Source organism: Zosterops lateralis, assembly GCF_965231275.1.
Source record: "Zosterops lateralis genome assembly, chromosome: 1".
NCBI classification, from domain to species: domain Eukaryota; kingdom Metazoa; phylum Chordata; class Aves; order Passeriformes; family Zosteropidae; genus Zosterops; species Zosterops lateralis.
This window is the reverse complement of record NC_139762.1, coordinates 36222050-36469187: the sequence shown is the minus strand read 5'-3', so window position 1 is coordinate 36469187 and position 247138 is coordinate 36222050. Positions and strand designations below refer to the sequence as shown.

The 247138-nt window shown below is 40.6% G+C and overlaps 7 protein-coding genes across 18 annotated transcripts; 4 read left to right on the top strand and 3 right to left on the bottom strand.

Annotated features, from left to right (window-relative positions):
- Window positions 1-5507: 5507 nt before the first annotated feature.
- Window positions 5508-14194, bottom strand: BTD (biotinidase). 3 transcript variants are annotated; one of them, XM_083872398.1, is made up of 6 exons: window positions 14151-14187; window positions 13244-13326; window positions 10977-11099; window positions 10647-10881; window positions 8924-9073; window positions 5508-7803 (listed from the first exon to the last, which is right to left on the bottom strand). In XM_083872398.1, exons 4-6 carry the CDS (start codon window positions 10875-10877, stop codon window positions 6619-6621), a joined length of 1566 nt encoding a protein of 521 aa, XP_083728524.1. In that variant the 5' UTR covers window positions 10878-10881; window positions 10977-11099; window positions 13244-13326; window positions 14151-14187; the 3' UTR covers window positions 5508-6618. The 3 variants fall into 3 exon arrangements, with proteins under 3 accessions (XP_083728524.1, XP_083728523.1, XP_083728525.1); XM_083872397.1 differs by lacking the exon at window positions 10977-11099 and having other exon boundaries at window positions 14151-14194; XM_083872399.1 differs by lacking the exons at window positions 10977-11099; window positions 13244-13326 and having other exon boundaries at window positions 14151-14189.
- Window positions 14195-14330: 136 nt separating this feature from the next.
- On the top strand, window positions 14331-34748 carry HACL1 (2-hydroxyacyl-CoA lyase 1). The gene is made up of 17 exons (XM_083866066.1): window positions 14331-14431; window positions 15380-15484; window positions 18989-19029; window positions 19584-19664; window positions 22277-22349; window positions 22865-22942; window positions 23914-24008; window positions 24420-24532; window positions 26174-26309; window positions 27459-27564; window positions 28910-28993; window positions 29278-29379; window positions 30307-30461; window positions 31595-31753; window positions 32032-32139; window positions 32740-32926; window positions 33328-34748. The coding sequence occupies exons 1-17, from the start codon at window positions 14375-14377 to the stop codon at window positions 33358-33360; spliced, it is 1713 nt and encodes a 570-aa protein (XP_083722192.1). The 5' UTR covers window positions 14331-14374; the 3' UTR covers window positions 33361-34748.
- Window positions 34749-40962: 6214 nt separating this feature from the next.
- Window positions 40963-85706, top strand: COLQ (collagen like tail subunit of asymmetric acetylcholinesterase). Of its 5 annotated transcripts, XM_083879268.1 has the most exons (18): window positions 40963-41024; window positions 42481-42639; window positions 57214-57326; window positions 59129-59224; window positions 62006-62050; window positions 62807-62833; window positions 64204-64275; window positions 66656-66718; window positions 67634-67660; window positions 68287-68331; window positions 69060-69095; window positions 69965-70045; window positions 73273-73369; window positions 75017-75156; window positions 77863-77982; window positions 78578-78698; window positions 80888-80990; window positions 82909-85706. In XM_083879268.1, the coding sequence occupies exons 2-18, from the start codon at window positions 42600-42602 to the stop codon at window positions 82976-82978; spliced, it is 1296 nt and encodes a 431-aa protein (XP_083735394.1). In that variant the 5' UTR covers window positions 40963-41024; window positions 42481-42599; the 3' UTR covers window positions 82979-85706. The 5 variants fall into 5 exon arrangements, with proteins under 5 accessions (XP_083735394.1, XP_083735390.1, XP_083735391.1 ...); XM_083879264.1 differs by lacking the exon at window positions 82909-85706 and having other exon boundaries at window positions 80888-81252; XM_083879265.1 differs by lacking the exons at window positions 62807-62833; window positions 82909-85706 and having other exon boundaries at window positions 80888-81252.
- Window positions 85707-93487: 7781 nt separating this feature from the next.
- PLEKHA8 (pleckstrin homology domain containing A8) lies at window positions 93488-125419 on the bottom strand. The gene is made up of 14 exons (XM_083873571.1): window positions 125329-125419; window positions 114643-114759; window positions 113850-114005; window positions 112042-112163; window positions 110523-110681; window positions 109538-109578; window positions 108706-108863; window positions 106067-106226; window positions 105580-105665; window positions 104880-104938; window positions 103434-103564; window positions 102871-102941; window positions 101571-101632; window positions 93488-100637 (listed from the first exon to the last, which is right to left on the bottom strand). The coding sequence occupies exons 1-14, from the start codon at window positions 125366-125368 to the stop codon at window positions 100440-100442; spliced, it is 1560 nt and encodes a 519-aa protein (XP_083729697.1). The 5' UTR covers window positions 125369-125419; the 3' UTR covers window positions 93488-100439.
- A 678-nt stretch (window positions 125420-126097) lies between these two features.
- Window positions 126098-133942, top strand: FKBP14 (FKBP prolyl isomerase 14; the record flags this gene model as incomplete). Its single annotated transcript, XM_083870466.1, has 4 exons — window positions 126098-126303; window positions 128969-129120; window positions 131764-131891; window positions 133183-133942. The coding sequence occupies 4 exons, from the start codon at window positions 126098-126100 to the stop codon at window positions 133339-133341; spliced, it is 645 nt and encodes a 214-aa protein (XP_083726592.1). The 3' UTR covers window positions 133342-133942.
- An 11664-nt stretch (window positions 133943-145606) lies between these two features.
- On the top strand, window positions 145607-185772 carry SCRN1 (secernin 1). The gene is made up of 9 exons (XM_083866130.1): window positions 145607-145652; window positions 156821-156980; window positions 167833-168014; window positions 173237-173439; window positions 176307-176501; window positions 179053-179218; window positions 181084-181264; window positions 183403-183562; window positions 183802-185772. Exons 2-8 carry the CDS (start codon window positions 156822-156824, stop codon window positions 183559-183561), a joined length of 1245 nt encoding a protein of 414 aa, XP_083722256.1. The 5' UTR covers window positions 145607-145652; window position 156821; the 3' UTR covers window position 183562; window positions 183802-185772.
- Window positions 185773-186463: 691 nt separating this feature from the next.
- Window positions 186464-224157, bottom strand: WIPF3 (WAS/WASL interacting protein family member 3). 6 transcript variants are annotated; one of them, XM_083866078.1, is made up of 8 exons: window positions 224113-224157; window positions 209790-209960; window positions 195657-195789; window positions 194926-195054; window positions 192707-193438; window positions 190952-191098; window positions 190142-190243; window positions 186464-189263 (listed from the first exon to the last, which is right to left on the bottom strand). In XM_083866078.1, the coding sequence occupies exons 2-8, from the start codon at window positions 209898-209900 to the stop codon at window positions 189223-189225; spliced, it is 1395 nt and encodes a 464-aa protein (XP_083722204.1). In that variant the 5' UTR covers window positions 209901-209960; window positions 224113-224157; the 3' UTR covers window positions 186464-189222. The 6 variants fall into 6 exon arrangements, with proteins under 6 accessions (XP_083722204.1, XP_083722202.1, XP_083722203.1 ...); XM_083866076.1 differs by lacking the exon at window positions 224113-224157 and adding an exon at window positions 223893-224045; XM_083866077.1 differs by lacking the exon at window positions 224113-224157 and adding an exon at window positions 223571-223864.
- Between the last annotated feature and the right edge of the window lie 22981 nt (window positions 224158-247138).

Sequence of the window (247138 nt, the reverse complement as noted above, 5' to 3'; positions counted from 1 at the left end):
TAATTATTATTATAATTTGGTCTAATTCCAAAAATGGAACATGATTTGTTTAAAGACCATGTGACTGTGCTCAGACACCACTTCCTTAATGAGAGGTCAAGGAACAGCAGGTTGCTTGTTTCTGAAAAGCAGATAATGATGATGGTGTCTGGTAGGGGTAAAAAAAAAAAAAGTCCGTATCTCAGTTGGAGGTCTGTTCATTTCCAGAAAATTATGTTGGAACCTCTGTTTTTCTAAAAGAAATCCTCCTGATTTTCTATAGATGAATATTGCACAGCTATTCTTACAGCCTTTATCCAGACAATCTCTTGGATTTTCACCAAGGGAGAGCAGTGAGCCTTGGCTGGACTACTGAAGCAATATATTAGAATAAAAAAAAACATTTTTTGTCCTGGAGGGGAAAAAAAATCAAATGAACTTAAGGAATGAGGACAGCTGGCTCTGCTCAGCTTTCTGTGTACTCTGACTTCTGGGATGTTTTATGGGTTTTCCATTCTCAGGATAAATGTTCTGCAGGAGAAAATGCCAAGTCAGTATTAACCTCATAGGTTGAGCTGTTACTTTTAGAGTGTCGTGTTGCAGCATAAATGCTGGATGCTGATAAGATGAAGAATCAGTCTGGCTCCCCCTAAGAGTGACCCTACCACAATTGAGGAGATTCTTTGTGTAATTCCATATCAAGTGTCTGTGTCCTGCTTTATATTTCCTCCTGTAAGTTATTGCCTTCCCATGCCTTCCCATGTCTCCGAAATAGTTGTATAAATATATGTGGAACAATCAGAGCTTTTATTCTAGGCACTTTTTAAACATAGATTGGTTGCAATTGTTTGGGCTTTTTTTCTGGTGATTTATTTTGTTTAAAATTCTGATTTGTCTGTGTTCTGGTTTTGGCTATCAGGATAAAGAATTAACAAGTGTTTGGTTGAAAAGTAAGTTAATATGTAAAAATTAATACTTCGAACTTTTGCTCCTTTTAACATCTGTGTAGATGCACTAAAGATCCCACAGCTGTTATCTAAACTGTAGGGAAGATGACTAAAAAGGAGCATGAGATAATGTTTACAGATTCTTCAACCCAATTAACTCTGGTTTTAAGAGGAATTAGCCTTCCTGTTTTGCCCAGGGATTGTACCCATTTAAACACAACAACTACTGTAGTAACCCAAAATAACATTCTCTGTTTATATTGGCTATTAAAAAAAGAGAATGTTCATTAAATGCAGTTGGTTGGGGTTAACACAAGTGTTTGGGTAACTCAGGTTCTCTTTTGCAAAAAAGAAAGTGTGGTGATCTTTCTCTTGTTGATCCAGCAATAACTGGGTGAGAGGACCAGTGTGTAGAAAGATGGGAAGTGTCAGTGAATACTGCCCCAAGGACTGGCTAGCATTACTTGTGAGAAGTTTGTCACAATCAGGGAACATTTTAAACAGTGCTAGATGTCTGCATACTACTCCATTCCATGTTGGGATCAGTGAAGTTTGCATCTTAAAAAACTGAAACCTAAATCAAAAGGGTAAATGTTTATGGAAACAGCAGTTTTGCAGGACTGGAGGTTGTGCTCTTTGGCTCTGTGTACCACAGGGTGGGTGAAAGAGCCCCATAGGTTGTTTCCCTGCAGGAGCAGCAGGAGCATCTTCCTCAGCTCCTACAACTTTGCGCTAGGCCTCTGCTGATGGTATGTATTCACAAAAGAAATGCCATCATACTTTTGGTTTAAAAGCATTGATTCCCACTGACAGTAATTTTTCATAATCCAGTCCTGTTGGAATCAAACTAACTAGACTTTAGAGAGAAGGGCCTTTTTTAATCTCTTAATAAGTAGTTTAAACTTCTAACACAATTCCATAGGTCTGAATTCAAATTTGGTAAAATTGATATTAATATCACAAAAGGTAAGTATTTAAATTCTTAAAGCTGGTCAAGCCAATTTATACAAAACCTTAAATCCAAGATCACTAGTTACTGCCTCTTGCAGTAACCTCAGTGATTTGTGATGATTTCCTTATAATCCTCTTTAATATGCTCCAGAAGTGGACAGGACAGTTGGAGTAGAATTCTGATTGGGATGGAAAGTGGGTTTTGTATATAAATGTGTGGCTTTGACTGAATTGGACAAGGGAAGAATTTATAAAACACGGGGCTCCAAATTTTACAGACTGGAACCTGAGGTGGTAAATGCTCTTGGGAATGTGGTGTGATCCTTGGGGTGACCATGTGCAGGGCCAAGAGTTGAGCTTCAATGATCTCAGTGGATTCTTTCCCATCATATTCTATGAAATGAGAAGAGACGCAGCACAGACCTCGTTGTTAGCTGATAGCATTGGCTTTTTGCTTTTTCTGGAGTCCTTCTCTCACTATAATATCCATATATTTTCAAATGTTAAGTGCAAAGACATCACTGTGTATTAATTTTAATGATGAAACAACTGGCTATTCTTAAGAAACTATCCTGTTATTGTAGTTAGGAGAATCTGTAAGCCTTATCACAAACTTCCTTCATTTTACTGCTTAAGAAGAGAAGGAAATGCCTGTCTGGACATGGTGAATGTCACCCAGGCCTCCAGCCTAGTCTGTGTTCCCTCTCAAACCTACTGAGAGAAAAATCATCTGAGATGGCAGCCTTTGAAGAGCATTTTGTTCAGTTGTTCAGGCATCTAGAGCCCAGCAAGATCACAAGACTCTTTTGGTTTCCTTTCCCTGGGGAAGATTTGTTATAAACAAGACTAAAATTTTCAAATTCTGCAGCTCATCTCACAACTGAGCTTTCCTGACAAGGAAAGACGACGTTCCCTGCTTACAGGACTTGAAGATTTCTTGCAGCTCTTTCCAACCTGGTATGCCAGTCTCTTTAGCACACGATTTGTCTTCAAATAAAACAGTATTTAAATTATCCATGCTTCTCTGATGTGCTGTATGTTACTTTATATTAGGATAAATTTGTCTCCATTCTATTCTATGTTTTGGCAATTTTCAAGCTGAGGTTGGGAAAGAGGTGTTGCTGTTTTCCCCTATGTAACTGTAAACATAGTTGAATAACAGAGAACCTAAAGAGCCTTTTGTGTTGATGGTGTCACTAAATATTTAAAGAGGAAAAAAATCCTTACAATCTTTCATTTTTTAATTAAAATTGCAATAGATGCAGCCAGAACTCTTACTATTCAGGTTTACAACAGAACAAAACAAAACCTGCTTTGAAGCCTTGTCAAAGGACAGACTTGCAGGTTTTCTTCTCTGTACCTAGGATCTGACATAAGTCAGGTATTCTATGTTAATAGATTAGATAGCTTAAATAGTTTTAAAGCAAAATCTAGTAATTCATGCATCCTGGCATGTATTTTCAGTCCCTTGCCAAACTTTGCTCGGCATTACGCAGACAAACTGTGCATAATTGTCTAAAAATCTTAGAAATCTTCCTAATCTATTTAAGTCTTAATGAATTCAACCTTTCTAATCTTTTCTACCAAGAGATTCATCTCTTTTATTTGCTGTGGGTCCTACTATTATCTCTGACTTCTGATCTGTGTTGCCCACACCCGCTCTCCCAGGGCAGGGAAAAAGAGCAGTGATCTCTCAAGTATTTTCATTGTTGTTGACTTTTAAAAACTTGATGGAGTGATAATTCAGTTCAGCCTGTGAATATTAGGGGTTTTCATTGCACCACTGAGATCTGCCTAAAGGAGCTTGTGCCCATTTGGACATTGTGAAAGTCTCTGATCTGAACAGATTGTCACCTCAGCCTCTTCCTGTGCCTCTTGATAGCTCAACTCCAAGGCTCTGTTTTCCAGCTGTTCCTTTGATGTGCTTTCTGCTCTTTCTCTCATGGTAAGGAGAGTATCCCAACATCCACCTGGAAGAATCACTGTGAATCCTGAAGTAGCCTTCCAACCCTTCTGACTCATGTGCTGTTACTCCTACCTGGACAGAGTTTCTATGGTTCTCATCCTTTCCAGAAGCAGTGTCCTTTAAAGACACCATCCCCTCCTGTCTCAGAGAGGGAGTTTCTTTAGTGTCAGTACAAATTCTCAAATCCTGGTTTCACTTTGGTCCACAGCCTGAGTGGTTTAAAGCTGCTCTGGATTTCAGCTGTATTCCTCTATGTCAAAAATCCTTGTGTCCCGGTTTGGTTTTGTTCCACTCTCAGCCAGGAATGGCTCGGGAAGCTTTAATAAAACTGTTCACACCCATTACATGATGGGCTGCATGACAGTGTGTTACTAGTGAACATCAGCCTTGCTGAAGGCTTCTCACACCTCCTCAGCATGTGGTAAGTAGCTTCACTGACAAGACTGCAGGCTTCTTTGGGAACAGAGCAGTGCTGGGATTGCTGCTCCAGCACACACTTCCAGAAGCCACCCATGTGTGCTGGTGGTGTAGGTTACTGCTGCTCACCCCCGGTCAGACACACACATCTGCTGTTACTCAAAGATCAGGGTGGGAGGTGTGAGCAAATACTTCCTGGTAATCCATTGTGTCTGGTAGTGCCTGTCTGACCTTTCCCAGTGTCTTTTTGCTGGAGGCAGCTGTTTTGGGTGAAGGGAACAAGGTATGAGAACACTCTCTGATACTTAATGCCTGCTCTTCTCAGGGAGGAGACAGGAACATGCCTCATGCAAACTCCAGTGTCGCTACAAGGTCTTGCTGTAACAATTTTAACATACCCAGAATTAGAATAGCTCTTTGGGACACATTTTGCAAGTATTTCACAGATAAATACTTCTTCTTTCCTTAAGCACAATAAATATGTGTAATGCTGTTTATTTATTTAGCCTGACTTACTGTGATAATGATCTGCTCTGGAACTAAATCCCAAAAAGTATTTTAGTGCATGAAGCTGCATGTTTTTCAGCCTCCAAAGTGGAGGGTCCTGAGAGCTGAAATCTCCAGTTGTTCATTGTTCCATTCTTTCAGACTTGGTCATGTGGTATAGAAGCAGAAGCATCAACAAGCAAATGCTTTTCTGTTCTACTCTGTATCCTGAAATCGTGCAGCATTCAGCAAGAACATGGTGTGGGTGCCAAAGAATGATCTTTAATAACCCTGTGGTGGAATGGCCTACTTTTATAGCTGCAAGTTTATGCCTAATGAGATACAGACATTTCCCTCTCCGTATTTCTGTCCAACAGATGCTGCAGGATAAACAACCCGGGTGTGCTGCTGTATCAGAGTGGTGTTTGACAAGGGCCCGACTCACAGGGATACAGATTGGAGAAGGGAGGGTTGATAGAGCCCAAGATCTTCCATAATTATACACTAATTTTGTGTAAATATCTAAGAAACCCTAAGGTAGAAATTCAGCAATTTTTTGGTTGCTTTGCTTTCTGAAACCAGAAAGTGAGTTCATTCAAAGCAGGGGCTGATTGAGCACCTCTCAGGACTCATCCTTGTAGCTGCAGTGGTTTGAGTTTGAACCAATTCAGACCACCAATACAAAGGGAGACTCCCAGCTTTCCTGTCTCCTGTGCTCTGCTCCTCTCAGCCTGACTAGCAGAGCAGCTGGAACACAAAGATTCACCAAAGGAACACTTTTGTTTATTCCATTACTCAACAGCCATTACCCAGATGAAGTCATAATAGCCAATAAGACCCCATAAAATTATAATGCTTGAAAATACATTCACTGGTCTGAATTTAACCCCAAATTATCAACCTTTGAATATTCTCTTCCCAATTTCTTCACTGCAGTAGAACAGCTATAGCACTTAATGTAGTTATTGCTCTGGAAAAAATGGTGTGTTTTACTCAGCACAGCCCAAACCTGCCATCTGGCACATGAAGCATTCATGCAAAATCCTTGCTGTCTCACAGCTTTTTTTGTGCTTTTCTTAACTCCTCCTGAATAAATTCATGAACAGTGTGTAAGATGTCTTAAAGTCAAAACAGCCTTAAAATTACTTTTAAACAGGGAAAGTTAAAGTACTCAAATAGTACATAACATGGCCACGGATATTCAATGCTGATGTTTTCTTTAAACATAATTTCTTGTGAGTTGTGTCTTGTGGCAGTCTAGGTCTTCACAGTCACTGATATCCTGTTCCCCAGATTAGCTATTCTGTAGCTGTTTACAACTGTAACATTCAGTTAAATCTGTAACAGGATTACACATACCCGAGTGGCCAGTCAATGGTAATGATTTCAGCTGGGAGTTTCTGACTAAGAAAAAAACAATCATGACACCCTAAGCAGAAATTAGAATCTCAGCACATAAAAGCTGTGTGCATGTTATACACAGTATTTGTACCTTCCTTCCCTTTCTTTTGTTTTTGTTTTTCTTCTTTGAACAGTTTTCCAGTCCATTCATTTCCAGGACCCCCAAAACCAAAGGATTAAGTTGAAAGGAACAAATGCAGTTGAAATGGGAAGTGTTATTTTCCGGTATGAAACATCTCACCAGATCACAGCAAGCCTTTACCTTTGCAGTTTTTTCCCCTCCTGGTAGAACATAAGCTACCATAGTACAGACTGTACTTACAGCCATTATTTTAAATGTGGGACCTAATCAGGCAGTGATGAGACAAACGCACCGGAACCTCCAGGAAATGTGGATATTCAACAATTTCTGTTAAGATACATACTCTGAACATAGGGGCAGTTGTTTTCTAACTCAGTCAAATATCTGTGCTAGTCCTTTTCATACCATCGTCCATAGAGAGCAGCTGTCAGGAGGCCAGAAGATGTTCTATTTTTGCTGAGGAAATAGTAGTTGTTTTTCCAGCCCATGTGATCAGCAAAGTCCAAGGTAACACCAGATGTCAGCAGCAAAGGAAAGATGTAAGGGGTGCTCATATTTCCCCATAGCTGGAAATCTATCAGAGCAGTGGCATCTGTGACCTCCTGTCCACAAGTGCTAAAGCTGAGACCACCACACTTGACCAAGGCACAGGCCTGGACATAGTATGTGCCATGCACTGTATGGAGCCCATCAAAAACTCCCAGAGCATATAATTCATCAGTTAAAACAGCTCTCCGATAGTTTAAGTAACAACAAAGAGTATTGGCACACACCTGGACCTCTCCTTTTTCCCCCCATACAGGAACAAAAGTGAAGTTGTCATACATCATTTCTGCATAAAAGGAAGGAGGTGACTGTTCCTTTCCTTTTTCAGATACTCTGCCAGGAGTCTCTTCTTGCTCCTTAAAGCAAACTTCATCATCCAGTGAGGCGCTCGTAGAAGTCCGGCACGAGTCATGTAAGTTCTCTCTAAACCCTTCATTGCTCTCTAAGTTGGTTTTATAATCTGCAGTAATCACAGGGATTTCTGCTACTATGAGCTTGCCACCATAACTTTCCATGTTGTGGTAGATGAATGATTTGACTGGAGTGTATATGCCACTCCCTGTCATGCCCAAGGTAGGGTGGTGGATGTTGGCTGCTAAAATATTGACATTGAAAGCTGTTGCAAAAGCTTGTTGAAACTCTACAGCAGACAAAAGCGGGAGCTGGTTCATCCAGGCAGTTGGATAAACAATTTGCTTCAAATTGTACCGTCTGATGAGGTTCACCGCCGGCTCAAAGAAGAGTATATCAAAGCAAGTGAACATGCCAAACTTGCCAGCAAAAGGGGTGTCGAAGAATGCGTAGTCTGGCTCTGGGGGGGTGTCGAAGGCGTCCTCGAAGTAGAGGTTGTGTTTGCGGTAGGTGGCCAGCAGCGCCCCGTCCGCGGCCAGTGCCACGTTGGTGTTGAACTGGAACCGCCCGTCCGGCGGGCACCGCGGGTCCGAGCGCCCGCACGGCTGCTTAGTCCCCAGGTTGGCCACCAGGAATATCTTGTTCTTCAGAGCCATGCAGCTCAGGCGCTGAATGACCTGGAAAACAGCACGGAGAAATGTCAGTGCTGCAGAATGTGGTGGAGTAAGTTTTACCTATGACTTATTTAATACTTTCCAAATTATTATTCTGGAAATTCAAAATTGAACACGTTTACCATATCCATAAAATTTAAAAGCCCTGACAATTTCGTGACAAAAGCTACTGGAACCAGTAGTTCTGTAGGCAGAAAGGTATTTCAGATGTTTATTTTAAAACAGCTTTGAGAATAAATTGTCTGAGTTTTATTTCCTCAGAAGGAAGTAAGTAAATAAATCTATTCCAAGGGTGTTAATTTTTAGAAACTTGTGACTTGTAGGAGCACCAATGGGTTTAAAACACATTATGTCAACTGAGAGCTTTGCCAAGGCAACACCACTGATCTGTGTGTGCCTTTAGAACAGCAAATTTCTAATAATGATTATCTGCCCCTGGATGTTTTTACCATAAATTTTTAAAAAGCAATTACTACCTAAGACTTAGAGAAGCAGAGATGGAAAGGGATAGACCTTGCTTATTACAGCTAAGAAATAGAAAAAGTTGCAGAATTAGCAATCTGTGTTTATTGAGCATGGTTACAGTTCAGGTCCAGAACAGTCAATGACAATACTATTTTTGTAACATCCAGGTCAATGTCTTAGGTAATCACACTTGGTCTGTGTCAAGCTGTGACTTCTATTACGTTGTAGCAGGTAAGTCCTGTTCCTTGTGCTAATCATTTGGCAATGATTGCTGAGTCAGAATGCTGTGATGTCATTGAAGTCATTAAAGCCAAGTAACGAGAATGCACCAAAAGGGAAGATACTAGTGCATTGTTTTATATAAAACAGTGTTGTTCAAACTAAAACCACACACAGCGGATCTTACGAGAGAGCAGTTACCATTTCAGAGATTGGGGAGGAGGAGATGACAAATCCAGATGGTTCATACACAATTGAATGGATCTAAACCCTTCTCTGCTAAGAATGAAACTGGCAGAGCTTGAGCATCCATGAAAAGAGAATCTGGTACTAGGAGTTGTTAAACTTCTTGCTTACTTCCCTAACCAAACCAACTTGAACTATTTCCCTCTTGGAGCATTCAGTTATCCCACCCCTGCAGGCATCACCCCACGTTTACCTCTGTGTCATTGAACAAATAGGGCTCTCTGCAGGGATTCCACTTCCCAGAGTGTGAATGTGGAAGGAAATCCAAGTAAGGGTAAATGGAGCTTCTAGTGAAGTTGAAACCATGGATTCCATCTTCAGGAAAAACAATGATCTGTGCCCCCTGCATGTAAAACAAAGACATGTTTTGTAGGCAAAGCAAAGGAAAAAGGGGGAACTCATGGGTAAAAAGAGCTAAAGAAAGTTAAGGGTAACCCTATTACGTTTTGCCAATAATGTAGCTTGAAGATGTCTTTTCTTCAACTTCATAGTAGGTGTAACTATGTAGTAGGTGTGTAACTATGTGTATAAAAAAATCCAAACTTATCTAACCTGATGCATACCTTTATCTTGAAAAATAATGCATTTGAAATTATTTTAAGGGCATGCAAATAAAAGCATACTGCATCCAATTTCTTACCAAAGGTATTCTCCCTTCACACAACTAAGAGAATGTCATCATGCAGGTTAAAGACTGATGATGTTAAAACTTGACTTTTTTATCAGAATTATGCTATTTGCAGATACACTTTGTCAAAGGTGCAGCATCATTTAATTAATTATGTACTGGGTGATCTACAACTCCCTGAAAGTTTCCAAAGCAAATACAGTCTGACATGAATGAAGAGACTTCTCTAAATCCCATTATAATAAAGGTATTATAATTTAGGACAGGGTACTGGGAGTGATTTTAGAAACAGCTTCACTGAGGAAGCAGTGCATGGTCTGGTAGAAATGTAGCCATGCCAGAGGCTCTGCCTGAAGGTCAGGGAGATCTGAATTGTTCCTAAAAATTAAGTGGATTCTTCTTAAACCAGACACAGCATCAGTCACTCAAATTCCTATTAGTTTCCAAAAGTCAGCTCAAACATGTTTTCTTTGTAATGGCTTTGGGATAATTTATGCGTCTTGGGTGCAGGGCTGCATAAAAATTGCTATTATGCTTCTGCCCAATCATCTGAACTTCTCAAAAAAATATATCATGTTTTCAAATTATATAAAGATAGTAATTATTCTCTCCCAGAACAACAGATCTCTGAAAATCACAAGTCAATTCTTCTCTGTGTAAGGCCAGTAACACTTGCTTCCTGTCACTAGAACCAGCCTGGGTTTTCTTGGGAGGGGTGGAAAGAGAGCTGAGCACAAGAACAGCTGGCAATATTAGTCTCTCTCCTCTAAATATATTTAGACTGAGAACCATTCCATGGTGGGTAGGAGAAAGGAATGGAAAACTTTAGTTCCACAAAGTTGTTAAAGGTGGAACATTAATTTCCGAAGCATTTGACTTCCTTAATTTTTAGAAACATTTAGGAATTTCCATTGAGAGCACTAGAATAAAACCAAATCCAAGACATCTGCCAGCAAGACAAACTTTCAAGGAAACCCTTCCATTTAAGAAAACAGAAAGGAGCTAGGTATTCAGACCAAAATAGAACACTAATTTCCCTACACTAGATAATGATGGGTGTGTTTTTCCAAGCTTGGAATAGCCCAAGCCAGGCGGGATGCTAACTGGCCTGATTCTTTTTCAGAGCTGCTGGCAGGTCAGACCGTCTGAGAACCCAGACCATAGTTATGGACATAAATACGGCTTTAGTTGCCTGGGAACGCAAAGATTGTGAAAGATTGTCTTCAAACAGCAGTCCCTCTATATATCCCCAGGGCACACAGCAGTGCTGCCTGGAGCTGGGCTGTACCTGCCTGGCAGCAGCCAGCACCTGCTGCTCATAGATGTCCAGGTTCCTGCCCATGAGCTCCAGGGCAGAGCGCCGCTCCACCCGCGCCGCCGGGGCCGGGCTCAGGATGGACTCGTGCTCGTACACGGCCGCCACGTAGTGCCCCTCCCTCCTGACTGCTCCTGAGACCACTTGACCCAAGAGAAAGCAGATGGGCACCTTCCACCACAGAGCCACCATGGTGAATGCCATAAATCTAGAGAAAAAAAAAATAATATATATATATATATAGGTGAGACAGGTGAGGTGAGGGAGCTTGAGCAAAATATCACGCCAGAAATTTAAATTTACAATTAAGTGTGGATGGTAATTGAGGCTCTCAGCAGTGTGGTGCTTTTAAGTTCCTGAATGACCACGTGCACGTTGTTTCCAAACCTTAAATCCATCTCCACTCGTGTTTTGAGCAGCTGTGTCCTGTCGAAAAACATTTAAGCCTCATATATAGGTCTATTGATTTCCTTGCTTGGTTTCCCTTTATAATTAACATTTTAGATCATTTCAGCATATAACAAAACACCTTTGAGAAAAGTTTAAAACAGCTCACAAATTTGCAGTTCCTCCCCCATTCAGTGACGGAAGATGTATTTAAAAGCAGCATTTCCTAAAATTACTTGGAGACTGCCTTTAGCAGTCAAGCAGAAATAGGAGTTATTTTATCAATACTGAAACAGATAATTGCCAAGAGAATTACACTAGACACTATTTCTGCATCTATCATGAAAATGCCTCTCCTAATGGATTATGAATTCACTGTATTCCAACTCCACATATGAAATAGACAAATACTTCTCCTACAGTGCAGCTTTTTTGAACATTTATATTAGCCAATGTGTCCATATGTACATGCCTTCATATGTACATAAAGGTATCCTTTAATAATGGCAGCTGGAACGAAAGTGGGCATCTTATCACCAGAGTATTCAATTATAACTAAAATCAAATCTCCACTCTATTTAAAAATGAAAGTGGCAAGTTCTATGGTCAGAAGCTTACTTTAAATTTATTTAAACTGTGATGAAAACAGAATAAAACCTTGGCCTCTCTGTAATCAGATGGATTAAAGATACTGCATCTATATAAACAGTTTTGAAAAGTGATGTATGACGAGCTATCCTTGCTATTCTGCATGTTGAGGAAAACATTCAGTACTTTTGTAGGTTGATTTGGCAAGTCACATCAAGAATGGAGGAACCCCCTTGTCCTGTGCAGCTCAGCTTTGTAATTGAAATACCAAAGCACATGTGAAGATATAAAGCAGTAGCAGGAGGAGGAAGTTAAGGGGTGAGAAACCTCTCACAATTAAGAAACATACTGAAAATAAACAAGCTGTGTTGCACTTCACTGATAAAAATCTCTTTTCTATTTCTTGTCACCCCTTCAAAGCCAAAAAGCCTATTTAGGGCAGGAATGGGTTCTAGTCAGCTGCTCCTTAATAAAGTTGTCAGCTGAGATGTAATTGGAATTCATCATTACTAGTGATGGAAAAAGTTGGAGAGTTTCAGATCACAAGATGGAATTGCTATGCATTAGAAAAACTGCCTTTTTAAAAAAGCCAAACACATTATAGAAAAAAAATAACAGGTAATGAGCCTCTACAAAATGTTTTATTTTACAAACATGTTTGGAGAGATTTTATTTTCCTACCACGCTTCATTTCCTGGTGGTCAGAAACACTCACAAGTACTAATCTGAATCTTTTACTCATTTAGATGCACAAGAAGTTTAGCACTGAACATGAAACAACACAACCTCATCTGGCTGAACCTGGGGCAACTAAAGTAACTAAAATAATTCCTCTGAGTCCAACCCTGGGTTGTGATTACTGCTAGTCCTACAGATGATGGCTGAGCACTTGTGTGAGTGCTCCCTAAAGCCTTTCCCCTGTCTGACAGCTTAAATAACAGGACTCTGCTCTCTCATGGATTGCTTCTAACACAGAGAGCCATGACAAGCCCCAAGGCTGGGCTTGGCTCTATTAAACTTTCCAGCCAAAATAAGGATACCAGCAGGGTTTAGGTTGTTGAGATTCCAAATATGTCTCTGTCACACTCTGGATGTTTTTATTACTGGAAAGTGCCACACCATCTCATAAATCCTTTCCTTGAAGAGAAGTTAATTTGCTTAGCATCTACAGAGTTGTCACCTCACCTGAGCCATGACTTTAAATTTTCATTACCTGAAATGCTTTATAATTTTACCTCTTTTTATGTCCCTTTCCTGTGATTTATGTGGTCTTTTGCCTGAGAGACAGGCTGCAGCAGGATAACGTCACCCAAATATAAATATTTAATAGCAGTATTACTGTCATGTGGTCACAATATTCCAGTTATAGTTCCACACAAATACTAAAAGAAGACTGGCTGTCCAAGTTGGGATGCCAAGTTCTCCCCCCAGTCATACTGCAGACTGTTTCCCTATTCACCTTTTCAGAACCATCTGATCTGAGTGTGCTGTGAAGTAAAGCATTCAGTCACTTGCTTTTCAACAACTTTGAAAACTGAGAAGTCTGTCCCCTGCCACCACACCTGGATGTTTACACAGAGAAAAACAACACATACCCTCCTTCTTCTCACTTCTTCACCCAGAAGAATCCAACAGACCTAGAAATAGCAGAGGTAGCACAGCACTACTCCGGGTCCTCCTGAGTGATTAATAGCAAATGAATATTAAGCTGTCCCTAACATAGAGCAACACAAATAAGAAACATAAACAGTAATAACAGTAACATAAACAGCAATGATTACTAAGCAAATATTTAATTGGCTATGAAAAAATAGTGGGTTTTAGGTTGAATGATAACCATGGATTGTGATGTTGCTGCCATTCTACTATGTATCATACAACATATTTTATAAATATATATATATAAATATAGTCAAATTCAAGGGTTTTCCACTGGTGCCTCCTGTCTATTGCTTATATTTCCTGCATTATATTACAGTATTTTACAATGTAAGTTTTGTGAAGGTTTTTTGTTATCTGTGTTATCTGTGTTTTGTTATCTACGCTTTTTTGCTGTTTGGCGAGCGAGGGCGAGTGGACTCTGTCCTCAGTGGTTCGGCAACCCGAGCGGGGCGGGGGCGCGGTGTCTGTCACCCGTGTCCCTCCAGCGACACTTGCCGGGGTGGGCAGCGCCGGACAAAGGGCCGTGCGCCATCCCTCGGCTGGATTTTGGGAGGGTGTCCCGCACTCCTCTGGCGCCTCTCCCGGTGAGCGGCCCCGGCCCCTCACACAGCCTGTACTTTGCCCCGCTCCGTGCTCGCCACCTCTGACCAGCCCCACACACCCGGAGCGCTCGGGGGCGGCTGCCCCGGGTACCGCGCGGCCCTGCGGCTCACGGGGGCCACGGGGGCCGGGGCGATCCCACCCCGTCCTGTCCTGCCCTGCCCTGCCCGGCCCGCCCCGCTCCCCTCCCGGCCGGCCCCGGCCCGGTCCCGCTCCCGCCCCCCGCGCCGCGAGCCTCACGCTGCAGGGCCGGCGCCTCGCCGCCTCTGATTGGCCGCCCGCTCTGGCCAATAGGAAGAGCTGTCCCGGTCTCCGCCCCGCGCCGCCCGCCAGCAGGATTAGGGGGTGGGTCCCTCAGGCCCGCCCCCTCCGCTGTCTGATTGGCCGAGCCGTCTGTCAGTCACTGCGCGCGCCCTTCGCCCGGGTGCAGGTCCGGCCGGTTCCAGGCGGGCGGCGGGACCGACATGGCGGGCGAGGCGGTCAGCGGGGCGCAGCTCATTGCCCAGGCCCTCAGGGCGCAAGTAAGAGCGCGGGCGTGGGGCCGGCAGCCTGCTGGCCGGGATAGCCTGCAGCGAGTGAATGTGCGCGGCCGGACTCACCCCGACCGGCGCTGCCGTTTTCCCGGGGGTGGGCGGACGGGGCTCGCCCCGCCGCTTTGTGGGAGGGAGGGAGGGAGGGAGGTCCCGCCGCACAGGCCGGGAACGGCCCGGTTCCGGTGCCGCCGGGGCGGCCGTGAGCTGCTAACCCCGGGGAGGCGTTCCCTAGACCGACACCGATTCCCTTCTTGTGGAGAGCCTGTCCCATTCCCGATCCTGCCCATTCCCGATCCTGCCCGTTCCCGAGCTCAGGCGATCCCCCATTACACCGAGCAATGCCGAGGGGCCTCTGCGGCTCTCCCCGTGACACCGGGGTGTGCCTCCTGCGCCACCTGTACAGCCACAAAAACCTTTTCTCTAAACTCGAGATGCTGCAGGCCTGGCACGGGTCTTGGGAGAAGACTGCGTTTGGCCTGTGAAACATGGGAAAGTAGTTCAGTTGTAATCCAGATAAGCGTCGTCTTCTTTAGCTCTGTGTTTCTGTGGACACGGTATTTTCTCAACCGTTTCTTGGGGGCTTTTTGCCGTGATTTCCTGAAAACACAAAGCTGACATACTGAGGATCGGGAAAGTGACATAGCAGAGATGTCCCAGGTGAGAATTGCTCAGTAGAAAGCACTAAATGCACATTGACCGAGGCACTGAACCATTGTCCCTCTGCTCGTAGAACCCCAAAATCCAGGGCTTTCACAGCCACAGGGGGCTGAGCTGCAAACACCAGCTGATGTTTTCACAGTGACCTGTGAGCTTCTCTGTGACTATGTGTGTTACATTTTAGTTTTAGTGTGCCTGTGTAGTTAGCATGTCTGTGCTTATTAAAGCTGTCTTTTGGGGAAAAAACAGTCTGACTTTTCCCAACATTTTTCTTTATAGAATATTGAATACATGTTTGGCATTGTTGGTATTCCAGTCACTGAAATCGCAATTGCAGCCCAGGCGGTTGGAATAAAGTATGTGGGAATGAGAAATGAACAAGCTGTAAGTATGTATCTGTGGTGGGACCAACCCTTTCCTTAACTGTTCTACAATGGAACAAAACCCAGTTTAAATTTCCTTACAAGAAAGAATGTGGTCTTTGAATTTTCCTTTAAAGAACCCTTACCGGAGCAGCCACTGTTGTTTTGGAATGGTGCATTGGGTTGAGTGTTGCTTTGTGCCCTTCTTTCCCCACTTCCTTTTTAAAGTGGCTCCTCCTTTTCTGTTAAGGGAATTGCATCTTGCATTTAAAAATGGCATTCTCCAATAAGGGAGCAAGGATAGGAGAAAAAAAAATAAGAAAAAAAGAATTTAAAGACAGAATGTGATAAAGAAAAAAAAAATTATCAAAGTTATCTCCTTCAAGTGATATATTGTCAGATATTGTCTGCTGGGTTTTGAGATGCACATCCAGGGCTTTTTGTTTTCTGTAGCTTTCTACACACTTTCCAATATCATCATTCTCACTCCATCTGGTAATATTTTAGTTCTTTTTAGGACTTTATTACCGACCTCTTTATTTTTTTCCCTTGTCTGTGTGGTGCTCTTAAGTGCCCAAAGAGGAAAGTTTTCCTGTTGATTGATAAACTTGTTCTGACAATTTAAATAATTATTGGTTTTTTTCCTTAACTATGTTTTAAAAGCTCACAGAACAGCAAACCATAAAAAGTAATAATGCTTCCAAGTGCTCAAAATCAACCATGAACATGTACTTAAGGCTCTATTATTTATGTATATTTCAACTTTGTTGTGTAGGTGTCAGAAACTAAGAGCCAAGCTCTTCAGCTGCTAGTTCAGCATTTGTTTGGTTTCCCACAGTAGTAACTGTTTAATCTCAGTAGATTCTGGGGTGGTCTGAGGTTGAAGATAATAACCTCAGGTTTATACATAATTTTCAAGGGTTGCTGCACAGGAAGGGGAGCTGGCTGCTGAACTGATGGCACAGGGACCAGCAACTTCCCATACCTGATCTACAGCAGTTGCCAGTTTTCTTTAATTTGTGTAGTCAGTAAACTTTGGGATTGTGCCAGTCCTCAACAAAGTATTGTTAGAGTAGTTCTCCTAAATCTGGTAATTGTGAGCTGTATGTTTTTGGTGTCAAATCCTTACATTGTTATATTGGAATGTGAGAATTTAGAGGAATGCATGTCCCTACGGAAAATCCATAACATATGAGAGAGGCAAATATATACAAACATGTTTAAAAGGTGTACTTGAGTCTTTGAAGAACTGGGAATTTGGCACAATCTTTATGTTCCTGTAGGCAATTTAGCAAATATTCTAGTTTTAGCTGTGGTTACTAACATTATTAAAATTAATTTCCTCGTGTGTGTCTGTAATTAACAGAGAAGATTGCTTTGCACTGCTAAATGAGATGCTGTTCTATTTATTACTCTTCACTAGATGAAGGAGACAAAAAACATTGTGCTAATAGATGATGAGCTGCTTTCCTTAGTGGAATAAAAACAGCACAAAGACTAGTTTTAATGTCAAAATGTCAGGATTTCTCTTTGGAGAGTAGAAAAGGATGAATGGAGCTGCATCTTGTGAGTTTTGGTTTCTTCTTTATCCTCAGTGAATAAGAGGTAATTTCTTGGCAAAGGCTGGAAGATTATATATAGTATGTTCAAGATATACTCATTATATACATGTCATAGTTTTAAATGTCTCAGTTGTGTGGTCTGGCTGTGGAGGATGTGTATACAGCTGCCTCCTTTATTGGTGAAGGCAGATGTATATGATATATGGAAAATTAAGAGGGTTTTTTCCAGAGGTTGAGTATTTATCTCATTTCTAGGCCAGATGTAGCAAAAGGATTTCCCTGTAAAAGTAGTAATATTTTAATTAGTAGTGTTCATAGGAAATAGGGCCCATAAAAATTAAAACACAATAAAATCTCATGATGAGATAATAATTAAGCAATGTACTTGTTGGTTGGCATCATTATGTTCTTATTCTGCCCAGGACAGTGGTGGAGTCAGCATCCCTGGAGGTGTTAAAAAATGACTGGACCTGGCACTTAGTGCCGTGGTGCAGTTGACAAGATGACGGTTGGTCACAGGTTGGACTCGGTGATCTTGGAGGTCTTCTCCAACCTTGATGTTTGTGTGAAAAGTTCATAGAAGTGCAGAATAGAAGCACCTGATGAAAGCATGAAGCTAAAGATAGCACCACCAATACCCATAAGCTGGTCTCCTGTGGCCTGTGACATGGCATAAGTTTGCCAGAAGCATTTCACCTGCATCCATGTGCCCTTTGAAGGGAAAACTGTGTGGCAGCTTCACAGGGGTGTGTTTTCTGTACCTGTCCTTGCAAAATTAAAGATTGCTGCGATTGTTTAGAAGACTGATAACCCAGATCAGTTCTAAATTTCAAAACCCCCTTTACTATGTGGTGATTTGTTAACAACACATATTGTTTATGTTAGTTCTTAATCTTAATAATAATTATCACTACGTATTCAGAGCAATTTCTTGATATTTGTATCCTAAGTTAGTTGTGAGCATACAATATGCTAGAGTTGGTGCAGCAGTGAAGGGAATTGAGCTCGAGAACCCTTTAATAGTGGAAGCTGGAACCAAAGTGGGCATCTTATCACCAGAGCACTCAATTATAACTAAAGTCAAATCTCCACTCTATTTAAAAATGAAAGCAGCAGGTTCTAAGGCCAGAAGCTTACTTAAAAAATTACAAAATATTGCAAAATTAGGGATTTTTCCATTAAGTGTTAGAACTTGATGATTTCAAGACAGGAGTATGAAAATATGAGAGAGTGAGCAATGTCACATGTGAATTCCTGAGTTCTCTTGTCACCTGTAAACTTCTTGATCACATACTGTCTTTTTACCAGGTGAAATTTATATCCAGATGTTTCATGTTATAGATGTTAACATTTGTAGATGTTACTTTCATATTTTTATTCAAAACACAATTTTTCTTTAAATGTGTGGTACCGAAGTGGAGTGAGAAGTATTTCAGCAGCTCAGCTTGTAAAAGACAATCCCGAATCATCTAACTGTTCTCTCCAGTGTGAGATTTCAACCTTTGCTTGACTTCTGAAATACAGTATTTCTGAAATGGCTGCATTTCTGCTTGTTGTTTTTCTCTTGCAAGTCCCTCTTCCACTTTCATCCAGAAGGCAATGGAAAGCAGAAGTTTCATGTTTTGTTCTATTTATTTTTCTTCCCTGGTTTTTGTTGGGTTTTTTTATCTGGTTGATACTTTTCTTTTTCAAATCCTGAATAATCCTAATGTAATATCTATTAACAACAGGAGCCTGAAATGTGGAGAGAAGTGGAGAAAGTCTTGAGATTTTTCACATTAATCTTCATTGACACGTCTTATAATGGAAAGGGCTAAGTGGAGCTTTTACGTACATTTAAGCTCTTATAGTCAGGGAAGAATCTGTATCTGCTTATTTTCAGTATTTTTGTTGAAAGTTATGTACAAAATATCATTAAATATATACATCATAATAATAATAATAAACTCCGATGTTTTCAACAGGCCTGTTACGCGGCATCTGCTGTTGGATATTTGACTGGCAGGTATGTAAAGAGTGTGCAAAGCTGTTAAGAAATGCTCACTAGTTAAGAATTACCATTTTTTATCTCATCACCAGCAATAACAAGTGTCTCTGCCTGAAGTAAATTTCAGTAAAACTTGTGTTGAATCAGATATATTTCTTCCAGTATGAGCTTTCTTCATTGGTGATTGATGATAAAGTGCAGTTGAGAAAACTGCAAACATACATTTCCCAAATTGCATATAAACATTAGATGGTGGTGCAAATGTGATAGAATAAGTTGGGAACTGTGTTAGGATGAGCCTGTGTATATTGCCCACCTCTGTGGGTGGCACATAATTGTTCACTTGTCTTTCTAATTGGATTGGTACAGCTTCATAGGTCCTGATTTCCATGTCTACCTTTAGTCATTCATACAAATTCCTAGCCATTCATGAGTTTTGATGACATGAGTAAAACTTTAGTATTTTATATTTCAGCACCTTACTAATTTTTGTTGATTATTTATTTGGTGTTTCCTGTGCTCACTTTCCTTTTCTTCCCTCGTCTTTTTTTCTTTTTGTATTTTCTGTGCAGACCAGGAGTATGTCTTGTAGTGTCTGGTCCAGGCTTCTTACACGCCCTCAGTGGAATGGCAAATGCAACCATTAACTGCTGGTAATTTAACTGCATTTTCCCTTTACAATTTCAGTAGTTGTGTGTTGATACTTGTTTCAGATGTTGAGCTCCACGTTATTTAGTATTTTACTTTTTTCCCCTTTCATGTGGATAATGAGAAAGGAATTCATCCTTTATCAACTTTAAAATTAATTTAGTTACATTTTTTGTACTCTCATGGATAAAATTCTTGATTTTGTCCTACCCAATTGTGTGTATATTAGAAAATCTATCAGTATAGCTGGTTGTATGGATGTGTTTGAAAATGAAGTCAATATAATGTAATGCTTTCATGATCATGGAAATCATCTTAAAGGTGTTTCCTAAATTTAAATTCATACTGCCTTTGAATTACTGTATTTCATACGTGAATAAATTGACAACTGCATTGTTAAAATCTCTATTTTCTCCCCACGCAGACATTTAGAGCAGTAATTAAGTATTGAATTAAAAGATGTACAGAGGGATAGGATTCACTCTATAAGCCTTCACTGAGACATGACAGCTTTGTCTGGTCTGCCACTGAAAGCTGTTCAGAAAGCTGTGCTGAGGTATTTTGGGAAGAAGCTGTAGCAATACCAAGCAGATGTGTTCACAGAACAGAATGTGATCCAGAACAGTGTGATCTGGAACACTGAATTAGCAGTGGCTGATGGATGGGGGAAGCTTGGTAATGGGAACACTAACAAACCAAGTCTGACATTTTGAAAAAAGTCCTTTAGTGTTAAAATTCTTGTTTTAAAAAATGAGTTATTGACTAAGTTTTGCTGTCACTATTTGACCTTAGACTAAAAAAGGAAGATTATATGAAAACCTTGCTTTTGACCTGTCAGGAGTTTGGTTATAAGACAGAAGTGTGCAATGTAATTTACTTATGGATTTGCAGGAGACATTTTTGAGGGTAAAACCTCTTGATATTTTATGCTGAAAATTACCTGCCATGCTGCTGCATCCTGTCCTGTCTCATTCTGAGCAAGATTTTGTACCTCAGTCTGGTTGTGACAATAGACTCCAAAGACAAGTGTGTGATAGTTGGTAAGATATGGGTTAAACACAAGCATGCTCTTTCCCTGAAGTTGGAGTTATTTTTTTTCTTTCAGTTTATTGAAGTTCTTCTCCTGCAAGTCCATAAGACTTATCATTATTAGTTTCATTATAGTCAAGTGTTCTTTCTGCCTCACTATTGTTTTTGCCTTGCTTTATAAGCACTGGTCTTCAAAATGTCTACAATATTGTGACAGTAGTACAATGATTTCCTGGAGGGAAAGACTTCTTTCTAGGTAGAATTTTAAACTTCAAGGGCAGAACTAAATCTTTTCAAGATATAGCTGTTGGAGTTGGCTTTCTAAATAGTAGACCAGTTTTGTAATTGGGAAGTATTTACTTTGTTCATTGAAATATTTAAATAAATTTGGAAAAGGCAAGTGAGAGGAACATTGGGTTTGTCACTGTCAAACAGTCTTGGATAGTAATAATCATTTTGCTGAGGGGAGAGAATAAGCAGAGTAAAATGTGTAGAGCAGTCACCAAGTGCATTTTTCCATAACAATTTTTCACAGAGGTAAAATACAGCCGGAAGTTCTCATTTCACTGCGCCGGGGGATTTGAACTGAGATTTTGATTTATGGCAGAGAAATGGATATTGCTTATGAAGCTTGAATTTAGATACATATATCCCCAAGCCTTGTGGGTGATTAAATTTAGGATTATGCATGGAACACACTGGAAATGTTTCAGCTTGATACATTGTATAGATAAATGCAGTCAAAGGAAAGGCCGTATCTGAAGAGAAATTGTTCAAGAGAAAAAGCCTGGAAAGCTATTGACCCAACATTTCAATATAGTGCAGATGAATAAGGAGATTAATAAAACAACTCTCTTCTGTTGACTCAACACTTATCATTTTAAGGAGTTTGACCTACAATTTGAATAAAAGATAGGTTTTCCTTCACTGTAGAAAAATTATTTATTATATTTTGTGGAAATTACAATAAAAATGCACTCCTGTGGAATGTCAAACCCTTATTTTAAAGTAATACTCCCTTCCTCGCATAGTTTTGAACTAATTTAAGTTCAGGACTGCTTGCAGGCATGTTAATTTTTTGTCTGTTTATTTGGGGTTTGGAGGTTTTTTTGCTAAAATCAAAATGCAGGGAGTGGTACTCTCAGTCAGCTAATTTCTGCTGTGTTCCAAACTGTATACAAAGAAAATATAATCTTTTTGAAAAATTGTGTTTGGGCTTGTTTCTTAGTTCTAGTGCTTGTGCATGTTACAATACCATTTATAAACACACATCTTAATACTTTTTGGACCAATCAGTATTTTTTAACTTCTTATTAGGTGTTGTCATCCCTTCAAACCAGTGTGTCACCCATATTATCAAACTTGAATGAAAATTGCCTGCAATGTGATTTGGTTTAAGAATTTCTATGGTGCAAGTCACTTAATCTGGCCAAATTGTCCCAAAACTGGTGAACCAAGAGCTGCTGGGAAAGCTACTGGCTGACACTCTGATATTTAGAATCCATTTCTGTATTCTGTATCTGTTGGTGATATATATATACACACTCATGAGGTTTTTTTGTTTGTTTTTTTTAATATACTTTTCTAGGCCTTTGATTGTTATTGGAGGTTCTTCTGACAGAAATCAGGAAACCATGGGAGCTTTCCAAGAATTCCCACAGGTACACAGACATAAAACTTTCTATAGAAAGTTTTCAGTTAAATAATTCTTGTTCTTCATTATTGTAGGGAAAAAGCTCCCGAACACTACCACTTCCTAGCAGATCTTATAATGCTGTTGATTTGCTCCATCTACTGGTTTAAAATTGACATTGTGTAAATACAGCAGACAGCCTGGAATGTCCTTGTGCCTACTTATGTTGGAATTCATACTCTGTTTTAGGTTTTCAGCTAGTATAAATTACCTTTGTTTGTTCTGAGATGGACAAAGGCAAAATGTCCAAGAAAATAAACCAGTTTATGGGGAAGGAAAAAAAAAGCAAAAAACCTTAAGCACTTGGAGGAATGAGTATGGTTTTGACAGTTTTCACCAGCTGTTACTGCATTTTTCCATGAGGAGGTTTCCACCTTATTGCTTTTCATCTGGCATTTCTTTCATTTTATTCATGTTGAAATGAGACGGAAATGAGCAAATCACTTTGATAAATCAATACAACGGTTATTTGCCTTTATATAGGTTGAAGCTGGCAGGCTGTACAACAAGCTGTCTGTCCGCCCAAGCAGCCTGGAAGTTATTCCTGCTGTTATTGAAAAGGTAAGAAAAAATACAAAATTAACAACAGAACATCAGGTAACTGTCACCTGTGTAAGTTTTGAGGGTTTATTTTTGTACAGTTGTTACTCTAAGTAATTTGCTCTGGCAAATAGGAGGTGATGGTTGATTGAGTAAATTAACAATTGGGGAGGTTCTGCCTTATGAACAATGCTATGAAATTGGCTAGAAATAGATCCTAGACCAGTCTGATGTTTACTGATCCCTGCAGTGCTTTTTGTTAGCTTCAGATAGAGTTGGAAAATTTTTATGAAATAAATGCTTTTAGGGAGAGATGCAATAACTAGAAATGTAATGCTTCAGCTGTTTTACCACTGTCATGTGAAGGAGATTTGGAGGGGGGGCAGTGGAGATGGTTGTGTTCGGGGTTTGACTTCTGTTGTTGCTTTGTTGGTTTTTTTGAGAGTGAGAGAAAACACGTCCTTATCTCAGTGCTTCAGAGAGGATTAGAGAAGTCTCTTGGTGCTGCTGTAGCAGCCCTTCAGCCTTGTCAGCCTAAATTCTGCATACAGTCATACTCTTTACAGAAGTGCAAATTCAGCAGAGCATCTACCTGCAATAGAAGAACTGGGATCAAAAGCAACAGAAAATGTAGGCATTGGTTATCTTGGTTTTACTCTGTGCTACTTTAAGTAGAATTCATCATGAATGTTTAATTTTATATCTCCAAACATAACAGCTGATAATGCAGTTGTCTCATTGCAAATTAAACAAAGAATTTAGAGTCTAATACTGTACATCTGCTGAAAGGTATATAAGAAAAAGCATAAATAGCTATCAAAACTTTATTTTGTTGGTAAAAATCAGTCCATGGAAGTTTCCACTACGATGAATCAGCAAAATGAAACTCTGCACCTTTTCTGCCTACAGAAGAGTTTTCTTGCTTTTTTGAATAGAAATATTTTTAAAAGCCTGTCAAACAGTGATTAAAGCTGTGATTGTATGTTTTCTAGGCTGTAAGAACCAGTATGTATGGTCGTCCAGGTTCCTGCTATATTGACATACCCGGGGATTTTGTGAATCTTCAGGTGAATAAGAGCTCTGTCAAGTGCGTAAAGATTACCTTCATTATTTTTCAAGTCACTGAACAAAAGAAATTCATTTATAGGTTAATTTTGTGTTTTATTTTCCTAAAACAAGGAAATCCAGCCTCTAAATGTAACATTCCATCATAACATGGTACAGGTTACAGTTTGTAATGAAATATGCAAAAAAGAATGAGTTAATATGGTAATCTAATGATGGCACTGTAAATCTCTGAGACAACACTACCTACAAGATTAAAGAAACAAGGAGGGAAAACTTCAAAGCCTGTTTAGAAAAAAACATTTCCTGTTCTAATAAATGCTGTAACATGGTGTGTAGCAACTGCAATTTTATGCTAAACAATAGGTTTTGCCTTTCAGCATTTCTTGTTTTGAATTTTTTTAAGAGCCTCTTCTGTTTTGCTTGGCTTTAGATATGTGGAATGCTGCCTGCCACCTCCCATCAGCATGGCTGAACACTCTGCTGTATCCAATGCAGCCTCTGTCATTGCTCTTTCCAAGCAGCCTCTGCTCATCATTGGCAAAGGTAGAGTGCTCTGATGTAGCTTTGAACTGTGCACGTTCAGGACAAGAACAGTGATTGCTTTCCCCCAGAAGTGTTAGCCATCTTTTTAGTCAAAAAAACCAACCAACCAGTAATAAAAACACAGATCCCCTTGGAATTTAATATTAAAATCTGCTCTGGTTTTAGAAATTTTTTTCCTGTTCTGTAATAGTTTATTTTTCATCTAGTTTGAAGAAAAATCAGTTGATAAAATGTAAGTTTATACAGAAAAAAATCAGAAAACTGTTGCCTTTAGTCCTAGAGCCAGTACCAAGGGATCACTTCCAAAATTCTGAGCAAACTTAAATTATATTAAAGAAATTATATTCTCTATCTGATGCTTTGGCATATATAGCAAGGATCAGAGTAACCAAAAGTCATTTTTCTGTTGGTTCTTACTGAAAGTGCCATCCTGCCTGTGTGGGGATATACAGCAACACATCAGGTGCTGCTGCTGTTAATGTTTTACAGACTTTTCATTGTACTCTGCAATGTAATCAGTTCCTGGAGATGGAGGGTAATTATTCTCTCTGCTGGTTCACTTCTTTTGAAGTGAACTCCTTGCGGAGTGTTAGCCAGTGCAGTGGTGCATTTGTTGAAGATACAGGTCAGCTAGAAAAAGAATTGAAATAACCAGCTCATTTAACCCAGGCTGCTTTTCTGCAGATGTGGGGAATGATCTCTATCTGTGTTTAATTAAGGAGTGCAATGATTGAAATGAGATGGATCTTATGATTGATTAGGTAGTGAAATTGAAACCAGAAGGTAGATCAGAAGAAATTATGGGTTTGTTTTTTTTTTCTCTCCGGCTGGATACACATGAAAAAAGGGTGTTCTTCAAAAGAGAAAGGTGGAAAATGTTAAAAAAAGATCTGTGTTTTGTCAATGTCAGCAATTGAGAGTCTACTCAACAAATGTACCTGGATGTGTGCTATATACTGTTGTTAGCAGAATTTTTGAAAGATTTACAGAAGTATATTCTTCAGGATTTAAGGCTCACGAATTCAAGGCATGAAGGACCAGTCAGTTAGTCTAGGTTGCCTGGGGAAGCTTAATTCAGCAGCCATGTACTGCTGCAGCATCACAGGAAATGTGTGCCCAAACACATACCTTTGCAAGGACTTGTCTGTGCTTCTCTCTTCTCACTGAAGGCTTATAGTAGAGTCTTTGGGCAGGTTGTTATGGAGCATGTGGTACAGCAGCATGCAGGGGGTGACCAAAAAATGACATGACACAACATAAAAGGTCATCTCATGTTGCTGCTGCAGAAGTCTCTGTTACATAATACCAAACTTCACCCACTAAAAAATTGTCATTTTAAATAAACAAAATCTCCTGGTTTTTTCCCTGCCCTGCTTCATAAAAATTGATAAAATAGTTCAGCTGAAGTCTTACAAAAAAACACAAGCTAACAAAACTTTTTGTTAAAAATAGGTGAAATTTTAACTGTAGATATCTGTGGTTTGGCATGTTTAGTTTTGAGTTCTTCAGAATGAAAAATAACAGGCAGCTTTCATAATGGGAAACAGAACTCTTTCTGCCATAATGTAATGAGCTTAATTGAAGTTCAAGCAAATACAGTTGGTTTCTGTAGTATTAAGCAGTCTCTTTCGTTTCATTCAGGTGCTGCTTATTCACATGCTGAAAACAACATCAGAAAGTTGGTGGACCTTTGTGGACTGCCTTTTTTGCCTACACCAATGGCAAAAGGAGTAGTTCCTGATAACCATCCAAATTGTGTAGCTGCAGCAAGATCAACGTAAATATAAAGCAAGGCTTCTAATCCTAACAACTGAGAAACTACTAGGAATTTTGGTGGTCTACAGACGCCAGGGAAGAGAAAATTCATACCACAAAAATATTTTCAACCATGTTTTGCACCTCACTGTAGAGTACTGAAGATCTTGCTGGGAAAGGGACAACAGATTTAGGTGGATCACCTTAGAACACTGACCAGGAAGATACTTTGAGATATATTTATAATCTGTAGCTATGAAACCTATGGCAAGTAGATGGATCAATGTTGCTAGTGTGTATTTTGTGACATAAAACAGAGCTGGCAAACAGTTTATGTTAAATTTTTAATTTTGTACACTAGACAAACTCCTTTTTGCTTTAACACCATAAACAGAAGCTTGAACCGCCCATGTTGCAGTTGAAGTTTTGCCAGCTGTTGTCTCTGTGTGGTTTTTGCAATACCCTATCACTAAATTGCACCTTATTTATAAAGAAAAGTAAGATATTTCAAACTACACTGAAAGACTGTGTTTGAAATAATTTTTAACAGGTTTTTGGGGTTTTTTTTACTTTTGGCAACATTAACGTGAATGGGCTCTTAAGAACCCTAGTATGTATGAATATGCAGAGAGTCAGTTTGCAGATGGAACATTTATATACCCTGAAAGTAAAATGCTGTCCATTGCTGAGCATCTTAGCTTTATCACTGTTAAACATGCTGCTAGGAAGAATGGAGAATAAAAGAATATACCAAATATTGTCTGCCTCTCTGGAAGGGAAATTAATGGGAGACTAAACTGAGAGGCCCATACAATCTTAACTTTGGCACCCACTGTTGCCAGTGTCACAATAGTGAGTTTTTTGCTTTAACCTCAGCATCATTCTAGCATCTTGCTGGTCTCCTAATGTAATGATTCTTCTCCTAAATACAGTGTAATAGGAAAACAGTAATTAATTTTCTTCTTAAGTTCCTTAACTCAAGAATAGCTTGGTGATTGGCTGTATAAAAGGATACAGGGTTTTGGGGCTAAGCAAGCAGCTTAGAGGAAGGAAGAATTATATGTGTATTCTGGGGTTTGCTGTGGTGGTTAGGATTGCTTCTAATTTTGCAAAGACTGTTAAATGTAATAGTGATTCCTTCTTATCTGGTTTTGTCATTTCCCTTTATTAGGGCATTACAGCATGCTGATGTAATCGTCTTGCTTGGTGCAAGGTTGAATTGGATTTTGCATTTTGGTCTTCCACCAAGGTATCGACAGGATGTAAAGGTTATTCAGGTAAGGTGGAAAATAATTATTTCTTAATGGAAGTCTTCTGTGTTCTAGCATTGCCCAGAGCAATTATCATGCATTATTTTGGTAATGTATTTCATGTGACAAGTACTGCCAGATTGACAGTGCAATATGGTGCATATAGGTAAGGTAATTCTGCAGAAATACTTATATCTTTAATTGTGGTTTTTGCTTCTTAATTTTTTTCTAAGAATGCTTATAATATTGTTCCTGATATCAAGAGCTTGGTACTGCTATAAAGAGGAGGGCAGACACTTCTATGCACTTGACTAATACAGGGTTAGACTCACAATACTGTTGTGATTTTTGGAGCATTGGAATTTCTGTGATTGAAAGAAAACTGTCGTTGAAATTGTGGAATCTTTCATACTGCTCTCTTGACTGAGTTTTTCTGAAAAAGAACTGCTTTCAGATCCCGTCATAATGTAAGAGCTCAGTCACTTGGAAATGAAATAAGAGGAAGAAAGGCTATTTAACTAATGAATGCATTTGACAGTCTGCCAGCTCTTAGAAAGAGATTTAAATTGTGTCCTTAAATTGTGTCCTTAAAATCTCCTCCCCAAGAGTCTGTGATCAAATAGTAGTAGTTGATCCGACATGTTGGATGTCCTGCTTACACTGACCTGGAACATAGTCTAAAATTCCAAACTTTGCAATAGCATTAATTTTTAAGCTAGATTTTTAAAAATACACATTATTTTTACAAATATTATTTTTACAAATAATACATATTATATGTTTCCTCTTCCTAAAAAATTTAAAGAAAATAATTTTTCATCTCACCTATTTTTTTCACTATCAGAGATTAGTATTAAAATACTAAGTCCGTTCAGAGTCTGTGTGACCTAGTCAAAAATAAATTTATGTAACCTTAGAGAGCTCGTGCATCACTGATAGATTTGCTTCAGTAGCTGCAACTTTTCAGTTTCTTCACGCTAAATTCTTACTGTCAAGTAGCATACACAGTTTTCTCAGTGAGAAAATACTGCTTTGTATAGACTTTGAGGGTATACCTGAGCCTAGATTTTTAGCTCTCATACAGTGTTGCAGTTTTACAGTGTCTGCAGAAGCTTGAAAGAACCAAGCAGTCAACTTTAAGGATATATATGACTTTTTATTAAAATAGGTATGTACCATAGGGTTTTACTTTGTATGCAGGATTTTCTGGTATCATATCAAGGAAAGGCAAAGGAAGTTACCTTTACAGCCAAAACAAGGTATGAAGACTTTTAGACATCTGTGTATGTAAGGCCATGTTCCTCACTTGAACTGGAAAAAAAAAGTTCTTAATATCCTTGAGTTAATGGTTGTCTTTCTTTTTGAAATACAGATTGATATTTGTGCAGAAGAGCTGGGGAATAATGTGAGGCCAGCTGCAACTTTATTAGGTGACATAAAGGCTGTGACTGAGCAGGTAACGTAATGTCCCATGTCCTCTGGTTTTGACCTCAGTTTTCTCTGATTCATGTGAAGTAAGTTGCCAGTTAAAAATAAAAGAAAAAGTGTTCAAGGAAAACTATTTTTCAGGCAGTATATTCATGTTGTATATCCAGTCTATTCTCAAATTATATGTTAAAGGTTCTGATTTGTGTTACTGCGACTGTGCTGGGATTGTTCTTGATAATGTTATTATTGATGCTTTTGTTGTCTTTTAAACATATTGAAAGACCCCTCTACAGCATTTCAATATCGTTCCAGCTCTTAGAAGAATTCAAGAAAAGATCATGGAAATACCCTTCTAATTCAGAGTGGTGGCAGAAACTAAGAGGGAAAATAAAGAACAATGAGGAAAGATCAAAGGTAGTGTGGCATTAAAGAAATTAAAAGGTTTCTTGCTATAACAGGCGCTGTCAGTTTTGTAACTGGTCTATATCCAGCCTCCTCAATTATTTCTCAGTTAAGTCACCCAGACTTCGAAAATTTGTACCATTCTGGTACAGGCTTACTCTTATGCTTAGGAACTGTAAACATTATAGGTTAAGTATTTTATGATTTTGTATAAATTTGAACTGTAGAAATCATTACACTTTGGGATTGGATTCTTAAAGCCAGCAGTAGAAGACCACAGCCAGAGCTGCTGTATTATGAGCAGTGACTTCTAAGCAATGGACAGATACTCCAAGTACTCCAAGTGGAAGCTGGCTTGGGTGAAGACACATTCTTAATTTTCTTCTAATCGTAATCATTGTTTGTAATGTGCAGTTTAGCAATGCTGGTCTAAGTTTAATCTATGTTAAAAGCAAGTAGCTGTTAAGACCAAGAGAGTAAAGATGCTTGGTATATACCTAACTTTATGTAACTCATATTCTGCAACTTCAGATGCATGTTCCCAAGACTGGAATCTAAAATAAAAATACATTCTAGCAGATTGCTTTTTTGAATTACCTCCCAGCGCACAGATGACAGCTCACTTAGGGTTGTCAATAGTCAAACCTGGGTGCAGAAAAATTTCATATGCCTCTTGAGTTAAACTGAGTTTTAATAGCTTCTGCTAATGAATAGGCCATTGAAGGGTTGCTGAGCTTGTTGAGCCTCTGATAAATACGTTGTTGTGTTACCAGGACAGATACAGAAGGAGTGACTTTGATGTAATATGTGGAAAACCAAATACTCCAACCTTACTTATCCAACAGAGTGTATTTTTATTTCCATCATTATTATTTATGTGTCTCTGTTTTGCACCTTAAATTCTATTCATGGGAGTTACTAATACCTTTTATTTTTAAGGGATTAGCATTACAGAAATCTCTGCCTATGAATTATTATACAGTCTTCCATCACATTAGAGAGCTGATACCCGAGGACTGCATTTTAGTAAGTGAGGGAGCAAACACCATGGACATTGGACGAACTATGCTTCCAAATTTCTATCCCCGTCAAAGGTGTGGTATCTTTTGTTCTAAGTCAACAGACTACATTTCTGCATAAATGTTTTCATTTAGCTAAGAAATATAATGGTCTGGAAAACAGAAGTATAATATGTTAAGAGAGGGATTAAGGAAAGTTTTCCACTCACATACTGATGTCATGTCATAAATTTTTACAATTCTCTGCAGCACAAAGGTGATAGTTGCTCTTTCTCTTGTGGAAAGTGAGTGATGAGCATTTAATTCCCTGACCTAGATGTTTGTTTCTGTGTTCAGAGTCTGTGGTAAATATTGATGAAAAGTAAAAACAATCACTGGAATTCTCATGTTGAAAAGAATTCATATGAAGACTTTTTTTGGAATACTTCAAAAGGGGAAAACTTGAAAATTGGATTATATATTGGGTATGCTTTCGCGTAAACCTGCATGCCTAAGATGTAGGTACTCAATATACTGCTTTGTGAACAAAACAACAAATAAGCAAGAAAACTCATGTGCTTCCAGTAGAGTTGGAGGAAGAGTGTTCATTTTCCCCTCGTATTTAAAATAAGGACACAGTAATGTTACTGGTTGTCTCTTCAGACTGCACTGCACATATCTGAAAGCAAATTCGAGCAGTTGACCCTAGAATAATCTAGTGCTTTATGTACTTTTGTATCCATTATGTGCTTCTGATTGAAATGATCTAACTAAATTATAGCTTTCAATTTGATTTCAAATGGTTGAACAGAAGACTAAAATTTGAACAGCAGTATTTAATCAATAGCTTTCAGACTAATAGTTATATTTTCAAGGAATTAAATATAGAAATATTTCATGTTGTCTGTCTCTACAGTAATTGAATGTTTTTGAAATACTGTTACTATGCAAGCTAAAAGCATATGAGAATAGTTCTTTATTGTAGCACTAGTGTATAAGAGTTCTTCATTTTCATTTGAGTTCCAGTATGTTTATATCACTTAAAACATTTGCAGTTTTATCAAATGTTTGACTGAATATAATAATCTTTACATGTGGTATCTCTTTATACCAGTTGTTTATAAAACAGTATTTGAATACTATATGGCAGAGTATTAAAAGTAAGGCATGGATGAATTTAAGAGATTGAGTAGAAATAAAGGGATAGTAATTCTGAGTTTTCCCTTTAGGCTTGATGCAGGTACTTTTGGAACCATGGGAGTGGGTCTGGGTTTTGCCATAGCAGCTGCAATTGTAGCCAGAGACCACACACCTGGAAGGAGAGTTGTCTGCGTAGAAGGGGATAGCGCTTTTGGATTTTCTGGAATGGAGGTGGAGACTATCTGCAGGTAACTGGTTTTTTTGGCTGCAGAAGATGCTCTTCAGGGTCACTTTACCTAGGAGACTTTAACTGCTGGTTAACTTTAACTGTGGAGCATCCGTAAAACGCATGAAAACAAGCCAGAATACCTACATGTTGTTGTGATGTAGTGCTTTACCAGTGATGATTAAATCATATTTCAGGTGGAAGTGATCTTTTTTTTAACTTGTAAGAAAAACTACACTCTTAACATCTTAGAGAAGAGGGCAAGTATTTCAGAATTCTTCCAAATGTGTCTTTTTGTAGATACAATTTGCCAATCCTGATTATCGTAGTAAACAACAATGGGATTTACACTGGTTTGGATGCAAATTCCTGGAAGGAGATGTTAAAGTTTGGTGACCCTGCTACATGGTAAGCATCTTCAGAGAATGTCCTGCTAACTGTGGAAGAAGTGAGCAAAATTGATGCTTTCTTAATTTTTAATGCTATATGATCCAAATTAAAATTACTTTTATAAAATCAATTTAGTGCTGGGGCTAAAGTTCAGGTAAGTAAGAACCAGTTACCAAAAGCAAACAGCCAACTTAATTCCAGCCTACTGTTTGCACAACAGATTCTCTATTACTTCTCAGGTTCCTGCAGCAGTTCAGCCCACACAGTACAGAGTTCATAGTGGGCTAATTTTCAAAATCCTGATTCTCTCCAAAATTACCTGAGACTTGAGTTCTGAGTTTACACAGGACTTCTGCTTCTGAACTGAGATCTCTGTACAAAGAGAACTAAAGAGAATTGGGCTAAAGCTTTGCTGATGAATGTCTCCAGAAGATAAAAATGAGTATGCTACCCTGTAAACACATCTTAGGTGATACAGGTACCATAGTTCTTTCAGCCCAGAATTCATCAGGCCAGCAAAATAATAATCTTGGACTTTAAAATTGATGCTAAAGTAATTAAATTAGTCAGCCTGGCAATTTTCCCATGCCCTTAATCATGTTTTCCATTCTGTTACAGTGTACCTCCTGTTTCTCTCCTCCCAAATGCACACTATGAGAAAATTATGTCTGCCTTTGGAGGTAAAGGATACTTTGTTAAAACGCCAGAAGAATTGCAGAATGCTCTGAAAGCAAGTGTGACTGACAAGCAAACACCTTCTCTTATTAATGTAATGATTGATCCACAATCTGAGAGAAAGAAACAGGTATGTGTGTGTTTTCCTTTCTTTTTCTGCAAGCTTCATGGTGATGAGTTTCTGAAAACCTTAGGGACCATCACTTAAATCACAGAGGAGGCAGAGATGGTAGCAAGGCAGAAAGATTGTTCTTAGATTTGGGAAATGGGGAAGATAGATCCTTTTATACCATACCATCTGCTTTCCTTGCTATCTGTGTGTTTGTTTTTTCCCCCCTCTGGCTGTTATTAATGTATAGTGTCCTTGATGACTGTTTCCAGAACTTAAGGTTATTTCTTTTCGTTCTAGACCAAAGCAGATGAAACATTTTTGAGCAGTTTTTATATCCTGTGGATTCCTTCTGGTAGTTAACTGTTTGCCCATTCTGATAAAGTTTTTATTCTGTGTTGATTTGTTTTTTTTGCTTCCAGGAATTTCCCTGGCTGACTCGTTCTAACCTGTAGTAGAAGAGGAAGATGATGGTGGTGCAAGGCAGCACATGAAACAAAACTGAATTGTCTTCTGGAAGTGGAACTGATACAACTGTATTTTGCATAGGCATTGGAACAAAGTGGGATTTTAGAACTGCTGTTAGAGGAATCTTTAAATGCTGAAATTAGGTAATTGTAAAATGGGAAAGACACATATGAATGTATATCAGGCCCTCTAACAGATTGTACACAAACACCAATGATAAAATTATATACTTTTTTCTTTTACTCAGAGTAATATGCATTATTTGTGAATTAAAATCTTGGATTTTCAGGATGAACAGAAGAATAAGGTGAAGGGTTTATGCTGTCTGAAGCATAGAAGTATTTGACAGTCTGCAATTATAGTAGCTTGATTTTTAACCAACCAGACCAACATTCTACTAGTTAAAAACTTTGTCCTCTAAGGACCAAACCAAAGCATCCTGTTGTGAATAATTCCCGATTGGCCTCATGCATCAAAGCCCATTGCATTGGTAGTGGCTTCCTAATTTTGCAGATCGATTTTTCAGCTTTTTCTGAATGTAAAAGTGTGTTAAAAATGCAGACTTATTCAAGGGCTAAGCTCCTGACTACTGAATTTGTTTTTACTAACTGGAACTTAAGGTGTTTGTAGGAAAAGAAAATTCTGGATTTTTGTTTGAAGCTTAGCTCTTCACAGGCACTACCATGTCTGTAGGCTGAAAATGTGGCCGTATTTATTAGTGAGATTTCCAGTATTAATAAATTGTAAATCTTTATAATCAGAAGCATTTTAAATAAAACATTACCCCCATCATCACCAAAATATCAACAGTGACATCAGCAAAAGACCACAAAAACCCCCAAATGAGAACAAAATTTAAAAAAAATCCCTCACCAGAGCAACAGCAATACAAATTATTAGTCTGGAGCATAATGTTCGTTTTGGCTGGCATTACAAAGGAACCACCAGTGTTTGTGCTCTGGTTGGCTAATTGTACAACAAAGGTTCTTTGTGTAACTGGATAGAAACCGAGACTCCCACCTGCACTGTGATGCAGAGATAACATTTAAAGCAGATACTTGGCCTGCCTGGAGCTCTGTCTGCTGTGTTTTCATTTGTTGCTGCATCTGACAATCTGACTTAGAGTTGAGACTTTAAGCTCAATTATGCTTCTGTCATGACCTACAGCAGCTACTCTGCAGGATACTCTGAATAGATTGCTTTACATTTACATCTGTTCTTAAATGCACAGGTTCTTTGTTGTTATTTGCACAAAAGGGAATATTCTATCTCTCATTTGGGGTTTGCTTGCTTTATTTTCTATTATTCCACTGTCAGTAGGTGTTAGTTATCTAGTGGAAGGCACTTGATGACCTAAGGAGAGAAAGGACTGGGCTGGAAGGGGATCATGGCCCTCAGTCAAATTTGTTGCAAAAGGCTTGGCTTATTGGGTCTGGCACTTTAATTTGGGTCTGGCCCAAGGCCATGGGTTACTGTTAGGCAGAGAAATGTAGGAATGACTCTGCACACTAGTACAGGGGGATAATATCAGAAATAATATCTGAAATAATCTGAAGTGCAAAAGGATAAAATCCTAGAATGGATACAGCTCACAGAAAAATGTATGGCTGCTGAGTTGCTGTGTTCTCTGGGGTACTCTGCGACAAAGGTGGAACAATGTTGAATCTTGACATTAATTTTGTTACATTCTTCTTCTTGTCTCACAAATTAATTTTGATATGTTTCAGTGATTAAACACAATCTGTTATGATGGTGTAAAATATCTCTAAGAGTTAATGCTGGAACTGACCACAGAGGAGATAATTTGCATTGGATAAGCAAATGTAGAAATTAGTGTTTTATACTTGAAAACTATTAAAAAGTGATTTTCATGCTTTCTCCTTTAGTGAGTGTTTGAATTGCCAGCATTTTGTGTCAACTGTTGGAAATTGGCTTATATTTGATTTCTAAAATAATGTTGAATAACTACAATAAGATGCAAAATTTATTCTAATAAGTCAAGACGTGGAAAATGGAAAGCAAAGAATTTGAAACTGGAGGTAGGTGATAACATAATTGATAACATTAGTTTGGATTTCATTAAGCTTCAAAAAGCTTAAGAAATAATTAACACTGCATTTCTTGTTGCTTTAAAACAGACACAATAGCATGATAATAGAATTTCTTAGGTTGTAATGATCAGGGGTTTTGAGATGAGAGAGGGCACGATTTCCACATAAAAAACCAAGGAGAGTGAAATCTCTGCTGCTTAGTTTATAGAGATTACTTGCTTGGTATTGTTTTACACCATGGAGTTGATCTAGGAGGAGGGTTAGGCAGATGAAATTGCATGAAAGAGAACAGTTTCAAAGATGAGACAGAAACAAGCTGTCTCTGAAATGTCCTAGTGTTCTTAAAAGGAGCAAAAAAATACAGATGTTGTAAGCTTGGAGGATGCTGTGAGCCATGTGGCTTTACCCAACTGCAAGTTTTCCTTCAGCACCAGAACTTGGAATTAAAGGTATTGAACAGACTCAAGAAGAAGAAAATGTCTGGGTCTCAGCTGAGGGAAGATGCTGTGAAAGAAGTACTGAGTGTAATTTACTGCAACATGCCAGGAGAAGTTCATGTTTAAATAAGATGCAGTTCTGAGTCTCTTTCTTATGGTTTCCAGGTAAATCAAGAATACTTGAAATACTCACTATACATGTTATGGGTGCTCTCCATTAATCATTAGCCCAGCGCCTGTGAAAACTTTCTTACAGGGGCCTGCTCAGTTCTTGGGGTTAGGAAGCTCAAAGTTCAATCCAGCAGCACTTGTCCTCTTCAAAGAGACGTGAAAGGAGTTGAAATGTTAGAAAAGGGAACCAACAACTGGAATAAGAAGAGTATTACAGAGATGTAATAAAAACCCAACAGGTGATTTCATTATGGGACCAGAGGAAGCCATTAGGAGCCACAAAAAAAAAAAAGGCTTGGTACGAGAAATAAGAACCATGGAATCACAGAATATTCTGAGTTGGAAGGGACCCAGAAGGATCATCCAGTCCAACTCTTTTAAGTGGGTGGCCCACAGGGCTCAAACCCTCAACCTTGGTATTATTAGCACCATGCTCCAGCCACCTGAAGTAAGAGGTCAGGTTTGTTACTGTCTCAGCACCTCACAAAACAGCATAAGGTTGAGTATGTGTTTCTGCAGCCCCTTGTGTGGTCAGCTTGCTAACAGGTTTAGTTTGCAAGAATTCCAAACTGCTCAGTAATCATGTTCCATCTTTAGTCTGCAGTGAATCCTGTAGGCTTCTGCCCTGTGAGCATTTGGGTGTACAGTATGTCTGCTTGCTTTCAGTTGTTATGGGCACATAGCACATACACATTTTGCTGAGGAATCAGATGTAGGTTTGATCTGGCCAGATTTCATTTTTAAGCACTCCTTCAAAAGCCCAAGCACACATAAAATGAGCAGAAACGCATCCTCAGGTCTGCCACTAGGCACCAACAAGCACACACTGGTTAAGCTATGGTAAAAGTCTTACTAAGAAATATGTCTTCTGCACTGACTACCTCTTATTTTATATGTTGTAATCAAAATTCCCCCTTGCAGCTCTTTTTAGGCTGTGGTGATGAGCTTGATGGCTGTGCTTAGAGGAAGGAGTGCCTGGCACTCCTCTACTTTCTTCTGAGGTCAGACCAGGAGTCAGAGCTGCTCTTCTGTATGGCAGACTGGCAATGTGACTTCTAATAAATAAATAGATTTATTTACTTATAACTGCATATTGAAATGAGTAAGAAACAGCTATTCTGAAGGAAACATTTGCTGTCTCTTTTGATGAGGTGATTGAAACCAGATGGACAAGCCTTAAAGAGGCCCTCATTAAAGCAGACCCTTCCAGCTAATTATGGCACACGCTAATATAAATGAGAGTTATTTCAGTGTCTGTTCTTTCCAGGAATCTCTAAGATGCCTGAAATAGTGAAATAAGTAAGAAAAGTTAATAAAATGACAGTCTCCTTGCTTGAGTCAATGTGCTTAAGAAATTTTGGGTTTCCTCAGTCTTTTCAAGGGGGTAATAGAAAAAACAAGGAAGGATACTACTGAAAATGTTGCATAATTTAATCTGGTATTATTATTCTTTTTGTCAGCTATAAATTATTTGTATGATACCTTGGATCAAATTCAAAATTGGATGCAGAGAAGGGATGCTTTTGAAGACAGGATATGAATTGCTATACTTTAGAATTGGAGAAATGGATTACCATCTTATCTAGGATTGTATGAATGGCCATGATCACATGAATGTAAGCAGCTTAGAACATCTTTGCACTTAAGTGGTGGGAGATTTCCTCTAGTGCTTAGTACTGGTAATGTTACCTCATGAGGAAGATAGTGGAAGACTCACATAAGCCTTTTTACATCTCCAGCCTATTCAGCAATCTAAGTTTTTGTGGCTCTTGATTCCAGAAAGCAATCACTGTTCCTGGGTGTGAATTTTGTGCAGTGACTACTGTAGCTATTGCAGCATGAAACTTGTCATAACCTGCAGGCCTACCTGAGAACAAAACTGTTGGACAGAATCCAGTTCTCCTGTGTGGGTTTGCCTACCTCTGCATCACCTTGCTGCTCTAGAGGTGATGTAATGTTGACACACACTCAGTGATCCAAGCTAGAGCTCCACAACGTCTGAATGCAAGTCCCTCTTTAATGAAATCTTCACACTAAAAATATTTTTTAAAAAATTTGGTCTTTCCTAAGTGCTTGAAGGATTTGCCTTCTCTCTCCTTGTCATTAATGCAATGTGCCTGTGTGGCACTTTGTAAGCCTTGGTGCTGGGAGGTGCTGATACCAGAACTGATGTATGTGCAGGCATGCTTCAGGTTCCAGCCAAAGCAGTACATCCTTCTTAGAGCAAGGAGATGTGGCTGCTGGGATGGGGATATGAAAGCCTTCTTAGCCAGGCCAGAAACCACCTGCTTGCTCTGCAAAAACACAGGTATTCATTCAAGTCCCCAGAAAATAAGTAAGAAGTATGTTAGGTCAAATTATTATTTCAGCCCTAACAGGAATTTAAATGTGCTCCACCTAAGCAGATAATGCTGGTTCTCATTTTATGTAGTTGAAATCAGTGAGATGACTTACTGATTTTGGTGCAGAAGCTGTTTTTTCTCTTAAGTTTTCATTTATGTGTACCAAACTGCCATTTTTAAAGGATGTCTTAAATAAAAATCAGTGAGGCTTCAAAAGTAGGACTTTATAAAGGAAATTCTACTGCGGCCTTAATTACAGTTCCCTGATTCTGCAAAAGGTGCTGGGGAAACGCACTTGTCTAATTTGATTAGGTTCAATTATCCTGTGTTTGGAAGATGACAACCGTGGAATTCCAGAATGACTGGGCAACAGGCAGTGCCCAGGCATTTTCTATGGCTGCCATGGTAAAAGTGTAGCTGGGCTTCAAAATTTGAACCACTGTAAAAAGAGAAATCTTCTCCACCTTTGGCCTAAACCAGCATCTTTTAAAATCAACCTGAAATTCATTATCAGCTTACAAAAACAGGGCAGTTTTCCAACATGGATGTGGCTTTCCCAACAGCTATGGTGCCAGAGGACTCTCACTGAGTCCTGCTTGCTGTAGTGTCATGGTCAGCACTTGTAGCCATCCATTTGCTTAAAACACCCTAAAAATCAAACACATTCCGCTCTTTCTTCTTGCTGTTCTACTGTGACCTCTTTCTTTACCTTTCCCCAGCTTTACAATGTTGGTTCTTCTGTCAAGCCTTTGGGTAAACCCTTGGATGTTGTCCTCTACTACTGCTCCCCAAGTGAGTTTGGCAGCTCTGCTCCTGGTTTTGCATTCTGCAAGTCACAAGATCCCAAAACATTTAGTGTCCAGAGGTATCCAGGAGAGAGAAAAATGAGCCATAGGAAAATGAGGCTTCATGTTACTTAAAAGACAAAGTATCTGCAACTTTTTCAGGCCCTGATTTGGCAAGACACCTATCAATATGTTTAATTTCAGGAGCATCTTCTTTGCCTTCACTTTCAGGCCTGCAGTGACACTCATGATTAAGCATTTTCCTGAATTAGTGGTGCTTTGACCACTTATCTGAAGGTACTGCAACCTTCTGTAGAGGATCCCTGTATCTGGGGGCATTCTCCTAGGCATGCATGCACTGGTGGTTGGATTCATGTTTGTTTGCATCTCAGTGGTGTGATGGACTGTTCTGCAATATGAAAATCAGGAACAGGATGGTGCATTGCTAGGCATTCATGAAACTCTCTGGAATTAAAAGCCCTGAGTTTAGTGTGAGCATTAAAATAATAATGTTAATTTTTTTTTCTGAAGAAAAAAAATAAAATTCTCTGTTAACAGAAAAAAGAAGATTGTGCTTTGTGGCGTTTAATTCATTGAGCTCTTTGGCAAGCTAGATGATAAATCACTTAAATTAGGAGTTGGGGGAGCCAATTACTGCCAGATATTCCTGTGTTCTGTGCCTCCAGCAGCATGGCAGCAATATTGGCACAGGCAGGGAGTTCTGCAGACATTTAGTAATGGAAGTAAATAGCAGTAGACAATCCAAATGAAAAGAAGATGAAAAAAATTACCCTGCATACCATTTCCATCTCCTCTAGTTGCAAGTAACAAGACCAGAATGGGTTATAGCTGTCATTTGTTTGTGATTCACCATCTGAGGATGTTGAAGACAACTTATCTACTTAGATCCTGGTGACTGGAGACCTCAGTTGTCTGGGACTGTCATTGTAAAGGCCATCTTTGTCCTATGGGAAATTTTTTCTATTAATCATTCTGAGGTTTTGCATGTTTGCCCCAGATTTCCAAAACCTGGCAATCCTGGACATAGATCTTTATTCTCTGCATGTGTGTGAGCATGTATGATGAATGCATCTCATCCAAGAAGCATTGCATTCTGCAGTTTGAAAGTGAGGTTTAAAAGAAAAATTAAGCAAAAATGAGGAAGAAGATGCTTTTATAAAGGTCAGCCCTTGAATTATTGTTTTAAAGTTGTTCTACTTAGAAACATTACAAAGCACAAGAGGGATGGTTTTGGTAGCTTTGATGGAAGTCACTTTGAATTATCCCATAAACTTTAATCATGTCCTTAATTCTTTTGTTCTATAGTCTTCAGTGGAAAAAGAAATTCATGCATAGGGATTACTCATAGGAGTGAAAAAAAAAAAAAAAAAAAAAAAAAAAAAAAAAAAAAAAAAAGGAAGGACTGAGCCTTTAAATCTTTAAATTAAGTCTAAAAGTACATGTTAACATTTCAAGATGAACTTTCTAAACATGGAATGAGATCTGGGCTGCTCAGTAGACAAATAGGCTATGAAGATTGTAAAGATAAATCAGCTTCCCTAGTCAATTTTGCAATTCTGTGAACCATAGTGTACAGAGAAAGGAGGAGGCCAGAAGGCTGCTGCTTGTGAAATGTGTAACATCCATTAAGTGGCTAATTTGGAAAAAAAATCAAAATTTTTTTGGAAATTGCTAGTCATGAACATCCTGCCATCAATGTGCTTCACCCTGTTCATGCAGTGGGTGGTAAACTAAAGACTGACTAGTGCTGGCTTGCCTTTAGCTGACCACCTGCTCCTGCCCTCATATCCAGCTGGGTGACTGGCACGGCTGGAGCTGTGGGGAAAGCCAGAGCTTCATCAAGTGTGAGTGTGCTTGGATTTACTTCATCGCACAGTTAGTGAGTCTGTTCCTATATGGGCTTCTGAATTAAATTTAAATACACCAGCAAGGAAATGCTGAAGCCACTCACTGGCTTTCTGCACTTATTAACATTTTGCTTCAGCAGCTGCCTTTGTACTTTAGGTAACACCATGCTCCAAGGTGACATTAGCTATGTTGTCATAGCACTAAATCGAAGTGTTAGACATAACTGATTCAAGTGTGCAAAACTGAACATGTGTTTTTATTGTGAAAAACAATTGTTGCTAAATAACTATCTCACAGGGAAAATGTAATTATGAAGATTCTTTTCCAGCTCCTGCTCTAATTGAATGAACAGGATTCTTCTGTACTACTTTGCAGACACAAGCTGTTATTGAATTACTGCATTAACTTGGGGTTGCTGGTTTTTTACCTTTGCCCCACTCAGCAAAAGAGCTTTCAGACCTTTGAACTCGAAAGTCACAATTATATTGAGTATCTCAACAAGACAAGGGGGAATGATTTTAAACTAAAGGAGGGTAGATCTAGGCTAGATGAAAGGAAGAAATTTTTTGTGGTGAGGACATTGAGGCAGTGAAACAGTTTGCCCCAAGAAATGGTGGATGCCCCTTCCCCATAAACATTCAAGTTCATGTTGGGTAGGGCTCTGAGCAACTTGATCTAGTTGAAATGTCCCTGCTTATTGCAGGGAATTGGACTAGATGACCTATATGACCCAAATTATTTCACGATTATCTTTGTCCTTCTAACTAGAATGATGTTCATGAAAGAATTTGAGATTGATTGTATTTTAACTATATTCATTTTACCTTCTCTCATTGATGCAGTACCTGCCAACCAAAAGTGAACAGGGCTGGGAAGAAGCCTTCTTTTTAACAAGTATTCATTAATTCTTGCATAGAAAAAGGCTCATAAATTCTGTTTAGATGGTACTGTCATCAGCAGACTCCCCCATGCGTTCCTAAGAGCTCAAGTTTGGGCTGAAAAGGTCAAGCAAGAGCTCCTTGAACAAACTTCTCAGGCTATTTTTTTCATTATGTACTGGTTGGCTTTTGGCATTTTTATTTGTTATGGCATCTATCACAAATAAAAGAAATTAAGGAATAGCTGGAGAAATGCATTGCTTGGCTGAGCAAGTTCATGGGGCTCAGGGCTTGGAAAGCACATGTTTGTCAAGTCTCCCATGCCAGACTCCCCCTGCTATGTGACACTTTCCCTCCTCAGGATTCTCTCTGCCATAGGCACTGATGCCATGGAGGTCAGAAGGAAGCTGTGTGACCAGATGTACAGCTTTGTCATCCAGCCTGGGGCAGGGAAAGTCAGTCTGCTGCACTGTCACCTGTGTAAGTTAAATCAATAGGGCCACAGCTATTGTCCATTTTATTTCCAATGGACTTTGTTCTTCTCTTGTGAAACCATTACCAACCTTGCCAGCAGTCTCAGCTGGTAAGGCCAACACCTCAAAATCAGAGGAAACAGAACACAGGACTTGCACTCTGACATGGCCTGGCTCACTGCCCTGTAGTGAGAGCTCTCCACTAAAATCTAAAGAGGGAATGGAACTACATCATAAAGAAGAGGTCTCTTCAAACAAATGTAACTAAGTCCTAATGTCTCCTTTTGAGTTTTTGTGGAAGATAGCGTGTTTTCCACAGAAGAGGGTGTGCTCACAGAGCTTCCTTCTCACATTGGCTGAGAACCATTTCAGGCCAAACAGGCTCAGAGTGATGGAGATGTTATGCTGAAAGAAAGAACATTGACAAAACCTCCATTTTAATCAGAGTTTTCCACTGCAATAAATGGACTAAAATGACTTTATTTAAGAATTGACTGCAAAGCTAACTTTATGTGCTTTTTGTAATTCAGAACCAGCCCTGGCGTATTACTTCTGGCTGCGTCTTATATAGGAGGATCATAGAAGGAGGGGAAAGATATTTGTCCTATTAAGACTAATAAGATCTTAGTTCTTTCTCATATTATTGGATTAATTATTCCCTGATCAAATAGAACTTGTTTTGTACTAGAAATTTATACCAAATTTTCAATTTCAAAAGGCTGCAGGAGGATTTCAGCAGGATTTGAAATTATTCACTTGTTCCTTTGACTAACTATTGTGTTGGTCACGCATTTTCACAGCTGAACCTTTTAATACAATCTTGACATTTTAACTTTTGAGCAATTTTTTTCCAGCCTCCATGCCGGCTTCTAACATGGGGATTGCAGCTGGACATTTATCTTCCGTGCTTAAGGCTCGTCATGATAAACTTCCCAAGAGCTATTCTTTTCCCTCTGAGATGTAGCATGCCAAGAGAACTAATGGCGCTCATTTAATCCATGGTTATCTTGGTCAAAGAAGAAAGAGACCAAATTACTATCTTCACTAAGAAAAGCCAAATACTAAAAAGTAACAGACAGTGGAATAAAGTAGATAAAATTAAAGTAGAAAATATGTTATCCAAAATATCACAGTACAGGAAAGATATTTTAGAAATAATTATGGTTATATTAAGTATATCTTTTAGGGGTAAAAATGTATAAGGCAGATGTGATTCATCCCATCTAGCCATTACATTTAGAAAGATTTTGTCAATATATTTACAGTGCATTGACTGTTTCCAGAATTGTGGAAATACCTCACTTTGCTCTTCAGTAGAATTAATGCACAGGGGGACATGTCACCATTTCTGTCAGTGAGAACTCTTCTCAAATGGGAAAAAAAAATCAATTCTATAATTAATCCAAAATATTTTCACATTTTTCTTGGGGAAACTGTAAATAGTGGGCAAAGAAAACCATCTCCATCTGGGAGAGAGTAATGCTTTTCACAGCAATGGGTGTACCTCTGATTTTCATGGAAACCACTGTCAGACTCCAGGCAGAGAGGAAGATCTCTCTGCTACTTATTCAGAGGGCACAAATTAATCTGCAAAGCCCTGCATGTTGCAATAAGGCATGGAACCCCCAAATTTTTGTACAGGTAGCAAGGGCAGCTGCTGCTTTTCAGAGAGTGGGAGGTTTGTTTTCTTCACTTAGTGTTGTGTAGTGTGTTGACCATCTCCACCCCCAGAGCTGATAGAGTTTCATTCACCTCATCATGGCACACATATTGTTTCTTCCCCCTGTTGCACCCCATCAGCGAACTCTGCAATCCTGCATTGTCTGGCACTGTCAGTGATACTGTCATTTCCACTTAAATCCAAAATAATAATGTGTTTATCGGTTTGTGAAGCCTTTGTGGCATCCCTCACCTTGAGCTGCACTCTGTACATGAATGCAACACTCGTAGCTACCACAGATAAGCAGATGTTAGGTCACGGCTCATCTCTCTCATTAAGGCAATTAGTGACCTGTAGAAGATGATCAATCAGGGATTTTATCCATCTCGATGCCAGTGTCTGGTTGCCTGTACCAAAGGATTCTGTTTACAGTCCAGTTCTTAATTTCTCCCATCCCTGCTCATCATTATTATTATCCAAAGTGCCTTTTTGCTTCTGTTAGCAAAACCAGAATCCCCCATGCCTCAGTTTTAGCAGCTAATGTCCACAATAGGGGCAACTGATCCAGCACAGGAGTTAAATATAACTGTGTCTAGTGTAAGGAGAAGATTTAATGGGAAATGGTTGGCATTCTTTCTTCCTAAAGGCACGGAGAGGGAGGGGGAAGAGAGAGAGAGAGAGAGAGACGTACACACACAGACACACACGCATCCCATAGTGAGGGCAGAGGCAGAGAGCAGGCAAGGCAGAGAGGGAGAGAGGGGAGAGACAGAGCCCCAAAGCAGCCCTGCACCTCTGAGCTGGGATCTGCCAGGGCAGAGCCAGCATGTTGGTCCTCAGCCCGCTTGTCCAGGGATCTTACCTGCTGCTTTCCTTCTGCTTTGCTTTGTCTCAGACTGCGTACGCTGACAATGTCTTCTCACTTTCAGCAGGTAAATTGCTTTAAGTCGTTACTTTTCCTTGCTTGGAGCACTCTGCACTCTGATTCTTGCACTTTCTGGTGATTGGGAACACAGGAGGGAAAAAAAACCCTCCAAATTTGATCTCAGCTGAGGGATTTTGCATTGCAGACCTGCTTTGCCACACACCAGGACATTTTGCTGCTTGGTCAGTTTTGCTTTTTGCTTTATAATTTCTGGTTTTAAACCCCTCCCTTCCCTTCCCCATGAGAAATAATGGGCAAGATCCTCAGCTGTTCAAAAATCTTTTTATCCATTGGCCTCTGTGGTGCTGTGCTAATGCATGGATCTGGCCCAATTAGTTTATTACTTGCATGTCTGCATGTTTCTTTCTATTTTGGATGAGTTTAGGTAGAATACAGCAAGGGAAAGTAAATGAATCTCAATGTATATCTGCTTCTATAAATAAAGCCCTGACCTCAATGAGTGCTGCTGGAGCCCGACTGGATGTTAGCAGAATAAACATCATCTGGCTCTGGCTATGACACTAACAAATACTCGGATGACTTACATAGCAAACAAGAGTCCACTGCATGGAAAATCCCTGCTAGGCAAAGACAAAACAAATTAGTTGTCAGCTGAGCCAGGGCCCTGGAAATCCCTCTTAATAGATTTTACAGTTTCAGCAGCAAGACTTTCCTTCAGTCACGTTCTGTGCGAAGGAAGGGGAAAGCCAGCAAGAGCTCTGACTCATTCTTCCTTGAGGAACTTTCACCAATTTATGGCAAATTGCTGTCTGCCACCTTCTGTCTGTTATTCTGTATCAATACAGATGCTTCTAACTAATGTCCTGTGTTCCTTCAGTGTCAGATTTGAGATGGTTCAACTGAGGTTGGTAGGTCAGGGCCTGCTATACCTATAGATCCTTCCCATGGCTTTTACAGTGATCAAAGGGGTGCGTATTTTAAGCCTGTACATAAAATCAACCCTAGACACGGACTTAAAGGCACACAGCCTTTCTTCCTCTCAAATCCCTCTGCTGTACCCGTGGAGCCAGATGATTTACACTCAAGCTCTCGAAGATGCTAAAAAGCCTTAAATTTGTTACCATTTCTTTTCGATTGGGATGTGCTTTTTCCATTACGTTGAGGTTGGTTAACAGTGAGGTTCAGGAATCACCAGGATTTCTTTTCCCTGATATACTCCAAATTGTTTTGCAATAACATCAGACCTCAAATTTTGTTTTGAAGAACTTTATGTTTCTTTGACATTTGTAGATGCCACACAGGCAAACAAGAATGTGATGATTCCATTGCCTTCTCCTATGGCACACAGCTGTGTGTCTACAGAAGACATTTGAGCTGTCCTGTTAAGAAACAACAGTTCAACAAATAACCTGGCCCTAAGAAGAGGGAAGACTTGTCATCCCTGCTGAAACCATAGTAGAAGAGGTAAACAGGAAGAAGGAAAATGCCAGAGCCTGCTCTTTGTAGTGGAGCATTTTCCACAGGGAAGTCCTGGATTCTTGTCTGCAAAGACCCCACTGGGCAGATCCCCACCCCACATTCTGCTCCATGGCAAAGTCCCACGCTCTGTTCTTCTGGCCAAGACTGAAAATCACCTTTATAGCCAGCAAGCTCTTAGTGAGGCTCCTGCATGTATGTATTGTCAATGTTTGCTTGATAAAACGTGGAAAAAGTAGCAGTTGGCCAAAGATTCTGTCATAATCCCACGGCTGCAGGGCTGGATTAAGAGACATACCTGTGTGTCATTATTACTTGCTAATCAGGGCTATTTGGTATTAAAAATTTTATAATAAGGGATTCCTTTAGTGCTTTGGTTGCATCTGCCTTTTAAGAAACTTCTAAGAAAAGAGCAGTAAGTTCTGATTTTTCTGGTAGAAATCTGACAGCAGGCAGAGAAGATGAATTAATTCCATTTTAGTGATTTCTCAAATGTTCTCTGACTGTCAGCTGAGTCAATTATTTCTATTTGGCACCAGGATGCAATTTCACATTTAAAAAATTAATTTCAGCACTGCACTTTCAAATTCTGAAACTAATCTCATTTAGCAGAGAGGATGTTCTTAAGCAATCACTTGTCTTTCCTGTAGTTGGAGAAAAACATTTGAGTATCTTCCAGGTATGTCTGAAAACTTCTCTCCCAAAAGTACTTTTGTTTCTGTCCTCACACATCTTTACATAGCAATAGGTCACAAATCAAAAGGCTTATAGGTCACAAAGAAGTAACTAGAAATCAAAGGGGAAACAGCCTGTAGGGTGGAAAAGTGTTTGTACAATAACTGCGGAAAGAAGAATAGTCTGGGTCTTTGTTTTCTGCCAGCTCCACCTTAGAGTCCTATCAGCCTCAAGCAGGAGTGCATCCTTGTTTCTAGTAGTATTTTGAGTGTCACATCAGCTCCAAAGAGTTGAGTCTCGTGGTTCTGAAGCATCATTTCTGGAGAAAATATCCCAGGGAATAATATTATAACATATGACAGCATGTGGCTGTGGTTCCACATGGCAGTGAAGACCCCCAGGATGAGTAGCTCAGCCCCTGGAGAGAGCAGGTTATTTTCAGGGTAACCTGTCATATCCCACCCTTACACCACTTGTGTTTGTGGTGTCATTTACATCTATTTTTCAGAGCTCTGCCCTACTGAGGTCTTGAACTGCTGCACTCACATGATGAAGGCATGAGTTCTGTAGTCATTTTTAGTAGGGCTACATGAACCAATCTCCACCTTGTAAGAACCAGCCTGAAGGAAGTCACCTTCCAAATTCAGGTAGTAGAAAGATTCTCTTCCTCTCCTCCTCATTCTTCTCCTCCCCTTTACTGCTCATCCAGGCCTGAGGTTTCACAGAGAGATGGGATAATATTTAAATTATCAGAAACATCCAAAGAAAAAGAACTGCAACTCAGTGTTTCTGGCCTTTTATGCATGCCACAAAGGCATCCCTTGATTTAATTGACTCCTACAGTCAATACTGATTCATATTCTTTGGAAATATTAGGGTGGATCACTTTAAAAGAACTCAACACGATATCAGAGCACTATTGGCTCACTCTTTCTTTGCTTTTGTCCTATTATTTTCCTGAAGAAAAGGAACCTTATATCTCACTGGCATTAGATTCATCCTCTTTGAGTCAGGCAGGTGTAATATTTGCAACCAGACTTCATGTGGCAGAGAAAGGAATTTGGCTTTCTTGTGGACTGACAGTGTTGGAGCCGTGGTGATGGGCAAGGTGGGCTGGGAAAAGGAGCTGTGTGGGGGGACAGCCATGGCTGGGCAACACAGAGAGGGGGCCTTGGGAGCCACTGTGGTGCTGTGCTGTGGGGAGAGGGCATTGTGCACTTGTGCACTTGTAAGAGAAACAGCAGGAGAGAAAGGACACACAAAAAAGGGTGATTCCTGACATTGGGGGAGTTGGGATCAAGGCTGTCCTTTTACAAAGGGAATATCTGACCCCATCATCAGGTTTGGTTTTCTTTTCCCTGCAGGAACTCTAACTATTGTCATAATGGACAGCAAAGATGTCAGGTGGATGTATTTTGTTTCTAAAGAGAGTAATTGTAAATATTTATTTATGTAAAATCACAAGAGAATGTCTTATCAGAATGTTTGCAGGAGAAAGAAAGTTGCAGAAGGAATATTAAATAAGATAAAAAGTAAAAGCTTGAAGACTCTCAAAAAGCAGCAGCCAGAGCCTGCTAGGAAAATAGCCCAGAAAGTGACTAGCAAGCAAAAATATCAGACCAGGGAAGGAAGCCTGGGTCTGCTTTGTAAAGTCAGCATGATCCCAGGAGGCACTGAGCATCCTGGTACCATTGGTTAGTGGGTTTCTCATGGAACAAATATAACCAGGAAAGCTGTGGTTAGATTAAAATTCCTGATGGAAATGAGCCACTGGCAAAGGCTACAGCTTCATTAGAAGAAGGAAAGCAAAGTATCATTGGCCATGAGAGGGCAGTCACCTTGCTGTGGAGCTGAGTAGCCAAAGGTCTTGGGGCAGGATGTTTGAGAGCTTTCTGTCTTGTTTGTGATTCATAGGACCCTGAAAGGGTCACAGAGTATTCTTTCAGTAGATTCTCTGTTCAACTTCAGAGAAGAAAATAACCTTGGGATTGGCTGTTTTAACTTGATAGCCCAAATGAGTAGCTGGAAAGATAAGCCAGAAGAAGGAAGGCATAGTGGCTACCCTTCTAAGCTGATAAAGAAGACAGTTCCTGAGCAGCCTCTGGGGAAATGCTTGAACTGGTGGCAAATTAGCAGCTTAGTATGGTGTGGTTATTGTTGCTTAAAGTAAATGGGTCTTTAAATAAACAGAGCTTAAAAAAACATCCAATTTGACTTTATCTGTATATTACCTCTTGGTAGATATGACCTGTGAAAATCCCAAACTGGGTGTCCTGCTCAGGTCAATGCAGATGATACTCAGGAAAGAAATCACCTTAGGACTCGCAGATCTTCTCTGGTGGTGTATGCTGCAACACCTGTGCTGAGTAAGGTGAGAGCAGAGCAGCCACACTGGTGCACAGCCTGTCCATGACTCCGTGCCTGCATCCACCTTCTCATGAGCAAGGACAAAGGGAACACTGATGTCATCCACAGTAGCCAAGATCCCCAGAGATGCTCTGAAATTCACAGTGAGTAGGAGACCACTTGATCCTCTGGGTAAGGGACAAGGAAGGGACATCAGAGGCAGTTCAGGAGGTTGGGCATTTGCCTTGCAGCAATAAATAAAAATCAGAAGAGGACACAGCCTCTAGTGAGGAAGCTGGAACCTGTTTGCAGCAAAGCTCCTTAAGCACAGCCCTGGTCTTGCATGTAAGAGAAGAAAGAGGCTTCTGACATGTTTATGGCATTACTGGTTGACAAGGTGCTTGTCTTGTCAAAAAAGATTCAGTGATAATGCAGAAGAAGGGAAAGGGCTCAGTGAAATGCTGTTGAAGCATTCATTCACTTCTTGGGTTGCGAAGAAGTCCTCCAGGTGCCAGGGACAGAGGTCAGTACAGGAGCCGAGGCAGTGCTTGCTTGGCTTTCCAGCAAAGGAAGCAGTAACTGATCTGGAGGTTTTTCTATAACCCATGAATGCTTCCAACAGCATTTCCCAAATGGGAACCTCTGCTGAAAGTGATCTGCAGCTGACGTGGAGATCCAGCTGGTCCAAGCTTGTCCATGCTGTACCATTGCCATGAATGAGGATAGCACTCTCTGTAGCATGCTGGTGGATACTGGACTTTTGTTATGAGCAGACTGAAAGGTGGAGGCTTAAATTCCAGCAAAGCAAAGCAACCTGTTTCAAGATCAGGTGTTTTCACTGAAAGAATAGAAGCTCCACTAACAAGCAATCAATCCAAAAAGCTGCAAAATCAGCTTAGTCCCTATGTAGCTGTGGACAGATGGTGCCTGTAGGCCTCTCCTTTTAGTATAGACAGTTAATTTGTGGGTATGTCAATATTACCAAACCCCTGCACAGGAGGGGAACAGTCTGTGACTTCACATTTCAGCCTCCTTGTATTTGACAATATTTCCTATCAGACATTGAGGCTTCCCATGGGTGGGTAATTGGCACAGAAGCACCAGCAGTGTGACTGCAGCAAAAGAAACTGCTAATCTTAGTTAAAACCATAGAAAAGCATCAGTTGTGTTTAGACATTTGTTGTCTAAATTTGTTGTCACAATAGACCCTGTATCCCTGCAGTCTTTAATTCCTGGTGCTAGGATGGTGTGTGGCTGCAGAATCAGCTGTGGTGCAGCACAGCATTCAGCCAGGACACAGATGGGAGATCTGTCTTGTGCTGCAGCTTAGAAGGTAGAAAAAAATAGGGCAAGACCTTCAAATCTAGGGGGAATTGTTTGAGGAAGATCAAAAATAAACAAGAGAGGAAAAATTGTACAGGGGTTAACAGACCCCAGCCTCAGTGTTCTATTTCTTCCCTTCTCCTCTCCAAGGAAACATCCCTTTAATGGAAAGGAAATTGTGAGGGCTCTTTCTGTAGTCACACAGCTGTGATGGTAAAAGAGCATTTGAGAAGACAAGACAGGTGTGGGAAAACCACAGAGAACTGAGACATTGTAGGGAAAAAAGGTTAACCATTTTCCTCAGGAACTAGCAAGAGGGTATGGATAAATTTACGCTTCTGGGGAATGCACACAAGACAGTGCTACAATTTCAGTTTTCTTCTACCCAGGGAAGTGATTACAGAGTGTTTTTCTCAGCTTCTTGAAATTACAAAGTTTAAAATTTTTTACAATACAAAGTCAATATATCGTTGGGGTTTTTGGTCAAAGGCAGAAGAATAAAGTTGACTGGCCTGGGAATCTGTTGCAGCAAGGGAGTAATGAGGAATTAATCTAAAGTTGATGGCAACAAACTTTCAAAGAAGAATTGAGAGGCTTTTCTCTGAGGCCTTTTTGAGCACACAGAAACACCCACAGTCTCATAGGGATTGTCTGGGACTGTCTGAGCATATGGTGGAGCAACATCAAAGTCATGTACATGTTTGATCTATGCCAGCACTGACAGATTATGATCTTGCAGTTGCAGAAGGGTGGAACTGGTGTCTCTCAGCTTTGTTGCTACTGATCTTACACAAAGTGGGAGAGGACTGTGTGGCAGTGAATGACATGCAGAAGCCTTTCAGAGATGATGCAGCAGCCATCCTGCTTTAATCTTTAGGGCTTCAGGCTCCTCTAAAGATTATGGTAAATTCTTAGGCTTTAATACTCAATACTATTGCTCTGGTGTGATGAGCAGTTGAGTTTTATGATCTGGTTCATAAAATGATGGAGGGGAGATACTGTAATTCAGCAGATTGGAAATCAGTTTCTGGTACTGTAATTGAGTTCTCCCTGGACTTGGTCTTGCTTAACTTCTCTGTGCCTCAGTTTCTCATGCAGTGATGGGGAGTGCATAGAATGGTTAACATTGTTTAGCAGTGTCTAGAGCTCTGCAGTTCTGCAAATGAAAGGCAATAGAAGAAAAATTGCACAGAATAGCGCTGTCATGTTTTTTTGGGATTTATAAAATATTGGTTTATTTTACAAACCCATTTTATAAGCCACTGAAGTGTTAAACCCATTAGATTTTACTGGGATTTTTCATTGTTTTGCGAAACAGAATGCAGAGCCAACACAAGCAAATCCTCCTCTCTCTCCCTGTACTGATCTCAGAATTTGCCTTCCACAATCAGAGAGAACAGTATATAATCTTCTGGCATACAGGTTTTCCTCATACATGCACAAACACATAGATAAAATGTCTAAAATGTTTACATACAGGGAGTAAAAGTCCTTTCCTTTTCTTAAAACTCCCACAGGCCCCTTTGCTTTCCCACATCTTGCCGTATCTGCAGTGTTTTCTAGGGCTGACCTCAGAGATGCAGCCATCCCAGGCTGCCAGAGCTGCTGAGAGACGTGGGCTAAATGTTAGGTGGGGATGGAGGACAGACTGTCCTTGTTCCTGGGGCCAGGTGAATGTCCAGACCAGCCGTCCAGGCAGCCTGCCAGAGATCATGCTATTGTCAAGCTTTGGGAACACTGACTGATTTTTAAATACATTTATTTGTTTGTTTGTTTGTTTGTTTGTTTATGATGGTTTCTGAGTATGCATCAGCTGGTAAACTACTGCTGCCACAGCCTGTGGTTCTTCAGAGATTAAAAATGGAGCACTTGCAAATTTTTGTGAGATTTTTTTGACTGTGCTAGGTTAACCTTTAGAACTTAGTGGTCTTTTCCAGTCTAAATGATGCTACGACTCTATTAAAAGAAACTTGCAAAGTTTCATCTGGATTTCTTAATTTTCTAAAATTAATATAAATAATTTCTGATCTGCTTTGTTCTGCTTCTTAAGGAGTCTGAAACCCATCTTAAGCAAAAGGAAACTAGTAGGGGCAGGAGAGAGCTGCAGCTCTGTGTCTCATCTTGTAACTCCCACAGGAACTTCATGGGTCACCACCTCCTCTACACAGACACCATTACCTAAGCTTGATATATTTCTTTGGCTTATTTAATCTGGTTTACAGGAAAGGCCATCAACTATAAGGTCCAAGTTCAAAAATGTACTGAGAGATGCAGACAATTCACTAACTTGACTGTTCAACCCAGCTCCAAACACAAGCTGTATTCCCATCTCTGCTCATATGTCCTTAAAGCACACTTTGGGTCAAATAGCTTCATAAAACACACTTTAAAGAAGTATATATTGGTAATTCTGGCACTTATCTTTGGCATTTTGAAGGTGAGCTTAAAACCTGCACCTGCTCTGTAAGTAAAGGCACCTTTAACAAGCTCTTAAACTTTCCCAGCTTAAGAGGAAATTGTGCCCTAGTTGCTTGCAGTAGGTGTACAGACTGGAGCTGAGTGGCTGCAGCCTCTGACACTCTGCTGTCTTTGCAAGGAGGCTGAGAGGAGCCTGAATGAATGACAACAAAGCAGATGAAAGGCTCAGTTTCAGCTGGACAAGCCCACATTCATTAACTGGCTGGTCTGCTCAGCTCATTTATTATTAATTCTGAGTGCCATCCGAGTGGGAGAAGCATCTGTGCTGGGTGTCAGCCATCAGAGGGCTCCATCCAGCACAGCCCTGTCTGTCACAAGCTGGGCAAGCCACCAGCCCTGCTGACAGGGTGAGAAGACTTCGGATAATAGCTCAGCTTCCCATCAGGGCTTGCTGGATCAATGTGGTCATAAATAGGAAGGGAAACACATGTTAAATATCCTCCTTTCTTGTCCTTTCATCCTGGCGTTCAGCCTACAGCTTTGTGATTTTAGGATGAAAGTCACTTTCATGGTTTATTTATGAATTTTTTTTCAATGAGATCCTGTAGATCTGACTTGAATCCAGGGCAGAATACCTCTGGTATTTCTGTTGCAGCTGTGGGGCTGAAGATTCCTCTAGGAATCAGAGGCCTCAGAGACCTCATATGAGCCCCATTCTAGGGGACTCAGCCTGCATGAAGGCTTCTCTCTGGCTCTGCATGGTACCAGTTTGAATAAGAGTTCCCAAATTCCAGCTATGTTCACAAGAAATCCGCAGGAACAAAAGGAAACATCACACTTTATCTAAAGTATGTTGTTTTATGAAGCTGCCATTGGCAGTATACCCACAGATTTATAAAGTCACTTTCTTGAACTGGATTAACTTATAGCCTTGACCAGAAATACAACCTGAGAATGTAAATGAGTTCTATTTCAAAGGTGACTATTTTAATTTTTGTGTTCTTTGAAAACAACTGTTTCTTGGACAAGTCCTAAAAAGATTTTTTAATTTTGTCTTTTTTTTTTTTTTTTTTTTTTTTTTTTTCTTATTGAATATGTTCTTTGGCATTGAAGTTGTTGAAAGAGCAGCTTCTGTATGAGATATGTAAACGTATGCTCTGTGTAGGCAGGGTCTTCATATTTCACAGAAAACTGTGACAGTCCTATTCTTGGGCTGAGATTTTTTCCACTGATGGGGACTGGGGTATTCTGAAGCTGTGTTTAGCAAACAAAGCTAACCTGGAGCCTAAAAATATGCTCTGCATTTGCAGAGAGCCTGTAAGACTGCCAAGGTAACCCTTTTGTGATATAAATCAAGGCAATACTGTAATAGTTGTACATCTTGGACCTATTGCAGTTACTGACAAAATCCATACCAAAGAAATGTGGTGCTTACTGGAAGATCAGATTATAGCAGTCATACCTGCAGCCCCTTTGTGAATCTTTTTTTTTTTTTTTTCTCCTTTTGCTGTTACAACACCTGTCATACCTGAGTGGGGAAGGTTCTTGGATCTAGAATTGGTCTTTTCTTAAATATTTGCTTGACAAATGCACCTTCCAGAGCATGGCCAAACTTACTGATGGAGCCCCTGAAATATTAACTAGCCAAGTCATTACATAACTGATACCTGTCCTACATAGCAATGTTTTTACTATTAATGGTATATGATTACTTGCTATATAATAATAGTGTCTATTAGAATTCAGTCTCTATCTATAGTAATAACATCTATTAGTAACAGTATCTAATAATATCTCTAGTAATAGTATCTATCACTGTTCCTGGTAGTTTGGTTTTGCTTGTCTCCACATTGAGATCAGTACATGCTATCACTGTTCATACCAGCAAAGTCACAGTGGGCTTCAATCTAACTTGTGTTACAGTAGCATAAGATGATAAACAATGAAATCAGGGACTGTTTTTTACCATCTCATTTAAGTATGTGTTTTTCCCAATAAAGCTGTTCCACGGATTTTCAGGCTTTTCTTCTAAAAAGGAGAATCCAAATTTTTTACAACTCAGGACTGGAATTTACTCATGAGGATATGATAAGTATCATATTAGAACTAAGCTGTACATCTATGTTTAATCTTATATTTGCAAAATATTTAGAGAAAAACGCTTTTTTTAAAAAGTAGCAGTACAACTACAGTAATGTAAACCTTTTTCTGCAGAAAACGAGTTACTGGTACTGATCTCTTAGCAACTAAGCCACATCAGGCTAGTTTCGATATTCTTATTCTTGTTGAATGATAATGATCCTACTGAAATTTTATCTAGACTGTGAAATGAGGTGCTACAAAGAAAGATTATATTGCAATGTGGGCCTAAAATAAAGTAATAATCACACTTTATACCCTGTTAAATTACAAGCTGTCCATTACCTTAATACTATTTTGTCCCAATGCAGTATGTTCAAATACAATCCTGAAACTCAGACAACCACAGAAGCTGCATGTTAAAAATTGAAAAACTTGTTTACAGCTGCATAAGAGTGACCAAATTCAGGTTAAGCCAATATAAAACTTAACTCTTCATATCTTTATATTTTATTACTTGTGCTAGAGACAGGTGCCTCATATGTCTGTTACTTTTTAAAGGACATTGGCATTTTCAGTACATATTTAAAGCTTTAAATTAAACAATATACCTATTTTTTAAGTAAATCTTCTGCCTTTCTCTTAAATTGAAGTTTTTGACTGAGTTTCAAACTTGTGAGGAAAAGCTGAGAAAAAGTCTCCATTATGGACCCTTGCAGAATTCAATTGACTCAGGTCTCAAAGGTATCATCACAAATAGTCTTTTAATAATGAAAAAAAATCTGGATGACATGAACTACCCTGAATACTGCTGAATCCCATCCTCTGGGCAGGTCTTTTCTGTGCATCAGGACTGAGAAAATGCTGTCCCCATTAACATGGGATGGTGGAACGGAGGTAATATATTTTCTGAGACATTTGAAAAACTAGAAGGAACTCTGTTCTTCCCTTACCTTGAGATATGACTAATATCCAGCCTGCAACTGATTTGCACACAAATCTAGCAATTTCATCAGGTTTGTCTTCCCAGAAACTTAATTTAGAGATTTTCTATTAATACCAGATACTTCACCATAGGCTTTTCTTCTTGGCTCCCTGCCACCCTTCAGTTCATACACACCCATTCCAGCTGCCACTAGCTACAGGAAGAAACCAACAAGCATAAATAAATATTTGCTATCCTTGCCAAAACCTTTGAAGAAGGATCTCACTCTGATCAGAGGTGTATTTCCCAAAAAGTAAATAAGATTTCAGGGGAAAAATACAGTCTATAAATGCAGCACCTTAATATCTTCCTTTGTCAATTTTGGTCACAGTTTCTTATATTTTGATGCAAGTTTACCTCTTAGATAATATTAAATACACTGCCAAACACAACTAAGGGTCTGTCTTACCAGTCAGTCAGTGACAAAGCTATTGGCTAAGTTTAGATTGTGGATATTTATTCTTAGGGATGATGCAGAAATCAGAAATACTGCAACCTGGTTGCAGTTCCAGCAGAAATACAAGCAAATGTGTCGTGGAACAGCTTTGCACTTCCCACTTATCATGGAAGTGCCTAAAGTGATTCAGTCCACAGGGAAGGTGATGGCCAGCAGCACTGAATGCTATCCTGGTGGCAAGTGGGCTGGAGCAGGGACCAGAAGATTCTATCTGCAACAGACTTTTGGAACAGAGGGTAGAGAAAACAATAAATGTTTGATTCACTTTCTAATGTCACCTATCTGGAATTTTTGAGGTTCTGCCTGTGTCAGAACCACATTTAGAGCCTTAAACTTTGCACAGCCTTCAGCACAAGAAGGAACTTTGAGACTTAAGGGTCCACCAGGTTTCTTAAATCCCTGCTTGGATCACAGCATTGTAATCAATTCATACAGGATGTAGGACAGTACTGTGAAATGGCAACTTCTCTTATTCTGTAAGAAATTATTGTGCTGCTCAAGACAACAGATGAGTGTTTGTTTTGAACAGATTTCCCTTGTTTGGAACAGAAGAAGCAGCTCAACTGCAGAGCATGCTGCCTCCTTGGCCCTCCTCCACCGCCTCTCTTCCCACCACCATACTTCAGGCACAGCTGGGGCACTGTAAGTGTGGCTTTTACTTCTTTTACATGAATTTTAATGACACAGAATGAAGCATCCTCTCAAGCACTGCTTCATGGTGTCAATCAGCAAACCTGCCTGGCTGTGCTGATATGGCTCTGTGAGGAAAATCACATAGCATCCCAGCTGGGGCTTGAGGTAAATATCAACTAGATCAAGGACTGAAATGAGGCTGGATTTGTTCCTGCAGTTAATTCAATTAACTTAAAATATTTTCCTTACCCTATTTTGAAACCGTCTTAGAGTAAGGCAATCCTGGACCAGAGGAATTGGCAATTCCTCTTCAGTAAACCAGTAAGGACAGAAAGGCAATTTTCCATCCTGCACAATGATTTCTGGGTGCATGTATACATCCTGTTCTGCATCACATTTGCCTTACCTAGTAAGTGAATTGAAGGTCCTGAAATCCTCCTGTGGAATCTATTCCCCACCACTTCATTTTGCAGAAACACATATGTGTTTGAGATGCTGGTATGCAGTTTTCACTCACCCACCTATGCACAAACCTGCTGCGTGTGACATGTGTCCATACACATATGCTGACATATGCATGTGCAGGATACAATGAATATGACATAGCAATTTGCCCAAGTACTCTTACTGTAGGTTCTGCTAACTATAACATGTTCTCCATCCCAGGAAAAGGAATTTTTCTACCTTCTCAGCAATTTCTATTCCTTAATTTTAATATTCATTCACCATATATGAACACTGTGATTATTGCTAGTGTTCTGTAAATAATGTCAGACAAGAAGTAACCCAAGAAAAAGTACAGTGTGTACTGTATCCATTGCCTTCTAATTGATACGGATTGAACTCGGTGCTGTTCTCTCCAGACCAAAATATACTTGCCTTTGCCTTCCTTGTCACCTCCCCTGCCTGTGCTTGGATTTCCACAGAAAGGAGATCCAAAGACAAGATGTCTTTAGGAATGTTGTGTACTCCTTCAGTAAGAATGAGACGGGTACCAGGGTCCCCGAGATCCCTGCAAGCAGCTTAGAAAGTAATCTGAGCCTAAAATCACCCTTTACACCATCTCCCCATTAAAACCTGATATGTAAATAAGCAGTTATGAGCAGGGTGGGAGCCATGTGAATTAAACTATAAGCAGTTTGTTCTTTGGAGCCTGTAGTCAGAGCTTTAATGGAAAATGGCCTTTCTCTTAGAAGCTGAAAATCAGTTGTTTTAATGAAGTGTTTCTGGCTCAGTGTTCATCCGTGTTTCCAGGGGAGACCAGTTTTGTCACGGGACATAAATAAGGCATTTCACTCATGAAAGCTTAATACTGAAGTCAAAAGAGCAGACATTCACTGATCATTTAAGGCACAGGGTCTGATCTGCAGTGAATGAATGCCTCCGGGTCAGTATCTTCTGGAGCGAAGTTCACACTGCCTGTGCCCTCCCTGAGTGAAGTCTCTATTAATAGAGTAAAGATGCTATTCCTGGAGAGGAGCTGCTGCTGGCAAAGTGGGACTGAGAGGGCAGGGTCAGGTCTAAGAATAGGCCAGGGTCCCACGCTGGCTCAGAGGGGCAGCCTGACTGTGATGTGCCTCTGTGAGAGGAGGAGGAGGAGGAGGAGAAGGAGGAAGCACGGGGCAGGAGGCTATGCTGAAGTGCTAATGTTCAAGCATCCATGAAGTTAACCCTGTGACAAGCCCCAAACTTCTCCCGAAGAGAGCAAATAAACTCTTTTGAGGGTGTAGTGTATGGTGGCTGGACTTTATGCATTTCTCCAACAGGCTACGTGTGTCTGCATATTCACTCATATGTTTGATGTTTCATAGAAGCTGGATATGGAAGAGTTGTGTCATGAGCTCCAGATAATACAGGCTTCCTCTCTGCCTGAATCTCACTGTTCTGCAGGGCCTCCTGGCCCCCAGGTGAGTTATGCATGTCTGATGAAACCACATCGGTCTCTCACTCGCCCCAAAGTCCCTACAAAACTGTGAAACATGTGAAAACACTTTCTACTACACAATAAGCATGCCAAGCTCTGGCTCAATTTCATTTTGACACGACTTTGCATAAATCATGTAGGCTTTTTACCCTGTGTTCTCATCCCTGCCTTACACTCTTCATTTTGTTTCAAGTTCACCCTTCATTTTTGTGGAGTTTTACAGTGGGTAGCACCCATCAAAAATCACAGATGTGTCATCACTTCATTCAGAGGCTCCTTGTCATTTTTTTCTTTGCTTTAGACTCCATTCTCCTTTTTTGTAAGGACAAGAGCCTGTGGAGTGGATGCACAAGAGACAAAATGGACTGGGATGTTAGTGGAGTTAGTGGAGTTAGTTGCCCTGAGAAGGCAAACATCTACAGTAAAATCAGAGACAAGGAGGTGCTTAGCAGGGCAGTGGAGTGGGATTCAGGAGGTTCAGGGTCTCCTACCTTGACCTGCAACCTCTCTGCCTCTGACTTGCTGGATACCCTCAGACCAGTATCTTTGACCTCACACTTCATTTTCTACAATTTATTCTTTCAGAAATCTTTAAAGAAAGGTCAGAAATCTTAGAATCACATAACAGTTTGAGTTGGAAGGGACCTTTAAAGGTCAACAAGTACAACCTCCTTACAATGAACAGAGACAATACAGCTATACCAGACTAGAGGGAAGCTTTTTATGAACGTCTCTGTATTGTCAAGGGGATCATCTATTTGCCTTTCCATTCCAGTTCCCCTCAAAGAAAATGGAGAGTTTCTGTGGAGAGGCACTTCCAGTTCCTGCTGGGGCGTAGGCAGTCCCAATCTATGTGTTGTGCCTGTTGCCTTGGGACAATGATCTTCCTCAAGCCCCCTGGGTGCCAGTTTATTGCCATGCAGCCAATGGCAGACATGGCTCAGAGCCTGTGCTCAACAAAGCTGTGATGATGTGATGGAGGCTTTGCCAGCCAAACACTATTTAAAAAGTATGGACAACACATCAAAGTAAAGGCTCAGTTATGTGGCAAAAAGCTTAGCTTTAATAATTTATAAGTCAGTACTTCAGAAGATAGTTGGAAAGTCTAGAAGTTTCAAGGTGAAAGCCACAAAACCATCTTTTTATAGAACCATAGAATGGTTTGAGTTGGAAGAGATCATCTAGTTCCAGCTCCCCAGGAACTTTGTCTTTATTGTTTTGCCATTTTGTCTTTGCTGACATGCAGGATGAGGAAGATTCATTTAGTTCATGAAAGTGGAAAAGTGTAGTCAGAAGTGATGCCTAGTGTTTGCCTAGTTCTGTCTTGAGGAAAGTCTTCTCTGCATTATGAAACAGCCTTGCAGAGTGATTGGCCATGATACAGAGCTGCTGTTCATATGAAAAAAAAAAACTTGTTATTTCAGTTTTTGCTAGACTGTCTTAAAAAAAAAATCTTCTTGATAGTCTCTCTGACTTAAATTGCAAGAAAGTAATTTTCATTCTATTGTTCTACAAAGTCCATTGCTATAAATAATATTATTCTTGCAACCAAATGACCTATGATCCCTCCAAGAACATTTTTAAATAGAGCAGGCTGGCAGGTTTTATCACAACAGCAGACAGTAGGATGGGTATAACATGGCTTTGGAATTTTTAATTACAAATTACAGGACTGTGCCTTGTGCAGAGACAATGTTGGAACCAGCAGTCATTTGGGAAATGCTTTTGTGACAATGACCACCTGCAAAAAATACTACCATTACAAAGAGACATCTAGTAATTACTTCTGAATTCTTCTGTAGCTTGCATGGCTCTCAGAGGAGTTGCAAAAGCTCATACTGTTGACTCATAGCTGAATTTTAATAAATTTTTGTGAGAAGGAGAATTAGATTTGTAATGGTATAACTTCGAGTGTAATTCCTCCCATGTGTATCCTAAAGTTAAAAGAAACAAATAAGAAAAATTTTAGTTCTTACTCTAATAGGATGCATTGATTTTCACTACTGATAACCTAAAATAACTCTACTGACTAAAATAGTTGGAGTAATGTGTGTCTGTGGGTAGATTTTGCTCCTATTCATGTACCATTTGATCACATTTTGGACAGTGTAAGGTGGGCAAGATACAAACCTGGAGCGAGTGATTTTTACAGTGAATCTAATGCTTCTGTGATGCAGACTCATGGGATTCTTTTCCTTAGTAATTTAAAAGTTAAAGGTGATCTGTGAACCAAAGCTTCTAGAAACAAAACTGGTTTTTGGTGATTTTTTTTTCTGAGAAAGGTGTTCAAGGTCTCCCTGGATTGAGAAGTCTCCTGAAAGGAGAATCATCCTTATCTGACAGAGAGAAATATTTTCAGAATTCAGAAATGGTGGCATTTTCCATGTCCATCCCATCCTGCAGACCCCATCCCATATGTTTGATGCTACTTCCTTTACCACCCCTTGGGCTGACATCTTTTGCCAGCTGATGTGGTGTCTCCATGTCCTGGTCGCTAATTCTTCAGGACTCTGGTAATTTCTTATCTTTCATTTGCCCCAGACTTGTTTTTCTCGCAGGTTTTCATTTATGAGTTCTGCTTCCCGTGTCAATCCAACTCTCCATCCTGCCATTCAGCTGTGGCACAGACCTGGTGTTTGGAGGTCACATTCAAACACACACCCCAACACCTCAGGTGCCAGGAGACACATGCAAGGTCAAGGGCTGATGGAAGACAAGCACCTCACTAATGCACTTTGATAATAACATTCATGTTCCTCCCTAGGGTCCACAAGGAATTCCTGGTATAATGGGACCAAAAGGGGAGAAAGTAAGTGTCTGTTGTTATGGAGTTTAATGTGTTTTTGAGGAGCAAAGAAGCAGGGAAGGGTATTCACTTTTTTCTTTGTCTGTTTAGTGAATGGTGGGTCTTATGAATGGAGAGTTTAGCTTTAATTTTGAATTTGTAAAGCTATGAATTAGCATGAAGCTATAATTTAAAACTTAGTCTTTCTGTGTTCATTTTCAGCCTTGAAATATATTTTATATCTTCTTGTGGCTGTTTAGAGTATGCTTTGAGAAAGCATCTCAGGTGCAAAAGTCAGCAATCTTACTGACCCAAAGGCCTTTGAGCTCCCTGTCCCTCTGGGAGGGAGGAGCAGAGCTCTCCCATGCAGTGTGAATTGTATAGGAGAGCTCAGGTATTAAAGCTGACCTCTATGTTATGTTATGTTTTCAGATGTGGAAAGATTTGTTCCATAATGATGCCTAAAGAGCCTTATAGCTGAAGATGAGCACCTAATTGTGTGCTTTGTTATACAAGGTGTTGACTGTAGATTAGGGCTGAGAACACAGGAAAGACCAAGGAGCTCTGATACAGTAATTCTTCTTCTTTAACCTCTGTAAACACAGTCGTGAGCACAAAGATATTCACAGTGTTTTGTTTGATGGTATTTGTTTTTTGGGGGAGGGGGTTGTGGGTTTGCTTGTTTGTTTGTTTTTAATAGAAATGCACTGATGCATAGAATTAAGAGACACTGTGCTTCATGTGGTGCCTACAAGACTGACATATTCCTTTCCCTGGCAGGGGGAGATTGGCAGGCCTGGAAGAAAGGTATGAACAAAGGTGCTGTCTCAGAAATTCATCTGATATTTAATAGCAGCTGCCAGACAGGGATGCAGACAAGAGTTCAAGAAAAATGAGATAATGTTGAAGTTGAGCCTGTTTGTGTTTTTGTCACTGGCACCGTGGATGGTACTGGCACTGGCAGAGTGGATGGTAGGGATCTCTGGGTGCAGGGCTGGAGAGCTGCCCCAGCCGGCTTGAATTTGACAAATTCCCTGAATAAAAGCATGGAGAGAAGCCAGAGTGGGACATTACCTGAAGTGTCTGTGTGGACAGGGGAAGCAGATTATAGGAGCTATTATAAAAGGTGTACCAAAACATCCCCAAAGCAAAATCAAACTTTTTACTCCTGCAAAGTCTAAACAAGGCTCAGCCAGACACCCCTGGAGGAAAAGCCATTAATGATTGCCCTTCCAGAGCTCTGGCACCAATGCAATATGCTGACTACAATCCTATGCTTGGTGACATATGAGCCATGATATATTGTCAAAAATATGTGCCCCTACATGTGATGAAACAGAATATGTTATCTCAGTCACTAAGTACATCCATTTAATGTAATTAACTTTAAAGAAGACAGAAATGCAGGATGAAATAAGAGATATGCAAGGGGTGGTCACTAACTAGGAAAAGAAGTACCCTTCTAATAATATACCAAGGATTTTGACACCAGCTACCAATCAGTAATTCAAATAAATATAAAACACATAAACAGAAGAGGTAATTTTCTTTAACCTATTTTAAATGCCCTCCAGTAAACAAAAATATTATTAATGCAGATTAAAGGGTTCCAAACTGCCATGTCTTCAAGAGAGTAACATACCAACCTACAAAAAAGTGCTAAACTTTAAACACTGTACATCAACACTTACTCTTCTGACAAAAACAGGTGGGTTCTGAAAGAGAAGTTGCTTAGGTTGGAAATAAAGCTATACAACTCCTGTTAAAAGCTGTCTGGCCTATGAGAGTTCACTCTTGCCCCTGAACATCATGATGACATTTCTGAGATCATATTGTCAAGCAGTGTAATGCAGTGGAATAGCATTTATCTGCAGCATTTTAAGTGATATTCAAAGAGTGATTTACAGGCAGCAATTAAAACAGAAATAACTGTATATGCATATGTAGTCATTGCTGGTCATATAGTGGTTAATAAGGAGCAATTATAGCTAGCAATTTAGGAGTGTTCAGAATAAAGACCATAGTAACAGGAATTGTTAGTTAAAGATTTGGTGCTGCTCTCAACATAAATTGGATTTGCATGGATATAAGTACACATAGGTGTTTTATGTCTGCAGTAGTGACCTGTGTAGGAATGGTGTTTTATGAATCATTATAATCAATGTTTTCTGTTCAAGGGCAGACCAGGTCCCCCGGGTGTCCCTGGAATGCCAGGACCCATAGGATGGCCTGGACCTGTGGGACCGAAGGTAAGACTAAAATTCACATGGAATGAACAGTTCAACATCACAATCTGAACAAATGAGTTGTCTTGGGAAATCTCTATACAGCTACTTGCAGGAGGCTGGGAAGGTGTAGCAGTGCAAGGATGCTCTGTGCTTGTCCCCTTTCTTACACTGCTCTGCAAAGTCTAGGGTTAGGTTACTCCACCTTCAGTCCAGACCCTGTAGCACTTCTTATGTGGATTAAACGTGTCCAAGGGAAAGGAATGGAATGAAGACTCTCTGATGTCTCACTGGTGTCTCACAATCACACAAATCAGTGTTTCTAAACAGATTGCCATCATTACGACTATTCTTTATGAGGATCCCTTTGCCTGAAGATGTACTGAGCTCCTGTGATCAGAGGGAAAATACCAGGCCAGTATCAAGGGAAAGAGATGATGAACCATAAGAATGGCTGATGACATCTTTGTAGTCCATTCCCATACAAACAAACATTCATTCCTGGTATTTTTATTAACCAACAGCAGAAGAAATGACAGGATGTGCTTTGCTACTGCAAAGTGGCTGCTTCACCTGCATTTGTTATCAAAAAAGCCTCAGGATAGTCATTTATTAAGTACTGCCTTATGCAAAAGGTGTAACAGCTCTTCACATGAGCTGTGGTTTATGGAATTTCATTCCACTGGGACTTCTGAGAAAACTTGCTTTTCTTCAATCCAAGATGCATTAGGCTAAAGGACTGCACACAATGCTGAGTTCAAAACTGCTTTTTCTGGTAAACCTTTGAATCTTCATTTGCTCTATGAAGGTTATGCCCCCACCTCAGAGGATGTGATGCATTAGCTCTTGATACTGCAAGAATAGCAGGAAGTGACTTGTGAATTCAAGCCACATCTGGGAAGCAGACTTTTAAGATCTTCACAGCCATGTTAGATGAAGAACATCATATTATAGTATGTGGGAAGGTAGGCAAGCAGCAAGAGAGTATGTACTTAGAAGAAATCAATGTTCACTTTGAACTGTGAGATGGGAAATGGTTCACCTTACAATCACATTGTGTGCTATAATTTCCCACAGCAGGAGCAGTGAGGGCAGAGAAAAGGTTCAATCAACTCCTTCCTTCACAGTCTTAGTGAACAAAGCGAGCAAAGCAGACAGAAAATTCATACACTCAGTCTTCTCCTTGTAGAAGCATTAGTTTTATTTATGTAGTCTTCCTAATTTTGATTAACCTCCTCTATCTCATTAGTCTAGATTAGTCTATTACTATGCTTTTTCATCACACTCCTAGAATTATCCCTCATATTAGTAGTAATACTTTTCCCTATACTTAAACTGCAAGTCCTGTTTGCTGTTTGATTATTATTCTTCTGCTTTTCTTGTCTCTTCTGATACTGGTCTCCTCTGTTCTTTAGGTAGTTTCACTGTTTCATTTCTTCTGGTCTTTATAAATTTAATTTTCCTGCCTGTCAGTGAAGGCTCCAGTTGAATACAGTGCAGAAGATCTCTGTGGTCACTTCAGCTAGTTGTGTCTCTCTTTCCTTTCTCCCCATCTCTGATCTTCACCAATTTCCAATATTCTTCTTCACCACAGATATTTGCTGCATCCCCATCTTGCTGTAAATCTCCAGTAAGCTGCTATTTCAGGTTTTTTAACTCATATCCACCTCTGTGGATATTTGCCATTTCTTCAGCTGGATCTTGTCTTCTCTTACTTTGACACAGCCTTTCTTCAGTCCTATTTGTCCTGATTCATTCCTTCAAATCTTGTCTGAACTTCTGCAGGGGCAGCAGCCAATGGAAAAATCCTCTCCATTTCTCAGACAGTGAAAGCCAAAGGAGAACAAGAGCCAAATGTATTCAGCTGATAGCACTGCTGCATGTCTGGGGGTCTACTCTGTATTTCACGCTAGATAGAATTAGCTGATGGCAGCCAGAGAAGGGGTTGTAAAGCTTTTTCATGATTTATTGGCTCCAAATGACTGCTCAGTACATGGTGCCTCAGAATTACAATAAAAGCAGCCACTATGCCTCCACAAGTCATGAGGCATGCAGCAAAATGCCTTTCTTTCCTGCAGCTCAATGGAGGTGATGCTGGGTAGAGACAATGCACCTTCATGAAGGAAAGGATGCACTGCTGATGGTGGTTTGCTTGCATGTCCTTTAATAACATCTGGGAAAATTGAAGCAAAAGTTACCCCCACAAGAAAATGCAAATAGAAGAGTAAGATAACATGTGGGGCTCAGGCAGAATACAATTGCAATATAGACTCCTGTCCACAACACTACACCAAGATCGGGCTGAACTATTTGGCATAAAACCTGAACCACTGAACTGTCAGGCATTCAAATATGACCTCATCAGAGAGCCACATTCAATAATTCTCTTTATTGACCCCTTTAGGGTGAAAAGGGAGAGTTGGGTGTGATGGGATTGCCAGGTACAAGAGGACCAATGGGCTCCAAGGTTTGTTAACCAAACTGCATTTTCAGACATTGGTTTCTAACGCTCTGCTGACAGCTACTTCCCTTATGAATTTTCTGGAAAGCATTTATCAAGATATATGTTTTTAATACAGATAAAATATATATTCAACAATAAGCAAGGTTATGTTGTCTGTTTGGGCTTGGCTGTGTTTTTGGCTTTTCATAAAAATGCTTTGGTATATATTTTTGTAATTTATTTTAGAAGCAAACTCAGATATTATTGTATCCCACTAGAAAAATGGAGTTCTTAAGAATATCTGCAGCATTAAATCATGTCTGCAAAGTTTTCCACCCACCTCATGAGACTGTGGAGATCATTTTAATCCCCTACTAGAACTAGGCATATGTACTGACAGTTGAAATAAATTACATGATCAGTTTATTCAAAGAAAGGATTGGAAAGAAGAACTGAACACTTCTGTTTATTCTATGTTTCTTTAAGAGAAACTCAGTTTTATATTAATGATCACACTAGATTACTTGAGTATAACTTAAATATGTTCTGTGAGGGAAAAAACAACAAACAAACAAACGAAACAGAAGAGGAAGATTATTGTTGAAATTGTTTTAGATTATTAATTGTGGCTTATAATGCTTTATTCACTCTCGCTTATATTTTATTTCACTTTTTTCAATTTCAAAGCATAATCAAAACTGCTGGCTTTACCTGGCTTTTTCATAATGGCTTTTGGGCTGAGTTGTCTTGCCTTTAATTCATATTTTGCCATTCTGTTCCAGTGCAATTTTAGGAGCTGTAAATATTCATTTGCCTTTACATGTTGATGCAATTAATTATTTGTGCTTCATTCTTTTTCTTCACTTCAAAGTTTGAAAGTCCGGCTTCTTGGGTGATCTTGAAAGCAAGAGGCATTAAAATATCTATCATTCCCTTTAGGGTTTTCCTGGAACTAGAGGAGAAAAGGTCAGTCTGACAACAAAATAATGTATAATTTAACATTTGGAAACACATTAAAAAAAAAAGTAATTGTAGAAACGAGGTTGAATTTTGATGAAGTCCAAAAGTCCCACTGAGAAATGAAAGCACACATTGAGAAGGAGCACAGTCTTGTGGCTTGGTCTGGGGTGCTGAAGAAATGAGGTTTACACCCTGTATCCTCATGAACAAGTTGCTAAAGTGAAACTCACTACAGGTTCCCCATCTGCAGCATGGGTAAAATAATCCTCCATTGTTGGTCTGGTTTAGTTACCTGACACACGCTTTGGAACTGGGACACTTTGTACTCTAAGATCTTACAGTGAGACCTGAACTGTGGAAAGAAGCCACCTGGGGGGAAAAAAAAATCAAATTTGAAAGTATTATGTCCAGGAAAGCATGTACTTAAAGTAATTATCTGGGGAGAATGAATCCCTTTTCCTACAGTCCTTAGCATCAGTCCTGGTATGATATCAGTAATGAAGCATATCCCTCACTCTAAAATATTACTGTATTCTGTTGACTTCAATATCACATTGTATAGGAAAAATATTTTTTGCTTCTTCATGAAATGGTAGTAAGTAGGCTGTTGTTCCTCTGCTATCTCTCTTCAGGGATCCAGAGGTGACAGAGGCGACAAAGGAGTCAAAGGAGACCCGGTAATTTTCTTTTCTCCACGGCTGTGAATGTGCATCTGAGGATCACTGTGCTTCTGATAGGGAAAAACATAAGGGGAATGGAGGAAAGGAGCCTGAAAACATCTGCCATGGAAGGCAGGAGTGATGAGGGAAAGCAGTGGTCCCATCTGCTGTGAGGGCAGTGGGCCAGCTCTACGTCCATGTTCCCCCAGCCCCATGGGCAGGGGGTTGATGAGTGACAGGAGGATTCTCCTCGAGGTCACCCCAATCCCTCCTGGGCTGTGCAGCCCAGAACCATGGCACCTTCCCAAAATGCCTTCAGCTGGTGAGATGATAATCCCAGGAGGGGAAAAGGGGGAGAGATCCGTGGCTTAGGGGTTCTTTTGACCAAGAAAGGCAAAGCAAGCTGCTTTTGGTGCAAATGGAGAAATGCCGTTCTCAGAGGCAGGTTTTGGGACTTTTCCAGGTAGCAGAGGTACCTGCAGACAAGAGAACAATTAGGATGATTCTGCCAGAGAAACAGAAACTGGCAGCAGAGGATCAGAGGAGTAATGGCACCATACAAGGAGCTTTATAGTAAAATTTTGGTTATAAATCTCTACCTCCTGCATTACCTGCAGTGCTGAGTCAGTGCAGGGGTTTTTGACCAAGAGCCATACATGTCACTTGTTATTTTCCTTCAAAGGAAGGTGCTGCTTTGTCAAAATCACTACACATTTTCTGATTATTTTTCTCCTTTGACTTTGTAGGGAGAAATAGGCTTTCCTGGAATGCTGGGACAAAAAGTAAGTGGGCATGATACGTGGGGGAGTTGTATTAAATGCTGGGACAAGATCAATGAGTGGATTCAGGGACTTCCCAGACCGTGTAAGACATTGAAGTTCTTGCTCGACTCAGTGACCAGCACTGCCTGGACTTGATAAAATTCTTTAGGCTTTTTAGCTTAAGAGAAAACTCAGGTTTAGCTCTTTGGTGTTATTTGTATTTTTTTCCCAGATTGTTTGTTTAGTCATAATCTTCTTCCTGTTTAACCACCCTAATTACTAGGTGTTTATTCACTTGAAACTAATAAATATTTCCTTCTTGATACTCTGAAACAAAATGGCACCACTGTAAATAGCAGTGATAACCCTGACCAGTTTTTACATTATCATTATTCTGTACTTGAAAAACAATCAAAATTCAGGTACTGGCTTATGAAAAACCTAAAGGTGGATAATTTTATGTTATAATCAAATCATGTCTCTGAAATTAGAAAAGGAATTAATAGTTGCTTCTAGAGAGATTAGAAGATGAGTGAATTCACCTTCCTTTCCCTGTTTTCATCATACATGCATCTTAACAGCAAAGCAAGATATTGCAAAGGGGTCAGAGAGCTTTCCCAGCCCTGACCTCTCCAAGTGTCTAAGTGTGTTTCTGACCTCATTTGGCCTCTTCCCGAGAAAAGGATTTTTCAGGGGATGTGGGTAAATTGTATGAGCTTTTTTTTCCACTTTATGTTTGTTTTAAAATATTTTATAATGATTTTGGATTTCTAAGAAAGAAATATTCTAGAGGAATCATGTGAATGAAAACAATGTGCATCTGCTATCTTGTATAAGGAAGGTATAACCATGCACTTACCTCCTGCTTCCTTCCCTCTGCAACCACCAAGGGAGAGATGGGCCCCAAGGGACAGTCTGGAGTACCAGGACACAGAGGACCTATAGGAAGACCTGGAAAACGAGGCAAACAAGTAGGAGCACGGTGTTTCCTCTTGCTGTGACTCGTGGTATTTGTGTGATTGTGTGGTCTAAGCTCTTGTGGCACTGCACTGTGTCACACAGGGAGTAGACAGAAGCTCTGGAAAACCTCACAGGTTTGCAAAGGCTACACAGGAGTTAAAGCCTCATCTTTAGGGCTGGAGTCTTGTCTGCAGCATTCAGCTCCCTGCCCATGCAGTATGGGAAAAGTTGTTTTCATCCTGGATTGGTAATGAACTCATTTAATACAATTTGAGCAGATCTTGAAGGCTTCCTTTGAATCCTAAGCAACACAGAGCTATGGTCTCAGTCCCACCTGACAGCTAGAGAGCTCAAAATTATGCTAGCAGAGCTATATTTTCAGAGTTTCAGGTGAAATGTAAAGACTAAGAATTGTGTGTAAATTGGATACTGACTCTACCAACACAGCATTTCAGTGGTAGGGGCTCAGCTCCAAGTAGTTTATTTGCAGTCTTGTTATGCCCAGCATGCCAAGGAGAGGCACATCCCTGCTTCACTCTTGCCCTGATGAGAGCAGGTGATATCTGAAGTGATAAAGTAGCCAGTGTGGGGAAGAAAGAAGAGTTGAATGTTAGGAAAGAAATAACAGATCCCCAAGTAAGGAAGGTATGAGCAATGTAAGTCCCCTAGATGACCCACAAAAAATATTATTTTGTCCTAGATTTGTACGGTTTTAAAAGCTGGTGTGTGCTCTTTGCTGGTTTTAAGGGGTTTGCGCTTTTTTTTAAAAAAAAAAAAACAAAAAACACCAAAACAACAAACAACTCAGTTCATCTGTCCTGCCTGTGTGCTGTGGAATATCCTTCCATTGCATACGGCAAGAGAAGATGCAGCACTCGCACATCAACTTGTACACCGTGCACTCCTTATTTGAATGTAGACTTTTGTCACCTTACACGGTGGCTTGATAAAAACGTGATGACATAAGCATGTCATAATATAAAGCAACAACCAGTGTGACTAAAGAAATTATAGTCTGGCCCTAGACTGGGGTTCCCAGTCCCAAGGCTCAGTACACAAACCCCTTTCTGGTGCCCTGAAGGCAATCTTAGCATTGATTCAGCATGAAAAAGGCTCTCCTTCTCTGTAACTTGAGAATTTTTTATTTCTTTTCTTCTTTTCTAATCCTTCAAAAAAAGCAGGAGTGGCATTTTAAGGCTCTGTGGGTCTGGCTGCCACCTTTGAGTGCAGTAGCTGTCAGGCAGTTTGTTCAGCTGAGAGGATAGTTTCCACCAGCATGAGGCCATTTCCTGTCTCTTGATCCAGCTGACATGCCTCGATAAAAGCAGCTAAATTAAGCTGGTGTCACTTCCACTTCCATTTCGAGCTATGTCTTGATTAGCTCGCTGACTTCTTCGACTCTCCCTGCCTCTGGGACAGGCTCTTCCTGAAAGGTGGCCAGGAGCTGGGAGTCACAAGTCACAGCCTCAGGGCTGCTGACCAGATGTAACACCCAGAGCGTCATAACTTGGGAACTGACCCCAAGCAAACCCAAGTTTAGGGTTGCAGTCTTGAGAAGGAGGAATGACATTTAGGTAATGCTACTTTGAAAGAAAGGACATAAATACAAATATTATCAATGGGAAAAGCTTCTCCAAATGCCTTGGGCACATGTGAAAGATAAACAAGGCAAAAACATTGAACATCAACCCTTACCATTATTATTTAATCCATCAGTGCTAAGCAGAAGAGCATTAAGCAATCATCCTTCCAAAGCAGGAGACACAGAAAACAGCTTGTTTTCAGTCAGTACACGTCTGACTGGCACTGCCTTGCCTTTGACACTGCCAAATTGCTGTTGTGTAGGGGAAAGAGATTTCTCACAGTCTTCTTTGGGGCTACAAAATCCTGGTCTGCTAGTTCTGTGTTGCATAATGTAAGAAGTAATTAGAGATCAGCATCACTGACATTCACATAAATCCTGAAATATTTTTATGGCTCAGAGCTTACCTAATAGGATTAAACAAAGCAAATATTCAATTAGTTCTTTATAGGCCATGGCAAAATCTCTTCTGAAATGGTGCAAGTGACATTCAAATGTATCCATGGGAAGTAACATATTATATAACAACAAATTTTTCAGCATATATTACTATATATGCTTTACTACTCTTAAATTAGACATGCAACCATTCATGGTATGATTCTGAAAGCACATTAACCTGGAATGACACCATCTTCAAGGAAATAATCTCCTTTGTCATTAAGAGAAAGCTTACATAGTATACATCATTTTTATTATGCTAAATAACATTTGCTGTTACATAAAAATCAAGTCAGCTATTTAAACTTTTAGCTATGTAATACACTTCTGAAATATAAAGCTGAGAAATCCAAGCCTTGGACAGTAAATTAGCAGGAAGGTAAATATAGTTATTTTTAATATGTGTCACCATATTAAATTCAGGAGCAAAAAATGAGAAGGTACCAAACAGTTCTAGATTGAAACTTCCAAATGCCTAAGGGTATGGTTGCACAAACAAGCTGTCATGAGGCAAATTAGGGCTGATTTTAGAGAATATTAGTTATTGCATTTTAACTAATAAATGTGTGTAAGCCCCTCTCCCACAGGTAATTTTGCAGCATTTACTACTTGTTTGGCTGCCAGAAGGACACCATTTCTCAGCATGGTGTTGCTAAACATTAACCTGCACTTGCAAGACCAAGCCCTTGCTTGGCTTGTGATGATTTGTTATCACAGCTATACCCAGGGTGAAAGTCAAGGAGATACAGGAATCTAGGCACCTCAAACATTCTGGAAATAGTGTGAGTGTCAAAGTCATTAGTGAGTTTCTGAAAGGCTGTGCCTCAAGACTGGGAAGTGTCACTGTGGAAGCCCTTGACAACTCCTCAGAGATTTTACCCTTTCTTTCTCAGTGGCACTGACTCCTAGAGAGTTAGCGGGGTTAAAAAGGCATCCTTAAAGAAGAGCTATCAAATCATTGAAGTCAGAGCAGGATGATTCCTGACTCCTCACAGGGCAGATCCCTGTGTCCATTCCCATTTGGATCAGATGTCCTGCCTGGGCATGCCTTTCCACCCAGGAGAGGAGAGCCCTGTTCCCTGGGGTGGGATCCATGAAGCTCATGCTTCTTCTGGAAAATGTCTTGGCTTTCTTTAAGGGGAAGCCAGTGCTGTCTGGAAGAGGTTGTTTGTTACTAATAGCTTAGCCCAGAAATGGATGTCACTTCTCTTCTAGGGACTCAAGGGGGACATTGGACCAGCAGGTGTCATGGGCCCACCTGGCAGGCCTGGTCCTGTTGGCCAGCCAGGCCCCCCTGGACCGTCAGCATTAGGTAAGCACAAAATGAGGAGATGTCCCCCAGAGTGTCCCTGCTCCCCAGCCCCTCCTGACTCATCAGGCACACACAGGCCCCTCTGCACAAACTGATGCAGGGCTTTGTTTGCCTCTCCATCAATGGCAAGGAGAAGATTTCTCCTGAAGGCAAGTCATGCTGTCCTTGTCCATTATAAGGACTCTACATCTTACTTTAAAGCCTACTTTATGGCTTCTGATGTTTCAGATAAAACCAAAACTAAAGCCTATGTGGTCACTGAGGGATTTTTGTAGGTGGGGACAATGAAAAGCCATCTGGCAGCCTTGGAGAGACTTGGTAATCTCCATCATCAAAGGTCTGCTTCTCTAGATATCCTTCCTTACAGTGAAAAACTGTGATTTCTAATCAGCCAGGACATGTTCACCCTCTGTGCAGCTCTGCAAGAGAAAAACGTAAGATAAAATTCAAGTTACAGTGACATTAAGGAAAGAAGGGAAGAGAATGGAAAGGAATAGGAGTCAAGGCAAAAAAATAGCAGTGGAGAAAAACGATCTATATGATTGCTTGAGATCTATGCTCATTGCAATTGTGTGTTGTAGAAATCATGAGGAAAGCCTTGTAATAACATAATTGTACATCCTTAGAGCTGTGCATGCACATGAACCCTGGTCAGCTTGTGGGTCCAAACATGGGCATGAAGGAGAATACATGACCCACAATACACAATATCCTCTTCCATTTTGCTTTCCCTTTCCCTTCCCTTGCTTGCATTAGCAGACAGGAGGTATCTTCTTGTGGTGGTGTAGAAATGGAACATCTGTGAAGCTGGGCACAGCTTCAGAATCTTCATATATCTCATGTCGCTCATTAAGAAACATCTTTGCTTGAGTAAATTAGCTAGAAGCTTTTGGAAGGCAGAATTTTCACTATGCTGATGGGAATGCAGCCAGGACCTTGAGATTACTTTTTCAAGGCTTTATTCCATCCACAGAAAGTTTATGTGTCAGGGTTATTAATCTTTTCCCTCTAGAATATAAATTCTGATCCTGAAAGACATTTCTGTAATGATGCCACTGCTTGCAGTAAGACCATATTGGCTCATAATCTAAATCTGCAGAGCAGTGCATCCTTGCCAAAGTTTGAAAGTCAAAAAGCAGTATTTTTTAAAAATGTTTAATTAAAGCATTAAAAAGCTCCTATATTTTTAGTTATGTTTTTGCTGTATAGAAACCCGTGAAACAGCATTGCTCAAGCTGTTGTACAAAGACACAATGTGTTGTGGACATGTACAGAGACTGACTACAAAACTTCATGTATAGGCACTATAGAATGATCTATGTGTTCATCCTGTCCTGAACTTCTGTAGTTCCAAACAGGCTGACATTTATTCTAACCAAAGGGTCTCTTCCTCTGTAAAACTGGTAGAAAAAATTCAAAAGGTGTCCTGAAATAATATGACTGTGGTAAAAAAAATTGGCACCTTTCCCCTAAAGTACTGGAATTAGTGCCTCCCTTCAGTTCCCAGTGGATTTGATGGGAGATGTGCCTATCTGAAAACTTGGGTAATTGCATATATCCACCTGACCTGTACTTTTCCCACTAAGACTGTGTTTGTGCATTGTGTAGTAACTTCATAACAAGGTGAGTTGGTACTCTGCTTCCTAGGGCAATTTGCAATAGGACCAAAGGGAGAAAGAGGACTTCCAGGGCCTCCAGGGAGATGTCTCTGCAGAACTGCACAGCACATGAGTAACCCATCATATGAGGAATCTGTGTTTGGACACAGCTACACAAAAGTTCCCGCGGTAAGCAGTTTTCTGGGAAGGGAGGTGAGCACCTCTTAAGTGCTTTCATTATGAGAGGTGTTGTACTCACTAATATTTTTTATTTAATAGGAAGATATATAGGCAATGTGTGATTTTTAGTACCCAAAACCTCAGAGATCCAGCTGGTGCAAAACAGTTCAATCTCATAACTTGTGTGATTGATGTGCTGAAATGCAGCTGTTCCAAAACATCAGTAAGGTAGCACATGTTTGGAAATGTTTTTCAGCCTGAGGATGCTCTCTTTCATCTACTACTGTAGATATATAATCTGTCCTTTTTTATTTTATGAAATCAAAATACATTTCAGATTGGTCAGTAAAGTAAGAATCTTTTTTGTTTGAGGTGCTTTTAAGACAGTGATTTCAGAACTGAATATCAGGATCAAGCATTTTTTCACATATGCAATAGAGCTTTCTCCTAAAGCACAGCTTTCTCCCAAAGCCCAGACCCTCAACAACAGGAGCTTCCACAAACTCTGAGAATCAGGAGTCTGGGCTCCAGTCTGCAGACAGACACATTATATAGCTAATTTCCATCTCTAGCCTTAAAAGCATTTTTATGAGCAAATTGGACAAAATACTTTAAAGGATGAAGTTGTGACCTAGTGATTTTTCATTACTGATTTCTTTGGGCTTTGTAACGACTATTTATGTACTTTTCCTTTTGATGGCCCTGCCTTATTATTCTGTGCAGTGTAGCACTTAATCAGCAATGAAGATGCTCCCTTGCTGCTGTAAGCCAGCATAGCTCAGCCACTCCACCCATGCAAGTGGAAATGCTGTGGTGTGTGGTTGTCTCTGAATGTCAATGGGCAACAATTAGCTTTTTTAAAGCCCTACCTGTCACACAGTCAGAAAGCTGTCACAGTGAGTGGAGGGGATACACTCACAACACCATTAAACTGGGTCACTGAGCTCAGCCTTTTTGCACGAGTGTGTTTCAAGTCTTGTCAGCTGTGTCAGCTGCTCACTCATCCCTGGCTGTCTTGCATCAGAAAAAGCTCTCCTGTTGATTCAAAAACATAATAGTGAGAGATGAATGTGCTGAAATAACGGTGCATATCACACCACACTGCATGCAAAAAACCATCATGTACTTTGCATCCTGGAGAACTCATAGGAAAATCTTTAAGGTTCACAATATAATGTATAGGTCTTGTTACCTTCCTTCTCCATCAGGCACAGCTTCATATCAGATCTTAAAAGATAGTAATGATACTGTAAGTATCTAAAACACCATACACTATCACTATGAGCCTCCAGGTGCCATTATGTTGCCAGGAATGTGGGATGGCAAAAAGACAAGGCTTAGCTCTGGAAATGAGGCATTTCCAGAGCAGCATTCCCTGTTTTCCTGCCCACCCCATTTGTTTTACTCCCTCGAGTGTAAAAGAGCACTTTAACTTAAACTAGAGCTTAAACATCACCATTGTTTATTCTGTTCAGATCCCCATGTAGCAGCTTTGATGCTCTGGAAAGCTCTTGTCAGGGTTCTATAGCTGCACATGGCAAAGGTCCAGAGATGGTGCTCCATGCCCTGGCCCTGTGGTCTGTCAAAGCAGCACAATCTCAGTGCCATCACCCATGCACCCAGCAGCTCCTCCAGAGGAGGGCAGAGGCTGGGAAACAAAGTGCTGTTTTTCTGTCATTGGCTTAGATCCATTCCATTTTTTAAGTCTTGTGTAATTTTAAAGACTGATATCTGTAATGGTTTGAGACAACACGGATCTTCTATTGATTTCAAGAGAAACTGGAGCTCTGGGGCTGGGCCCTGAGCTCTTGAACACAATTACAAAATCAGTTCTGTGCTGGCTTCCTATTCCTTTGTTTTCTTTCATTCAAGATAAAGGCATTTTTATTCAATACTTCTTTAATGAAATTGGCCTTTGTCCAGGGTTATGGGAATACTCTGCTATGTAAATATTTCAAGGTAACTTGTTTTTAAAAGAGCCAATTCTGTTTACGCTGGTGAGAATCAGACTCAGACATTAATCTATTTTGCTCAGAAGTACTCCATTTGCTTTTTCTTAATTTAAAAATGGCTTGACTCTTAAAATAATTAAATTGTTTAGGCTTCTGAAGGAAGAGATTATTTCCTAATGCCTCTTACATCCAATTTCAGTGACTGAGACATTAAAGAAATGGGTAAGAGAGTAGCTTGTCCTAATTTTTCCATTTTGAACTAATTTTTTTTCAGTGTAATTGAAGACTTGGCTTTCGACCATAGTATATACATATAAAGAAACATACATTTTAGTGCCAATTAAGTCTAAAGAAAGCACAAAGAAGTAAAAGTTAAGTGAAGGTTGTATTAAGCCATGCATTATTTATTTTGTAGCCACAAACATGCCTCAAAAGTTATAGTCAATCCACAAAAAACACTTATGCCCATTTGGATTTTGCAATTGTTTCAGCATCAATTTGAGCATCAGGAAGTTCTTAGCAGTGATTGTGCACCAGTATTTGTATGATTTTTACCTGAGGATGTGCATTTCTAAATAGGGGCCCAGGAAACACCATTCTTTCCATGGGTGTAAGTTCTCACCTCCTCTCTTTCTAAAAACAACTGAACCTTTTTTCTGTATATTATTTACCTATCTGAAGGTATATATTCCAAACTAGATTCTGTGACAATCCAAAAGATTTCTTGAGAAGGTTACCAATCACCTCTTTTTCTGTGCCCCAGATTTTTGTGGTGAATAATCAAGAAGAATTGAACCGGTTAAACACCGAAAATGCGTTAGCTTTTAGAAGAGATCAGAGGTCTTTGTATTTCAAGGATACCTTTGGATGGCTCCCAGTCCAGGTGAAAATATGACTGTGGTCTCAGAAAACCCGTGAGTGTATGTTTCATTTTGAAATACAGAACCTACTTCTGTACTTAAGGTGTCATACAGAATCAATTAAGCAAATGGGGGGAAAGCTCATTTTTTGAACATTGCCACAACTCTACATACTTCTGTGAATTTTGTTCACAGGAGTCTTAACTACTGAGGAGTTAAGTCAGCAGTGTTGCAGGTTTTGCTAACTTCTCTGTGAACCAGGTTCCACTGGTGAGCAAACTGAAGCAGATTTCAGGGAATTATGGTGGTAAAGAGAGTTTTTATTTAATACAAAATAAGGCAAAACTCACCAGGATAGAAAATTGTAGAACTAAAACCCTGCAAACCAAACTCATGTATTTCCTTATTGTTTCATGGAGCTGAGTCCTGCTGAAATTAACAGCAGAATCCTTCTTGTGTCTACTGGACTTTGGATCAGACTCTGTATAAACCCCCTGACCAACGAATAATGGGACATAAAAACCTGGTTATGGGATCTGCCCCCCAGAGCCCTTCCCCGCTTGCTGCCCAGGCTGCTGCTGGTCTGGTCCAGTAACCACTGTGTGTTTGCCTGGTCAGCTCACCCCTCTGTATCCCGTGGATTATCGCTTTGAGGATGGGGGTACCTGTGGAGACGGGATCGTGCAGGATGGGGAGGAGTGCGACGACGGCAATGCAGTAGTGACTGATGACTGCATAAGTAAGTTACAGCACAGCAGGAGTGGCTTCTTTCTGCAGGGGGAGGTGCATTAATTGTACCACGGGGTACACAGCTGTCTAAATCACACAAGGAGAGCTTGTGTGGTTTGTGGATCAAGTGCAGGCAAAGGGGAAGGGAGGCACAGTGGCCAGAGGGTGAAAACTGAGGCTTTGATGCATGTGGATGGCACACACCAGCATAGGACAGAGGTGAAAACAGTACTACTCATGTGTCCTTGCTGAGTCAGAGCCACTGCATTTCAGGGGGCACAACCAGCAACTGGTTTACACACATACCTTTCCTGGGGGCTGCCAGCTCTCTGTCTAAAAGATGTAGCACAGCTTTGTAATGCAGCACAGCCCTTGGGATAGATGCTGAAGCTGGCAGTTTCTTACAGTAAAATAGATCCTGAGTCCAGAAACACCACTTTGGATTTTGTTATTCACTTGCTTAGGGGAGGTGTTGACCCACTACCTTCACTGTCAGGTTTATGTAACATTTAATTCATGTCTACTCCATCTTCCTTCCATTTCACTGATTGTAGATAGCAAAGAGCATATAAGCATTCAAGCAGCTGTGGCAACTTCACTTCCCCCTCTCAGTTACTTTTACATCTTGAATCCTTTCCTAGAGCACAGCACTATATCATCTCCACATAGTAGGCTTGGTGCTCTGTTGTTCCCAGCAAACATGGGATGCTTCTTCACATTTCAGAACAGTATCACTCAACACTGAAAGATGCAATTTTTGGTTTATATATCCCTCCATTTTTCAGCCTGACTTTGAATATGGGGTGGATGCAGCCATGCCCTATGCGAGTATCTCCATCCACCTGTCCATCACCACCCTACCCCTTATAACTTAGGAACCCTAGCTAACTTCTCAATGACAATAGGAAAGAGATTTCAAAGGCAATTCAGTCTCAGCAGGTCTAGGGAGACATAGAAATAAAAGCCCCACTAAGTTTGCCTAACTGCAGAGTACTCCAGAGAGATGGTAGGATATCTCCTGTTTCCAGACATGAGAAAACAAATTAGAATTTGCAATCAACTGTGGCCAACAACCATGTGGGAAGATAGTGTTCATTAGTTCTTGTGCCTGCAAAATTGTGCACTCTGTGTCTGAGGGCACATTGTGTTCTCTGTGCTGTGCATTGGGCAAAACCTTGCAATGCACAGATTTCTGACACTGATGTGAGCCATCACTGGTTATCTGGAAATGAGCACATTGTCATCATTCTTCTCCTGTAGCTGAACCAAAAGGAAAAGTCTAACCAAATGTTAAAAGAATTTCATTGTAAAAAAGGCTTTTTGGTCTCAGAAGCATCAATTTCTGACAAACACATTCTTGGTGTAATTGATTAATCATTTCTATTTGTAAATAACCCACTTTAGCCTCTTATAAATTCCCTGTTCTTCCCTGAGTGTCTGTTTAATCCTTCGCTTAGCACCAATGGATTCTCCCAGAAGATGTCAAAGCAATTTTAACTAAATGAATTTGTTCATGTTAGAAAATCATTCTCAATATGCTGAAGATCTCAAAATCAAAGTCCAATTGCTAAAATGGCAAACAAACCCACAAATTACTGCAGCCTACATGTCAGTCACCATGAAAAAATGTGACAAGTCCTACTCACGCTCAAGTCAGTAGGAGTCAGCAGTGGGAAAAACATGGTTTTGGCAACCTTTAAATACCTTATTTTTTATAGACAGGCTGCATAATTCTGTTCATATGTGGAAACTCACAGCAGACAAACACAGATATTGCACAGAATCATGTAAAGGTTTAGGTTGGGAATTTCAAACCAGTTAATGACCTAGTATCATTTTTTTAAGATTGTGACTTCCCTGAATCATTTATGTTAACTGTATTTTATATTTCCCTTAACTTGTTTTGATGGTAATTATCTACAGCAATAAGTTTCAAATAAGTGCTGTTGTAATTAGTGATTCCATAGTAATTATTTTTAGTGTTTATCCATTCTTTCCCTTGGTCATTGAAATTAGACTAAAAAAAGTACCTTCTTTGTAGTGAAGAGTACTGCTCCTCCTAAGATGGTCCTTACAGAATGCCTTCCCCAAAATTCCTTGCTTTATACTTAACCTTTAAAAATCTAGTTCCACTTATTTTACCTGTTTCTTTTAGATATCAAGTGCCTGGAAGGTATTTCTGTCTCTATTTTTCACTAGGGTGCCGCCGTGCTTACTGCGGAGATGGCTACAAGCACGAGGGGGTTGAAGACTGTGATGGGATGGATTTTGGATATTTGACATGCAGAACATACCTTCCTGGGTATGTAAGAGGAGGTCTTCACTTTGGTTTGGTGGGTTTTTGGTTGGTTTGTTTGTGTGTTGGGGTGAGGGTTTTTTTGTGTGTGTGTGTTTTTCTTTTCTTTTTTCTCTTTGCCAGCTTTAAAACAGAGGAGTCTCACCCACTTAAACCTTGTTCCACTGGAACCACTGCAAGTAGCAGGGAAGAAAAAGTATATCAAATTATTTCTGTATATCATTGACTTAAAGGGCTAAATCTCATTTCACAGTAAAAAGCACATCCCTCTTACTGTACAAAATGAAGGTCACCTAGACCTATGTTTGCCCATTTCTTGCCAAGATTTCCTAATCTGGTCACATTAATGACCAGCCATAACATAAGAAGAGTAGGAAAGACCATGAGAAGATGATCACACTGCAGGAAAAAAACACAACATCCAAAGCACAGGCTCCTACCGACCTCCTGCTGCCCTTCCCATTAATGGGTTCTCTAAGGGTGTATTTGCTTCTGAATCAACCAGTCATCTGTCAGCTTTTCCAAGGCAGCTTCCTCTGGTCAGCGTTTTGCCTCCAACAGCAGCACCTCTATTTAGCTGTCAGGTATCATTACTGGCTAAGAGGAAATATTTAATTTGCAAATTAAATTATGTGCAGTTCCCTCATCATTCAGGGAACAATAATGTGCTAATTGACAGGAATAAGAAACCACAGGATGTCTTTGTAAATCTAGTGCTGTGCTAATCCTTCCACTGTAATTCTTGGAGCACTTCTGGTATAAGAGATTACTAAAATCCAGACCAGTCAACCTGACAAAACTGAAACATTTTACAGAGATCTCATTTTCAGACAGTGTGGAATTGTTTTCTACTGTGAAAACTATTCCCTTCTAACAGCCTGAAATTTGGTGCCCAAGATAGCACCACAAAAGCTTGAGGAAAATTTTATAAATTTCACTTTGTGTGTATATTCAAGTTGTGAAGAGCAACTGAGATATTTTATTTTTGTGCGTAGTCTCTAAATTATCTGCCAAACTAAAGAAAAAGCTGTGAATCATGAGAAAGTGGGCCGACTATGTGAGCATGACACTCCCATGGGAGTTTTACCCTGAAGTAACCTTTCCTCCAAGAACTCTGCTGCAACTGATTTTCCCCTTTTTTACTCTTTCCAGCCCACAGATCCCTCCTCCTGTTTCACACACCTTCTCTTCAGATTTTATGTTAGTCTGAGAATGTGGGTTATTCTAGGACGTGGTTTTAAAGCTGCTTAGTCCACAGCTTGATGTTATGGATGGGTTGTTCACTTAGAAATTCCACCAATAAAAACTAATTTAAATTCTTATTAACATCTCTGGTCAGATCTTCAGAAGGTTGAGTCACTGAGCAGTGACTCAGTTTAAGTCAGAAAGGCAAAATCTCTGTTTTTCCTTATTCTGCAATGACTCTTCAATTTACTTTTTTAAAAAAATATTTCAAATGTGGGAATGTGTCACTCTCATTATTTCAAGTACATGAAAAAGAAGTTAAAGGACAGGCACAGTCACGCCTGCTGAAGCTATCGGGAGCAACTGGAAAAGCACTTAACTCAGAGCCTCAGATATTTTGTTCCACAGCTCCCGTGGGTGAGCGCCAGGACCTTTTGCACCCACCCCCAGGAAATGCTCTAGTCCTGATGCCAACAGGGATTTTATTTTTTTTTTTAATTGACATTACTGGGATTTAAGTCTTCACTCATAGTTTCTCCTGGACTCCTGTTTTGCTGACAGAGGAGAACACAGTCAAGAACTGATGAAAATTGCCCTCCTATTTTGTTTCCCATATGTTGCTGCATGTGCGTATTCTGAGGTTCTTCACTCCTACAGAGAGTTACATCCAGGAACTGTGTAACTGAACTATACCATGCTTTGAAACTGAGATATTTATTCTAGGTCTCTTTTATTCTAGGTCTTATGGAAAATTGCGATGCACTTCTTACTGCTACATTGACTCCACACAGTGTCGATACTTCACATGAGGGGAGCAGAGGTGGGTAGCATCCCACCTGTAGCAGGTGCTGAGTGCTACACTATCATCTATCCAAGAAGGACTGGGACAAAAAACCACCCCACCCACTTCTGGGAAAACAAACAAAAACACATCATGCTGCTGATGGCCATTTTGAGATTTTTTTTTAATATAAATTTGCCAGATAGGGAAAAATAGGACCACTGCATCCTGTCTTAATAGAGAAATAAATGTCAAACAGTGTGTGCCAGTGGGACTTCCATGTGGCTATGGATGGCTCTTCATCACAAAAGCGACATTAAACTACTGGAAGCTGAGTTTCATTAACCAGGAATATCGTGTAACAATTATGTGTAACAATTACCTCGACTTAGCACTGTTAAACCCGAATATAATCTCTTTAGGGGTTTTGTCTTTAACCCTTCTCTGCATAAACACAAAGCATATCTTGGATGCGGTGTTTAGAAGGACTTTCTCCTTTATTACAATGTGAACTTAGCAAGTGTTGTATCCACAAGAGATTACTTCAACAACTGTAAGGTTACCAATTCTCCTTCATTGGTCAAAGGAGTTAAAGTTCTTTCAGAATCAGCAAATCAACCAAATAAGCTGGTTAACATCACCTTCAGGTGAAGGTGTTGTCTGTGTGTGTCTGCACTACAAGAAGTCACAGGAGGCCTGCAAAACACACCACAAAGGACAAACTGGACAAATAAACTGTGAAATAGCCAAGAAGTTCTCTCCCAAGAGAAAATCAGACAAGGGAAGGTAAAGAAGGAATATATATCTGTATTTTCTCCTCTGTGCCAAGTTGGTTGGGCTCTGCCTGACCCCAAGGGGCTGGGACAGCATTGGTTCCCTGCCTGAAACCATGGCCATGTACACATTGTCTTCTCTCTGGTGTCCACACTGGAAGGTCTTTGCATTTGCAACCCCTTGTCCACCCTGCCATCATCATTCAATTCCCAGTTATCCCTGTGCTCCCTCCCCCTCTGCCACTGGCTGTTTCCACCACGGTGTACCCCAGCGTGCATGCTCACTTTTGTATCACTGTAAATCAGACTGCAGAGTAACGCACTTATAGATGGTCAGTCATGCAATGTACATGTGGGTTTTGCTTTTTGGGAAGGTCTGTCAACTATATCAGCTCTGATTTGAGTCAGGGTAATTATATGCTTATTTATTAGCAAGTAGTAAAGAGCAAATTTCACACAGAAAGCGTATTAAATGTTACGTGACAAAGAGTCTGTAACATAAAATGAAACCAAGAATGTACAGAATTCAGGATTAAAGCCTTAAAACTAGGCATTATTTTCATACAAGCCACTCTTTCCTGCTTTGTGGCAAATGTTGTACAGGACTGTGTGAAATGTGTGAGTTATCTGTGCCAGAGACAGCATTACAACAGCTGCACTGACACTGGCACTTCTGTAGAGGTTAAATAAAGGTGGGTGTTGTGTTATAATGACAATGCATTAAAGCAGTCAAGAAACACATGCAACTTTTACCACCCACTAGAAGACTTTAACTATGCATGTATAAAGTGATATTGGAAATCACGAATTAGCAACAAAAAAAAAGAAAGAAAATTAATGTACTCTTCTTGACTATCACTTACCTGGGCTATTTATGTTGCTATGAAGCCAAGTCACCAGCATTTGTAGCCCAGTTCAACAGTTTGTTTTTTTTCTTAACTGAGGTCTTAATAAAAGGTCTAGGAACCACTGGGACAAGAAAATTGACACAAACTCTGGAAATCTGGGCACTAGCACAGCTGCCTTTTCAATTTCCTGTGCTTGTGCAAGCTGTGGGTTCCAGCACTATGACACCATGAGGAGTAGGCTTCATGTTGTTGGGAGGTTCTCAAGGACGGACACACTCCCAGCAGAATGTCCTGCTGGCAATCCTTCCAGCTGAATCTCTGGCAGCATCTGCTGGTGTTGCTATCCTGGGCTTGGAGACACTTCATCTGAACTACTGACCTTCTCCAAGGAGTTAATCTCAACCCCCCAAAAAGGCTGGAGTCACTGAGAAGCTTGGTAATTCCAGTGGCCCTTCACCTTCAGTTTTCAGTTGGATAATTTTTAGTTAAAAGCTCCTACCTCCAAAGGACATTGAAATAACAAAGCATGTGCATGGGTCATAAAATATATATACAGGAGATGTGATCACCCAGGTAAAACTACTGTGTTGCACATGTTCAGAAAAGGGGCCTATCAGTCTGGTCAGTCTGGGAACACTTTCAAAGCATGAATTTTAAATGGACAAAGCAACATAAAATACAAGAATAAAAAAAAAGTTTCATACTACCATTACTGTTTTGTTCCCCTCAGAAGATAAAGCATGAGAAGGTGTAAAGTATATATGATTTAAAATGCTGCAAAAGAAATAATTTGTCCTCATTTCTGACATACCTGATTTATTATTAATTGGGTATTCTTCAGCTGGGTGATGCCTGGTCTGCTGCAAGTTGTCTTCCCTCCTTCTCTGAGTTTGGGAACTTAACACATTGTGCCAAAACTGGTTCAAAAGTAAATTGGAATATTTCAGTTCATTGGACTTTTGTAGCAGCAAACGCTTATGGGAGAGTTTTATAATGATTTAGTATGCAACTCCAGGCAAGTACAAAGCATTATGCCATGCATTGTATTCATGTACACAAAAAATCCAGCTTGCACTTAATATATGATGAAATATATGTAATTACCTACTGTGTGTATTAGCAGCTCATGTCAATAAATCATGCTACCTTAGTTCCCCTATGTCCTTACTTTCACTTATTTAATTTTGGGTTTAACAGCATGTTTTTTAAATATAATTACCTAGTTTAAGATGCTGGGGAGGAAAAAACACCTCTTTTCCCATGCCTGCTGCCTCTCCCTGCCTGCCGTGGGATCCGGTTCTGTGTGGGCACAGTGATGAGTGCACAGCCTGGGAGTGTGACTGTGCACTCCTGCTCCTGGGCTTGCTGCTGCCTCATCCCCAAAATGACCCCTGCAACATGACATGGGCAGAACAGCTCCACTTCCATTGATTTCTGATTGGAATCTGTAGTGTACTTGCTTTTAATAAGGCTTTGGGCTGTGGTTTCGGGATTATCTCCTCCTGGTACCTGATAATGTATTTACTGGCTGCTTTGTGACTCTGTAGCAGGGGCTGAGCTCATGGCTGTGGAACAGAAAGCAACAGCCTCAGGTGCTGATGGACAATGGGAATAGTGATGTTGGCACCTGGGATTTGGACACTCCTGGAAACTGCCACCCAGGCTTCAAGAAGAGGGTTCTGCCTTGCAGTAGCAACCTGCAAGTCTGTTGTGCCAAGGCTTTTGTGTACAACTGGGGGTTCCAGAGAAGGGCAGTCCTGCCTGTCCCCAGGGGAAAAGGATGTGTATTGACAGATGGAGAATAAGTGAGTCTATTTTCTGCCTGTCTGTCTAAAAATTCAGTTTCTGTGACACTCACCTCTCTGGCACCCAAATGACTACAGTTTCTCCCTTCCCTTCAAATTGTTCAAAATCGTAGCTGTCAAGGCTGTCCTTGCCCATGAATGTGACCATGCACCTCATCTCCTTTCTTTCTTCTTATTTCCCCTAAAGACACCAAAGCTTTGTAGCATCCTGAAAACTCTGCAAAACCCTTGCTGGTCTGCTGACTTTCATCAGCTTCTCATTCAGTCTCTCACACCATCTCTTTCCTAACATTTTCTGCTTTTGATAGCCCTGCCATATGTCACAGCAAAGTCCTTTGGTCATGGTCCTTACCTTCTAAAAATTGTAGGATGCATCTTCCACTTCAGCCCCACTCACTTGTACAAGGAGGGAGGGGATTATCCATAAACTGTGAGTCCCCAGGAACTGTCCTTGAGCACTAGCTGCTTATGAGGAATAACAGTAATAAGTCCCCTGTTAGCTGCATTTGGGGGACAATTCAATACACTTGGCTGCCATATACAGTCAGGAGATGTATTTTAAAAAGATGACCAAAATAAACCCAAGAGAAGGAAATCAGTGGCATGCTGTGGTTCTTTGATGATATTTAAGTCTATCATGCAGAACGCTGCAAGGAGATGTTTAAAGAGCGGTTGAAAAAATTAATTCTAATAATAGCTGTTGGAAACATTTTAATTCACAAAGGGTGAGGCAATAAGAACACTTACTAACAAACTTTCAAGTACTTTCTCTGATAGCTTTTGCCTAAGGAGAGGGATATGGCAAAGCAAGGATCCCTTCCCTGGAAACCATTCCCTTGCAAGGAAAGTGCAGAATAATGAGTTATTAAACTACTCACGGGCAGCATAAGGTACTGGCAAAAGGACAGACAACTGGTGAATGCAAAATTTGGATCAGGAATTTGGATCAGAGCAACTGATGTTTATTAATCTCGTAAGAGACCATACAACTTATAAACCATTGGAGCACTTCCAGACCTTTACCAAAGAGAAAAAAGGAACAAAGCCTAAGCAAATGAGCCATTCGTGTCTTTGATTAACACAGTCAGTGAAAAACACCCTCAATATTAATATGTGCAGTTACATGTCCAGCAGTGTGCTATATGCAGAAAGCTGGTGTCACTCCAGGGCTGAAAAGGCCAGAGTAAAGCCTGGGCATATGTTTTCATTGCATCAGTAATTACTGGGGCATTTAGGAGGATGGCCCTGAACCAGCCCAGCCAGGGAAGGCTGCATTTGAAAGAATTGCCAGGACAAATTATATTAGAGTGTACTCCTGATGGAAATTACATTAGTGGCTACTTCCCTCCCTCCATCTCCAACAAAATCTTGGCACTTGAAAGGCACTGAGTTATAGCCCTGGCCTTTTATAGCTTTTAATTCATTCTGACAGTTTCCCTGAGCATCTGAGGGAGGGTCCAGTTTGGATGCATAATCTTCTCTAGTGACAGAGAAGAGGGATTAAACAGACATATTTTGCTGCAGCCTTCCCACACACTACTGAGAAAGTAGCCCTCCTGCATAGAGTGCTGCTCAGGTTTTTCTTTGGAAAGGAGTGGGAAGGAGAATAATGGAGCTGAATGCCTCAAAATCCCAGATAGCAAAGCCAAGAGATGCAGCTGGGCATTGCATGGAGCAGGAGCCACTCTGGCCCGTGTGGCCAGGGTGGAAGGGGGCCCCATGCTGCCACATGTACACCAGGGCATCTCATGTTCTTCAGGAAAAGCTGTCTGCAGGGCTGTCCCCAGGGCTAGTGCTGCTGGTGGCATCTTCTGCAGGACACAGAGAAGGACAAAGCACTCCCTGAGCTGTTTTGCAGGTGCAGCTGGGAGCCAGCCTGGCTGATCTGTGATAACACAAACACAGAGGTTCGACAGAGCAGGAATCTGAGTTAATGGCACAATAAATCAGCCAGGAGGAAGAGGAGGTAACATTAACCTACTCACACAGCAGCATGTTTAGTATATTTAGAAACTTGGCAACTGATGACCCTCTCTTCGCTGGTCTAAAGTGTCACCATTCAATGAGTCAATAAACTGACATCAGCATTAAATTCAAGCTCATGGCAAGGTGTCTTTGACCCTTTGAACCAGGAATGGAGGGAGGTTTAAGAATTCATCTTTAAGAGCAGTCAGAGCCCTGCCAGGGTCCCTAGCACCCTCTGTAGGGTAAATAGGGGAGTTGGTGTTGATGGTTATTCACTGTCACCCTCCTGAGAGGAAGAGACACCACTGAAGCACTACAGACTGCTGCCTTACACTGTGGAAATGCAGGCATGTAACACTTATTTTCCTTTGCCCTTCTAACCAGAACCTCCCCAGTTTGGTGGAGCAAGGAGAGAACCACTCAAGAACCCCATCTGTTCCCCAAACCCTTTGTGGGATTCCAGAAACTCTTCAGTGACTGATTTTGTTTGGAACAGAAGAGCTGCCATTGCTCCCTGCCTTGCTCATTTCAATTAACTACTTATCCCTGTGAAACTCATCATGCATGAGTTGGGAAGAGGCTGTGCCGGGGCAGGTTATGTTTGGTGCTTCCCATGCCTTCCTCTCAGAGGTTATTTGATGGACAAATGGGGAAATAGAGGAGCCTGGCAACCCTGATGCTTCACAGCAATGTAAATTTTTTTTACACATTTCCGCTGGGTTTAATATTTTGCCTTCCTGGCACTACTGCTGTGAGGACAGGATGTGCCAGGAAAGGGTACATTGAGGACCGCTCAGGTTTTGAGTTGTTAGCAGATAAAGGGGAGGATGACTGATGAGAGGCGAGAACAGGTGAGAACAGGCAACTGAACTGGCTGGTGGAAATGTGTATATTATGGGCCAAGATCCACAGGGGGACTGGTTGTGAAATACAGTGAAATGCTGGGTTTAAACTGTGATGCCCCAGTACATTCAGATAAACCATCATAAAGCACGTGATGGCTGTAGTGACAAGTTGTTGTTTTGCTGTCATTTGAGCAGAGGTTGGTTGTCAAACCCAGTGGCAGCCCCAAAGCAGAGGCATGGGAGCAGTGGGGAAAAGCCAGCAGTCTCACTGGTCCTGGTGGGCGCAGTGAAGGGCAGAGAGGCTTGCTCTGTGCCAGGACTTTTTGAGCAAGACAATATCTGGTGTGAAAGGCTGCAGGATTACAGCTTCTAAATAAAGGTCTGAGAGCTGTACCTGTTGCTGCCTGAGGTCAGCAAGTTCTGCCTTATGCTGCCTGAGACTGAGCTGTTATGCTGACCTAAAGATGTCAAATATTTGTCCTCTGCTCCACACTATCACATTATTTGATGAGCAGTTATGTCCTGTAGGTTTGTCAGGGAGTTCCCACGTGTCAGGGATGATTAAACTGCCGCGATGGGCCTATGGAATAAATAGCTCGACGTCAGACAGTTTGTACTGAGTATTGGCAAGGAAGAAGCAAGCCCTAAGGACATGCAAATAATGTCTTTATTCCTCCTGCGTTCAGCAGACAAGTAGCTGTCAGGCCATTTGCAAGGGGAATTCCCTGCTCTCTCTAGCAGTACTACTCCTGTATTTTGCAGCCCTGAGAATAGCAACTTCTTTAAGGCAAGACTCCCTCCGCAATTTTTTTTTTTTTTTGGTCTCTTTCTGTTTTAATAAAAAGGTGATAACAAATAGCTATCTTGTTTTTATGTGTTCTTAGGCATCTCCATCAACAGAGCAGAAAGCAGAGCTCCATTTGAGATGGTTGGTAGACAAAAAAAATATGAATGTGGACACATGAATCCTCTCCCTGGATGGATAACAGCTACATACCCACAGGCTGGGAACATTGCCTGATGATACAGGGTTAAGAAAATGTAAATTAATATTTAATTGCTTTATCCAAAGCGGAAGGGCTTGGATAGAAGGGAATCCTATTTCAGAAGGAGGGTGGTCTCGATATATGAACTCTCCACACAAGACTTATATAAGTAAACAAAGTGCTATATAAAGAAACTTCTCAGCTGGCTGACACAAAGCATGCCCAAGTGCTTTGAAATAGTCCAGGGGTTTACCCCAGATTCTGCCCAGGGGCTGGTTTGAGCCCCAGAGGAGAGCAGCCTGCCCAAGGTGACTGATGAAGTGTGAGGTGGGGATAAATAACAGTGACTATTTATATGCTGAGAGTGCACTGTAGATGGAAGGTGAGAGAATATAGATCCTTAAAAGACTCGGGGAAGGAAAGAGAATTTAATAAGCTGGACTGTAGAAAACAAACAGTGAAATGTCCTGGCATGGTCCTCTGAGTTACTGGGACGTTCAGTACACCCTGGCAAGGAGAGAAGCACGTGCAAGAAGGTTCCTGTGCTGGTGCATCTGCTGAGGCAGAACTGTCAGTGCCTCACAGCACGGCCCTGGTGTGAGGCCCTGGCACAGAACTGAGCTGTGTGGGAGAGGAGGCCTCTTGCTCTTGATGAGGGGGCTTTTGGCAAGAAAGCCTCTCCCAGCTGCCCCAGGGCTGGGAGAGGTGCAGGTTTCACAGACATCCACAGCACTCTGCTGCACCCAGCCATGTCCTGCTGGGGCAGAGCTGCTCCGTTGGTTTGGGAAAGCTGGCTGCTGCTCCCTTGGGTGCTGCATGGAGCGCTGGGCTCAGCCAGTGTCGAGTACCTGAGGCCAGAGATCCGATGTCACATTTGGGAGAGAGCGAGGTGGGCGAGGAGGCAGCACAGGCTGCACTGCCCAGCTCCTCCTGCCTGCAGGAAGAGGCTGGGTACCAGCTGCTAAGCAAGAAAGCAAGTGGAAAACTATGACCTATAGGAAACTACGTGAGGCACGTCTGGTCTCTGAAGACTACTGATGAGCTGGCTATACCAACACTGGAAACAGATGCTAAACTGATTGGAAATTATTTTGGCAGAAAGCCATAGCTGGAGCAGGAGCGCTGGTACAAACAAATTAATACAAAATGCATTTCAAAGTCTCAGATCTGTTTGATTTTTGGGAAGATAGTGAACTGCTCTCTCTTTGGCATTGCTGTAGGGCTTTGCACAGGCCACACACCAGTGCATCTTGCTGAAACAGTGAGGTACAGGCAGAGAAAGCCGACGAATGCTGCTGGTTGGCACCAAAATCCACTGGGGAAACAGCATCTTAGTGAAGATCCTTGGCTGATAGCTCAGAAAGGATAGGAGTATTACCAATTTCAGCTCCTCCTCCTGCAGGCAGAACTCCTGCACTCATGGTGACACCTTCACTTGAGTTGTGGGTAAACAATGAAAGACCCTGGAGAAATTTTACCAGACCTTGTAAGCCAGGACACTGGCAAAGAAATACAGGTTGATAAAAGGTGGAGCCTAGGGGAATGCCAGAACACAACAAAAGCTGGAAAAGCCTTTTTCCCTAATCCCTAAAGTTGGGGATTGAGCCTGTAGTGCCATCAGTGCAGCTTCTCTGAGAACCATCCACTCCCAGAGGCAGGGCAAGGAAGGTGGAAGCTTTCTAAGGCTGTGGGGTTTTTTTGTTTGTTTGTTTTTTCAGCAACACACAAGAAACAAAACTAAAACCTGTGTTAGATACAGGAGGAGTGGAACAAATATCTGTTCATTAAGAAATATATTTGGGTCAATGCACTGAAATATTAGGAAAAAACACATGGTGACATCTTGGACAAAGGCATCCAAATGGACAGCCAGACACTTCACTTGGTTGCAGCCCATGTCTGGAAATGTACTTCAGTGTCTCCTGAAATTCCTCTTCTCAGTCCTCATACTTGTGCTTGGTTCTTACTCTACCAGTTCTTGAATGATAAAACTTTTCTCCTCATGGCTAAAATTCAGGGAACAACTTTGCATAAACATATTAAACTGATGTTTAAAACCTGTATTCCAGGTTTTGCTATAGTGCTGAATTATGGTCCCATAACTGTGCATTTCAATAGCTTTTTATTTCCTAGAGGTCAGCAAAACTGCATGCCAGCCTCATGCTGCCCACAGAGTAGGCAGGGTTTCTAACTGGGCTAAAAGGAAACCAGTCCACTGAAGGTTGCAGTGGTCATAGCTTTGGTGCTGTGAGCTTGCACTGTATCTCCCTCTCAAAATCAGAAAACAGTTTTTACCCATACAGATGAACCCTAAGGAAAAAGAATATTTAGGGATATTTTGGTTATTACAGAATCTAATGTGGCCTCTTTGACCTTCCCATTTTAACACCAGCACCTGTGTGTTCCTACAAACCCTACATGCTCAGCACACCAATTTCTTATTTTGAACTATGGATCTAGATTCCTGCAGGGACAGGAATGTAGCAGCCAGTATCACATCCCCTGACCTTTACTAACAAATATGGCAAACTGTCAAAGCTGGAGCTCTTTCTGCAGTGCATCTGAGATCCTGTCATGGCAACAGATCTGCTTTTCTAATGAGCAGAAGTTGCAGTTAGGTGACACTTGCCTGGGAGGTATCTTTTTGTGCATGGGATTTTTACCAGAACATGCAGTGCTGCTGGTCTGGCTGTTCAGGAGAACAAGGTAGTTTGCAGAGGTGACTGAACGACTCAGGCTCAGTCCTGATTGAAACAAATTCCTGGCATTTGCAAGGATGATGCTCTGGGGCCAACTGCAATTAGAAGGATTCAGAATCTGCTGTATCCCAGAGGAGACAGCAGCTCTGGATGAACAGTGCTGCTGCAATAGGATACATACACCAGCCACAGGGCTGGTTAGGCACAGGCAAGAGCTCTTCTGCAGCTGAGAAAATGCCCCTGCCACAGCCTAGCTGTCTGCCTGGTTGTTGCCATTTAACAGAGGGACTTGCCCTTGCTAGAGACACACGACTGGGTATCACAGGTCTGCTGTCAGGTCCGTGCTGTCTTCAGAGGGAGAAAGAAAAGGGAGAGGAAAGAGATATGTTCCACCCACATTAAGGAGCACCAGCCCTTTCTGCATCTCGAGATCACCACACAGGAGTTTCTGAAGTCTTTGAAATCCCTATGGAAAAGATTCAAGTCCAAGGAATGTATTACATGTAATTTGAAAACACACATTCCTCTCATACTGCCCAGCTGGGTTTTGTAACTACAATCTTCACACATTTACACTGGCCAATGACCCACAACCATGTGCCAGACACAGCTTTTATTCTCGCAGTCTGAACAGGCTTCATGTGTGCTAACATTCTTCATACAAAGATACATACAGGCAGTTTCTGTCAACCAGAAAAATACTGGTTCTGACTGTTCACACAGTACTCATAACAAATGGAGTCCTGAAGAGCACCTTAGGCCCTATACTGCAATAAAAGAAACAAAATCCATGCAAGGAGAAAACGAGATTTAAAAGCATGCTTATTTAAAATAAGTTTATTATAATGAAATAATATAAAAGTCTGTCAAAGTCTTAACAATGCTCCAAAGGAAGAGACAGATGCCGTATGATTTGAGAGATGATGCAGACTGGAAACTTCAGAGTATTTCAGACTGAACTACTTATGACAGTACAATTTGTGCAAAGCTTACACTGAGAGAGGTGATTTGGGGGGCACAAACAAGCCCTTAGAATTCAGTAAATTTAAAGTGTGAGGCAATATACCTTCTCTTTGTCTTTAAATGTGTTTCAGTATGTATATGTTTTAGTATGCAAAGTAAGGCTTACATTAAGTTTAGCTTGACATTGATAAAAATGTATGCCCAAAACTGGCTTGAAAAAAAGAAAATAGGAAACCACAAAAGCAAGCAGCCCTGGTTTTCAGTTTAATCATTGAATTCTGGAATGCAATTTACTCATTTAGTTTCAAGCAGACATAAATCTCAAACTTTCAACATGGCTTTAAATAAAGGAATCAATAACTTTTGGACCCCTTGAATGCTGAAATGCAAAAGAAAGTTGGCATACTTAGTGTTAGGCAGAAATAAGGAAATGAAAACAAGGAAGTTTCATATTCAAAAAATCCAGCTTTTGCACATCTGAAGTATGTGGGGGAGAAATCTTACACCAAGAAAGGGATATTAAAAATGATGGTCTAAGACTGCATTTTGAAGAACTGCATGCCAGTGGGATTGTGCATGTGTGTTTAAGTGAAGCATATGCCTATGTCATAACTTCAAAACAAGTCGTTAAATCCTTGTGTCAACTGTGAGCAGGATCAGCTATGGCCTGGGTTTGCTCAGAGCCAGTAAGTGCACTATGACACCCTTCCTGCACGAGGGAGGTTTTATATTGCTTAGAGCAAGCAGAAGTTTGCAGGGTTTGTTCACCAGGGGGCTACAGAGGGCAGCAACAAGGCATGAATTCAGTTATTTCCACATTGCTTTGTTTTGTTTCATTATCTGCACTATGCAGGCAAGAGAAGATAGATAAGGAAACTAAAACAACAAAATAAAACAACAAAACCAAAAAACCTAGTGCTTTCACTTCTGTAAGGCAGAACATCCAAGTCTGAAATGTCCCAATTTACACTGCCTGCCAAAGAATTAATTTCTGAATATCCAACTTTGTATTTGCATGCCTTACAACACATCCTGCTTTGCTCTGATAGCAACAGCTTTGATGGCAAAGCAGATGACAATGGATACAAAGGAAGGACCAGGTGAGGAAAAAGGTCAAGACAGACAGAAAAAGGTCAGACAGGTAGGAACATGCTAATGATCTTTCCTGGTGTCTGAAAGTTTAAGCTTCCCTAAAGATTTTCAGAAAAGCTGAAGTGACAATGGTTAAAAGGTCCAGCATATGGACGTATGTAGCCTTTATTTCTATAATGGTCTACACTGTCCCTTTGCCAAAGCAGGCTGCAAACACCTGGGGCAGATTTTAGGCATACTTTTTATATGTCCAACCAACCAAGCAACACCTTTCAAACTAGGAAAGATTTTAAAAGTGAACAGCTGTTACTTAAATCCTGATGATACTTTACAAAAAGCTTGTAAGTGAAGGTACATGGCCCTTAACTTTAAATGCATCTGTTAAAAGGGGATCCACAGCACAACAGTATCAAGACAGGATGTTTAAATGACTTGTTATGTTTACACTGAAGCACTTGAGTATGCAGTTCATATTCTACAATTGTAATGTCACAGAACTCCAACGTGGAACTGAGTATGGTGTCTTGAAATAGCAGAGGGGACTCCAGAACATAGCTTGTTTTAAAAAATACAAAACACAAAATAAATAAAATAAATAAAAGTGTCTGATTGCTAAGCAGAACTCAACTGAAATTGAGAGCTCTGCTCTAATGCCAATGAAATTATATAACAAAGACATGATCTCTATTCAAATATGCTGACAGCAATTATTCAGTACTAGATAGCATTTCTATCAGATTGCTTTGGGATTTACCATGTCTCAGCAAGGATGCACACTGCATGGACACTATGTCTCATATCTGTATCAGAGTTCTACACTCAGCTATACTAACTTCACAAAAAGCAGCCTTACTTCCCTCTAGGGTAAGGCTGTGATTACTCTTATTTCACCTTGGGTAAGTAAAATCCCTGAGAATATGCAACTGTTAGACATTAAAGGAAACACCCAAACACATTTCTAAAGGAAAGCAATGCAATACTTCAGACTAGCACAATGTAAGAAACCAAAGCAGTTCATGTAAAGTTTACAGAGCCAGGATGCTGTTATCTGAGAGTCATGTGGATCTCTATCAGTGTGCAGGTCAGTTGTTCATAAATGACAGCCATTAAAAAAACACAACAAAGAAAACAACCCTAACTAATTAACATAACAAGCAAATAAACCAGAAAACACTGACCTTCTCTCCAATTCTAAATTTGAAGGCCAAAAGTTAGTTGCTTGTTCTCTACGATTATTCTAATGAAATGCCATCCTCTCTGCTTGCCAAACTGACACCATAGAAAAAGACTGAGTTGTCTATCAGTGCATTTGCTTCCACTTTGTCATCTGGTCTACTACATCCTGAGAGGTGTAACTTGGAGTTCAGCTCTGCAACATGGGTTTCTTTCTCAGTGGTAGTTTGACTGCAAAGATAGCATTCAGAAGTCTTAGAAGTGCTCAACGCCCTGCAAGAGCGGTGCATGGTGAAGTGCAAGTTTTGAAGGCAAGGAGACCTTGCTGAATTCCTTCTCTGCAAGGCCCCTGTTTAACAACAAGCACAGAGGGGTCTCCTGAAGCCATGGTCTCCTAAAAACATTCTCAAGCACCAATTCCAGAGTTAAGAAAAAAACAACTTTACACAGAAGAGCAAGATGAGAAAGCCTGCTCTGAGGCAGGATGCCATGCTGATTAGAGAATATGTAATATGGAACACTCTCCCTGCTTGTTGGATGACAGAAGAATGGTAGAAGTTAGTAACTGGAGCTGGCAGCCCAATAAAGCTCTTCTTTACCTACAAAATAAAGCCTCCTGATTTTTTGAAACAAATTTTGCATCTGATGCACACCCAACAAACTAGTGGTTTTCCTTCTAGTTAAAAAACAAACCAAGACAAAACAGAAACCCCCAAAATACCTCTAAATACTCTGAGCTGAATATGCTTTCCTACCACTGGAAGAACTTAGAGCAAAAAGCAATTAACTTTTTTTTTTTTTTTGTGATCTGACATGTAATTTCTAGAGAAAAGGGATCTCTTCCTATGACCTAGCTGATATTTTGTGGAAATGTGGTCTCCATTATCTTTCCAGATCATTTAGCTAAAAACTGTTACAGTGAAGTTTCCCACAGAACAGATAAAAACTGTGAGAAAACCACACAGGGTGGAAAGTTGGTTGTTCTGCAGGGGTGGTTTCTTTGGATTCATGGTTAGAAGCAGCAGAAAACTGAATCCCAAAGGCTCTCGGCTTCATTTTTAGCACTGTAGTGAAAATAATTAAATAGAGCTTTGGTCAAAAGTTTTGACTTTGTACTCACATATATACTACTTAATTTAAGAAAATCCACAAAACTAAAACCTGAGTCTTCCTGATCCCTCGAGTACCTGGGAAGTACAGATAGGTAAGACTCAAAGATGACAGAGCAAGAAGTCGCACTATTTAAACAGTCTCTTGGGAATCTGGAGAGGTCCCAGCTGACTGGAAGCTGGCAAGCACTGTTCTGAATTTCAAGAAGGGGAAGAAGAAGGACCCTGGAAATTACAGGCCTGTCAGTCTCACTTCAGTGCCAGGTAAAATCATAGAAAGGATTATTCTGGGAGGTACTGAAAAACACCCGAAAGTCAATGCAGTCATTGGTCATAGCCAGCACAGCTTCATGAGAGGGAAGTCCTGCTTGTTGAAACTGATTTCCTTCTACAACAGGGTAACCCACTTAGTTGATCTAGGATAGCCAGCTGATGTAGTCTTTTTGGATACCAGCAAAGCTTTCTGCACTGTCTCTCATAGTATCCTTCTGGACAGGATGTCCAACACACAGCTCAGTAACCATGTTACATGATCAGTGAGCAACTGCTTCATGGGTTGGGCACAAAGGATTGTTGTGACTCATCAGGCTGGTGCTCTGTCACAAGCGGAGTTCCACATGGCTCCATCCTTGGCCCTGTGCTTTTCAACATCTTTGTAAATGACTTGGACACAGGACTGGAAGGGATGCTAAGTAAGTGTGCCAACAGCACCAAATTGGGAGGAGCTTTACTGGGATTCCCTTGAGGACAGGGAGGCCCTGCAGAGAGACCCTGACAAATTAGAGATGGGTAATCACCAAAAAAACATAAAGTTTAGCAAAGCCAAGTGTCAGATTCTGCACCTGGGACAGGACAGTCCTGGTTATGTGCATAGACAGGAATGAGATACTGGAGAGCAGCACTGCAGAGAGCTCAAGGGGGTCCTGGTCAATGGCAAGTTGAATCTGAGTCAGTGGTGCCCTGGCAGCTGAGAGGGCCAACCCTGTCCTGGGGTCAGGCACAGCATCACCACCAGGGCAAGGGATAGGACTGTCCTGCTCTGCTCTGCTCTGCACTGGGGTGGCCTTACCTCGAGTTCTGGGGACAGTTTTGGGTGCCACAACACAAAAAAGACACAGAACTATCAGAGAGTGTCCAAAGGAGGGACACGAATATGGTGAAGGGTCTGGAGGGGAAGCCTTATGAGGAGGTCACTTGGTTTGTTCTACCTGGAGGAGACTGAGGGGAGACCTTATTATGGTCTTCAACATCCTCACAAGGGGAAGCAAAGGAGCAGACACTGATCTCTTCACTCTCATGACCAGTGACGGGACTCAAGGAAATTACATGAGGCTGAGTCAGGGGAGGTTTAGTTTGGATACCAGGTAAAAGTTTTTCACCCAGAGGGTGATTGGACACTGGAACAGGCTCACCAGGGAAATGGTCTCAGCACCAAGCCCATCTGAGTTCAAGTAGCTTTTGGACAATGCTCTCAGGCACATGGTGGGATTCTTGGGGTGTCCTGTGCAGGGCCAGAAGTTGGGCTTGATGATCCTGACCCCTTGGGTCTCTTCCAACACAGCATATTCTATGACTGTATGAACATCTAATTAGAGTCCTGGTATCTTTCTTTACATAGTAAGCTTGATGTTGGCCTTTTCTTCAAGTATCATATGCTTTTCTTAAAGCTCACAAAGCTAGCTTCTTTAGAAAGGATCAAGTATTCAGTGTGCAGAGGCTCCTGTCACAGAACAATGCAGGGCAGCAGGTCTGCAGTACATTCATTTTACTAACACTGGTTTTAGCTTAGCAAAAGCCAGGACTACTTCTGTGAGTATGGCAACACTGCCTTCTGTATTGATGAAAACTTAGTAATTTTAAGTACCTCACTAGCACAATCTTCTCCCCTCCTGCACATTAGTTAAACTCAGCTTTTTGTACAAAGCTATCTGAAGCCCTAGGTCAACACAGAGGGACCTGCTTATGCCTTGGAGTCAGTAATCCACAGACAGCCTTCTGGTTGGTCATCAACACTATTAGAAATTTTGTCCTTAACCATATCACTAGCTAAAAGGATTTCTTCATTATTTTTAATAGCAGCAATGCTAAGGAACACATTTTTATCTGTATCAGCAAAATGGGGAAAAGGGGAAATCTTTCCTAATTTTTAGTCACTACTAAATAATTTCAAAATTCAAGATTTCTAATTGGTCCCATGTTTAATATCTCCATCACAAATTTTAGCTCCCCCTATACTTTACTTATTTCATGTCTACTTCCATGAAGTTTCTGCCCATAATGACAGTCTAGGAAGGATTTTAATGATATCTGCTTTTCAAACTGCTAGCTGTACACAACTTAAAAGCAAGTATTGCAGTTTTGCATGGATTTGATTCAAGAAACACCTAAAACAGAAAAACCCTCCTAAACTTTAATAAGCCAGCATGATAGACATGATCTTCAAATGCTTGTGTAAAGTACTGTTGAAATTAGCTGGGCTGAGTCTGTGCCAGCAGATTTGTGGTCCACTAGTAGGAGATGGCAGGGAAGCCATAGCATGTACTGGGAACTGGTCAGGGAACACAACATCCTCTCTCAAAGGCTAAACCTTGGGGCCACTCAGACCACCAGTCACATACACCTGTGGTGAAGATCTCTATAGTATTTGGATTAAAATGTTTATTTACTTTAACAAATATTTATGTCATGCAAATATATTATTTGCATTAAAGAGCTTCAACCCAAACTGAGGGACAAACTCACTGCATTATAAGCTGGTGTTTAGCTGTCCTTCTCTTCTGCTACCAGGCTAACAACAAGTCACTATTCTCCTACATCATGGCAGGGAGTGGGAGAGTCAGAGGCAGCAGCACCTGCCTGGGTGCCATGTTGGTAACCCAAAAAGTCTGCTGCATGAGCAGATTTCTCCTCAGGTATGGCAGCAAAGGCCAAATTCTGCTCTGTTACATTTATGAGGTGAAGAGAAGAGGAGGTGCACAGTCAGAAGAGAAACAGTCAAAAACATTCATCATGGACAGTTATGATCCAAAGAGAGACAGTACCTCTGCATTTAAATGCAACACAAGCATAATGAAAAGATAAAAATCACACATACCTTTCCCCCAAAACACTCAACACCCTTCCCACCTGAAAAGATACAATGAACAGAAACAATGTCCCAAAACCAAAATGGAAGAAATTTTTGTCAACAGACACAGTCCCTGAATTTTTAAGATGTGGTCTTGCTGTAGGTCATACCACCTCATCTGACTCCAAACCATGTACTTCATAGAGAGTGTCCAAAATATTTAGCTGCTTTTCCATGGCTGGTAAGTAAATGTTGAGGTCCCTCTGCATTCCTTTGTAAAATGTTTCTTCCTGAGGATCGCACTCATCTACAGACAGAGCTGCCACAAAATCTTCGTACGTTGGAGCTGCCCTTAAAGCTAACTGGGAGAGGAAACAAAGCTTTCAGATTTGCAAAACAGAACAGAAGAAACACAACTAAATCTGGGAAAAACTTCTAAGACTTCTCTTCTCTCTTTGCACTTAGACTGCATAGCTTCAATTTAAACACATGTACATGCATATATTGGGAATTTTAACTAGAAGGGAGGGTAACTTTTTAAAATATTTATTTTTTATTATTTTTGTGCAGATCCCCAGTTTAAGATATCTTCAGAGATGCCTGACTTTTAGAAAGTATCTGTGTATCATATTTTGTATAAATAAATTGAGCATATCAGAAATTAATTAAATACAAACCCCAAATAAAGTATAGTTTGTTAGGGGAGCCCCCAACCCAGTGTTACACACCACCATCAAATTCTCAACACGCTTTTTAGAAAGCTCTCTGCAACAGTTCTGCTTCTCTCAGTCAAAGTCATGATAGCCTGGATGAGGTTTTCCTTTTTCCTTTTGTAATTTCAGTGATAATTTTCCAGTGACAGACACAAGGGGGAGCTGCCAGACTGGACGAAAAATTTCCTCTAGCCAATATATTCTACTTCAACTCCCTACACACACTGCCTGAATGCTCATCATATTCAAAGAGAAATCAATCTTCAAAAAAAAAAAAAAAGCAACCTCAAATCCTCTTTTCTTCATTTAATAGCCCTGCAAGTCTGTGCTCAAAAGCACATAATTAAAAGATTGTGCATGCAAGGGCAATCTGTCTGTTTCATCTATGGAAAGCAGGCTCCATCCTGAAAGTCCAGTACTAAACATAGTGAAAACCACAACCCTCACTTTGAATATAAGGTCTGGCAAAGGAACCTATTGATTTTAATACTTAGAATTTTAACACAGTTTATTAATTACACAGAACATAAGATCACATGAACAAGACCCCCAGCTCTATCAGCAGCCAAGATAAATACTTACCGCAAAGACCCCGCGCACAACCCAACCATGGTGCTGCCGTAACGTCTTTCCATAAGCATTGTCTTAAAGGGAAAAAAATAAAAACAAGAGATAGATGTATGGCAGCTTAAAGTCTGCATCACAAAGAGAACTCAGGGCTTAGAAATGACTATTCAAAGGTACCTTCTTGCCACTCAACATAAATAATGGCTGTTTCTGAGTACTGAAGTTATGACTGAAAGGAGATGACAGATTTGGGATTTCTGCATTGGGGTCTCAGCTCTGCTGTCAAATCTCCTTCAACTCATCCACAGCAAGTAAGTGTTCTAACAGACAGGAAAGCTAATGTAAAGTCTAAGAAAATACTGTATGGAGTGAAACTCCAACAGCAAACCAAAGCTGCAGTGGTGGTACAGATATAGAAGATCTTTTCAGGGGAAGAAAGGAAATGAAAAAGTAGAAAAAAACAGCAGCATGACTGCTGCAGACACAGAGCAATTCAGGGAGTAGTTCAGGCTGAAGCCTTCAGACTCAGAAGGTCAAATAAATGCCTAAACCCTTTCCATGGTGTTTAACACCCATATCCAGTAGCAATGTATTTACAGCCTCACTTCCAAGAGCTGCTACATACTTCAATGTAGTAATTCTTTTTACTAATCTTCTAAGGCAACTGCTTTGCTGTGTAAAAGAAGATAAAATAAAAAGCTTTAAAAAAAGCTGTTTTGAAGTTCGTTTAAAGGATTATTACAACATTATACTGCAGGCATATAGAGAGAGTCTTGCCCAGGAGTAACCAAGTCAAGTCTAAGGGGGGGCTTGTATTTTGTTTTGGTCTATAGCCTGACAAAGAAAGTGTGTACTCGGAAAAAATCCTTCTTTGTTACAACCTCCCTTCTAATTGATGCAGGCAATTCACAGCCATATTGGCAAAGAGGTGATTTCAATGAATGATGTCCAATCACACAAGGAATTAGAAAACTAACAAAACAGCAATTATACATTTGGGAGCAATCCCATTGCAAACCAATAGAAGAAATTTGAATGAGTCAAAGCACTTGTTTCTCTAAGATACAACTGTCTCCTCTGCCAAAAGTATACCAATTAAAGGAATCTTTATTTGCTAATGAATCAACATTAACCAGTTATCTAGTAACCCATCTCAAGGCAGCCATTTTAAAAAACTGCAGTTTTCAAAAATGCTATGTTTTAGAGATCATTTACCTCATCAGTCACTGAAGAAGACACAGCTTCTAAACAAGGAAGAAAGCGCTCAAGTATGTAAATCTAGAAGCACATGAAGAATGAAGCAACTGGCACTTACTCAGAGCTGTTTGGATATCCTTTTCCCCATTCTTCACTTCCGTCAAAAACCCTTTCAAGAACTTTAAACCTCTGCCAGGATGAACCCATGAAATAAAAAGAAACAATGTTTATAAGAAAGTAGCCCAAAGGATAACAAAGCCCCCAAAGTTGCAATACAATTCCACAGGCCACTAAAACTCAGAATTAAAGAGTCAACTTCAATCTGAACAAAATTGCAGCCACCTCTTCCAGCCTCTCTCCCAGTCCAAGTGAAAAAGACTTTGCTAAACATTTCTGCTGCAGCTTGAAATCATCTGCTCGATGCCTTAGGCAAGTAGGATCAGTCAGTCATTCATTGTAACTTCACTTTTATGGGAAAAAAGTTTGCCTGCAATGTTTTTTTTCAGGCCTTTTGACAAAGTTGCAGTGATACAACCACAGACAGCACATCAATCTTGACACTGGATTGATGGAGCCTGTGGGAAGTGACCAACCTGCTCCATGTACATAATAAGCCTGCACTGGTGAAAGGCCCCTCATTGCAGCAGCAGCTCACAGTGAAGGCAGATAGAAGGCCATTACCTTTTCAGCCACAGGAGAGCCTCTGTAGCAGAGTTTCTAACTTGTGCTACACCTGTGTTCACTTCATGGAGCACAATCTTCTGAAGGGTATCAAACTCTTCTTTGTTGGTTATAAATTTCTGGTTTATTTTCTGGAAAGAATATAATAGGCAAAGCTTTAGGCCTTTTAAGACCCAACAGGGGCCTATGAATACCACCAATGGGTATTTATGGGACCCAGTAGGTATTTACCAGGACTCTTCCCTGCTAAGAGATACTACAGATGACAAGGATGACATCCCAAGGATGTCACACACTCCCCATGCCATGGCTGCTCTGCTACGCTGGACCTGCCATCCCAGGGCACACCCCACACACATCCAGCTAATACAACCAAAATAAAACTCAGTCAAAAATTTACATGAGACCTACCATTTCTGTCCAACAAAACATTTGAGGTTCCCATGACATCCTCCCCACTGGAGGAATGGAGTTAATTCAAACTGCTCTTCAAGCAAAGTCCCATTTGCCCAGAGCTTGAACTGCAAGCAAAATTTACTTCCTGACCACTGCAAACTCGCAATATTACACTTAGCAGTGCTCAGCATGCCTATGGTTTCAATTTACTCCCAAGTCTCTATACACAACTCCTCACATAAACAAAAGAGATAACATATAAGGGGCAGACAGAGATTTTTCTTTCACATTAAAGGAGTAGATATTGCTTGACAATAAATATTCTATGGTTTAGGTTTTTAAATAGCATTCTTTTCTCTTGCTATCTTCAGTCTACAAGTGGCTACCTTCTATAAGATAAGCAATCAAACAAATCTAACTGTATACAATATTCCTTAGCATACACTCATATACTATGTTTTGTTTTTATTATTTTTTTTCCTTGAAAGAAAATGCTACAAAAAGTCTTGCTATGAACACATTTTGTCTCATAACCACTATTTCAAAGGTTTTTGAAGGTTCTTCAGAAGGTAAAAGGTATTTGAAGCTGGAAGAACTTTCAGAACAAGCACCAAGCCTGCATGGTCTGCCCCAGTCTGCTGAGACACTGCTTCTTAAAGCATTAATTTCCTCCTATTTGATTGAACAAAGGGTTTTTTCCCCCCACTCCCTCCATTTGTTTTACAGGTCAAAGTCAACATTGCTAACATCACATCATGACTTATAACCTATACAGCTCAGAATCAAAGTCATATTCCGTAGGTGTAACAGATGCTTTACTTGGCAGTCAATCAAGTATTTTATAAGTTTGCACACAACTGGATTTATTAAACACAGCATGTACTGTCAGAACAGAATTAGGGGCAGTTCAGTGCATTAATGTGACAGATGGTAACATTACCAAATATTAAATAACCTTTCAGTATTGACTCCTACCACAAAGATTATTGAGCACTAGTGTCTAAAGTAGATATTTTGTTTAAAAAAACTAAAATCAGTGATAGTTGTTACCTTGATGTTGCCTACAAAATCCATTTTAACTGGAGCAAAAACAGTTGGTCCCAGCTTGTCTAAGAGAAAAAGAAATAAAAGTTGTATTTTGAAACCACGTCTTTTTCCAGTTCTCATGTTTTAGTAAGAAATAAATTAATTTACTCATTTAACAATCCTTCTAAATGGCAGGAAAATACTAAATGAACAACAAACTGGTATTTTTCTCTGGTATAGAACCAATCCATCCCAGTTGCTACAAGTGTTAAAATACTCTGACCTACAGTTCAAAGTCTTCAAAAGGCTGCATGCTCACAGGGCCAGCACATCCACTAGATGCAGGAGTCAAGCCAGCGGGTAGCTGTGCTAGATGGAGATTAAACTCTTTGGAAAAATCAAATAGAGAGTACAGCTGATGGTGTGCTGTCAGCTGTACTAGACTGTAAGGCATCTACACTGCTTTTTTTTCAGGGGGAGAAATTGCTGTTCCATACAGACACCTAGATTGCCAAACAGCTTATATGTGGATCCCATCTAAATGGGACTGGATTCTCTTTAAAACAAAGGGGTAAGAAACATGTTCTGGTACCAGTCAAACTGATTCTGCTGATACTGGTTCTACTGTATCACTTTAGTGAACAAAAAAATTTTCCAACCCAAGTGCTCCACCTCTGCTTGCTGCTAGCAGCAGTCAGGAGTCAGAAGAAAAGAAGCTGCTTACCCAGAACAGGCACAATTGCATAACATGACTCCAGGAACTCCTCTGTTGGTATGCCCTCCTCCTCCCGAAGCTCAATATCACTGAACCTGGTGTCCAGGACAAACACGAAATATTGTTACCTTAACAATTCTTTTTATGTAACTTCCACGAGCAAAATTCGATTTCCTGCCCAAGTCATTTGCATAGAGGTAAAATTTATAGACATGAAACCACCAACATGCCTTTTGTTTTACTATGTTAAAGTGACTGCAAAGAACACACATTGGGTGGTGTGCAAGGCCTGCAATTATAAACAAGGAAAACCCTCCCACTTCACTCTGTACAGCTAATTTTATAAAAGATATCTTCTTCCAATTACTGTGCTGTAGGAAGTCTTGTTAAATAATCTCAGTAAATACAGCTTTACGGACAGAAAAGTCTTTAAAATAAGTCAATTAAAGGCTTAATATTAAGTTCCAATAATCCTTTTAATTGAAATCTGTACTACCTATTGCTCATGACACTGAAGAAGGTAGGAGAATCATTTTCATTTCTTTCTTCCTCACACAGAGGCGATCCACTTAAAGAATTTGTTTCCAATTGCAGCAACTTGTGGGCACTACAGCTTTCTACAGCTTGCAGCTTGTCCTCTCCATTGTCTTTAATGTCTAACATTTATATGAAACAAAACAAAAACAAAACAAAACAAAACAGAGAAAAGTTACATAAAAATACTGGTTTTTTCATCAATATGCCTTTCTATTTGAAGGAAGGTACTTGGATATCTGGATAATGCAAGTTTAAAAGCATCCCTGCCAGCACCACTACTCTCACTGCAGGTTTGGTAGGTGCTCAGACCACATTTCAATCAGTCACCCCCCACCCACCATTTCTTTCAATCAGACAGACCAAGGACCAGGCTGCAGTAAAGGTAAGCCCACAAAACCTCAGCAAGGACAGTCTTGTGAAGAAGCAATTTGGTGCAGCAGGGAGCTGACTTGTCTCCTTGAAAGGAAGATTACTTCTCACATGGTTGTAACTTTCCCAGTATTGTTGAAGTGCCACAGTGCATTTTCAAAAGCAAAAGAATAATAGCAACATGTTTACTCCTTCTGATACATAAGCAAACTGGCTGCTTAGATGGACACTTGCATGGTATCAAAGGCTGCTGTGTTCTCCTTGATTTCTATAAATATCTTTAAAGTTTCCCAGAAAAAGGTCAAGGTACATCTTCCCCATTGTGCTCTATTTTATTTCTTCTTTGGGGCCAAGTACATCTGTTTCACATACAGCACAAGGAAGACAAAGGAAAGACAAAATCTTTCATATACATCCCATACATGGTAAGACCTTCTGACCTCATGGAGAACTTCAGAGAACAAGTAAAGAAGCAAAAATTATTTAGAGCATCTGCATCATACAAGCCATAGCTACAGCACATCTTGCTGCCAGACTGTCAAACTAGCATCCAGGATTTCCCAGGGAACCTGTCTCCCCAGGAAAGGAATACTTTCAAGTGTCAGTGAGGATTAGAGAGAGATCTGAAGTGGAACTGAGCTCCAAGCTGCAAGGAACTCTCTTCTTCCAAGTGACAGCTGAAAGCAGGCTTACATTAGTTGCAGAACCACTGAACAAACCTGATGCTGGATGAAAAGAAAACCCCTTATACCTAGACCAGCCATCCTCCTCAAGGCAGAATAAAAATGGCCTCAGACATCATTGACATTCACAACTGAAGTGTCTCGGCCAAGGAATGACAGAGGTTTGAGTGATGCCACTGATCTGTCTTTCACCAAGCCACTCAGGCTGGGGACAGCAGAAACAGCCCAAGTTTGCAGTGACCCTGCAGGAGTGCTATGCAAAAATCCTGGGTCCTCTGAAATTTCAAACTCAAACACTGTAAGCCCTAAATGACAGAGAAATTTGCTATGGGAGTTAAGTGCTCAAGCACTTTTAAATACTGACTGCTCTTAAAAAAAGGGAGAGGGAAGGAAAAGTATCTGAGACAGAGCAGAGCTCTTGGGGTCAGAGGGAGCACCCAGCTACAGCCATCAGCCAAAGCCCATAGGCTGACTGGGTCAGTCCACCCTCTGTGGATGGCCCAGCACATCCTAACTCCACCCCATATTGACAGCAAAACTCTGCAGCTCAAATATGTGTATCCAACAGGGGGTAGGTAGCCTTTTCTCATTTGTGCACAGGAACCACAGTAGCTAAATGACATCAACAACTTGAATTAGTCTGATGTCCTTGCTTTGGTGCTGTTTTATTGATATTATGCTAAATGGTGTCATGTGTGTGTTACTCTGCAGGCACTTGCCACATAACATAGTACCAACCTCAAAAATGAGAAAAACTCCAAAGAGGACCCATAAGGGCAAAATCCCTATCATCATTACTTGGACTTTAAAACTTCTGCTGACTCACTGGCTGCATATTTATGTTTTGGAATAACAGCCAGGCAGAGAAAGCCACTGTTCAAGAACAGTACAGTCCATTCAACAGGATGGGCAAAAATCATGTTACATGAATGATTATCCAAATTAAGTTCAGCAGCCCTTAACAATATAACCATATTGGAGGGAATTTAATACTGAATTAGTTCAACAGTATTTCACTGAAGTCACACAAATCTAACTTTGATGCTACTGCTAAGACAAAGGAAGAAATAAGATGCTTTCTAGGATACCTTTAGTTGCAGAAAAAGGGTTAATTTTCTGTAAACATTTGTCAGAGCAATCAAGAGTTACTAAAAGGTCCAGCCCTCAGACAGGCACACAAAGCTTCCATGGCCCCTTCTGACACTGCAGCCCTACATACTAGCATGGAATAATGTGTCTGCCCACAGTGCATGGAGAGCCCAAGCTCTGCCAGGCTGTTCTGTTACACATGTCAATCTGCACCTGGAGGGCCTCAACTTGTCCAAAAACAAATTTTTGATTTCCTTCTCCTTCAGTCCCAAGTTAGCCATCAACAAAGGCAGCAGGAGCTAGGATGAAAAAACTTGCAAGGGGCAGTATCAGACTAAAAGACTGATATTTCCTCTCCTGGGGGTCAGGGATCAGCACTCTCACTAGGAGCCTACATCTTCCTTAATTTAGACCTATAGAATACTCATCCTGGACAAAAGACTGTGCATCTACTTACCTGCCAAATCCTTTGCTACATGATCTTCAACATAAACATCACCAGTCCCCTCATTCATTTCCAAGTTTAAACTTTCCATACTTTTAATAACTGCTTGCTCTTGATGGCTAATTTCTGCTTTTACACAGCCATTTTCACAGGGGTTCAATTCCACCTGCCTGAAGAAAGGGAAAGAATCATATTTAGTGCATAAAGCATTGCTTGGTAAGCTTCCTCCTGTGAACACACAAATAACAAGAGAAAAATAGTTGACAGAAGTTACAGGCTGTCACAGGCTGCTCTGAGCAAAGAACTTGTCTAAAAAATAATAAGGATGAGGCAGCTTTTTGCAGCAAAGAGGATTAAAGACTCAACCTCAGCTTGTAGAGTTCAAGTATAATTACAATGATCTTTATTAAAAAGGTACATAATCAAAAAAATATGATTACAGAAAAGAAAATTGCAGGCGGGTATTGTAACTTCTAGAATATCCTCTCATTAGTACTTTAAAATATACATCCTTGCCACCTACACCAGGAATCAGTCTTCTCACCATCAATGATTTTATGAGTTTATGGAGTGGAATCTAAAATGCAGGAAGGAACACTGAAGTGGGAGAGTTTGCTGAGGAGTAAGACACCAAGTGGACTGCAGAGAAAAATGAAAGAGAAAGGGCTGATACATAAGAGACATGAAGTGGGATGAGCCAGATCTCTTTTGTTTCACCTGCTTCCAAGTAGGCAGCTCAAAGTGATACAATTCTGCCTGCATCCAGTAAGAGTAGAGTAGCAACAAGGAAAGAACAGCCAAACACAGATTAGAAAGAGATTGACAGTAAAGACTTCTGTTATACCTTTCTGTTGAGGTGTGACTGGACAAGACAGAGTGCTTTACCTGAAAGATACGGAGGGGGGGAGAATATTGTTTAAAGCAAGAAGACTCTATCATGCTTCTCAAACTTTACATTTTATTAAAAACGAGTTGGAGTCAGCAAAAAATCCCTCCCTAATTCTCTGACCTGGATGCAGTATACAGACAAATGTGAAAATGGTGCTACATTATTACACCATTACAATATTGTAAAGAAAAAAAGAAAAAGGAAAAGAAAGAAAATCAGAGAATTTATTTCAGAAGATAGTTAGCAAGTGTCAAGTGAGACACCACACAGCATATGGAAAAGAAACAAAGCAGTGAGTTTCCTTTGCAATGTTTTCTTTACTTAATAATAAAAAAGTTTTGAAAAAAACAGAAGAAATATGAGACTAGATATGGTAAAACAATCTCATTTCTCAGATGCAGTCATGCATCTACCTTCCTACATAGATGTTAACTTTCTGTTTGCCAGAGATGCTCCAGTTTTCCATATGTAGTTATGGATCCAGGATTCAAGAAAGTGATCTTCTCATTAGAAAGCTAAACTCATCAGCTCCCACTGGCATATTAGCACATACCCAATACTGCTGTAGCTTAACAGAGTAATAATTGCTGTGAGCTCCCACATGGACAAACTTGCTGTAGAGCCAAGGTTATTTTGAAACACCCCTGTATGACTTTCTGTGAAACACCACTGCATAACTTTCAGGCCCTGAAAGTTAATGTTTAATAATTTTCACTGTCATTAAAAGTTAACAGATTGGTCACTGCTCATTAAAAAATGAGTTCATTTTGGTCCCAGCTTACCTCACTTGCAAACCCCAAGAAATAGCAGAGTATGCCCAGTGTAGGATCAGTAGCTATGATATGGGTAAAAAGGCATTCCCTACTTCCACAAACACTAATTTTGACAAAAGTACCCATTAGCATCCCTTCCAAGGCTGAAAGAAGATACTGGCCATTACCTTGCTTGTTCTGAGAACTGCTAAATTTGGGGATCCAGGTGGGGTCTGATGCAATAACTCAGAAGTGAAGGCAGTATTTGCAATCTGCATACATTCTTCAAGAGTCTTCAGGAAAGTGTCACAGGTTGATTTCAAAAGAGCTCCCATATCAATCTCACCCTGTGGGAAGAGATCAATTGGAAGCAATGGACTCACCACGGATGATCAATTTGGAGCAACTAATGTCTGCAAAGTCCAGAGTTGCTACAGGTGTGATTTCTGGTTAAGATGAATTAAAATTCAATGTGTCAGCTGCTCAGAGAACTGGCATCACATATTACTGTGGCTATGTCCCCTTATAATATTACCACTTTTGTCAGCCTCTCAATACAAGAAGCTTAGTATGCTTATGTTTTGAAATCAATGCCTCTTAGTGACTTATCTTATTGGTGTTAGAAGTGCATGAAATACTAAGTCTGAATGTATTCAACAATGGTATTCCAGGAAACAAAACCGACAGGAGATAATAAATTAAACAGATACAAAATGATCTGCAGATAATCATTTCAAAAACCCCATGAACAAAAAATGATTGCAATTGACAAAAATGCAGAATGAGGTATCACACTATCTCTTCATCTCTGCAGAGTGAGTTATTGTTGCTGAAATGGTTTTAGCAATAAATCTTTGCAGTTAAATGCCAGTAAGATCAGGGAAAGAGTCTTCCCCCATATGCATGAAATATGAGTAGGATAAACATCACATTGCTCAACACCTGTGAGCTGCAAGTTCTAACAGTGCCTTTTAGTCATTTGCACACCCCATCATGCTTCTGCACTGTCTTTTAATTCACCTTAAACAGTTTGTCAGGTCTCTTTACAGGGATGGTTCAGACATGCGAATGATCAACCTTCAAGTGTTTTGCCTGCTTGTTCTGCACCTGAGGACCCATCTCTCCAGTGGGAGGCATCCTGGAACTCCTCACCAGCTTCTCTAGCAAGGGAAGTGCATCCTTCTTCACACATTTCTCTCTGAATGCTAGGGGCAGATCACTGTCTTTAGGAGATCCCTCTTAAATGAGGTTTCTTTGGTCAGAAAGATTTACAAGGTTTGAAACTTTAACTTAAGTGAGGCTAACCAAGAAGTTCTCTATATCACTTTTGCTCTTTTTTTGTGGTCTGCAGCATCTCTTGACCTTTTAATAGTTTCGGATGCGTTTTGCTGAGCATGATGTTAACAATTCAGGCTGTGTGCTTCATGCAAATTACCTTTTTATAAAAGATCTTTTGATTTTTTTGATCCACTGTAAACACATGATCACATACAGAGGTGTTACTGTCTAGATCATGGGTATCAGATCTCATCTCACTACTTCCTAGCCCAACAAAGGGCAAATACAGGAATACTCCATTTAAACAAGAACTGTTGTGTGAGCACTGTATTTCCCTCAGGTTCTCTGCAGAAGGAGGTTGCAACATTATGTAGCTGTGAGTGGCTCAAGACTTTACAGATGTGGTCTATAGCAAAAATAGAGCTGTACCTCTGGTTCTGACACAGAAATGCTGGCTTCCTTTGTTTTATGCACTTGCTGAACAAGGAGGTTACAGTACAGTCTAAGTTCAGACATTTTAGTCTTCAAGGCTTCTGTGTTTTCAGTGAACTCTAAAATTTAAACAAAAGGAAAGTTAGATTCACCATATCCAATGCAAGGCAAGTACACAACACTTGGTCTTAGCAGGCCTTTTAAATAGGACAAAAGCCCTACATATAATATTCTTTGTTTTCATAAAGTAGTTTAAGGTGCAAGCAATAGCATTGTTTAGATAGAGTTGTAGGTAGAAAACACTGGACATAAAAGATGCATTCGGTCCAACAGAGAGGGATTAATTTATTATAGATATCCATGAATCATGGGATGGATGGGGCTGGAAGACACCTTTGGAGATCAGCTAGTCCTACTCCCCAGTTCAAGGAGGGTCAGAGCAAATTACTCAGGTCCATTAAGGTTTTGAACAATGCTAAGTATGGCACAACCTCTTCTGTACAACCTTTCAGTGCTCCCTCATCTTCAGAACATAAACATTTTTGCTTATGTTTCAATTCAGTTGTTTGTATCAAAATTCACGCATATATTCTCTTGTTCATTCACTTAAAAGACTCTGGTTTTATCTTTTTTATGCTCTCTCACTAGATATTTCCTTTAATCATCTTAGTGGCCGTTTGCTGGACCCACTCCAGTGTGTCCATATGTTTCTTGTACTGAGGAACAGAGAGTGCAGAACTGAGAAGACTAATCCAGATAAGATTAACAGTCATTCTGAGATTTTTCAGAAGTAATGTTTTTGATATTAGAGTCCCTGAATTACAAAATAAATTGTCTGTTAGTAAGACTAACGTGGTTTAGTTCTGCAAATACCTCACTAGCTTTTCACCCTGTGCTACTGTATGTCACTTTACAGCACTTTGTTCTGCTCCTAGGCACTGCATATCAGATCTTCACCTGGTGAACACCTCTACAGTGGCATCTTCTGCTCAATTCTGGCTCAGTTTGAAACAGTAGATGCAAAGCTTGGTGATAATACACATAAGGCTAAAGAGGAGAAGCAAATCTTCACCTCAGGGAAAAGACGTGCTCGCCACCCCCTGCATTTGCTCAGGACATTAATAATTTGCTGTTTTCCCATCTTCTGAATTGTAACAAGGTTAAAGCACAAGGCCTCACAATGCTCTGTGACTAATGCCACACTTGTAAACAAGAGGAGTTTTCACTGGGGGAGGGGAAATGAGATTGCTCGTGAAAGCAAAGTGGTGAGTGAATTAATTTTCATAGCCTGACCATGATCAGATTTAATTTTCTGAATACTAATAGATTTGGAACCCAGTGCAAAGACTTCCTTACTGCTGAGAGATTCTCAAAGATAGTCCAATTAGAACACGGAAGGAAAGGGTATGAGGAACTCCAAAGCTGCAGAGACACTGGTGTGAGAGGCTGGGTCATCATATTGAGACAGCTGTACAATGTGGGGGTCTTACATTCTTGTATAGTCTGCATCACAGTGACCCCTAACCAGGACCTACTTACTCACTGTACTTACAGAACCCATTAGCACATGGTTTTAAAATTATTTTTATATAGTATATTTTAAGAAAAAACCAAAGTTTTCAAATCCCTGCCCTGAGAATTAATACCTGAAATTTCTAGTTAATATTCTCCCATGTCTTAGCTTTTAGCAGCATCAAAGACCTGAAGCACAGGCTGGACACTGAAGTTTGTATGTACATGCACTAGGGAAAGCATGGGGAAATATATAAAAAAAATATTATGTGGCAGCAAAAGGGTGTTCTTGCCTTTTTCCTTCTGTGTCCTGCTGTCAGTCAGACAGGCTTTGGCAGTTCCTAGTGCAACCAGCCACTTTTGCCTTTCAACTGCATTTCTTGCCTTCAGATAGAAGTACTGCTCCCCTGGGATAATCAGGTCCATTCGTGTGTTATCTGCAGGATGAACTGAAAGCAACACAGATTTCAGACCGGCCCCCTGGCCCTTCCCAGCCCAACCAAAGAGCCCAACAGATCTATCAGGTGGAAGGTCAAAAAGCAATAAAGGGGAGGAATCTATGGTTCTAAATTCCCACACTGCCCCTTCATGACTTCTCTTCTGAGTTAAGGAATGGACAGGACACACACGTGTACAGCTATGTAAAACAATTTTGTGATTAGTATAATCTGAGAATCATTATGGAAAGGGCATCCATTTCTGGCAAGCCTCTCTTTCCAGCCCTTAAATGAACCTCAAAAATGTAGCAATATGACTGAGCAGACCTAGTAACCGAAGTTTATTGTTCATGTTTCTAGCTTCAGCTCTGTGCTTACGAGGAGTCATCTGAAGCTGTGTGATGTTCCACCACAGTTCACGAAAAACAGTGACCCATCTGCACATAGAATACCCATGATATTAGAGGGTTGCAGTTCTCTCAACCTTCTCAAAATACTATGGTATAAAAACTGGCATATACAACAAGTTACTGCAAATACATACCAGAGAAATCAAGCTGCCAAATAGCTTTAGTCACCTGAAATCTCATCTTGAATGCAACACTATAGGAAAACTTCATGCAGCTGAGTGTTACTGTATCTTAGTTACCTTGAATTTCACAAACAGCCATTTGGATGCTTCCCTTGCAACCCTTCCAGGCATCTTCCCGAGAGTCATAATAGGACAGGATGCCCCCACAGAGAAGGAACCACCGAGGCTGCCAGCCTGAAAAACAAAACTGCATTTCTCAGTTATGCCTCTCCCTGCAATTCTACCATCTATTTCACTTGAGATTTGCTGCAAATATGGCCCCAAAATTCTCAGTCCCCCTGGAAAACTAAACCCTTTGAAGTTTTAAGATTTGTGGACAGGCTAGGATGTTGTACACCACAACCCCTGCATGCTGGCACCTACATGACTGTTCTGCACACAGCTGGACCACAGCAGAGTGTCTTGAGATGCCATATGTCATTTTCAGTAGTTCTGCTAACACAGCATCACTGACTCACTCTCTCTTCCAAAACCACCTTCTCAGTTCACCACCCCTCAATTCCTTCCACCACTCCTCAACCCACCTCTTCACACTTCCCAAAAGCCACCCCTGCTGTCTTGCCTTACAAGTCTTCCTCCCTCTTGCAGGAAGGACTAGCCAGGTTATCTTGAAAAACAACGTGTAAGAATCTTAAAAATCAACAAGAGGAACAGAGGCGGATCTGTTGATTTCTGAACATTCTGAACACCATATTTCAGTCAAGCAGTTTTCAACAGCTCTTGAAATTCCTTGTGCTGCTCACATAAAATATAGTCTTGAATTACTGACCTGCACTTCTGGATACCTTCCCAGAGAAGAACCAAAACACAAGGCTAGACCCACACCAATGGTTCTGGGTACACTTTTGCCCACCCTGCTGCCCAACTTCAGAAGTAAATTATCCTTTTTTTCTACTTTTGGAAGCACTATAGCAGTATGAAAAGGTAAAACCAAACACGACTTGACAGCAGCCATTTACGTCTAATTAAAAACTACAAGCTCATTAACTTAAGAAGAAATGAGGCAGCAACGTCACTGGAGGAAAGCAGCTTTCATTACTGAGCTGCAACAAGCTTCCTTGGCCAGGTCCAATGGAGTGAGATTCAGAGAATCACAGAATGTGGAGGTTGAAAGAGACCTTCAAGATCATTAAGTCCAACCCAGCCCCAACACCTCAACTAGATCATGGCATCGAGTGCCACATCCAGTCTTTTTTAAAACACATCCAAGGATGGTGACTCCACCACCTCCCTGAGCAGACTATTCCAGTGTTTAATTACTCTTTCTGTGAAAAACTTCTTCCTGATATCCAATCTATATTTCCCTTGATGCAGCTTAAGACTGTGTCCTCTTGTTCTGTTAGTTGGTGCCTGGAGAAAGAGACCAACCCCCAGCTGTCTACAACCCCCCTTCAGGAAGTTGTAGAGAGTGATAAGGTCACCTCTGAGCCTCCTTTTCTCCAGGCTGAACAACCCCAGCTCCCTCAGTCGTTCCTCATATGAGCTGTTTTCCAAGCCCCTCACCAGCCTTGTTGCCTCCTCTGGACGTGTTCAAGCATCTCAACATCCTTCCTAAACTGAGGGCCCAGAGCTGGACACAGCACTCAAAGTGTGGCCTGAGCAGTGCTGAGCACAGGGGATTCTGACACTCCCACACTGTGCCAGCAAACCATCTCTGGAAGGAACACTTGAACAGGACCATGTGGACCACATGGCTCTTAGATATTTTGGCAGAGGGTCCTCACTTCTGCTGTCCTCTGCACCTGGGCTCTGCCAAACAGCACTGTGCTGCAGGAGCCCAGGCTAAGCTTGGACTCATATCACATTGGAGGAATGACAGCTCCTTTCCAGCTAGAAACTGCTTCCTTAGACTACTGCTGAAACCAGGCATAACACATTTTAAGATTCAAAAGGCCTAAAGCCTCAGGCTAACAGCAGGAGTATGGTCTGGCTTGCCCCCCCCACCTTTTTTTTTTTTAATCAATACCACTGCATTCAGTCCAACCCAGTTTATAGATTGCTGAGCTCTGTGTGGTGGCTGGAAAATAAATTAAACATAAATATTATTTCATTTCATTCCCTTCCAGATCTCTTCCATTATTTCCTAGAAGAATATAAAAATATTAAAAATCCAAAGTATTTTCAATACTTCTTTACTTTATATGAAGAGGGGAAAAAATCACAAGAATGAGAATTAAAAAAAAAAAAAAAATCAGCAAGACTGGTTTCTATTTGTCTTGCCTCCAAAATAAAGAAACCATCCTAAAAGTCACTATTGATATGTGAGAACTCACAAAAAAAGGAAGTGATTGTTCAGCAGAGAGAAGCAGTTAATTGCTTCAGACACTCAATGGCACAGAACCAATTCTTTAAATAATGCACAGCGCCACAGTCAATACAAGCCTCTAATTCAGTCTGGAGCTCCTGCTGCTGCGCATGAATCATTTCAGCCATGGTCCTACAGCTTACAATTGCAGCTGATGCTCAACCAAATTGCATCCCATCAATCAAAGGCTGTGCAATCAATTAGCCAACATACAAATCACTCTGCCTCCATCACTTTGGAGCCTGGTTAAAAATATGTTATGAATCAATATATTTTTTAAGACTTTTATTTGGTTGGTTTTCTTGGTTCTGGGTCTTGGGTTTTTTTTTTTTTGTGGGGAACAAAGCAACTATCTGTATTCCTTTGCAGAAACCAACTCTAATTATTAGATAAGTATTAAAAAGACTGTCATAGACAATTTTTATGTAGGACAATAAATATTTTCACAACAGAATTTTTACACTAATAAAAACACATGTTTTAAAAGGAAAACAATTGAAAAAAAAAAAACCAACTCTCACAGCAAGGTTCTGCCTGAAGATGCACTAACCACCTGGTACTCACTGACACTGAGTCAGCAGCCAGGGGAAGGTTATCCTAAACAAACCAGCTAAAAATAGCACGTGGCTGACAAATCATGGGCACTGCACAGGGATACAGTCTTTAATTACAGAAGCTTCACTTTTGCAGACAAGTGAAGAATGGAGGAAAGAAAAAACAAAACAAAAACTAAAGCAGCAAAAAGATAGTTAGGCACTTCCAAGAACACAAATCTTGGGTTTATTCAGTGTTAATTTTCCTCCCATAAATTGCCATAGGAATATTGCAACTTTTGGAAGTGAGCATTCAGATTTCACCTGATATGGAAAGGTAAAGCTGAACCTTTTAAAGTCTTACTGGTGCCAGCATTAACACAACTTTGAAGAAGAACTAAAGTCCATTACACTGGTGGTGCACAGGCAGGAAAAAATACAGCTTGTACTTCCAACATCTCATTTTACAGGCACAGTACCATTACCAGTAAAAATTGACCTTGGTGGGAAAGGTATGTATGGAAAAAAACCAATAAAGCACAAGCACAATAAAAAGTGATTAGTAGCTTAAGGTCTCAGCCATAGAGGAGAGTGAAGATATTCCAGATGAGTTCACAAGCACTGGTTAAAGTACATATCGCACTCCTGTGTGAAACTTACAGTTAATGCCTGCAGTACCTGGAAGATCTGATATTGTCCACTACAAAAGTAGATATTTACACAGTCTGAGCCTGCTAAGCATTCATTACTCCTTGAGAAGTTTCCTCAGAAAGAAAGATCTGCCTACTTCCACCGTTACACTTCAGGAAATCTGGATGTAGCTATCACTGAACAAACTTGACATTTCTTGATAACACAGTTGAAACTTGGACATAATTCAAACTTTAATGTTATACAACTCAGACTCCAGACAGCATTCTTTCCAAAGTGCCAAGCCTGAATAAAAAAAACAAAAAACAACTCCTCAACAAAAAAAAAACCTTTGAAGACATGTAGATCATGTCAGACATCTAAAAAGCGAAGCCATCTGGGAGAATTACATATTCAAGAAGTCAAATTGATGACCTGGAAAACAAGCTGCAATTAAGAGACGCCAGTTCCAGTTGCATTTCTAAAATGGATAAAGGCCAGACACCAAGGTTTTTATTTTTGCTTGCTAACCATGAGAATTATGTAACACTTTAGACTTATTAATTTCTTGAGCTTCTTTTCTGTAAAACTTTTGCAATTAAAAAAATAAAATAGTCCTTTTAAAAATAAAAAAATAGATAGTCCTTGGACTTCTTTGACCCTAATCCAGACTTTAACTACAGATAGGAGAGAATTGTGAACTTTCCGTATTACAACATCTATCAGGAGGACTTAAAGCCACCATCACTTCCCTACTACTTATAACAAGAGCCAGATCCAAGACTTAATTGCAGGTGGCAGGACAAATCCCCATTTTTCCGTGCAAGATCACAAACAAGTCCCAGAGTGGGTGCCCTGATAGTCAGAGCCATTTCACAGAGAGAATGAGCAATATTCATCATTTCATCCCACCCTGAGCAAATGTAAACTGTGCCACATGCTCGCTGTCCCACCATCTCCAGTTTTATCTCCCAAGGGCAAAAGTACCACATCGTCTGCCCAGGGCTGTGTCATCGATTGATAGCTGGAGAAGAAGTGCTGAAAACTCAGCTCTAGCAGGGCAAAGACACTGCGAGTCAACCAGGCTTCTAGTCAGAAAAAAGCAATTAGCAAGAATGTATCTTACACACATCAAACTTGAAACTTTCCCTCTTTTTTCTCATTGAAGAACAAAAGTAAAAGATTATATTGGTACAAGAATTTTGCAGTCAAAACTAATGCCTAGTTTTTCTAGACTGCCTCTTAAAGCTATCCAGTACTTTGGGAAGGGCAATCCCAGGTGCTAGAACACATTTTGCAGCCTTAATTCTATAATAAAACAATTTGACTGGATAAAATTCCAGTGTGTATCCATGAGGGACAGCAGAAAGGCAGACAAGAGTGTGTGACAATCTATGCCTCTTTTCTGAGCTATTATCCTGTCACCTAGTGAGCAGTTTCTGGAAATGCCCATATTGCAATTTCACTCTGATTACGTGCATATTAACAGCAGGAATCAATACAAAAAGCCCCTAAAGGTAATGAAGTTCAAAGATTTAGCATTTTCACGATGGTTTTACTTTTTAAAGCACTTGTTCAAGGGACACTAGAGGTTCAAGAGAAGGAAGCAACAGCTGGAACAGGCTTTAAAACAATGACCTTCTCCCAAACGATTTTTCTCACAGGGGTTCCAAAAAGTTCACTTTTGTTTCAATTACAACTGTTAGGGCAATGTTAGCAGCATTGAAAAAGCATCCTGTCATCATAGGGTAATTGGATTTGTTTACAAACGATTTTATGGCAGTGACCAGCCAAGGCACAGACTGCACAATGTACCAGCCATCAGGCATTTTTAAGGGGACACAGTGAAAGGATGAAGGGTGGAGAGGGGACTGTGGTGGAGGCAGAAGTTCAATAATACAAGCCCACTGCTCAGACACTAATTCAAGTCACACAAAGCTCCTGAGAGTTTTCCTTCTCTGTTTATACTTCCTAGCCCCACCAAACCAGCTCCTCCCCTCTCTGACCCCTGGTTATCAGGCCAGCCTAGGTCAACACAGTGAATTTATGTAACACATACAGATACCACATGATGGTATCTCTTCACCATCGGTCTACCACACCTTTAGTTTCTGTCCTACCCAGGTATTCCCTGTGATCACTTACTCACTTCAGTGCAGAGGAACTGATTGCAGAGGCACTGGTACTGCAGCATACCTGGCAGGGAATGCTGCACCATGGAGGCTCTGCAGCACTGCTCTAACACTTACAGAGGAGACAGGGGACACCCATTTCCATTCCTGCAGCCTCATCAAACCTTCCTACCATGAGCACATTACACAATTCCAAAAAGGTTGGACAAAAGCAAGATTGTTGTATAAAGAAATACAGAGGGAAAGGGAAGAAAATCATAAGAAAGAAGGTCAAATCACATAAAGACAATTAATCAAAATCCAAAGAGAATTAACTAATCAGCCCCTGAAGTATCCTGCATGAAAAGTCTCATCCAGCCAGAACTGGCTGAGAGTCAGGCATTCATCTAAACCATAACGTGGATCCTGAGAGCAGCTACAGCCAGTAATAGAGGGCAGACCATTGCCCTGAAGGCAACAGAAACCTCAGCTGTCTAGTCCACCTCCACAAAAGCCAGACTTCTAATTTTATACAATCAGAACTTAGACTGTACCCAGAGGCTAAAATGATGGGGAAAATTATAAAAGGCCTTTTAGAACCAAATCTTTATCTTAGTGTGAAGTTTTTTATTAATTCCTCCATGTCTGGAAACAGAGGAGCTTATTTCCAGAGCTTGATATCAGCTGCAAGGATATGGGTCTCTCATCCCAAAAGGTCAGATTTCTTCAACTCCCAAAACAAAGACTTATTCTAAGCAATATCATGTGCACCCAGATCCAAGAAATAATGCTTTCTCACATTTTCTTGAGCTCTATCTCCAAGTTTATTAAGGAATTCTGAGTCATTAGAGACAAGAGTAATTTAAAGTTTTATGTGAAAGCTGAAATGCATTGCTTGGTGCTGGCTCTTGATATCTTGAGATAGACTGAAAAGAATCCAAAGTACAACAATAAACTGAGAGGGGATGATTACATACAGGTAGATGGGGAGAGCTCACTGAGGTATGTGGCATGATGCAGTGTCACTGGGGATGGCATGAAGGTGAGTCTATCACACCCTGAGGAAGATGAATTACTCAAGGTTAGAATTACTCAGCACAAATAAAGAAGTGAATATTTAAATACCAGGAAAAGCTTAGCTTTGTAAAGGAAAGTGATCAAAGCCGTTTCACGGAGCATGTAACAAATACCAGGCAAGCCAGTGGAAGCAGTCATTATTTTTCATTTAATGATGAAGCTGCCTTTGAACCCAACAGCCAAGAGCTGATCCATACCATCTCTTCCACAGTCAGCAGCAACCCTGCCTGTGGCCAGCAATCCCAGGCAGGGTGTGTGCCTACACTGAAGATCTGAACTGAACTGAATTTTAGCAGAAAGAAAAAAAATCAACTTGAAAGTGCCAAACTCTCACACATAGCACTGAAGGGAGGTCTTCCCCAACTCCATGCTGTTTCCCAGCAATAACTCACTCATTCTATAAACTTGATGAGAAAAAAAATCATAGATGCCTTTTACAAGGCAAACTCCAAAGACTAAATCAATTTATTTTATTAATCAGAAGTTATGCTCAACAAAGAGCGTGCACTGCAGATTAAGTTCAATTGGAGAGTCCCATGGGAGGCAGTTTCCAAGCAGCAAAGAGCAGCCTTCACGTGCAGTTCAGCTCCACTCTCTCCTTTCTCTCTCCTGCAAGCAGCATTCCCCAGCTGGAGAACAGTCACGCTATGACACTGCAGCCAGGATCTGCCTTGGATGCTGCTCACACCAGAATGGTTTGTGCTCAGCCAGGACTGCAGGCAATGGCAGCACAGCAGACTGAGGGGCTATAAGGAAGTGTCACAAGGTGACACTTTTATCATTCCAACTGCTTACTCCAGTGAGCGGTACTGAAACAATAGTTACATACCCAGCCCCCATCAAACAAAGCTAACATCAGCTAGAGACTTTTGGCAAAGGATGAAATCTAGGAATTTTTGAAGATCATGTTACATGCTTTGACTATAAGCTCAGCTGAGGCCAACTTACATGCCTGCATGATTTAAGTCACCCTGTTCTGGATTTTGAGGATTCATAATTTGAAGTTTGCAGATGCATTATATATTTGCCCAAGAGAAAAAGTGCTGTCTCACTTTATATGATGATAATTCTGCTTGCAAAGCTCCCTGCTCTCTTAAGGTTTTAACCAATTTAGTGGGGGGAGAACAGACAAGAGCAATCAAAGGACACACACTGCAAACACAAGATCCCAATGGATTTTCATAGGCTAGAACTTTGCCAATTCATATCTGATCCAAAGTTGGCACAGTTCACTTAAACAAAAGTAACACACTGAGAAATCATATCTGCTGGCCATTGCATTAGGGGACAGAAAAACTCTAAAACCCTCAGTTTTCTAAACTCAAGAGATTTCCAAGGTAGCAGCAGAAGCCCCGCATATAGAAACCATAATGTGAGTGCAGGATCAACACCAGAGGAAAAACCCTAACTCCGAGCAGAAACCAGGTAACAGTGATTTGATTCATTCTGATCTATATAAAGCAAACAAGTGCATTTATTACAAACAAGATAACTTGTTTAAGCAGTAAGGCAAACTGATCTGTCTTTCAATTGGTGGCAATCATGGTGTGCTTTCTTTGCCCTTTGCCCAGAAAATCAAACTTGCTTCCTATTTCTGAAACATTCTTGCCGTCAGTAACAAGGTAATTTGCAAAACAGATCTAGCTCCGGCCCAAGAGCTGGGAGGAAATGGGTTGACGTGGACTTGACCTCTCATCATAGCAGTGATGTAAGACATTACAAAATCAAAACTTCCAGAAAAGACTCAATTACTAACAAACTCCCACCAGCTCCTCTCTCACAGCAAGAAGGAAAAACAGATATTTTCTTCAGTTTTATGCTTGTTCTTTTTTGAACGTCCTGTCCCTTCTCTGACTGTGAAGGGCCCTCCTCATTCTGAGATCAGCACTGTGTTATTAGCACAGGCACACTCCAACACAGAGGGATGACACACAGTTTCCCTACTTTTTGCGTGCATCATTTACACTATACAGCACCTGATTAATCAACCTTGAGCAGCAGGAAAAGCATACTGGGAGCAGAATACTGGCAGAAATACTGTTCTGGATGACCTGTTGAACCTTCCTACTTCCCTTAATCCCTGAAAGGAGGTTTTCCTGTCTCTCACTCTCCAGCTCTTTGTTATTGCTACAATGAACACCACTGGAATTCATTGCAGAATGAATTAAATTTTTTTTTGCTTTTTTTGCATGTCTGCATAAATTCATAACTTAATGGCTTCAGGGCAGGAAGTCTTCATTTTACAGCAAAAGAAAGCACTAGTATGTACAGACAGCTGGCAGAACAGCAAATTTATTGTTCTCAAACACACCATGGGCATTCTACAACCTAAGAAAAAGGTTGTAGAATGTGACCTTGATCACCACACTTACTAGAAGAGTCAAGTTTCAACCAAGAAATCAGAAGGATGCTTCAATCTTCCATCACAGATTTCCTCTCTGTTGACAGCAAAACCTCTTTGAGTTTTCACCCAGTACAAATCTTACATATGCAAGGAAAAGCCTCCTTGACTTTCCCTTAGACCGAGGTTTGCAAAGTGTCATCCTTCTTCACGAAGAGTCATTTGATTGGAAGTGCTTATCAATGTGGCCAGCAAAAGAAAACTTAGTTTTGATGAAAACAGAATACTTCTTAGTCTTCATCTTACCATCAACACAGAAGACCAGCTGATTCTATCACAGGCACACAGGCATTAAATGTCAAATGCCAGTCAGTTACCTACAACATGCATTGTTTCCCACAGACACACATTCTCAGGTCTCATGGCACAAAACCAAGCACAAGGGTTCCAGACACACCCCAGCATCTCAGCAATGCAAAGAAAAACTTTCGATCAACTGAATCGTAGCTGTTTTTAGCATGAGGAAAAGACTAATATCACTACCACAGTTCTGCAATTCAAATTAAAAGGGCAAGCATGGCTCCTCCTACTGTCACTTCATAATTCAAGAGCATTCACAAATAATTAACAACAAAAAAATCCATGTCTTTTCACTGAGACCTGACAAATTTTGATCCTCATCTCAGAACACCTATTGCCTAAAGGGGGAAAGTCACAGCAATCTTCTAGCACGGCAATAAATCCAGCCTCATGCACCACTCCTGCCCCCCCACCCCATCCCTACCACGTGAATTCAACACTCGCTTGTGCTGCAGCTTTTTCTTTGTTTGATTTCGATTTGGTACAGTTTCCCAGCAAACCAGAGAGGTGCAGCTGTTCCAGCCGCTCGGGGAAAAACATTCAAGCGAGGCAGCAGCCCTTGCACACACACTGCTGAGCAACACTCGCACCTGGCAATGTCAAGGTGCTCGTGGTTACTTCTCTCTCTGACCTTCAAGTTTCCAAACTCTTCCAACAAACCGCAGAGAGGTTTGCCCCTGGCGGGACCCCATCCACAACCCTAAACCAGCCGAAGGCACCGGGCAGTGGACACCCCATGGGGACACAGGGGCTGCTGACCCCCTCACCTCCCACCTCTGCTGAGCCAACTCTGCCCACACACGGCTGCTTCCAACCTTCCTTCCGCGGTACGGGGACACCCGAAAAATTAAAATCTAGGCCTAGGCTAGCAGGACAAGCTCCCTCCACCTTTTTTTCTTGTCTTTCTTTCCTTCTCTCTCTTATTTTTTTTTTTTTTTCCCGCACGCCTCCTCATCCGAATCCCCCAAGCGGGACTGAATGGCAACACCTTTTCCTCCCAGCTCTGGGAATGCCCCGAATCCCCGACTCGCCTCAATAAAAGTTCCGCGGGGCTGTGTGGAGGACGGGGAAGTTCCGCTGTTCCAGTGACCCAGAGCACCCAAACCAGCCCTAACCCCAACCCACGGCCCCGGGGAGGGCGAGGGGCGCCCGGACACCGGGATAACCGCCGGGACACCGGGATAACCGCCGGGACACCGGGATAACCGCCGGGCAGCGACAATACAGCAGCGCCGGGGCTGGTCCCCGCACGGCGGAGTCAAGGGGCAGCGCTGACCCGCGCCCAGCAAACGCGGTGAATATACACACGTATATACTCGTATAAATACACGTATGAGGAGATGACGGCGCCCGTCCCGCAAGGGCTGAGCACCGGCAGGAACTCACCGCTCAGGTAGTTGGTCCACTTGTACAGGACCCCCTCCATGCCGGCCGGCCCCCGGCCCCATGCAGCGCGGCCGCCCCCCGGCGGGGTCACGCCGCCCGCCGCCGCCCGCGCTCCGCCGCGCCGCCGCCACACAGCGCCATGGCGGGGGGGCGCGCCCCGCCCCGCCCCGCCCCGCCCCGCCCCGCCCCGCCCGGCCCGCGCCGCGCCCGCCCCCCGCCGCCGCCGCCGCGCCCCCAGCGCAGGGAGCGCCGCAGCTGCGCGGCCCCGGCACGGCCCCGCGGCGCTACGTCAGCGCAACCCGCGCTGTGAATCGCGGCCCGCGTGACCGGCGGGCGGGGGGAGGCGGGAGCGGAACGCCCAGAGCAGGTGGCCTCTCGCGGCCAATCGGAACGTGCCCTCGCTGCCGCCGCCGCCCAATCAACGCCCGGCACTGGCCGGCTCTATCGTGCGCGCGCTCCGCGGGGCTGCCCCTCTGGCCGGCGCTGTGGCTTCCCGGAGCGCCCGGCCCGCCCACACCCTCTTCCATGGCTGTTTGGGCCTGCCGATTGGATAGGCTGAGGGACGGACAGGAGCGTGGCCCAATGGGCGACAGCCTCTCCTGAGCTCGGCCTGCAGCGAGCCAATCAGCGCGCGCGCCGCCGGTGCCGGGCCGTCGGGTGTCGGGGGCTGGGAGCGGTGCGCGCCGCTGCCACGTCGGACGGAGCGGCCGGGGCCGGGCCAGGCCGGGGCGAGGGATGGCGGCACGGTGAGGGGAGCCAGGCGGCGGCGATGGCGGCGGCGCTGCTGCTGTGCTCAGCCCTGTTGTGCGCGGCGCTGGGCTGCGCGGGCGCGGCGCTGATCCCCCCCGCGGCCGATGTGAAAGTGGAGGTGCTGCACAAGCCTTTCCTCTGCCACAGGAGGACCAAATGGGGGGACATGATGCTGGTTCACTACGAGGGCTTCTTGGAGAGGGACGGCTCCATGTTTCACTCGACGTAAGTGAGCGGCGCGTCTGCTCCGAGCGAGCTGCTGGCTGAGCTTGCGTGGGGAAATGTATATATATATACGTATATGTATATATGTATGTATAATAGAATCATGGAATGGCTTGAGTTGGAAATTACCTTAAAGATTCCTTGACCCTTCCACTAGATCAGGTTGCTCAGAGCAAGCCCATCCGAGGCGCCTTTGAGCGCTGCCCGGGTTGCTCAGAGCCCTGTCCAGCCTGGCCTTGAGCGCCTCCAGGAGTGTCAACAACTTCCCTGCTCCAGTGGCTTACCACCCGGACAGTAAGGAATTTCTTAATAATATCTAATCTGAGCTTACTCTCAGTTTAAAGCCATCACCCCTTGTCCTGTCACTACACGCCCTTTTAAATTGTCACTTTCCATTTTTCTTGTAGGCTCCCTTGAAGTAATGGAACGGTGCAATGAAGTCACCCTGGAGCTTTCTCTTTACCAAGCTGAACAATCCCAGTTCTCTCAGCCTTTCCTTGTAGGAGAGGTGCTGCTCCATCCCTCTAACAATCTTTGTGCACCTTCTCTGGACTCGCTCCTCTATTTATGTATAAATATATATATTTATTTTGATATAAACATTCTCTTCTGGTTGTGCTTTCCTAAATCCAGGCCACTCACAGGGGTCCACAATCCATCTGCAAATAGCTCTGTGAGGAGCATTTTGTCAGGGACAAGTGGTTTTTTGGTTTTTTTACTCCTCCCTCCCCAAACGCCCAAAGCTTGTGTTTACTTGTGAGCAAGGAAACAAAAGCAATGGATTAATAGCATAATTTTGGGGGGCATAAAAGAGCTTAAATAACACTGTATAAACTTGCCATTGAGGCCCCTCCACTGCCATCTGTTCTCAGAAAGTTGATGTGAAGCAGTGTCTCACAATGCTGTTGAAGATGAACACCAATAGTAAGGCTAATCTCCTTTCCCAAGGTTATAAAATAAATCTTACTTAGCATTTGTTTTCTGGTCAGTCTGTAGGAAGTAGAGCCATGTGTCATTTCTTAAAAGATGGGAATGTTATGTATGGAGCACCTCTCCTATGTGGAAAGGCTGAGAGAACTGGTATTGTTCAGCCTGGAAAAGAGAAGGCTTTGAGGTGACCTGATTGTGGCTTTCCACTACCTGAAGAAATATGGAAGGAGATATGGAAATATGGAGAGAGACTGTCTACAAGGACATGTAGTGATAACCAGGGGGAATAGCTTCAAACTTATAGAAAGCAGGTTAGATTAGGTTATCAGAAAGAATTTTTTTACTCTGAGGATGGTGAGACACTGGAACAGGTCGCCCAAGAAAATTGTTGACAACCTGTCGGAGTCATCCCTGGAGGTGTTCAAGGCCAGCCTGGATGGGGCTCTGAGAACCTGGTCTAGTTGAAGGTCTCCTGGCCCTTGGCACAGAGGAGCTAACATCCGGTTAGAACTGGATGATCTTTAAGGTCCCTTCCAACCCAAATTCTATGATTCTTTGATTTAGGTTTTGGTATATGATCTCAGAGGTTTAATAGGTTTTGTGCTACACATGAATTTCTGTTTGGTTTCTAAAGCAAATTATTAGTTAAAAAAAAATGAAAAAAAGAAAGTTATGTGTACCCCTCCACTAGCAGCAGCACAGTCACAGCTTTTCATTATTCCTTACCTGCCCCCGACCAGACAAGTCAACATACCAGAACCACAGAAATGCAAATAGAAGGAAGAGCCAGAAATTCGAGGGAGTCTGCAAAGAGCCTGCAAAGACTTGCTAATGCTGGATGTCCTGTAAAACATCAACGAACTGTTAATAGTGGGAGACAGCAAAATACTCAAGTCTCTGCTAGCTGCCTGAAGGCTACTTTTATATATTAAACAGAAAAAAAGAAGACAGATTTGCATGTTTATGCTCTTGCAGACGATTCAACTAAAATCTCACTAATTTTCTCTTGTAGTTAACCTGCCTCTTTAAACGGACTTCTAGTGACACACTAAAGTTTTTGTTGCTGACTAACTTCTGTAAGTGTTCTATTTTCTTCTTAAACACCTTTCCTGCATGACTAGTAACTAGAGCTTTGTTATTAGAGTGAAAGTAGTCTGGTTAAATCAGAAAAGGGTCTTGTCTCCCAAATCTTAAGTTAAATGTTTTGCATGCATTTGTTCCTGGTTTTTTTTTTTTTGTTGGTTTTTTTTTTTCCTAGACTGTTATGTAGTTGTTTTGTTGGTTTGTTTGTTTTTCCCCATCCTTTTCTTTTGAAAGAGATGAGGCTGATTCTTCTAAGCATGTTAAAATGTATGTTGCTATCATGACATGCTAGTCTGTGATTTGCAGTTTACAACGGCCTTGGCTGTAGATTTTTAAGAAAAATGCCCTTCTAGTCTGATCAGTTTCCAAGTGGAGGTAGGTGATCAGGGAAGTGAAGGTGGAGATCTGGGTTGGTTAGTGTTGTCATAAACACACCAGGTAAATGTTGTTTTATTTCTTTCCACTTCCCAAGGAACCTTGTCATGCAAAGCATAAGTTTTACAGACTTTGAAAGTGTACTTCATTTAGGAGACGTCAAGGTGCTGAGTAGTGCTGTGTTTTTAACTGTATATCTACATTATGAGCATATTCCATCTACCTTTTGTGGAACTTGATGTTTAAATACGAAGTGTTTTATTCCTTTCTTTTCCAGTCACAAGCATAACAATGGTCAACCGATGTGGTTTACACTTGGCATCAGGGAAGCTCTCAAAGGCTGGGACAGAGGGTTGAAGGACATGTGTGTGGGAGAGAAACGGAAGCTAACTATTCCACCAGCCCTTGCTTATGGAAAAGAAGGGAAAGGTAAAACATGTGGAGCACTCCCCTTGCTCTAATTGTTTCTAATCTCTCTATTTTACTGTTATTCTTGGCCTAAGAGCCTTTCAAGCTTTCCAGGTAGATTCTGTTAAAGAAGAAAAATTGAGGGAGTAGGTGCTCTTTCTCATAAATTTGTTTCCTGCAGTAATACCCATTAAGTGGCTATGTGGTGAATGCAGGGGAAAAAAAAACAGAAACTGATGGTAGCTGCTGTGCTGTATGTTCCAAGTGTCTTTCTGTTAGTGCTGTGCTCAACAGTGCCCTGCTTTTTCTTTTTATTTTTTAGTTGGTTTTTTTTCTCCCTTCTTTTACAGTCAAGTGGAGGTGGTTGCTTTGGTAACAGTTGGCTTTTTGGCTGTTGGATCTGTTTTTGTGGTAATACTTAATGAATGTGCATGTGCAAGCCTCATTCTTGCTTTCAGGTTTCTTTTAGAACCCTAAGAAACTCCCTGTACTGCTGCCCAACCAGTTCTTAGATGATACTGTAAAAAGTCATTGTTTATTTCCCCATATAGGGACATTAATTCTTTTCCTCTTACAGCTATTTTCAGTTTGAGCAGTGGTCCCTGTTAGCCACAGTAAGATGTGCATAGGCAGTCATGTTGTCACCTACTGAAAATGCTCTGACTGCTGTGCAGACAAATATAAACATTGTCTGTAGGGTTTTCTCAACCTGTCTACTACTGAGGGTGTTTGGGGCTTTTCCTTTCAAATATTTCTAGATTCCTTTAACAGGAAGCCCAGATTTGGAATATGCAGTTAAGCAAGTGACAGTTTGAATGGTTCTATTTCTACTTTATGAGATTTGTTTTAGTTAACGTTTTTTCGAGCAATTATTAAGAATACTTATGTTATGATGAGAGTTGCAACTAAGGACCTGCGGTAGTGCAAGGTTCTGAAGCAGAAAGGATAAATGCCTAGGAACATAACAGTCCATCCTGCTGATGTTCTCTCCCATTACTGTGAGACTGTTTGGAATGAGGACTGCATGTCTGTATCTTCTGGCAAGTAGGGCTGCACACAGGCTTAGGACACCGCATTACCTCATGCCAAATAGTATTCATACCTGCAGCATGCTTCATACCCTCCTTTACTAAATGTACCTGCTTAACACATATTTTGCTAGAAGCTCTGTTTTAGGGTTCAAGATACAGTATTAGAAATAATCATGTTTCTAGTAGAGAACAGGAACCTTATGGTCATCATTTACTTGTTTTTATGCAGGGCTTAGCTGTAAATTTTTCCACAAAAAGATGTGAAATGCTGCAGTGCTCATGTAGTCATCACAGGCCTAATTGTTTGATTAATATGTAAAGCACTATAGTTGTTCTTCAAAGAGTTGCAAGCCTCACCTCTGTGATTAGTGCAAGAAGGTTAAACAGCTAAGCACTGCTAACTGCTGTAAGAAATTACTTGCTTTAGGAAAACTTTGAAGTATTTGAGCATAATTATGTTGCTGTTTTCAGGTGATGCCCTTAAAGACAGAATTATTTCATTTTCTTCATGCTTTCCTCCAGATGCACATAATTTCACTAGCCTCCCACCTTGGTTGCTGTCTGACTCATCATTTGAGTCAGATGCCTTTTTCTGTAACACTCAAAAAAATTTACCTGTGTTCCAAACCCTAAACAGGGCACTATGCCCTGTATTTCCAGAAGATTCTGCATGTTTATTCATCCCAGAAATCTACAAGCCTGTTTATTGTTGCAGCTCAGAGTATGTTTAACACCGTAGTTCCAAAATGATAGATGTGGATTATTTTCCCTTGTCTTCTCAAGGCACAGAAATATTTTTTGGTGTGCTTCCATCCAGTATAGAGATATATTTTGTCTCTCTCTATATAACGGAGCTAAAAGGTGCTAAAAGGTCTTCTGCAGTAGCTTCAGCCATCAGCATGAGGCCATTTCACATCTCTGTAAAAGTCAGTACCTGATAAATCCTTGAGGTGTAGTGGCATGGGGAGTGCTCTGTGGGACTATTAGGAAGTTACTGGTCCGTTCACCTACATCACAGATGATGTTATGATAACACACGCCTTGTGATAAAGAGCTTGGTGCTTTGTGCCCTGAGTCCAGAGACTGCTGTGGGAGGCCAACATTGTCCCTGCCCTTCTCTCTTTGTCTGCAAAAGAGTTTTTCCCAGTAGCAGAACAGGAGATACAAGGTATCAGCTGGCAATAGAGAGGAATTTAAGGATTGATGAGGTATCCGACATTCTCCCCTCTTGCTGCCCTGTACATTAGTCTTGGCTGTAGCATGTCTGACTGTACAGTCTCCTTCACCGTTTTCCAGTTTATCTGGCTCTGGCCATGAAAGAAAAAAAATTCAAGAACATTGTTTGATAAACTTGTGATGGTAATTGCTGAGTAAGAGCTTGCATCAACACCTACTAGTCTCCAACAAAACTAGTTGCATCTGAAAATTGCATTTATGCTGTAAGGGCTGCTCAGAGTCCAGGCTACAGGCTGAAATGGTTGTGATCATCACTGTTACAGATGCTTATCCTTACTAGCTCAAACTGCAGGATGCTTTGAAATGACTAGGCTTGCTGGAACATTGCCCTGATGCATATGGCTTTTGTATGGCATTGAATATATAGTTGGTTTAAACTTTTCTCCATTTTGAACAGGAAAAATTCCACCTGAGAGCACACTGATTTTCAACATTGACCTTCTAGAAATTAGAAATGGACCAAGGTCTCATGAGTCATTCCAAGAGATGGATCTTAATGATGACTGGAAACTATCCAAGCAAGAGGTGAGTGGGTTATCCTTCTCTTGTGAGCAAATCTAACAGGATGGGAGAGTGGAAAAGAATGCACATCTATGCTGCACTGCTCTGAGCCTTGCATCCTAGTGAAATTTCTGGACTGGAGCTTCAAAAGAAGCCTTGGTAAGCTGAGGATAGGCATGTGACTTGTGTGCTGCACACTTATGGAAGACTTGGATAAAGTAAAGCATCTTAGAAATAAAACCAGACTTCAGGGATTTTTGGATTTAATTGCTGATTTATTAATAAACTGGGATTTCTTCTGTAGGGCAATTCTATTTCATAGCATTCACTCCGTGAAGGGCATGCATTCAGCATTATTCATCATCTGTTTGCCTCTCATTTTCAAACTTCTGCTTTTTTAGCAAAAGTGATCCATGAGAAGCTAGCATAAACTGAATTCTTTTTGATTTGAGTGTGGTACAGTTTATTAGGCTCAGAAGGCTGATTAATCATTTGTACAATGCATCAGACACTGTCAGTGTGTGTTATGTCTTCATCTTTGGAATGTAAGCAATAACCCTAACAAATCTCAGAGACTGAAGTGACTAAAACAGACCTGAAACATGGCCCATGGTTCTTATACAGGTGGTATCTGTTTAATAGATGAGTATGTTGGTATTGTTATTGTAGAAGGCTCTGCAGTTCAGAACACTTGGGATCTCCATAGTTAAACCTTAAAAACTTATTAAAACCAATCTGATGTTGTTGAAAATACTGCTCACCATTAGTATCTAGCTTAATGTAAGTATGTGTTCCAGTGGTCTGTTTAAAACCTGGCTTGGGTCTTTGTCCTTAAAATTTTTGAGATATCTAGAAATCTTTTAATGTGTTTCCCATTGGAGCAGCAAACACTGAGATTGTGGAAAGATTTCTGTATATATCTGGGGTGGCTGTTTACATGTACTGGTTGTCAGGGTGCTAGAATGTGGAAAAGCTGCCTCTGACCAATTGGTAGCTGGTAACTTCTGCCCAGCTATTTGTACTTTACTGTATAGACATCAGAAGACAACCTCTCCTGACTCATTTTTTGAGTCAGATACCATAAAGGTGTAGCAACAGCTTTGCTAGTCTTACTGTCACTTCTGTCACTAAAGACCCTTCACTCAAAGGGACTGCAGAATCAGTTAGACAAGACACTGTCTCCTGGCAGTGGCACAGGAGGGGAGGTATCTATTATCTAATACCAGCACCCTGAGCATAGCATCCCTCTGTTATGCTGTAGTAATCAATTCTTTCATAAGTCTGAAAATGTTCACTCTCACCTTTTGTCTAACAGGTGAAAATTTACTTGAAGAAAGAATTTGAAAAGCATGGAGCAGTGGTAAATGATACCCAGCATGATGCTTTGGTGGAAGACATCTTTGATAAAGAGGATGAAGACAGTGATGGGTTTATATCTGCAAGGGAATTCACATACAAACATGATGAGCTGTAGAAAGACAAGGGTGGCATAAATTTTTTTGACACAAATAGCGGTAACTTAGACTGTCTGGTTCTCGTGTCATCTTAATTCTGTGTTTCGGAATTGACAGTTGCTGTTGGCAAAGAAACACTTTGTTTAGATAAAAGAGAATTTCTATTCATTATGTACAAATGTTTTAAACTATTTTTAAGTGTGGAAAATGTACCTCCTCTTATACAGCAAAGACTTGCACATCAGTGTTTTTAAAATTTTGTATTAAATTATTTTTCAGAAATGAAACAAACTTTCCAGTTATCATTCATTATGAAAATCAAAATCCAGTTCAGTGACTTTCTGTAATTTGTTTGTGTGCCAAGATCACTTTCAGCAGCTACCTTATATAGTATTTGTAGTCTGTGGCTTAATTACTTGACCTTCCTTCTTGAGTGTCGCTGCTTAAAAAGCAGTGTGCTAATCTTGAGTTTTTTTCCTGCAGACTTTTACAAGATGTAGTAGAAGGCATCAGCATCTCTCTATATAGCTAAGAAACTGATACAAAGCTGAATGAGAAGAATGATTATTGTGTGCGGATTTTGCCCTTCTAAAGGGAAATGTTACCACCCATGCCAATAATCGTCTGCATTTTTCATTAAATGTTGTGAACAAAACAGGACTTAATGTCAGACTTTCACTTCTACTGCCAGCAACATTCTAGGAAACATCTGTAATTTGGAAAGCAGCAAGTTGTGCTGCAGTACAGAGGTGGTGTCCTTTAAATGTACACACACATTTGTTTTGAAACTCGGACTCTGCATTCATCAGAAAAGCTCACACCTTTCTCTCACAGTTTGAGGGAGATCTTGAGCAGAATGTTACAAGTCTGAAGTTTTTCCTCTTTGCAGAAGGGAAAGAGTTTATTTCAGGAGGATTAGTATGGTCTGAAGAACAATTTCCATGGGCTTGTCTGCTTTGCAGCTGCGTGAGTTACAGAACTTGTTTCATTGCCCCTTTGCAGTGTTTTTTCACAAGTAGCACACAAGTGATATGAATTTTAAATAAAAAAGTGAATTTTTAGAAAAATATAGGTGTGAGGTAAGTGTTATGGTGCTGTGTCTTTACAGAGGTAGAGATCATTAGGATTTCAAACACAAAATTGGAGTTCGAAGAACAGTTTTTGGAGAGGTAGAAACATTTTGCAATTCTCCATGACTTCTTAAATGACAGGGCAAGGTATCTCAAAACCAGAATTTATTCTGACATCACTGACCTATGAGTCTATGAACACAGCATTGTACTTGAAAATTGTTACCCAAAGCTGTGTAAGGACACAAAGCAAATCCAGTTGTATGAAAGTGAGAATGCTGCATTGCACTAACCCCTGACTACCGCAAACTGAGACTGCATTTGAGGTTCTCAGTGCTGGAGGTGTGTTAGATGTTTCCCTGCCACCTAGTGTTGCAACTGAGGATTAGAGGACTGCTTCATTGAACTGAGTTCAGCTGCAGAGCGGCATTTAGAGATGCCTGTCAGTAGTGACGACTGGGGGAAAGGAAAGTTGTAACCGAGGGTATGCAGCACTGGGCTATTCTGTTTTAGTTTTCTTCCAGCATCTGACATGTTGTGGATGATGTTCTAAGTGTCAGGGGAATTAATTGCAACCATATATTTTGTTTTCAGTAACCTTAGGTCTTTTTCCTCAGTGATGCCATCTGCTTTTCTTGAACCCAATAAACTTTTGCTTCTATGGCTGTGAGTTTCAGTAAAATAGTGTAGGAGAATGTTTCCCTTCTGTTTTAGGATCATTGCCTGCCCTTATTCTTTTATTGTGAAGAAATAATGAATAGTCATTACCTATTTAGCTATTCTTACTGGTCATGGTTTTGCATATTGGTAGTTTTTCTCATCACTCACAAAAAATCAAGCTTGACCAAGGCAGGTTTCATGTTCTGTACTGGCTGTCTCAATTTCCCCTACAGTCACCAGAGCACTGAGCACCTGAGGGCAGCTCATTGCATGTGTGTTATCTTGTTTTGAGATAAAACCTTACCAAATAGAATCTTGCTCTGTTGACTGTGTGGGGAACCTAGACAATTATTATGGCCTAGGCCAAGGGAGGATAATAGGATATGAAGTTGATCTTCAAGCCAGTCTTCCCTAGATGTGGGAACTGGCGGGTACCCAACCAAGCAAATAGGAACTACTCTGTTTGTATGTGTGTGTGTGTGTGCTGCTGGGAGAAACAGAACTGAAAGTTTCATTGGGTCTGAGAGGATTTTAGATCATTGTTTGCAGTGTTTAGCATTTTCTCAAATCATCTGGCTGGGGAATGAAAGCATAAAAGCATGGAATAAAATTTGCCCATCTTACTGACCTAATACATTAAAAGTTAAGATAAAATAATGGAGTGCGAATATGTGGCTCCAATAAGGGCCAATTGTTTCTTTTGTATTAAATTGGAGTTTATAGTCAGTGACTGCTGTGAAACGTACATAGGCATAATCTTCTGCTTGGATTTTTAAAGCATTTCATAAAAATAACTTTCAGTGAACATACAGTTACTTATTAATGCCAGCAGAGTGTTAAAGCTGCAAGACCAAGATGGCCTTATTTGGTGTTGTGTATAGGTTTATGCCAAATAAGAGTATGGTTTTTCTTAGTAATTTTTTTAAGAGCTGTGTTAAATTCTGAAATTGAACTGAAAATGGTTTTTTTAAAGTGCAGAATCAGCAGCAAATTTGAAAAGTCACTTCAACTTGATTATCATTTGCTACCATTAAAAGTCCTCCTGTGAAGATGAAAGGCTTTCTTAGGAAGAAATAGCACTGCCTGTTTTAACCTCAATTGCATTTGCTTGTTAATCCATAAGGCAAACTGCTGCAGTGCCAGCAGGAACCAGCCAACAACCTGCAGGACACCAGAGGCAGGCAGCTGCCTGTCCCCTGAAGTGGTATGAATACTGGGACTTCAGTGGGGATGAATACTGGGACTTCAGTGGCACTCAGGAACATTCTGTCTGGCTTGTGTGTGAAGTGGGAGGGGTATTTCCCCTGAAGAAACAAATCCTCACTGCATATCTGTAAAATATGGCACTTGAAAAAGTGGAGAGGGTTCAAAACAGAGCACTTTCCTTCTGCATCTTACAGCCTTCTTCAAACATTTCTTGTTGGCTTGTAGTTATTTGGGAAAATATTTAGTGATGTTTTTTAGAACGGCAGCCTGTCATTCACAGCCAATACCTAACAATTCCAGTGGGAGTTGCTGCTTTCTGTAGGTACAGAAGCAGCCTTCAGAGCACATTTTATTTAAAAATTCTTGATATGCAATGCAATGACACAAGAAAGCTTTTGGCAGAGCCTCAGGAATGGTGCTTTTAAAGTTTTCTTTTTTGAGATAAACTGACAAGGAAAATAGAACAAATCACTTTACTTGGTCTTGAATCTTTTCAGTAACTTATGTCATAGAATTATAGAATCATTTATGTTGGAAAATACCCTTAAGATCATCTAACCCAACTGTTAACCCAGCACTGCCAAGTCCACCACTCAGTCATGTCCAAGTGCCACATCTTTTGAATGCCTGCAGGTGTTTCAGTGGTTCCTCCACCACATTCCTGGGCAACCTTTCCCAATGCTTGACAACCCTTTACATGAAGAAATATTTCCTAACATCCAAACTAAACCTCCCCTGATACAACTTGAGGATGTTTCCTTTTGTCCCATGCCTTGTTACCTGGAAGAAAAGCCCTACCCTCACCTCACTACAACCTCTTGTCAGGCAGCTGTAGAGAGTGAAAAGGTTTTCCCTCTCAGCCTCCTTTTCTCTGTCCTAAACACTCTCAGCTTCCGCAGCCACTCCTGAGTGGCTCCTGACAATGGTCAGACTTGTGCTCCAGACCATTGAGCAGCTTCATTCCCTTTTCTGCATGCACTCCAGCACTTCAATGTCTTGTAGTGAGAACACAGGATTTGAGCTGCAGCCTGACCAGTGCTGAGTGCAGGGGGACAATCACTGCCCTGGTCTTACCACACTGTTGGTGACACAGGCCAGGATGCCAATAGCCCATTTGGCCACCTGGGCTCACTCCTGGCCTCATGTTCTGCAGCTGTTGACCAGCACTCCCAGGTCCTTTTCTGCTGGCCAGCTTCCCAGGCACTCTGCCTCAGCCTGTAGCACTGCCTGGAGCAGATGTGACCCAGCACTTGGGGGCTGAACCTTGTTCAGTTGGACTCAGCCCATTGATCCAGCTTGTCCATACTCCCCTGCCCAGTGTATGTCCTTGTGCTGCCAGGAACAACCCAAGTATAGTGTTTTGGTATTTAGGTGAGTACGATATGTTATAGAGTCATAAAATTGCAGTGTTAAGTGCATATTGAACAAATTGCTGCCATAATTTCTTTTTAATGATATCTTGAATGAAAGTGATACACAACTGCTTTCCTGAGTACTTTAGGGTAAAAATAGGTTGTACAGGTCAGCCCTTAAATTACCTTTGTTGTACATGTTTCCCACATCCCATTGTTTATGTTGTAAGACACAAGGTGTTCTATCCCTTGATCCAGAAATCCTAGTTTCAGATGCAGGTGAGTACCACCAGGATCGAGAGAGCTCACTGCTTTGGGGCATTCTGGGAAGAGACACAACACTAGGGAAAACATCAGAGAGAGTGGAATTATGCAGAGTGACATGAGAAATGCAAAAGATTTTATTTCCTAGATCCTTTGGCATCTGCTTACTGGGAAGAAAGAGCACTGGCAGCCACTGAGGTAGGGACTGCAAGTAATAAGGCTAGTTCCTAATTTGACTTTGATTAGAAACCACTGCTTTGGACCATTCCTATATGGAGTTTAAGGCAAAATTTAAATTCACACATCCAAGGTTTGTTGAAGAGTTTTCAGAATAGGTATGTTGAGTTTACCTCTTGAAAATAGATTGGCCTCATCATAGAGTTTTTGCAAAAAACCCCAAAACACAGCCCAAAGCACACTATCCCAGACCACTTAATTTGTCTTCAATGCTGAATTGTTTTTGGTAACAGGAAATAAATCAAAACTGCTTATATTTGTATAATCCTGGATAATTTTAGCTTCTCTTGAAAGTTAATCGTAATGCTTACATTCTGTGTCCTAGTTTTCTCCTGGTTCATAGGAAAAACAACTCTGACAAAATAAGGATCTTTCTTTAGCTATACTGCTTCTGTTTTCATGTCTGTGCTTGATTATGTCAACAGTTTCACACAAGAAATATAATTGACAATCTCAGTGGGAGGCTGTATAGGGACAAGAACTTGGTTATCGTCTCTTCCAGCCTGGAGGGGATTCAGATGGAGGCTCCTACTGCATCACATTTCTTCCTCCTGGGAATTTTTGTTCCAAAAAAAGGTTGGTTTAACCAGGGGTTGTATCTGGTCAGAGACTATGTGGTATTTCTGTTGTATGTTGTAAAAAAATATGAGCTTGGTTTATCTGAGAAAGTTGCCATGACAGAGGATAATTTGAAACATGGCAGGTAAATAACTTTTTACAAATTTTCTGAAGGTCATGTTCTTTGTAGGCTTGAGATTGTCCAAAGGGATATTAAAAAGCAAATAAATTATTTTCTTATAAATGGTGCTTTGCATCTCCATTAGGTAAACAAGGATGAACACACTTTTAAAATATTAGGTTCTGACTGCAGAAATCCAATGGAGCCAGCTCTCCAGAGCTCCCCAAATCCTAGCTATATTTTCCTCTAAAAAATCTGAGGCTGATTAACTACCATTAAGAGCTGCTCTTCATTTTAGACACGATGCTTCTAATTTCTAGTTTGTGTCATGACCTGCATAAGGAGATTATATGACGCAGGATAATTGATTCCTCATCTGGGAGTCAGACTGGAAGCATTAAATCAATCCTGTCCTCTTTCATGTTATTGCCATTGAAATTTGTTTAAAGCAGCTATGTTTCCTCTTCTGCCACTTTCCCTGAGTAGTGAACTAGATAATACCTATTTCTTTTGTGTGCTTGGCCTGCTCTCTCTCTGGGAATAAATAGCAGAGTTTAGCTCTGGTCTCTCTAATCTGCTGGGATATATCTTTAGAGAATAGGTTTTCATTCCACAAATGCAATGCAAAATGGTTTTGGTCAACCTGTGTCCATCTCTGAGTATGGGCCAATTGTAGTTTAAATAAAATCATGACCTGCTGGATTTTACTCTTAACAACACTGACCACAATACTTCAGAGAGACAAGACTGGTGGTGTTCCTTCATTTTTATGGAAGGTGAGAACTTACCTTTGCATCCAGTATCTCGGCCCTTATGTGCCATCATGTCTGTACTGCTGTTGTCACTACCAGCAGCTGGGTTAAAACCTGGGCTTCACATGTTCATGTGGACATCGTGATGTGCAGTGCACTCCGACATAATCCAAAGCTCCACCTCTGCAAAACAGGCTGAAGCAAAGCTCACAGACACATGGTGCTCATCTTGCAGCTGACAAACCAGCACAAACTGCAGTGGGAACATGTATGGAGCAGAAGCAGCCAATGCTCCCGCGTGTTTGGTACCAGATGCTGTCCCTGCCAACTTCAGCCAAGCCCAGCTCACCGTGACACCTTTTGAAACAGCCACAACCTGCACCCACGCAGGGCTGGGGCTGTGTGGGGTGGGCTCTAAGGCACCAGTTCTGCTCTGCCAGATCTCTGCTGGCTTTGGACCTTCAACCTTGTTTCCTGAGCAGGCAGTTGTCAGCGGGATGTGCCAGAGCCTCAAGACAGACTGAAGTGGCACCAGCCAGGTTCGTGCTGTCACACCACTCCTTCACACCAGTAAAGCTACAGACAGGCTTGGAGAAAACACAGGGCCCTTGGGCTGAAAGAGAATAGCAGGGAAGATAAGCAGGGGAATATCTCTCAGTACCATCCAGTTTTTCTTTGCTGATATCCACAGCAAATATGGGGAAGTTTTAAAACTCCTGGGTAATTTATTATTTACATTTCTCTGTTAAAATACCTACATAAGGAATAACATGCAATCAGAATGAAACTTACAATACAGAGTGAGCTTTGTAATTTTGCCAGTCTATTAACTATCATCTTCCAGTTGTACCTCATGGATAAGGCCATTTATGTAAACATGGACTCTTTCATGACAGAGATACTCAGTTGTGAGCATTTTAGAAAAAACCACATTTTTCCTATCCCTTTGGAAGTACAGGAGCCAAAAGCACTTCTTTTATTTTAGTTAAAAATATTTCCGTTATCAGTGATCTCTTCCCACTTTGCAGCTATCTACCCCTGCCATGAATAAGGAAAATGGCCTAATCATGGAGAGAGCTTTCTGGAGTCAGAACTCCTTGAAGGCATATTACAAAAAAACAGAACAAAACTCTCCAAGTTTTAAGTCTCCTGAAAAACGGAATACTGGAAAATGCTGCAGCAAAACCATCTGTAGCCCAAGAAGGACATGCTTAGTCCTCAGTGAATGACGTGTAATGGGAGAAGAGAAAAGGTTGCTGACACATGCATAACTTTTCAGAGTACTCAGCAGACCTGTTGCTGTGGTTACTAACCAGAACCTCCCCTGAATGAGTGCTATTTGCACTGCACCAGATGGCTGATAAATCACATAGGGGAATTTGCTGTCCCTTGTGTTACTGTCCGATCTTTTCTCCAAGTGCTATGATTTAATTTGCAGCAATTCATGCACAGATTATTTAGTTATGACACACTAATAAAAGACATGAAACTGCTGCAGGTGTGCAGTCACTTTAATGAACTGTGTATCACCCACATAGCACCAAAAATGTATTTTGTCTTACCTATTGATGTTCACAAATGTATTTTGTCTTACCTATTGGTGTTTACATTGTTGCAATTTGATGAATAATACTAAGCTAAGGAAAAAAACTATGCCTGAATTTTAATATAATTTTAGTTACTGTAGCATTGTACATAGCTACTGTAGTACATTTATTGCAGAGGGAAGTGAGATGCCTTTTGCAGTTCATCAGCCTGCCATAAGCATTTCTGTACAGGCAGCATCAAAAACCATGAAGCATAGATGAAGATGAAACAGGTTCGTTGTATAAGAAAGTAATGCTGTTGCCTCTGTATTTTCTGCTGCTTTGTTGTCATTACTGCCTTACCCTCTCAGGATGACAGTCCACCTGCCTGAACTATTTATTATTATGAGTCTTTAGATATTGTCAAGTGCTTTAGCCTCATTGTTACAAGTGGCATTCTAACACATCAAAAAAGCTAATAGTAATAAATGTGTCCTGAGATACATTTTAGAGTGACAACATAAATAGCTTGTCGCAGATTTCTATGAATTAAAATAAGGAAAATGAAAAAAATTATGAAAACAAAGCAACAGACCGATGATTTTTTGCTACAACATTACTCCTGAAGTAGGCAACCTTCTTGACTGGGCAATGGAGCAGCTTGGTTGTGTGGTTCAGTGCTGTTGTGCCTAACAGGTTTCTGGACACTGAGAGTAACTGCAGCATGCCTGGAGTCCTTGCTGCACTCTGCCCCTGTCACACTGAGGAGCTGTGTTCTGTTATGTCACTTGTGTAATGGGGATATGAATCACCTTCTGTGGTGCATGAGTAAGAGCTCAGCATCTAAGCCTGCCGTTGTGCCTACAGTCACATTTTATGTACAGCTGCAGCCATTTCCATAGATTAATCTTCAATGGTATAATTGGATAAAGAGGCTGCAGCTAGGATTTCTCCTATCTTTTTCATTTTGAACATTCACAGAGCTCAGCAAAAGATATCTTTATTTTACATCATAATCCAGCACCTGCCATCCTTTTTCTTTGTTATGGATGGAAGCCACCTTTAGTGTGGAAGAATTACTCTCAATTCTCTGGTCCAGTGTTCTGACTATATAAAAATACCCAAGGGCCATTGATACCTCTTGATTTTTAAGTTCATTCTATGACATCAGTTAAATTTCCTGGCCTATGATGGAACTATCATCTAGGGTCTCATAGGTGTTTTCAATGTTACTTACTCTTCTGTATATAAGGAGCTCTTTTCTTCCTATAATTCACTCACATTTAAGTTTAGTGGAATGTCTTCATGGGTATAGGCTTAGATTGTCTCAGCAATCAAGTACATTTCTTCTGAACTACCTGAGTTCATCTGATTTTTAGGTACTCCAAATCAGTGTTCCACCTGAAAGAACACAACTAAGATGGTGCCCTGAAATGACAAAAATGAATACCAACAAAAAGGTTTTCTTGGCTGTACTACCCTTCCACCAAAATCTATAATTTTAAGCCTCTTAATATAATTTCAACATTTAGATGATATTTTCTACTATCTACATTAAGTCAACTTCTCTCCTAAACACAGTTTATTGAGAAAACTAGTCCCATCTGTTGTATGCCTGCATGGCTACTGTCTTAAATTTGCAGAGAAAAGTATTTTGGAAATGATGAAACAAAGACTAGTGCTGCAGTGTCTTGATGATTTTGGAGTACTGCTAATTCAGTTCTGCTGAATCAAGTTTGATCCCCGACTAAGGAGATGATTAAAGAAAACCAAAAACCCACTGTAACTTAAGCTGTATATCGCAGTGTCTGCCTTTTGTTCTCTTTCTTTCACACATAAAACATGGAACAAAGATTCTTTGAAATTCTCTTTTCTAAAGAGGTGTCCTTCCTGCTCTTCTTTGATTTTGCATCCCATTGGAAACCAATCTTTTACAAGAGAAAAAAAATATATAAAATCCATACATTATGCTGTTATGTTTTTAAAGAGGAAATAATCAATAGATAAACATTGTGGCTTTGTCTTAATTACTATAATTTTGTATTTTCTGCTTACGCAGCAATCTCCATTCAAAGATTTTAAAGATGCAGCTCTGAGTAAGTGCTCCCCCCATTTCTTGTGTGAGGTAATTTAATTACTGTGAGGCTACAAGATTTATCCAAAGCCAAGCAGCAAGCTTATGGCAGAACAACACACACCCCAGGCTCTCTCGATTCCCAGTACTGTGCTCTAACCACTCATCCTTGCTGCTTTACACAGTTCATGACAGCTTACACAGAAAGGAAGCATCAAGGGTTTCTGTGTTGACAGTATGTAATCATTCTGTAGACAGTCGAATAATTCTTAGGTAGATTATACTCAGCCATAATCATCTCCAGTGTAATTAGAGAAAAGACTTAGTCATCTAAGTGAGCATAATATAGGTAATGTAAGTGGCGTGTTATAGGATATAATCTAAACCCATTTCTAAATTGCACCTGCTCTTTTCATCAGCTGTCTTTTTGATTCTAAGAAGCAAGCTGCCTGTGACGCAGTTCATCCTTGATGTAACTCCAGAGCAAGGAATTTGGGTTACGTTCAACTAAACTTGTTACAATTATATTGGTATAAAGTCCTCAGCTTTTCAGCGATTCAGATCACCTTTCAATTATATATCTTAAGCAGGAGATATACAGTCCTTTCCTGTTTTAAAACACAGTGAAATGTAATTCTGATGAAACGTAATTTCTATCAGAAAAACTGATAGCAGAGGAAAACAAAGGTCTTGCTTAAAATATATAATGGAAACCCTTAGAGTATGCAGGGCTCTGTATTGCTAATGATCAGCCCTGCTTTTTAATCGAAAGCCTAAGTAGTCCCTATTCAGGCTACTGACACACCCCAGAAAGGTGCAATGCCACAGTATTTCACATTCACTGAGACTGGGAACAGCAAACTATTTTCTGTCTTGCCTATATAATGAAGCTCAACTTTTGGTCTGCATTTAAGTTTGATGGCAACAGTGTCCAAAGCTTATCCACAATTTCTGAAAAGACATAGACCCGTGGTGCTGTTTGTGGTGATGAGAGGAAATTCTTTTTGGCACAGACAGTTTCAGAATTTTTCTGTCTACATTTTCTTTAAATGTGGGGTCCCATATGCAGATTCCATCTGGCTTTTTGTTTTCTCTTTAGCCAGGTTACTAAACCAGATCCTCTGATTTAACAGGCAGTGCAGTGTTTAAGTGGTACAGCCGTACCAGCCCAACCTACTTGCTTCTTTCTGCTCTCATGGTGAAAGACTGCAGTTTGTAATGCTCTTTAAGATCTCTACTGGCTCATCCTTGCCTCTCTGACCTCTTCCCCTGCTTCCTTTTAACCTTCCTTTCTTCCCATCAAACATCGTTGGCAGTCTCTTCTGTACATTAAATGTCTGGTTCAAGGTAAGAATTGGTGGAATGTGCAGCAAGGTTCTTCTTGTCCTTGAAAACAGAGACAGAAACATAAAGGTCCTGCCTTATACCAGCACCATGTAGCCATATGTGTTAGACCATATTTAGCAGTTTAACCATTTATGCAAGGACCTGCATGATTATACTTAGCAGTTAAACTATTTTCACCTCTGAATGGAGGCACAGGTTGTGTGCTGAGGATGGAGCACAGAGGACAGCCCCATTTGGGCACGTTTGGCAAAGAGAGCAGCCATCTGCTCCACATGCCATGGCTGAGGGATGCTGTGGTGTCAATGGGACCTCAGAGGGACAGCAGGTACTGCTTTGCCTTGGACCTGCTGGTGCTGCTGCATCCAAAGAGCTGAGAGGTCCCTGGAGGTTCAGCTGCTGGAGGAGCAGCAGCCCACAGTGACACTTCACATGCAGCAGCAGGGAATTCCTCAGTCACGAACCATAGAATCAATCAGGCTGGAAAAGATGTTCAAGATCATAGAGGCCAACATTTCACTGATCACCTTGTCAACTAAATGCCAGACCACCTATTTCTTGAATAATTCCAGGGATGGTGACTTCACCACCTCCCTGGGCAGCCCATTCCAATCCTCAACAACCTTTTCCTTGAGGAAACAACCCTTGTCCTGATGAGGTCGTGTCCTCAGCTTTGCAAAGTTTGGAGAACTCTTACACAAGTGGTTTGGCTGGTTCATGAGGTAGAAGCCATATTTTAGAACACTCGCTTCACTTGCTATACTTACCTTCTGTGTGAGACAGAGGAACACAAGTTAGCCGTAAGACTAAAACTGAATTTAAAAAGCCCCTTCTCTTCTGAAACACTCTTGGTCCTCGAGACGGGCTGGGGGATAACGCCCCGAATGTAGCTGGCTCTCCGCAGCATCACTTCACGGGTCAGGTGGGAAGGGACCACAGTGGGGCATCCGGTCCGGGGTCATCCCAGAGCACGGGCCACGGGCTGCGGCTGCCCAGAGGGCCCCTGAGCATCCCCGGTGCGCTCAGGGCCGCAGCGCGCTCGGGGCCGCGCCCTCCGCCGCCGGCCGGGACTCGAGCGCGCGGGGCGTGCGGCGGCTGCGCGCGCAGGGGGCGGGCCCGGGGCGCCGCGGGGCCGAGCGGAGCGGGAGGAGCGGGAGCGGCGCGCAGGTAACGGGAGCGGGGCCCGCGGCAGCTCCCCATCGCCTCCCCATCCCCTCCCCATCCCCTTTCCATCGCCTCCCCGTCCCCTTCCTCCCCGGGGCGGCGCGGCCGGGCTGGTGTGTTACTTCTCGGCGCGACGGAAAGTGTCGGGGTCTGCGGGCAGCGACCTTCCCTGCGAGGCTCGCCCCGCCAGCGCCGAGGGAGGGAGGCAGGAGCGGGGAGGCGAGGAGCGATGTGGGGAGGCAGAAGAGGAGGGAGCCATGGGGGCCGGCGCGGGAGGGACAGCGGGGCCGGCGCGGGAGGGACAGCGGGGCCGGCGCGGGAGGGACAGCGGGGATGGCGCGGGAGGGACAGCGGGGATGGCGCGGGAGGGACAGCGGGGCCGGCGCGGGAGGGACAGCGGGGCCGGCGCGGGAGGGACAGCGGGGATGGCGCGGGAGGGACAGCGGGGATGGCGCGGGGGATGGCGCAGAGCCGCTCCCCGGGGCCGGTGCGGGCGGTGTCCCCCGCGCTCCCCGCACTCGCTCCCGCCCCGGGCGGGCTCTGGGGCCTCCCGCACCGGGGCTGCGCCGCCGCCTCCCCGGCCCGGCCGCGCGGGAGGAGCTGCGGGGTGGGGGAGGACTCTGCCATCAGCAGATGCTGTCCCCGGCTGTCCTTTGCCTTCTCGTTTGAAGCAAGGCTCTCCGGCCTCTCGTCTTCGCTGCACTCTAGTCACTGCTGTTTTCCCTTCTGCTCTTTAAGGACCCGGCGAGAGTTGCTTCCCCCAATCTTTTTCTTGAAGGTGCCTTTTCGTATGGTCACCTTGAAACCCAGATGCCTTCATGTGCCTTTCTGAGCGTACTGTTACACGCTCAGGTGGGTATGTGCTGGCCTCAGTCACTGATGAGCAGATACACCTTTCTGCAGCAGCCTATAAAACTGACATCTCTAATTGTGCTGCTATAATAACGCTGCAGGCTATGATTAATTTGCCTTAAAAATTCTCCAGTACTGAGAGTTAAAGGGGAAATAGATCATATTAAACGAGATTCCCAAACAGAAGACAGCTTAGGGCCTTGATCCTATGAATGCACATGCTCGTAAATCTATCCGTATGAAAAAGTGTCACACAACTGAGAAAAGCCATCCATACCTGTAAGATGTGAAACTTTAATAAACCCAGAGAAATGATTGTGCTGCAGTAAGCTTGGTGAATTTTGTGATGCAAACTATGTGTCTATGCTGACTAGTTTAAAAGATAATAAATACATGAACTTGTGAGAAATGGAGTGACTGGCTCATTTGGTTATAGGCTACTGCAGTTTCAGCTATTGCTCTAAAAACTGTTTTAGAATTAGTGATTTAAGGCACCTCCAAACATGCTATTTTGTTCATAATATACGCTCTAAATCTTCAAGCCAGGCAAAACAAAATCTTGAAAACCCTCCAATCATATTCTATTTAGGAAGTAGATCTCGGTGAACACAGAACTTTTGGTTTTTTGAGGTGAACCAACACTGAAATTAACTTAAATCATTTATAATGCTGTGGACTTTTGCAAGTAGCTTATGTCCCAGAGCTTACATAAACAGTCTAAAAAGGCAGGTGGTGTATTGAGGCAAATGTGGTGGATGAAAATCCTTTATTGGTATCAGTCAGTTTTGTCGTCCCCAGAAAATTATTTTTCATGCTTAGAGCTTGAGATTTTTAGAGGTCTCTTCCAGTTTTGAAAGACATCTGTAACTTTTTTTTTTTTTTTTTTTTTTTTTTTTTTTTTTTTTTTTTTTTTTTTTTTTTTTTTTCTGGTAAAGTACAGCATGATTTAAGATCCATTTATTTACTTGTGCCAAGGTTGGTATCTTTGGTAAAGGCTGCTGAATTTGGCTATCCCCCCTCTCCTTAAGAAGTCATCAACTGTGGATGTTTTACACAGCTCACGTGTTGGAAACTTTGCTAGGTGTTTGAAGCTTCTAGTAAGAATTTCTTTATTATGAACTTGAAGAGTTGTGAAGATGGACATTGTCCCCATAGTGTATTTTTCTCTTTGCTGTAAATTCAGCAGATTGAGGAACAGAATTGTAGCCCAGACCTGCCTCTCTGTGGAGTCCCCAAATGCCTGGTTTCTGACAAGGTGCTGCGTTACACTCTAACATTTGCGAACTCTTCTGGGTCGTGTTGCGACACTTTCTAGTTTTTAGGGTATATTTAAAACTTAAATAAAAAAACTTAAAGGGAGACTTCCAGCAAGCTACTTTGATGCTTTTTATTTTGTGCCTTGTTAACATAACAGTGTTGCTAATTTGAAATGATGAGCAGTCAGTGTGCATTAGGCAGCTGTGTGAGGAGGTGGACGGTCTCCCTTGTGCAGGGATGGAGACCCGGCTGAACCACAAAACGCGATTGTGCTGCCTCTTCACAAAAACCAAAAGCTGCACGGCCAAGAGTTATGCAGCAGTTCGCAGCTTCTCATTATGAACTTAAGCGTACAAAGATGCTTTAGATGCCAGCAGCCCCTAACAAGGGTCCCTGCCCCAGTGACAGAAGCAAGAAAACAGGTGCTTCTCTACAAAAGAGAGAGTGTTACAAATATGACCTTAAACTGCAGGCTGGGATAAGAGCCACAAAAGGGATAGAGTTCTGTGACTGCTTGGAGACTTAATTAAGAGCACTGACACCCACTCAGTGAAAAGTCTATATAAATAATGAATTTTCCCTGTATGTGCAGCCTGTGATGGAAATGAGTCTGAAATCTGTTGTCTTCTGGATGACTGACCCTGATTTGGTTTTAAATAGAACTATGTTTTCATTAACATAATTCAGATTACGCGGAGCAAAAAATAAGATCCTGTCTTATTTTGAAAGATGCCTGCTTTGAAAGCAAGGACGTACTTTGGACAAGGGTGTATTACAGAATTAAAATAGAACTGGTTCATCAAGGGATTGTAAACTTTTATAACAGCTGAAATCTCACCATTTGTTAGGACTTAAAAGTGCTGAAGAGTTTTAGAATGCTCATTTGATGGCCACTACCTGATTTTTTTTAGACAGTCTAAAGCAATCTGGCAGCTGTTGCCAGGAATATTCCAAACTTTCCCACATAGAGCAAGAGAAATATTTTCAATTCCTTCCAGGCCTGTTATGCATTTGTTCAGTTAAATGACTGAAGGGAGCATACAGCTTAGTAAAGCTTTGAAGTGCAACTTGATTTTATGCCTGTGTAGGGATTGCTGTTTCTCATAATTCAAAAATAAGAGTAAATTTACTGGAGAAAAAGGCCATCGCAGATCCTTGAGTCAAAGTCTGAGGTATTTCGAGTAAATTCTTGAGAAATTTTCCGCATGTAGTTAATGTAAAAAAAAAAAAAAATGTTGAGCATGGCTTGCTAAATTTCAGCTGCTGATTAAACTCCTCTTGGATATCTTGTCAGGCACAGCTTGGAGGGACAGAAACAATCACAGCTGGATGTTGCACCTGCAAGTGGTAAATTGGTGTCATCATCCATTGGTAGTTAAGAAAGAGTCAAACAATTTGACTTAGGTCTGATAATGAAATGTCCAAACCATAGGGACACAGGGATCTGGCATGGTTTTGTGCTTTATATTCAGGAACAATCTCTGCTTTCTACTTTCTTAATATATGCAACCTTCTTCTCTGCTGATAAGCCATGCATTAAAACTGTAAAATTTTCGAGTTAAAAAAATAACCTTTTAGTGTTTCCTTAGATGGAAACAATATTGTTATTGTGCCTTTCAGTTTGCTGTCTTTGTCCTGTGCCTGCAGCTGAATGAATTTTGCTTTTCATTTCTGTTTTTGGAAGCACTGCTTTTCTGCAGGGTGCAGAGATCACATGTCTCTATGTGCATGAGATGCTGGGCTTGATTTGTAAATGGAAATCCAAGCTTGTCTCGGGCACAAGAAACATCTTAGTTTGAAAGTTAAAAATAGAGGTTGAAAACCAAAAACTAAGCACTGAACAAGGTTTTCACAATTGTAACTGACCTTTCTTTTCCACCCCATTAAAAATACGGGAGAGTTGAGAATAAACGATGCATGGCTCGTTCCATAAGTTCTTCCTTTCCTAATGAGACAGCCTTGATCCAAATCCGAGGACCCTTGTTTATATACTACCTCTCTGGTTTTTATTGTAAATGTTTCTTGCAGACTAGATCACTCTTTCTGGTTGCAATGAAAACAGGTTTATTGAAATCTTTAAATGTTACTGAAATAGTTTGGCAATATTAGCACAGCTGGATTTCTGTTTTATAAATGCACAAAATATAGTGAGGAATAGTCATACTTTAGTATACAAAACCACATTATATGTCTTCATAAAAGGTTTAATGTGCTCTCTGGACCTTAAAAACAGCTCAAATCTCTTTTGTAAGATAAATATGAAAGAAAATGCTGTCGCCACCAGAATGTAGTCCAAACTTAGCAGCAAGGAGTTTAGCAGCCTCTGTAATTCTGCTACCTAAAGCACCTGTTAAAGACTAGCTTTAATTTGAGGAAACCAAAGAAGTGAAGGTGGGAAGAGCAGGCTGTATGATCAATAAAACTGATGTTCTGGCCAAACTTACTGATCAATAAAACTGATGTTTTATTGAGATGAAACCCTAGTGTTAACATTACCACACTTTTTTTTTTTTTTTTTTTTTTTTTTTTTTGTGGACACCTGTGGTGTCTTGAAAACATTATGTTGATTATTGCCAGCATTAATAATGGGTTCTCTAGGGCAATCACAGGTGTGCTTGAAAAATTGGGAATTTGGAGAGGCTTAGTCTTCATCCTGTACAGCGCTTTGATCATGTCTGAGCTTCAGAGAGCTTGACAGTTATACCAACAAGGCTCTTGAAGACAGACACAGAAGATGTTTGAAAGATGAGTGTGTGTGATGTATTCACCTCACTAAGGTGACTGAAAGCAAGGTGTGTTGTTCCTCGCCCCGTCCATGCTTGCTAACATAGCTGTGCTGAGTAATGAACACAGCAATTATGCTGTGAGGTGAAGGTTTGGTTTGATCAAGCTGAACTTTTGCCAGCTTCTGAGTCAAATCAAAATAAGGAAAATTTTACAGCTGAATGCTACTCATCACAGCATGAGGTGAATGCTCTTCTGGTGTCAGTGCTGGCTGCTTGGTCTCACTGAAGCTTAACATCCTTAATATCTGCTTGAGTGTTGCTTCTGTTTCTTGTGAAGAGGATCTCTGTTGGTGGCAGCTGACTTCTCGTGTAGCACCTTTTACTTTATACATCATAATGACTAGGTATTGTTAAATTTTTGAGCAAGAGACTGTATTGTGTAGAAAACAACTTTTGTGTAGTGTGTTAGGGGCAGAATTGTTTGTAGATGTACCTCACTTAAAATGTCTTAAATGGTGTGTTGCTGGGAAAGGACTTGCTCTACACAGGAAAAGCTCCTTCAGAACTTTGTCATCTGGTATAAATCTTAATTGAGATTAACAATAACTACTAATTAACATTTCAGAAACTTGTATTATACCCAAGGGGTTTTTATATGTGATGTCATCAGCGTCTCTACCTTTTCCTGAGAAAAAGTTGCAGGGCATTATGCAAGCAGCAATTAAAAGAAGTGTGAAGAGCAAATATTGTTTTAGTTCAATAAACATGAGTTAAATTTCAAGGCAGACCCTTACTTTCACCATTTTTTTTCTCACACCAATCCTTTTTATCACCCACTGCTTCCCAGTGAGTGCTGCACTTTCATTATAAACCTATTGTTTTGTTTTTCAATTGACAGAAAAGAGCAATTCCAGTTGTACTCTTACAAGTTTTGGAATTACTTGAACAATAACTTGTTATAAGAGCTTCAAGATCATAGTAGTTCAAAAACTATTTTGTTTAATAAATGGGTTTTTTTGGTATTTTTTTTCTTAATAAGACAGCAACTGAAAGCTACTGTTGGTTAGCCAGTTTTCACATAATTTGTAGCTTTATAGAACTAGTAATTACTTTATGCTTAATGTCTTCAGGTTATTTTGGCAAACAAAGAAAGTTGACTTTAAAAGTCAACATCTATTTGATGTGGGATGATAAAGTTATTTTTCTGAGAAGTAATGTTATTGTAGCAGTCAGGTTCTTGAGCTTTATAAAAGATCATTGCAGTACCAAATTACAGCTTTCAGAGAAAGCACTGAGAACACAGCGTTATTCTGGAAAAATAACAGAATAAAAGCCCAAAGAATCTAGAGTGAATTACTATGAAAATCTTCCTTTCTTTGGTTTGGACTCTGTCATGCTAAGCTGACAGTGCTTTGTTGTGGATACATAGCTATTTCAGTTTTCTTGGGTTGGGGGGAAGGAAGGCTCCAAAGCACACTGAATTATTTATGCCTGTCTCTGTTTTCTTAAGAGCATGGCTTCAGCCTCTGACACTCATGTTCATGAAGTGGAGGATGGGATACTGCAGTCACTATTTCATGTGTTAATCTCTCTTCTAGCATTATTTGTCTGCTCATTTATTTTTGTAAGTGAAAAATGACATCTAAATGAAGTTTCCATTAGATTGTCACAACCCGTATGTACAGATTTAATAGCAATTTTATTCTGTGTTGGGCATTTAAATTTCTGATTGAGGATAGATACCTAATAGTATAAGTTGTTCTAATTGGAATTTGTGAGCTTTTTTAAATATGTGTCAGCATTTTTAAGATCCTCATGCTGTGAAATAGAAAACTACTCCAGAGTAAAATGTTTCAGGTTTTGATATTTTCAACCTAGAAGTCGTTTTTTTATGTTTATCAAGATTTTTTTGGTTTAGTTTTCTTGAGGTGGTGCCAGGCAATAATACACCCATGTTCACCATATTTCAGGAGCGTAGCAATGTTCAGACATGTGTATAAAGCCCTCATAATTGTTGTATCTGTTGCTTCCCATTGTCGTATTTGGAGCCAGACATTTGTCCAGAGAAGAGCAATGAAGCTGTGAAGAGTGAGTCCTATGAGGAGCAGCTGAGGGAGCTGGGGGTGTTCAGCCTGGAGAAAAGGAGGCTCAGGAGGCTTTATTGCTCTCTACAACAGCCTGGAAGGAGGCTGTAGCCTGGTAGGGATCAGCCTGTTCTCCAGGCAACAAGTGACAGGACAAGAGGAAATGGTCTAGAGCTGCCCCAGAGGAGGCTCAGGTTGGACATGAGGAGGAATTTCTTCATAGAAAGGATTGTTAAGTGTTGGAACAGGCTGCCCAGGGAGGTGATGGAGTCAACATCCCTGGAGGTGTTCGAGAAACCCCTGGATATGGCACTTAGTGGTGTGATTTAGTTACTGTGGTGATGTTTGGTCAAAGGTTGGACTCGAGGTCATGGAGGTATTTTCCAACTATTTTGATTCTGTGATGGCCCAATGGTTGTTACTCCTTTCTTTCTGCATTAAAATACTTATGAACTCAGTACTGTCTGTTTTACCCCTGACAGTAGTGGTGATATATTCATACAATTAATTTGGCTTGTCAGGTGTTAAATGGGGCTTATCACAATGAGAAAAGATCTTAATAAAGGAACTTGTTAAGTAAGTCTTCTTTGTGGTGTCAGAACACAGGAGACTGGAAAAAAAATATGACCAGGTGGAATATTGCATCCCTGCTGTAGCATGTTTTTTTCAAATAAAAGGATGGCAAGTGGAGTATATTGGCTTGTGGCTGCTGCTCAGAGCTCTTTTTTCAACCTTTGTGCCTGCAGTGATTCAAGGTCAACCAAGCATGATGCCTGTTAATTCTCTGCAACTGCAGCAGTTATTATATAGTGGCATAGCATAATGTACAGCTCTGTCTGTTTCCAGGGTTTCCATATGCAGAGTGGTATTGGATATAGCCTATATGGTCTGCACAGTCCCCATTTCTCTGAATTCACAGCAGTCCATCTATGAGTGTAATGGTTTGCCCTCAAGACATATGGTACAGGTTTACCCCTGTCTACACCAGAATGTGGGTCTGAGCTGTGATCTGCTGAGAAAATCAGGCCAGTATGCTTAACATGCTCTGTGGTAAAGAACTGTGTGAATGGGCAGCAGGCTGTTCTTTGAGATCTATTTGCAGTCATTCCCTGTGTTTCCTAAGGTTTTCACGGTTACCTTTTGCTGGAGGAGCAAACTGTGAAAAAAGGTGTAGGAATTATAACAGGAGGTGGTTTTATAAGTGAGGCTGATTTATCAGAGGTACTATGAAGGAGTGTTCTTTTCCTCCTGTGGGTGAAAGATGTTTGCTCGGTATTGAGCCGTGTAAGAGGCAAAGAGGTGGCAAATACCTGAAAATGAACATGAAAATGAGGACAACCTGAATCTGAATAAAGAAAAAAACCACGAAGTAGGCAAGTAGAAATGTCCTGCTTACATAGGTGGCTGACAACAGACTGTTTTAGGTATGTGTCAGAGGAAGATAAAGTACAGTGGAGTTCTGAAAAAATAGAGATTGTGGGTATATCTGAGAAATGGCCATCCTCGTCATATTCAAAATGAGCCCAATAAGATTTTCATATTCAAAATGAACGAAATGAGGTTGTCATATTCAAAATGAACCAAGTGAAGTTCAAGGAAAAAGTGCTACCTAGCAAAATGAATAGATTTAAAAGTAGACTGCTAGATGGCTTCCTTCTCTAAAATGTAGTCTGAGATCCTACTGTGAGCTCCTCCCTTGGCAGTCATGTTTTCAGGATAAGGTTAAAACATTTGACATAGTGTTTGACTGTTGCATACTTGCCTGTATGAAATACTGTGTTGAAATGACCTCAGTTACTGAGTAGCTTGCTCATACTTATGAAATACACTGTGCGTTGAAGGGAACTCTAGTTATAGTGCAGCTTACTCATACTTTTGTGCTTAAAAACATTACCAAAATGGCAATTTGTTTTAGGTTCAGTAAATGTTGGTATATTTAACGGGGGAAAAAAAAAACTAATCTCACACATATGGTTGAGACTATTTCAGGGAAGTTTCAGAATTCTGAAGGGCATTAGATACCTACAAGCTTTTAATTCTTTTCCCTATCTACTTAGGCTGTAGGTATGTAAATGTCTGCCTTGCATACCTTTATATATGTTCAGTAACAGGGTGCTAAAACATCTTCCGTCTTTTTAAGCCTATCTGCCAACATGTTTAGGTATTAATTTAATAAAAATTAATATTGTATATATTTTTAACCTTTCTTGCTAGGCTCTTAGATGCCTAATGTTTTTTAGCTGTGCCATTTATTTCAAATAAATCTGCTTAGTGTTTAGAATAAAGGAAATACTATTTTTCAATAGCAAGATCCTCAGTAAATCTGCAAGAAATTCAAGATTTTGGCTTATCTGGCAATGTATCAGAAGTCAAATTTGGCAGACTAAAAGATGAGTTACGTGAAGGCAGATGGGAACTCTCAGAGTGCTGGAAAGCAGTTCCATTGACATCACCAACACACTAATACACAGGCTTAATGCAGGAATAATTCATAGCAAAGTACTGAATGGTTTCATTAGTCATGAAGGTTGGGCAATCCTCTATATACACACCGAGTTCCATTTAAGCCCCAAATCCTCTGGTGACTCGTAGGAGTCAGTGGCAACTGATGTGGCCTTTTTATTGTGTCCATGTGCAGGACATTCATGTAGAACCCTCCCAGATTTAGAGGCACAATAGGCAGGTCTGCAGCCCAGTGTCCTCTGACAGATGCGTTTTATCAGCTGAAGTAATTCCAGCTCAAAGTAGCTTGTCCTTTCCCACTGGTCAAAACTCTGCTTATGAAAAGGAATTTGTTTGTTTCCTAATGCATTTTCAGCTCAAGTGGATGAGTATAATTTTACCTAAATGGGAAGATTGTGTGAGTTCCCTGGACAATTCATTACTTCACATTGTGTTGGTAGAGGGCACTTCTAACATGGATCTACTTAACCTTTTTTTGCAAGCTTGAAAATCTGTGTGACCTGTTCATAGTCAACAGGCAAACAATTAGCATTTTATGGATTACAGTCTATACAAAATGAATTCTTCCTCTGTTTTATTATCTACTATTCTGTGAGGAGTATATACTTAAATGGTATTGCTTAAAAAAAAAGAAAAAAAAGAAAAAAAAAAGAAAAAGCCAGATTTGAATGGTTTGAAGCATGTGCAAGGTAATGGTAAAAAAGCAGCTTTGCACATTCCCCCATGTCCAGCATTGTCTTGGAGATGAATTTGGAGGTGGGGGGGGGAAACTCATGTGCTTGCTGTTTCTAAGGGGTGCTAATGTGTGCAAGTATTTTTACTTGTGGATAGGATATTGTGGAAGACAATGTTTGTTTATTTGGAGGCTGAGTTTCTATTGCTGTGATAAGAACTATGAGGAAATCTCAGACATACGCCTTGAGTGCTTTTTTAACAAGCGATAAATATCCCACATTCTTCTTTTGTAAGCATATGTGCCAGAAATTTTCCTAAATGCTTGAAAAAAATGTCAGATATGGCAATGTACACAGGACCAGCTACAGTAGTGTAATAGTCCTGAAAGAATTTATATTTTTTCTTAATTTTAAGTGTTTGCAATGACAATGTATTATCCTATAAAAATTTCACATTAGCCTACATAAACAAATAAACAGCAATCAATTAACTTCAGGTAAGAGCAGCAATGCAGATAAACCACAGAGAAAATAAAGTGCAATTAGTGCTTCAGTCTCTCTCCCATCTGAGTAGATATGTTGACTGACAGTTTTTGATGTAATTGTGCTGTATCTTTGTTCTGTTTCCAGTTATACTATTGTCCTCTCTCAGGAGTCCCTCAAACATGTTTTTATCTTCGCTTTGTAAAAATATTAAAGTGCATCTGAGCAGAGGGAGTAAATTATTTAAAGTTATTCTGTGTCTCTGCACTTGTCTGAGTCAGCAGAATACATCTAGGTCATATGTTCCTGAGCAGCTCCAGTGCAGAGTGTCTTCTTTCAGTGGGGACTAAGCAGACTCATTAAGGCACAGTTTTCTTGCCTTTTTCCCTATTTATGCCTTCACAAAGCTTGGATGAAAAATTATGAAAATTATTATATTTTTAAAATTAAATTCGGATAAGCTTCCTTTGAGCTGACCTCTTCTTCCCTTATCGTTGGGCAATCAAGTGACAGGGAATGCATTCCCTCTTACCTATGGTTAGCACCAGTAGACTGACTGATTCTCTAATGTTTGCAGTTATGAATAAAGAAAACTACTAGTTTTGTTTGTTTATGCTTTCTTTCCTTTCTAGGATGGCTGCAGCTCCTCCAAGTTATTGTTTTGTAGCCTTCCCCCCGTGTTCTAAAGAGGGACTGGTGGTATTTGGAAAGAATTCTGCACGGCCTAGGGATGAAGTACAGGAGGTGGTCTACTTTGCTGCTGCAGAGCATGAGCCAGGAAGCAAAGTTGAGGTAAGGGTGAATTGTTGCATTCAAACTGTGAGAAATCACTGTTGTTGGAAGAAATGAATACTGTCTTGTTTTCTTATCAGATTATGGAGTCATTGCTGACTTCTCTCAAATCTCTTGAGTAGAAAAAGACAAGATTTTTTAAAAGTCTGAAAATGAAACTCACAATGTAACTTTTTTAATTGGGGAAAAATCCATGTTCTCTACTTTTTCTGGCAGACAAGCAAAACTGTTCACATCTCAGATTCCCGCACCATGTAGCTGACTGATTTCCTTTTAAGGGAAAAATATCCTGGCTGACTGGAACTAGAAGCCAATTTTTGGAGTTCATCACACACCAAATGAATTATTCTCATTCATGGTTGTTGTTTGGCAGTAATGGGGCCTCTCTATGCTACACAGGTTGAAAACAGGTATCCAGCAATCTGGGACTTGAGGAACTTGTGCTCTAATAAGGTTATGTGAAAGGAGGAGAATAAGAGTACCCAAGCTTTGTAAGCCATACTTAACTCTTGTATGTGCCATTGGCTCTGTTGGCATGTTCTGCAGCTGAGCACCTGCATCGTGGTCAATTTTTAGTGCTGTGGTTTTTCTCTGAATCCAGGCTGGATGTGGAGTCCTGAAGCTGGACACTGATGGCATGGATGCAGGTTGAAAGGGACCCTGCTGGGGGTTATTGTAATTGTAGTCTGTTAGTGCGGGCTTGTTTTAATGACAGAAGAAATGAAAGGATAAGCAGATGTGGAAGAGTGAAGCAAAGGGACAAATGAGCAGGAGGACAAGAAGAGGGGGAAGTGTAAGATGAAGGTAGAATGAAGAGACTGAGGCACCAGAAGGAAAGACAAGGATCTGTGCAGGCAGTCATTTCATCAGAAGAGACAGGGCCTGATGATGCATTGCCAGGAGCTTTTAGAGTCCACAGATTCTTGCTCTGACTGTCAGCTGGGAAAGCAGAATCTGTGAGGTTCCCTGCATTCACTTCCTTCTGCCCCTGTGGCTGTGCAGAAGGCTGAGGACAGGAGGTGTTCTGCACCAGGCTGATATCCCTCATCCAAACAGATTCTTTATGGATCTAGTTGTCACTTAGCCAGAAGATATCCGAAGACCAGTGCCGGTTTTAATTCTGCGTTTCAAATGGGATGAATTCCAGATTTTGGAGGGTTTGGTGGTCTTCTTTCTAACAGTTAACATTCTCCTAATTATTTTTGCTGCCAACATCTAGTACAACTTATGCATTATTAAATGGTTTAATTTTAGGTATAAAGAAATCCCCTCCCCCAGGAGCAGTTATGTGCATTTTAAGTGCTATAGCACCTTGTAGACATGCGCTGGCATATGTAACGCAAGTGTGACAATAAGACAAGAAGAAAGCTTCAGAGCAGTTTGTTTTAAAACACCTCTTTATAAACTGGAAATGAAAAAAAAAAGTTCTGTTATTGGAGAAGAACAACTTTGGAAAGCTTCTCTGGTTTGTATCCTTAATGAAGAATAATTTGTAAGAACTTACTGTAAGAGTTCTTGATTCTTTTGGTCTCTTTGCCCCCTATGTTACTCTGTGATGAGATTGTCATAATTTGCTGAAGCATATAATTAACCCATATATAATCTATTATGTTTCCTCTTTCACACCATAATTAACCGGTTTAATGCTTTTTTTTTTTTAGAATTCAGTCATACACTCAGCTCTTGCCAGACCTTTTAAAACTGGGAAGGATAATTCCTTTTCATAGCACAACACAGTTTGTAGATTTAGTCTGCCAACCAGGATCTGCAAATATTCTGCTTAAATTCTGAAATTATTTTTAAAATCAAGTTTACTTTATTTAAAAAGTTTGTTGCTGTGTGGTAAAGATGCACTTTTTTAGATGAGAGACGGGAGTGGGCCTTTTTCTTTTTTTTTTTTTTTTCTAAAGTAGGGGCTTAAGTCCTAATTAATGGATACTTTGGCTTCTGCTGGTCTATGCTACTACCTAATTCTTCATTAACTAGCCTGAGGTTTACGAAGTTGTGTACAGCAACATACAGGCTCCAGATGTTTGCCAAAATTCTTCCTGTTTCCTCCTAGCACAGGATAAAAACATCATCATTTTCTCTGAGAGTAGTGCAAGTAATTGCTTATCACTGCATCTTCATCTTCAATACTCAGCAATAAGTATTGTTAATGTGTGGTTTGTTTTTTTTTTTTTTAACTCATGCATATTTTGAGTAGAGTAAGCTGGTTTTAATTGTTTTGCTAGGTCTAAGGACTATCTGGTAGTGTATAGGTACTTTGGTACCTCAAAGTCAAGACAAGCTTTAAGGAAAGGCTTGAATTCAGCTGCTTGGCCTTGTTAAGTAGCAGGCATGCAACACTATCTACCTTCCAAGCAAACTTGTCAGAGGTAATTAACTGATGGGGGAGTGGAGTGTCAAAGCTTCTATATGTAGCTTTGACATACACAGAGTCAATAGTTTGTTCTCTAAAACCCGTGAAAGCTGCCAATGCTTCAGTTATTGTTTGTGTAGATTTTCTTTTTTACTACAGTATTCCTTCACTTGCACTTTGTAAAACTAACTAAACAGCTCTGAGAAACTAAATGTATGATATTTACAAATGGAAAAATGTGGCTGATCAATTTCACACGATAATCACACAGTAATCCTTTGTGCCTCTGACTAGATTTTTTTCTTCTCATTCATCCTAATGTTTTGGGTTTCTTTTTTCCAAATGAGCAGCTTTTCTCTCTATTCCATATTGTGTATTTACTTTGGTTTCTTTACCTTCCCTGGACAATGATAGTGGACTTGGTTTTCATTATGTTCTATTTTTTGCACATAATGTGGTTCAGTTTGTGTCAAATTGTGATTACTTGTTTGTGGCTGTCACTCATGTTCTGAATTTCTGTTAAGAGGTGGTAATGACATAGGTTGTTCTACGGAACTCTGTTAGGGAGTTCGTATCCTATTTATTTCCTATTTCTGTTCTGTGTTGCTCCTGTTTGCAACTGTGATAATGCACAGTGTAACCAAAAGTGGCACAGTAATTCAGTGGGATTGTTGCCATAAAGGAATGGGGTGGGCTGTGCTGTACAGCTATCAGTTAGTTCTGGCAGGGCCTCAGGGGAACTCAGTGAATGCTGCAAGTCATTTTCAGCCTGATCTCTGTGGCTCAATCTACCAGACAAGTAACCCTGCAGCTAGCTCATCAACATAATTCCTTCCCTCCATGTCAGCAGGTTCCCAAGACCCTGAACAATGGGGCTTTTCATTAAAGGTCCCTTCTGTGTGTGTGTGTGACAACTTTCTCAAAAGTTTGTTCTTCCCTTGCACTGCAATTCTGCAGGGGCAGATGCTGATCAGCTCTCTTCCTTGTTATAATGATCAGCCTAGTGAATTTGTGTGTGCAGGCAAAGTATTGCTCCCCTAAGCATAAATAAGGTCATTTTTTGAATTCCTCTACTAAAAGTAAGTGTGATCTTTTTTTTTCCCAGATGTGGATTTTCAGAATTTGTCACATGTTAGGGAGAATTCTTGTCATATGCTTTTTAAAATCAAGCCCCTCTGTCTTATTTTTAAGGTAGCTTTTACTCACTGCATTTCTTTTACTCTCTATCAACCTGCTGCTTGCTGTGGTTTTCCTTCTCCTGAAAAAGTCTTGGCTGAATGATTTTTTTGTGGATGAATTTCCCATGTGGATTTTTTTTTTTTTAGACCCACCTTCCTTTACTCTGACTTGACCTTATATTCATGATTTCAAAATAGTTGTAGTTTCTTGCTTCACTATAGAGCTGTAAAAACTCTTTTATCTTACCATCATGCTACTTCTTATGGAGTAATGGAAAGAGGAAAGTAGGAAAGGTAGACTAGCAAAGAAGTCTATAAAACTGTGGAATATGCAAAATTTTTCTAGTATGTTGGTATTAAATACAGATCTGGGCTAAAAGCCAGCCCTCTGTGGGGTAGAAGGAATTTTTTTTGTTCTCTAAAACATCATGTCATAGTTATGCCTTAGTTATTATTTTGTTTTCTCTGTTTTATTTGTTTGTTTGTTTGGTTTTTGTTTGTTTGGTTGGTTTTTTTTAATTTTGGGTTGTTTGGTTTTTTTTTTCTTAATGGTTATAATTCTACCTCCCCTTGCTCTGAGTTTTCAGAGAAGCAGCAAAATTTTTTCTGTACATTGGTCTAAGGACTGCAGACATAAAAACTCACCTAAAGGTTACTGATGGGTCCCTGCCTGCAAGACAGTATAAAACTTGGAAAGAAGATTTTAACTGTATTAATATTGGCTTTGTATCACCTGGTGATTTTAATCCTGGTGTTTGTAACATAATCACCAGGCATCACACCAGTGGTGCAGTTCAGTGCTGAGGTACTTTGGCTCCCTTTTTTGCCAGCTGTTTGGTTATCTGCACTGTGTCATGGGCAAGATGCTCAGAATCTGGTGACAGAAGTCAATCAGCAGCAGGATTTACTGAGAATTTGCTCTTTGGGAAGCCTCCAGGTCAGACTGGCTGTGTTAACTCAGAGTCACATTGCTGCAGGTGTGGATGGAAACCTGGGCACCCCCAATGACACTTCCACGGGAAAGTGGTGCCTGGCAGTACCTTGATGAAACATGGTAGTGTTTGTGCCTATGATGGTGCGTTTCGCTTGCTCTCTGTACATCACTGAGGTTGCAGTTTGAAGGCTTGCAGTGCAGAGGTGGTTTAGGAAGCTGCATTCTTGCCTCTCCAGGTGCTGGCAGGTCACAGCAGAGCTCCTGCACAGACAGACAGATGGCTTTGCCCAAGCCACCTTGCTGGAGCTCAGCCTGAGCCTTTGCACACAGAATGAAGGAGAGGCACTGTGCAGGCAGACAGCAGCTAAGAAAAGAAACTGGTTGCTGCCTTCAGCAGTCTATTGCTTGGCTAATGTGAATGTTTTCTCTCTTCTGCTCCATTGCAGGCCACTGGCCTTTAAACTAATGTGTTTGACTTGGCTTTGAAGCACAGTGCACAACCCGGCAGCAGTTCAGAGGTAGAAGCCACAACCTTTTGGATGTTTCTGCCCTCTCAAAGCCTGTTTTTACTGTGGAAGTGCTGTTTATTTGTTCTCTTCTGCTACCAAAGCAAAACTGGTTAGATTGAACTATTCTTTTTTGTTCTTAATATTTTTAATTTTCCTTTTTTTATTGTAGCACACAGGAAGAGGAAGAGAGAGTATTAGAATTGTGTGGGGCAAAAAACTGCCACCTCTTCCCTCTTAACCCAAACCATTTAATTATGTCAAAACATATGAATGAGCAAGTCTTTTAAATGCCTAGGATATCCAAGAGTTCCAAGACTATCTATATGATTGGCTTTGTGGCTTCTTTGAAGGCTATTTCTTACTGTTTTAAAATATTAAATTAATAAGCTTCATCCACATTTCAGTTTTTACTTTAGCTTATCACCTGGGAGACTGCTAAATTTGTATCTTGAAAAACAAGAGGTAAATTCTTGGCTGCTAAATCTACTCTGACATATAGTATCTCCAGAGAGTGTTCTCAGCCTTGGGTGCCTTGCTGCACACTGTGGTGTTTGATTTGATTTGTTTAAAGATAAATAAATTTCATTTTGAGGAGCACTTTTCCATACAGTGGCTCACATACTGAGCCTCCTTGGTGGCTTGATAGAACAGGTTAGAATCAGTCAGAGGGTGCAGATAGTTTTGATTTTTGTCAGGAGAACTGTTTGGCTTTTTCTAGCTTCTCTAATTTTTTTTTTTTTTTTCATCCTTACACACTGCTAGAGATAAGATTCAGATTTTATAGTTAGTGGTTGCAAGGCATACAAACAGATGGGAACAATATGCAATTACAAAGCATATGTAAAGTGCACCAGGGTCTTCATAAAAAGAGAAAAAAATTCTTCTGTTTTTTATATGAAGAAGAAAGAGACTACTGTGGCAGAAAACGTCTTTTTCCTCTATTTGTACATTTAGTAAATACTTTTATAATTGTCTAGAATGTGAGGATACAAGTAGTGGCACAGTGTGTGTTTCTAAGAGCTGGGTAAGTGAGGGTTCACTAAGTAAGTGAGGGTTCATTCTGCTGCTGGAAAGACTTCTGCTCACTGTTCTGGTTTGACAATGTGACCACTAGAATTGGGGCTGACTGCTTGAGAGGCACCCAGGCTGGATTTATCCTGGTGTATGGCTGTCCCCTTCACTGTGCCACAAGTTTTGCTGCTGTAGGAGATGTCATGGCCATGTTTGATGTGTGTGGTAAAGTCATCCAGATGTCTTCCAGTCTATTAGCTCTGCTTACTGTGCAAGCAACAGTGGTAATAGCATTGGCTAACCACCTCTTTTGTGTACTAGTGCTTGCTTGTTTCTCTTTCCAAGGAGTGGTTATTCCCACTTCTTTGACCTCTACTAAATTTGTTTCTGTAAATGAGCAGCAGCAGAATTGTCTGTAAAGCTCATTGCTAGGCACATCTGCTTTAGATCATCTGAGAGGCTTCCTTAAACAACTGTGTTCTAGTTTTCCAGATTTCCACTTCACCATGGTGGGAAAGGCCAGGCAGCCCATGTCACCTGTGGAATCACCTGTCTATACCTGTTTGATTAGAAACAGGTATAGACAGGCTGTCAGTCTCACTGTCTTGATAGCCAGGGAGGCAGCAGGCTGTGAGACTGGCTCAGCATGGTTTTTGCATCCCTCTTTTAGAAGGGATTAAAAAAACAGCCATAGTGCAACTTACTGAGTTGCTGCAATCATACAGATATTTTACCTATTTTCAGACATGTGCTCTGGTATGGCAGTGCTTGAAGTAGTGGAGCAAAGAGTTAATGCCAAGTTCAACCTGGATCTGATGGCAGAGAAGGGAGTTGGGGTGGGATTGCTTTTGTAATCTGGAATCTTAATGTCCCTTTTCAAAGATCATTTTTTTTCTAAGGCATTCCCTGACTATTGCCTTTGTTATCCAGGGCAGAAGCCTATGTGATTTCATTGATATTTCATAATGACCTGACTGACAGTGCTAGGAATTGGGCTTCTGCAGCCTCAGTACAGTAGAAACTGCACAATAGTTTCTTTTCATTAATGAAAGAAGAAATCTCTTGTGCTTAGGACTGTCGTGTCTGGTTTTGGAATACCTCCAACTTATCTGCATGCCCTAGCTAGGCTGGTAGATACATTTGTGCCTTGTGCTATTCTTAGAACTCCTTTGATAAGATTCTCTTCTTGATACTGTAAGTGAAATAAAAGTATCATTAGTTCCCAGCCTGCTCAATTCTCTTTAAAATTACTGGCTTCATCTCCTGTGTGTGAGGTCTCTCTTCTTTAGTTTTATATTTTCTAATGGGAATTTACTGTCACAGGGCAAGATGCCAGTTATGCCACTTTCAGGGCTTGAATTCTAGAAAATCAATGGAGCCTGACACCACTCACACTCAGCCTTTGCCACCAAATTTGTCAGTATTCTTCTGTTCTTAGCATTTGTACTCAAAGAAAAATGTTAGTCCAGCTGAGGCTGGACATTTCAGGAATTTTGAAGACGGTTAGTGGCAAGCAGAATCACAGAGAGTACCTGATATCTGTTTTATTTGTCATTGCCTAGTTTGGCACAGTGCTCAGTCGAACAGGCTGCTCTGCTGTTGTGCTGGAGGGATTTGCCAGGTCTGTGGGGTGCAGGAGAGGGGACAGAGATGTTGGAATTTTTGCCTGCCTTTGAAATCCTGTCATCATCCAAGCTCCTTTTCCTGGAGATTTAGTGGCCAATGAGGTTTTTTTTGGTGGATGGTGTTGGCTTTCCCCCACTATTTCCTTTTGGGCTTTAGCTGTTGTAAGGATATGTCCTGGATTCAGTGGCACAAGAAGCAGTGGTTTGCTGTGCTGCAAATCCAATGTCTGGCTCTAGCTGACCTACCTTTACAACTGATGTGTCTTAGCTACAAGTGGATAGCCCAGTTCCTCTTGTTTCTTGTGAAAGAATTTTCTGATGCTATTTTAAGGGAGAGATGGTGAAGTTATGAAGTGAAATCTTTATGTTTAAAAATAATAATCTACTGTCACCTCTGGACCCTACTTTTTTGAGAAGCTTGTAACTTCTATTATAAATATGAACCAAGCTCCTGCCTTAATACATCAATCCCATTGAGTGCCTACTTTTATACTTACTGGAGTAAATAATTATAGTGGGAAGGTGAAATGCTATCAAGACTTATTCAGCAGTGTCAGTAACCATGACAAATGAATAAGAATCAAGTCAATAGTAGTTTTATAAGACCCATCAGTGACTGTCAGACTGAAATGGTTTTCTGTTATTTAGATCTTCTGAGACAATTTATATAAATGAAGCAAGGCTTGAATATTGTCTATGTACCTGAGTTATTGTATGGAAACTGAATATAGCATGAAAATATGCTCCATGTTCATTTCTTTTTGGGCTGGGGGACATAAAGAAGCAACATCAAAGGTGGTATTTTGAGGTGTGTGGTGTTGCCTGTGGATGTTTTCTGGCCTCTGATTACATCATTACAAAACAAAACCACATTTTCTTCAAAATGCTCTGGATTCATCAAGCAGGAACAAACAATTTCCTCTTTCCCTTTTCTCAACTGCTACCATTGACAATAAGATCTTTGCAATGAATAGCAGCTTTGGTAGTGCTTGCATTTTGGAATGAGGCACCAAGTAATAAACGATTGGTAGCAAGGATAGCCTTGCAAATATGTTTTGCAGAGGAAAGGCATTCAGCATTTTTTTAGCTTAACTATCACTTTTCAGAGTGTTATCATTTTTCCTTCTAAAAAAATCAAAGAGTCAATGTAAGCAAGCCTGTATAATAGGGCTATTCAGCCAGAAAATGCTATGCAAGTGTGGGTGTATGGAGTACTGAAGTCTCCTCCACAATGTGTCTAGGTTTTTGCTCTCTGCTGTAGGATGGAGAAGGTTCATGGATGGCTCTGCAGGATGGCTACAGCCAGCTGACTACCTATGACATGTGGGGCTGAGGCTGCAGACCTGGGGCCTGATAGCTGCTCTGGTGTTGTCTTCACATATAATCTTCCCTTGCTGCTCCAGCTCCCCCTCTGCACATCCAGCAAATACAATTATTCTCTGTTCACACACATGCTTATCCAGGTGCTTGTCCAAACAGCACTGACCTGAAGCTCTGAAATGAAATTGTGCAGAATGTCAAAAATGAGATTTGTTTGCTGACAGCTCAAAAGGAGAAGGGGGAGTTTTGATTAGAAATGTCAGTTATGGCATGGCTTGGTTACACAATGAAGCAAAGGGTGAACTGTATAAAGAGTTTTGATTAGCTAGATCTTAGCTCCTGGCCAGTGCCAAATGTTGTTGCACCTTGATTGATGAGGAATTTGCGTCTACAAAATGACAGTGTATTACTGTATAAGCAATTTGGTCAAACAGTCTGGTCAAATATTAGGGATGTTCTCCAACAAATATAACAGGTATTCACCCCTGACAGGATCTTCTTGCCTAAGCCTGTCCTTAGACTGACAAAGTTCACTGCCCCTCTGCATTGTGGTGTTTTGTTTTTTATTTTGTTTAGTTTTGACCTGTTTGCACACATACCCTAATGAAGGTGCCAAGCTCATTTCTTATATCCCTCTTGCATGGTCAAAGTGAAGGACTCTGAAAATACCATTTCTGACCAAAGATAATCTATTACACATTTTAATTGCATGCTAGAGGAACTGTTACTGTAAAAATCATTGCTCAGGACTGGAGGCTGAAGATGATCATGCTGTATAATCCTTAAAAGTAGAAAGAAAGTCTAGGAAAAAAAAAAACAAACAAAGCTTCTTGATGCTCTGATAAATTTGGACTGCCTTTAGATTTTAATAGAGGCATAGCCTGGTGAACAAGGCAATAACTTTTAGTCCACAATTCCTGAGGGTCCTGTTTACTTGGATACACCTGATCAGATAGTCCTTCAAAATTCTGTAGCAGATTACTTCCTGTAAGGAAGATGTTGCAACAGGAATGCTGAACCCTGAGAGATGCCTCATAAATAGAGTGAGGTTTCTCAGAAGCAAATTCTGCACAGCTTGATCCATGAAAAACTTGATGTGAACTCAACAGTAAAATGTGAAGTCCATTTCTTTGGTTTGCGTGCTGTCTGGGAAAACAGTGCTTGTTTTGAAGGCAAGTAAATGTATTTGAAAGGTAACATAATTGCTTTCTTCCTTGCAGTTGCAATGACTTCTCTGCAGCCTTCCTTTGTATTTTTGGCTTGTCAGAGTACATTTGCAACCTCTAATTAAAGTAGACCATTTAAAATAGTAGAATCACCAGTTTAAGCAACAGCAATACCCATGTTTTTTTTTCTGTGACTGTTTATCAAAGTGATTTATTACACCACTGAATCTTTTGAAGGCTTGTTTTTTTCTGCCTTTCTATCACTTGTCTCTGTGTTGGGGGCAGCTGCAGGGGAGGTGGCAAGGGAGAGAAGCAAGCCTTCTAATGTATTTTGTCCCAGTTACCATTGTTACACTATGTATACACTAAAGTACTGGAGGTCGCACTTAGGGGACGTGGTAGAATGGTTTGGTGTTGTTACTATGTACAGGTATGATCTGTGATTTATTAATGTAACAGTACAGTCTGTCTCCTGCTTTCCACTGATGTTAGCATTTGGGTCCTGCATGTCTCTTGGAAGCCTGCAAGCATCAGCACGTGTATTTTCCCAGGCTTATGCAATATAAGGATGTGAAGGTTCAAACATGACACTTAAATGTTGTTTAAAAAACATTCCTTGCTCATTCACAAAACATGAACCTTTTAAATAACATGTGTCCTTTTTGTACATCAAAGTCTTGTGTTACTTCAGTCACAGCAATAGATGAAGTGATTGTTTAACTTTCTCCCTTCCTGCTGTCCCTGCAGTGCACGTATATCGAGATCGAGCAGGTGCCCAGGACTCACGCCGTGGTGCTGAGCAGGCCCTCCTGGCTTTGGGGGGCCGAGATGGGAGCTAACGAGCACGGAGTGTGTGTGGCTAATGAAGCTGTGGTGACCAGAGAGCCAGCTTCTGAGTCTGAGGCCCTGCTTGGCATGGATCTTGTCAGGTGGGTGTCCTGCTGAGCTGTGACCAGCCTTTCATCATCGGCCTTAGATGATGCTGGTACCAGGTAACAGCTTTGTGGTGTTGGCATAAGGAGATTTTAAAACAGTATAAGCAGGCTAGGTAGGGCTCCAGTACAGCTGAGTGAAAATTTGAAACACTTGCAATCTGAATTTAGCTACCAAGAATGTACCAATCTCTTGTGGATTCACTCAAACTACCTTGTCTACCTACCCTACAGTGCAGCAGTGGCTATTCTGACAGGGTAAGAGATATGATTACATTGTTAGTAAGGAACTGCTAACTAATTTGTAATATCAGATTGCTGGTGTGGCCTTCATTCTCCCCCACTTTGCAACAGCCTACTCTGACCTAAAAAGCTTATTCTGGGCTTATAGCCAACTGTAGGCATAAACAAACTACTATGCCTTCCTTCAGCCCATGCATTCCAATGCAAATCATTGCCCTTATTCAAATGCTGGCACACAAACTCCTGTGAGTCTGTTCATTGACGGCTGTCTGCCCAAAAGGCTTGTGCTGCACTGTGAGCCTCAGCCTGCATGCTGGTCTTGCAGCGAAGAGAATTTAAAGGAGATATGGGTGGGGGATGCAAGCTGAAAATAAAAGAAGAGAGAACGTGTGAACTTATCACAACCAGAAATGAAGCAAATGGACTCAATTTAAAGACTGGACAGGACAATAGCTGCATATTTAATTAAATCAGTGTTAGTCAAAATAGTCCTACTGGACTTTGCCCTAGCATACTTAATGAGCTGACTGAATCAGTTACAGGTGAACTCTCATTTTTCTTGAGGACTAGTGAAAAATGGGAGAGGGTTTGATTGACTGGAAAAAGTTAAATGTTGTGGCTATACTTAATATAGTTTGAAAGAGTTGTTGTAAAGCAGCTTAACCTCAGTTCCTGAAGGGGAAAAACCTCAAATATCAAGGAGTTGATGAATGCATACACAGTAATAATTGGTAGTCAAGAAAAATCACATCAAACCATTCTACTTTACTCCTGCAATGAGTTAACGTATTTTATAGACGAAAGGATAGGGAATAGATTCCTTAACTTTTAAGAGGATGTTAAAACCTTAGAAGTTATTCTCATGAGCAAGCTGGGAAGTATGAGTTAGAGGAAATTGTTGTTAGGTGCATAGCTACCTGAAACTGTAACTGTTCTCTAATATGTCTCTGCAGAAATACAGTGTCTGCTTCCAGGTACCATAAATCAAGAGGAATATGGGCCAGTTGGAGAGAATGCAGTGGAAACTGGAAACATGATCACATAGCTATAGAATCTGACCAAAGAGAAAATCATGAGGGAATTTGGGTTATATTTCTCTTTGGTATTTTCTCTAAGCCCCGTATATACTGAAGGAATCTGTGAAGAACCTGTACCTGAGAGAACGAGTAAATTTAATGGCATCAAGGGAGGCTGAGTAGATGTGAGGGGTTGTTTAAGAAAGCATAGGACAACCTTTTGTGAAGAAAATGACTTAGATGACTTTCTAAGCTCCACTTCTATTTTTTTCCATCCTATTACAGTCCTTTTAAAACTTTACAAACCATTGGTTTAAATGACGAGTTCTACTTATTTCTTACTCAGCCATTGCAGTCTCAAAGGACTGTTTAACATTCAAATATATGTGTTATCCAACAGCTCTAGATTTACCCACTCTAGCAAATCAGGACACACCAATGTAAGAAGTGATGGCCATAAACTACAAGTAATAATCACCTGTAGATGCTACCCTCCCTCTCTCCCTTCTTACCTGCAGAAGAAATTGTAGCTCTGATGCAGAGAGAGGGTGTTTCAGGCAAAGAGAGTCAGAGATGTGTTGTTACCATCTGCTGCTTGTTCCAGCCTACATGGTTCTTTCTCTTACTGTGAAGACTTGGCCAGTTGAATTAAGTTGTGTCTATTTCATGTCACCTCATAGAATAGAGACCCATAAATACAAAATTAATCTCCATAAGCTGCAGTGAAGCAGCTGGCACCAGCTCTGCCTCTTTGGTGGAGTATCACAGCATGTAAGAACATTTGAATGATTCTTAAGAAACTAATAAAGTTTGCATGATGGATTTCAGGGTTAGAAGTTGGTCCTATTCCATGCAGGCTGGTCACCATCCCAGTTAATCTAAATGGAGAACATGGATCTAGTCACAACATACAGGAAAACCGAGAGAAAATATGCTCCAGCACAAATTCCTAAGGAAACTTTTGTTTTTTCCCTAGGGATTTATTCAAAAGCTGATTTTTGAAAGCCATACCAGTATTGCTGCATTTGTTAGCTTATTAGGATTTTCTTCAGGTATTCTTCCTAGCTGCCTGCAGTTTTGGGGCTTTTTGATGCACAGTTGAAACTATAAAGCACCTGTTCACTTGGGGAAGCATATTCTTCTGAAGAGTTCATGTACTGTTTTGCTGATAGGTTAGGACAGCATTATGATACAAAAGAGAAATATGGAGAAACCTGGAAATTGCATCCTTATTTTTGCATTTTTGTCTTCATTTTAATTCCTATGTGTTTGTATTATTTATTTGTTCTTTTCATCACAGGTGCAATAATTTTTTCAGAGCCACACAGAGATGCCAATCTTGGCAGGGAGTCAAGAATGCTCTTTAAAATGGTATTAATTTGTTTACCAATTTCTTTCCTTAGAGACCTCAAAACTGAATAAAGTAGAATGTCATCAAGTATGTTAGTTAATTTGGAAAGCCTGCATTATGTAATTGATAGGTGAAGTTGAAAAGCTTAAGATAATATTGTTTTGACAATATGACAGCATATTTGAGGTACTTAGGCAGTGGATTGTACTAAATTACTGAAATTTCATTAATAACTCATTCAAGCTCTCATCTGGAGTTGAAATTGCTTCTAACTGTTCTTCCAGCTCACCTTGAAGGGTACTCTGAAGTGTGTTAGTGGGAGGATTATGCTGTGGTTGCCTGATGCTGAGATAATTGACAAGACTTAATTTTGTGGAAATGAGTTATGTGGTTATTGTGTAGGATGGTGGGGTTTTTTTGGTGTTTTGTGTTTGGTTTTTTCATTTGTTTTGTTTGGGATTTTTTTGGGGGAGTGGGGGTGGTTGTTATTTTTTGGTTTGGTTTAGTCTGGTCTTTTTTTTTTGGGGGGGGGAGTGGTTGAGGTGGGGGCATTTGGTGTTTTGGGTTTTTTTTTTTTTTGCTGTCTCTTGTGACTGAAAGATAGGAGCAGCCAAGCAAAAGTAGAGCCTAGACCTTTACTTAATGGAAATAAATGTAACATTGGAACCATTTATAAAAAATAGTACCTAAATGATACTTCTTCAGCTTGAATCCCTACTGAGGTTTTGACAGCAAAGGCTAGACTGTAACCATCTCAAATAGAAAATTTCGGGGAGACATTATTAAAGTTTTAGTAGGATGTTATGTCTCTTGGCAGGTTTTGATCTAATTATAACCTGATGGTTTTGATCCTTAACTGGGGAGAAAGCAGCAGATTATCTCTGAATCTAGGGACTGGGTGGTCACCAAGGGCAGTTTTCAGTCCATTCACTTACCTGTGGCAGGGATTGCTCTTAGGGAGTAAATATAACATGCTTTTGGGCTGGCATTTAAGTTATGTCTGTGGAATGTGCAAAGACTGACATAGCTATATTGGTCTGAAAAAGCAATTGCACCAGTGATGAAAAGAATGAAGGAAAAACATAAATGCAGAGGGACTTAAATGGAGTCATCAGTACAAAACAAGTTTCAGCTAACAAGAAAAGACAACAGGGAAAGATCCCATAAATGCAAAGTAAGAAGATGATGGGGGAGGAACTGTCACTTTAAGTTAAGTCTTAAAAGTCTAGTTGGCTCTTCTTTGTCAGTAAGTGATAAATAGATGCTGCTGAGAGAGATGAAAACACTGCTTTCAATAATTCAGCCTAAAACAAGGCTAATGGTAGCCAAGTATTTAACAAAGCAGAGCCAGTGCAGACATCAGGTTGAGAAGTACTGACATCAACAAATCTGTATTCAAATTATCAGGACATGATTTGTCTACTGTAGTTTTTAGGAAAGAAACAGAGTGGTGTCTTCTTATCATGTGATTTCAAGAGAACTGAAAAGAGCTAGCATAGATAGTACTTATATCTAAAAAAGTGATTTCCTTGGAGCTGTCCATCACTCAAAATTATTTTGTCCGTAGAACGGTTAGAGAAAGACAAACGCAGAGGAAAATATTAAGACAACAGAGAGAAATTTTGAACTGGCCCAGGTAACTCTCCCAAAGGATGGAGGCATGAATATGCTGTTGTATGAAATACTGCATTTCCTCATTACCAGTAATTGGATTTTGTGACCAGTGAAATCATTTGCAGGTCTGATTTCAACTTCTGGTTACTGCTTTTGTTGTTGATTCAATTAGAGCTGTAAATTAGATCAAGAGATTATTTAATGCCATTTATTCAAGGCAGGATACAATCATTCTAGAAATGCCTTTGTAAGATTTATTACCACACCTGAGTTTACTTTTCCATAAAATATCCTTACTTTGCTTGAACTTTCTTTTAAGATTCTGTTCTTTCAGACATACAGTTGCTGTTACTTCTGACAAAAGCTGTATCTGGTATTCAGATAGTTTTTTGGGGAAGCCTCTGCAGGAACTCTGAAGTTTGACTGCACAAATGCTTGTCTTTACAGCATGTAGAATGCATGCAAGGATAACACCTAGTTTCCATTGCCTAGTTTCCAGAGCATAGGGAAAGAGAGGTTGTAGAGAGGTTATAATATTGAATAATTCTTCTCTTTTTCGATAGCTGGTAATATTAATTTACAATTTCCCACCCTTGTACAGAAAAGTAAACTTGGTAGAGCTGTCACTTAAAAAAAATACTTGCAAGTTGTCCTTCAAATGTATTCTGCCTGAGGAGGAAATAAATAGAGCATTGCATGTTTACAGTGCAGCTGAGATCATTGGTTGGTAACTGGACTTTTTTTAAAAAACTAAAAGCCAGCTATGATAGGCTTGAGAGTAAAGAACCAGCATAGAAAATCAAGACTAGAAACAAATAATTCAATATCTCATCCTGTAGTTCTAGTAACTGATTAAAGCAAGAACTCTTACACAAGGCATACCAGACACTTCAATATTTTAAACCCAGATGAATGCTGTGGTTTAAAAGTAATAACTTAAGGAGATTTCACTGTTTTTTTCCTCTCTGAATCTCTGTTTTACCCTTTTCTTGTAGACTTGGCCTAGAAAGAGGTGCAACAGCTAAAGAAGCATTGGATGTAATAGTTGCTCTGTTGGAAGAGCATGGACAAGGGGGAAATTATTATGAAGATGGGAATTCATGCCATACTTTCCAAAGTGCATTTTTGATTGTGGACAGAAATGAAGCCTGGATATTAGAGACTTCTGGAAAGTATTGGGCAGCTGAAAAAATCACAGGTTAGTTTCAAATTCACAGCAAATCTTATTAAAAGTAGCTGTAAAGAGTTCTCTTGGAAGAATTAGTCTTAAATTCAGTAAGTTTTAATAAGTGGCTAATGAATGCAAGTGTTTGATTAAATCACCAGTTTTAGCTTTCTATATTTGTACTACTCTGATTTTTTTCTTACATGTTGATTTGCATTGGCTGATGTGACTTAGCATTTTCTGTGAAGATGGAGATTGTTGCCTTTATGCATAAACTATGTAATAATCATAATTTTTATATTTGATAGGTGTATTTTCCAAGATTTATTTTCTGTTTGGAACATATCAGATTTTTTTTTTGATGGCGTTAATGCCCAAATTATTACTTACAAATCTAAAATGTTGTGAAGAAAGGAATAGCATGGATAGTTTTGACAAAAGGGCTTTTTTTTCAGGTGATAGATTGAATGGGTTGCTGGTGGTGGTTCCTTTACTGAAATAGATATACTCCCTTCATATCCCTGTTGTTTAAATGATAGTGCAAAACAACAATTTTCTGTTCTTTAAATTTGTAAATGGTTTCTTTTTCTGTATGTGTGAAGACAGAGCTGCCAAACTAACTTCTAGAATTCACTGGCTTAGTGGATGAATTTATTTAAAACTTTTCCAGCATATATGGGCTGCCTTAATGTTATATGATTGTTTAAGGCCTGTATTTAATTTATTGTCATCTTGACTTTGAAGGGATTTTTATTTTCATAAGAGTAGAGCTTTTTAAAATGTACTCATCTTTGAATGAAGTGGAATTTCAGAGTATTCAAGAGGACTTTTGTCATCCATGTCTTGAGCTATGACAGATCCATTAAATTCTCTCCTCTTTTCTCCCTAAATATAAGGTAGAAGATAGATATGGGAAGGAGCAAAGAAATAACACCAGGCTGTGCAATGTTGTGTGATGGCCTGCTGTCAGTCCCTGCCATCAAACAGGAATGAGTTACCTTCACAGAGGTGGTGTTTCCCAAGTAAAACTTGTATTTTAAGGATACCTACAGGTTATCTGCACAAACAGATACCAAACACAGAGGAGGGAAGACTGAAAATGCTGTCCTGATAAAACCCTAGTTCTGGAAAGCAGCCAACTCCTGAGGTTCCTGGGATTATGCAGTGACAGCCTGCCTTCTTCTCTTGACCTGCCTGACTGATATTTGAAGAACAGTGGGTTTCATTTAGCAGTTTTAGCTGCATCAGCAATACATAACCTTCATGTCCTTCTTCTCAGCAAATAAGCTGTTGCCCTCATCTGCTGCTTGCAGCTTTTAGAAATGATCCTGCAGTTCTGTTCTGGTTTTTACCAGCACATTGCTCTTCAGGAGATCCCTGTGAGCTGCAGATAAGTAGTTTCCATCTCCTGCAGCCTGGCAGGAGGAAAGGCTGCTGGCTATGTAAGAACTCTATATTTCATACTTTGCTCAGGGGTTCTTTTTTGCAACCATAAATGTGCCTCCTAAGCTTTCAAGTGAATGCACAAATGCTGTTAAAATGGGGAAAATGTGTCATTCCCCAGTGTGAAGGCATATTTTTTCCTGACTATCCTCAGAGTTCTAATATTACTGCTGCAGGACTGTAAAGCTTATAGTGAGTGTTTATCAAGCAGCTCTCTGACAATATTTTAAGAATAAACACTTCAAAATCCTTTCTATTAATGTTCATAAATCTCAGTGAAAAAATTTATTTGATTGATGAATTTTATTTTTTGTGGTGGATCAAACTCATGAAATATAATTTTGCATGAGCAATAAATGTAAAATATTTAAAGAGCTCTTTAAGAGTGGCTTGCCCAGCTGGACACAAATACAAATATCCTCATCACTCAGGTCAAGAAAAGTGCCTGAAAAGTGTGTTTTTTGAAAGTGTGAATCAGAATAAGCTGTCAGTGACCCTAGTGTAAGTCGGAATTGGATGACGGGGACTTTTTTGCAGAATGATGCGTAGAATTTCCTTAAATTGTTACTCGTTATTTAAAGTGCATGCATGAGGCATTACAAAAGCAAGCTTAATTTTTTGGAAGGCAGTATTAAAAACTTCCACGACTACTGGATTTGCTTCTGTCTAAGAAATTATTTGTGCTAAATTCTAGATTCTGTGTTTATTTTAGTTTATAGTTTTACTTTATCAGCTCTTTCTCTGGCTTCCAATACATTTGCTTTATTCTCTCTGAGGAATATCTGCAGCAACCACTGCCATACTGTGGATATATGGTTGTAAGCACTGCAGTATTTTTGATAAAAGGAACTTAAAAAAGCTGTTTAGTACTCTTTGCAGGCTACTTACACATTCTTTTTACTTCATGCCGTTTTAAAAGTTAAGATAATTTTTTTTAATTTAAATTGATCTTGCAGCTTACAGTGAAACTGCTTCTCAGCTGGGAAGCTTAAAGCAATTGTTAAGATTTTCAAAACATTTTCCAAATTCTTAATTTTGAAGGGCAAGGCAGGTTCATGAAATACAGCTCTGCTGAAATATATTTTGAAATCAAGTCAGATCTCAAGCCTTCCCATGTCTGTGGAATATGCCTTGGAAAAAAGATTAAGCCTTTGGCATTTGGAAACCCCTGTTGCTTTGTGGTCAGAACGTGTGAGGTGTGGATTTAGGTGTGGACTGGCATTCTGTCTAAATCCTGCTATTAATCACAAGTGTCAGTGTCTCAGTAGGGCACAGAGGATTGAGCTCTGCAACCTGCAGTGATTGGTAATTCTGTGTACATGTAATTATATAATTACACAGTCATGCCTAATGTACATACTGGCCAATGGTTTGTTTCCTAATTGATATGACATTTTCCTTCCAGCTTCTCCAAGAAAAACTGTATTAATGCTCTTTTTTAATATGTGACTTTCTAGAGGGAGTGAAATGCATTTGCAATCAGCTTTCATTAACTACAAAAATTGATGCTGAGCATCCTGAACTAAGGAATTATGTGAAAAGTCAAGGCTGGTGGAATGGAGACTCGGACTTCAATTTTTCTGAAGTGTTTTCTCTTGCTGATGACCATTTAGCCTGTTGTTCTGGCAGGGAAAGCCTAGAAAAACAAGGTGGTAAGTGTTGAACTATCTTTCTGTGGGCACACTGTGTTTTTAGTCACTGCTGCCTCCTTTTCAGGCATTCTGTCCAGAACTATGTGTGACTGAGAACACCTCTGCATGTAGACTGTGTAGGAAGGAAAATCAGAGCTAAAGACAGTCTCTAAAACTTGCCACAATTTAGGATGAAGTCTTTAATGTCACCCTCAAGGTTTCAAAACAGGATTGCAATTACAAAGTAACTTCCTTCAGTCTTCTGATGTGCATGATGTGCCACTGCATTTGTGCTTTCCTGTAATTTTAGTGGCCCTACCTAACACTAAAATTCTACTATTGAAAAAAAAAATATGACCTCACATAGATTGAGCTCAGTGGAATCTGCATTTTGGTAAAAATGTAGGTTTAACCTTTTGGTTAAATTTCAAAAGCACAGTTTAAGGAAGAGCAGTTGCAAACTAAAGTCCTTTTTTCTTTGTTGAGCAGAACAAAGCTTCTGGAACAGACATTGTGCCTATTCTCTGCAATCAAAGGAAGGGTTTAATTCCAGACCCAAATTTATTACTCACTTCAGTTCTCTGCAGCTGGCCGAAATACCTCTGAAATGGCCAGCCTGCAGCAGTGCATGGCTGACATATATCTGCTCTTTCATGCATGAAAAAGAGCACAAATTTTCATTTTCTAAAAAGCCCTTTACTATAGATGTGAATTTACTAGACTGATGGCATTTTCGCATGTTGGTCAATGTTTTGAAGAGTGTAGAGGTGAGATATTTGTTGCACTGCATGTTTCTTGCTAAGGCTGTAGAATTGCAGGGAGCGTGGTTTGTGTCTGAGGCAGACACAGTAACTCTGAAGGACTAGAGGTAAAAGATCTTAATAAATCTGGATTATAGCACTAAAAACCCTGCAGGCCCCTACAGACAGATGGCTGTGGCTGAAAACCTCGCAGGCTGCTGAGTCATTCCATGTCTTGTTGTCTCGGGTTTAGTCGGTTGTTTCCTCACCCGAGATTCCAAAGCTGGCTGGTGGTTCGTGTGGGCACGAAGGGAGTGATTTTCCCTCTTGACCTCTGAAGGATTTAGGTCTGCTGTCTGACTCTGTTTCTCTGTGTTCTGTGCTGAGCTCGGTGCTCGGTGTTCTGCGCGAGAATGAAGGGAGTCTCAAGGTCTTGGTTTTCGGGTTTCTCGCGTTGTTTATTAGTTCTTATCTTACAATTCTCTGTGTCCGGCCATGGTGTTCACAGCAGCCTGGACACGAGGTGACTCCCCTTCCCCTGTGTCCAGCCATGATGTCCCCTGCAGCTCGGACACAAGGCGACTCCCCTTCCCCTGTGTCCGGCCATGATGTCCACTGCAGCTCGGACACAAGGCGACTCCCCTTCCCCTGTGTCCCGCCATGGTGTTCACAGCAGCTCGGACACAAGGCGACCTCCCCCTGTGATGGGAGGTCGCTACCTCTTATACAGATAACTACGTACTCATTGTTTACAATTCTATGCCAATGTCTATCACCTATACTAACAGGGTCATGTCTACTTTGATCCAATCCACTGAAACTACTTTGTGCCCATGTCACTGCAGAAGATGGATGCCAAGGGAGAAGAAGAAGAACCCAGGGCACCACCCTAAAATCTCCATCTTGTCCCTTTGCATCTACATTCTAAAAATCCATAACTACAAAATCTTCTGCACAGTGATAACTACACTACTCTCTGTCACACCTTTATGACTTGCAATTCTTCTCTCTGTTGGATGTTTTTCTCATGGACCAAAATCAAAGACTGTGTCTTCCTGGGCTCTGTGCCCGGCAAACCCCCCTGCACAGACCCCAGACCCCCTTTCTTGGGTCCCAGACCCTCTACCGAGGTCTGTGACTTCCCAGGGCACCCAGAGGGATGCCCTGGACTCCAACATTGTTGTGTGTTGAGACCCCTGTTCATGGAGGTTTGAGTCACTGCAGCCTGAGAAGGTACAGGGAAGAAGCCTGACCTGCCAAAGGAGCAGTGTGAGAAAACATGGAGGGGCTGTGGGGGGAAAGCTGTGAGGAACACAGGCAGGAAACACAGTGAGGATGAGGGATTCTTGTACTTAAGAGTTTGGAGAAAAATCTTGGTGCCTAGGTCTGCTGCTGTAACATTTTGTGACTGTGAGATGATGTTTCAAAATTTTGACTGAGAGATAATGGAAATTGAGAAGTGGAAGATCAGAGTGCTCTCATTCTGCCCTGCCTGGGTAGAGGAAAATGGATGTTTTATGTAAGTAGTCTGTTCATAGTGACTGCTAAAGCAGTATTACAGCCTTCTTCCTGAAAAAGTACCTTTTAAATAGCATTTCTCCCTACCTGGCAATTGCCATGCCTAATTAATGCTTCCTACTGTTCTCATTTGCTACCTAGGCACGTTCTTTCTGAATGTTCATTGTTTAAGTAGAAACTATTAACTGGGATTTGTGACATGCCCATGTCAAGTGTCAGTGGCTGTTTTAGGCCAAAGCTTGTTCAGGCTAAAATCCTTACCTGGGCTCCGAGCCATTGAACGCTCAGGAATTTTTTTCTCCCCCTCCATATAGGTGACGTTTCTGCACAAGCTATGATTGATGTCCTGCGTGACAAGGACAGTGGTGTCTGTGTGGACTCTGAATCTTTCCTTACTACAGCTAGCATAGTGTCTGTTCTGCCTCAGGACCCTAGTTTTCCCTGTATTCATTACTTCACTGGCACGCCAGACCCTTCAAGGTAAGCCACAGCACTGGGGTCCCTGGGGTGCAGAGCAGGTGGTGGGTTGAAAGGTAAAAAACAAACCCTGCCACCCAAACTGGAACATACTTCAAGAGCATGTTCTAACCAGAACGCAGTCAGTGCTCTGTGATGTGCAATCTGACAGTCCCGTGTTACCAAGCTTCTAGGGGAAATGCAGTTTAGGGAGGAGCCAGGAATTCCTGGTGTAGTTGCTTTCCAGTTGGAAAGTTGTTGAGATGATGAAGTTGGGGACTTCCCAATTCACTTCCCTTGAGCAGGTGGGTGCAAAACTGAAGCAAATGAAGTGTCTTAACTATCAGAGAGGGTTTGTGTACTCTAGGTAGCTTCATATGGCATCAAAACGTTAACGCAGCAAAATATCTGCAAGTTGCTGGGATCCCAAGCAAGTTTTTTATTGGAGGGACAATTTCTAGTTGGTCTACATGGTGTTCTCTCTAGCTGAAAGTAGCTGAGGAGATTAGGGAACTCATGAGCCAGATCATCAAATAACTAATGAATTACCTTGTGTTTTAAACAGAATCCAGCTGAGATTCACAGAAATTAAACTAAGCCACTTGCAGTTATTCAGGAGATCTGGCTCTCGCATTGAGGTGAAGAGATTATGGGGAGAAGAAAATGGTGCCCTCAAACAGCTGACAGTCATTCATGTAGGAGAACTGGTAGTAATCATTAGGTTTTACTGAGGGCTGTGGAAGTCATCCATGCCAAAGGAACTTTACACCTACCTTTCATTATGCAACTCAGACTTCCAGGGTTAAATGTCAGTTTTAAACTTGCTTACCCAAACTTTTCTTTGACTCAATGCAAATCCTTTGTGACAAAATGGAGCAAGGCTTCAAATAATTTTGTTGGGATTTCTGTCCTTTTGAAGGTGGAAAACCTGGCTTAAAAACCTTGTTTAAATAAAGTAAGACCTTTCTTACTTTATTCTACACTGTAATGCATTAAGAAAGAATTATTTTAAATGCAGCTAGTGAGTCATGGAAATTCTTAGTCAGCAAGGCTTCGTGACAGTGATGGAAAGGGTAACAGCACTGAACCTGCTGACTGTATACAGACAGTGGTTATTAATTGTGTGTTGCAGAAGTCTTGCACTTTTGGCAGGTTCTTCTCTGCAAAATGCAGGGTGCTTTGTTGTTCTGTATCTAAGAACAACAGTTTGGCAGTTGTTCCATGCACTTGTCAAAACTTACTTTCAGCTTCTCAGGAATGAAGATCTTGTATTGATAAGGTTTTTTTTTGTTTGTTTGTCTCTCTTTGGAGTTTAGATTCAAAGTCGGTGTTAAAGTTTTTTGAGAAACATCATAATATTGGTAGCCATGTCTTCCCCCAGGTCTTGAAGTAAAATTCTAAAGTACTGCTGTTTATATGCAAAATTCTCTGATACTAAGCATGATATATAATCTTCCCTGCTCCACACAAGTGATTTTTTTCTGATTTTAATAAAAATTAAATCTGGAAGGAGGAGGAGAGATGCCAGTGGGAACAGAGGAGAAAAACTGATATGAAGCCAAATGTTGAGATTTGTTACAAAAAACTTGAAGGAGAAAATCAATGCTACTCTTCTAAAGAAGTGGCAGAACTGGCATGAGGACCCCAGAGAATTGTATAGGTAAAAGGGGTAATAAGGTTTTATAACAATTGCCAAACCCAGTTATTTTAAAGCACGTAGATTTGTTTTGCTTGTGACCAGTTCCAAGTCTCTAACCTTACCCATGCCTAGCATAGATGAATTACCTATGCTACACTTATGTGTTGTTTTAAAATAGCCTGGTGAACACTTCAATAATATATACAAGATCTCTCTTATTACTGCAAGCAGTAATTCTCATTTCTTTCAGGTCCATATTTAAACCCTTTATTTTTGTCGATGATGTAAAATTAGTACCAAAGGTGCAGTCTCCTTCTTTTGGCAATGATGATCCTGCTAAAAAGATACCTCGATTCCAGGAGAAACCTGATCGTAGGCATGAGTTGTACAAGGCACATGAATGGGCCCGATCTCTCCTGGAGAACGATCAGGTAAGAGCTGTGGGACCTGAAATTAAAGAATTGAAGTCAATGTAGATTCCTAACCCCAGAACTTACTTCTCAGTCACTGACTGAAAAGCATTCTCTGAATATTCTTAGAATCCTTGTGAGTTTAGCTTGAGTAATGATGCCCTCTGAAGGACAAACTATTCTGCATATTTTTTGTTATCCTGTGAGAGTGTTGCTCTGTTCCATTACTTTTACAAAATGAAAAGTCAAACTGTTAAGCTGTTTATCTTGTTCAATCCCCACTGTGCATATAGTCTTTTTAGTGATTAGAACACTGGATGCTAGTGCAACATGGTATCAGAATTATGTGCTAGGATGAGGACTGGAGTGTTGTAATTTAAATTATATGCTGGATTAAGAACTACGTTTGGAAAGGTATTTTTCTTGAAGGAATAATTTGCACATGACAGTTTTGCAAGTCTTGCGTTTTGCAATTTGGTGCGTTTCTGTTAATTTTTAAGATTTAACTGAAAATGTCATGTGAGAAGACACACCACTTTGCAGTGCCCTGCAGTACATACCTGAGGGCTGAAAACCTTCCATTGGAAAAATTTAGTGTTGAAGAACTCTTATGCAAATAATTTTTGGAATAAGTAAAGTCAGGAAGAGGATTATTCTGTATAGCTCTTTCAAATGGTTGAGATACAACTTTTGATGTCATTGGGCAGGTAGTTCAATAACTTCTCAACATTTGCAATTACAACTACAGCAGTAAAGTGGATAAGTGGTTTTAAGGAAGTGAAACAGAGGAAAAGATCACTAAGGCACACCTGTCAGGCTTTTATTGGTATTCAGGCAATATGTGGAATTTCCACAGAGGACTTGCTTCTCTACAATTTTTCTCTGTGTGTATTTGCGTGGGTCAGAGTCTTGCTACGAGCATAACAACATTCAGAGCTACTCATTATTGATTAAGTAAGCTATGATAACCTTTGCTGGTACAAACATTGGTTAAATGCAGTTTGGACTAGATTTTTAATTTCTTGGAATGGTGTAATTTAAAATCTGTGGCCACTGGTAACATTGTTTTAATGTGCAGCTGGCTATCTCATATCATTCATTATGCAAGATGGAAAGACCTAGAAGAGGCATCTTAGCATTTTGTGGACTCTTGCCTGTTAAAGTCCCCCTGGTAAAGAATGTGACACCAATAGTTGTGGTAGAAAAGGAAATGCAGTTTCTACTCAGGCTTCATGCTATAAAAGCTGCCCATACGAGAGCTTACACCTTAGATGAGATGCTCTATTCTTTCTGGACAAAATGCTGAGAAAAATCCTGAAAAACTCAGAACCACCACTCATTCTAAATTGCCTTTCGCCCTCCCCTCCTCCTTGCAACTCAGTTTTGAAAGCTGCAAGCAAAACAAGCAGCACTCCTCCATAACAAAAAAAAAAAAACAAAAAAAACCCAAAAAAAACCCAAAAAAAAAAAACAAAAAAAAAAAAAAAAAAAAAAAAAAAAAAAAAAAAAAAAAAAACAAAAACAAAACAAAACAAAACAAAAAAGTAGCATTTAAATAACATTTGGATAGAACAAAATTACAAAATTACACCTTTTCCAGGAGCAAATTTTCTAGAAACACAAAGCCCAGTAAGTCAGAATGGGACACAAAAATCTCCCTGGGATCTGGAGCCATAATATTGTTACATTTTGTTACTGTTACATTACTGTTACTGTTACAATTTCAGATCTAGTCATCATCTTGCAGGTGTTGATTTGAGGGATGCACATGGAAATACCACAACCTGTACAATTCTTAGGGCTTCTAGTCTTCTCATATAGTTCTGGTAGTGAGATTACAAGCTTAAGAACTTGCTTTACCTCTATTATATGTACAAGCCTTATACAGTTTTCCTCTACCCATTGTTCACCCTCTTCCTTCTTTGCTTTAAACTTAGCAACTCCTTTTTGGCTATTTTTCTTAATGCAGAAAGTGTCCAAGATTGTTCCCTTTAGCCTTTGGCCATGCCAAACAACTAATAACAGAAATAGTTAGTACCTTAAAAGGCTTTTTTGTTTTTAAAAATGCTTGAAAATATCTCTGTAGCAAAGAGAAACAGTAAAATGCTTTAATGAGCCTGTTTGCTGGTTAACTGAGTTTGGTTGTTTCATGCCTTTAGGATAAAGGCCAGAAACTGATGAGGATTATGTTAGACCTTGAAAAACAAGGTTTAGAAGCAATGGAAGATATCCTTTCTCGTACAGAGATTCTGGATCCAGCTGAAGTAGTGGATCTTTTCTATGACTGTGTTGACACAGAACTAAAGTTCTTCAAATAAAGTAAGCAAACAATTCTCTTAGGTACTACTTTACCAGTGAATGTGAGATGTTGGATCCGATTCTGAACCTCCTCCTCTTTTACACGAAGCTGAGGATGTTAAGAATTGGGTTCAAACCCACCTTTCTACCTGCTCAGCTTGTCTCCAAAGTCCCTTTTCCCTATGCTGCATTGCAGGTGATTTTTTTTCAATTTCACTCTTGCTTGGAATGGATTTTCAACAAATTTTATCTCATTTCAGCTATGGTGGCTATTGTTAGCCTTTTCACTGGAAGACTGCAATGTTCTTCAAGCCTTGAAAGAAAGTCTTCACACTTGTGATTTTGCAGGAAAAAAACATTTCTAGAGGAAAAAATGTTACTTGCTAGCTGTATCCGGTTAACAAATTGCTTTCCTTTGTCCAATCTTGTGGTGTTCCTGTTTGTGTATGTATATAGTGAAAGGAGAAAGTCACTGACTGGTCCAATTACTGTGTGCATGCTGGCTAATTTAGTACAGAATGTTAAAACATGTATGCTGGGCAACCAATTAAAGATTTAACTTCATCAGGCTAATTGCCATATTGTCATTGAAAGCAATCTGGTTTTCCCTCTCTTGCTCAGGACTAGGATTGCAGCAAAGCTGACTTGCATTTTTCTCTTCGTGCTAATTCATACAGAGTTGAAATGGTAGAGTTGAGATCACAGTTTGAGACGGGCAGGAAGGTAAGTCCTGGTTCTTGACCTTGTTGTGCTGGCCTCATGTGCCCAAATCTGGTTGCAGTAAGTGAGCACCTGACATTATGCCTGTACAAATGATCAGAATTAAGTCCCCAAGTTAAAGTTCTGCCTTTGCCCTCAGCCAGCTTGTGTTTGTAGTGCACCTGGCTGCTGCTCCAGAACTGAGTGCTGAAGTGCAGAGCCAGCCTGGATGCCCTAGTGATCTACACATGTTGGCTCTTAAGATGCAATTAATAAGGTGTCAGATTTATATACAAGTTACAGATTTGGAATTTTTTAAAGGAATAGATGCTGGACATGGATAAATACCTGGCTATTCTCCATCTTTCTGCTTTTGTACTGCTGAACAATTCCTAGTAATCTCTGTTATGAGATACATGGCTGACGAATCCATTAAGAACCAGCGAGTTGCTGGCAATCCAACTGGTTAGGCTTAGGAATGGCTGCCCTATGCTTCCTTACATTAAGTGCAGTGCTGCAGCATGCTCCCCTTCCTCCACAGTCCTACAGGCAGACCTACTTTGCATTGTATTTTCTTCTTGTGGAAGTGAAATAGGCCAAACACTGAGTATTAAACAAGTAAACATTGTGTTGAGTGAAGATGGTTGGTGAGGTTTTTTTTCATACTGGAGGTTGAAAGAAGATCCCCATGTCTTTGATAAGTGGAAGTTAACATATATGGAATTAAAATCCTTCACTGTTTGGGAATGTGGATGGTGAAGAACTACAGGCTTCTGTATTGAGGAAGTAAAAGCTCCATAGAAAGCAGAAAACACCTCAAGTTGAAATTGTAAGAGTCGTGCATCAGGGAAATAGTCATTGCCATATAGGCACACTGCATTCTCAGGATTTTTTTAAATGAAATTGTTCCATTCAGACTCATTGCTTTGGTATTGCCTTATATGATAAATGACAATTGGACAAGAAAACATGGGGCCTTTTCACTTACAAGAAACAAGGAAGAATATATTTTCTATTATGGCCTACCTAATAATCTCCCACTCACAATAAAATCCTCCCATGCTGTCTATCATAGGACCAACTCCTAAGTCTAAGTATTTTTATGTGTAGACAATAGGAGAAGAAAATATTCAAGTAGACCCTGAAATTTAGCTGCTCTGTATGGTAACCAGAGGAGGGGCTGACTGCAAGCAGCACACTTGATTTCAGAGAACGCTGAGGGGGATGAAGCCCGCTGAAAGAGAAGTGTGCTTTTTCCAGCTGTCTGTAACTGAAGTAAATAGATTTCCCATGAAATCACATTTCCTGATAGGAGTATCTGGGCATTTCTGAACAACCAGGGACCAGGGATAAAATGATTGCCCCAGCCAGAAGACAAAAAGTAGGATATATAGTGAGCCACTTCTCACAGCTATTCTGCACAACTTGGATCTCTAATCTTTGGGAGTTGGCAGGGAGGCAAGATGAAAGAAGTGGGTGTTCCTGTTAGAAACATCATATATTTTATTTGCCTGTTTCTTAAGAAAGAAGAAAGCAACACTTGCAATTATCTCATGGGCGTTTATGTCCTTATTTAGAACTGCTTAGATGATAGAATGAATAAACTGTTTTGAGCACAGTGATCCAGGTAGTAATTTTCTAATAGTATGTTGATTTTGCTCTAAGTTGTATAGTGCATTAAAAAAAAAAAAACAGCTGTGGTACAGCAACATGACTGGGTGCAGTCAATAGAAACCAGAGCAACTGCATGGTCTTAATATTTGCAGTGGTCTTGAACAGAGGTGTGTCTCAGTGGAAGGACACAGTGGGACTTGTGGGATCAGCTGCCTCAGGGTGACAGCCAGTGTGATGCTCTGTATCTCCAGAAGCTTCATCAATGGATCTTGAATAACAAATAACTGGGAACATTTCAGAAATGCTAGAAAATAGACACAGGATTTCTAATTTCATCCTTGAAAGATGTTGTTTATTTCTAAAATACCCAAACCATAATAAAAAATGGATTAAAATTTTCTTCTCCTTTATGTATCTGCTGCCAGGTAGTCTAGCATTAGGTAGTTTTAAAATCCTTTGGAAGGTACTTCCTACAGAGCAGTACACAAATTTCAGAATAAATGAGAGCCAACAATATGCCACTTTTAATAGTACTATACCAAAAGAGTTTTTAAAACAGTATTCAACTTTTCCAGTTGTTTGAGAAGCAATGCAGATGTAGACTCCTGCTTGTTACTATATTCATGCATATTTATCAAGTAACTACAGTGAGTGACAATATTGGTCAAAGCATCACCACTTTTTTTTTTTTTTCTTTTTTTCTTTTCACATGATGTACAGCAAGTTATCATAATAGGCTAGAAAAAGACTAATGTTGCTTTATTGGAGTCCTGTGGGTGAAGAGCTTCTTACCCCTACACCATCTCACACCATGAATGTGCATGTGTGTGGGAATAGTTACAGCATAACTGAGCTGCTGTAAGAACAAAGAGAAAAGCAGGGATGTAAAGATGAAGTTACCTGTCTTTTCCAAATAGTTTTTTTTCAAAGGTGACACCATGGGGAAAGATCATCAGTGATCTATAACATTATTACACCTCTAACTGAGGGGAATGGATGACAATTATATAAATTAATGCCATAACTGTAATAGTCTGGCCGTTAGCACCAGACTCACTCTGGAATAGCAGTATTCTTTTTCAGGCTGGTGAATCATGCAATCATTTATATTGGAAAACAACTCTTGAGATCATCTAATCCAACGATTAACCCAGCACTGCCAAGTCCACCACTAAACCATGTCCCTGAGTACCACATCTACAAGTCCTTTAAGTACCTGTAGGTATTAAATGGTGACTTTGCCACTTCCCTGAGGAGCCTGTTCCAATGCCTGACCACCCTTTTGGTGAAGATGTTTTTCCTAATATCGAACCTAAACCTCCCTGGCACACTTGAGGGCATTTCCTCTTGTCCCATGCCTGGTTATTTGAGAGAAATGACTGACCCCCACATTGGTACAGTATCCTTTCAGGTTATAGAGAGCAATAAGGTCCCTCTGAACCTCCTCAGGCCAGGATGTTGTTGGCCTTCTTGACCACCTGAGCACACACTGGCTCCTGTTCAGCATGTTTAGCCACTGTCAGCCAGCACACACAGGTCCTTCACTGGCAGGCAGATTTCCAGCCCCTCTGGAAAGTGTTCCACTCCAGCAGTGCCTTGGGTTGTAAACCAGGTCTAGGAACCCAGAAAAGTTGTAAAAAGGGGAATCAAAGGGTGGTTGGGATTGAAAGGGATGGCTACAGGTCATCTGGTTCAACACCTCTGGCCAGGCAGGGTCACCTAGTGCCAATTGCCAAGAACAAAGTCCAGATGGCTTTTGAGTATCTTTAAGGAGTGAGACTCTACGAAGCCCCTGGGCAACCTGTCCCAAGGCTCAGTCACCCCCACAGTCAAAAAGTGTTTTCTGAAGTTCTGACAGTGCCTCGTGTGTTGCATGTGCCCATTTCCTCTGGTGCTGTCACTGGACACCATTGAAAAGAGTCTGGCTCCATCTTTATACCTTCTCTTCAAATATTTATATACACTGGAGAGATCCCCTCTGAGCCTTCTCTTTTCTAGGCTGATCGGTCTCAGCTCTCTCAGCCTTTCCTCACAAAAGAGATGCTCCAGTCCCTTCATCACCTTTGTAGGACTCTGTTCAGCACAGCCATATTTTCCTTGCACTGGGGAACCCAGAATTTGGACACAGCAGCTGTGGCCACACACCAGGTGTGGCCTCACTAGTGCTGAGCAGAGGGGAAGAATCACCTCTCTGACCTGGCACCACTCCTCCCAATGTAGTGACTGCACAAGAATAAGGGTAATTCTTGCTAGAAATAGAATCTTAGGATTCTATTTCTGAACATCTGTGATCCAAAGACCTTACTCAAGGTCTGAATATTAAAAGCAGTAGTTGAAGTCTTGTCTGCTGCTAGGTTGTTACTTTTCCCAACCAACTCTGTTTGGGACAACAACCACTTGTTGAGTGTTGAGGGGTTGAGTGTTCCATGTGGTGTGTTTGGGACAATGAACTGTCACTGCTGGCCAATAGCAGTAGCTCTAGTTGCCTGTTAAAATGTAGGTTTTGGACCCCTCATCCAAAGGCCTTGTAATTGCTGGGTAAAGGCAATCTATCACAGAAATGGTAAATATCCACTTTGCCAGCAGGAAAAGACAGGACATGTGTCCTTACATACACTCATCATGGCACATGTATTCACACACACTTTTTCTTGCTTACAATAGAGCAACTTCCTTTTTCTCTGCTTTGGAAAGGTTCTGTCATCTTTGTCAAGTCCATGACCACCCTACCCAGCTGGGCTTCTTCAGACACTATCCTACAAGGATATGTAATCTTTAGGAGGTAGGCTTATTAGCAGCCACAGCCACAGCACCTTGGCATCTCCTCTTCATGCTTCATGAGGAAAGGATTCTGGGCCCATCTCTTCATGAAGGTGACATCCTGCTGCAATCTGAGGCCAGGCAGAATGGAAGAGCGAAGACACATAAAAACAGGCTAAAGATAGCATATTAGTTTGACAGTTCATTAAAAAAATGTCTGAATAATAACTAGAGAATTTCTAAAAATAATGATAGAAGGGGAAAAAAGAACTACAGGCACATAGCACAAAACATTCTGAGGTAATATTGTCAGCACGATAAGAGTGAGAATTGTTTCAACACTACAAAGAATTTAAATTTTATGCTGCTTTACTTAAAAAATATTCGCCCTATATACAGTAATTTAAAAGCCTGTACTAACATTCCTGTAGTATGTAGGCCAGTTCAAAAGGTATCATTTATATTGTTTTACAGTTTATAGAAATGTTAATATTGCAGTACTTGTGACTCAAGTACAATCTATCACTGCAACAGGGACCCCTTCTGTTTTATATATTAACTTGATCTTCTTTTTTAATACTAGTCCAGGGAGTATCAGAAGACTCTTCTCATCTCACGTGTGTTCTTAATGGAGGATTTTTAGAGGGATCTGTAAATAAATAGGACAGGTTTTAAATTAGTATTTTGGATGCAGTTATATAGCAGGGAGGCTGCATTTATCTGCTACCCCTGATATATACATACACATACATATATACACACACACACATATGGTTTGTGCTCTGCAGCCCTTCAGTAAAAAGTCAGAATATACAGCAGACAAATTTAGCCTGACTGAGGCTGCTGTGAAAAGGCATGCAAAGTACCTTAGCATGGAAACAAAATGTTAATTAAAAGTTGCAGATCTAATAATACAGAAAACCGTGTTTTACAAAAAGCAGAATATGAGCATGAGATCTTTTGGCACTTTCAACGACCCATTTTCAAAACTGGATAGGTGAACTGCTCTTACAACAGTGACCTGATTCTAAGTTAAGAAGGGAAGAAAAAAAAAATAAAGCAAGGTTCAGCCATTTATTTACCACTTTTCTGACAAAGTTCAGGTACTAAGTCTCTTTGTTATTCAGATGTGTAAAACACCATGCATAGGATTTAAATCAAAACACATAATGGAAGACATGGATCAAGTCATCTTCCTCTGTGATTTCACAAGTTAGTGAACAAAATATCAAACTCAGGTCTGTTTTGCAACAAGACTGTTTTTAACATCACAGGCTTTGCAAATTTAGCAATCTAAAAATACAGGCTACATGTCCAGCCACATAATTTGTTTTTAGCTAAGACGCTAAAGTAATTAAGTACTTTTCATTATATCTTTGGTCCCTGTTGCCACTGTGACAAATCCCATTCCTCTCTGTGCCTATGCCAGCAGTCCAGTTATGCCCAGTGCTGGTTCACTTCTTTATTTTTGTCCCCATTTTTAAACCTCTTGATAATGATCAGATCTTTTCATGTTTACACACTTACCTCTAGGTATCTTGCTGGGATATGTTTTCTGAAATGGTTTGAATTCATCAGGTGGGGGGAAATCTTCCACAGAATGGAAAGTAAATTTCGATTCAAAGTCATCTGGGAAATTTCAGGGAAATAAACATTAATTGCTGCTAGAGAGAAACTTCAAAACCAAAAAAAACCCCAACCAACCCAACAATGTTGCCACAAGTAATTTCAATTAAATATGCTGGCTTATTTTTTTATTTTCCCCTGGAATTGATAGTGGCTCATTGCATATAAACCATCTTGATGAGTACTTCTGTGAGCCATCCAAGTTTCATGCCTTAATTGCAATCACTACCTGCTATTAAAACTGAAGTTAAGCTTCTGGCTGCTGTTCCAGTTTTCTGCATTGATGGTATTGTGGTAATAGAGGTATTCCTTAGCAGTTTTCAAGACATATAGCTGTAAACAAGAATGAATGGCCAATTCATCAGACCACAAAAATAATCCTTAGTAGTCTTTGCCCAATATTAGTGAAGCCTCTAAATGTCCATGAACTGGTTTTAGGAATGGTAATATAAGCACACTGGGAACTTTTCATATTTATAAGTGTCTTTGCAGGTAGTGCATGCTTTCCTTTTCTACTGACTGAATTCAAATCCTTTGTGAAAAAGCCTTAATTTTCCATCATTGTATGAGGTTGTACAAAAATGTTTCTCTTATACTACCCTGTTATTGCTAGGGCAAGGTCTTGAGTGAGCTTTTGAGGTCTGAGACACACACAGGACTTTGTACAAAAATTATTAACTAAGGCAAAGAGATTTAATTTAATGATATTACCAATGATGTGCATATTTCCATTTTTAAGTGGAGTGTAGGGGTCATGAGCTGTAGCCCAGGCTGAGACTCCAGACTTGCTTGTAAGTTCAGTTGTTGGGGATCTTGCTGGTGGCTGTGGAGGTGTGACCAGCTTCCCTGCACCGGTTCCTTTAAAAAAAAACCCAGGAGACCAGCATATAAACATCATCATGACTTAAACCCAACAGTAACAGACACACAAAAGTGGAGGAGTGTAGAAAGAACGTAATATTTGGGGCAAACATACCCGTAAGCCAAGCCTGACCACAAATTTGTAGCATTAAGTACTACATTCGAGTCACTATTGGAATTGGCTGAGACTTTCCATTTCTAAGGAAAATGTGACATTCTGAAGTGTGGTTTATGTCTCAGTCTGGAAGGGAACAATATCCTTCCATTTTCACAAGAACAAGCAGTCTCTTTAAGCAAAGGAAATCAACAAGACAACCACACTAGGTGGTATGTCTGAAAGAAAATTTCCTGACACTTTGGCAGCTATGCAATGGAATTACCATTAGTCTTGTGCATTTCACTGAGAAGTTGCAAGGGCCATCAAAGTTTACATCTGGAAGACCTACCACTGGAGCTGTGTGAGGGGGAGGAAGCTCAAGGCCTCCAAGTCAGCAGCCTCTCAAAGCTGCTTATCTTCCTACATGGCAAGGGACAGGCAGGGTAATTTTATGGGAAATGTACAAATTGTACCATGAGAAATGGGCATCTCGACATAGTTACAGTTCATCAGCGAGTTCTGAGCAGCATTAATCACCACCAAAGGCACCTGATCTGCTGTACTTACATGGCCTTTCCCCTGGCTCTCAAAGGGAACCAGTAATCTTTCTCCTGACATGTGGCTGCTAAAATACAGGGTACAGAACATTCTCTTTCAGATGTTCCCTGTTAAGTAGCTGTCTCCATTTCTCAAACCCACACAGATCAAGACTCATCTTTTTTATTATTTTCATTACATTAGAGGAGTCTAATAAAATTTCCTTCTGTCATCTACTCAAGGAAATACTGGATAATACCCCTCTTCCCAAATAGTTGGAGAAACCTTTGGCCCAACTACCTTGATCACAGGAGGCACCGGCTGCTTCTCTTTGTTGAACAGCAGAGGGCTGCAGCCAGATTTGCTTTTGCTAATCTATGGCCGGTGAGCCATCTCTGAGCCCCATCTCTGTGCCATTATCTCCTGTAGTGTTTCCCCGCTGTTGCCAGTATTGTTCCTGCATGGGTACAGCTGTAGAGGGATGTCCTGGCACATGAGCAGCTGCTGACCTGGCAGACACCACGGTGTGTACTCTGCTCCCCCACCTGAGCCTGTCAGGGTACCACCCACTGCAGTGCTGGGGACACACCAGTGCCAACACCAAAGCAAGAAGCAGCTCAGTGGTCTCAAGACTTTGCCTCCACTGATCAGCATGTCACTTCCAAGAGTGGCAGCTTGAACTATAAGTCATGGGTGCCCAGTGCTGAGAACTGCCTGACATCTGAAAAAGCTGGATGTCTTGGGTGTTCATCACGAGCCGTGCAACCTACAGGTATTCCGGCCACGTGTGCTCTTCATCCCTGCCCCTCCATGCTCTCCAGTCACCAGCGCAATAGGATGGTTTGCCTTGGAAGGGGCCTTAAAGAACTAAGTCATCTTCAAGGTCCTGTTCCAACTCAAATCATTCTATGATTTTCCCCGGTGGCCGAAGGGAGGGAAAAGTCTCCTTCCTTCAGAGGTGCCGCTCTCACCTGCGCCTCGGCCGGGCCTCTTCTTCCTGGTGTCCCCCCCGGCTGCGGGCTGGGGGGGGCCGGGGGTGGGCGGCAGCGGGAGCGACTGGATGTTGCTTGGCTTGTGGAACTGAGACAGCACGTGGGGAGACTTGGGGGGCAGCGGAGGGGGCACGTCGGCAGCGCTGAAGGCGGGGGTGGGGGGAAAGGAGAGCCTGTTGGGGGCCGGGGGGTGGGCGTGCGGCGGAGGAGGGGGTGGGGGACAGTCCCTTCCTTCGGGCGGAGCGGCGGCGGCCGCGGAGGGCTCGGCCCGGGCCGGGAGCCCGCCGGGGGGCAGCGGGGGGGGAGGAGGAGGAGGCGGCGGGGGCGGGTGTGGGGGCGAAGCGCCCGCTGGAGACTTGGAGGGTTTGTCGGCCTGAGGGGGAGGGAGCGGCGGAGGGAGCGGGGGAGCAGCGGCGGGGGGGACCCCCTTGGCGGGGCGATCGGCCGGGGGGGGCACAGCGGGAGGGGGCGGGAAGATGAGGGAGGGCTTGCTGGAAGCGGGAGGGGGCGGGGGCGGGGCGGGCAGGCTGGGCCGCCCGGGGGCCGCTCCTGCCGCGGCTCGGGACGTGCCGGGAGGCTCCGGCGGGACCGCGGCCCTGGCGCCCTCGGCCGGCGGCGAGGAGCTGCTGCTCGCCTTGGCGGCGCCGCCCGGCGGGGCGCAGGGTCTGGGAGATGCTGCTCGGACTCCGGAGGGCTGCCCCGGCCTCCCTGCTGGAAACCAAGTATCGCATGTTACACACTGGGATTGCGTTCCCGCTCCTCGGATCGAACAGCGAGTTCATCTTCCCCTCCCCAGCGGATACCCGGAGGCATTAAACTCATTCACCCCGGACGATTCACATCCAAAAGGTTGCCCACGCTGTAATGGGCTTAGGAGGTGATGTATTCCAGTGGACACCAGGGATTGTCTTAGTTTTATAAGGACCTGCCGAGACACCCTGCTCCCCTCTCTGTTCTTAAGCTTCTGCAGAATGAAACAGTTTAAGGAACTTTCCTGCAGAGTCTGGGGCCCTTCACAGCAGCCTCATCTTGTGTGGTACAGCCTGCTGGGCATTGAGAGTCCCGGTGAAAAACACACGAGCAGTGTGACACACACCAATCAGCATCCTTCAAGTGAAGTATTTGCTTAGGATCAAAAAACTCACACAAATGTTGCAGAAACCTCAACTCCATGGATAAAAGCCAAGTTTCTAAAAGCGATGCCTCAAAGGCTTTCTGGAAGACACAGGTTCTGGTATTTCCTTTTTAACAGCAAATGTCTGAAGACTTTTGAGCTTACAAAATGTCTTTTCCTGAATAAATGTCAAGGATTTATCACAAAGGAAGATGTCAAAAAAGGCATCTCATTCGACACTCACATAGTCTGATAGGCATGGCTATGGTTTTAAAAACAACTCAAAGTAGTTACTGCCACTGAAGCTATGACAAAAGCCCAATCATACACAGCGCTGTGCATCTTTGGCTTGACTTTTGGGAGCAAAAACCTTCAGGTAGAGCCAAGTTTGTCTTTCCCTGCAAAAACCTACTTTGCTCTATGCTGCCTGAGCAGGCACCAGCTGCCCAACAGTGCCAGAGGTCATTACTGTGACTGTAAAAGTCATCCCTCATTGATGCTGGCACTTCTTGAGGTGAAAGCAGCAGTGGGGCTCCCAAATGTGCCTTCCTCCTGTCATTGTGAAGCAACAATACTCTTCTTTTTCAGGTCAGTAAATTACCTTGCTGGATCAAAGCTACACTCGATAAAATCCAGAGGACAAAAATCTTAAATATGAATCTTTAAAGTAATACACAAGACTGTAATACCATAGAAATATACACTAGTGGAGAGAAGGAAGTATGACTTTGCCATTTGGGATGAAACTGATAAGCTCAGATTTCAACACTGTATTTAAGACACAATTAAAAGTTTTCATTAAAATAATGTAAAAATTTCAGTTAAAGAGATCTGTTTAATCTCTTTCTTACCAAGTGTGGAAATAGATTTTTATTTATATTTTGAGGAATAAGGCACTTGAGATCTAGAAGGGTGGCTTCAATTACATTATTAATTGAGCCCTCCATGGTCACATAATGAAATAAGCATTCAGGAAAAAAAAAACCCAAACCAATAAAAATCAATCAGTAAAGCTAAGCCCAAAGTACTTTCATCCCAAATTTCTGGCTGCCCAGCTATGCTTTCATACAAATTAAACCCTTACCTGTCATGTCCCTCTGGCCTGCTGGTCTGAGAACAGGAAAGCCACCAGCAAATAAACCTCCCAGAGGCTGCTGGGAGCCACCTTTATTAACAGCTGTGTTACCTCCATCTCTGTTAGCTCCTTTGGGTTCTGTTAAAGAGAATGAAAAACCCAGGGTATATCAGAAAATCATTTCATCCTTGCCCTGAGACTGCTAAGGCTTGGTGCCAAGGCTACACTTGTCCCTGTACTGTTACTACAGGAACTGCCATCCCTCTCTGACCTGTACCTTGGAGCACAGCACCCTCTGGTGCTCTTCAATCTCACACAAATCACGACACCAAGAAGTAGTTGTGTCGGGCCTAATATTGAATTTATGTTTCTAGAATTTTTTTCAGTGTTTTTTGTTCTTTTAATCTAATAAAGAACAATTCTTCTGCTAGAGCCAACAATTCCCTCTTAATTATTTTATTGAAATCCTCTCAAGGATTTAATCATTCATTATTTATTTTGGAACAAGGGATGCCTGTTAAGGTGATAACCAGTTGGAGACTAACCGTGAAGTTAACAGTCATTCATCTCTGAGCAGGATGCATGTTTAGAAAAGTGTCCCCTCTCTGCATCCTAAAGCCATATGACCTTTGTGGACCTTTAAACCTGCCCTTCAGTTTGAAACTGTCCATCTGACCCCCACCCACACCCGAGGCTCCAGCAAAGCTCCTCCAGGGCCTCACTGAGGAGCACACACTCACTTTCAATCTGTGGAGCACTGCGGTCGTTGATTTGAGTCACTTTCCTCAGGCGAGTTCCCTGCTGGATATCAGCCAAGAGTGCGCTTCGTGCTTTTTGGTCTTCCTTTCGCAGTTTTGGTATCTCTGAGCTTGCCTGTTGACAGAAAGAGTTTTAGATGGGAGGTACAGACAAAAATGCGTGTTTAGAAAGGATACACAGATAAACAAGGGATGGAAGATTTGAAATAAGCCCTACTTGGCAGCTGTCACTGCCAAGCCTTTGAGTCGAATCAACAGGAACAGCATTTGGTTGTGCAGGAGGCAGGAAAGCTGAAAGTTTAAATATAATACAAATGTAATACTGGGTGGGTTAATACTGTAGAAAATAAATTAGGAGGCATGCTTAAATGAAATGTGACCTCATTTGGCCATTTATGGCCTCTGTCCCACAACTCAGCTCTGACTGCTTCTGTCAGCTCTTACCATGCTATTTACAATGCTTTACATCAAAATTTTTATATGTCAAATTATAATAAATATCTGTTTTATCCACTTTTCTTAGGAAAAGAGATAAATGCAAGCTTGCACTTATATTTGAATGTGATCATTAACTTATTTAAACTGTCTCTATACTGGAGATTAACACTAGTTTAAGCAAAATGCCTTTAGAATAATACAATTATATTTTAGTAATGTTTCTATCCTAACCAAGCATGATAATCAGGTTGCAGTTTAAAGTTTTGTAATAAAACAAACAAAATTTATTCTTTATTCTTATGTCTTCAAATTTCTTGTTATATATATTAGAAAAACACGTATTTTTTTAAAATGGGATGTTTCACTTTTTAAAAGCAGATAATAAACAGCAAAGTTGTTATTCCTAAACCTATTGTGATTAACAGAGCAGTCTAATAGAGGGGAATCTTCACATTAGAGGAGCAATGTTCTCCTTTCTTCCATAATTCCCAGAGGTTAGCTAACTCCCTAAAGAGAACGAGCACCACAAATGTTTCCATAGCCCTTAATTTTAGCATCATAGTTGTAATAAAGCAGAACAATACTGTCACACTTGAAACCCCCCCAAAACCAACCCAGCTTGGTAATGGCATTCTGAAAGCAAAACAGAAACTTAAAGACACTTAACCAGCTGCTGAATTAATATTATGTCTAACTCGCTAATCCCAAGTGAAGAATTCTGTCGGTACGATATTATTCGTGGTTATTTTTGTACTTGCTAAAAAAATTCCAAACCCAGGCAGCGGGATTTGCCGCGCCCCGCTAGATGGAGCTCCAGATCGCTGCTCACGCCGCCGCATTCCCGAGCCCTGATGTAAAAACTCGGAATTGCAACCTGGATGACATGTAACCGCGTGTTATTTTAAAATGTTAGGAAAACCCCCACTCTGTTACATTTTCCTCGTTTGAAACAGAGCTGCCTGCCCTCGTACTTGCAGAGCATGGAGTCCCTCTGGCCCTTAGGAGGCCCCAGAGGAGCTGCCCGTGTCAGCAGTGTTAGACCATGTACCAGCCACAAACCATCCCCACTCGCCCTCTCTGGAAGCTGATAATACTTACTGTGAAAAATGGAAACACCATAACTGGAATAAGGGTGATTCCCTTCCTCACAAAACCTCTTTACCACTATCTTCAACTTCTTGTCTCTATTCCCACTAATGACTTTGCTGTAGCAGGACAAGCAGGATCTAGAGTGATCTGATCAAGAGCTATGTTTAAAATTAGATCCAGCAGCTGTCTTTCGTTTCCGGGTTCAAGTGTCCATATATTATGCCAGCTGTCCACTTCACCTCCCAGATCTACTTTTCTGGGCAGACAGGCTATTAGAATATAGTCTTGACGTCCAGACAACTGTGAGGCCAAAATAACCCACCTGTGGCAACTTGTGGCAAGCGACCCATGACTCGATATCAATGTAACACAAGCAAGACAAAAATTTGTTGCATAAAAAAGCAGGAATATTGTTCTGCCATTCCATAATGCAGCATAACAAGCTGCCTCTCTCTTACAACAGATTCTCTTACTCCAAGCATAACTCCATCCCATGCCCCAGCTGTTTCTCCTTCCTCCTCCTGTACATAAGAGATACAATTTTCCGTGCCCAGCCTGGTGGACTCAGATGATTGATTAGCTGCTGAGTAGCTTGATATGGATTCTCTTTTTCCATTACAAAGTCAAGGTGGTCTGGGGTGTAGTGTTGCCTGGTTGCACAGCGGTCAGAGCTCTTTCGGATTTCTTGTTTGCTGCCTGCACTCCCAAGGCCAGTGATAATCCTTACCAAGAATCGTTTCACCAGGTAAGTATCTCACCCATTCATCTACTGGTGTCCAGCATTTGCAAATTCCTGGATTTACCATGTTGTTTTTGGAGAGAACCTTCCTTTCTTTGATGGAGGGGTAAATCTTGGATTCACGCTCATGCTGTGCTGGCAATCCATAGCACAAGCACAGATAATAAACATGTAAGTTCTGCATCAAGAGAAAAACTGAAAGAAGAATGGCTGTCAAATCTTCAGCCCTGATCACATGCAATAGAAGTGTTTCAGCAGGAAGACAAATACATTTTAAGTCACAGAGGGAAAACAGCTGCAAGACAAAAGACGTAATTCTTAGGCTACTTTCTACCCCACCATCTGCAGGGCAACCTCCTTTATTTACAAAAAGAGAAACATCTCAGTATTTCAATGACAATCAGAAGGGAAGTGGAAAAGAATGTGACGATCATTTGTTTTATCAGATGCCAGAGCTGCCTCAGGTAACAGGGTGAAAGTAAATTCCATACTTTATTTACAGGAATTGGTAAGGGAATGGTGGGTTCTCATTACCTTAGCAACCGCTAGGTTATTCTGCTACTATTCAGATACAAGGAACATCACGTTCAGTACATACTTAGAAACAGAATGGAACAAACCATGCATGTAAATAGCCTGAACATAAGAATTATTTCCTTTTCATCACACCCAACTCCACCATGTTTTGTCTTTAGTGTCCTAAATTACACACTCAGCTATGATATGCAGTAAAGTATAGAACTAATGTTTAGGCTATCTGTAAGGTCTTCAAAATACCTGTAAATAGGAAAATACCATCAAATCATATTTTTTAGAGTGATATTTCAGACTGTAAATCATCAATGTTGGAAATAAACATTTCAGAATTTGAAGCTGGTAACTTAGACCAGTAGAGATATGAATGAGGACAGCATGAATATAGAGAGAGATCTAAATCACTGCAGCTTGAGGCCATTTGGAAAGAACAACAAACCAAAACATGTTTCCCCACTGTTGAGGTGGAGGAGGGAAAGGAGAAAAAAAAGTGCAGAATATAAAAATGTCAAATGTAAAACTGAAAGTGACCGGATTACAAATAATGGTCATATCTCTGAAACTAAACCCTGCATTCCAAGTCCCACAAGCCTGGACCTGGGAGGGGGCTCCAGCAGCAAGACTGAATTAGCAAGTTATGGCAAGGAGGGATAGTGCACTCCTCCAATATATCTCATCCTTTCAGAAAAAACAGTGTGAGCAAAAATTGAATGACAACCTCAGTTCTGGTCTCCAGATTTTTAAAATTACATTGCGGAAACCTGGAGATGCAAAAGAGTCAGAGCAGTGTTCAGAACTCTGGAGGAACAGCTCAGATTTCAGAAGCTCCCTTTAGACTGTCAGCCCAGAAGCCTGTCTGAGGGGTGGTCTGCCTGCACATGACAACCCATACTGGGAACGGTGGTGAGGACTCGAGTAGCAGAGACAAGCATTTTGTGAATTAATCTGAGATGCAAACAGACAAGCTGCAGACAGCAGCAGATTGTCAATCTCTTGATAATACTAAGATCAAGGTTGGATCCTCTCTGGCAGAAGTGGTTTTTGTGAAGCACAAGTCAGCAGGTCCTGCACAGAGCTATTTGGTGATGTGAAGTACCCTGTGGTGGAGGGAGCACCACCAGTGGTTTGTAACAGCTTCTTCCTGTTGGGAGTTCTGCCAAAGTGGATTGTTTAGTTTAGAAGAACAGCTCTGTATTTTAACACGTTATGTACATGGACCACTCCAGGTTTGACCCCAAATAATCACAATCTTAACACCCTAAATTGAATTGTATCAGACAAATTAAGAACTGAGAGAATTTTTCTAGGGAAAACTGACTGAAATGCATGGCAACGAGCTCCATTTCTGGGTACACTCTGCTGTGATATTTGCATGAATGTCACTTTACATCCTGCAAGACAGATGGGAGCATTGACCTATCCTCCCAGCTTCTATGATTCTTAAAATATTTAAGAGATATATGTGCTCAGATACTAAAGTGATGTAAATGCAGGAGGCGCCAGCCATTTGAAAAAGTTTATATTAATACTAATTAGGATCTTCAGATTTTAAAGAGTACCCTTAGTCACAGAAAAGGGGAAATCCTCTGGACTTTGGACAGGTAGTTCAGTCACAGTTCATACATACTGTCCCATAAATGGCTTGTATTTACTCTGATTTTAAATACGCTTTTTAATGCATTTGTAAAGTACTTCAGGGTAATACAGATCTACATAAATAGGACAGCTGCAGGAAAAATGTACCTCTAGCCTTCTCTACAACCCAATAGCCAGGCAGTCATGGGCCTTTCTTTCAGAGTAAGCCCATCAGGTCATGTGAAAAGATGATCCAGTACTAAAACTCTAAATTAGATAGGAGCCATAAGTAAGATAAAGCTTATTCCATCCAAAGGCACTACATACTTTTACTCAGAGAACTTAATAGTACTGAGTATTTACACTCCTAATGTGCAATGAATTGTATCATCACAGTAGATTCCATCTCCTAGTCACATTTTATAAGAAACACTGGAAAGACACCTGTGTAAAAAATATTTATTATATTTATTTATTTATTAGATGAAGAACTAAAACAAAAAAGTCAAAATATATTTAGCTTTTCCTTAATTATTTTGTGAGATGTATAATGATAAAATTAAAGACCAATCCATACATTTGACACCAGAATTTTATTATAGGCAGAAGGAGAGCTCTCTCTTTTGCTGACAATATAAATTATTTCTATAAATCTGGTGGCAATTAACCTTCCTCTCTCCCATTACCAATTTTTCCTTCCACAGATTCAAATCCCCTAGATTCAATGCAGAGATCAAGCACAGGTACTGGCAGTAGGCATAAGCAGCATATTTTAGTGAAAAAAGAGTTTGAGGACACCCCTTGCTGCCTTATTTTTCTCTGCCATACTCAGCCAAACTTGCACAGATCCAGGCTGAGGAAAGTGATTTTCACCACTGCAGCATGAAACACCTCAGGTTTGGCTTTTAAGGAAGGGAAGGGCAGTGCAGCAAGATAAAGATTGAGCAGAAAGCTCTAGGATAAAGAATACCTGATCACAGAGACAAATATTTATGGGGGAGGCAGGACTGGGGGGCAGAGAGTTCCTGAGCCAGTCCTGGCCTTCTCTGGCATCTAATCACTCATGATTCAGAGACCCAACTTAAACTAAAAAATTGCAAGAGAAAAAGCCTACAAACATGGCACTGGACAATTAAAGCCAGCATCTAAAACAGCAGGTAGGGCAAAACAAGCAAGAGCTGTGGAGACAGTGCAGTCAGTAATGTGATAGTGCCAGGTCTGGTCAAAGAAAATATTTGTCAACAATGAGAGACAACTGAAACAACTAAACCTTAAATAAAGGATGTATAAAGCATCAAGACAGAGCAGAAACCACTGGAAATACAACAAAATTCTCTCAATATTATTTCTATATTAACAATAACTGAAATTCTGGTGTAAACAAATACCAATTTTTCAGGAAAGAGGTCAAAAAAGGTGAAGCTAGCTGTCTAATGCAGTATGTGCATCATGTCAGAGACAGCTGAGCGTATGAGAGAAAAACACAGCTTGTTTGTGGATGGTAAACCATCTGAGAAAGGATGATGAGTGTTCTTACTACCCATATGGCACTACAAGACTTTCCAAGCAGGAGAGAATGAAGGGAGAGATGATGACTGGCTCCCCATCCAGCCATAAATCTCCTACTCCTTTGAAGGAAAGCCAGGGATTGGGTTGGTGCTCACAAGAGTCTGGAAGGGCACAGACCTTGAGTAAGGGGCCTCAAAGGGCATGAGTCTGTTAAAATACCCTTCTGGGACCACTGATGATAAAAAAGAGTGGACCAAGAACAGGGGAGACCTGCTTGCAAGAAACTTACTCTGTAGCTTCCTTCCACGACTGCTGACCACAAGTGTTCCATAAAGAGATTCCTGTAACCATTAGGACAAAGGTATTTAAATTAATTCAGCTCCTCAAAGACTGCATCCTTTTCAAAAGCAGAACTGACAGAAAAAAAGTAATATTTCCAGCAAGATGCTAGAGCAGTCTAACAAACTACAATGTCATCAATTTTTATTAAAAGAGTTAGATTGTTTTGGAACAAAGTAAAACATAGAAGTTGACCAGAAATCTCACTGTAAACTGACCAGCATGTCTTCCTTGACATAGTACAGTATTATAAAAGTCATCTATCCATTTGTAGCTCAGCATGAAATCTGAAACCCCAGAGGAATTTGGAACTTGGTTCCAAGATCAATCCACTATTACTAGTTTACAGTGATGCCAGGAATTAATGATTTTACATTTGCAGCAGAAACAGTTTGCCCAGCAGGCAAGAGCATTGTTTTTACAAAGAATTCTCAAACCAGCAGCTAAAGTCTTCACCAGGAATGTGCTAAGCAAAGCAGTAGCAACAGAAAAGAAGGAGCTTATTAAAATAATAAACCCAGTTTCCAGCACATGACAAACAGGAGTACCACAGAGAAAAACATTGTCATCCTTCTTGCATTTTCATTACATATGCATCAGGTGTGGTTTCACTCATGCATTGTCACATACAAAATAAAACAATCAAAATAATCCCCCCTTCCAAGTTCAAGGAAAAAAATCTAGCGAGTGTCAACAACAAAGTAGATGTCTTTTTTATTTTAAATATTTTAAACTGCTTGTTTCTAAAGAAGCTTGGGAGTTCTGGTACCTGGCAGCTTTGGTTCTGTCCACAAGAGAGCACTGACCTCTGATTTAAAGCTTTTTAATTATGGAAGACCTCACCACAGTGCAAGACTCCACCTGCACAGTCATTTGCAAGATCAGAGCCACTTCTTGTGTTTCTGCTGTGTAGCATAGGACAAAACTAATTAATTCTTGGCACCTGGTCTGCCTGGGCAAACATGGCACTCTCTCAGCCTTCTAGCAAGCTGAGCTTCAAATGCTTCCCATGCGAGGGGTCACTCTCCAGCCAACTTTTCTGAGGGAACACACATGAGGGGACCTGCCAAATAGCTTCCTGGCAGCTAATGAAATCATTGTTTCAAGAGAATGACAGGGCCAGCACTTGAAAATTCCACCTACACCCAGCTCAGTACTGATTAACCGAGATCTCAGTCTCGGTTCTGCAGTCTGAACCTGCCAGGTTGAAAAGGTCATTGAGCAATGTGTGTGCTTAGATAGGCTGTGTCTACACCAGCCTTGTTCCTCAGCTCCCAGCTAGGGAAGTAGTGCAGAAGTTGTTAGGGATCTCTTTCTGGCAATGGAGCCACCACCCAGTCCTGGCTTTAGTCCCAAAGCGTGAGGCCTTTCAGTGTTAGCAGAGCCTGCAGTGCCTGCTCTGCACCTGCTTGAAGCTACCACCACACACAGTGGCAGGGAACAGAACACAAAAACCAGCACAGCAGGAGCAACTTTCTTCTAAATCCATGTTCCCAGTGCTCATTTCAAACACCACCAGAAATCAATGCCCCTGCACCCAATAAACCCTCTGCACCTTATGCTAGCACCGCTGCATCAGAAAATATAAAATGTTGTATACTAAAGAGTTCAATTGCTCTTGCCTCAAATGGAGCAGTGGGCTTATTCACTAGGGCATACTTAAGGTTTTTCAGCATGGGTTGCTAGATTTCTGTACCTGAATACAAAAAAAGCAACAGAATCAGTAGGATCATTTATACCTGCTGAGCTTTTCTGTGGGTATTTAACTTTCTGACACCCACATTTTAAATGTAAATTCTGACTGTTCTTTCACTAAAAGAAAACATGCAATAACAGAACCCACCAAAATGGAGGCAATATAAAATTTAAACTACTCTAAATGTGTTTCCCAGCAGTCCAGAAAAATCCAAGTCAAATACCAAAAATTCCCTGGGACTGGCTTAAAAAATAATTTTGAACTTCATCTTTTAGTTTCTAATTTTTTTCATGAGATTCAAAGTCCCATGATTGTCTCTGCATCAATGAAAAGAAAGGGAAAGCTCTTACATAAACAAGAAAATCTGAGGGCCTGGCATTGCAATAAAAATGTCAAACAGTACAAGGCTGAAAACATTGCCATGGGAGCTGGTGACACTAGCACTGTTTATTCTCTCTGTCTACCATAGCAGATTCTCCAGAACAACAAGAGGTACCATGAATAGTACCGGAAATTTCAGCATGTAACAACTTACATCACAATTTAATCTCTCTCAAAGAACACTAGGCCATTTCTCATACTCAGTTACTTGTGGAGAAGCTGATCATTCTGAAATGCCTTTTAGCATCCACACAAAATTATGATTAACCCAAGAGCAAATAACAACAAACTAGCATTTCTTGCACTGTCACCTTCCAGCCATTCAGAGAAGTCCTACTCAAGTGTTGCTACTCTTCTGAGTTCTCTTAATTAAAAGGCTAAAGGTATAATATTAATTGACAGATGGAATTTAATAGGTAGCCACTGCATACACTAGAGATGGGGTACTGACTTTTAAGGGCATTATTAGATTAGAATGGTAAATTCTAATGTGTGATTAGAATGGTAAATTAACCTATTAGTTCTCTGCAGCTAGGCTGAGCTTGATCATTTACAGCTGGTAACTCCACTCTGCAGTTTCCATACTTGTATATTATACATATGAAAATCAAAGAGAAAGAATGCTGTTTAAATGTGTTCCATTCCATTCAGACGTGTAGAACACATGACACTATGAAGAAACCTGCAAAACAGAACTCATTATCTAAATACATTTAAAAGGGTGATGTAAGAGTTCTCAAGGGAAGCATTCAAGATTAGCCCTTAGGAACTATATGCAGTCCATGCCCCTGTGCCTGTCCAGATAAAACAGAGCAATGCCAGCCTAGTATTTATGTTTTCTTTTCATCTTCTCCACCTTTCACAGCTCCCACTTACCCGTTCTGTATTTGTTGACTACAAGAGTAGAAGGCTACAGCAGCAACACTTTGAGATGCCACAGCCATGCAACCCCAATTTTCCAACAGCTGAAAATTAAATTAAATAAACCACACAAAGACACAGCATTTTTTCCCCCTACATGATTGCCTCTCACTTCTTTATGAAAGTAGGCTGGTGAGAGATATGATACATTATTAAAACATTATAAATCAGTATCCTTTATTTTGTCTGTAAGAAAGCACTTCAAAATTTCAGCTGTGCTTTGTCCAGCCTTTAGCACAGTTTGTATGTTCAGTCAGTCACCAAGATTACCAAGCCTGCACTTTCTCTCACTCTGTTGTATTTTACCTATCAACAATAAATATTGTACTTTAGTATCTCCTGGCCTAGAGACTCCATGACTAAAGTACTAAATATGATCTTGCAACTCAGATAAAGTTTTAATAAACACATTCCTATATATTTTGCTGTTGGCACCCTCCACAATTCTGTTCTTTCAGTATCACACTTGCATGTCTAGGGGTCTGAATAAAAACTTGAGAGATTACTTTAATTTTTACAATAAATAATTAGCAAGCATGACTGAAAATTTATGCATACGAGTGCTCATATGTGCACATTCGCTCATACTATATTTGGTAAGACCAAATCAAAATTCCATAAATCATCATTATCTTCAGCCAAGATGTTTTACATATGTTGTTTGTTCTCTTTCCAAAGAACAGTAGTGCTAAATGTCATAGGAGCAAAACCAACTCCCACACAACTTCAGATGAGCACTGCAGTGCTCTGAATTTCTTAGGAAGGCTGAAGGAAACAGCTCAGCAAGGTTTTCAATCTAACAACTGCACGAAGGAGGGGAAAAAAACATCCCCCCAAGGAAAACTATCAGGTGATGTTTTTCTGAACCTTGGAAATCCTTCTTCTGTGCAAATTATGGTTTTATCACAGCATTATATCATGAGGAATTGCTTTTCTGAGTTTTCTATTACAAGAGTAGAAAATAAGAAAAGAAAACACTGACAGATTTATCTACAAGTCTAATTCTGCTCTTAATTCTTAAAAAAAAATTAACTAAATAAGAACAAGGTAATAATTAAGACTAATCTACATGCTAGTCTAGCACTCATCATTGTTTCAAGTTTCATATTTCTATCACCAAAGTAAGCATATTACTTTCTCCTCCTGCTATCCTAGTTTCTAGTGTGCCAAAAGACAGCAAATAAACACCTGGTGCTACTTCATGAGCTTTAATCATTTGAACCATTGTGATTTTTGGGGTTAATTTCTATGCTAAGACTTTAATCATAACAATTCTGAAGAGAACAGAAGTATTTTCTTAATCTCCACAAACATATGAATCATTAAACAAACATCTCTGAGTAACGCACAACCCAGCAGGGCTGCTATGCATCCACACTTCCTCCAATATTAACATTTTAATAGGTGATGACTGATCTTAACATTACAAATTCATATATAGAGAGGCTACACAGCAGTAAGCAACCTTCACTGCATGTAATAAGTGAACAGGGTTTATCAAAGCAAAATTTTCTCTTGATCCTTTTCTAGGGAAATAAAGTAGAAAAAAATTTTAATCAGTCTCAGTGGTGACACCTACTCCAGAAAATATGACAAACCAAAACCAACCTGGTTGCCTCATATGCCAAACTTAAAGGCAGTGGTAAAGAGTGGTAAAAAAATAGAGAGGGAATAAAACGAAGTTATTCACAAGCAGAAAGCTTTAAAAAACCCCAAACCAACCACCCTCTTCCCCACGACCATCAACAAAAACCTCTATTAAAAAACCCCCACTTTATAAGACATGCCCATAAACTAAAAGAACTTTAGAACAAACACCCTATACCTCCTATCTAAGTGTGCTTTGTTAAGGTGTAGAGGAAAAGGGAACAAGAAGAGAATAGAATTCTGTAAGCCAGTACCAGAAATCACATCAGGGCACAGTTTTATCTTGCCTACTCACCCCACTCATCTTTATGACCCCCAGAAGGCAGGCATTTGAAGACATGCTCAATTAATCTAATTAGCTATATTTACATTTTGACTCAGCCACCTACATCTGCTACGGCAGACACCCCACCATTCCCTCCTGAGAGATACAGGAATTTGTTGCCTTTTAAGTTTGCTCTAACAGCCAGTAGCTTTTTGGCTGTTGGGCACAGGTGGCTCCTAGCACATCTTAAATACCATCTCCAAATCACTTTGTATTGTCTTGTAACAGTTTTTGTGAACAAAATTCACAAGTAAAAGTACTTACAGAACATCAGCAAGTCCAAAAGTCTTAAAAAACAGTAGGAACAAGGCCAAAAAAATACTAGGAAAGAACTTTCTTCTGCCTTAAGAAGGAATTAACAGGACAAAATAGCTAAGTGCCAACAGTGATTAGAATTTCTATGAAGTAAGGACTGCAAAATTGTTTGGGATCAAGGCTCACAATATTTGCAAAGAAAATGTGCAGAGAAAAAGATAACGTGGTGACTACTTCTGGTAAAAACCTCTTGAGAGTGAAAGCAAGAGGAAAGTACGTTTCTCATCCATAACTCGAAAAAGACAAGCCTATGGTACCCCTGCAACAGCATAATGAAAAACTATGGGATTCTAAAACCCCACCTACACCAGACATTTTTCTTTTAACATAAATCACCTAAGTTAAACTAGTGGCTTACCCACATATCAATAGCAAAATTAAAACCTAACTTTTAATTGCTAATATGCAAATCTTACCCTGATTTAATCATACCAGTATAATAAAAATCACTGCACTGTTTACTTTGGAACTTTTCCAGCTGTTGGCCAAATAATAACTTATTTGCTTTGAAGGTTTTCCTTAAAGCTACATGCCTGTTAAATTTTTTTCCTTCTTCCATCCCCCAACTGTAGATCTAGCAGCTGTAACAACAGCTGGGCAGTTTAGCAACTGTAAAAGACAAATGCCAATTTCTAGAAAAGGGCTTTCTAGCATAAGAAAATAGGGTCTGAAGCAAGTTTCTGCAGATCTCCCAACTATAAGATTTTACACTGTAACTTGGCACCAGCTGGAGAGCTGCCTCTTACTCTCTGCTTCTGCTGAACTCACCAGGCAGATTCCTGATCCTGTCTCTCATTCAGTTTCGACAAGGAAAAGTAATTTTGCTCTTGCAGAAAAAATAATGTCCTGCCATGCTCTTTTATTAATTATTTTTGTTGATTAATATACTCTTTTTAGTATCAATACTTATTAAAAACAAGGCTTCACTATCCTACATTAACTAGAAACACATCTAGTGTATCATGTCACCAAGATTGAACTGACTCTAAATTCTGCATGTCTTATACAGAGATCACCCCACTTGAAACAGAATGATCCAACTACAATATGAAAATAGGCCTTCTTGTATCAAAACCCTATCATGGTAGTGGGTTTAGTCATCAGAAAAGGGAAGAGGAAACAAAAAATCCTAACCATGTTCATAATGATCCTTAGGAGACCTTTTAGTTTTCTCAAGTAATTTACAATTGGCGTATATTAGAGGAGTCTAAAAATGTCTCTAGATACTTTACTGACCTAAATTTATTAGGATAAGAACATTTGTAGCTGCTGTTGACTTTAATTGCAGTTGTGAGCATTAAGCTGCTTACAATATGCAGCCCACTTATTTCAGCATCTAAGTATAGGTTGTATACCAGCCCAGAAGAATTGCTAATTGGAAACACTGCTCATGGTGCCAAAGTTAAAACTGAATGCTGAAAAGAATCAAACACTGCTTATTTCATTTGCTGTCTTTATCCTCCTCCTCTTCATCTCCACAACTCATGGGGAGTTTTACAAAATGGTTCAGCCTGTAAAGTAGCAGAGAGAAACTTGCAAGGAAACCTCCTTCTGGAAAAAAAGATAAAATAAGACCATTATGAACAATACCAAACAAAATCAACCAACCTTCCTGGGCACAAAACAGGCAGAGATGCCAGGGAATGCAAGCCAGAAATGTAGTTCTTAAAAAAAGAAATAAATATGAAGTACATCAGAAGTACATTTGAAGTACCATGTACTGTTTTGCTACAGAGACTAACATACTCTGCAAATAAACACAGCAGTGACAGAAAAATGTATGAAAAAAAGTCAGGAGAGATTTTATGACTTGAACTCAACCATGCCAGGTTCCGCTCTTTAAAAAAAACTAAGAATTTCAATGCAGAAACAGGTTATGACCAACTGATCACATAATTCAAGGAATTACTTGAACAGGTTTTACCTGGTGCAATAATTGATTGTGAAGGTATGAAAATGTAATATCCTGAAAGTTCACCCAGAGCATCCTCCTCTTATTGCAAACATGCTGGCAAGGCACATGTTCTAATTCATGACACACAGAGTAATGATCTGTTACAAGCTGTAACTGTTCTGCACATGTACAAGAGAATATTGTGCTGTATCCCCAGGAAGACACCGTGTACTAGAAAGGGCAAAATGTACAGCTGAACACTGTGAGTCTTAATAGGAGCTGTAGGAAAAAGGATGAAGAAATTAATACTTACCATCTGTACATTACCAATACAAAAATGAATTCCCTTTGGCTGGAAAAGTATTCACAAATGCTAAATTCTCACCATATGCACTCTAATAATCTCAAAACGTTTTGATCATACACTCCTAGCAGTAACAAAATTTTTGAGCATGTACCCCAATATACATAGGTTTATTTCTTTAAAAGTATACACATGTATGACTGGAGTTTCAGTATTTTCATCCCATGCATCAACAGATCATCTCACACAGCCCACTTTGGAGACCACTGCTATAATGAACAGAAGAGCCAGTGCCAGCAAAACAAACATCTGCCTGAGATATTTGCTATGAATATGCATGCCAAGATCCTGTGGGCTATGAGCTGGCTAAGCTAAGCTTTTGATCATAGAAATGAAAAGTCAGTCTTACCAGTGGTGGTGGTGGTGGAGGGGGCCCTCCAGAAGGTGGTGGTGGAGGGGGGCCTCCAGAAGGTGGTGGAGGTGGTGGAGGAGGAGGTGGCGGTGGTGGTGGCACAGGCATCTGCTTGGATTTCTAGCTTCACGCCGTTGAGAAAAATATACCGAAGTCTATGTCCTTGAGCTAGGAGGAGAAGGAAGGGAGGAGAAGAAAAAGTGGAAGAATAAAAATAAAAAACAGAGAGAAATGTGTTATACACTGCAAGCTGAAGATTGGCCAAATTATCTAGCTCTCAGCAGACTGAAGACTTTTATACTGCACTGCTTCCAAAGGTACAGTACGAACAGTCTCATTACAGTTTTGATGACAACATACATCTAAAGAGCAAGCTCACGGATATGGACCAGTGCCATGAGTACCAAATGCATAGACACTAGCCTGTCCAACTATTACATCTTGCAGGAACCTAGCCCATAGCCCTCAAATGCAATTCTGCTGAGAACAAATCATTATCAACCACATGTAGACACTCCTGCTGGGACAAAAACTCTGTTGACTTTAAGCCAGAGGTTTGCTGCTCTAAGGAGAGAGTAAGGGACTTAAAAAAACCAAAAAAACAAGGAAAAACACCCCTCATGATTAAATAATAAATAATTCTACAAATTAATGCTTCTATTACCAAATGGCATCATATCAAGGATAAGACATCACAAGTGTTAAAGTGAAGTGTCTTTCCTGCCATTTTTAAATATTAATTTTCACAATTCTTTAGCAATACACTGGAAAAAAGGCACATATCTTCCAACAAAAGCTATATGCTTTTTTTTTTTTTAATATTTTTTGCAGAATGACAGCGCATCACTCACTGATTTTCGTACCAAACCCAGCCCTCAGCATGACTCAGTCATCATTAAAGTTAACAAGAAACCCCTGTATTTCATTAGTAAAGTTGCAAATGGGAGTACTAGGCAGTGCCGAAGAGAGCCCTCTGCAAGCCATACTTGAAAACTTTTGATAGTGACATTTGGATAAATGCTCCAAACACATCTAGTTTTACATCTTGTTCTACATCCATCATGTCACAATTATTTTCTGAGATTCTTCACAATGTCATATGAAACAGTGTCAAAAGCCCTACAATAAAACAAAATATGTCATATGCTTTGTCTTTTCTTTCTGCAAGGCTTTATCTTAACAAGAAATTACATTGGTTTCTCACATTTACTCTTTATACATCTCTCTAGGTCCTAATTTGTTTCCATGACTCCTGAAAGGTCTTAAAAACATTTTTCACATTTTACTAGAAATTGATGTTAAGTTGAAAAGACCACATTCCCCAGAGCCTATTCCCCTTGCTTCTCCCATCATTTTTAAAAGCGGGCAATCCATGCTTTTCCAGAATCATCTGTGTATGGAGGAGGCATGACAGTTACATCTGGAAAAGTTCAGGAGAGAAGACAACATAGAAATGAGGCAAGTTACAGTCTTCAGTGGAATATGTGGCTATTTTTGCTAGAGGGTTAGATTGGAAGAGCCAGTGAAATTAAAACGTACATGCAGACTTGTTCTCTTCCTACCTAGTGTACATGAACAATATCCCAGTAATGTCTGAGTATTTTTCTCCTCTTTTATTTTGTAAAATACTTAGTGAGAGATCAGTCAAAAATTAAACACGCAGAGCCTCTGAAACACTCACTTTCTCCCTTGAGAGACTGCTGTGCAAAGGGCTGGCATATCAAAGCACCCTGATCTGTAACAGAATCAGTTACAATCACTTTAATAATCTCTTAATGAAGCTTTCCAAGAAAGCTGGCATTACAGCATCTCCACCATTCCACCCTCATTGTTGCCCTATTCAAAAATCCATTATCAGAAGATATCTCTTTTCCTCAATTAAGCCATTCAAAAACATGGACATAAGGAGAATGAGTCTTCCCTGCTAATAATATGTTTCGGGTTAGTGTCTTCCTACCCTGCAATACAGGCCTTTTGTCTTCATTAAGGATTTGGAATGGGAAATATGCTCTTAGTCAAATTAGGAAAAAAAAATACAACCCACGCTCCTGTGGCAAACCACATGAATGGCAGCAGGAGGTAGAGCACATTGGAGGCAAGCAGCAGTGGGAGAAAGGAAATGGGAATCATCTCCTGCTATTTAAAAGTCACAATCTGAAATGCCATCAGATGACTTTTCTAGCTGCCTCTCCATCAGCCCCTGTCCCAGCACCCGTTCCTCCAAACGATGCAGCCTAAATTCAAGGACTAGAAACTGTGTGACCATCTACAACCCAAAATTCAGTGCAGAGGAAGGGTTCACCATGTATCCCACTCCCATATCCTGCTGTCCAGTGGCATCAGGGAAAAACGCATTCTGTGGGGCTATAACACATAGCCCTTGAATGAAATACTGAAAACACCATGTAGCTTTCCTCCCATGCTGTTTTGAACCTTCTATAAATGAACCATCTTTCAGAAAATCTTGCTGATGTGTCTTCTTTTGTCTCTTACCACAAATTCAGAAGCTTGATGTCCTGACCTCGGCATGCTTTTGTGTAAACATTAAAACACATGAGTTTTATACCAGCACTATTGCACGGTAATGCCTACACAATGAGGAATTATTTTCCACATAGGGGCTCTATTTGTTCAAGTGGGCTTTGAAAGGAGCGCTGCCATCTCACAAGTAGACAATGTATGCTGATAAAGACAGGAATCTTCAAGCTAACTTACAATAAAAAACATTTGGCTCTTAACATTTAATCATATCTACACATTTTAATATGTAGGACTGGCTATGATAACCTCTTCTGTGTTACTGAAGCAATATCATGCTGCATTGAAATAAACTTATAAGAAGGCTGCAACTCTTTCATTATATCAACACACGTTACTTTGAGGCTTCTGTTCATTGGTTAAAGGCTGTATTTCATTTGCTTCTCCCCTTATTATATTTTATTTTATATATATTATATATATATATGTATGTATACAAACACATATATATAAAATATATAAACTATGGTCAGTAATTTCACACAATAGCTTCAGAACATGCTGAGTTTATGGATTTTTACAGAATAATCTAAATGAATTCTGAATTAAAACAAAAAAAGGAGTATCATATTGATCAGTTCTAGTGTCTGGTAAGACCCAGGCAAGAAGGAAATGCTACAAAGGATCCTTAAGGCACATGTGCCCTTTCTCCACTCCTCTAAAAATACATACCTATAATTGGAAGAGAGGGGTCTGAACTATCCCTGAGAGACAGAAATAAAAAGATACAGTTTGAAAGGCTGGCAATAGGTGGAGGGGAGAAGCCTATATGATTAACCTCAGTTTCCTAAGGCAAGAAGCAATGTAAATCTTACCTTGACTTAAATATCACACAACAGAATCAAGCCCAACAATTGTAGAATTTATTGCAAAAAAAAAAAGAAAAAAAAAAAAAAAAAAAAAAAAAAAAAAAAAAAAAATCGAAAATCTCAAACCCTGACTTTTCTAGTCCACCTCCCTACCAAAGCAAGGTTGTACTTTTTTTTTTTTTTTTTAGTGCTTTCTGAAGTCTAATTTTAGGTGTCCCAAATAATGTGGCTTTTATTATTTCCCTTGGGAAGCTCTTTCCCAGTCAAATAACTCTTTTAGTTCAGATTGCTTGACATGCAGCCTAATTTCTCATCTTAGTTTGATCCCATTTGCACTCCACTGCAGATGACTCTACCTTGTTCCAAGCAAAACAGTTTTTCCTACTGCTCAGCATCAGCTTTGTGGAATATAAGCACTGTATATATAATTCAAAAGTACATTTGCAAGAACTTGTTATACTTTTTGAGTTGTTTTACTGCTCACAAGGCAGTGAATTTCTCATCAGTTGGAGAAGATTATTACTCTTCTCTAATCTCAAAACAATTGGTCTTCTTTTGTTCTGTTAGTAAGGATAATTCTGAACCTGGTAATTTCAGGTGTCACAGATTGTTCTTTGCGTGTTCCCACTGGTTGTGTTTGAATAGCAGCTCAGTTTAAGAACAAGACTGCGGTCATCAATGCAAGAACTCAAGCTCCAGATTCCTGAAGGCCCAAAATAAAGTCTTCACCCAGACTTTAATTTGAAGTGTCAGGCAAGACAGAGGAGGTGCAAATCTTTCTTTTTCATGGGCTGCTGTCACAGTCTTGTGCTAGATTTGCCTGTGGGAAACTCAAAAACTCTGCCTAAGCTTTTCTGTAGCTTTAGTCTCACTTTATCCAGCTACCAGACATGCAGAAATTCTGATCCAAGTGCTTCCCAAAGGTCTCCTCCTGAAGCATCGCTGCCACAGCCTCAGTGCAGGGCTCATACTAAAACAAAATCCTGCTGGGAGCAGAGAGATGCACAAAAAAACAGTGGATTTTGTACAGCAGCTCACATGTCACCTGCCACGCTGACGTTCAGCAGAACCACCACAGGTGTGCCTTCAAAGACTATTCTAAAATACCTTCACCCATCAAGGAAAGGGAAGGCATAAACCAGCTGTGCCTTCAATTTATTATAATGCTTAGAAGGGGAAAAGATAGAGGGAAAAAAAAATCACAATTATTTAAATATGCATAATATGCATTTATGCACTAAAACAATTCTAAACTTTTAAATGGCCAGTGTCCTTAGGTCTTTAGGTGGTATAGTCATTAACATGAAACAACACAGATGGAATTGAAAATCTGACACTTATAACCAAATTGGAGAAAGGACTGCAAAATAACAGATTCATTACTACTGGATTTGCAATTGCTGAAGTTGCACATTCTGGAGTAGGTAATCAGCTTTGGGGAAATGTTCAGGTTTTCTTCCTTCAAAGGAAAGGCTGGGGTAGATCTTTCAAAGGTGTGCAGGAGAGCTTATCTATAATATTGGTCTTACTTTCTTGATTAAAAACTAAAGAAAAAAGTAGACCACAAACTGGGTTTATCTTTTAATCAACTTTTATATGATCAAATATTATTTCCTGATTAACTGTAGTGTTCTGAGTTATAGCTTTTAAGTCCCTATAATTCAACAGAAAAGTCAAATATTTTCAAAATTACCTATGAAAAAACAGCATCAATAAGCATCTACTCAACTTCCATGATCTCAAAAGTAGACAATTAATTTTGTGCCCATTGGCTCCCGTGAAACATCACTGAACAACAACTGGAACCATCGGTATGAGATCTCCACAGATCTTTTAAAGACAGAACAACACATAGAGATACACTGAAGACTATAAACAGAGAATAGCAGATGTGTGTTACACAGATCCACTTCCTGCTGTCACTATCACACAACTGGAAAAGATTTGGAAAAAGCTTCTGTTTGAAATGAGCTGGTCTAGAGTCTAGTTTTAAGATAATCAAATAATTTGACATTTAAGCATTAGATGCTACTTTTTTTTTTCTTCTTTTTGAGTATGAATGACTTTTTTGAGTTTTGAGAACCCAACAAGAAAGAATCAAGGTAGACCCTCTGAATATCCTCTTTTTCACCCTGCAATGATAATCCCATTCACAAAATAATTTATAGTCTCTGCAGTATTTGAGACATTTAAGAACTGTGCAGAGGAGTCAAGCTGTTAGAACCTTCATTTACAGAAGGAAGGCAAATACCCATCCACATAACTATCTTATTAATATAATATAATATAATATAATATAATATAATATAGTATAATAATTATATATTAAGACTTTCACATGTATATTCTGGCAGCTGACTAAGAAAACTCCAGCCTTTCACCATCTCCTAACAGTTGTGCACCTGACTTGTGTACAATTTGAGAGAAATTTCTCTTCTCAGTCGCCGTTTACGTCACTGCAACTAAAGGCAGAATCTGACTTTTTCAATTCCATTGGAATGTGCAAACCTTAATGAAGGGTTCTTTCTCCATTAAATACCTGATGAAACACTTCTAAGCAGCATTTATCTTCTACAGGGTCTGTAGGATTGTCTCACAGCACGTAGCAGTATCCTGAATTTAAGCCAAGGACTCTAAGTTCCCCTCACCTTGGACTATTTCCACCAGGCTTAATGCAATTAAGGGCTGCAACCCCTTTCTGCCTGAAAAAGACCCAGCATGACTCTTATTCTGTCAGAAGCCTGATAAAATTGCCACAAACTGTCCAGGGCTGACCCAGCAGGGACCACAGGAATTTGAAGACGCCTTGCTTCCATGTGTGCTGTGGGCAGATCTCTGCTGGGCTCCCGATGGTGCTGAGGCCAGAAATTACAGTGCTATGCCTTAACAACCTCCCTTCAGAGGCAAAGCTGCACAGATGACTTCACATCCCTACATATGACTATTTCAGGGTGTAGCTTCCTCTGCTCCATGGGGATCTGTCACAGAAGACTGATTGTAAAGGAGCAGAATAAGAGAATTCATCATCCTCTTTGAAATAAGGAGTAAGAGAAAAGAACAACACATACCAAGAAGAAATATGTTGTGCCTATAGTAGTGTTAACCTGAAGTTAGAGTCAAAAGACAAATGAGGTAAATTAGAAGTAATTAGGACTTGAACAAAGACATAACTTTTCAAAGGAAACAATTTATACAAAGGGTTTCCTTGAAATTAATACTGCATCATCCACACAAAGACAGACATGGCTTATTTCACTGCCAGATATACAAACAATGGTGAATTCGATATACAGCCATTAGCAAAGTTAATCACTGGCCTAAGCTAAAGAAAGTGCAGCTCAGTTCAAGGTCATGGCCACATTCTGAAGACAACTGTTTACTCTTATACTCCTCAAGAGTATCTGTATGAGCAGAGCTTGATCTCTGTTGTAGAGGTAACTTGATGTTTCAGGTTAACATTTGCAAGTTTTGTAGCCTCTGCTAAGAAGCTAATGGTATGTTCTCACATAATAATTAATGACCTATTCCTTTATAGTTATTCATATATTTATTTACTATCCTTTTTTACTACAGAATTATTTGAAAAGTATAGCTGTACACAGAACGGTTTCCACAAAAAAATTCCAAACATTGTTTAACTGATTTCCTTAACAGAACAAAGTTTTGCTTTCCGATTTAGTGGCTAGCACCAAAATGGAAAATGCAAACAATTCAGCATCTTGCTCTTCTATATTTGCTACAGACACCTCAAACTGGTCTTAAAATGCCAGTCAAGTGAAAAGAATTTGCAAACCTGGGTATCGAAAGACTAGAGGACTTTATAAATCCAGTTCTTAAATAATTCTGAAATTTCCACTTTCAACCACGTGTTATTTTATTAGAGGTCCTATTTTCACAGCTTTACATCTTGAAAAGATAAATTTATAGAAACCTGCATGCATGCCACATCAGGCTGATAGCTATGAGCTTAAGAAACAGTCTAATACAGGCAATGCAAGAAAAATAAATTTTGCAATTCAAAATGCACCATGCTTTCCTACAATACAGTCTGAAGCCCCAGCATGGACTGTGGTCATTGTATGTTCTAAGGAGAATTGTCTTTCACAAGGGATGTAAAACACAACGATCTAGTCACCTGCAGGAATAAGTTGTCAGGCAAATCCTCACCCCAAAGAAAGAATGGGAAGCTTCGATTCTGGTTTTCAATGAAATTGTGATTACCTAATTTCCATTCCAGAAGTAAAAATGTTATCACTGATGGCCTAACAAATTAAACTATAACTTCTATAAACTATAACATTTATTCTCACTTTCATGCCCTTTTCTGTCAATCCTGTTGAAGTTGTTGTCCCACTTCAGTGACATAATTGATAGCTTCATCTCAGATGTTCTTTACATCAGGGTAAGGCTTCCAAACTTGTAAGTATATAAATATAAACCCCAGTGTTATTAAGAAAGTTTTGCTATGCTAACACAATATTGGTTTTTTTGCTATTTTAACTAACTCATTATTCTGAAAAAATAATATGCTATATGTTCTTATTCTCCTTTAAGTATCAAAGCTGATATCAAACTTCCTATGTGCTTTCTTGTACAGAAAATTGTTAGCTCTTTTTAAAGGCAGTGCACAAAGTATCTAGCTCCAATCTTTTTACTCATCCATTTACTCAGGACAACGATTTTACTTTGTACAATAAACAGCAACTTTCAGTCATTTGCAATTGCAACTAAAAAAAAAATCATGACAAAATCTGTTTTGATTTGTAGGCCTAGTTCTGAATTTCTAACAAAACAAAGTGCTGAGAAAAAAACAACATGAGTTTATTAAATTGAATTTTCAGCCTTTTGACTTATTAAAGGTCTTCATTTGTAATTCCTTGGGAAAGGCATTATATATAGCGAGAAAATTGTGATTGATACCTACCTGTACCACATGGCATAACCAATGAACATCAGGGATTCAAAAATACTCAACTAACTTTGCTGCCTGATGAAGAAAGAAAATGATTCTAGGGATTAAATGGCAATAGAAATTTTTCTGCATTTGTATCTATCATAGGCACAAAGGAGAAGAGTGGTTTTCTTTTAACAGCTCCCAAGTAAACTTTCAGAGCAATCAGTATCTGCTACCATCAGACCGAGCAGCTTAAAGATGAGAGCTCACTTGCTTCCATGAATTCTGGTGTCAAGTTTTATGTTGGCTTTGGACTTCAGCTTTCACATTAACCAGCCTGGATCTGGTGCATCCTCTTTTTTTAATTTCATTTTGTGAATATCTCTCCCCTTTCCTAGTGGTTTGCCAATCTCTCCATTCCCATCCTCCTCTTTCTTTGCCCTGGTCACCATTCACCGCATCTGCTGCCTGCTGTTGATGTAAGGCAAGGCAAGTAGAGGCATTTCATTTAAAAGGTAGAGTTGTCTGCCCTGAGGAAAGAACCACTGCACATGGAACAAAAGTAAGTAAGTAAGTCTGCATGATGATACTAAAGGTTCAGCACAGGCTACTAGTACTTAGAAAAACAGAAGAAATGCAGAGCTAGGCTTATCCAGCTCTGGAAAAACCCAGAAAACGTGATTCTAGGGGATATCAGGATGTATATTCTGACTAGAACTGGTAAGTATTAGTGCAAATGTACAAAGCTCCACCTGATGGATTGGATCAAAGATTGAAGTATTGGAGAAAAACAAGCAGGTCTGGGCAGAGGAAAGGAGAAAAACTAACCACAGCATATTAATTTTGCAACCACTCCAGGCCTTTGCAGCTCTTGGTACAGTCTGTTCAGAGCAAGCCCAAGTACCCCCACATGGGACTGCATCATTTATCCTACTGTTAAATCAATGTAAACTCATGATCACTTGATCCAAGAATATTTTGTACAATCCGCTTTTGCATAATTTCCTTGCTACTTAGTCATTTCACAGCTAAAAAAGGCTTTCATTCTGCATTAAATGCCCTGTTAGGCCCCACATCAATCACTCACACAGTACATTACAGAGGTAGTCTCCACCCCATCTGCCAATTTACTAACCTAGGGGCTAATCCATCTCTTTTTTTTTTTTTTAATGCCAAATTTTCCTTTGTTTTCAGCAGAAGTGAGATCAGTTCTTTAGGATTTAACTCTGAAAATACTCCAGGAAACATGATCTGCAACAACAGAAGAAACTCACTAATGCGTTAGGCTGTTCACACTCACACAACTGACCAATAAAAGCAATTTTCTGTCCAAATCCCAGGCAGAATTTGACAGATATTTTTGCAGTGATTTACATATCCCCAAGAGAAGCAAACATTCCCTCTGAAAATGAGTTGCTAAAACCCCAGTCTGTTTTCCTGGTATGTAAGCTTGGCTTGCTTTTCATGTGCCTCATGATTTTCTTTATTTGTCTACTCACCTAACACAGCAGATCTATAGATTTTGAACAGATATAGAGTTATTTATTTTCTTCTTTAGCATATTAAAAATGTGTAACTGACTTGGACAAAAGCCAAAAACCTCTCAGGACTATTTTATACACATACATATTTTTGCTGCATACATATTTTTTCCTCACACAAAACTACACCACTAAGGAAAGCAGTAACATAATAGCTTTAAAACAATAGGGTACGAAAGAGGAACAAAAGACCCCAAGACCTCCTTTGTGATGTAGTACCATATTCTGTTCTCTTTTTTTTTTTTTTTTTTTTTTTTTTTTTTTTTTTTTTTTTTTGTTACTTATAATGAAAAGAGGAAAACATGATATACTAACTAGAAAAAGTTAAATGGTACAGCAGTCATTTAGAGACCTGTGTATGGCTCGCGAAAGGGACCAGCACAAAGGGGTTACTATCTCTAAACCTATTCATTCACTTCATTCATTTTACCCCTCTCCTATGAATGAAGCAGAAGCACTGTAATTTCCAGCCAACACTTCCATTTATCAAGGCAGGCACGGCAGTTGCCACCAGTGTAAATGGAGGATATAGAATATCCATTACACAGAAGCTGCAGAGCAGACACAGTTTGTTTAGTTTTCTTAGACACTTGTAAGAGCAGGGTCAAGACTGAGCAAGAGCTTTCATGCTGAATTTTCAGTTCTTATGCTTAGTGAACTTAACCATGAAGGGGCTTTTGGCCCAGTTTCCCCCACTTTTCACTTTAGCACCTACACTTTAGCTATAGCACCTACACTAGCTATAGCTGCTGTGTCGCTCTGCTCTGCCTGGGCTGGCTGCAGAGTGACACCATGCACACCACAGAGCATTATATATCTATTTCTAACAGTGAAAGATGACACAGGGTCAATGCAAAGAAGAATGAGGCTCTCCATGCATGATCTTATTGAGAGAGAGATATTTCTGGTACTGAAATCTGTTTCAGCTGTTGTTTCAATTACCATGGCATGAAAACATGCTTTTTGCATCTTGTGAAAATCCTTTAGCTGTTTCACATTCTTTCAAAGCAATCAAAAGACAGCTTTACAGCTGTCATGTATGTAATACTGAATGAGTCCACTTCACGATACTCAGAAGTCAAATTAAGGTGGTTTTTTTAAAAAAATACAATTTTGTCTAAAAATACAGATTCTTTCTTTCCAATCTGGAAGCCCCAAGGACATTTTTTTCTGTTTGCAAATATAGCACTCTTTATATCCCTGTTCATCCTGGCTACAAAGCCACCAGACAACCCTGATGCAGAATGACCACAGATAAAAAAGCAACTGTGAAGTACCATTAAGGTTTTGCTACTATAAGCCCGTTTTCAGAAAGCTTCAGTCTTTCAAAGACAGTAACTACTTTGTGTAAGAACACAGACTAATTGAGGAAGATCTATAAGAACAGTGTTAAGGGCAGTCCAGAAAGCTGCATTTCAAAACTGCAAAGCAGCCACTGGTAACTCAGTGTAATGTGAGTACTAAAGACTTCTAGACAAAAGACTTTACTGGATATCTCACTTGATTATTATGATTATTTAGTTACAAATTTCATTACACTCTGAAGAAGACAGGAATCTTTATTCTGGTGCAGCAGAGCCTAATATCGTTTCCCCAAATGTGATCTCATTTATTAGAACTTAAAAGAACTGAATAAAATACCTATATAATAATGCAGCAGATGCTCCACACACATGCAGGATCTGTAACTTACAGGGCAAGAAAGCTGAGCTGAGCTTGTCCAGTCTCACCTACTTTGCATGACTGAACAGAACTTTTCCCAGTCATAGAGTACAGAGAAGAAAAGCTTCCAAAAAAGAAAATGCTTCTGGAAAAATAATGTAATTTTTATAGGTGAGTTATGACTTACAAACCAAGAGATTTGATATCTGTCTTTTCACTGTTTTGCTTCTCTTTGGAGCTAAAATATTTTAAAATATTGCTATTAAACTTTTTAATACTTAACAGTAGTTAATTTTTTAATGTGTAAAATAGTAAATTGTGTTCTTCTACTTTGGAGTTCTCAACATCTCTCCCTTAAAATGTGCAAATATTTTTCTATTTGTTATGACTAAAATATTATTTTCTGTTCAAGGTCTTCTTCTCAGAGGACAATGAGTTTCCCACAATACTGACCTCATCAAGCAATAAAATTACTAAGTATAAGATCATCTATTAGCATCTGGCTCTATCCTGTTAGGATGTTCAACAAAAAGTGCTGATTTTTATGGATTGCTGAGATGTGGCAGTGCTATGTTTTGATTTACTATTAAAAACAAACTATCTAAATACTTTCTGCAAGTTCAGATTAAGTAGTCATTATGTACATACTACAAATATTGACTGTACATTCCCCTACTGCAGTAACAGAAATTGAGATGTTACAGGATCTTTATTTATATTTCCTCCTGTAGGTGTGGAAGGAGTGAGAGAAAAAAAAGAGGAAGTTACTTGCTTTGTATTATATGACATGATTTGATAAATACAGTCATATGTTGCCCTTTCCAGTGAAGTACAATCACAGAATCTGAATTTCAAGTGCATCTCAATCATTTTCAGGCATAGATCCAAACCAGCAATAACTTGAGCACTGCAGCTAATGAATTAAACATTGCATCTGCCCCTAAGCAACCAAAGTCTGTATGCAAAGCTGGTCAAACTATTTATATACCCCTGTCTTTATTAAAAAAGACAAATAAAAAGTTTCATATTTAAATTGCAAGCCCATTCCCTAACCCGCATCTTCTACAGGAAAAACATCAACTCCCACAGCATTCTTTCTGGTTATGAGTCTAACCCAGATTTTGTCATCATCATTTACAGCAAAACAGCCAAAGCAGTCTATCAATTAAAAAAAACACACTTACGAAATCTGCTTTAAGGGTCCCGCACTGAGCTCCTGATATGTTATCTGGCACATGGAAGCCGGTACCTGACAGCAAAGCTCAACCTTCCCACCGCAGGCAGGGCAATGTCCCGTAGGAGCCGTGGGTGGCAGCAGCGCCTGCACCGCCTGCGCATTCCAGCCGGGACACTGTTTTGGGTCACAGGTTCACGCAGTGAACGGGAACCATCCCCACGCACACAAGTGCCTAACAAGTGTCCCAGCGCCGACCGCCATCGCGCTGTAAAGTTGCATTAATTTCCTTGATCATCTGCCCTATGGCTTGTCCTGCAGAGCAGAGCACGCGAACCGAAGATGTGAACGCTGATTATACAAACACACGTTGTGAAATAAACAGGAACTTGTAGTGCATATACAGATGGAGAAACTGAAAACACTGATTGTATCAGCAAGCAGTTCAAGGACTTGCTTCATGCAGCGTGCACAGTAACAGGTATCGCTGCTATCGCAATTTCAGCAGTATGTCACTGTCTGTATCAGCAGAGCACTTGCAGACTTTAGCCCATAAATCCAGACTGCCCCATGACTGTTCTGTGTGGAAGTCATCAAACTTTATCTTATATCAGTGTTTCCTCTCCTAAATCAGGCTTGTTTTGCTATCTTTCACAAATCTTGCCTGGTAATATTCCACTTTCAGGACCTAAGGCACGCTGGTCTCATGTGTCCTCCCTATTCTCAAACTCCTGAATTTCTTGAGCGACACAAGCCCAGCCCCCTGCACAAGCCCAGAGATGCAGGCTGTCACACAACCCATCATCTCTATGCCTTCGCCAACTCCGAGCATATCCGAAGAGAAATGAAAAATCCGCATGCTGTCCTTTACCAACACATTCCCTGTCGCGCTGTATGAGCGCCAACAGGCTGAAGGGAAAGTCACTAGATTTTAGTCTCAATTTTATCCATGTTAATTATTATTAAACCTTTAAGAACTTCTTTTCAACACTTCCCCAGCACTGCCTCTCCAACATGCACATAAGTATTATGTACACTGCGCTTTTCACAATCGCTCAGCCCCGTTTTCCCGGCTGACCAATTCCAGCACATCTACTCCAAGGACGACAACTAGGGGGAAAAAAAAAAAAAAAACAAACACCAAACTTCTTGTCACGCACCGCCGCCGGAAAAGAACCCTTGTTCCTGTGCTTGACAAAACAGAGGAGCAGCACCGTGCCTGATCTCCGCCACGCTTCCCTGTCCGCCGCCGGGAGCCCCCACATCCCCAGGGATGCCCTCGCTGCCCCGCCGGCCGGACGCACCAACTCTCCCGGCCGAGTCGCCTCTGCCCCGGCGGCCCCGCGGGAGCCCCGCCCGGCGCTCCCGCCCGGCCGGGGCTGTGAGGGGGCCCTGCCCGGCGCTCCCGCCCGGCCGGGGCTGTGAGGGGGCCCGGGGGCACCGGGGACCCCCCGCCCCGCCGCCGCCCCCCGCCGCGCCCACCTGCTCGGCGCCGGAGCCGTCGGGGCCGGGGCGGCTCCTCCCGGGCAGAGGGCGCCAGGTACAGCGGCCGCCCGTCTCCCCGGGCCGGGGGCGGGGAAAGGAGCGCAGGGATCTCGGGATCCTGAGGGTAAAAAAGCCCGCCCCGGTCTTCACGAGGGCATAAAAATAAATATATATTTTTTAAAATAGTAATTTAACAGACATGCACACACGTACGCACCCCGCCCACCCGCGGGCTCCACTTTCCATCCCCGCCCCCGGGAGCGCGGCCGCTTTGGTGCGAAGGTGAAGTCCAGCTGCAGCCCGGAGCACCCTCCCACATGCTGGGGCCTCGGCAGAGCCAAAGCTATTTTTAAGAGCCGAGGTGGATGCCACAATGCTGCCCCATGGCGCAGAAAAAAGATGGCACTATCCTGGCCCCCTGCAGAAAGGCGTCCACCTGCCAAATCACTTCTGCCCTGCAATGCCCTGAGGTCCTTGTACTTGGAACTCACTTGGCACCCTTGGCTTTTGTACCCCTAATTGTGCACTAGAGGCATCTGGAAAAATAAATAAGTCTTGTTTTCTTCTGGATTTATTCCAAGGCTGCTTGTAGATGGGAGCACTAAGGTCATGCCCTAATGAGCCTTCCATGTTTCTATCAGGGCAAGTGGAGTAACCCTCCCAGAGAGCTGGGGGAATGGGGCACCCCCAATTTGTCATGTGCGAGTGTCTCAGGAATGAGGATGCTGATGAATAACTTAAAAATCATAATGTGGGCTCTGGTCTGCCCAGCAGCCTGTGGATGTTGTTTTCCTATGTTTTGGATGGTGCCTGAGAGGCAAGCCCATCTTCACTGGATTTCTCTGGAAAACCTGTTTAGCTGTAGAAATGTAAAGTGGTGGTTTTCATTGCCTTGCTTGCTTTTAAAGCATTCCAAACAAATCAACGTCACTTGGACCTGAATGATGGCAATGTCAGCCTGAGATTGGCAGAAAGTCAACAGCGGGCTGTTGTGGCACTTCTGTTCATCAGGGCAGGGGATCGAAAATCATTGCTCTAGATCTCCAAGTCCTGTCTGTCCAGAGGTGTGAGTTTGATTTATTATTCTGAAAATATCCTCCTGATTGCTTGCCAGACTAAATAATTTTCAGTCCTAAGTGTCTGCCTCAGTTGCTTCCACAGCAGTCAGGGAGCTCTAAACCCATTTCCAGCTGGCCACCAGTTTGAACTTCAAAGCACAAAACAAAGCCAAAAGGGTCATAGGTAGTGCTCCAGAAAAATCAAAATGTCAGCATTTACTTTGAAAAATACATATATAATACCACACTTGAAAACTGCTTTCATTATTCATGCAAATTAGTCTCAGCTGAGACTTGATTTTAGATTTCTAATGCTGAAATGAACTCTGTCCACCTTTTGGATTAGATAGAAAAAGAACTTTAGAGGAACAGGCTGCATGAGCTGCAGGAAGAAACTGTTTTTATCCTGTTTCTATGACTTTTCTTTCATTTAATTTCTTTCATTTCCTAACAGGGTCCACATAATGACTGCAGAATTTGTCCAGTGCAGCAGCGACCATTTCTACCTATGGGGCTGGACTGACCCAGTCCAAAGGTTGCACACTGGTCTGGTCTGAAATAATCAGCTTTTCCTATGGTACACACTTTGCCCACATTCAGAACACTGCAGGACGTACTACTGCCTCTTGGCTTGCTACAGAAACTTGTCATGCATTATATTTAATTCAGAGAATCCTACTGGATTGCATGCCTAGCAGTTATGAAAGTCTCCTCTTTCTGTTTTGTCTTTGGGAAATGTAAATGGAAAGGAAAAAAGAAAGAGGTGCTCCCTTTCCAGTGCTGAATTGGAAGGAAGGCACTTCTGGAGCACATGATGGCAGTGGAAGAGGCCAAAGACTTCTGCACAACCTTCAAGGAGTTCTGTGAAGACCAATGCACTGAAATACTCATTTCTTCTCCACGTGTAATCCTCCTCCTCCTCCTTCTCCTTGTCTTCCTCCCACTGTATCCAAGATCACAGACAAGGTAATGCAGCAGGGACAAAACTGACCCTGCATTATCATATAGAATGTGCTTTTCCTGGGTTTTATTATCTACCAATTTAAGACTATTTGAAGTATTTAAAATGCTGAAAAATTGCCTGAAACATATTTGTAGCTAACATTGATACATTTTACAATGCATAGCCATAAAAGCAATTTTATTTTCCATACATTCTGCCTGCATAAGTGTTAAAAATTATATTGTTATATTTTTACTCTTGACAAATACTTTTTAACATGGATCAAACAATACATCAATTTGTTTAGAAAAGGAGAATCTCTGTATGTGTCTTAGATTCGGGCTACTGGTTCTCTGTAGTTCCTTGGTACCATTTCACAAGCAACTGTAAGAATTATTATTTTGGATTTTGTTACAGGTTGGGAACAGGTCTCTGAGGTCAGTCTGGACAAGATTTTCTTAGTGGCTGTGCTGAGCAACATAACAGCCCTGGCCTGTAATCTTTGTATTCCAGAACAGACAGCCAGTACTTTCCCCCTACATTTCTTTCTTTTGCTGTGGCCTGCAGAGTTGAACCTCAGCTGAAGGTGTCTTCAGCCTTGTCAGACTTAATGAGAAATTTTGCACTCTTTCCATTTTTGGTCTTGGCCCTTCTGCTAAAAGCCAAATTCATTATGAGCCTGTAGTTTCTAAAACATAACAAAAGTGTAATCTAACAAGAGTACAAATGAATGTCAGAATAAATCTAACCTAAAACAGGAGGAAGTAGAATCTCTGTCTTCTATATGAAGAAGTCATGGCCATTAAAGACAGGAGAGATGTGAATGGCCTGTGGTGAGCTGCTACAGTATCTGATGGAGACTGAGAGAAATTTAATTTTGATTCATCATTTTTACTACAAACAAATGAAAATTAGAACAAAAACCCACATATAACTTTATAGGAATTTCCTCTCCTTCATAACTTGTTCAGTACTAGATGATGATCATTCTTAGCAAATATATCATTGACCATTTTTTAGTTAAAAATACTTTTCTGCACTAAGCGTGTTTATGAAACTGTCATCTTAAAGACTCCTCAAAATCCCACACACAAAAAATGAAAAATACCTGAAATAAATGAAGCCAATGAAAAGGAGATAACGTGTCCCAAACAGAGAAAGAACCAGAACTATTTGGCATGGTTACTGATTTTGAGAACAACAATCTGTGAGGCTTTGCTGGCATGTGTCAACATAAATACTTGCCAAAGAAGTGCTTATACTTATCCTAAGTACTTACACTTCTTTTCCCCTCCAGACAATATAAGAAAAAGCTGAAAATCTTCTTACAGCATTTGTGCCTTGGTGTTTTGAATAAGAAGCACATGTAGAGCTTTCTTGTCTCCACTGAACACAAACAAAAAATACATAACTTTAACACACAAATAAAAAACAACTTTGATCAAAACTAAATACATCTCAAAATCCACAAATTGGTTAGTGTTTGCCTTTATTTATGCATGCATTTGAAAAATATAATAAAAATACCCAGAGATCAAAGTGAACAATAAAAAAATAACTTTTGCATAAAAATGCATGAAACTTACAAGCTTAAAAGCAAAAATAAAAAAGTTTCTTCCTTTCAGGGTGCCATTTGATTACACTTCTTGATAGCTTTCAACATTTGAAAATTTTTACAATAATAGTCTCAGCCATTGTGTTTGATGGCTTTGTTAGCTTTAGAGCTAACACAATTAACAGAGACATTCCCATGCATGAACAGAGATATTCCCATATATTTATCTCCAAATATTTACCTTTCCATTATTATCGGTACAAATAAAATGTTTTCCATCGAGAATTAATAATAGCTCAAAACTTTAATTTTCTCTAATGCATTTTAGCAAGAAATTCCTAAATGTGCATTAATTTCTCGCTACAGAAGAATGGAGCCATGTTTACAAATGCAGTTTAGACAGCAATATTGAGGAAAGCTGTAGACAAATAATTAGTAGAGATGATTTCCCTAGAGAGGGATATTAGTGTTTACTTTTTTTTTTCTGTGTTTTTAATCCAAATCCTAAACCCTTACTCCTGATCTTGTTGAGCAAGCTGTTTGCTGAGTTCATTGGAAATGATGTCTAAGTACATTCAGGCTCCTAGTAAATAATTAGTGCCCAATGTCAATTCTTTCTCTAATTGTATTTCTTCAGCTTATTTCTGTTTGTACTGTGGGATGTCTTAAAAAGTATCTCTTAGGAAAAAAACTTTGGATTCTTCTTGGTGCTTGGTTCTGCCATTCCTTTTCTGCATGACCCCTGTGAAAGTACTTAATCACTTTTAATAGTGTGAGTGGAACAAGAACACATTCATTAATATTTGTAAGGCTGCCAGATACTATACTGTTGCAAGCATTTACAGTACCTTAAAAAAGAATTATAATTGCACTATCCAGCTGGTTAATGTTTATCCAGTTACTGAACAGCTAAACAAAAAGCAGAGGGGCAGACCTACTGTTTGCTCTCATCGGTATTGAATTTGAAAGGAATTTTTCCATGTTAAAGCTGTAGAATTAGGCAGTAGATGAAATACCATTAGCAGGCCTCTGTAGAGAATAATGAGCTGAAAGCATGCCCGGTGCTAGTCTGCAATTAGGGTGAGAAGTGAAATAGGGCAAGAATCAGAATACCATTCCGGGCTCTCACTGTTCGGAGCGTGCCCTTTTCATCCCCGCCAGGGGGAGCCTACTTGAAGTTAATAATTAGGAGGCACAAATAGCGTGTGCGAAGGGGATGCTTTGCCACTTTCTTGAAATAGAAAGATACTTTGTGATATTTGTAAGACTTTGTCGGCCCCCCGGCTCTCCCTTCCCCCTTTCTCACCCCGCCCCCCGAAATTCCTTTTGCTTCAGCTCTCACATTGTAGCAGAGACGCAGCATGAGTGTTTTGCTACATCCCGGGCCTATTATTCTGAACATTTTTGGTTTTAAGCATTGATGTCAAGTACAAGATTTACCTCAGAGTTCACCTAGAACACCAAATGGAAGTCTCCTACACCCTGGCATGCACAGCTATTTAATGCTGCATGTGCACTCAGCATAGTCAAAGTGCAGTAAGAATCCGCATCTGTTCATCTTGAGTACAAGTGACCAGATTGTCCTCACAGCTCCTGACGGTAACTCAGGCATAATTATGTTCTCAACAAATTACTGTACTTCCTTGTACTCTGCCTCTAGGGTGCTTCTCTTCTCTGTCTAGTGAAGCTCCAGTCAAACCTGAAATACTGTTCAACTCGGCAGTCCTTAAAACCATGCTCCTACAGAGGGCCCAGTCTGTGTTGTTGGATAGCAGGAGGCATGCAGGCAGCAGGCCTCGTGATTTGTCTGCATAAGCAAATTTGCAGCTTTAACGCATAGATATATTATTGAGAATCCTTCAGATTTTCTCTGAAGTAATAATTTGGCCCTTTGTGTCTAAAGAAAATTATAGCCTTGTTTGAAACTAAGATTTCTCTTTTGAAACTGAGAAATTCTTCACCGTGAGGGTGGTGAGGCACTTCAACATGTTGTCCAGAGAAGCTATGGATACCCTATCCCTGGAAGTGTTCAATGCCACATTGGGTGTGACTCTGAGGAACCTGGTCTAGTGAAAGGACCCTACTCATGACAGGGGGTTGGTGCACAATGATCTTTAAGATCCCTTCCAACCCAATTCTGTGATGTACATAAAATGTTAGTAAATGCCTGTTCAGCATTTCAGCACTTAACAACAAAATCTGAAATTTTATGTTCTGCTGCACATGAAAAACATTCATGTAATACCTGTAGGAATAAGTGGGCTCACACATATTCTTTACAAGTGGTGGGATCAACTATTTAATATATGTTTAAAAGCATTTTTCTATTTGAGATGTAGTTGCTATCTCTCCCAGCCCACTTGCAGTACTTTAGACTCATTGTGGGGATCTGAAGAAGGGAGTGCCCTCTGCTGCACTGTATGCAGATAGGAGTTTCAATCAAGTTGTTAAGGGGGAAAGATTGCACTTGAAGGACTATCATCGAGTTCACTGTCAATATTCTCAGCAGCAGTTACTATCACTGTCTCATTTTGCTCAAAGTGATATTATTATTTCAGTCATTCAATTAAGTAAAATTCAGTAATAATTTATTATCATGGACTACTTCTATGTGCAGGATTTCTTCTCATATAAAGCATATAATACAGGTTATGGTGTGACATTCAGGAAAGGTTACTAACAACAATAGGCCAAGATGCAAAAAGATTATAATGGATAACTGCAGGAGGAATGGCTGGAGAAAGAGAAGTTAATGGGGATCATTGAGAATAGAACAGACATCTTGCACTTGGGAAAAAAATAGTAGTCACCAGCCATAAGCAAGAGAGTTTCACAGCTGGGAATCCAGTGCCAGGAATCTGTTCCTCCTGGCCTGGGCTGGTCTTTGGAGAGGCACTACCTCCATAGGAGAGAGCCTGTGTCTGTGGTGAGGAGAGCCAGAGAAACAAGCTGGCTGAGCGTCAGAGAGCAGAAATGCTGCTGGACTGGAGTCCCAAAGGGATAGGACTTCTCTAGGTACTCCTGGAAGGAACTTGAGTGGTTTCCCTTTTTTTATGTGGTTACTGAAGGCACCAGGATGGAGGTAGCTATTGGAAAGAAGATTGCTGGGAAAGGGGTCAATCAGATAAGCATCTGGAGGGAAATAATAATTTCTGTTTGTGTGTTCATTGCTTACTTTTCTTTCTCTATAGTTGTATCCCTTTCAGGCCAGACCTTCAAATTACAGAGCAAGCAGAAAAATGGAAATGAGGAAACAGACCAAGTAGCTGTGATCAAAAGTATTCCTCTCTCCTACACCAACCTTGAGCTCACTCATGCTGTAGAAAATGCAGGAAGCAGGGAGATCATTATAGAACAATGCATTGCATGTGTTTTCTTTCCACAAAACACTTTAGAAAGTCTTCAGAAAAGGTGCTCAGGGCCTCAAACGGGTGGCAGGAGCAGCGCAACTGATGTTTTTGTCTCACTACTTTTTTTAGAATAAAACTTGACAACATGTTGGCAATAAGTATCAAAAGGAGAGGACTTAACTCTCTTCATTCTCTTTCTTCTGTAATATTTTTCCCCCTTCCCTTTCTCCTTTTTGTCCTTTCCCCCCCTTTCTATTTTTTTTTTTTCTATTTATGGCAAACTGACACGATAATTTCTGGGAGTTGGTGGTGTTCCCATAGAAACAGCCTTGATTTGATGATATCACTGCAGGTTGCTGCTGTTATTCTGCTATGTTCTAATTACAATAAAATCTTCATAGATACATTGTATTTAAATCTTCAGACTTTTTTCTTCTATGCATTTGGACTGGTATAATCTCCATTTTTCTTATGACCATGTTTGAACAGGGGCCCAAAAAATTACGATGATCAAGACACTGTTCTCTTTGAAGCAATCTTTTTGTCTCAGTTCTCCAGCATTCGTAAAACCCAAGTGGGCTTTTATGCCTAATAATAGTAGTTATAAGTGGCTTTAAGTGATTTGTGGGATAAAAGCTGTAACTGTTACATGCCACTGAGGAGCTGCTTCTTTTACTCAATGTTTAATACTTTGTAATAACAACTGTTTTTGTTTCAGGATCTCAATGCACTTTCCATTATTAGGGACTTAAAGTGCTAATGAATTCTACATTAAAAGCCAGATGTAAAAGTATCTGAGAAAAAAACTCTCCAGAGAAATAGTTCAATTGCCTGCAGTAACTGTCCTGCGAGTTACAAAAGGCATGGTGTGTCAAAACCACCCTTTTTTATCTTCTTGTTTGCATTGACTTCTCCTGTAGGGCATAGAAAAGGCTTAATTGCCAACTCATCTGTTCAAGATACTGAGATGAAAATAAAATTGTGGGTTTTGTCTAGCTTGTGAAGCAAATGATATTAAAGGATGGAAGGGCAAAGCAGGATTCCTCTCAAGTTTGTGTGAGTTTGAGAGACCCACTACAGTTCTTATTGATGCTGACAAAGACACCTCACCTTCTCTGACAGATGAAAACTGCTGTTGCAAGGTTTGCTACCATCTGGTTTGAGGTGGCAAAACACTAAGAATACAATATAGCTCTTATTCTCTGATTTATCCACCTATGGTAAACTAGCCCAAATAACCACAAGCATTGGTGCTCCTCAGCAGAAAGGAACATGAGTAGGCCCACAAATTTCACCTCTCCCCAGGAAAAGCAAAATCTTTTGCAGAGGAGATGGTAATTTATATAAATACAGAAAGTCCTACAAGTGGAAAACCCATGAACAAGATCTTTTTTCTGTTTTCTCTATCAGAAACTTGCCATCAAACTCCCTTTTATTTAGTGCTATTATTGTGCTTTGTCATTTGGTTTTAATCATATATTTATCAAGTCACTTTGTTTATCCTCAGATAAACTCTCATAAGTAAAGAAAATTTACCTGAACATGAGGTAAAATGGGTCAAAGCTGAACACATTCTTAGAAAATACTGGGAGATGAAATGTACCAAGGCAGAGATCACATTTTTGTTCTGAGGCTAGAGTGTGATGTTTGTGGTAGGATCAGAGAAAACTGAGGATCCTTGGTAGTACAACAGTAAAAGAATATAGGAATATTTGTTCCCTTAGAAAGTGTTGCAGTATCCAGAACTGCCCAAATAACTCATCTCATAAATATAGCATGTACTTCAGCTCAAAAGCTAAATGAATAAACAGAACCAGCCCAGATGAAATAATTTCTAATTGAATTTCCAAGGTTAGCAAAGACAGTGTGCAGAGGAGCAGCTCAGCACTAATCAGGCTGATTATTTTGCTGTTCAGCACAAGAGAGAGAGGGCTGTGGAATGGGAAAACCTTCCCCTAAAGCTGCTCAGGTAGCCCTCAGTTCCTTTCCCCTCTAGAAACTCTGCAGCAGGGCAGGTGCTAAACACCACAGGTGCTCTGGAGCAGGAAACATGGTACAGAACGTTTCACCAGCCAAATTAGTCTCAACACAAAGGGCACAATGACCCCGCAGAAAATGAGCTGCCGGCACGTTGTTTGCAATCAGCCAACACCTCTGCCTTGTACTGCACTGCCAAGTCTATTCCAGCCAACTGGAAAGTCACTAACAAAGCCCATTTAAAATGTTTCCAGGGAACAAGGTCACCACGTCTTCCTCAGTTATGCCATGTTCTTTTTACCTGGCAGGCAACCACTTTGTCTTAAGAGCTAATTTCTGCCTTTTCTTTGCCTTCTAGGACTCTCCAGTGTATTGCATACCATCCTTTTCTCCAGCTGGGGGGCAGTTTTTGGAGGGCTCAATAAAAAGGAAGGGATTTGGATGCAGAATTCACTGAAATCAGAGGTTTCACACCAAGTGGCTTCTACCTCAGCTACTGCTTTTAATGTACTTAGTGATCTCTTTCATGGATCTTTTTTCTCTACTCATCTTTGAGCTCATCTATGTCTCTTTCATTCTGATTTATAACAGATCACTCTTTTATTTCGCATCTAAGATTTTCCAGGTTTTAGTTTGTCTTTTGAAGAAAAGACAGAAAAATATTTTTGATTTGGTTGGAAAACATGACTTTTTTGTTCTATAATTTGTAAATATCCTGACAACTAAACAAAAGTTTTCTTTTTTTGCAGATGGTACCTTTCTTTGTGAGCTTTTGTATATATAGTTTGGAATAAAATGAGATTTATTAGGCAAAAGTGTTATGCTTACACCAGATTCAGCTTAAGGCATCTCAGCGGTATCAAAAAAAAAGAATTTTCCTGCCTGCAGTTAAAGCCCAAATTCATTCTACTGCAGGAAGGGAGGAAGGGAGGGGAAGGATAGAACTCTGGAGAAAGTGGGGAGGACAGTTCAGGAGCCCCAGATTTGCTGCTCCCAGAGGAAGAAGGGGTGGGGATGACAGCTGCTTACTCTGCAATGGCTCATTCCCTGCCCTGCCCAGCAGCCCTGGTTAGGTTTTCAGGCTCCAGGTCTGGCTAAAATGAGAAGCAGGACCATGGATGTCTACTGCCTGTAGTACAGCTCTTGTTGTCTCTGCTGCTTGCAGTTGACCTAAATCCCCATACAACTCTCACTTAGGTTACAGGAAGATGATGTTCAGATCCATTTCTTGTCTGATTTAAAGAAAGAAATTAAATTTAGGTCTGGTGTTGTATGAGAGTCCCTTGCTCATTGATTTAAGGAGTGTTTGAACTTCTGCTCTTGAAACTATCCACTTTGTTTAACTCTGGTCATCAGAGCTGGCCCTGGAAGACACACACAAGAACCTTGAGCTGCACTGTTCTTTGCTCTTTGACCTAAAGGACATTTGATCTCTATGAACAAGCCCTGTGGGACAGACTGAAAAAAAGTGTTGCTCCCATGGCTGTGTCACTAAACCTGGATGTTGCTTTTGGGTGCCAAAGCATAGATTTATTTTTTATTCTCACCAAAACACCCATTTCCTCATTCTGATTTTCACCTAGTTAGTTCAGCAGACAACCAAAATTTATGTTTAGTTTTACATTATGTTAACAACAACATCATTGACTTTCACTCTTCTTGTATGGTTCCTTTCTTACGTGTCACACTAGTGCAGGGTTGAGGTGTTGCAGGAATTTGAACTGAGTCTACAAAAAAAATCCTGAAGGAAGTGGTTTTGTCTCTCTTCCTGAATCCATTTCTGTTTTCTTTTCCTGTGTTTCTGTGTGTTTTTATGGGACTCTGCCAATCTGATCTATTGTGTATTTCTGCAATCTTAGGGCTCACACGTGTGACTGAGGTATGAGAGCTTAAGAAGTTACTGCACATCAGCTAAGCCATGGCAACTATCCTGTGTTCAGGCTTAACCCACAGCAAATGCGATATAATGTGAGTTATCTTAAGCCTCTTTCATGACAGACTTATCTCTCCTCTGTATTTTCCTGGGAGGTTGCTGGGTGTCATTATTCCAGCTGCGCTGATTTGTCTATTTGGGCTCGCAATCCCCCCCACTCTGTGAGTAATTAAATCACCTTGTGCTATATTTTTAACCTTGAAAATCTTTCCCTTTTTTACCTCACTTTAATTGGCTGTTGCTGCAGATACCTTATCATACTTTGCTCCTATGTGGAAGCCTGCACTAAACATTACAGGCTGGTTAGAGGAAGGTTTTCAGTACAGAGGAGAGCAAGAACAAGAGTGGATGCAAACAAGTCTGTACACAAAGGCAGAGAATCTATTTCTAAACAAATGTCTGCTGTATAACAGACCACTCACCTGACTGCTGATGCATGAGGCTCCAAAGGCCTGATCAAAAGTGATGGATGAAGAGAGCAGTGCACCCAAGGGAATGACAAAAGCTGGACTGGGGTCTGCAGCTGCTGCTTGGAGGTTACCTTGGCGCAGTCTTATTTTGGTTATGGGGCAACTCTGGCAGGCACTTCCAGGGCTGCAGGCCCCTTCTCCAGTGCATTTGAGTTGCAAATGCTGGAGCTGCAGACTGCAGCCAGGCAGAGGTTAATGCAATGCAACAGGGGCCTGGGAAGCTGCAAGTCTAATTATTACAATTGAGCAACTGAAGTAAAGAGAGTGACTGCTAAAGGCTCAAATACCAGACAAATGAGCAGAATGTCTATAGTCCATCCAGGGACCAGGACAAGCCTATCTACAGCCTTAAAAGAAGCAGTCTGACCTGAGTACCTGTCATTGCTGAGGCTTGGAGATTGTGTGCCTCCTTAGGGCTTGGGAAAACTATGTAACTCTTCAGAAAGCCAATGGTAAAAGAGAATACCCAACAATATACTGCAAGATACAAGAAACTAAATAAATGTATACAGAAGACATTTGCAGCTTGAGGGTTATGGGATTCCGGGAGCTGGACAACTGACCACTGTTCAACTGACAGTAAACCATTTCTGTTTGTTATCCTGCCTTAATAAAGTAAGGCTAGTCATAAATCTTGTGTCAGCTTGAGCTCTGTGGCTGAGCAAGGCTGGGAATAAATTTGGTTCCTGGGATAAATAGGATTTGAAATCAATTTAGGAGCAGGCAATTGTGGCTTAGCAGCTGCACCCTGGGGAGGCAGGAGTTGGAGCGAGTTCTGCCTCGGGGAGTGGCCAGGGCAGGGTGGGCCTGGGGGAAAAACTCATTTGAGAGTTCTCAGTTCTCATGTCATGAAACATAACAGGTCTGAAACAAGTTAACAGAACTACTTTTCAACAAACTTTGTCTTATCCACATTTTCAGCCCAGCTAACACACGAAAGTGGAACTAAAGCAATCCCAACATTCAAAATTCAATAACATCCAAACTCAACCGTCTTTCCAAATATGAGCTAAATATGGGCCAAATGTGATCAAACATTTGCATCTCAGGGTCTTCCCTGCAGCTAATAATTCCAGAAATATTCTTCCCTTATTAATTATGTAATGAAATGCAGCAGATATTTAGTAGCCTCCTCCAAAATAAAGACCACCTGTCAAAGACTGGTGGAACTGGGTGCAGCAGAATCCTCCTGCCAAGTCACTAGGAGGTTGCCACATGTTCAAAAGAGATTAGGGCAATCATGGGACACCTACAAAATCTGTCCTGAATGTGTGCAGTCAGGTTATTACTTTCTGTAAGAGTTTTTTATGCCTTTAACAGATTGTTCATTGCAGTATTGGGTCTGTGAAGAGAAGACAGTTGGCCTATTTAACTATCTCATTACTTTAACATTAATGAAATTGCATAAACACATTATAATCAAGGGAGTTGCAGAGCAAACAACCAAACATTGCCTTAGACCCATGAACAGATCTCTGTACTCTGAGACAGTTGCCAAAATGGTGACTATTTTCATAGCAACGGGGAAATAAAATCTACAAAAGTATGTTAAATTTTTATAAATGTATATGAATATGTAAAAAGGAAACGGGTTTGGTTTGACATAAATAGAATTGTCACTGCTGTAGCAGAGTGTACATGCACCCAAACACAGGAGGGTGCTGCTAAAGAAAGCTGATCCTCGTTTTCTGCTTCAGTCTCTCAATGTGACTTAAGCTGACAAAAGGATTAATAACCTTGTCACATCACAGAGGTTACAAGTCACAAACTGACACTGCTCCTATTGCCATCACTGTAGGAATGAGAATAAAGGCAAAGACATTAAGAGACCATTTTGATAGTGGTATTCATAGCTATTTATTCATTAAACCAGTAGGAGTTTAAACACAGGAGTTCATTGTTCAGCCCCACGGCCAAATTTCATCTGCTTGAGGTAGCCAGACTTGGCTGAACTGAAGTGCAAACCCCTTGTGGTATGTGATACAGATCCCATCTGTGCTGATGCACAGAGGCGTTTTACAGCTCACAGCTACAATGTCAGTGATCTTCAGCTCAAACTGTAGCAGCACATAGATCCCTGAGGTTGGTTTCCCCCAAGGTCTGAGCTTCATTCCTCAATGTATCAGTCAAGGCAGCAACCTGCACACAGGCTTCCATTACAAAAAAGAAATTGCATGTGAGGCCTTGATATCACTGAGAAGATGGCCTAGTAAATATGATTAGACACCAGCACATCCCAGGCAGCCGAGATCAGCACCTTTCATATAAAAGCTGTCCATGCAGTAGACTGGGACATTAACTTTGAATGTACCTTCGCCAAGTAAAGCTTTACACTAATCAAGGGACTGCAATTGTGTGATCAATTTGAAGATGTAATTATTACAAGGTGCATAAATCAGGTTTTTTAATCCAGCAAGAGCTACGTGAGTAGAGGACAGATAACACATGATATTGAGGTGATTTGCATCTTTATGACTGATCGTTGCCCAGTTAACCTCTAGTATTTGCACTGTTTAAGCTGTATCAGCTTAAAACCAAATATAATTAACATGCTAACCACCATCCTGCTAGGACCTGGTCCCTTGAATTTAGATTTTATTCCCAAACAATATTCACGTCCTGACCAAGGCTGTTGTCATAATCCAATATAATTCTCACCAATTTGTTTGCACAAAGGGAGGATGGAGCTTCTGTGAGTGATGGAGCCTTCATTTCCCACACTCTTTAGGACTTCATGTTGCTCAATGCACAACAACTTTCAACTGCACCCTGTTCCTTTAATCAACAGGAAGCAGGAAAATATAGGTCTGGCATTCCTCCCAGGTTTTAAACAAATACATACCTAGCTACATGGTCTTATGAACATATTCCAACCCTGCGTAATGTTTGCATAACTACATGCATGATAAAGCATTGGGTATTTGAGTTTTGCCACAGTATTTTCAGGACATGAATTGTAACAGCGTGACGGTGGCATGGTGGCCACATCCTGAGCACAGTCTCTGATATCCACAGGGTGACTGGAGCTGGACCTCCTTTTCAGGTTTCACTTTCAATGTCACTGACATAAGTTGGTCTTGAAAGATAAAGTTATTTTTAAAATCAGCAATCTTTAAGTCAAATTTCTTCTGGGTCAGTTCCTGAGAGGCACTTGATCCTTGCTGCTCAACAGGAAGCCTGTTAGCAGTATTGGTGGTTTGATGAAACACAAGCTAAGGTTCCTAAGACAAGGTTGTCTGTATTGGATCACTGGCTCAAAACAGAGTATAATGTAGTTGGCAGGAGGCTCTTTATTCCAGAGAATAAGTGAAAAGTTGTCTTGTATAAATGTGTGTATTTTTGTCTTTGAAGATGGTTGCATTTGGTGATCTGTTTGGTCACAGTGCAATGAATCACCAACACGGACGTTTCATGATGGTTCATGGATCACTGGAGACACAGAAGACTTGTTTGTTTAAGAGCCCAGAAAGAAGTCAGTCTTTTGCAATTTTTTTTTCATTTAATAAATCACATGGAGCTAGAGACTTGTCCCCCACATTGTAAGTGCCATTTAAAAAACCTGGGATTTGCAGGAGAGGATTAATGATTATGTAAGCACTGAATTTCTCAAAGGACAGGATTCTAAATGCCATTGCTTTTGTTAGGTGGCAGAACACAGCCTGCAGAAGTTCTGGATGAAATGGTTTCTCATGAAGTCCAAGAACATGGGAGGGGACCTCCATGGACCAGGAACTGTGGTTGTGATTGTAGATTCTGTAGCTGCACCTAAATACAAATTTCCTGAAGACTATGAGTTTTTTTCTGCATAGCTGGCTGGCTTTTATAAATGGCAAATAATGTTAGACCACAGAAGGCGTTATTATTGTAGAGCCCTCCAACAGTACTGTGGAACACAGAATGAAGGTGGTCTGAAAACACTATTTAAAGATGACTTTACTTTTAAAAAAATTGCTAGTTGTGATCCCAAGAATTCAGGTATCTCAAAATGATGTAAAAACACATTGGTTTTGTAGAAGAATTGATGATGGTAAGTATTTTGTGTGTTTTTCTGACTTCTGTTATAGAATACAGAAAATACTTTTGAAATGGCAAGCAAATAAGAATAGATAAAGAAACCGCGAAGTTATATTTAGTGGACTAAACACGTTGACCTCTACGGAGATGTAGCACATGAAGTTCCTGTTCTCCCTTCTTTCAGCACTTCCAAGTTGACAGTTTCCTTCTGTGAATCAATAAATTCACTTTTAAGGAATTCTTTTTGGTAAACTTGGTGTGGTAAATGGAAGCAGAGCTAGTGCCCAGATAACTTTTGAGTGACTCCAAGAAGGGTGACTCCACAACCTCTGTGAGCAGCCTATGCCAGTGCAGGTCATCCTCACATTGATGGCTGCACTAGGTGATATTTAGAGGTCCCTTCCAACGCAAACCATTCTATGATTTGAAAAGTGTTTCCTGATGTTCAGACAGAGCTTCCCGTGTTTCAGTTTATGCCCACTGTCTTGTCACTTGACAACACTGAAAAGAGATACATCTTCTGTGTATCCTTTGTTCAGATATTTGTACACATTGATGAGAAACCCCTGCTGAGGCCTCTCTTCTCCAGACTGAACAGTCCCAGCTCTCTCAGCCTTTCCTCATACTCTGCAGCCTGGGATACTGTTGGACTCTGGCTACAATGCCCAGCTTGTTGTCCAGGACTCTCTATGAGTCATCCTGTTCTCCCTGCAATCATAGAGTTTACAAGTAAAATTTATTAGGCCAGAAAATTTGTGACTAAATAATAGCATGCTAATTTTTAAGAGACTTAGCTGCTTGAAACTCGGCCAGCTAAAAAAGGTAGATGTGTTAATGCAATCATTTCTATTGAGTTTTCTGAATGGTGATAAGTCAGAGTTGTGCAGTTCAGGTCGTTCTTGTCTTCGTAATAACCAATGTCAGTGGTTCAAATAAAAAGTTACCTACTTAGGGCTGTTTCTTTTAGAGCAGGGCATGGTAGTAAAAGCTATGTCATCTACATTTAAATGGTTTACCTCCTTGATTAATTCACTCTAAAATAAGAACTACCTTTGATTGCATGATCCTTAATATTTACTTTGCATGTGTTATTATGGCGATATTTTCATCTGCACCGTCATTTCTAAGCAGTGCCATACACCTGCTGCCTACGGGAGCTGGAAAATGGCATTAATTCCCTTTTACCACTTGGTGGCGATCTCTTAAAAATTATGGAAGCTTAAAGTATCTTGCTCGTTCTTATAATTTCTGTATAAATAAAGGAAAACTCAGACATAAGAATTTAATACATCAGAATAGCAGTCATAAAGTCTGTCTAAAAGAAAACAATATACTAGAGTCTGCTTTTTAGGCATAAGTCTCAGCAGATCTGTCCATGCTGAAAACAATATCAGTTTGTAATGTCACCTGTGCCAAAGTATTCAGGTACTACAGAGTTTATTATGACTTCTCACAAGAAACAAAAGGCTTTCTACAGATGTAGAAAGAGATGTAACTCACAGCTTTGAGGAAATGTTTTAGGTGTAAATCCTCGGACTGGCATGTATTTCAAAGTGAATTGCAGCTGCTTTTCAGTCACTGTTGAGGGTTTTGTTGTCAGTTTTTTGAGGCTGACACATATACACATAAGCAAGACTTTTCTGTTTGCACTCTGAAGGGACTCTGTCATGTCAGCAAGTCCCAAATATTTACCTATTTATTATAAGAATAAATAAAGATTTAGACTCACTCAACTCTCTAGGAATGTAATGTTAAATTATCTGATCTACATTTGAATTTGTGTTTTCTTTTATAGAGTTTTGCAAATACTACTGAGAGTGAATGGTGACCATTTTCTTACAAAACATTGCTGCTTCCTAAATTCAAAGCTCTTCTGATTTTTACCATACTTCCAGTATATGCAGTGCTGCTGTGCATGTTCTTTAATATCCTTTTCTGCATTTAACAGTAAGAGTGGAGTACCTGCCCAAAATACATTTCATCTCATTCTCTGATTATTTAGGAAGTCACCAGGAAGATCTTACCTTTAATGAAGACCTACCAACTGTGGTTCTGAAATACACCAATTCCTTTATCATGCCCTCAGATATGAAAATGGAGGAGGCAATGTGATCAACAGGACAAAGTAAAATAGAGAAATGTTTTTAAGAAACCTAGCACTTAGCCTTTTCAATATACTGAGGGTATGTATTGTCCACAGACAGTGTTTATAAATTGGTTTATCTCATAGCCTTAAAATGCCACAGTCTGTATAGAGGCATGGCTGTATACTCCAATTGCTTTTAATTAGTTGAAGTTTAGTTGAGCTGTTCAAAGGAGCTATAGGTTAGATACAAAACTAGCAGCTGGTCATGCATCCTCTGACAAATCTCCCAGGTCTGGGAAAATTTACAAAAGTGATACCTCATAGATGGGTGCATTATTTTACTGCATCTATTTGAAAAAGTATTTGTAGTTTAAGGATTATTCTGATTGATGCTGAGATATAATTGAAGAAGTCTTTTATTTATAGCTATAGTTCTGCTGAAGTTTTTAACAAGTGTTTTAAAACGCCAGTGATAACGAGCTGCATAGCACTGCAGTCCTGCAGCAAAAAAATTAGATTTTATATAAGGTGACCACTACCTTTTCCTAACTTAATCAGAAGCCACAAGACATGCCCATTTCCTTTTGACAACAATTAAATGTAGAGATACGGATTTCAGGGAATAAGATAAATAAGTTGAGCCTGGACTCTGCCAACTGCAAACAAAAGCACGAGAGCAAAGGTTGGCACCACACCCAACTACCCTTAGCTTGCTTGTTTTCATTTAGTCAGCTTAGTTACAGCTGAACAGCGTGAGATACACCTTCTTCAGTCACAGGACATGCTGGGGAGATCAACAGGACCAAATGGACAAGAGGCTTTGGATCTTCACAGGTTTTGTCTCTTCCTTGTCCAAATGAGATAAGAAAAGAAGTGTCATAATTTTTCAAGTTCATTAGAAGTGTTCAAAATAGGAAACTATAAAAAAGCAGTATCACAGAAAGCAAGAAAAAGCCCTTAGCATAGCTATGAGATGGGAGGACTGCGGCTCCTTTGCCAAAGAACTGTCTCCAAAATGTTTGTCCCTATGTAACATTATTACAGTAGTCATTCCTGCCATGCATCTCACAGAGTTATGTCTTCATTGCTGTCTTTTGGATTTCTGCAGGAAATTTAACTCTCTGGGTGCTGTGGAAATGCAGAATCACCCTTCTGAGCAACCACTTGGCTTTTGGCCTAGATGTTCTTGCTGTCACTGAGCAAAATGGAAAGGAATTATGACCACAATAAAGCATTCAGCTTACTAATTGCTATTTAATTGCTGCTCAGAATTTCCATTGCATTAGTTAGCAATGACAGTGTTGCATACACACCTGAAAGCAGCAGCTGACTCTTCAGGACGAAGGGAATGGCAGTGTCTGGCTGTGTGAGTTCATGTGCATGTTTGGAGGCACTGGACTTCTTCACTTCTTCACTATCTTCACCAAAGGAATAGCCATGGAGCCTGGGTGCTTCTTTCCTACAGACTTAAAGTCCCCAGAGGATGTACATATCTTCCAATACAAAAGTTCTCTGACAATGGGCTTCCATCTTCCAAATGGAACTCCTGGATTTTTTGTTTCCATCCCCACTCAGAAAGTCTCCTCTCATAATGTTGAGCCTCATCAGAAATGCAGTCTGAAAATGCAGGATGAAAAAAAGAAAATTAAAACAAAAGCAGAAAAGAATCATCTACTTCCCTTCTCTAAAAGGAGGGAAGAACAGCACACAGGGAGAGCTGGGGGAGACAGTAGGACTAGAACCATAGGCAGCCTGCAGTGCAATCCAAACCCAGGACACAATCCATCAGAGGCAGTGGCTTCTCATGAGCAGAGTGTGGTTGTGGTTATAGTGGGCTGAGATGTAGCAGCTAGGCAGCATTTCAAATGCTTTCAGAGCAGCACAAATCTTGAAATGTCCTCAGTTCTGTGCACTTCAGGATGGCAGACCTGCACTTTCCATGCACTGCACTCTATATCTCTGTTTCTGGCACTGACAGGTTAATAGCTAATTCACATTGTGTGAGTCTGACTTTATTGTCCTCTGCAGGCTCTAATAAAAAGAAGGAAAAATGATCCAGAAATCCCATCAATATGGTCCCATCAGCAGGAGTCGAGGTGCCTTCCCTATGTGTGGGATAAATGTGAACATTCCCTTTCCTTCTGCACTTCCCCAACACCATTCTGTGGCACAAAGGGAGAGCCACCAGCACATACGCACTGCAGAGACTTTAGGAAGGGCACTCACTCTGTAAGCACATAACACTGGCAGATGTCCTGGTGAGGTGTGGATGACATTTTGCTTAAGGTAGCATTAAGGAATACATAGATTCAAATCTATTTTCTGTCACAAGCTTCCTGTCTGATTTTGGTCAAATTACTTCATCTGCAAAATAGGGCATAAAATAATTTCTTTCAAAATCTGTTTGGGGTAGAGACTCTCTCTGAAACATAGGTGCATAGTATTGACTACAAAGAAATGTGGATTTTATTGAGAGTCTCTTCACATGCTTGTAACATATAATGAAGTAATAAAATAGTAGTAAGGGGAAATTTTCTTAGTAACAAGATTATCTGGGTTCAGGGATTACCTTGGTTAATGTATTTGACTTCACATAAACCACAAATTAGGAGGTTTTGACAAACATTTTCTTGCTTGAATTAAAGCCTTTTATATATAAATAATTTTATTACTACCTTAAAATTGCAACGATTTTATAAAAAATTACATCTTATTTATAATCTGGGTTTGCTGCCATCCTGTCCCAGATCTTGTTATATCTTTGTCTGGGAGATGAAGGAGGCCAAGATCAAAGTTTTGTCATGCTGTGGCTCCTTTGTTAAGCTAAATAGATTGAACTCTTCTTGTCTCACACTGAGGTCTATTTTCTAGTGCTTTAATCATTCTTGTATGATCTTACATGATCAGCTTTCTCTCTAATCATTCCCAGACAAACAAAGTAGATGTTTCTTTAGAAGTGGCTACACCATTGGAATGACAGAGGCAGTATGCCTTCCCCACTCATTTTCACCATTCTCCTGCTCACACATCAAGGTTTATGGTACATACTTTGGCCACTGGAAGCTTGCAAAGAGGGGTTGCCTTTCATGGTCTGAATACCCCATGGTTTCTGTAGGAATTGGGGTTCTTTTCCATGTATTTTTTGATGTGACCAAAAGACCCAGACTGGTCTTTGTGCATGACACCTCTTTGTTTTTTACCCACTATCTCCAGTCTTTGTTTAAGCTCAAGACTGCAGCAATTGTTAAGACTGGGAATTATTTTTTGCTTCCATGTCACTGATGAAAAATGTTTAATTACATAGGAATAAGAGCCAATTCATGTCAGATTTTTCTGGCAACATGACCATGTTAATTTCCTACCAGCAATGAGATTTTGGACATGTCAAGTATTAACTATTAAAACATTTTAATTTTTGTTGGTATTCTATTGACTATTAATAAAATAGCTAGTGTTTTTTCCATTAATATTTCTGCATATAACAGTTTCTATATCTTACCAGCCTTACTTTATAATCAGGGTATTTAGGGATTTCTTCTCCTTGCAATTTCTCTATTCAGGCTTTAAAACAGAGATCTGAACACTTTTGAAAGGGAAAGGCTAGTCCCATCTCCATCGTCGCATCTCCATTGTCCTGTCAAGGGGCAGGGAGGATGGAGGCATGAGTATACCTCAGAATCAGAGAATTACAGAGCCAATTAGGCTGGAAACGACCAGCTCATAAGTTCAGCTCATGAACCAACATCACCTTGTCAACTAAACCATGGCACTGAGTGCCACATATCCAGTCTTTCCTTAAACACCTGCAGGGACAGTGACCCCACCACCTCCCTGGATAGCCCATTCCAATGTCTAATCACCCTTTCTGTGAAGAATATTTTCCTAATACCCAACCTAAACATCTCCTGGCACAGCTTAAGACTGTGTCCCCTTGTCCTATTGCTGGTTGTCTGGGGGAAGAGACTGATTCCCACCTGACTACAAACTCCTTTCAGGGAGCTCTGGAGGGCGATAAGGTCAGTGAGCCCCAGGACATGACCAAGTCCTGCTATCTGAAGGAAGCTGGACAAACTGCTGATCAGCAACAGTGAGGACAGCAGGGTGCAAGCTCTTCTCGCAGAGGTTGTGCTCCCTAAGGAGCACCTGTCTGCACCTACGTCTTCCTGCTTCAGGGACATGTTCCCTCCTGCTTGGGAGTTTTGGCGCAAGTTTACCCAGACATCTTTTAACCTGCGCTCTACCTCCCACAAAAATCAGAACTCTGTGAAATCTGTTTACAAGGAAGCAGTGAAAGCTTGTCTTCATCTTGCTGTAAGGAGACCCAGCCACATTAGATGAACAGATGAACCTTCTGTGGAACCAAATGCACGGCCAGCAAATGCCAATTCTTGCTCCATACTCTGAAAGTCCTCAGCCAAAGACTTTTGCTGCTATTTAATAATTGGATTTTTATTGCTAATTTCTAACCTAAGTTGGCAGATTTACTGCTCTGAGGCTGTGTTTGCTGCTGACAGATGGGAATGTGAATATTTGCTGTCTCCTTGGATTTGTGCAGCTCCAGGGTGGGCACTGTGTTTCCTGCTGTTTAAATGAAACATCCAGGAACTGCTGCAAGGGACTGACCTGAAACATTCCCTTGTGTTGATTCATGCCTACTTCAGGGTTCTCTAGATGCAGACAAAACTATCTAAACAACATTTTTACTTGGTTAGGAAATGAGTTGCTCCAGCTCAGGCAAGAAAAGGTAAATGTTTGTGGGCACAGTGTGAAATGTACTGGGAGAGTAAAACACATGAAACTCAGAATCTTCCCACACTGGTTTGCTCTGGACCTTGGAAACACCTGCACTCACTGGTTCTTGCTGAGATTTTATCTCCTGCTTCTTCATCAGAGCCAGTTGTTCCTCTTAGCATGTACTTTGCATTTATGGCTTCAGCTTCTCCAAGGCCAGATGGCTGCAGTCCTCAGAGTCATTGTGGAAAGGGCTGAGTTTTGGCATTTACAACCCCTTACAAATCTTACTGCTGAGAATGACCCAACATCATTCCCAATAAGAGGCTTTCCTTTATATTACTCTACCTTCCCATAGTACATGCCAGGTATCATGAAGGTGTTACGGCCTTTGCTGGTGTGAAAAAAATCCTAGGTCCCTACAGGGATTGCAGTTATTCAGCATGTTTCCCAGGACAAAACAAATCTTTTACGCATGATCAGCTTCATATAAATTTCTTTCCTTGGTGGGAATGCTCCTCCTGTGTCCATAAAACAGCCATCAGAGATAGACAGCTACTATTTCTCCCTTTACAACCAACTGCTTGGAAGGCTGGAAGGAATCTGAAGAGATCCCTGCCTCCAGCCTCCTGCCCCAAGGCAGTGTTAGCTGTATTTCTGAGAGGCCCTTATCTTAAAGCTGAGTACAGCAAAGGCAAGCCTTCCAACCTCTGCTTTTTCAAATGTCAAGCCTAAGCTTCCACTTTCAAGTCAAGACCTATTACTTCTTGTATTAGCTACCAAGGACACAGGAAACAGATTATTCTATCTTACAGCAATTTTATAGGTGTTTCAAGATCATTGCGTTTCCTGTTCTTTCTTTTCCTTTCTAGATTAAAACTCTTTAATTTCTCTTGTCTCTCCTCATATATCATGATTTCTAGGCTTCTGCTCATGCATATCAAGTACCTCTCATAAACTCTTTTTACTTACCCTCCCTATTAACGCCTGAAGGATTCAAACTTGGATGAATACTCCAATTGCATTCTCATCGGTGCAGAACTGATTTGAAACATTGTTTCCTTGGCCACCCTACCCTTGATTCAACACCTTCCCTGCAACAGTTTAATAGCATTGTTGGTGGGTA

Bases quoted from the DNA above. Each gene is read 5' to 3' on its own strand.
- BTD (XM_083872397.1), bottom strand. From the start codon at position 10,877: ATGGCATTCACCATGGTGGCTCTGTGGTGGAAGGTGCCCATCTGCTTT. The intron at 9,074-10,646 runs GTACAGCCCAGC...TTTTACATGCAG, and splicing joins TGCTGGCTGCTGCCAGGCAG to GGGGCACAGATCATTGTTTT. The intron at 7,804-8,923 runs GTAAACGTGGGG...GCTGTTTTCCAG, and splicing joins ATTTGTTCAATGACACAGAG to GTCATTCAGCGCCTGAGCTG.
- HACL1 (XM_083866066.1), top strand. From the start codon at position 14,375: ATGGCGGGCGAGGCGGTCAGCGGGGCGCAGCTCATTGCCCAGGCCCTC. The intron at 22,943-23,913 runs GTAAGAAAAAAT...TATGTTTTCTAG, and splicing joins TTCCTGCTGTTATTGAAAAG to GCTGTAAGAACCAGTATGTA. The intron at 27,565-28,909 runs GTAAGGTGGAAA...TTTGAAATACAG, and splicing joins AGGATGTAAAGGTTATTCAG to ATTGATATTTGTGCAGAAGA.
- COLQ (XM_083879264.1), top strand. From the start codon at position 42,600: ATGGAACTACATCATAAAGAAGAGGTCTCTTCAAACAAAT. The intron at 59,225-62,005 runs GTGAGTTATGCA...GTTCCTCCCTAG, and splicing joins CAGGGCCTCCTGGCCCCCAG to GGTCCACAAGGAATTCCTGG. The intron at 69,096-69,964 runs GTAAGTGGGCAT...GCAACCACCAAG, and splicing joins CTGGAATGCTGGGACAAAAA to GGAGAGATGGGCCCCAAGGG.
- PLEKHA8 (XM_083873571.1), bottom strand. From the start codon at position 125,368: ATGGAGGGGGTCCTGTACAAGTGGACCAACTACCTGAGCG. The intron at 114,006-114,642 runs GTAACTAAGATA...TGTTGCTTTCAG, and splicing joins GGCTGTTTGTGAAATTCAAG to TTCATCCTGCAGATAACACA. The intron at 102,942-103,433 runs GTAATGGCCTTC...TCATCCTGGCAG, and splicing joins GCTCTCCTGTGGCTGAAAAG to AGGTTTAAAGTTCTTGAAAG.
- SCRN1 (XM_083866130.1), top strand. From the start codon at position 156,822: ATGGCTGCAGCTCCTCCAAGTTATTGTTTTGTAGCCTTCCCCCCGTGT. The intron at 179,219-181,083 runs GTAAGCCACAGC...CATTTCTTTCAG, and splicing joins GGCACGCCAGACCCTTCAAG to GTCCATATTTAAACCCTTTA. The intron at 181,265-183,402 runs GTAAGAGCTGTG...TCATGCCTTTAG, and splicing joins CTCTCCTGGAGAACGATCAG to GATAAAGGCCAGAAACTGAT.
- WIPF3 (XM_083866078.1), bottom strand. From the start codon at position 209,900: ATGCCTGTGCCACCACCACCGCCACCTCCTCCTCCACCACCTCCACCA. The intron at 193,439-194,925 runs GTAAGGGTTTAA...CTTGGTTTCCAG, and splicing joins AGGCCAGAGGGACATGACAG to CAGGGAGGCCGGGGCAGCCC. The intron at 191,099-192,706 runs GTGAGAGCGGCA...TTTTTTTTAAAG, and splicing joins GAGGCCCGGCCGAGGCGCAG to GAACCGGTGCAGGGAAGCTG.